Genomic DNA, 216,731 nt, shown 5'->3' on the forward strand with positions numbered 1-216,731 from the left:
GATAGAGAACATTATGCTAAGTGAAATAAGCCAGGCACAAAAAGAAAAACACTGTATGATCTCACTTATAAGTGGAATCTAAAAAAAGTTGATTTTGGCCAGCCATGGTGGCTCACACCTGTAATGCCAGCACTTTGGGAGGCTGAAGTCAGAGGATCTCTTGAGCCCAGGAGTTTGAGACCACCCTGGGCAATATGGCAGAACCCTGTCTCTACAAAAAATACAAGAATTATCAGGGGTAGTGGAATGCACCTGTAGTCCCAGCTATGCAGGAGGCTGAGATGGGAGGATTGCTTGAACCCAGGAGGTCAAGGCTGCAGTGAGCCGTGACTGTGCCACTGCACCCCAGCCTGGGCAATAGAGTGAGACCCTGTCATTGGGGTGGGGGGAAGTAGATTTTTCACTGACTTTTAATTATTTATTTATTTATTTATTTATTTTGAGCTGGAGTCTCACTGTGTCGCCCAGGCTGGAGTGCAGTGGTGTGATCTCGGCTCACTGCAACCCCGCCTCCCAGGTTCAAGTGATTCTCCTGCCTCAGCCTCCCAAGTAGAGTAGCTGGGACTACAGGTGTGTGCCACCACGCCCAGCTAATTTTTGTATTTTTAGTAGAGATGGAGTTTCACTATGTTGGCCGGTCTGGTCTCAAACTCCTGACGTCAAGTGATCCATCCACCTGCCTCAGCCTCCCGAAGTGCTGAGATTACAGATGTGAGCCACCATACCCAGCCTAATTACTTATTTTTAATTCTTCTTCTTCTTATTATTTTTGAGAGGGAGTCTCGCTCTGTCACCCAGGCTGGAGTACAGTGGTGCAATCTCGGCTCACTGTAACCTTTGCCTCCCGGGTTCAAGCGATTCTCCTGCCTCAGCCTCCCAAGTAGCCGAGATTACAGGCGTCTGCCATCACACCTGGCTAAATTTTGTATTTTAGTAGAGATGAGGTTTCACCATGTTGGCCAGGCTGGTCTCGAACTTCTGACCTCAAGTGATCCACCCACCTTGGCCTCCCAGAGTGCTGAGATTACAGGCGTGAGCCACCGCACCTGGTCTTGTTTTTATTTTTAATTTTATTTCTTTTTGAGACAGAGTTTCACTCTTGTTGCCCAGGCTGGAGTGCAGTGGTGCAATGTCGGCTCACTGCAACCTCCTCCTTACAGGTTCAAGCGATTCTCCTCCCTTGGCCTCTCAAGTAGCTGGGATTACAGGTGCCCACCACCATGCCTGGCTAATTTTTGTATTTTAGTAGAGATGGGGTTTCACCATGTTGACCAGGCTGGTCTCGAGCTCCTGACCTCAAGTGATCTGCCCAGCTCAGCCTCCCAAAGTGCTGGGATTACAGGCGTGAGCCACCATGCCCGGCGTTATTTTTATTGAGATTTTTTTTTAGACAGGGTCTCATTCTGTCCCCAGACTCTGTTTCATAGAAACAGAGAGGGCTGGGGGGTGGTAAAAGGGAAGATGTTGATCAAAGGGTGCAAAATCTCAGTAAGACTGTAGGAATAGGCTTTAGTGATCTATTGCACTGCATGGTAACCACAGTTAATAAAAATGTGTATTTCAAAATCGCCAAAAGAATAAATTCTTAACATTCTTGCCACAAAAAATGATTAGTTGGTGAGGTGATGGATATGTTAATTAATTTGATTGACCCTTTGTGCAATGTATACATAGACCAAAACATCATATTGTACCCCATAAATATATACAATTATTGTTAATGAAAAATAATTAATTAAAAAAATTTAAGGCTGGGTGTGGTGGCTCATGCCTGTAATCCAGCACTTTGGGAGGCCAAGGTGGGCGGATCACCTGAGGTCGGGAGTTCGAGACCAGCCTGACCAACATGGAGAAACCACATCTCTAGTAAAAATACAAAATTAGCGGGACATGGTGGCACATGCCTGTAATCCCGGCTACTTGGGAGGCTGAGGCAGGAGAATCGCTTGAACCTGGGAGGCAGAGGTTGTGGTGAGCCGAGATTGTGCCATTGCACTCCAGCCTGGGCAACAAGAGCGAAACTCTGTCTCAAAAAATAAACAAATAAATAAATAAATAAATTTAAAGGTGGAATCTGAGGCATAGAAAGGTTAAGCAACTTGCCATGGTCAACAGCTAGTATGTGGCATAGCCAGAATATGGATATAGTCAAGCTGACTCCAAAGAATGTGCTCTTAACTAGTACACAACAGTATATTGCCTCCCGATGGTATATATCCAATATAGGTTCTTCCACAAAGAAAAAATTTTGAGCTCATAAACATTTTGAGGTTTAAAAATCAAAACAATTGAACCCATAGAGATAGAGAGTAGAAGGATGGTTACCAGAGGCTGGGAAGGGGAGTGGGGGGATTAAGGGGAGATAAGCATGGTTAACGAGTACAAAAAAGAGTTTGAATGAGTAATGCCTTGTGTTTGACAGCACAACAGGGTGATTGTAGTCAATAATAATTTAATTGTACATTTAAAAACAGCTAAAAGAGGCCAGGCACAGTGGTTCACACCTGTAATCCCAGCATTTTGGGAGGCCAAGGTGGGCGGATCACCTGAGGTCAGGCGTTCGAGACCAGCCAGGCCAACATGGTGAAACCCCATCTCTACTAAAAATACAAAAATTAGCCAGGCATGGTGGCTGGCACCTGTAGTCCCAGCTACTCAGGAGGCTGTGGCACGAGAATCGCTTGAACCCGGGAGGTGGAGGTTGCAGTGAGCCGAGATCGCGCCACTGCACTCCAGCCTACAGAGCAAGACTCTGTCTCAAAAAACCAAACCAAACCAAACCAAACCAACTAAAACGTTATAATCGGATTGTTTGCAACACAAAGGATAAATGCTTAAGGGGCTGGATACCCCCATTTACTCTGATGTGAATATAACACATTGCATGCCTGTATCAAAACATCTCATGTACCCCATAAATATATAAACCTACTATGTACCCATAAAAATTAAAAATAAAAAATTATCGGCCAGGTGTGGTGGCTCATGCCTGTAATCCTAGCACTTTGGGAGGCCGAGGCAGGCAGACTGCTTGAGCCCAGGAGTTCAAGACCAGCCTGGGCAACATGCTGAGACCTTAGCTCTACAAAAAAAAAAGTTGGCTGGGTGTGGTGGTGCATGCCTGTAGTCCCAGCTACTTGGGAGGCTGAGGTGGGAGGATCACTTGGCCTGCAGATGGAGGGTGCAGTGAGCCAAGCTTATGCCACTGCACTCCAGCCTGGGGGACAGAGTGACCCTGTCTAAAAAAAAATCATAACAAAAATAAATAAATTATTAAAAAATTTGGCCGGGCGCAGTGGCTCATGCCTCTAATCCCAGCACTTTGGGAGGCCGAGGTGGGCTGATCACCTGAGGTCGGGAGCTCAAGACCAGCCTGACCAACGTGGAGAAACCCCGTCTCTACTAAAAATACAAAATTAGCCGGGCATGGTGGCGCATGCCTATAATCCTAGCTACTAAGAAGGCTGAGGCAGGAAAATTGCTTGAACCCAGGAGGCAGAGGTTCCGGTGAGCAGAGATCGCGCCATTGCACTCCAGCCTGGGCAACAAGAGCGATACTCCATCTAAAAAAAAAAAAAAAAAAAAAAAATTATTAAAAAAATTTTGAACTTTTTACATTAGAAAAGAACATACATGAAATTAAAAGCAAAGGACAGACTATGAAAACATTTGTAACACCTGACATGACGGACAAAGGGGTTAGGATATAACACCATAGTTACTGAGTCAGTAGGCTTTGGAGCTGGCAGACTCCCATCCTAATCTCCACCACTTAACCACTTACCCTGGGCAAGTAATTTAATTCCTCGTTGCTCTAGGTTTCTCATCTGGAAAAGGGCATAATAATAGTACTTACTTCACAGAGTTGTTGAAAAGATAAAACAAGACAGTAAATGTATGTTACTTAGCACAGTGCTTTGCTAAGAGGATGATCAGCAACTACCAAGCTTTTATTATTTTAGTACCATGCAAAGGTTGCTACAAATCAATAAGAAAAATACAATGAAAACAACAGAAAAATGGACAAAAATACATGAAGGGTAGTTCATAAAGAAGAAAAATAATGGCTCCATATAGTAAACAAAGCAATGAAAATAAAACATAACAAATTTACCATTTTCCAGCACACTGAATTGACAAAAAACATTTTTAAGTGTTAAAGCTCAAGGGTCGTGAGAGTTTAGGAAATAGACACTAGAAGGAATGAAAATTGATTTATCCTTCTTACAGGGCAGTTTCGCAGTTTGATGAAGTGATTTTAAGAAGTTATTCTAGGGAAATAAATAGATATTGCAATGGTATATGCAGAGGATGTTTATTGCAACATCTGTAGTTTTTAGCGTTGAAAATTTGTGAACAATCTTAATGTCCATCTGTAGAGGTTTTAAAATAAATACAAATTATGAAAGTTCCTTATAATGTAATACAATTGCCGCCTATAAAAATAATGGTCGGCCGGGCGCAGTGGCTCACGCCTATAATTTCAGCACTTTGGGAGGCCGAGGCAGACAGATCACATGAGGTTAGGAGTTCGAGACCAGCCTGGCCAACATGGTGAAGCCCCGTCTACTAAAATACAAAAATTAGCTGGGCATGGTGGCAGGCGCCTATAATGCCAGCTACTCGGGAGGCTGGGGCAGGAGAATTGTTTGAACCCGGGAGGCGGAGGTTGCAGTGAGCCGAGATTGCACCACTGCACTCCAGCCTGGGCGACAGTGACACTCTGTATAAATAATAATAATAATAATAATAATAATAATAATAATAATAATAATGGTTAAAATGAGTGTCCCCTTGGCCCAGTCATCATCATTTCCTGCTTTGATTAATCCCTGCCACCTGTCTCCTTCTCAACCCATTCTCTACACAGCCACCAACGCAAATATAGTTACGTCACTTTCTTGCTTAAAGCCCTCAGGGCTGCTCATTCTAAAATCCTAAAACTGGCCTTATAAGACTGGAGTCTCATTTCTCTCTTTCCTTTACACTCCAGCAACACAGTATCAACAGGCTTCTCAGTTGGCCTTTGTGCTGAGTTACATGCCTTAGGAATTTCGCATTTCATTGAGCTGCATTGGTTAGAACGATCCTGTTTTGTCCCCTAACAATTTTCACTTCTTTGTAGCTTTTACAAAAATGTTAAGTGTTGTTTATGCAACTCTTTGTTTATATATGTCTCTCCCATTAGAGTTTAAATCCCATGAGGGTAAAAATTATCACTGCTTTAGCCACGATTTTATCCATTCACCTAGTGCAGTGCCTGACCTAGGTGCTTGATGCATATTAGTTTATTGAATGAATCAATGAATGGTTAAATGAAATGCAGGCTACAAAATATACAGTGTGAGTAAAAGAGGGACTAAAGAGTTCATGTGACCATACCAGGCACAGAAACTGGCTACTTCCTGTAGGTGCACGTGGCCCGGGCCCTTTCCTGAGGGGAGAGAAGGGAGAGGTGCACCTCTGACCTGGGAAGAGCAGAGCTGAGTTGGAGTGGTGGCCTTGGGGGTTTCCGTACCTTCTGCTTCCTGGAAGGGAAGGGGGTTCACCACCCAAGGTGCAGGGGGACAGGGGAGGCAGTGGCAGCCGAGAGACTGAGCTATCAAGTTCCGTGTTTTGGGATAGGTCTCAGGGTGCACACAGTGCAGGCACAGATCAACCTCTTGCACTGTGTTTCCCAACTAGGGCAGCGTCAGGGTGTGCCCTAGAGGACAAGAAGGGGAAGAGTTGCCAGGGCGAGACTCCGCGCAAGCCGCTTCTCTGGGCAATCAGCCACCACAAGGTCTCACATTGTACCTGGACTCTGAGATGACTGGGACCCTGGGGCTGTGCTTGAGGGCGTGACTGGCCACTGTGGGGGTGTAGGGGGACTGTTCACACACAGGGTTCTCCCTGATATTCCTTTTCTTTTTTTTGATACAGGGTCTCATTCTGTTGCCCAGGCTGAAGTGCAGTGGCATGATCTTGGCTCACTGCAACCTCCACCTCCCGGGCTCAAGCGATCCTCCCACCTTGGTCTCCCAACTAACTGGCACCACAGACACGCACCACCAAGCCCTGCTCATTTTCGTATTTTTAATAGAGACAGGGTTTCACCATGTTGGCCAGGTTGGTCTCAAACTCCTGGGCTCAAGTGATCCGCCCACCTCAGCCTCCCAAAGTGCTGGAATTCCAGGTCTGAGTCATCGTGTCTGGCCCCAGGTGCTTGTTCTTGAAGACTACTCAGGCCTATAATCCTACCACTCTGGGAGGCTGAGGTGGGAGGAATGCAACCTGCTCAACATAGGGAGACCCCCCATCTCTGCAAAAAATTACCCAGAAGCGGTGGCATACTTGTGGTCCCAGCTACTCAGGAGGCTGAGGTGGGAAGATCACTGGAGCCCAGGAGGCCCAGGCTGGAGTGAGCCGTGATTGCACCACTACATGCCAGCCTAAGCAACAGAGACCCAAACAAACAAACCAACCCAAAAAGGACTGCACCGGGTTGGGGGCAGGGTAATAAAGACACTACTTCCTCCACTTCTGTCAACAACCCTGACCTGGCTGGTTTGTCAGCCCTCCCAAGTCTCTGTCTTCTATGATGTCAAATTCTTCTGCCCACTTGGTTCCAGAAGTGGACTCCCATCCTCCAAATCACCATATCCATGCCAGAAAATGCCAGGCCAGCCTGTTTGCTTGTTTTCCCTTTTCTGGGCAGTGGGGCCCTTACGTCTCTGCTCAGCCCCAGATGTGTAACTGTGCAGTTTGTCACTGAGAAGCCTCTACTTGCACTTCACATCCATCTTCTTGGCTCTGAGCAGGGCACTAAAGTCGATTTCTCCTTGTGATCCCTGTGCCTAAGCCCAGGGCCCAATAAACACATTCTGAAGGAATGAATTCGTCCATTTATTCAACTTTCCAGTATGCAAGAACTTCTTTTCACGGAGTGTCACGGAGGCCCTGAGGGAGGAATGGGAAACTGGGGCAGGGGTGTGCATAGCTCCAGGAACAGGTTTAAGGTCTAGGCTTTAGAGTTGGGGAAAGGGGAGCGATTACAGATTTCAAAAAGGCCATAACTGGCCTTAACCTGTGCAAAATCTTGGGGGTGAAAGGGCAGACAGGGAGTCAGGCTGGAAATGACGAAGTGAGGAATATGGGGAGGTCGTGGTAGTAAAGAGTTCACATTGAGTGGATGTGGGTTCTGAGTCAGGGAAGGTGGTGGCACTTTGTGTGTTGAGACTGGGTTGGAAGAAGAGAGCCACCACATCTCTGGTATGGAGGGAGAGGAGGAAAAGAGCAGTATGTGAGGGCAGGCGCTCAGCTACTGCTTCCTTCTTGAAGCAGGTGACCAAGGAGTTTGGCTATCACTCCCCGTCCATCCCAGGCTCCCTGCTTGGGGAGGGGCCTCCACCAACCTCCAGTGTTTTATGTTTTTAGCTGTGAGTCATGGCTGAAGAAAGCCAGAGAGAAAATAGGAGAAAAAAGGTGGAGCTGAAAATGGAGGCAAAGTCCATGGCTTGGGGACCTAGATGGCCCCCTTCAAGTCGCTCAGGCCTGGCAGCTTGTGCTGGGCTTGTGGAAGATTCCCTCTTAAGAGGTGAAATACCTCGGGAAGCAAAAGCCCCAGCACGGGTAGGGCTTGTGGACCTGCGGGGCTGGGCCACTAGTGTTCACCTGACTACGTCAGCTGCCCCTACTCCAGCTGCACACAGAAGCGGGGCACACGGGGATTTGCTGAGCATGTCAGCCAAACCAGGGCAGGGAAGGTGTCTTTGCCCTGGGCAAGGCCAAGAGGGACACGTGCAGTCCTGCTGGTCCCACAGCCGGCAGCACGCCTCACTCCTCCCAAGGGCTCATGTCAGTGTCGATGGCCACGCAGTTGTAGGCTGCATAGCGGAGCTTCTCCTCGCATACCTTGGCACTGTGGGAATGGGGACTTGGTCAGGTCCCTCCAACGCTACCAGGGGTGATGGGGTCCCCTGGGCCCCAAATCGAGCCTAGGAAAAAACCCACCTGGCATAGTGTGGCAGGAAGAGGGTGCTGGAGCAGGTGGAAGACTCGGGCAGCGCGTCTGTGGTCTCGTAGCTGGGGGCATTGAAGGACCACAGGTCAGGAAGATGTGTTGGGGCACATGTATGTGTGTGGGGAGGGAGGACAGAAGGCGGCCATGGCACCTTCGGGCCTCCCTCCAGCACTCACCCCAGCTTGTCTGGGTAGATGTAGATCCGAGCTGGCAGGCGACTGCGGCCTGTGACAAAGCGCAGGAAGCGGCTCCGATCCTCTGGAGGGAGAAGGAAATCGGTGCCCGCGTGGATGGTGAGGGAGGGTCTACAACTTCTACCCTGCCTCTGCAACTCAGCAGCAGAGTCCAAACCCAGGTGTCACCCTGCCCTCCTCCACTGACCATTGGTGAAGTTGTTCAGTGCCTCCCAGAAATACTGCACCCGTGAGTCAGATGGCTCGAAGTCCTCAAATCGGGCTGGTAGAGACAAGGCCAGCATTCATTCTTGGGTCTCGTCTTGCCCAGTCCTTGAGCCCCAACCCCTGTGCTATGCTGTGCTGCCCTGCCCTGCCTTGCCTTGGGGAACTCACTGAGCTTGCGCAGAGCATCCACAGTGACCTCTGGATCCCCACACACTTTCTTCTCCAACTCTTGCCAGGTCAGCAAGTCCAGCACAGCCTGTGGCACCACCTTCAGCAGACCTGCCTGCATAGCTGCCACCTGGGGAGTGGGTAAAAGGCTTGGCTGGGGAAGAGGGCACACCTCCCGCCTTACACTGGGGGGCATCACTGTAGCCTCTTAGCAGCAGAAAGGTGGCATCGAGGAATGGTGGGGGCCAGAGTTCTTGGAGTATTGGTGGCTTACAGGCTGCGTTCTGGGTCCCAGGAGCTGGGGCTCAGGTGGGGCCAAAGCTCTCTGTTCTACTGGCCTCTGGGTACTACCTGCTCCTTGCTCTCCTCTAGCCGTGCCTTCTGGACCAGCTGGATGAAACGAGAACGGTCCCCATATCCCACGACGATGCCTGCACCCCCAGGGATCAGCTCCACCACCTGTTGGTCACTCAGTACAGTGGTGAATGTTAGTTCCTTCCCAAACTTGAACTCAAACGTCTCCTTGTCCATTCCTTCCATCACTTCCAGGAGCTTCACCTAGGGGTTGGAGAGAGGCAGGGAGGTAACCTTTTCACTGTGGAGACAGTCCCTGTCTTTCCACAAGATGCTCACAGGGAAGCAGAGACAGCCAGGCAAGGCAGTCCCCGTGGAGGCAGCAGGGAATGAGGGTGTCAGTACAAGAGCTGTAAAAGCATCAAGACAACACCCAACCAGCCTTGGGGGCCAGAGGAAGCATCCTGTGGAAAACGGCGTCTCAGCTGAGACCCAAATGATGGCTGGGCCATAAGGGAAGTTAGGAGAGAGAACATCTTGGAGAAAGCTGGAAAGAGCAAAAGGCCTAAGGAAACTGGCTGTAGCCTGAATGTGAACCAAGTGGCTGGAGATACAGGGTTCACGTAAGGCCTTTACAGATTCTGCATTCTATCCTAAGCCCAGGGCCGAGCCATCAATGAGCTTAAATAAGGAGAGTGAAATGAATTACTCTGGCTGCATGGAGACCAAATGGGTAAGAACAGAGACAGGGACACCAGTTTTTTAGTAAGTGATTAGCTAAGGAGGAAAGGTGTCCTCAACCAGGCAGGGAGACAGTAGTGAGATAGAAAAAGCAGACAGATTACAGAGGAAGACTCAAGAATGTGGCGGCGAGGAAGAAGGGGTGAAGGAGGGCCCTGTGGGCTTTGGGATGGGGAGGAGTGGGACATGGTGCCCTTCTGAGGCAGGAACCCTAGAGGGGAGTAGTCTTCGGAGAAGATAAAGAATACACTGAGCCTGAGATGCCATCTTGCGGCAAACGTCGAGGGTACAGATACATATATGGCCCCAGGCTTAGGAGAGGCTGGGGCTAGAGGTCAGGATTTTAGGGGTCACGAGTCTACAGACAGTAGTTGAAGCCATGGGAGTGGATGGATTGGAGAGGGATCTTGTGTGTGGTGAAAGAACAAGGTACAGAACAGCCTTAGAGATGACCAATCTTTAGGGGCTGGGCAGAGGAAACACTGGTTCTGGGTCCTACTCACCAGCACAGAGTCCACAGCTGGGAAGTCCTTGCTCCAGCTCACCTCTTCACCAGAAAGCTGCTTCCACACAAAACCAGGCAGGGCCAGGACCTGTGTGACAAACACTCCCCACTGTCTTCTCACCCTGAGCTGCCCAGGTTTGGCTGGCCTTTCCTTCCAGGGGCCAGGGCTGATCCAATGGGGGCGTGGATAAGGCTACTCACCAGGAACTCCTTACCCCGAAGGGCAGCCCCCATCAGCTGTCCGATCCATTCATACTTGGCAAAGTCTCGGCAGGAGGGGTTGGGCACATACATGTCCCGAGCCTCACCAGTGCCATTGCCCTGCCCCAGAGACAGAGCTGTGAGCGTGGCATGAGATACACCCTATTTTCCTGGCCCAAAAACTTCCCTGAACATTTTCCACCGGGAACATTTTCCACTAAATGATCCCTTCAAATGCACAGTGGCTCCTCCTCTCCCTGTCTGCCAAGAGGTTGCCCTGAGCAACTCAGTCCCTCCTCTGCCCTATTTCTATTTTTTTTTTTTTTGAGACAGAGTCTCACTGTGTCACCCAAACTGGAGTGCAGTGGTGTGATCTTGGCTCACTGCAACCTCCGCCTCCTGGGTTCAAGTGAGTCGCCTGCCTCAGCCTCCCAAGTAGCTGGGACTACAGGCGTGTGCCACCATGCCTGGCCCCCTCCTCTGCCCCCTTTCTAGCTCAATCTGGCACCTGGGAGGTTTGCAGAGATGGAAATGGAGATTACCTGGTTGGCTGTGCGTACAAAGAAGGGCAGGGGCACGGGGGTATCCGCTGAGCTAGGGCACAGCTCTTCTGACATATCTGCCAGGCTGTCCCGGAAACCACCCCCTGAAATGACAGATGCCCTCAGCTGGGCACTCAAGAGCCCAGCTCCCATAATGGGGTAATGAATAGGACTCCCATCATCATGAGCTGGTAAGAAGCCTCTACCACTTTGATAGGGCAACAAGGAGGACCCTTGAGATCCTCCCTCAGGGCCTCACCTTGGTCAATGATGCCTTCTGCAATAAATTTACACTCCCACCACTGGTCATAGCGCATGGGCCACCTGCAAAAAACGTGGGCAGATTTGTCATCATGTGGGGCCAGGTGTAGCACAATTCATCAGCTCGTAGACCACCTGGGAAAAGCAGTCATGGCGAGGGGTGCCTTGAGCAGGTGTGTGTGTGTGTGTGTGTGTGTGGTGTGTTTGCACGCAAACGGGTGTCCCCAGTAAGTCCCTCACTCTCATGCCATACCTGTAGTCCAGGGGCTTTTCGTATTTGTCAGAGGGCTTGAGACCTTCATATACCTGGGGGCAAGGAGGAAGGGAGTCACAGGAAAGCAAGACCTGGCCCCATACGTGCCCCAAGAACCTGTGCAGGTCCCTCTTGGCCCTTGACTGATCCTATCTCAGTCTGACCCTGGGTGGTGCAGACCTGGGTGAAGACTGCATTCTTGCAGGCAGGGTCTCGAGAGGGGCAGGCGCGGTGTTCCATGGCAAGACGCCGGTTGATGTATAGGCGCGGCATGAAGCTGGGCTTGCTGCTCTCTGAGTCACGCAGGCACTGAGCCACCAGGCCGGGCCGCTGGCGGGACAGCAGTAGGAACTGCTTCACTTGCTAGTGAGGAGAGGTGGCCAGAGCAGGAATGAGCGGGCAGTCAGCGTCTGTCCAGGCCCTGGAACTTTCCTCTCTGCCTGTATCCAATTCCACCATTTCAGTCCAAGTCTAGTCCATCCCTGTCCTTGTCTCCAGTCCCTTCCTTAGTTCAGCCACCAGGGAGGGCTTTCTAAAACAAAAAAATCTAATACTGTCATTACCTTCCTCACCTTTCCAACAGCTCCACTACCCGGGGACAAAGTCCTTGCTTCACAGCCTGGCCCACAGGGCCCTCTGCAACCAGGACCTGCCTCCTGCCCACATCCTTCCACCCTCATTCCTCTGTCATACTCACACCTACCAGCACACTTTTCTCAAGTCATCTTGAGCTGCTGGTAACTCCCTGTACGTACCTTTCATGCAACCTGTCCTGCCTGTGCTGTCAACAGCCCTTGGGTATTCCACACACTCTGGAATACCAAGGAGGCTGGGGAACAGCCTCCCAAACACTAAATCTGGACCATTTGTTCTGGCTTTCTTCCTATGTTCCCAGACCCAGCAAACGTCTTGCCCTAGAGTAAGTTTTAGGAACTCTGCTAAGGAATGAACAACTATGTGAGCAGGAAGGGGAAATGCCAAGACCAGCACTGGGTGGGTCGGCTCACCTTAATCTCACTGAAGGTGCCCAGTGTGTGGTCCCAGGCAGGTACCAGGTGGTGCAGGACACTATCGAGGATCTTGATGAATCTGGCATGGGTAGATAAAGATTGACTGCAGCCGGAGTTTGGCATACATGTAAGACCCCCAACTCCCCAACATAAAGGGACAGGAACAGGCAGGACCTGGGGGCTTCTCTGACCCTTGAACAGCTTATACCATGAGACCTTGGGAACCTCCTCCATGCGGACACACAAGGCTCAATGTTGGGGGAAGGGAAGGGCCCATAGGTCCAGGACCACAGCCACCTCTGCAGGAGGACAGCTCTGCGGTACAGTACTTCGGGGTCGGTGCCTTCCAGGCGTGGATATCGCACCAGACTAGTTGGCTGGAACAGGTCTGCATTCAACCCTAGTTCCCGCTGTCTAGACGACTTGATCTTGACCCCTCGGAGACGAACATCAATCCCATCATCTGGGGGAAGAGGTCAGAGTGAGGTCATTTATGGCACCTGCTGCCTCCTTGGCCCTCAGACCTGGGAATGGCTCCTTGAACGCTCAGCCTTTTGTCACCGTTAGCCCCTAGAAACTCGGGACCTTCAGGATCACCTTCTATCACCTGATTCTGATTGATCTACTCCTGCTGATTCCTCTTTCACTAGAATGCTGGGATGCCTGAGGGTCCCAACTCAGTTCCTCTTCCAGGTGAGCCCAACCACCTGTATGGCTTCAAGGCAGGCCTATACCTGGCACATCCCAGCTGGCTCAGGCCCCAAAGCTCCAAATCCTGGAGTTAGTTCAGCATCACCTTCACCCTAACTCCAAGCCCATCCTCTTCTCTCCACACTCACTGTCTGTTTGCCCCCATCTCCACGCCGGGTTCTCTTTCCCTCCTTATAGCCTTAAGCCTCACCTCGGCACTCCACGATGCGGATCTCGATGATCGGGAGGTGGACGGTCATGTCCTCCAGGACACAGACATCCCCGATCAGGGTCCTGAGGAGATGAGTGTGAGGCACTTCAGATACCTCCTGCCTCAGGCCTTCAGAGACTGCTAGAATCTCACTCAAACTTAGGCTTTCAAGCTGGGCTAGGCTTGGAACATGCCCTACTTCCCTCCCCAGGCCAGCGTGCTCACTCGTCAATGCTCACGTCACTCAGCTTCTTCAGGTTGTCCCCTTCGCCCCCATAGACCACCACCCGCTTTGGCATAAAGTTGTCATCTGTGGTATCCACTGTGAGTAGCAGCTTCCTGAAGGGTCAGAATGTGAATATGAGTCTTTGTGAACCCACAGGGACATGGCTCACCCACACTGTCCTGCCCAGAGCCTACTTACTTGACAATGGTGCCCTTCTTCATGGTAAGCCGTACCCAGTGCTGGCACTGGGACCCATCGCTCTCCCAGTAGGTATCGGCATTGCTGTCTGTCAGGCAGGACACGTTGAACTCCTCCTGGGGAGGGGCAGAGAGGTGGAGTCAGCAGTTACCCTCCCTCCCTGCGCTGGGCTTGTGCCCTGGGCCAGGAGCACCAGAGAGAAAGCATAGTGAAGCTGGGCTAACGGGCAACTGGTATGGGATAGGAGGCCGCTGGGTATGTAGGGGTCTTATAGACTTCCAAGATGGGGAGCTGAACCGAGTGTGGCCCGTGGGGACCCTGTTTTGGTCCTGGCCTGCAGGTGGGGGTTCTTTCTGGATCTAGCCTTGAGGGGTGTGACTATATCTTGCCTGGGGTGGGAGGAGCCCCAGCACCCACCGTGTAGGAGGAAACGTCTATGCTCTCCACATACTGCTTCACGCTACCCAGGTTCTCATCCTCCTTGCCCAGGTGGTCATACAAGAAGTGGATCAGGTCCTCGTCGCACTCGTAGGTCCATGTCGGGGGTACATAGCTAAGCAACCCCAAGCCCCTAATTAGACTGGGCCCAGAAGCAGAGCTCCGTCCTCCCCACCTCATTCCAGCTCACTCACAGTAGCCTTTGTACAGCTTCTGCGTATGCCTCTGCCGGCTGAGGTCTCGATCCCAGGCGATGTGAGTACGTCAGGTCCACCACCTGTTCCCACCTGTGGGCACAGAGTAGGGAGTGGGATGGGGAGGCATCAGCGGGCAGCAGGACACTACCTCCATGCCGTGTAGCCTTCTCCAGGGCTGACGCCCCGCCCGAGCCCCCTTCACGTCCCGCCCCTTCCTGTTCTTAACCCTGCCTCCGCTCCAGTATCCCACCCACCCCAGGGCTGTGGCTGAAGTGTTCCCAAGCCCCCCTGGCCCGGCCTTCTGACAGCAAGCCCCCCGCTCCTTCAAGTGCAGGACCTGAGCACCGGCCGATAATCCACGCCAAAGAGCTGCTGCTGCCGCTGGAGGTGGTTGGGAGTGTCGATGGGTACCAGGCGGGCTCCGCCCTCCGCTGGGCGGCACACCAGCAGCCAGCCTTCCTGCAGCCCGCAGTCGCCCAGGTGCTCTGCCAGCTGCTCCTGCCGGGACGCGCAGGATGGGGACAGCCGTCAGGGAATTGCCCAGCTGCCTGTCCTGACCAGCCCAGGGCAAAGGCCACCGAACGCAATGCCAACTCAATATAGGGGAGGAAAGGGAAACAGCCAGAGGTTTCTCTGGCCCCGGGGGTCTTTTACCGGGTCCTGGGCAGGGAAGAGCGCACCTTTGTCAGCTTCACCCAGAGCCCGTGGCCGTTGCACAGCTCCTCGCCCGTGGTGCGCACGCAGGCGCCGCGCCGGAGCTCGATGCTGTCGCGGGCGGCGCGGAGGGGCCCGGAGCCGGTACCAGGGGCTGGGCCTGCGGCGCCCACACGCAGCCCCAGGCCCTCTGCCTCCCACACGGGCAGGAGCACGCGCGACGGTCCCGCTGGGTCCTTGTAAAGCTTGTAGAGCACCTCTCGCGGCACGAAAGCCAGCGCTGCCGGCAGCGGCCGCCCGGCGCGGAGGCTCCGCGCTGCCTCTGCCAAGAAGCGCACGCGGCCCAGCAGCTGCCGCGGGGACTCCAGCACCGCGCCCGGGCCAGGACCCGCCATGGCGAAGTGGGGGAGGTGAGCGCCTAGGGGCGACCCTGCCCGGCTGGCTCGACAGCCGACAGAGCTTCCCACCACGCCCTGCCCCGCCTTTGGGCAGTCTTCGCCGTATGTTCTGGACTAAGCGCACCCCAGCTCTCACCGTATTGCACTGTGTACCCCTACACTCAACCATATTACCTACCTCTGTGCCACCCTAACCCAGCCGACGAAACCCAAGATTGGTGATTGCTACCTGATCAATCTCTCTCTCTCCATTTCCTTGCAACTACCATTTTATCTCTACTGTTACTACCCTCAGTCAAGTCACCATTCTAGCTAGCCTGGATCATTGCCAACAGTCATTTTTCTGGTTCTTCGTCCTGCTGTTTTTCCTCCCACTCCCAACGAATCTGCTGGACTCCCTATCTTATGGGTGGTGTGACTAAAATGTTTGAGACAATGGCCCCTTCCCCTGCCACTGACAGGAGTCTTGAGTCATTAGGGTTGATTCTGTTTGTCACTCCTAATCCCAAGGACACTGGTGATCATATTCATTTTAATGTGATTGCTGATTTCTGTTTCCCCAGTCTTGTAGCTCCTTTAAGGCCGGGGCTGTCTTGAGCAGAGCTAACCTCTGCACCTACTGTAGGTCCAGGCTATAGTATGGACCTGGCTGGATAAGACTGTTGGAATCATGAGTGGGACTTGCGCCAAGCCTCCGGATACCCAGACCGTCAGATGAGAACAAATTCCTCATGTCACCGTAAGATATAGTTACAGCGGAATTTTCTTTTGGGCCTTTGTTTTTGCGTCGCTATAGCGGACTTTACGGTGAAAAAAGGTAGGGGTCCTACGGGCAGCAGCCAGGGCAGCCCTGGAGCTGTCGCTGGAGTCCGATCATGTGATCTTCAACATGGCGACGCCCTGGGTTCCCTACAGAAAGGGGCGGAGCCTGGACTGGAGGGGGCAGGCTCAAATTCAGGTTAAATTGCTGATTGAGCTTGCAGTTACAGACAGCTGACCATGGAAGCGAACGGGTTGGGGTGAGTTCTCCAGAGCACGCGGTGTGGCTAGCCGGGCTTCTAATTTGAGTCTTCCAACTCAAGACTCTATCCCTGTACTCCTCTTTCCCCACCCTGGAGATCTCCCAACCTGAACTCCGTTAGCTGGGATCCTGAATCCTAAAACCATGGATTTTTGAGACGTTCATCCCAGGGGCCTTAATTCAAGGGATGCCTCAGGATTTCCAACCAGGATCTCTATTCTGGGACCATCAACTCTGATCCCTCTTTATCGCCCAGCCGGGGGATTCTCAGCCCCTGAACCAGCCCAGTGACATTCCTGTTTCTGAGACTCACTAGTCCGAAGACCCCCAAACTATCCTTACTGGGCCTTCATTCCCTCCCCCCAGTCCCTCTAGTTGCTTCGATTTTGGAAGAGTAGAGACTAAGTGCAGGGAAGAGGCCCCAGGGCGGGCCCTTCTGGAGTTGGTGCACCACCTGATAGGCAGAGAGGAGGCGGAACGGGCGGAAAGCCAGGGTTTGGGAGCTGGCCTGGAGGAGGTAGATAGCGGTCCTGGACTGAATCGGCCTTATGAACCCGCGCTTTCCCCAGCCTCCAGCCTAGCATACTGACACCTACCCCCACCCCAACCTGATTGCCAGACCTCAGGGTTTTCCGGAGCTGAAGAATGACACATTCCTGCGAGCAGCCTGGGGAGAGGAAACAGACTACACTCCCGTTTGGTGCATGCGCCAGGCAGGCCGTTATTTACCAGGTAAGAGTCAGGGCCTGGAAATCTAGATAAAACTCCGCAGGGCGAAAAGTTTTCAAGGGCAGGGGAGGGCTCTGGATGGCCTCAAGGCTGAGCCCCGTCTTCCCTCTGTATGCAGAGTTTAGGGAAACCCGGGCTGCCCAGGACTTTTTCAGCACGTGTCGCTCACCTGAGGCCTGCTGTGAACTGACTCTGCAGGTGAGGGGTCCACAAAAGAGGGAAAGATTTATGCCTTCAGTCTGCCACCTAGCAACCTGTCTCCTGTTTCCTACAGCCACTGCGTCGCTTCCCTCTGGATGCTGCCATCATTTTCTCCGACATCCTTGTTGTACCCCAGGTACCCACTCAAACCTGATCCTGGAATATAATCCAAGGACCCCTTGAAAATCCTCCTATCAGTCCAGTCAAGGTTTACAATAAGCACTTATCCTAACTGGATCGAGGGAAAAACTAAGGTTGAAAGAGATGGAGTTTGGCAGAGTTTTATTCTCCTTTTCCTTCCTCCTGGAATGAGCTGAACAGAACCTTTCCTCCTGGATTCCATTTTGGGAACCCAGATGTTTTCTCCCCCTCCAGGCACTGGGCATGGAGGTGACCATGGTACCTGGCAAAGGACCCAGCTTCCCAGAGCCATTAAGAGAAGAGCAGGACCTAGAACGCCTACGGGATCCAGAAGTGGTAGCCTCTGAGCTAGGCTATGTGTTCCAAGCCATCACCCTTACCCGACAACGACTGGCTGGACGTGTGCCGCTGATTGGCTTTGCTGGTGCCCCAGTAATGTGGGACAGCGCAGGGACTGGGGGCGCGGGGAGATCACTCTGGCAGGTCTGTGGTAGACAAAGGAAGGGTCAGTCTGGCTTCTGTGACACCATCTTTCTATCCTTCTGTAGTGGACCCTGATGACATACATGGTTGAGGGTGGTGGCTCAAGCACCATGGCTCAGGCCAAGCGCTGGCTCTATCAGAGACCTCAGGCTAGTCACCAGCTGCTTCACATCCTCACTGATGCTCTGGTCCCATATCTGGTAGGACAGGTGGCGGCTGGTGCCCAGGTGAGTCCTGAGAGAGAGAGAAATAGGCTGGGATTTGGTCTGTAAGGACCTGAACTAAACCTGAGAGGGCAGGGGTCTTAACGCCAGGGATGAAAGAACCTTGGCCTCCAGTGATCTAGCTGAGCAGCCAAGCCCATCCTGACACTGGCAGTGGGGCTTAATGCTCTGTTTTCAGACACCAAAGTTAGTGCTGGGATCTGAGGAAAGTAATTTTTTTTTTTTTTAATTACTGGGTTTATAGGGTCAGGCAGTATCAGGGATTGAAGTCATTTAGGGAAAATTGAGGTGGATTTTGTATGTGGGGGGAACTTCCTCTTTGTGTGTTACATATTTCTCTTCACTATACCCTAACTAGGCATTGCAGCTGTTTGAGTCCCATGCAGGGCATCTTGGCCCACAGCTCTTCAACAAGTTTGCACTGCCCTACATCCGTGATGTGGCCAAGCAAGTGAAGGCCAGGTTGCGGGAGGCAGGCCTGGCACCAGTGCCCATGGTGAGGATTGGGATGGGTTGAGTCAAAGTGGGCCTGTGGAGCTTTCAGGCTAAGTCCTGCATGGACTGGAGTGACCACTGGAGGGCAGCAGAAGTACAGTCAAGAAAGATTAGTGGTTGTAGCAAGGCCCTCCGTAGCCTGAGATCTGCTTTTTTCCAGATCATCTTTGCTAAGGATGGGCATTTTGCCCTGGAGGAGCTGGCCCAAGCTGGCTATGAGGTGGTTGGGCTTGACTGGACAGTGGCCCCAAAGAAAGCCCGGTAAGCCATGGAAGGGTGAGGCCTTGAGGTTGAGGTGGGGGTGTTGGCGGGGGGAGCTGCCATGTATACCATTACCAGAACGTGGCACTGGCTTTGCTTCCAGGGAGTGTGTGGGGAAGACGGTGACATTGCAGGGCAACCTGGACCCCTGTGCCTTGTACGCATCTGAGGTAACAGCCAGGGCCCCTCTGTGTGTCTGTTACTGTGCACTCCTGTGGCTGTGGTTGTATTATTCTGTGTGCACTTGTTTTTTATGTCTGTCTGTCCTTTTCTTCTACCCTGTATGTACAACATAAGCCCTAGGAAGATCGGACTTTTTGTTGCTGTTGTTCATTTGTGTTTATGCTTCATGCCTGGGTCCATATTAGGGATCTGATAAATTTTATTGAATGACTGAATAACACTGAGTAGAAGCATGCCTACATATGCGTTTGTCACTAGTATATAGTCCCTCAGGAGGAGATCGGGCAGCTGGTGAAGCAGATGCTGGATGACTTTGGGCCACATCGCTACATTGCCAACCTGGGCCATGGGCTTTATCCTGACATGGACCCAGAACATGTGGGCGCCTTTGTGGATGCTGTGCATAAACACTCACGTCTGCTTCGACAGAACTGAGTGTATACCTTTACCCTCAAGTACCACTAACACAGATGATTGATCATTTCCAGGACAATAAAAGTTTCAGAGGTGAACTATTGTGTAGTTTTGTTTGTGAAAGATTTGTGCCCATATCCTCAGTTCTTCTTAGCCTCTGCTCCTTCCGTGGGAACCCTCTCTATATCCTCTTCACAAGTCATGGGGGATAGGTATCAGTGAACATGTACTATAGCACTTAAGGATTCTCACTCCCATCTTACTCTCAGATACCTAAGTCCCAGATACATGGGGTAGGGTAGAGCTTTCCTAGCAGTTCAGGTTGTCACATTTGCAGAAAAACGGGTGGGGTCCTCACAGCATACAAAGGCCAAATTGATAGGGCTTTATGTCTGGGGAGGAAGGGAAGTATACATCAAAAAGGGGCATAGAAGGGGTTAGAACACTTCAGAGAGACATGGGGAAGAAGATGGGAGTCTAGGTGAGCAGGGAGAAGCTGAGGGACCCTCAGCTTTGACACCAAAATATATGGAGGACATCAAAGCTCAGAGCTAGGTTGCTTAGGATTGGAGCTTGAGACAAGTCCATCATCACCAAGGCAAGAAGTCCTCGGAAACCAAAAGACCCTCTGGCAACTCAAGGTTGCCTGATATTCTTTTCTGAGCATCCCCTTTAATTTTCTCAAGATCTTGGTGTTTCCGCCCTTCCTGGTGGTAGCTGCTTCCCAGGACAAGGCTCTGAGGTATCTCTAAGCCCTGGGGAAGGGTCTGGTATGGCAAGAAATTCTTTTTATCTGTCATTCTGCATCTCCCTGGACCACTAGGCACCCACTGTGCTGTAGGCTGAACCAGCTCCCTGGCCCAGCCAGGGCAATGCAGAAAGGAGAGATGGGTTTCATTTAATGAGAGAACACAATTTCTGCTTTTAGAAAAATGATCTTTTATGTGATCCATGATTTATTCATAGAAAAGCACTGTGAATTCACACACTTGCTAAAAAAGGGCAACTGTGATACAGAAATGAGAGTGGCTTCTCTCTTTTTTTTAACCAACCCATTGGGCTGAGACATAGGGGCCCTTGGCTGGACAGTAAGACTTGAGTAGCCACAAACGGCAAATACAACTTCTTGGTCAGTTTGGAGTAAAAAAGGTGACAGTTTGTCAAAGAAAGAAAAAGTAAAGCAGATGGAGAAGTTCTTAGTTCACATTCTAGCTATACCACCCCTTCCCTATCAAACCCCACCCCCCAACTCAGGAACTAAGACATGAAACAGTAAACACCAAGACACTGGTTCCAACTGACTCTTCTGAATGCCCTTGCTACCTCCTATAACAATTCCAGGCCGAGCACAGGGGTCAGGAAGGTAGCAGGAACATGATTCACTGTGGAGGTCAGCCAGGGCTAAGAGGGCTGCCCACTAGGGCTAGAAATTAGGAATGGAGAGGCTAAGTGCAGACCAGCCCTAGCCTCCAAGTCAGCGAGCAATGAGACTGTGACAAAAGCAGGCAAGGAAGCTTGAGGTAGAAAGGCAGGGGAAGAAAGCAAGTATGGGGCTAGACGAGAACTGTGGAGCTAAAGCAGCCAATCTGATGGCAGAGGGAGACTGGTGCTTAGAAGTTTGTTTGGTGAGAGAATGAATAGAGGAGACACAGAGATGGGGAACAAACGTTTAGCTGGTGAGAGAGATTTAAGAGGAATGGGAAAGAGAAATCTGGCAAAAACAAAGGACACATTGATGCAGATCCTCAAATATGAATACACAGACATCCCTACATGTAGATATACGCTCAGTTACACATATAAAGACATGGATGCATGGATAACAAGCATACACACGGATACAAACATGTTGATACACATGCACTCGTGTACCCAGATATACACACTAAACATGCACAAACATGAGTGCATTTGCACAAAGATGTGCATCCTCACATGTACGCAAAATGTGTATATCCTCATGTAGAAACTCACAGTCCAGTGTGCACATATTCACACAGGTACACTGCCATAGAGCTGACACATACATATAAATATATATGTGCACATACAGACAGGCATGCACAGATGTATCTATGCACATAGACACATACTTAGCCATAAAGATACACACACACGATTATAGATGAAACCACACACTCTCTAACACAAAGGTGACCACACTAGATGAATATTATGAAATCTCAGCGGCTTCCCAGACCTTCACATTCTCCCTGCACTTGTTTCTCAGGCGTTCAGCAGGCTCCTGAAGAGGCTGTGTGAGGCAGGAGCTTCAATGTCCTCATAATTTTGTGAGGCAAAAGTCTTAAGTCCAGTCCTGGCCTCTGTCCCTCACCACTGGGCTATAAATGCCCTGTCTGTAGGCGGGGGATTCTGCATAGACTAGACTTGGGTTGATTCTAACTGGCCATTTTTCTCCTTGGCACCCTCACTCTTCCACTGCTACCAGCAAACACTCTGCAAGGGAAACCTGAGAAATGGTTGTGAGTCTCCTCAGAAAATAAGCATATCCTCCTACCCACAGCTACTTCAAGTGCCCATCCAATCAGAAGCAGAATTATAAATACTTACAAGTTTACAATAATTAGCAACACATATAGTATTTACAGTCCCATAAATGTGTCTGTTTCTCTGGTTAAGCAATCCCTGAGATGGAACAGTGTTCTGTGTTTGCCAAGGGAGACAGGGCCAATGCTCAGGACACGCAGGATATAGGGGCATGAGGTGGCATGTTGTGGGGTTTCTGGTCGATCTGCAGGGCCCAGCTCCTCCATGAACAGTAGGCTGTAGTCAGAAGCTTGCCAAGGTAGGCATATCGACTAGAGTTGGACTTTCCCCATCCTTAGCCCTGTGGTCCTTTGGCCTCAGCCACAGATGCTCAGAGTTCTCTCAGGGTGGACAAATGTTTCAGTGCCCTTGGCCTGACCTGATACTACCTGGGAACCCAGGCTTCTCTGGCGGTGAGCTATCTGCTCTCTCAGCCAAAGCGCTCTCGCACCAGCAGCATCAACTTTTTCTTGCCTTTGTAGATCTGTTTGAGGTTGTCGATGAACTGGGCAAACTGCAGGTGGCCATCCTGGGGCAGCAGGAAGGTCTCCCGAGCCTTGCTTAGAAACTCAATGAACTCTCCATAGTGGCGAGGGCTGATGTGTGTTAGGCGTGAGTGTGTAGTGTTGATATAGGCATTGATGGTGGCATCCAGCAACTGGCGCAATGGAGCTTTGTCAGTGGACATGAGCTTTCCAGAGCTGCGGCGGCCTGGGATGCCGGCCAGGCCAGGTGCAGTCACTGTGCAGCGTCGTAAGATGTCTGAAAGCACTGTGGCACAGTGCACACTCTTCACCACCAAGGGGATGAGAGCTGCCAGCTCATTCTTGCCTAGAGAGTGGCTGAGAGCACAAGCCCAGAGCACATCATTGATGGCTGGGTGAGTATCCTGGTTGTAGGCCAGGTTAAGATGGCTCATGGCCAATGAGGCCAGCTTGAAGGCACGTAGCGGGTAGCCACGGAGCTCCATGTAGCGGGCGATGGTGAACAGCTGTGAATGGGTCATACCACCAGCAGCAGCATCAATGGCAATCTGGTAGGCTGCCTCAAAGGCAATGTGGTCTTTCTCACAGAGTGTAAGGGCTGACAGGGCACAGCTCTGTGGATCCTTCATAGCACACTGTAGGGCCAGTGTGCGAGCACAGCTAGCCAGTTCCTCCCGCTGTGGATAGTCAAGACTGAGGCGCAGGATAGTGGTGTGGGATACGGCTGTGGCAGCTACGATACTAGTAGCCTCAGTAGGGGTGAAGAGTGTGTACCAGCTCTGCAAGATGCTCACCAGGGCCCGCACACCTGTCAGGGAGAGCCTGAGCTCAGCCGTGGCCATCTGGGTCCTGATTCAGGTCTACCCAGATTACCATTTGGGGTTTGAACTTGGCCTGCAGAGGTGAGTTCTCCCTCCTCAGCAACCTTGAGATGATATGAGGCAAACCAGGGCAAGGGGAGCATCTCAGATGGCCAGACCCTGTTTGGGGTCTCTTCCTATCCCTTCTTTCCCCAGGTCAGAGGGTTGAAGGTTTCTGCAGGTGCTCTTAGCCCCTCACAAGGATGGGACAGTAGAGCCTGGGGTTTGCTTGCCCTGAGGCATGGGTTGCAGATCTGCCAGGGGTTCTACCTGAAGTGGGGCCTCTCAGGGTAGAGTCTTGTGCTGGGGCTTTGGGCTTTAGAAAGGGTCCTGAGCCTCTAAGTTGTCTGGAGTTTTTCACAAGAATGCACAGGGACGGGGACCAAACCACTGGGCCCACTACCTCCCAAGGGAGCACTTGAGTAGCAACTGAAAATTCATTCTCTTAGACATGTCTCTGATGAGAGGATCAAGTGCTACTGAATCAGGATATGGTTCAGGCAGTGAGGACAGGGCTTGGGCTGGCTGAACAGAGGCCACCTTCTCCTACCAGCAGCCCCATCCTTTCTTAGGCCATCTCCTGATGGGCCTAAGATCTCATAGGAATATGAGAGCTCTAAGGATTGATTGTCCTGTCCCAAGAAGGGCCTAGAAACTCCTTTCCCCTGGGGGTAGAGGGAGGTGAGAGACTCACCCACTTCTGTAGCACAGGTCACCAACCATCGTACCATCTCCCTGCGTCTCCAGTTAAGGGTTGATAGGGTCATCCGCATCACCTGGGCACAAAAGAGGCCTTTCCAGTGGGCTATGCCTAACTGTTGTGACCTCTCCCTCCCCTTACCATTCATTTATGCGACAAATATTTTCTGGTGCTTTAAACAGTGGTCTCTCCCCTGATAAACATAAAATACAGTTACTTTCTTTCCCAGCCCTCCCACCAACCAGATAGGAAGCTTCTCTGATGATCTGCAGCAAAGTCCTTATTATCATACCTTGCTTGACTTGTAGAAATGGGGAGGTAGAGAGAAGATAGGGACCCCATGAAGCCTAAAGATGTTATCTTGCTTCTGGCCTTAACTTAAAAGTGGAGCCCAATTTATGAAATCCTCGCCTTTTCCCTAGCCTAGAACTTGTGTTCTGGGCACAAAGAAAGAGCCAGACTTGGCCTATGCCCAGTCTCCCAGAGATCTTATCTTCTGCCATTTGTCACTAGGTCAGAGGTCTAAACTGGGGATGGCCTACTCTTCCTCCATACCTGTAACCCAAGTTCCAGGGCAACGTTGAGCAGGGTGCTGTCAGCACTACTGTCAGTGGGAGTGGCAATCTTGAATGCATCTTGGGCCAGTTTGAAAATGAGGGAGGAAGAATGAATGTGCTTCTGTATTGCTTCTAGAATTGTTCGGAGTCTCAAAGCGTCTCCTATAGGTGCCAAGAGAAGGGGCAGGGTCTATTTTAAAGTTTTACTAAACAGTCAGCTGATTGCAACAGATACTCATTGAAATGGCTGCTATCAATTCATTGAATCCTTCTGAACGCTACCGCCCCTTCTGGGTTATCGAGCTGTCTCCACTAATCACATTTGAGGCTCCTTCCTTCCCCAGACCCCCACGTGAATCCTATTCTCTCCACCTTTTCATCTGTCTCTACCTAATACCCTCTACCCTCAGGATCTTTTTACTTTTTTTGGAGACAGAGTCTCGCTCTGTTGCCCAGGCTGGAGTGCAGTGGCTTGATCTCGGCTCACTGCAAGCTCTGCCTCCCGGGTTCACACCATTCTCCTGCCTCAGCCTCCTGAGTAGCTGGGACTACGGGCACCCGCCACCACGCCTGGCTAATTTTTTGTATTTTTAGTAGAGACGGGTTTTCACTGTGTTAGCCAGGATGGTCTCGATCTCCCGACCCTGTGATCTACTGCGCCTGGCAACCCTCAGGATCTTTAGGTACCAGAAATAATTTTCTTGAACACCTGAATTTCCAGAGCTACTTATACAGTAGACAGAAAGCCACATTACTGCCAAAAAAGAATGCCAGTCCCACTGTCTGCTTCTCACTACAGCTCCCTGGAGCAAAAAGGAGCGGGGCCACCACCAGTTCTTATTCAATAGGCAGGGATTCTATACAAAGCACAAAGAGTTAAGGAATATAACATATGAGGTGAAGGTTGCTGGATGAAGGCAGTGGTGTATGAAAGACTGTTATATCTTATAAAGGACAAATATATTAAGTAAAGATAGAACAAAAAGTAGGCCTTATGTTTTGCTTTGTAACTGCTGATAAAGTCAAAGAGGAGGAATGGTATGACTATAGGCTTTGGAATAAAACACACTGGGGACTGAACCTGGTTCAGCCATTTAAGAGTTTAATGACTTCAGGTTGGGCGTGGTGGCTCTCACCTGTAATCCCAGCACTTTGGGAGGCTGAGGTGGGTGAATCACTTGAGGTCAGGAGTTTGAGACCAGCCTGGCCAACATGGTGAAAACCCATCTCTACTAAAAAAATACAAAAATTAGCCAGGCATGGTGGCGTGCGCCTGTAGTCCCAGCTACTCAGGAGGCTGAGGCAGGAGAAGAGCTTGAACCTGGGAGGCAGAGATTGCAGTGAGCCAAGACTGGGCCACTGCACTCCAGCCTGGGTGACACTGTGAGACTCCTTCTCAAAAAAAAAAATAGAGTTCAATAACTTCATCTATAAAATGGAAACAATTGTTGTGAGAATTGTAAAAATTTGTAATATTCTATGATTCTATTTATTTTTTATTTTTTTATTTTTTTTGAGACGGAGTCTCATGCTGTCGCCCAGGCTGGAGTGCAGTGGCGCGATCTCGGCTCACTGCAAGCTCCGCCTCCCGGGTTCATGCCATTCTCCTGCCTCAGCCCCCCGAGTAGCTGGGACTACAGGTGCCCACCACCACACCTGGCTAATTTTTTGTATTTTTAGTAGAGATTCTATTTTTAGTAGAGATTCTATGATTCTATTTTTATAAAAAAAGATACACAGTGTGTGTGCATATATATGAATAGAAAATCTCCGGGAATATTTATGCCAATGTCTTATTAATAGTTGTTTTTGGGTGCCAGGATTATGCAAGAGATTCCCTTTATTCTTCTATCATCTTTAAAAACAGTTTTTTAAGTTAATAGACTGTGTCTTTAGAGCAGTTTCAGGTTTACAGGAAATTGATCAGATAGTACAGAGAGTTCCCACATATCCCCTATTATTAACATCTTATACTAATGTGGTATATTTGGTAAACCAATATTAATACAGAAATCCCTCTGCACCTGTGGGGGATTGCGTCCATGACTTCCCTTGGATACCAAAATCTGAGGATGCTCAAGTCTCTCATAACCTACCATCGTATCCTCCCATATCCTCTAAATCACCTCTAGATTACTTATAATATCTAATACAATGCCTATATATCATTACATGTGGATTCAACATAGTGCCTTGTGCCCAGCAAATTAAAGTTTTGCTTTTTGGAACTTTGAGGAGTTTTTTTTCCTGAATATTTTTGATTCATGGTTGGTTGAATCCACAGATGCAGAACCCACAGATACAGAGGGCTGATTGTATATTATTATTAGCGTGGTACATCTGATGAACCAATATGCATATATTATTAACTCGTCTACATTTTACATTAGGGTTCACTCTGTGTTATACAGTTGTATGGGTTTTGACAAATGTATGTTATTAATCCACTATTACAGTGTCATATAAAATAGTTTCACCTCTCTAAAAATCTCCTGTGTTCTATCTGTTCATCCCCTTCTCCATTCCCTCTAAGTCCCTGGCAACTATTGATCTTTTTACTGTCTTCGTAGTTTTGCTTTTTCTAGCATATCATGTACTTGGAATCATACAGTAAGCAGCCTTCTCAGACTGGCTTTTTTCTTTCTTCTTTTTTTTAAACTTAAAGACTAGTGTGATAATACAGATTGGCTTCTTACAACATGCAATACGCATTTAAGTTTCCTCCATATCTTTGTTTTTTTTTTTTCCCTCAGAGTTTACACCCAAAACTTCCATGTCTTTTTTTTTTTGTATGTGTGTGGCTTGAGAAATCATGTCTTTTTATTTAGAAATAATAATCAATTCTATGGATATACGACAATTTATTTATCCGTTCACCTTTTGAAGAACACCTTGGTTACTTCCAGTTTGGAGCAATTATAAATAAAGATGCTTTAAACATTCATGTGCAGACTTTTGTGTAGACATGTTTTCAAATAATTTCAAATAGGGTAAATAACTAGAAGCATGACTGCTGGGTCATACAGTAATACTATGTTGATCTTCGTAAAAAAAGACCAAACTGTCATCTAAAGTAACTGTACCATTTTGCATTCCCACCAGCAATGAATAAGAATTGCTGTTGCTCCACATCCTTGTCAGCACTTGGTGCTGTCAGTTTTGGATTTTAGCCATCCTAGTACTGTGTAATGATATCTCACTGTAGTTTTAATTTGTAATTCCCTAATGACATATAAGTTGAGCATTATTTCATATGCTTGTTTGATATCTGTGTATCTTCTTTGGTGAGGTGTCTCTACAGATATTTAGCCCATTTTAAAATTGGGTTGTTTTCTTATTGTTGAGTTTTAAGAGTTTTTTGTATATTTGGGATATAAGTCCTTTATCAGATGTTTTTCAAACATTTTCTCCCAGTCTGCTTGTCTTTTTATTTTCTTATTAACAGTTTTTCTTTCTTTTTTTTTTTTTTTTTAGACGGGGTCTCAGTCTTGTCACCCAGGCTGGAGTGCAATGGCTGTGATCTGGGCTCACTGCAACCTCTGCCTCCTGGGTTCAAGCGATTCTTTTGCCTCAGTCTCCTGAGTAGCTGGGATTACAGGCGTGCGCCACCACTCCTGGCTACTTTTTGAATTTTTATTACAGACAAGGTTTCACCATGTTGACCAGGCTGGTCTCAAACTCCTGACCTCAGGTGATCCACCTGACTTGACCTCCCCAAGTGCTGCGATTACAGGCGTGAGCCACCATGCCCGGCCTCTTTACAGTTTTTCATGGGTTTAAGTTTTGAATTTTAATGAATTCCAACTACTCATTTTTTTCTTTCATGATTCTGCTTTTGGTGTTGTATCTAAAAAGTCATTGTCAAACCCCAAATCACCTAGATTTTCTCCTAGATTACCCGCTAGAATTATTATTATTATTAATTTATTTTTTGAGACCAAGTCTCACTCTGTCGCCCAGGCTGGAGTGCAATGGTGCGATCTTGGCTAACTGCAACCTCCGCCTCCTGGGTTAAAGATATTCTCCTATCTCAGCCTCCTGAGTAGCTGGGATTACAGGTGCATGGTACCACGCCCGGCTAATTCTTGTATTTTTAGTAGAGATGGGGTTTCACCATGTTGGCCACGCTGGTCTTGAACTCCTGACCTCAGATGATCCACCCACCTCAGCCTCCCAAAGTGCTGGGATTACAGGTGTGAGCCACCATGCCTGGCCATCCTCTAGAAATTTTATAGTTTTGTGTTTTACCTTTAGGTCTATGATCCATTTTGAGTTAATTTTTGTGAAAGGTCTAAGGTCAGCGTCTATATTAATTTCTTTTTGCATGTGAATATCCAGATTTTCTAGCACCATTTGTTGAAAAGACAATCTTTTGCTCCTTTCTCAGTATCAGTTGACTAAATTTGTGTGAGTCTATTTCTGAGCTTTTAATTTTGTTCCATTGATCTAACTGTCAGTTTTTCAACAGTACCACACTGTCTTGATTAATATTATAGCGTTTCCATTGGGTAGTGTCAGGCCTCTGACTTTTTCTTCAATATTATGTTGGCTATTCTAGGTCTTTTGTTTTTCCACACAAAGTTTAGAAAGGGTTTGTTGATATGCACAAAATAAATTGCTGGGATTTTGATTGGGATTGTGTTAAATCTACAGATCATGTTGGGAAGAACTAACCTCCTAATATACATTCTTATTATCCATGAACATGGACCATTTCTTATTTAAATCATCTCTGATTTTTTTCATCCAAGTTTTACAGTATTCCTCATATCGATCTTATACATATTTTGTTAGATTTATTTCTAAGTACTTCATTTTTGGGGTGCTAATGTAAATGGTACTGTGTTTTTAATTTCAAATTCCAATTGTTCTTTGCTGGCATATAGGAAAGCAATTGAATTTTGTATATTAATCTTATATACTGCAAACTTGCTATAATTACTTGTTAGTTCCAGTTTTTTAAAAAATTGATTCTTTGGGATTCATACATAGTCAATCATGTCATTTGTGAACAAAGACAGATTTATTTCTTCCTTTCCAATATGTACAAACAATCCCTGGCTTACAATGATTTCACTTAAGAATTTTTGACCTTAAGATGGGTTTATTGGGACATAACCCTGTCATTAGTCAGGGAGCATCTGTATATCATTTATTTCCTTTTCCCATCTTATTGTATTAGGAACTTCTAGTATGATGCTGAATAGAAGTGGCAAGAGGAACATTCTTGTCTTATTCCTGATCTTAAAGGGAAAGCATCTAGTTTCTCATCATTAAGTATAATGGTAGTTAGTTGTAGGTTTTAATTTTTTGTCTTTAAGCTCTTTTGCCCAGGATAGAGTGCAGTAGCACGATCATGGTTCACTGCAGCCTTGACTTCCCAGGCTCAAGTGATCCTCTTGCCTCAGCCTCCCAAGTAGCTGGAACTACAGGAGTGTGCGTACCACAACTGGCTATTTTTCACTTTTTAGTAGCGATGAGGTCTTGCCATGTTATCCAGGCTGGTCTTGAACTCCCAGGCTCAAGCGATTCTCTCATCTTGGCCTCCCAAAGTGCTAGGATTATAGGTGTGAGCCACCAGACCCAGCCGGTAATTGTAGGTTTATTTTGTAGAAGTTCTTTATCAAGTTGAGGCAGTTCTCCTCTATTCCTAGTTTGCTAAGGGTTTTTTTTTTTTTTAAATTATGAATGGGTGTCAGTTATGCTTTTCCTGCATTTACTGATGAATGACTTGTCTTCTTTGCCTGTGGAAAGAATAAATTCCATTAATGGAATTAACAGATTCCAATAATTGATTTTCAAGTGTTGAGACAATTTACATACTTGAAATAAATCCTACTTGTGTTCATTCTTTTTGTAAACTGTTGGGTTTGATTTGCTAAAATTTGTTCAGGATTTTTGCATTTATGCTCATGAGTCATACTGATCTGTACTTTTCCTTTCTTGTAATGTCTTTATCTAGTTTTGGTTTTAGAGTAATGTTGGCCTCATAGAGTAAGGAAGTGTTTCCTCTGCTTCTATTTTCTGGAAGAGACTTTAGAGAATCGGTACCATTTATTACTTAAATATTTGGTAGAACTCGCTAGTCAAATAATCTGAGGCTGGCGCTTTCTGTTTTGGAAGGTTATTATTAATTCAATTTCTTTAACAAATATAGGCCTATTCAGATTATTTATTTCTCCTTCTGTGAGTTTTGGTAGATTGTGTTTTTCAAGAAATTGGTCCATCTAATTATCTAAGTGATCAAATTGGTGGGCATAGAGTTGTTCAAAATATTTTTTTATTATCCTTTTAATGTCCATGGCGATCAGTACAGATGGCCCCTCTTTCATTTATGATATTAGTAATTTAGATCTCCTCTCTTTTTTCTTGGTTAGCCTAAAGGTTTATCAATTTTATTGATCTTTTCAAATAACCAGTCTTGCTTTTATTGATTTTTGCCTACTGTTTTTCTACTTTCAATTTCACTGATTTCTGCTCTAATTTTTGTTATTTATTTTCTTCTGCTAACTTAGATTTACATTGCTCTTCTTTCGCTATTTTCCCAATGTGGAAGCTTAACTTATAAACTGTTATTTATTCTTTCTCTATTTTACTAATGTGCAAACTTAGATTATTGATTTTATTTTATAATTTTTTTTTTAATTTTAATTTTTTTTTTTTTTTTGAGGCAGAGTCTCACTCTGTCACCTAAGCTGGAGTGCAGTGGCACGATCTCAGCTCACTGCAACCTCTGCCTCCTGGTTCAAGTGATTCTTCTGCCTCAGCCTCCCAAGTAGCTGAGATTACAGGCACCTGCCACCATGCCCAGCTAATTTTTGTATTTTTGTAGAGACAGGGTTTCTCTATGTTGGTCAGCCTGGTCTCAAACTCCTGACCTCATGTGATTGCCTCGGCCTCTCAAAGTGCTGGGATTACAGGCATGAACCACTGCACCCAGCCTATTTTTTGAGAAAAGGTCTTACTCTTGCCTAGGCTGGAGTGCAGTAGTGTGATCATGGCTCAGCCTTGACCTCCCAGGCTCAAGTGATCCTCCCACCTCAGCCTCCCAAGCCACTGGGATTATGGGTGTGAGCCACCATGTCTGACTCTTTTCTCTTTTTTTTTTCTCTTCTCTTTCTTCCTTCTTTTTGAGATGGAGTCTCACTCTGTTGGCCAGGCTGGAGTGCAGTGGCATGATCTCGGCTCACTGCAACCTCTGCCTCCAGGTTCAAGTGATTCTCCTGCCTCAGCCTCCTGAGTAGCTGAGACTACAGGCATGTACCACCATACCCAGCTAATTTTTGTATTTTTAGTACAGGCAGGGTTTTGCCATGTTGGCCAGGCTGGTCTCAAACTCCTGACCTCAGGTAATCTGCCCACCTCAGCCTCCCAAAGTGCTGGGATTACAGGGGTGAGCCACCACGCCTGGCTGCTCTTTTCACTTTCTTGATAATGCTCTTTGATGCACACAAGATTTAAATTTTGATGAAGTCTAATTTATCTATGTATTTTTCTTGTTGTTCATGCTTTTGATGTCATAGCTAAGAATCCATTGGCTTACCCAAGGTCATGAAGATTTATTCCTATGTTTTCATGTAAGAGTTTTATGGCTTTAGCTCTTACATTTAGGTTATTGGTTCCATCTCTACTTTTAATCTATCTGTGTCTTTAAAGTGGGTTTCTTATAGACAACACACAGTTGAGTTTTAAAAAGGTTTCTCCACACCTTTGTCAACACATTTTTTTATCAAAAATTTTCCGTGGTGGCTCATGCCTGCAATCCCAGCACTTTGGGAGGCTGAGGTGAGTGGATCATCTGAAGTCAGGAGTTTGAGACCAGCCTGGCTATCATGGCAAAACCCCATCACTACTACAAATACAAAAATTAGTTGGGCGTGGTGGTGGGCACCTATAGTCACAGCTCCTCGGGAGGCTGAGGCAGAAGAATCGTTTGAACTCGGGGGGCAGGGTTTGCAGTGAGCCGAAATCGCACCACTACATTCCAGCCTGAGTGACAGAGTGAGACGCTATCTCAAAAAATAAAAATAAAAATAAATAAATAAAAATAATAATTTTCCTTGGCTAAGTGTCGTGGCTCACACCTGTAATCCCAGCATTTTGGGAGCCCAAGGTGGGAAGATTACTTGAGGCCAGGAGTTCAAGACCAGCTAGGGTAACATAGCAAGACCTCGTCTCTACTAAAAAATAAAATTTAAAACAAATCCTTTATTTTGAAATAATTTTACTTACACAAAAGTTTGAAGAATAGAACAGAGATTTTTTTCTTCTCTCTGAACCATTTGAAAGTAAGTGACTTGATGCCCCATCACTCCTGACTATTGTAGTATTTCCTACAAAGACACTCTTCTACCCCCGCAACACAACCATCAAACGCAGCAAATTAACAGATATATTCGCACCACCTACCACTGACCACACTCAAGTTCCACCAATTGTCCCCAAAATGTCTTTTATAGCAAAAGATTTTATACAAGTTCATGTGTTGCACTGTTTGTCATGTGTCTTTAAGTCTTCTTCAATTTGGAAAAATGTCCCCATCTTTCCTTGACATTCATGACCTTGACACTTTTGCAGGCTAGTTATTTTGTAGTATGTCCTTTAATTTGGTATTCCTGATGTTTCCTTATTAGATGTACATTTCCACTTTTGGCTGTAACGTCACAGAAGTGATGCTGAGTTCTTATTCTTTCCTATCAGGTAATCTATGTTTTTGACTTCATCCATTTCTGATGATATTAACCGTGATCAGTTGATTAAAGTGGTGTTGGCCAGGTTTCGATTGTAAAGTTATACATTTTTCCTTTATGATTGAGAAATATTTTGTGAAGAGATACCTTGAGACTAAATGAATATCCTGTTCTTCAAATGTTCACGCACTAGCTTTGAATCCATTGATATTTCCCGACCTGCAGCTATTTTAGGTATCTCATGTAAGTCAAATCATACAATATTTATCCTTTTGTGTCTAGCTTATTTCACTTAGCATGTTCTCAAGGTTCACTGATGTTGTAGCATGTATCAGACTTTCATTCCTTTTATGGCTGAATAATATTCTATTGTCTATATATACCACATTTTGTTTATCCATTCATCTGTTGATGAACATTTGGCTATTATGAATAATGTTACTATAAACACTGTTGTACAACTATCTGTTTGAGTTCCTGCTTGCAATTCTTTTGGACATATAGCTGGTTCATTTTTTTTTGACCCACCTACCTGTTTATGTTTTTAGAGACAGGGTCTCACTTTCTCATCCAGGAAGTGGCACGATAGCTCACTGTAACCTCAAACTCCTGGGCTCAAGCAATCCTCTTGGCTTTAGCCTCCTGAGTACAGGCGGGTGCCACCATGTCCAGCTAGTTTTTAAATTTTTAGCAGAGACAGGGTCTCGCTATGTTGCCCAGGCTGGTCTCAAACTCCTGTCCTCTAGTGATCTTCCCACCTCAGCCTCCCAAAGTGTTAGGATTACAGGTGTGAGTCACTTTGGCCTTTAATGACTGAATGATTGATTGATTGAGATGGAGTCTTGCTCTGTCGCCCAGGCTGGAGTGCAGTGGCGCAATCTCGGCTCACTGCAAACTCTGCCTCCCAGTTCAAGTGATTCTTGTGCCTCAGCCTCCTGAGTAGCTGGGATTACAGGAATGTGCCACCATGCCTGGCTAATTTTTGTATTTTTAGTAGAGACAGGGTTTTGCCATGTTGGCCAGGCTGGTCTCAAACTCCTAACTTCAGGTTATCCGCCCGCCTCGGCATCCCAAAGTGCTGGGATTACAGGCGTGAGCCACTGAGCCTGGCCCTGGCTTTTATTTATTCTTAAGTGAGCTTTGACAGTTTTGTTTTTGAAGGAGGTGGTCCATTTCATCTGTGTTGTTGAATTTACTGGCATAAAGCTGTTTGTAATATTCTCCTATTACCATTTTGATGTCTTTAGAATCTGTAGTGATATCACCTTTCTCATTTCTGATATTGGTCATTTCTGCCTTTTATCTCCTTTTTTCTTGATCAGTCTAGACAGGGATTTAAATTTGATTTATGTTGTTTTCATTTTTTTTTTTTTTTTTTTTGAGATAGAGTCTTATTCTGTCCTCCAGGCTGGAGTGTAGTGGCATGATCTTGGCTCATTGCAACCTCTGTCTCCCCGGTTCAAGCAATTCTCCCTGCCTCAGCCTCTCGAGTAGCTGGGATTACAGGTGCCCACCACCATGCCCGGCTAATTTTTGTATTTTTTAGTAGAGACAGGGTTTTGCCATGTTGGCCAGCCTTGTCTCGAACTCCTGACCTCAAGCAATCCACCTGCCTTGGCTCCCAAAGTGCTGGGATTACAGGCGTGAGCCACCGTGCCCGGCCTTAATTGATCTTTTCAAAGAATCAGCTTTTGGTTTCATTGATTATTCTCTATTTCATTGATTTTTGTTCTGATTTTTTTTTTTTTTTGAGATAGAGTCTTACTCTGTTGCCCAGGCTGGAGTGCAGTGGTGTGATCTTGGCTCATTGCAGCCTCCACCTCCTGTGTTCAGATGATTATAGTACCTCAGCCTCCTGAGTAGCTGGGATTATAGGCGCGTGCCGCCATGCCCACTTAATTTTTTTTTTTGTATTTTTGGTAGAGATGGAGTTTTACCATGTTAGCCAGGCTGGTCCTGAACTCCTGGCTTCAAGTGATCTGCCTTCCTTGGCCTCTCAAAGTACTGGGATTACAGGTATGAGCCACCGCACCTGTCTGCTCTCATCTTTATTATTTCCTTTCCTATGCTTACCTTGGGTTTTCTTTTTCTGACTTCTTAAAGTGAAATCTGGGCTGGGCACAGTGGCTCATGCCTGTAATCCCAGCACTTTGGGAGGCTGAGGTGGGCGGATCACGAGGTCAGGAGATCGAGACCATCCTGGCAAACACTGTGAAGCCCCGTCGGTACTAAAAATACAAAAAGATTAGTCGGGTATGGTGGCGGGTGCCTGTAGTCCCAGCTATTCGGGAGGCGGAAGCAGGAGAATGGCATGAACCCAGGGGGGTGGAGCTTGCAGTGAGCAGAGATGGCGCCACTGCATTCCAGCCTGGGCAACAGAGTGAGACTCTATCTCAAAAAAAAAAAAAAAAAAAAAAAGTGAAATCTGAGATCACTGATTTGAAGCATTTTTCATTTATTGCTAAAACTTTATAAGTAAAACCTTAGCTACGTTCCACAAATTTTGACTTGTGCTTTCATTTTCATACAGTCAAAAGATTTTCTAATTTTCTTGTGATTTTTTTCTGTGCTCCATGAGTAATATACACGTATGTGGTTTAATTTCCAAAAACTTAAGACATTTTAAAATATCTTTTTATTATTGCTTTCTAATTGTACTGTGGTTGTCTGAAAAAGATTTTTAGTTCATCTCTCTCTCTTTTTTTTAAGAGTCAGGGTCTTGCTCTGTCACCCAGGTTGGAGTGCAGTGTCATGATGGTAACTTACTGCAGTCTCTTAACTCCTGGGCTCGAGCAGTCCTTCTACCTTAGCCTCCTGAGTAGCTGGGACTATGGGTGCTTGCCAGTATACCTGGCTAATTTTCAAAATTTTTTGTAAAGACAGGATCTTGCTATGTTGCTCAGGCTAGTCTCAAACTCCTGGTCTCAAGTGATCCTTCTGCCTTGGCCTCCTAAAGTGTTGGGATTACAGGTGTGAGCCACTGCACCTGGCCTCATCTTTGTTTCTGAAATATATTTTCATTGGTATAAAATTCTAGTTTGACAGGTTTTTTTTTTTTTTTTTTTTTTTTTTTTTTTTGAGATAGTCTTACTCTGTCACCCGGGCAGGAGTGCAGTGGTGTGATCTCGGCTCACCGCAACCTCTGCTTCCCAGGTTCAAGCGATTCTCGTGCCACAGCCTCCTGAGTAGCTAGGACTACAGCTGTGCACTACCACGCCCAGCTAATTTTTTATTTTTAGGAGAGACAGGGGTTTCACCATGTTGGCCAGGATGTTCTCAAACTCCTGACCTCAAGTGATCTGCCCACCTTGGCCTCCCAAAGTGCTGGGATCATAGGTGTGAGCCATCGTGCCTGGCCTGATACTTTTTTTTTTTTTTAAAGTACTTTAAGGGATTTTTTTTCCCACTGTTTTCTGGCTTACATTGTTTCTAATTAGAAATCTGTTCTCATACTTGTTTTTTTGTCCTTTGTAATGTATCTTTTTTACTCTGATTGCTTTTAAGTAGATTTTCTCTTCTATTATTGGTTTTAAGCATTTTGGTTATGATGTGCCTTGGTATAGTTTTCTTCATGTTTATTAGGCTTGCGGTTCATTGATTTCCTTAGATCTGTGGTCCTCCTCCTTATCCTGCTTGGAATCTGATACTCCATGCAGGCTACCACCACTCCCCACTTGACACTCCTCACACGAATGCACATTATCAGATTTGTTGATTTTTGCCAATAAGATGAGTAAAAAATGTTATCTCAGGCTAATTTTAATTTGTATTTCTAATGTGATACCAGGTATTTTAGTTGTCTAAAAACCATTTGTATCTCCTTTTCTGTGAACTGTCTGATCATATGCTTTGTTCTATTTTTGTATTTGTTTGCTGATCATTTTTATGTTAATTTATATGTAACTTTTACCTTTTCTCTAATGAGCATGTATTTTTGGGGGCACAATAAGATACCACATAAAGTTATTTTTAATTAAAAAAAAAACTTCAAAATCCATGTAGTTTCCTGGTCTAAAATATTCAGGAGCTCATGGTGGCTAGCATTTTATCATAGCTCCTTCTTATATAGGGGCTTACTTTTACTTCTGTTTGTGGTGAAACCTGCATAGCTAACAGGATGTATGTGAGCTTAAAGGCCTGAGAATCACTTTGGACTGCCTATCTTTTACCAGGGCACTGAAAAAAAAATCACCAACTCTTATATCTGTAAGGAGTTCAGTTCTATTTTAGTCATCACTTCATTAGATCTTCCAGTGGCCCTGGGAGGCTGACAGGTCATTGACAATGATCCCCATTTTATAGATTTGAAACTGAGGTGTAGAAAGGTGAAGTGATTCTATCAAACAGAAGGTTAGACTTAGAAGTAACTTAAAGATCATTTACTTTTACATATTCGGTATCCTACAATTAGTAACTAGGGTAAAGTTTTGGCTTGGATCCAGGTGCTCTTTCTTTTTTTTTTTTGAGACAGAGTCTTGCTCTGTCACCTAGGCTGGAGTGCAGTGGCGCGATCTCGGCTCACTGCAAGCTCTGCCTCCTGGGTTCACGCCATTCTCCTGCCTCAGCCTCCCGAGTAGCTGGGACTGCAGGCGCCCACCACCATGCCCAGCTACTTTTTGTATTTTTAGTAGAGACAGGGTTTCACCACGTTGGCCAGGATGGTCTCAATCTCTTGACCTCATGATCTGCCCGCCTTGGCCTCTCGAAGTGCTGGGATTATAGGCGTGAGCCACTGCGCCTGGCCAGGTGCTCTTTCTAATGGCAGCAATCAAAGTGAGGATCACTATCACTCTAAATGGTCAAGGAGCTTCTCTTCCTCAGGAGACTGCAGGCCAAGCCTTTGACATGCCATGGCTGGGCAGGCAGATGGGTGATGCTGGAGCTTAAGGTCTATCTATGCTCACCTTTGGCAGCAGTCAGCATGGTGGAGGCCAGTTCACACTGCTGTGATTCCAAGTGTCCAAGCGTGAACCAGCGAGGATAACGGCTGGGCACCACAGACACCATATGGTGAGGGTGGGATGTGTCGCCTGCAGAAGCTGAGTTTTCTAAAACAGGTAACCTGGAAGACCCAGGAAGAATCATCAGCCACCATCCAGACCCTGGGCTTCTGAGCCACCTTAGAGAAGCTTGCTCTTTGCTGGGGAGGAACTGGGGAGAGGAAAGGATTAACTAAGAGCTTTGAAGGTTTTTAAACCTATGGTACTATACACTATATGAGGTGAGTGCCTGGGCACTTGAGAACTCAACGCTGAATAGTTTCCATTACAAATGGATGTGAAAGGCAGTTCAAGAGCTATCGGGTTGAATAGTATGATATATTGTAAAAAAAGAGAAAAGTTAATACAGTTTAAAAAAGAAACATAGGGTTGTTTATTTATTTTTGAGACAGTGTCTCTCTCTGTTGCATAGGCTGGAGCGTAGTGGCACAATCACAGCTCACTGCAGCCCTGACCTCCTGGGCTCAAGCGATCCTCCTACCCCAGTCTCTTGAGTAGCTGGGACTTCAGGTGTGCACCAACATGCCTGGCTAATTTTTGTATTTTTTGTTTTTGTAGAGACGGGGTTTCACCACGCTGCCCAGGCTGGTCTCAAACTCCTGGGCTCAAGCAATCTACCTGCCTTGGCCTCCCAAAGTGCTAGGATTACAGGCTTGAGCCACTGTACCCAGCCTGGTTATTTCTAAAAGTATAAGAAATACATGCCAAGGAATTTCCTGTTTTAGCTAGGGTATTCTCCCAGCCTTACAGTCTGACTAAAATTCTTCTTCTGTACAGTCTGCCACATCCCAGAGGTTTAACTGCCTAAACCAAGGATCCTATTCTAGCTTGGAAACAAGATGCCCATAGCTCATTGTTCTCAAGTCTTGGGGTAAACATATTTATCTCTACTTCCCCCAGCTTCTTCTGGGGACCTGTGCTCTGGGAACCTTGATTCAGTTGAACTACAGAAGGGCTCAGACCCCTTCTCAGCTTGCCTGACTAACCACTGAACAGGAAGACTCAGGTCTTAAATGCTCCTTATTTATTAACATCTCAGGGGCTTCCTCAGACAATCAACCATAAGTACTGCCAGGGAACCAAGTCACCAACAAGGAATCCAGATACGAATCCTAGATCACATAAAAATATCTGAGCCATTTTAAGGTACACTTAGTAGCAGGTCCAACAGAATGACAAAGAGGGAAAGAAAAGAAAGTGAAATAAGCAATGAAAAAGAGCACTGGACACTTCTGCTTTGGTGGAGGCAACTGGACTGGGAAAGGGCTACCCACCTCATGGCACGTAAGGCTAATTTATAGGACAGGTCTGGATCATGAGGCAGCAGAGCTGAGAACAAATACTTGGCAAAGGTATGCATGGGAACACTCTCTCGGTGGATGACTTCTCCCAGACCGCTGAAAGGACCTCCTGGAGGAAGACAAGCCAGCCAGTTATTTATCTGTATGCTTCCATTTGCCAGCCTGGACTTGAGCCCCAATATCTCATGCATGTTTGCTAATCATGGGAACCTTCACTACATTTTAATGTCATAAATGTTCCTGTACTTGTACTCTATTGGAGAGGGGAGCTCAGGGTCATGGGCCAAAGACACCGTGACAAGAGACTCTTTTCTACTTACCTTCCAGCAGTAAGATGCATTGTTTTTGCAGTGTTTGCACTAGCTCATCGTCCAGCTGCAGCTCTTGGAGTTGGCTCAGGAGCTGCTCCTCATTACGGCATACCTTGTCCTGTGCGTAGAGGCCTTCAGGCATTACCCTCTGTTGACCCAGGCCCATCAATGCAACTTCCAGGGCCAATGACAGGTAGGACTCACTGCTGTTTGGGGAACCTGCAGCCACAGGTACATGCTGGTACACAGGGGGTCTGCTTTCATTCATATCTGAGGGCAACAGGGCACCAAATTCTTTAGGTCAGGCTTGGTAGAGTCTTCTTTCTTTCTTTCTTTTTTTTTTTTTTTTGAGACAGAGTCTTGCTCTGTTGTCTAGGCTGGAGTGCAGTGGCACAATCTCAGCTCACTGCAGCCTCTGCCTCCCTGGTTCAAGCGATTTTCCTGCCTCAGCCTCCCAAGTAGCTGGGATTATAGGAACATGCCACAACACCTGTCTATTTTTTGTATTTTTAGTAGAGAGGGGATTTCATCATGTTGGCCAGGCTGGACTCAAACTCCTGACCTCAGGTGATCTGCCTACCTCGGCCTCCGAAAGTGCTGGTGTGAGCCAGCAGGTGTGAGCCACCGTGTCCGGCCTAGTCTTCTGTCTTTCCCTCCCACCTTTGGGATACAGCTTGGTCAACAGCTATCACAGGGAAGCTGAATCAGAACCCCAGAATAGTAAGGAAAATATATTGAAAAAAAGGTTACACAGAGCCACAAAGATTCCCACTTCTTTCTTTTTCTAATTTTTTTGGAGACAGAGTCTTGCTCGGTTGCTAAGGTGGGAGTGTAGTGGTGCAATCATGGCTCACTGATGCAGCCTCAACCTCTTGGGCTCAAGCGACCCTCCCACCTCAGCTTCCTGAGCAGCTGGGACTACACATGCCACCATGCCCAGATATTTTTTAAAATTTTTTTGTAGAGATAGGGTCTCATTATGTTGCCCAGGCTGGTCTCGAACTCCTGAGCTCAAGTGATTCTCCCACCTTGGCCTCCCAAAATGCTGGGATTACAGGCAAGAGCCACCATGCCCAGCCCCACCTCCTTTTTTTTTTTTTTTTTTTTTTTTGAGATCGAGTCTCGCTCCATCTCCCAGGCTGGAGAGCAGTGGCACGATATTGGCTTACTGCAACCTCTGCCTCCCAGGTTCAAGCAATTCGTCTGCCTCAGCCTCCTGAGTAGCTGGGATTACAGGCGCACACCACCACACCCAGCTAATTTTTATATTTTTAGTAGAGACGGGGTTTCACCATGTTGGCCAGGCTGGTCTCCAACTCCTGACCTCAGGTGATCCACCTGCCTTGGCCTCCCAAAGTGCTGGGATTACAGGCAAGAGCCACTGCGCCCGGCCCACCTCCTTGTTAATATATGAACTGGCTAAGCCAGTTAGGGAAGTATAAAATCTTATCTTTTGCTGGCACATTATGTAATGCTGTAATTGTCTGTTTTTATTTCTGTCTCTTTCATAGAATGTGAACATCTTAAAGGGATTAGACCATCTTGTTGTTCTAGGTATTGCTATGTGTTAGTGGTGAATGAATAAACCAAAGTGCAAACTCAGGTTTCCAAGATGTAAATGTTACTGTACAGATGAAACAGACCAAAGATGATGATTCACTTTGCAAGGGATCAGAGGGAAGATAAGGAGCAGCCCTCACTTGGCTTGGGGCCATCCCTTATATCTCTACCGAGAGAAATCTGAATCCCTACAGTTAAACTCTTACTTTTTTAACATTTGCAATGTTTATGTTACTATTATCTCATATGCTCCACCACTGGGTACACAATTTCAGGAAGTAAGCACGGTTTAAACGTCAAAGTCTTGGTTTCTTTTCTTTTCTCCCTCATCTATCCAATAAATATTTATGAAAGATTGTTAAATGTCAGGTCCTCCACTAAGTGCTAGGAACACAAAGATAAAGAAGTCATAATTTGTTTTCAAGTAGCTGACAGTCTAGTAAGAGAGAACTATTTGTAAATAAATTATAATGTAGCACGCTAAATACTAAAGTAGATATATGTATACGGTAAGTGAAGGCATAAAAGAAAAAAGAATCAATTTTGTCTCTATCTATTCTGGGCTACTCTAATAGAGTCTTGAGACTCTATTAAATTATTCTCCTCTATTTCTTATTTGTAAAATTGGTACAAAACCATCATGTGGAAGAAAGTTCAAAGGAAACCAGAAAATATTATTATGCAATTGCAAGGGATACACAGATTCTTAATGGAAGTTCTTTCCCACTTTCAGACTGCTCTAGGTTCTCGCCTCTGACTGCTAAAATTTCTCTATCACTTGTTACTTTTCTTGGACTACATTCTTTAGGCATTTATGATAGGGAAATAAAAGGAACAAGGAAGGCTGGCAAGGTAAAATGTGAAATCAGGACAAGTCCAGACCAAAGGGTAGGAAAGGAAGGTGGGAAATGGGCAAGTATGAAGAAACCTCTCAGGGTGCTCTAGTTTGGACAAGAGGGGGAAAAAACTTCAAAAGGAGGTAGAACAGAGTCTGGAAGGGAGAAAAGGGCTGACAAGGGCAGTTTTTTTTTTTGTTTTTTTTTTAATGAAACACGGTCTCACTTTGTCACCCAGATTGCAGTGCAGTGGTGTGATCTTGACTCATTGCAGCCTCGATCTCCTGGGATCAAGTGATCCTACTGCCTCAGCCCCTAAGTAGCTGGGACTACAGGTGACTGACCACACCTGGCTAATATTTTGTAGAGACAGGGTTTTGCCATGTTGTCCAGGCTGGTCTTGAACTCCTGAACTCAAGTAATCCACCCACCTTGGCCTCCCAAAATGCTAGGATTACAGGTGTGAGCCACCATTCTAGCCAACAAGGGCAGTCTTGGTTTGCCTTAGGCTGACCCCTGTACCTGACATCTCCAGATAGCCATCATCATTCAGGCGGCAGGCCTCAGTCAAAGTGAGAAACAGGCAGCCAATGGGATCCAGGGGATGGCCCACCCAGCCCTCCAGGTTTGTGATGGTTGTGGTTCCTCTCTGCAACAGTTCTGGAAACAAGCAGGTTAAAATTTTAGACAATGATAGAGACAAACTGCTATCTGTCCCTGCCGGGTCTTCTTATCAGTCTCTCCAACCTTGACCCTGAGAGTCAAATAAAACCTTCTCTAATGTCTTGCTTTGGGTTGATAGGGCTGGCCACAAACATACCAGCCAGCTATAACGTCACGTGGTCTGCATTTGGGTTGCCTGCTAGTAGTGCATATGTGGATAGAGCTTTACAGGTTTTTGTTTTAAGAGATACCTGAGTCTTCTGAATAGCTGGGACTACAGGCATGTGCCACCATGCCCTGCTAATTTTATTTTATTTAAAAATTTATTTTTGAGACAGAGTCTCACTCTGTCACCCAGGCCGGAGTGCAGTGGCGTGATCTTGGCTCCTTGCAACCTCTGCCTCCTGGGTTCAAACGATTCTCATGCCTCAGCCTCCAGAGTAGCTGAGACTACCGGCATGTGCCACCATGCCTGACAATTTTTGTATTTTTGGTAGAACTGGGGTTTCACTATGTTGGCCAGGCTGGTCTTGAACTCCTGGCCTCAAATGATCCACCCACCTCAGCCTACCAAAGTCCTGGGATTACAGGCGTGAGCCACTGTGCCTGGCATATTTAATTTAATTTAATTTAATTAATGAATTATTTATTCTGAGACAGAGCTCTGCTCTTGTTGCCCAGGCTGGAGCGCAATGGTGTGATCTTGGCTCACTGCAACCTCCGCCTCCTGGGTTCAAGCGATTCTTCTGTGTCAGCCTCCCAAGTAGCTGGGATTACAGGCACGTGCCACCATGCCCGGTAATTTTTTGTATTTTTAGTAGAGATGGGATTTCTCCATGTTGGTCAGGCTGGTCTCGAACTCCCAACCTCAGGTGATCGCCTGCCTCGGCCTCCCAAAGTGCTGGGATTACAGGCTTAAGCCACCATACCCGGGCTTTATTTTATTTTTGTAAAGATGGGGTCTCACCATGTTGCCCAGGCTGGTCTCAAACTCCTGGCCTCAAGCAATCCTCCTACCTGGGCCTCCCAAAGTGCTGGGATTATAGGTGTGAGTCACCATGCCTGTCCACAGCTTTACAGTTTAAAAATGGTCTTCTCATACCAGATTTTAATGAGCCTTCTAACTGTCTTATGAGGGAGGCAAACAGGTATTATTCCCAAATTAACAGATGAGAAAACTGAGATTCATAAAGATAAAGTGAGGCATTCCACACAGCAAGGAGAATGACCCGGAATTCCCTAGCTTTTCCGGGCCTTGTATCCACCGAGGATCCTCATCAGCTTTGGGCCTAAGGGGGTTAGGGTTAGATGGCTCCTAATTACTATACCTTTCTTCTGATGCTTGTAGATTTCCAGTTGCCGCTGCTGCTGCAACCTCAGAGTATTAATAATGGCCACTGTGAGTCTGAGGGCCTCTTTTGGATAACCATGGGAACGTAGGGCATCAACCCGAGCACAGGCTGTAGGCACATGCTCTACCAAGTAAGAAGAAGATATTTTGGTCTAGTTAAAATTTCAAATCAGGAAAATTTATACCTGACAAAGAGGGTTTGTATTCAGTCCGGTTCCTCAAATTCAACCTGACACCTACTGTATACTAGGAACTGTGTCTTTATCTTTAAAGATATAAAAGTTGAATAAATCACAGGTGATATCTTGAAAGAGCTACCTTGCAGCCTCAGCGTGGTCTATGGTGTAGAAAGGGACACACAAGTAGGATAATAAAATGTAGTTCCTCTTTGCAAACATATATTATACTATGGGAAACCAATGGAGGTAGCAACTAACTGCCTAATGGGAAAAGTCTCATTCATTTAATTAATCCTACATTTCCTGAAAACCTATTATATGCCAGGGAGTATGCTGGGCAAAGAAAGTACAAAGATGAATAAGAAGTGGTCACTGCCCTCAAAGAGCTCACAAATGATACATAAATGTAATTATAAAGCAGCTAAAAAGAAGTAACATGATAGAAATATATACAGAGAGAAAATAACGTTTGAACTATGCTTTGAAGGACAAGTAAGATTTCAAACAGGTAGACAAACAGGGAAAGACATTCCTGACAAAGGAAACATAAGCAAGGGCATATTGTAAAAGCATAAAAATTATTCAATATATTAATAGCATCCATCTTCAGAGTATGGCAAATAGTTCCATGTAGTTAGAATTATGTTATGTGGCCTAAGATAGCCTGGAAATGGTAGAGTTTGGAATGTAAACAGCTTTGAATGCCATTCTATGGAGTTTGAATTTACCTTAGGGATAATGGAAGACTACCAAACCAAAGACTTACAAATAGGTGAGTAATTGTAACAAGCTTTATGGTTTATTTCGTGCTTTCTTAAGGATAAAATTAAAAATTATAGAATTGCAGAAAATTTGAAAATACATATAAATAAATATAAAATAAAAATCAGAAATAATCACTCTTTCCAGTGTCATGTATATTTGCTCACACTTTTCTAGTAATTTTTTTTTCTTTTTTAGATGGAGTCTCACTCTGTCACCCAGACTGGAGTACAGTGGCGTGATCTCGGCTCACTGCAACCTCCGCCTCCCAGGTTCAAGCAACTCTCCTGCCTCAGCCTCCTGAGTAGCTGGGATTACAGATGTATGCCACCACACCCGGATAATTTCTGTATTTTTAGTAGAGACGGGGTTTCACCATGTTGGCCAAGCTGGTCTCAAACTCCTGACCTCAGGTGATCCACCCACCTCAGCCCCTCAAAGTGCTGGGATTACAGGCGTGAGCCACCGTGCCCAGCCTAGTAAGTTTTTACTAAAAATGGGATGGTATTATACTTACTGTTTTGTAACTGGCCTTTCCACTTAATAACACATTGTAAATATTTTTCCATGTTATCAAATATACATCTATAACATTAAAAATGATTACATATAATTCTGGTGAATACAGGTATATCTATTGAGCTAATCAATCCCCTATTGTTGGACATTTATATGGTTCCCAATTTTTCTCATCTGTACCTTATTTTTATCCATGCTGTAATGAGCCCCTTAGCTATATGCATATCCTTAGTTAACTATGGCTCAGGATAAATTCCTACATGTAGAATTCCTGGATCACATGGTATGAACATATTTTAAAGGCTTTTGATAAGAAGAAATACCCTTCAGAAAGACTGTAAGTATTTACACTCCTATAAGTAGTAAATGAGAGTACCTAGCTCCATGTAACCTCTCCTACACCAGAAACTAATTATCTTAATTAAAAACACCTGACCATTTGAAAATCAAAAAATGCTAACTCAGTGTTGTTTTAATTTGCATCTTTGTTAATGAGGTATATATTCTTTCACATGCTTATTAGATTTACGTTTTAGAAGTGTTGGATCACAGGAGAAGAAAGATGATCAGAGGAAACTTCAGGTGGTGACTCTGTGTCTGGCTATTGCTTTCAAGAGAGACAGGCATATCTAGATTCAGCAAAATCTTGAGCAAGACAAAGATATGGTGTGAGAGATGGAGGTAGGGAATTGGGAGAAGACAATGAAAATGTATGTCATTGCTGTAAGGCTCGGAAAATGAATATTTTAAAAAAGAATGTCTCTTTTGAAATGAGTATCCTGTGATAAAGTCAGGGACAGGTTGATTGAGGGAAAGCCAGGAAACTATTTCAGAGGAGGGTTTAAACTCACAATGCAACAGCTCTATCCTGTTATCATGAAGGAAGGTAGGAAGGTGGGGAGGAGAAAAGGAAGACTGCTTGGTGACAAATGCAGATTGTGTCTACTTACTAGCATAAGAGATTTAAAAAAATTCAAATTAGTGCTTTTTTAGCAAAACATGTAATTTCAGAGTAGACTATAATGTTGCTCAATAACTATTGAGTAGACTATTGTTGCTCAATAACTCAGACAAGCTGTGAACTGAGGCCTAATTGCTTTGTTAATGCTCTTTGAGATGCATTAACTCCTTTCACCCCCTCAAAGCTTAGAGGAAAGGATGCAAATTCTTATTTGAGGTTGCTGTATCACAACTGAGTATACATGCAAATGGCTTAGGCTTCACATAAATATCCCTAATAAAAGCCTCAAAAGATCTGCGTGAAAACTGTCCAAATTGTGGTCTGAGTTGCAGGTACGTATGAAGATGGCTCATTTGGGCCTGGCATGAAGTGAGCGTGGCTCTAAAGTTCTTCGAGGAGGGCTAGACTTACCAAGCCACAGTGGCTGGCCTTGGGAATTAAAGAGTAGTCTTTCACTTTCCCTCTGGCAGGCAGGAGCTGTATAAACATCACTGCTGATTATTCGCTGTAGGTGGCTATCCTGCCAATGTAATTCACGGCCCTCAATGGCTCTAGTGAATACTGTTCGTCTTGGTCTGGATAAGGAGTCTGGAGAAAGAAGAACATGCAGCAGTACAGTGACAGGCAATTTGAAGTTTTAAGCCCTGGGTCTTCTTCAGGGTGGGAGGTTGGCTGAATAATAGTATTTTAAAAGAATAACTCTGGCAGCAGTATTGAGAACAGGTTATAAGGAAGGGCAATGAGAGCAGCCACTTGCAATCTCTCTGAGTATCTGTCGTGTTGCCTCCTTTTTGGATAAGCTTTCAGTGTGTGTGTGCTCTTTATAGGAATAACCTTCCCACAGAGATCTATGGCTTACTTCCTCCTTCTACAGAAGACTAATTTCTCCTGAGATCCAGAAGCTACATGAAATAGAAGAGGAGTAGTGGTGCTTAGCCACTCAATCATGAAGATATAAACTGCTTCTATCAAGGTCAAAGGTAGAGAAAAGAAGCTAGGTAATATCCCTGGCCAATCTGTAACTTGTTTCATACCAAGTTTCCCTTATCAGACCAAGGACTTTCATGAAATTCATATTAAGAGTTGAAATAGAGCTGAAACTATGGTGGCTCCTGCCTGTAATCCCAGAACTTTGGGTGGCTAAAGTGGGAGGATCACTTGAGGCCAGGAGTTCAAGACCAGCCAGGGCAACATAGCAAGACACTGTCTCTACAAAAAATAAAAAATTAAAAATTAGCCAGGCATGGTGGCACATGCCTGTAGTCCTAGCTACTTGGGAGGCTAAGGCAGGAGGACCACTTGAACTCAAGAGGTAAAGGCTGCAGTGAGCCAAGATTACACCACTGCACTCTAGCCTGGGTAACAGAGCAAAATCCCATCTCAAAAAAAAAAAAAAAGAGAGAGAAATTGCTGAAGCTCTGTATATTCAGGTACCTTTATTACACTGATATCTGCAGGCTTACAGTCTTGTTCCCCAATAAGAAAAAACTGATGAGGCCAGGTGTGATGACTCGCACCTGTTATCCCAGCACTTTGGGAGGCTGAGGCTGGCAGATTGTTTGAGTCCAGGAGTTTGAGACCAGTCTGGAGAATGTGGTGAAACCCCCTCCCTACAAAAAATATAAAAATTGGGCCGGGCATGGTGGCTCACACCTGTAATCCCAGCGCTTTGGGACGCTGAGGCGGGAGGATCATGAGGTCAGGAGATCGAGACCATCCTGACCAACATGGTGAAACCCCATCTCTACTAAAAATACAAAAAATTAGCTGGGCGTGGTGGCGGGCGCCTGTAGTGCCAGCTATTCAGAGGGGCTGAGTCAAGAGGATCACTTGAGCCCAGGAGGTTGAGGCCACAGTGAGCCGAGATCATGCCACTGGTCTCCAGCCTGGGTAACAAAGCAAGATCGTGCCTCAGAAAAAAGAAAAAGAAAAAGAAAAAACTGATGCTAATAAAAGACAAACTTGTTTTCTCACTGGAGTCTTACCACGTCATCTCCCTTCAGGAAAAGGGCTGCAGGGAAACCAAAACTGCAGACAAAAATGTAGGCTCAACTCTTAAGGGTGGTATGTAGGAGGACCAAATGGAAGATATCTTGCCATAAACCACAGACTTAGGGAGGATCATGGAAATGATATTTAAGGTAATAAGAAACCATGAGGGAGTCATTTAACTGATGCTTTGCCAGATTAAAGGCAATTTAAACTATTTTGGGATCAAGAACTGAAATATTATACTGTATGGACATTTCCAGCGATGCCTAGATGAGGTGTGTACCTACTGATTCTGTGCAAAAAAATTGAGGGAATGTCAGAGAATTCATACTGAATATGAAAGAACCTAACATATTGAACCATTCAGGAAAAGTCCTTGGAAACTGGTCATTTCTTTAGAATTTAATATATCGCATTGGGTACAGGCTCAGATGGTTGAAGGATATTATCATTAGAGTAGCACTGACAGTATTTACTGAAATTGCTTCTCCTTCATGTTGTCCCTCACTGAAAGCACAATGACTCTTCTACTGGCTGGAATCTAAGCTCCTCTACTGCTGAACTGAGAATCCACCGCTCTGCTCAACCCACAGTGGGCACTGGGCTCCCAATATATTTTTAAATTGATTAAATCAGCAAATAATTACTGCCTACTATACAGTAGGTACTGTTCTTGGTGCTTAGGACATACAAAGTTCCTGTCTTTATGGACCTTTACATTCAATTGGGCAGAGACAGTTAAGTAAATATATAGTGTATCAGATAGGTCGTACAGTTAAGAGTGCTATGAAAAAGTCTAAAACAGAGTTAGGGAGAAAAGCAAGCTGGTGTTAGGCAGGGGGTTATTGTTTTGTTCATATATAGAATGGTCTCCACGCAAAACGAACAGCAAGTACTAAGTCCTAAGGCAGAAGTATATTTGGAGTGTTTGAGAACAGTGAGGAGGCCAGTATAGTCGGATGGAATGAGCAACCAGGAGAATCACAGGAGATGAGGTCAGAGACCTATTAGAGAACTAGATCATGGAAGGCCATGTAGGCCATGAGAAAAAGATGACTTTGGGTTTTGGAGAAAGATGAGAGGCCACTGAAGGGCTTTGAGCTGTGAAGGTATATGATGGGACTTACATTTTAAAAGGATAACTCTGGCAGCAGAATTGAGAATAGGTTATAAGGTGGAAGGGCAGAAGAAGGGGGAGCAGTCAGGTGGGCACTACAATAATTTGTGAGAGATGATGGTAGTTGGCAGAGAAATAAAGAGTGGAGATGATGAGCAGTAGTTGGATTCTGGATATATTTCAAAGATAAGGGCAATTCATTGGATTTGCTAATGGATTACAGCTGGGGTGAGAGAGAGTAAAGAATTAAGAATGACTCCAAGGTTTTTAAGAGAGTTGCCATATACGGAGACAGGAATACTGCAAGAGGAGCAGGTTCGGGTGGGGCTTGAGGGGTAGGAATCCTACTGAGATGCCTGTTAATAGATAAATGGAGATATCAAAAAGGCAGTTGAATATACATATCTAGAGTTGAGAGGAAAGGTGTGGGCAAGATATGTGTGTGTAAATATATATATATATATGAGCTGTTAGTATGTAGATGATTACTAAAACAATGCAATCAACAAGGAAGTATAGAAAGAGAGGTGGTAGCCGGGCACAGTGGCTCGTTCCTGTAATCCCAGCACTTTGAGAGGCAGAGGTGGGTGGATCAGAAGGTCAAGAGTTTGAGACCAGCCAGGCTAACATAGTGAAACCCCGTCTCTACTGAAAATACAAAAATTAGTCAGGCATGGTGGCAGGTACTTATAATCCCAGCTACTCAGGAGGCTGAGGCAGGAGAATCGCTTGAACCTGGGAGGCAGAGATTGTGGTGAGCCAAGACCACACCAGTGCACTCCAGCCTGGGCAATGAACTTTGTCTCAAAAAAAAAAAAAAAAAAAAAAAGAAAGAGAGGTGGTCTGATGACAGACCCCTGGGCACTATGGCATTTTAGGTTGGGAAGTGGGGAAGAGACAGTAAAGAGACTTAGAAGGAACGGTCAATGAAGTGAGAACCGAGAGAGAATGGTTTCTTGGAAGTCAAATGACAAAGTTTCAAGGACAGTGTGACTAATGTGTCAAATACTGCTGATAGGTCAAGTAAGGTTATGACTGAGAACAACTACTAGATTTAGCAACAGTTAGCATTAGTAACCGGTACAAGAGCTGTTTCAGTAATGGTAGGGATTGAAAGCCTGACTTGGAGTGAATTCAAGGGAGACTAGGAACAGAAGAAATGGAGATGGCAAATCTGTACTATTCTTTTTAATGATTTTTCCTAACTCTACCACCCATTTCTACCACCCAGAGAGGCACGTGGAGTCACAAGAGTGTTTTTTCTTTTGTTTTGGTATGGGAAATATAACAATATGCTTGTACACTCAGGAATAATTCATGGAGAGTGAAAAACTGGAGATGCAGGAGAGAGCGGAAATAATTTCTTGTTAATTCCTATAGTGATGTCCTAGATAAAAGTGATGTAATAGGATCTTGAGAATAACTGGAGGGCTTGGATTTAGAAGCACAGACTGCAACAGGGGAAGAGGCAGAGTAGATGGGCAAAGAGTAATTCTCTGACCTTCTAGAACAGTATTTCTTTTGACCCATCACCACAGATGTGGTGGTGGAGTTTTGGAAATTCTCTTCTGATTGCTTCTTTATTTTTAGTAAACAGGAAGCAAGACTCAGTTGAAACTGAGGAAGGAGAGGAAGTACAGAAAATTTTAGGAAAAAAATGGTGTGAAATAGTAATTTGTAAAAGTGAAAGATGGCACAGACTAGGGAAATGTACTAGATGTCTAGAAAGTACTGAGGACCCACTTGAAATGAGTGGTCATAAACTTAAAATAAGACCAGTTATTATAGTTGTTTCTTTCTTTCTTTTTTTTTTTTTTGAGACAGGGTCTTATTTTGTTGCCCAGGCTGGAGTGCAGTGGCATGACCATGGCTCATTGAAGCCTTGACCTCCTGGGCTCAAGCAATCCACCATACCTGGCTAATTTTTGTATTTTTTGTAGAGATAGGGTTTCACCATGTTGCCCAGGCTGGTCTCGAACTCCTGAGTTCAAGGGATCTGCCAGCCTTGGTCTCCCAAAGTACTGGGATTACAGGCAGGAACCACTGTGCCCGGCATGGTTGTTTCTCTCCAGCCATATTCAGCTGTGCAAGTATACCAAGTAATTAGAGCTGGAATGAACTAAGTTTAGAGTTTTTCCATCAGTGTATCAAAGGGGAAGAGGGAGTTAAGTGTGTATGCAAAGGAGTGATTGTAATGAGTTACCAAGGAATCTAACTTGGATGAGGAGGAAAATAAGGCTATCAAAAGAGTGAAAACACATTTTGTCTTACACAGTAAGACAAAAATTCCTAGTGGGTCAAAGAATTACTGAAATAGGGATACTAAAGAAAAGAAGCTAGCAAGATTGATGGTGGTAACTGGTGATGCATGAAATTGAGATTATGAAGAGGGTGTAGTCTTTGGTAATGTCAAGGTTTAGGGTATGATTTTGGGGTTAAATGGCTAAGTTATGGTGGAAGATGAGACTACTGGAAAAGAGGAGATCAAATAATTGAGAGGCCAGGGTATTGGAAGGGTCATCTATGTGGCTACTGAAGTCATCAAGAATTATGATAGGAATCTGCATGGTGGCTCATGCCTATAATCCCAGCACTTTGGGAGGCCAAGGCAGGAGGATTGCTTCAGCTCAGGAGTTCAAGACTAGCCTGGGAAACATGACGAAACCCTGTCTCTACAAAAAATACACACACACACAAAATTTGGCTGTGAGTGGTGGCTCGCACCTGTAGTCCCAGCTACTCGGGAGGCTGGGATGGGAGGATCACTGAAGCCTGGGAGACGGAAGTTGCAGTGAGACGAGATCACACCACTTCACTCTAGCATGGGTGACAGAGTGAGACCCAGTCTCAAAAAAAAAAAAAAAGAAATTAAAAAAAGAATTATGATAGAAATAGTGATAGTAGTATTAGTAAGCCAATAGCTAAAAATCTTCAAGGAATGAGAGGGATTGACCCGGAGGTCTACAGATGACAAAAACCAGGGGGGTGGCAGACAGTGTAGTTTGATGGCATAAACTTAAACCTGGGGGTATTTTAAGAAGGTAGGAAGGAGAATTATGTAGAAATGACTATGAAGAATAGGCAGGAATCAACTGCTTCTCCAGCCCCAAAGGTAAAGGGATATGAGAGAGGTATCAATCACAACCTGAGAAGGCTTTAGAAGAAGCAACATCTTCAAAGGAGAACTAACCACAACAAAGAACCAATATATTATGACAAGGAAGAAACTGCCAGACCAGGCTGGGTGCGGTGGCTCATGCCTGTAATACTAGCACTTTGGGAGGCCAAGGCGGGCAGATCACTTGAGGAGTTTGACACCAGCCTGGACAATATGGTGAAACCCTGTATCTACTAAATATACAAAAATTAGCCAGGTGTGGTGGCCCACGCCTGTAGTCTCAACTACTCAGGAAGCTGAGGCAGGAGAATTGCTTGAACCTGGGAGGTGGAGGTTGCAGTGAGCCGAGATCACACTACTGCACTCCAGCCTGGGCAACAGAACAAGGCATGTGTTTGTATGCATTTGACCCTCTCTATGCTATCCAAAGCCACTATCAAAGAGATGGCTTCCTGTGTTGTGGAAGCTAGATGAGTGCCAGGAAAGGGTAAAGAAGTGGCAAAATTGTAGCCTTTTCATCTTTCATTACCTTAGTTGTCTTAAATATACTGACAACTAATTATGGTACAGAAGAAGACCAAACAAAAACAATAATTTTCGTGATTTCCTCCTTGAGACTGAAAACACCAAGAGTTATTTGAAATAAAAGGAACTGCCAGGCACAGTGGCTCACGCCTGTAATCCCAGAATTTTGAGAGGCTGAGGTGGGCGGATCACCTGGGGTCAGGAGTTCAAGACCAGGCTGGCCAACATGGCAAAACCCCGTCTCTACTAAAAATACAAAAATTAGCCAAGCGTGGTGGCTCTCACACCTGCAATCCCAGCTACTCGGGAGGCTGAGGCATGAGAATTGCTTGAACCCTGGAGGCAGAGGTTGCAGTGAGCCAAGATCGCGCCACTGCACTCCAGCCTGGGGGATACAGTGAGACCTTGTCTCCAAATAAAATAAAAGGAACCAATTGTAAAATCAGTGTCTGATAAAATCTTCTACCAATAAAGGCTCTCAATAGGCTAAAGAATAATCAATTGACAACATCAAATAGACTGAATTAGTTGAACTAAAACTGATAAAACTGATACGAATGCTGATGTCAAGTGATGTCTGCAGGCCAGTGGGCTCAAAGGGTGGAGGGTATGGTATCACTGTACTGGATGTGTCTTAAAATGGGGCAGGAATCCTACCAATAATATGGGAGGATGATCCCACCCAGCTATTTGCTGTATAAAAATTTGAGGAAAACAGAAGTAAGAAAAGCTATGGTCAGGACACTTTTTAAAACTGCTTTTTACAGGTCTTTTGTTCCTCCCCTAAGTTAGGTCTCAGCTAAAACCAACCCCAACTGAAGCCAAGATATTTAATACATTAGACATGAAGAACCAGAAGAGGAGACCGGGAGTCACGCAGAGGCTCTAGGACATTATGCTAGGCACTGTAAGGACACTCTAGACGTGGAAAAGGACAGCAACTCAATGTCAAAGATAAAAGCTTATCCTTACTTACGGTTCGGCATTTCAAGATGAATAAAAACACAGGCTTTTCTTATTTAGAATGGCAATTCTGACAGCTAAAAGGCTATCCAGCTACCATTGTTCTAGGGTTTTTACCCTCCCACCTTTTGAAGTTCCAGGTACAAAGAGCCTAAAAGGACACTTGGCTCACCTGGGCTGTGAATGGCACTCTGGGGAAGTGCATTGGTGATGTTGGGCAGCTCATGTCCATAGTTTCCATCCTCCAGGGGACAGACATCCAGGTCGCTCCACTTCTGCAGCTGCTGCAGCCAGCAGGATTTCTCCTCCAGTTTGCAGTGTGGATTTAAAATTATGCACACCCATAAAGCTCCTGGAAAATAAAGCAACCCATATTCTTAACATCTCTCCTTTGATGTGTGTGTAAGCCTTAATGTTTCAGTTTCATTTTTAGATGGTAGAGAAAGTTTCCAAAGCATTAACTTTTCTTAATATAAAAATTTGCTAAGATTTTCGGAACTGGCTTGTTTTTCCTTCCCAACACTTCCTTAAAGTAGAGTGACTATCTTATTTGAATCTGTGTGCCTGTGATATAAAGACAGATTTAGGCTTGAACTCCGAGCTCAAATCTGCAGTGTAATAAATATTTATTAAGAGCCTTCTATGTTAAGGCTCTGTGCTGGTGAATAAAACAGACACTGTTCCTACCCTTGAGGAACTGTCTAGTGAGGGAGACAGATAAATAAACATAATTCCATTTGAATATGATAAGTATTAAGATAAAGATATGTTCAGGGTATGAAAGCAGCATAGAGGAAGGTCATTTAGTACAAGGACATGGTTGGAAGTGAGGAAGTCAGAAAAGGTTTTTTTTTTTGCTTAGCTGAACTTCCTGAGCTTCATCAAATCATTCAATTGTAAAACTGAGATCATAAAAATACCTACTGTGTAGGGATATTGTGGGAATTTAATGAGATAACGTTTGTAAAGGGTCTAGCATATTACCTAGCCCACAGTAGAATCTTAGTATTTGCTTATCCAAGAAAAATAATTTATTTGGACTTGGATTTTCAAACTGCTGATAACTTGTGATGCCTTAAAACCATTACTTTCCTGGGATTTTTTTTTTTTTTTTTTTTTTTTTTTTTTTTGAGATAAAGTCTCGCTCTTGTCCCCCAAGCTGGAGTGCGATGGGGCGATCTTGGTTCACTGTTGCAACCTTCACCTCCTGAGTTCAAGCGATTCTCCTGCCTTGGCGCCCCACCCTCACACCCTCCACCCCGAGTAGCTGGGATTACAGGTGCCCGCCACCACGCCCGGCTAATTTTTGTATTTTTAGTAGAGACAGGGTTTCACCATGTCGGCTAGGTTTGTCTAGAACTCCTGACCTCAGGTGATCCACCCGCCTTGGCCTCCCAAAGTGCTGGGATTACAGGCATGAGCCACCGTGCCTGGCTGCAGTGTGTCTTAATATAAACATCCTTTAGGATGTAGTTACATCCATGGATAGAAGTACATTTGGACACTATTTCAAAGCCTCTCAAAGCCAAATAGGAATGTTTTAAAAAGCCATCTTAGCCTCAATTTCAGATATCAATTGAAGATGAAAATTAATTTCTGGCTGGGTGCTGTGGCTCACACTTATAATCCCAGCACTTTGGCAGGCCGAGGAGGGCGATCACTTGAGCTCAGGAGTTTGAGACCAGCCTGGGCAACATGGTGAAACCCTGTCTCTCCCAAAAATACAAAAAATTAGCTGGGCATGGTGGTGTGCACCCAGCTGGTCCCAGCTACTCAGGTGGCTGAGGTGGGAGGATTGTTTGAGCCCAGGAGGTGGAAGTTACAGTGAGCCGAGATCACACCATGCACTCCAGCATGGGTGACAGGAAAAAAAAAAAAAAAAAGAAAAAAACCCTCATTTCTATTGTTTAAATTCAATTTTTTAAATGTACCATGAAAAAGAAACTATATTATGTGTTGGGTGCAGTGGCTCACTCCTCTAATCCTAGCACTGTGGGAGGCTGAGGCAGGCGGATCACCTGAGGTTGGGAGTTCAAGACCAGCCTGACCACCATGGAGAAAGCCTGTCTCTACTAAAAATACAAAAAATTAGCCAGGTATGTTGGTGCATGCCTGTAATCCCAGCTACTTGGGAGGCTGTGGTAGGAGAATTGCTTGAATCTGGGAGGCGGAGGTTGCAGTGAGCTGGGATCCCGCCATTGCACTCAAGCCTGAGCAACAAGAGCGAAACTCCATCTCAAACAAAAAAAAAAAAGAAGAAGAAAAAAGAGAAAAGGAACTAACACAACAGTGACTTTTTAGGGGATTATAGTAACATTTATTTTACAGTTTAAGAAGGGCTTTTCATCTATAGTGTAGAAACAGATCTTCATATTTAATCTTCACAGGTAAAAAAGAGGACCAAAAAAGAAGCTACTAAATCTGGCAACTTCAGAAGAACTCTGGTGACCTTAGGAATGGCAAAATCAACAGGACAATAGGAATGGAAAACAGATTGGGTGAGATGAGAGGCTTAGGAGGTAAAGAAACAGGGTGCTAATTCTAGTCCTGGAGGAGTTCCAATTTCCTAGGCATTTTGATATTAAGAAGGGGATCCTGGCCAGGTGCGGTGTCTCATTCCTGTAATCCCAGCACTTTGGGAGGCGGAGGCGGGTGGATTGCTTCAGGTCAGGAGTTCGAGACCAGCTTGGCCAACATGGTGAAACCCCATCTCTACTAAAAATACAAAAAATTAGCCAGACATCGTAGTGTGTGCCTATAATCCCAGTTACTCAGGAGGCCAAGGCAAGAGAATCTCTTGAGTCCAGGAGGCAAAGGTTGCAGTGAGCCAAGATTAAGCTACTGCACTCCAGCCTGGGTGACAGAGCGAGACTTTGTTTCAAAAAAAAAAAAGGATCCCTAGAAAGTGAGCACAAGTACTTTCACCTATAAATTAAAAATGAGTTTTCTGTCTTATTAATTACATCCTTATAAATTTGTTTCAATACAATTACAACCCTGAGAAAGAGACAAAGCAAAAAATCCTACTAGTTGCCTGTATAAAACAGCACTCACAGGACTGTTATCAGTATCCAGAAGCATATTTTCCTACAACTTAAAAAAAAGCGTTGGCTGGGTACAGTGTCTCATGCTTGTAATACCAGTGCTTGGGGAGGCTGAGGTGGGAGGGTCACAAGGCCAGGAGTTTGAGATCAGCCTGGGCAACATAGTGAGACCCTATCTCTACAAAAAATTAGAACTTTTTGTAGTAGCCTGTGCCTGTAATCCTAGCTACTTGGGAGGCTGAGGTGGAAGTATTTCTTGAGCCCAGGAGTTTGAGTTGCAGTGAGTTATGATCACAGCACTGTATTCCAGCCTAGGGGACAGTGAAATCTTGTCTCAAAGTAAATCAATAAAAAGAAATTTGGCCTGGGCGTGGTGGCTCATGTCTATGGTCCCAGCACTTTGGGAGGCCAAGGCAGGTGGATCACTTGAGGTCAGGAGTTTGAGACCAGCCTGGCCAACATGGTGAAACCCTGTCTCTACAAAAGTAGAAAAATTAGCCGGGAATGGTGGTATGCGCCTGTAGTCTCAGCTACTTGGGAGGCTGAGGCAGAAGAATTGAGTGAACCCAGGAGGCAGAGGTTGCAGTGAGCTGAGATCGCACCACTGCACTCCAGACTGGGCAACAGAGTGAGACTCTTTCTCAAAAACAACAACAAAAAATTTAAAAAGTATCAAAAACTCTAAGCAAAGGTAGCTACTATGGAAATTAAAATTTTACATAATTATTAAATATTAAATATAATAATAAAATAATAGCTATCATTGATTTATTTTCATCAGCTAGGGATTAAGGTGTTAAGCACTTTATCTCATTCAGTCCTCTAACTCTGAGGGTCAACAGGTCTTGGTTTGGATGTAAAAGAAAATAGGGAATCAAGGACAACCCTTAAATTTCCTTCTTGAGCAATGAGGGAGTCTCGCTCTGTCACCCAGGCTGGAGTGCGGTGGCATGATCTCAGCTCACTGCAATGTCTGCCTCCCAGGTTCAAGCAATTCTTCTGCCTCAGCCTCCTAAGTAACTGGGATTACAGGCACCTGCCACCATGCCCGGTTAATTTTTTGTATTTTTTTTGAGATGGAGTCTCACTCTGTTGCCCAGGCTGGAGTGCAGCGGTGTGGTCTTGGCTCACTGCAAGCTCCGCCTCCCAGGTTCACACCATTCTCCTGCCTCAGCCTCCCGAGTAGCTGGGACTACAGGCGCCCACCACCACGCCTGGTAATTTTTTGTATTTTTAGTAGAGATGGGGTTTCACCGTGTCAGCCAGGATGGTCTCAATCTCCTGACCTCGTGATCTGCCCGCCTCGGCCTCCCAAAGTGCTGGGATAACAGGCGTGAGCCACTGCGCCCGGCCAATTTTTTGTATTTTTAGTAGAGACAGGGTTTCACCATGTTGGCCAGGCTTGTCTTTAACTCCTGACCTCAGGTGATTTGCCTGCCTTGGCCTCCCAAAGTGCTAGGATTACAGGTGTGAGACACCGCGCCTGGCCATTGAGCAACAAGATAATACATCTCGATGGTATATATTGAGATGGTGACAACAAGGGGAAAATAAGGCTTTGGCAGGAAAATTAAGAGTTCTGTGATGTCTGTATTAAGTTTGAGATGTTTCTTAGAAGTGATGGGCAGCTGGACACAGCCTGGAGCTCAGGGGAAAGATCAGCGCTAGAGACATACATTTGTGATTTACCTACATCTGGATAGTATTTAAAGCCATGGGACTGAATATATAATCATTTAGGCAGAGAATGTAAACAGGAAAGTGGATGCTGGGGGGTACTCAATATTTAGAAGGGTTGAGGAAAGGCAGAGAAGTCTGCAAAGGAGACTGAGTGAAAGTCACCAGGAACACAGTGGGGAAACCCAGTGGGTATGCAGTTATGGAAACCAAGAGAAGAGTGTTTCAAAAAGAGTATGGGCATGTGGCTCATGCCTGTAATCCCAGCACTTTGGGAGATGGAGGCGGTAGAATTGCTCGAGGCTAGGAGTTCAAGACCAGCCTGGGCAACATAGTTAGACCCTGTCGCTACAAAAGGAAGGAAAAATAAAAGAGTATGGTCAAGTTTACTGAAAACCGCTAAGAGTTTTGAAGTAACATGAGAACAGAGAAGTGACTGTTGTATTTAGCAATATGGAAATTACTTGTGATTTCGACAACAGCTACTTCAGGAGAATGGCAGCAATGGGCAATGGAAACCCAACTGGAGTGGGCTCAAGAAAGAACGGAGGGGAGCAAATGGAAAGAGTGACCACAGATAATTTTTTAAAGAAGTGTTATTTCAAAGGGGAGAAGAGAAATGGGTTAATAGGTGGTGAGGACAGTTGGAATATCAAAGGAGTATTTTTTAAAATTTGAGATTAAAGATATTAGAGCAGGCGAGGCATGGTGACTCACGCCTGTAATCTCAACGCTTTGGGAGACCGAGGTGGGCGGATCACCTGAGGTCAGTAGTTCGAGACCAGCCTGGCCGACATGGTGAAACCCCATCTCTACCAAAAATACAAAAATTAGCTGGGCCATGGTGGTGCACGCCTGTAGTCCCAGCTACTTGGGGGCCTGAGGCAGAAGAATTGCTTGAACCCAGGAGGCAGAGATTGCAGTGAGCCAAGACTGAGCCACTGCCAAGACTGCACCACTGCACTCCATCCTGGGTGACAGAGTGAGACTCTGTCTCAAAAAAAAAAAAAAAAAAAAAACAAAGATATTAGAGCATATTTATATGCTGACGGAAATGATCCTGTAGAGAGAAAAAAGTTAATAATGCCCAAGCAAAGAAATAATTGTAGGAGCAACATTCTTGAAAAAAGGAGATAGAACAGAACCCAGAGCAAACATGTAAGGGTTGGCCTTTCATGACAGCAGAGATACTTCATGGATTTTAACAGAGGAGAAGGCAAACCATATGGGTAGAGACATAGAAAGCATTAGTAGATTTGTAGGTGGGGAGATGATAAAACTTCATGTCGGATTGGTCCCATTTTCTCTAGTTCAGAAACGGAAAGTAGTGAGCCATTTCTCTCTACATTTGTAGTTCCTACAAACCCTGCCTAGGTTCTCCATAGGTGTATAGGCCTTGTGATCTGTAAGGAGCCCTAAGAATAGCTAGGGGAGCCCTTAGAATAGTTAGGGGAAGCATGAATGCATGAATGCACTGTGTTCTAGTGTCTAACCTAATAAGCCTTCTCTAAGTGCAGTGGTTCTCAAAGTGTGGTCTCTGGATCAGCAGCATCAGCATCCCCTGAGAATTTGTTTGAAATGCAAATTCTCAGGCTCCACTCCAAACCCACTGATTCAGAAACTTGGGATAGGGACCAGTGATCTGTTTAAACAAGTACTCCAGGTGATTCTGAAAGGTTTGAGAACCACTGTCTTAGCAGAATGCTGAGGGTTTCTTGTATGGTTGATACAATAATGTGTTAGATATGAAAATGCCAGAAGCAAGAGTTTTTCATAATGAACCCAAGCATATAACAAGAGTTTTAAAAGCACCAGGAGCCAACTCTACTTACTTCCTCCCAACTACCTTTGTCCCAGAAGTAAAGCCCAAGTCCACAGCACAATCCTGTGACTGGTTCAGAAATTAAGACATTCAGGCCTCAGATGAAACTGACTCTCCCAAGGCTAACTTCAAGTTCTTAAGGAACATGCACTTCGAAAAAATAAAAGGACTTAAGATAGAATTGAGGGAGATGTTACAGAGGGATATTTGATTTAAAGTCAGACAGATTGGGCTTCCAGTGTTAGAGCCAAAACTTACTAGTGTGTGACCCTGAGTTCAGGGTATGGAAGATTCTGAAAGCAGGGCGAGAAGTACTAGCATTGCAAAACTGGTCTTAGTGCAAGGGAATGCTAAAGAGAAATGATGGCCACAGAGGACTGCCTTGATGAGGGAGAACCTAGAACAGTGAGGCCATTAGAAGGTCACAGTTCTAATCTAATCTAAAAGTTTGAAGGGGGAATGGACACTACATTGCATTTTAAAGGTTGAGAAATCAAATAAAGTTGGTCACTGGATGTAGGGAATGAAAGAAAAATGAGTGCTTGGCAATAAGTTTGGTAAAGTAAGGAATGGTGGTGCCAATGCCAGTCACAAGAGCGTTTTTTTGCAGAAGAAAGCCCAAGTTCATTTTTGATTTCTCATTGGAAATGGTCAATGGACATCTACTCATGTGGGACTAGAACTCAGATGAGTAGAAAGAAGATAAAGGTGAAATGACCATATAAGTAAGCTCTGAAGCTATGACATTTTAAAGTTATCAAGGGAATACAGAGAAGGAAGAATAGAAGGTTAAGTCCAAGTATTGGAAACTGCCCCTACGTCTTAAAGGTCTGGCTGGGAGTGATACAGAAGAGCAGACTCGGGAAAAGCAACAAAAGTGAGGCTGATAAGTATTTGGAGAGCCAGGCTACTGCCATGCAACAGAAGCCAAGCAAAGAGGTTTTCTCTCAACAAAGGTTTCCAAATGGTAACATCTGGAACAGAATGCTTGATGTCAATAGCAAAGCACAATGCTGTGGAAGCAACAAAAGTGAGTTCATTGTTACTCTGGGTGGACTCTGTAGAACCTAAGTCTTCTACCAACTGGACTTAGCAAGATCCATGCAATGATTGATGGCAAGGGTTCATAAACAGTGTTGCCACAGGGCAAGATGGTAGGACGAAGCACTTCTCTGAACGATGGGAACTTACCTAGCTCATCCCAGAGCTGCCTGCACTTGTCTGTCATGTTTGTTCCTTGCTGCCTCCAGAGTGTGAGTCGTGGGTCAGCCATAAACTGCTCAGTTATTAGTGTCAGCATCCTTGCTCCATTGGAATCTCTCATCCGCAGCATTTCTCGAACCTGACACATAAGAAGTGGCAAGAGATTGGTGATTGTGCATCACAAAAAAGTAGGAGGAGAAGAAAGTGGGGGAGCGGGAAGTGAAGATGAAGTATCTGAGTACACCATATCCAAAAGAGCCAGAAAGAAGGCCTCTTGTTCTGTAAGCAAGATATCTGCATGTACCAAGAAAGCCTGATGTTCACAATGAGATACCACTTCACACCCACTAGGATGGCTAGAATTAAAAAGTCAGATAACAAGTGTTGGACAGGATGTAAAGAAATTGACACATCATACACTGTTGGTAGGAACATAAAATGATACAGTCATCTTGGAAAACAGACTGGCAGTTCTTCAAATGATTAAGCATAGAGTTACCATATGACCCATCAATTCCACTCCAAGAAAGAAATGAAAATATATGTCCACATAGAACCTTATACAAGAATGTTTATAGTAGCACTATTCATAATAGCCAAAAGATGGAAACAACTCAAATGTTCACTAACAGATGAATGGATAAACAAAATGTAGGGTATCCACATTTTGAACAATAAATCCACATTTATCGTTCAGATGTAAAAAGGAATGAAGTACTGATTCATGCTATGACACCGATGAATCTTAAAAACATTATGCTGAGTGAAGGAAGCCAATCATAAAAGACTACATACTATATGAATGATTCCATTCATATGAAAGTCCAGAATAGGGAAATCTATAGAGACAGAAAGTAGATTAGTGGTTTCTTAGGGCTGGGGGAGGGAGACATAGAGGACAAGGGAGGGATAGGTAAGGGTATGGGGTTTCTTTTGAGGTGATGAAAATGTCCTAAAGTTGATTGTGGTGATGGCTGCATATAACTATGAATATACCAAAAACCACTGAACTGAACTTCAACACTTTAAATGGGTGAATTGTATAGTATATGAATTATATCTCACTGAAGGTATTAAGGGGAAAAAAAAGAAAAGAAAAACAGCCTGCTGTGAGAGCCGTTAGTTTCAAAATACTAAGTGTCTTTAGGAACAATGTTGAAACTCTAGTCTTCAAGCTTCATCAGGCAGCACTGGATTAAAAGCAGAGGGAAGGCAGTTTCCTTGCTAAAATGCCCCAGCAATACTAACTCATTTAGAGAGCAGAGCAGAAGTAACAGGACTATCAGGCTGAGGTGGGAGGGCTCCCTGGATGCAACCTGCTCAGGTCTGGTCAGCCTCTCCCACTAGATTTCAAGTATTCAGTTCAGCTACGTCAAGTGAGCTAGGTATAATGCATGAAGCCTGAAGTGTGGTGTGCCCAGTCTAACTTAAGCTTCTTCTGTCAACAACAAAAGAAAAACACCTTTTCATATCTTACCTTGGCAAACATTGAGTTGAGTTGCTTTCCAGAGCCACAGTAACCACCCTGGGAGAGAAAAAGCTTCACTTGTTCTTTCACCTGTTCTTCATCCAAATGCCAACAGTTCTCATCATCAATGCTGGCCCCAGCTGTGGGGTCAGGGGCACCTATGAAGAATGGGAACAGTGAAATGAATCCCCCGAGTTCACATGCTACACATTCAGCTGGAGGGGCACTTTGTGAGCATATTCAAACAGAGATGGGTCATTCTGCTTTCATACGGGTTTTGTCAACTGTATAGTCCTAAACAAAATAAATAAATACATAAAATTAATTTTTCAAAAAGCCTAAATTAAAAGATCTAATGCTAGTTGCATGTTCACTTAAGTCTCAGTTATAGCTTCATCTAAGATCTACAGATACCACTGTAGGGGAAAAAAGGCTAGAAGAGATATACAATATGCAAATTGTGCGTTTGTTTCCCCAGGAGAGTGACATTTTGTTTCTTCTTTTTGCTTTTCTATGAAGTTTAAATATGCCTTAATAGGCACACATTATTTTAAAATAAAAATACATTCTTTGAACATGAAAAGTTCTTTTTGTTTGTTTGTTTGAGACAGGGTCTCACTCTGTCACCCAGGCTGCTGGAGTACAGTAGCGTGATCATGGTTCATTGCAGCCTCGACCTCCCAGGCCCACTTGATCCTTCCACCTCAGCCTCCCAAGTAGGCGGCACCACAGGAGAGGGCCACCACGCCCAACTATTTTAAAACAATTTTTTGTAGAGACAGGGTTTTGCCATGTTGCCCAGGCTGGTCTCAAACTCCTGGGCTCAAGCAATCCTCCCAACTCAGTCCCCCAAAGTACTGGGATTACAGGCCAAAAAAATTCTGTTTTTTAAAGTTCACTAGAAAATTGTCCCTAAAGCATAGGTAGACTTGCATACAGGGTGATATGATTTTATAAATTTATATAAAATATACTTTCATATTGGGCTCACCTTGACAAAACCACTTAAAACATAGTTATAGTTATTTACACATCCCTCTCTCCTAGTAGTCTGTTAACTCCTTACTCACAGTTGAATCCCCAGTTGAATCCAAAGCTGTATCACCTATAGCATAGTGCTGATAATGTGACAAGCACTCTGGAAATGTCTGTGAAATGAAAACTGAATCATCTTTCACTCTCTTATAAAGTGCTGTAACAATTTGTTTTTTAAAAAAATTTAACTGACAAATAATAATTGTGTGTATATATGGGGTACAATGTAATGTTTTAATCTATGCATTCTTTTTTTTTTTTTTTTTTTTGAGACAGAGTCTCACTCTGTCATCCAGGTTGGAGTGCAGTGGCATGATCTCGGCTCACTGCAACTTCCACCTCCCAGGTTCAAGTGATTTTTGTGCCTCAGCCTCCCAAGTAGCTGGGATTTCAGGCATGTGCCACCATGCCTGGCTAATTTTTGTATTTTTGGCAGAGATGGGGCATCGCCATGTTGGCCAGGCTGGTCTCAAACTCCTGGCTTCAAGCAATCTGCCTGCCTTGGCCTCCCAAAGTGCTGGGATTACAGGCGTGAGCCACCATGCCCAGCCTGACCTATGTATACATTATAGGAAGATTTGATCAAGCCAATTAACATACCCATCAACTCACCAGTTTTTTTTTTTTTGATGTGGTAAGAACGTTAAAATCTATTTTAGTAATTTTGAAATATACATTATTGGTTGGGTGCAGTGGCTTGAACTGGGGAGAATGTGAAAAAAGTGGAGAACCCTTGGCACCCAGGTGATGATAGTGGCAGTAGCTGTGGAAGAAATAAGGCACAGTCTATAAATACCTAGTGTGTATCTATAGAAAACTGCTGGGATAGGGCTAGGACAAGGCAAAACCTTGAGAGTTACTAACAGTACAACTTCACCTAAACTTCAAAAGGGTTTGTTTATTTGACAGGAGAGAAAGGAAAGTAAACTGTACAAATGTTTGCTGGTCTACAATGGACCCCAGGAGAAAATGAGCTGCTAAAATGGGTGACAGCAGCAAAAAAGGAAGTGAGTTAATATTTGGGGCATCAAGGTAACAAACTACAAGGAGTTGGTGTGATTGCTGAGGCAAGCAAAGTCATTTGGGAAGAGAATGAACTGGCAAGAGACCCCATGGAGAATTTTCTAAGACATTTTCATTTTCATTTCTAAGACATTTTCATTTATTCAGCCAATATTTATAGAGAGCTTGATATGTACAGAACCTGTGCCTGTGCCAAATACTGGATATATAATGGTAAACAAAGCAGATATGGAGCTTATAGTTGGGGAGAGAGACCTGAAGCAAATAATCACATGTACACATTTTTGTGTGGAAAGGAAGAAGAGCCAAAGAAGGCTTCTCTGAGAAAGTGACATTTAGGCTGACACTTGAAAAATAAATAGGAGTTAACCTGGCAGAGAGTGGAAGAAATACTGTGTATTTTTTGTTCAAAAAAGACATTATGTCATAAATTACTTTGGTAATTAAATACAACTATAATAAGGGAGGGAGGATAGAAATAGTATGGGAAAGGAGGATATTCTTTCAAGGAGAGGGAGTATCATGTGAAAATGCAGGCAAAAGCCGGATCATGCAAAGTTTTGTATGCCACAGAAATTTGGACTCGATCCTAACAGTAATAGCAGGCCACTGAAGGATGGTGGTGTGAAGAATGGAATAAACGGGATTAATAGTGGAAATTGAAAGATCAGTTAGATGGCTACTGTAGCAATTTACATCAGAGATTATAGTGGTTTGATTTAATAGGGAGAAGTAGAAAATTATGAAATATATTTCAGAGGTAAAGTTAACTGATCTTGCAAGGTACTGCATGTGGAATACACAAAAGGCAAAGGTGTTAGGAGTAACTACAAGGTTTTCATCATGATTCCATGGCTAGATGGTGGTGCTATATGGTGAATACAGAAGGATAAATAAATTGGGGAAGAAGATCATAAAATCACATTTGGGTATGTTGATCTTGGGATGCCTTTATGACATTAAATAGTTGGATATAGAGTCTAACGCTCAAAAGATATGGGCTGAAGAAATACATGTGTGAGGTCGGGCACAGTGGCTCATGCCTGTAATCCTAGCACTTTGGGAGGCCAAGGTGGGTGTGTTGCTTGAGCCCAAGAGTTCAAGACCAGCCTGGGCAACACAGTGAGACCCTGCCTCTATAAAAAAATACAAAAATTAGCCAAGCATGGTGGCATGAGCCTGTAGTCCCAGCTACTTGGGAGGCTGAGGTGGGAGGATCACCTGAGCCCAGGGAGACTGAGGCTGCAGTGAGCTGTGATTGTGCCACTGCATTCCAGCCTAGGTGACAGAGTAAGACCCTGCCTCAAAAAAAAAAAAAAAAAAAAAAAAAGAAAGAAAGAAATACATTTGTGAGTCATGGAATGTAGATAATATTTGAAGACAAGGATGTAACTGAGATTGCCTACAGAGATCATATAAAATAAGAAGAGGAGAAAATGTAAGATTAATCTATAAGAAATGTCAATATTCAAAGGTCACAGTAGAGGATAGCATTAAGGAATAAACAAGGGCACAAATCATTTAACTAGATAAACTAGGTGTGGAGTTCACAAACTGGCTTCTTCAGCTATCTCTCACTAACTCCCAGGCAGCATCTTTTTAAAAAATCCTTTCTTTAGTTTAAAAATCAAATTAAATTAAAATGCCCTTATATGTTCACTGGTTAGAACATTTTAGTCTTTTCACAGAAAGAGATGAGTATGAAACCACTTATCTTTAGCAACAGTAAAGTAGACCTAGTCAATGTAAATGATACTTTAACATTATAGTCTGAATTTTTTCCTAAGGACTAAAACTAATAAGAGAAATGGGGACAAGTGAAGATAAGATAGAAAGGATGTCTTTTATAAATAATTATGAAACAAACCATTGTGTGGGTTCGGCCTCAATGTAAGCATTGAGGCTTATATAATGAGACCTGTCCTGAGGGGGTTATTAAGTCTAAGGAACCAATTATTCTTTCATTTTTTTTTTTTTTTTGAGATGGAATCTCACTCTGTTGCCCAGGCTGGAGTGCAGTGGTGTGATCTCAGCTCACTGCAACCTCTGCCTCCAGGGTTCAAGCCATTCTCCTGCCTCAGCCTCCCAAGTGGCTGGGATTACAGGTGGTGCACATTACCATGCCTGGCTAATTTTTGTATTTTTAGTAGAGATGGGATTTCACCATGTTGGCCAGACTGGTCTTGAACTCCTGACCTCAGGTGATCTGCCTGCCCCAGCCTCCCAAAGTGCTGGGATTACAGGTGTGAGCCACGGTGCCTGGCTGATAAATCGTAATTTAAAAATTTTAATGTACGGTGAGCTGAAATCATGCCATTGCACTCCAGCCTGGGCAATAAGGGCGAAACTCCGTCTCAAAAAAAAAAAAAAATTAATGTATTCCAATTTGTTGGCCTTTTCCTACTAAAGAAAATTTTCTCTACCTCAAGGACATGAAGGTGTTCTCTTCTTTTAGGTTTTACTCTTCTACTTTTCACATTTATATCTGCAATCCATCCACAACTGATTTTTCTGAATGGTATCAGGTAGAAATCAAGTTTCAACTGGAAACTTGATTTCCGGTTGATCCAGCATCTCTTATTGAAAAGATTATTCTTTTCCCTTTCTTGGCATTTAGTGGAATCCTCTCACTGTTTTGTTGCTGTTGTCTTTTTTTTTTTTTTTTTCTGAGACAAGATCTTTGTCTCCCAGGCTGGAGGGCGGTGGTGCCATTGTAGCTCACTGCAGCCTCAAACTCCTGGGCTCAAGCAATCCTCTGGCCTTGCCTCGGCCTCCTGAGCAGCTGGGACTACAGGCACACACCACCATACCCAGCTAATTTGATTTTTTTTTTTTGTAGAGATGGGGGTCTTACTTTGTTGCCCAGGCTGGTCTTGAACTCCTGGGCTCATGCGATCCTCCTGCTTTGTTTTGACCTCCCAGAGTGCTGGAATTACTGGCGTGAGCCATCCCACCCAGACTGAATCTTTTCACTTTAGAAATTCACGTTTTTGGGCCGGGCACAGTGGCTCATGCCTGTAATCCCAACACTTTGGGAGGCCGAGGTGGGTGGATCACAAGGTCAGGAGATCCAGACCATCCTGGCTAACACAGTGAAACCCCGTCTCTACTAAAAATACAAAAAATTAGCCAGGCGTGGTGGTGGGCGCCTGGAGTCCCAGCTACTGGGGAGGCTGAGGCAGGAAAATGGTGTGAACCCAGGAGGCAGAGCTTGCAGTGAGCCAAGATTGCGCCACTGCACTCCAACCTGGGCAACAGAGTGAGACTCCGTCTCAAAAAAAAAAAAAGAAAAGAAATTCATGTTTTATTCTAGAAAATTTTGTTCAATTATTTCATTGGTGAATTCCTTACCTCTGTTTTCTATTTCTGAAACCCCTATTAACCCCTATTAGTTAAACACTGGAATTTGAGGACTCGTTTTAATTTTTGATACATTTTTTTCTCCTCTTTTTCATCTCTCTTTTTGCTCTACTCCATAGGAATTTTTTTAAGGGGGTTGCAAAAAATAATCACTTTATTTGATTTATAGTTGTAGATACGGAGTATATTTTCCTTAAGAAATGAAAAACTAAGAAGAAAATGCCACTCAACATCGCTGGCATAGCAACAGATCAGCAGGAAAAAAAAATACTATGATAAACTTGTCTCTTTAATACCAAGAATAAATTCTAGGCCAAGCTTCAATATGCTTCCTGTTTTTTCACTACATATTTCTTTTACTGCTGCTCTTCATTCTTCTCCACATTTCATATTAGAGGACTGGTACAGCCTTTAAAACTTCTTTGATAGAAGCAAATCCAGTATCCACTGATTTCTTCTCAAATGCACTCTAACCCATCCGATAGCCTGGCAGTTTCATTCTCATGAATGAATACTTGAGTAGCCATGAAAAACCTCAATAAGACACACACAAATCCAATGAATAGAAGAAGTCTATTGAGTTTTGGGATATTTGGTGCATTCGATCGGTCCAGGATTATGAAACCTAAACCTCCCACTGTAAACAGGAAGCTGGATGCAAGTCCTTCCATAATATACTGTCCATTTACTCTGTAGGCCAAGAAAGCTACTGGCCTCTGATGCCCATGTTCATCAGTCACAGAACCAACACTTGGAGGTTCAACAATAACATCATACATTATTCCTCTGGTGATGAGGAAGTAAGACACCACCACCAGAGCATACACAGTCATGGCCAACGGCATGGGCATCCAGGGTGGCTTCTTCAGCTTCAGGTTAGGACATTCGAGCACAAAGAACGGGACACGGTACAAAGTCTCCATGATGGTGGCAGCAAGGGCTGTTCTCTGTAGGAATTTTATGTTCCAACAGTTCTATTGAGTTTTAAAATTTTCTGCCATCAAATTTGTAATATTCATGATCTTTTTTCTGTTCTTTGCATTTGTTTTTGTAGTATCTAGTTGTTATTTCATAGGTTGCAATATCTTTTTATTTCTGATACTAATAATTTTTCAAAGTTTTATTCTTTCTGCATAGTTTGTATTTCCCCCAAATTGTCTTTCCATGTTTGTTAGTTCTATCTTCCACAATATTCCACACTGTTGACCATTCACTTTTTGAAACTCAATGCTACATTTTCTTTGATAATAACTTGCTAGTTTTTTCCCATTACTTTGTTAATTCCTACATTGGCTCCTCTTTCATCACCTGTTTATTCAAGGATGTTTTCAATCAACAAACACTTATAGAACACTGATTATTTTACAGGTATTGTGCTTGGTGAGGGACACTCAGAAATTAGCAAAACATGGTGCCTGACCTGACTTCTCAAGTTATCTTACTTTTCTCTTGGTATTCAATCTTTCTTTTTTAATTTTAATTTTTGTGGGTAGATAGTAGGTGTATATATTTATGGGGTACATGAGATGTTTTGATATAGACATGCAATGCATAGTAATCACAACATGGAAAATGGGGTACCCATTACCTCAAGTATTTATTCTTTGTGTTACAAACAATCCAATTATACTTTCAGTGATTTAAAAATGTACAATTAAATTATTTATTGACTATAATCATCCTGTTGTGCTATCAAATACTAGGTCTTTTTCATTCTAACTATGTTTTGTACACATTAACCATCCCAACCTCCCTGACATGCCCCCACTACCCTTCCCAGCCTCTCATAACCATCCTTCTACTCTCTCTACCCCCATGAGCTCAATTGTTCTGATTTTTAGATCTCACAAATAAGTGAGAACATGTGATGATATTTGTCTTTCTGTGCCTGGTTTATTTCACCTAGGATAATAACCTCCAGTTCCATCCATGTTGTTGCAAATGACAGAATCTCATCTTTTTTTTTTTTTTTTGAGATAGGGTCTCACTCTGTCACCCAGGCTGGAGTGCAGTGGCATGATCATGGCTCACTGCAGCCTTAACCTCCTAGGCTCAAGCAATTCTCCTGCCTCGGCCTCCCCAGTAGTTGAAACTACAGGTGCATGCCACCAACACCTGGCTACTTTTTTGTAATTTTTGTAGAGATGGAGTTTTTCCATGTTGCCCAGGCTGGTCTTGAACTCCTGAGCTCAAGAAATCTGCCTGCTTCGACCTCCCAAAATGCTAGGGCTACAGGTGTGAGCCACTGCACCCAGCTGATCTTATTCTTTTTTATTGCTGAATAGTACTCCACTATGTATAAGTACCACTTTTTTTTTATCCATTCGTCTGCTGATGGACACTTAAGAATGGTTCCAAATCTTGGCTATTGTGAACAGTGCTGCAACAAACAAACATGCCAGTACAGACCTCTCTCTGATATACTGATTTCCTTTCTTTGGGGTATATACCCAGCAGTAGGATTGCTGAATCATATGGTAGCTCTGTTTAGTTTTTTGAGGAACTTTCAAACTGTTCTCCATAGTGGTTGTACTAATTTACTTTGCCACCAACAGTGTACGAGGGTTCCCTTTTCTCCACATCCTCACCAGCACTTGAAATTGCCGTCTTTTGGATATAAGCCATTTTTACTGAGGTGAGATGGTATGTCATTGTGGTTTTGATTTGCATTTCTCTGATGACAAATGATATTGAGTACCTTTTCATATACTCATTTACCATTTGTATGTCTTCTTTTGAGAAATGTCTGTTCAGATCTATTGCCCATTTTAAAATCAGATTATTAGATTTTTTTCCTATTGAATTAAGCTCCTTATATATTCTGGTTATTAATTCCTTGTCAGATGGGTAGTTTGCTAATATTTTCTCCCATTCTATGGGTTGTCTCTTCACTTTGTTGATTATTTCCTTTCTGTACAGAAGCTTTTTAACTTGATGTGATCCCATTTGTCCATTTTTGCTTTGGCTGCCTGTTCTTGTGGGTTATTACTCAAGAAATCTTTGCCCAATCCAGTGTCCTAGAGAGTTTCCCCAATGTTTTCTTGTAGTAGTTTCATAGTTTCACGTCTTAGATTTAAGTCTTTAATCCATTTTTATCTGATTTTTGTATATGGCTAGAGATAGGGGTCTAGTTTCATTTCTTCTGCGTATGGATATCCAGTTTCCCAGCATCCATTTATTGAAAAAACTGTCTTTTCCCCAGTGTATGTTCCTGGCACCTTTGTAACAAATGAGTTCAGTGTAGGTGTGTGGATTTGTTTCTGGGTTTTCTATTCTGTTCCATTGGTCTGTGTGTCTATTTTATGACAGTATCATGCTATTTTAGTTACTATAGCTCTGTAGTATAATGTGAAGTCAAGTAATATGATTATTCCATTTTTTTGTTCTTTTTGCTTAGGATAGCTTTGGTCATTCCAGGTCTTTTGTGGTTTCACATAACAAAAAACAATTTTAGAATTATTTTTTCTATTTCTGTGAAGAATGTCATTGGTATTTTGATAGGGATTACATTGAATCTGTAGATTGAGTAGTATGAATATTTTAACAATATTGATTTTTTCCAATCCATGAATGTGGAATATCTTTCCATTTTTTGGTGTCTTCTTCAATTTCTTTCATCAGTGTTTTATAGTTTTCATTATAGAGATCTTTCACTTCTTTGGTTAACTCCTAGGTATTTAATTTTATTTGTGGCCACTGTAAATGGGATTACTTTTTAAATGTATTTTTTAGATTGTTCACTGTTCGCATATACAATTGCTACTGATTTTTTTTTTTTTTTTTTTTTTTTTGGTGGAGTCTCACTGTTGTCGCCCCGGCTGGAGTTGCAGTGGCACGATCTCAGCTCACTGCAACCTCTGCCTCCTGGGTTCAAGCGATTCTCCTGCCTCAGCTTCCCAAGTAGCTGGGATTACAGGTGCCCACCATCACGCCTGGGTAATTTTTGTATTTTTAGTAGAGGTAGAGTTTCACCATGTTGGCCAGGCTTGTCTCAAACTCCTGACCTTAGGTGATCCACCTGCCTCGGCCTCCCAAAGTGATGGGATTACAGACGTGAGCCACCGCGCCCGGCCTGCTGATTTTTGTATGTTGATTTCGTATCCTGCAATTTTACTGAATTTGTTCATCAATTCTAATAGTTTTTTGGTGGAGTCTTTAGGTTTTTCCAAATATAAGATCATATCATCTGCAAACGAGGATAATTTGACTTCCTCCTTTCCAATTTAAATGCCCCTTATTTCTCTCTGGTTTGCTTGCTCTAGCTAGGACCTCCAGCATTATGTTGAATAACAGTGGTAACATGGGGCATCCTTGTCACGTTCCAGATCTTAGAGGAAAGATTTTCAGTTTTTCCCCATTCAATATGATATTAGCTGTGGGTCTGCCATATATGTCTTTTATTATGTTGAGGTATGTGTCTTCTATACCCATTTTTAAAGCATTTTTATCATGAAGAGATGTTGGATTTTATCAAGTGCTTTTTCAGCATCACTTGAAATGATCATATGGTTTTTATCCTTTATTCTGCTGATATGATGCATCATATTGATTGATTTCCATATACTGAACCATCCTTGCATCCCAGGGATAAATCCCACTTGGTCATGATGAATGACCTTTTTAATGTATTGTTGAATTCAGTTTGCTAGTATTTTGTTGAGGATTTTTTGCATCAATATTCATCAGAGATATTGGCCTGTAGTTTTATTTTTTTGATATGTCTTTGTCTGGTTTTGGTATCAGGGTAATACTTGCCTTGTAGAATGAGTTTGGAAGTATTTCTTCCTCCTCTATTTTCAGAATAGTTTGAGTAAGATTGGTATTAATCCTTCTTTAAATGTTTGGTAGAATTCAGCTGGGTCTCAGGCTTTTCATTACTGGGTGACTTTTTTTTATTATGGCTTTGATCTTGTTACTTGTTATTGGTCTGTTCAAGTTTTGGGTTTCTTCATGGTCCAGTCTTGACAGGTTGTATGTGTCTTGAAATTTGTCCATTGCTTTTAGATTTTCTGATTTATTGGCATATAGTTGTTCACAGTAGTCACTAATGATCCTTTGAATTTCTGTGGTATCAGCTGTAATGTCTCCTTTTTCATCTCTGATTTTATTTATTTGGGTCATCTCTCTTTTTTTCTTAGTCTGGCTAAAGGTTTGTCAATTTTGTTTAACTTTTCAAAAAACCAACCTTTTGTTTTATTGATTTTTTTTGTATTGTTTTCATTTCAATTTATTTCTGCTCTGATCTTTATTATTTCTTTTCTTCTATTAATATTAATTTTGGGTTTGGTTTGCTCTTGCTTTTCTAGTTCTTTAAGATGCATCATTAGATTGTTTATTTGAAGTTTTTCACCTTTTTGATGTAGGCACTTATAGCTATACATTTCCCTCTTAATACTGCTTTTGCTGTATCCCATAGGTTTTAGTATGTTGTGTTTCCATTATCATTGGTTTTATGAAAATTTTCAATTTCCTCTCAATTTCTTTATTGACCCACTGGTCATCCAGGAGCCTATTGTTTAATTTCCATGTATTCGTATAGTTTCCAAAATTCCTTTTGTTATTGATTTCTAGTTTTATTCCATTGTGGTCAGAGAAGATGCTTATTTCAATTTTTTTTGACTGTTTTAAGACTTGTTTTGTAACCTAATATGTGGTCTATCTTTGAGAATAATCCATGTGCTTAGGAAAAGAATGTGTATTCTGCAGCTGCTGGCTGAAATGTTCTGTAAATATCTATTAGTTGCATTTGGCCTACAGTGCAGATTAAATCCAGTGTTCGTTGATTTTCTGTCTGGAAGATGTGTCCAATGCTAATAGTGGGGTGTTGAAGTCTCCAGCTATTACTATACTGAGGTCTATCTCTCTATTTAGCTGTAATAGTATTTGCTCTATATATTTGGGTGCTCCAGTGTTGGGTGTATATATATTTACAATTGTTATATCCTCATTATATCATGACCTTCTTTGTCTCTTCTTTTAGGTTTTGTCTTGAAATCTATTTTGTTTGATAAAAGTATAGCTACTCCTACTCCTTTTTGTTTCCATTGATATGAAATACCTTTTTCAATCCCTTAATTTTCAGTCTATGTTTGTCTTTATAAGTGAAGTGTGTTTCTTGTAGGTAACAGATCACTGGGTCTAATTTTTTTTAATCCATCCAGCCACTTTATGTCTTTTTATTGGAGAGCTTAGTCTATTTACATTCAGTGTTGTTATTGATAAGCAAGGACTTAGTCCTGCCATTTTGTTATTTGTTTTCTGGTTGTTCTGTGGTCTTCTCTTCCTTCTTTCCTTCCTGTTTTCCTTTAGTGAAGGTGACTTTCTCTGGTGATATGATTTAGTTTCTTACTTTTAACTTTTTGTGTATCTGTTGTAATTTTTTTTTTTTTTGGCTTGAAGTTACCATGAGGCTTGCAAATACTATCTTATAACCCATTATTTTAAACTGATAACAACTTACACTGTTTAAATAAGCAAACAAACAAGCCAAAAGAAACCTAATAAAAACTCTACAATTTCATGCCCCTGCTTTTTAACTTTTTGTTGTTTCTACTTTTATCTTATTATGCTATGTCTTGAAAGTTGTAGTTATTATTTGTGATTGGTTCATAGTTTAGTCTTTCTACTTAAGAGTAGTTTACACATCACAGTTACAGTGTTATAATATTCTGTGTTCTTCTGTCTACTTACTATCACCAGTGAGTTCTGTACCTTCATATGATTTCTTATTGTTCATTAACATCCTTTTTGTACTGACAGAAGTACTCACTTTCAGCATTTCTTGTAGGCCAGTCTGGTGTTGATGAAATCCCTCAGTTTTTGTTTGTCTGGGAAAGTCTTTATTTCTCCTTCATGTTTGAAGGGTATTTTTGCCAAACATACTATTTTAGGATAAAAGTTTGTTTCCTTCACTTTAAACATGTCATGCCACTCTCTCCTGGCCCGTAAAGTTTCCACTGAAAAGTCTGCTGCCAGACTCCATTGTATGTTACTTTTTAATTTTCTCTTGCTGCTTTTAGGAACCTTTCTTTATCCTTGACCTTTGGGAGTTTGATTATTAAATGTCTTGAAGTAGTCTTCTTTGGGTTAAATATGCTTGGTGTTCTATAACCTACTTGTACTTGGATATTGATATATCTTCCTCTAGGTTTGGGAAATTCTCTGATATAATCCCTTTGAATAAACTCTCTACCCCCAATCTCTTTCTCTACATCCTCTTTAAGCCCAATAACTCTTAGATTTGCCCCTTGAAGCTATATTCTAGATCTTGTAGGTATGTATCACTCATTTTATTCTTTTTTTCATCTCCTCTGACTGTGAATTTTCAAATAGCCTGTCTTCAAGTTCACTAATTCCTTCTTCTGCTTGATCAATTCTGCTATTAAAAGACTCGGATGCATTCTTCTGTATGCCAATTGCATTTTTCAGCTCCAGAATTTTTGCTTCTTTTGGATTATTTCAATCTCTTTGTTAAATTTATCTGATAGAATTCTAAACTCCTTCTTTGTGTTATCTTGAATTTCTTTGAGTTCCCTCAAAACAGCTATTTTGAATTCTTTCCGAAAGGTCACACATCTGTGTTTCTCCAGGATTGGTTCCTGGTACCTTTAGTTCATTTGATGAGGTCATGTTTTCCTGGATGGCATTGATGCTTGTAGATGTTCGTCAGTGTCTGGGCATTGAAGAATTAGGTATTTGTTGTAGTCTTCTCAGCCTGGGCTTGTATGTACCTGTCCTTCTTGGGAAGGCTTTCCAGATATTTGAAAGGACTTGGGTATTGTGATCTAAGCTGTATCTGCTTTAGTGGTCACCCTAACCCCAGTAATGCTGTGGTTCTTGCAGACCCATAGAGGTACCGCCTTGGTGGTCTAGAACAAGATCCGGAAGAATTCCCTGGGCAACCACAGGCAGAGACTCTTGCTCTCTTCCTAGTTTCTCCCAAACTAATGGGGTCTTTCTCTGTTCTGAGCTACTGGAGCTGGTAGTGGTGTGACATAAATACCCTTGTGGCCACCACCACTAGGACTGTGCTTGGTCAAATCTGAAGCCAGCACCAAATTAGGTCTCACCCAAGGTTTGCTGTAACCACTCCCTGGCTACCATCTGTGTTCACTCAAGGCCCTGAGGCTCCATAATCAGCAGGTAGCAAAGCCAGCCAGGCCTGTGTCCTTCTCTTCAGGATGGTGGGTTCCTCCAGACTCTGGGTGTGTCCAGAGGTGCCATCCAGGAGCCAGGGACTAGAGTAAAAAAACCTTAGATGTTCACCTGCTGTTCCACTGTACTGTGGCTGAGCTGGCACTCAAACCACAAGACACAGTCGTTCCTGTCAGGCCTCTGAGTCCAAGCTAAGCCATCGTATTCCCTGTGACCTGCACATATAGGTCCAGATGGCCCGAAGCAAATGAAGAATCACAAAAGAAGTGAAAATGGCTGGTTCCTGCCTTAACTGATGACATCCTGCCACAAAAGAAGTGAAAATGGCCGGTCCCTGCCTTAAATGATGACATTACCTTGTGAAATTCCTTCTCCTGGCTCATCCTGGCTCAAAAGCTCCCCCACTGAGCACCTTGTGACCCCCACCTCTGCCAGCCAGAGAACAACCCCCTTTGATTGTAATTTTCCACTACCTACCCAAATCTTGTAAAACAGCCCCATCCCTATCTCCCTTCACTGACTATCTTTTCGGACTCAGCCCGCCTGCACCCAGGTGAAATAAACAGCCTTGTTGCTCACACAAAGCCTGTTCGGTGGTCTCTTCACATGGATGCGCATGACACTTCCACTCTTCCTGCCCCTTTCCAAAGGCAGAGGAGCCTCCCATGGCCACCACTACCACAGGCCCACGAGGAGTACTGCCAGACTACCATTTAAGGCCCAAGGCCTCTCCAGTCAGCTTGTGGTGAATGCTGCCTGGCTTGGGACTCACCCTTCAGGGCAGTGCGCTCCCCAGTGGCCCAGGGCATGTCTAGAAAAGCCATCCAAGAGCCAAGTCCTGGAATGAAGAACCCCAAGAGGCCACTTGGTGCTCTAGACCCTGTGGCTGAGCTGGTACCTAAGGTGCAAGACAAAGTCCCCTTTGCTTTTACTTCCACTTTTCTCAAGTGGAAGGCATCTTGCCCCATAGCCACCACAGCTGGGAATGTCCTGAGACTCACCTTAAGCCATCAAGTTTCAGAGTCTCACCCAAGGTTCTCAATGTAGTACATGAGTATCACTGCTGGTTATTCAGGGCTCTTCAGTTAGCAGGCAATGAATCCTGTCAGGACTAGCTCCTTCCCTTCAAAGGCAGCAGGTTCCTTTCTGGCCCAAGGTGTGTCAAGAAATGTAGTACAGGGAGCTAGGGCCTGGAAAGGGGGCTTCATGACTCTGACTGGTGCCCTATCCTGGTGTGGCTGAGCTGGTATCCAAGATGCAAGACAAATTCATCCCCACTCTTCCCTCTCCTCTCCTCAAGCAAAGGGACGGGGTCTCTTTTGGAGCCGAAAGCTGAACTGCCTGGGGTTAAGGGTGATGCCATCACTCCCTCAGCTACCCCAGCTGGTGTCTCAGTAGGTCACATGTCTCCCCACAGTCCACTGTCTCTGGGCCCAGTTCAGCATTAGGACTTGCCTAGGAGTCGCAGTCTGTGCGGCCTAGACTGCCTTTCAAGTTTGTTTAAGGCCCCAGAGCACTTTAGCCCACAGAGGGGAGGCTTGCTGGAACTCAAGTTTGGACTGCTGGGACTGGCAATTCCTCTTTGGCTAGGGCTGGTTTAAATGCTCCCTCTACGGGGAGGTGTCAGCTGAGTTTGGTCTGGTTTTGTTTCTGTTATAATAGGGCAGCACTGAGTTTAATGCCTCAGAAATGCTGCAATTTCTGTTTTCCCAATGCACCAAAATGCTTTCCACACCATGCTATGACTGCTGGGCGATTGGGGAGGTGTGGTACTGGTGATTCAAGACTGTTTTTCCTATTTCCTCAGTGCCTCTTTTAGCAATATGAAGTTAAAACCAGATATTGTGAGTGCTCACCTGGTTTTTGGTTCTTATGTGGGTACTTTTTTTGTGTGTAGATGGTTCTTAGATTGGTGTCCTCATGTGAGGAGGTAGGGAACAATTGGTGTAGGCTTCTATTCTGCCATCTTGTTCTGCCTCCTTCCTCAATCTTTCTTTTTGGATAAGAGAAACTGAAGTCTTGGCCAGGATGCTGTATCCCAGATAATCTTGGGGTATGGAGTTACCAGAGCAAATCACAAATAGGGCATAGAGTAGTGCTAGAAGCACAGCTGGAAGGATAGTCCAATCTAAGTAACCAATCCAAAAAAGACAAGGCAATGTCTAGCTACAAACACATATAGGGACTAATGCAAGAAATGGTTTCAGGGAAGTGGGGAGCAGAGCAAAACTTGGATCTGTTCTTAAGATTAAAAGCAGGCAGCTAGCAGTTTTACGAATTTTATTCCTGCTGTTTTAGGTTTGTTTTGGTGAGGAATGGAGTTAAAGAGAAAGGAGAAGGAAAATGTTCTAAGTGTTTAAAGATTTAGCAGGGAACAGAAATATGATTTCAAACATCATTTTTATCTAAAATTTTTGATTTCAAAAATTCTGACTTTCTCCCTCAGTTCCAGGTCCATATATTCAACTGTTTCATCAGAAATCTTTATTTAAATGTCCTAGAAGTATCTCAAACTTAAATCTATCTTCCTCCTAAATTCATTTCTCCTCTTTTGTTCTCTAATGAATGGCAACATCATTATCAAAACCATCAATGCCATCCTAGCTAGACATTTTGGAATTCAGTTCTATTTCTTCTTCTTATTCAGTCCTCACTCATCCAATACACTTGGATTTTCAGTCCAGTCCATTTTATCTCTATAATATCTTCCCTTTTTATATCATTGCTTATACCAGTACTGGTTATAGAAATAGATCAGGAAAGGGCCTGTAGAATACCATGGAACCTATCGTAGAAAGCTAATATAAGTATGGGATAAACATGTATACAGAAGTAGTAGTTCCTGGGGAAGGCTGAGAATCACATCTCAAGTTGATTGTGGCAATTGCAGCCTAATTTCAGACAAAAATTAAGATATGGGAATGGGAAGAGTAATGAGGGATGTAGGTTTCTTCAGCACATTAGTAATGAGGGAAGAGGGCTGTTTTGGTGACAGTTGTGGTGAAAAAGACAGGCCAATACAGGTCCTGAACCAAGGCAGCCAGTTCAAGAAGAGGCAAGAGAGCTTGGAAATAATTCTGGGGGAAAAGATAGCAGGAATGAGGCACAAAAGCAGGCCATAGCCCAGCTGTCAGGGTACAGAGATATTCTTCTCTCTGGTGCTACAGGCCTGGGGGATGGGGGCAGAACTCAGGTCTCAAAAAGGAGGTCAGAGTAGAACAGCCTCTCTGTGTGGGATAAGAAGAGATATAGAGAGCTACTTTTTGACAGTATCACTCAAATAGAGAGAGCTCGGTTATTATGTAAACACTGCAACTTTGAGTATAAAGCAACATAACATTTTTGCTAGTTAGCAAGAGTTCCTGGAAGCCTGTCTGACTGTTCTTTATTCCTTTTATTTATTTTTTTTTGAGACAGAGTCTTACTCTGTTGTCCATGCTGAGGACAGTAGCATGATCACTGTTCATTGCAGCCTCGACATCCTGGGCTCAAGCAATTCTCCTGCCTCAGCTTCCTGAGTAGCTGGGCCCACAAGCACACACCACCATGCCTGGCTAATTTTTTGATTTTTTGTAGAGATGAGGTCTCACTATGTTGTTCAGGCTGTTTGTATCTCTTGGACTCTGGCAATCCTCCTGCCTTGACCTCCCAAAGTGTTGGGATTACAGGCATGAGCCACCATGCCCAGCTCTGACTGTTCTTTCTGAGGTTGTTTGTAAGAGTTGATTGGCTCTGTTGAACAATTGGGAAAGACAGGTCCTTTGGCATGTAGACTACTCTATCATACAGGCCACCCACCTGGTCTCATTGTCTCTTTCACACTAGTAGCTGTTATTTTATTAGTCTGTTCTCACACTGCTATAAAGAAATAACTGAAACTGGGTAATTTATAAAGAAAAGTTTAATTGGCTTACGGTTCCACAAGACGTACAGGAAGCATGTCTGGGGAGGCCTCAGGAAACTTACAAGACAAAGGGGAAGCAGACATGTCTTACATGGCTGGTGCAGGAGGAAGAGAGAGAAGTGGGAGGTGCTACACACTTTTATTTATATTTATTTATTATTTTGAGACAAAGTCTGGCTTTATCACCAGGCTGGAGTGCAGCAGTGCAATTTTGGTTCACTGCAATCTCTGCCTCCTGGGCTCAAGCCATCCTCCCACCTCAGCCTCCTGAGTAGTTGGGACTACAGGGATGCACCACAATGCCCAGCTAATTTTTGAATTTTTTGTGGAGACAGAGTTTTGCCATGTTTCCCGGGCTGGTCTCAAACTCCTGTGTGCAAGCAATCCACCCATCTTGGCTTCCTGAAGTACTGGGATTACAGGTGTGAGCCTCTGTGCCCAGCCTACACACTTTTAAATAACCAGATCTCATGAGAACTCACTCACCATCATGAGAACAGCAACGGGTAAATCCACCCCCATGATCCAATTACCTCCCATCAGGCCCTTCTCCAACAGTGGGGATTACAAATTCAATATGAGATTTGGGTGGGGACACAAATCCAAACCATATCATTCTGCCCCTGGCCCCTTCTAAATCTCATATCCTTCTCACATTGCAAAATACAATCACCCTTCTCAACAGTCCCCCAAGTCTTAACTCATTTCAGCATTAACTCAAAAGTCCACCATCCAAAGTCTCATCTGAGACAAGGCAAGTCCCTTCCACTTATGAGCTGGTAAAATAAAAAACTAGTTACTTCCAAGATACAATGGAAATATAGGCATTGGGTAAATACACCTACCATTTCAAAGGGAGAAATCAGCCAAAAGAGAGGGGCTACAGGCCCCAGGCAAGTCCAAAACCCAGCAGGGCAGTCACTAAACCTTACAGCTCCAAAATAATCCCCTTTGGCTCCATGTCTCATATCCACGTCACAGTGATGCAATGGGTGGGCACCTAAGGCCTTGAGCAGCTCCACGCCCTGAGAGCTCAGCTCCCATGGCTGCTTTCAAGGGCGGGTGTTGAGTGCCTGTGGCTTTTCCAGGTGCACAGTATACACTGTTGGTGGATATACCATCCTGGGATCTGGAGGACAGCAGCCCCCTTCTCAGCTCCACTAGGCAGTGCTCCAGTGGGGAATCTGTGTGGGGGCTCCAACCCACATTTCCCCTCCACACTGCCCTAGTAGAGGCTCTCCATGAAGGCTCTGCCCCTGCGGCAGACTCCTGCCTGGACATCCAGGCGTTTCCATACGTCCTCTGAAATTTAGGCAGAGGCTCCCAAGCCTCAACTCTTGACCTCTGTGCTTAACACCATGTGGAAGCCACCAAGGCTTATGGCTTGCACTCTCTGGAGCTGTGGCCTAAGACATATCTGGGGCCCTTTTAGCCACAGCCGGAGCTGGAGTGGCTGGGATGCAGGGAGCAGTGTTCTAAGGAGCAGGGTAGTGGAGCCCTGGGCCTGGCCTGTGAAACCATTCTTCCCTCCTAGGTCTCTGGGCCTGTGATGGGAGGGGCTGCCATGAAGGTGTCTGAAATGCTTTTGAGACATTTTCCTCATTGTGTTGGCTTTACTTAAGCAAATTTCTGCAGCCAGCTTGTATTCCTCCCCTGAAAGGGGGAATTCTTTTCTACCACATGGCCAGGCTGCAAATTTTCCAAACTTTTACACTCTGTTTCTCTTTTAAATATAAGTTCTAGTTTTAAGTTAGTTTTTTTTTTTTTTTCTCACGAATATGAGCTGAGGTTGCTAGAAGCAGTCAGGCTACATCTTCAACACTGCTGCACAGAAATTTCTTCTGCCAGATGCCCCAAATTATCACTCTCAAGTTCAAGGTTCCACAGATCCCAAGGGCAGGGGCACAATGCCTCAAACATCTTTGCTTCAGTTCCCAAAAAGCAACCCATGTTCATCTGAGACCATCTCAGCCTGGACTTCATTGTCAATATCACTATCAGCATTTTGGTCACAACAATTTAACGAACCTCTAGGAAGCTCCAAACTTTCCTTCATCCTCCTGTCTTCTTGTAAGCCCTCTACACTTTTCTAACCTCTGCCTGTTACCCAGTTCCAAAGCTGCTTCCACATTTTCAGTTATCTTTATAGCAATGCCTGACTTCCCAGTACCAATTTTCTGTATTGGTACATTCTTGCACTGCTATAAAAAAATAACCTGAGAATGGGTAATTTATTTTTAAAAAAGAGGCTTAATTGGCTCATGGTTCTGCAGGCTGTACAGGAAGCATGGCTTGGGAGGCCTCAGGAAACTTACAATCATGGTGGAAGGCAAAGGGGAAGCAGGCACATCTTGCATGGCTGGAGCAGGAGGAAGAGAGAGAAGGGGCAGGTGCTTACACACTTTTCAATAACTGGATCTTGTGAAAACTCACTCATTATCAGGAGAACAGAGAGGGGGAAATCTGCCCCCATGATCCATTCACCTCCCACAAGGCCCCTCCTCCAACAAGGGAGATTACAACTGGATATGACATTTGAGCAGGGACACAAATCCAAACTGTATCAGTTATCGTCCAAAAGAGAAAGGTAGTTTAGGGAAACTCAAAAAACTTTACAGAAATTCAAAAAATTCTTATATCAAATGAACCTAGGTTATAAATAACTTCCTTATTTATAAAGCAGAAATTATTATACCTCACAAAGTAGTTTTGAAACCTAAATGGATTAACATATATAAAGTCCTCTGCACACAGAAAACCAAACACTGCATGTTCTCACTCATACGTGGGAATTGAACAATGAGAACACTTGGACACAGGGTAGGGAACATCACACCCCGGGCCTGTCGTGGGGTGGAGGGCAGGGGGAAGGATAGCATTAGGAGAAATACCTAATGTAAATGATGAGTTAATGGGTGCAGCAAACCAACATGGCACATGTATACCTATGTAACAAACCTGCACGTTGTGCACATGTACCCTAGAACTTAAAGTATAATAAAAAATAAAAATAAAAAATAAAGTCCTTTGCATGATGCTTGGAACACAGTGGGATCTAAAAAGCAAAATGAAAACTGGCTTATTAACTCTTCTTCTTAAAATTTTTCTTTTTCCTTTTTTTTTTTTTGAGATGGAATCTCGCTCTGTAACCCAGGCTGGAGTGCAGTGGCATGATCTCAGCTCACTGCAGCCTCCGCCTCCCAGGTTCAAGCAATACTCCCGCCTCAGCCTCCAAAGTAGCTGGGATTACAGGCATGCACCACCATGCCTGGATGATTTTTGTATTTTTAGTAGAGACAGGGTTTCACCATGTTTGCTAGGCTGGTCTTGAACTCCTGACCTCAAGTGATCCACCCACCTTGACCTCCCAAAGTGCTGGGATCACAGGCGTGAGCCACCATGCCTGGCCCCTTCTTAAAAATTTTCAACGGTTTTCTACGATTAGGCTTCTACAATCTGGTTTCATTATAAAAACAAGCATTTGTTTCAGACCTGTCTGTTGTTGCTACTAGGTTATAAGCTAGTTTAAGAACCATGTCTGTTTTAGACTCTCAACAATCTGCACTATTCCCTGCACATGGTACTTAATAAATACTTGTTGAATCAATGAGTGAACATAAACTCTTTCTCCATTAATGCACCCCCAATATATAGTTCGTAAGCACAATGCTAACACATGCTCCTTAGGATAACTCTGATGCTAATGTAGGGTCCTGAAATATCAAGGGAATTCTCATATCCATCTCAATTCACTGAATGATGCAAATTATTTTGTGCTTTCTTTCACTGTTTGAACACTTCAGGCTCCTAGGGACAGGGACTGCATCGACAAAGTCCATAAACTAGACCAATATATAATACTATCATTCTCTGTTCTTTTTCACCAAAACCTTTTTGAGATACACAGTTGGACTGCTTTAAGAAACTTAGAGTTAAACACAGTTGTTTGGATAGAATGAAATGATTAAAATTAAGTGATTGCAACTGCAGAAATATCCCAACCTCTTAACATGCAATAAAGCAACAAAGTAGAGGTAAGAGGGTTGGTTTGGTGACAGTGGTGATGAAAAAGACCTTTTTTTTTTTTTCAATAAAAAAGTTGTACAATTACCGTTCACTTGGTTGATTTCTGAGTTGGAGGATAGAATCTCATCTGCCAGTTTCTGTGCAGTAGGAAGAACTTCAGTGTGGTGTGCCGTGATTAAATATTGAATAAACTTTTGTAGCTGGTCCCTATTCATCTGGAAAAGGGTTTCGGAGATAGGAAGACGCAATTTGACTTGTTCTGGTTTACGGATCCTGTAGAGTGAGAGCGCTACCACATGGGCACAGTAGAATATGTCCTTGTTCCCACAGCCACATGTCACTGAGGTGATTTTGCATCGATCAAAACTGATTGCAACTTTGTAAGTCACTGCTGGTTCAGAGGTAGTGGCCAGCTCAGTTACTGTGCCACTCAGATGAAAGCCTAAGGAAACACAAAAGAAACTGTGTTTACAGATTCTAGAGTAATAAACTTAGATTCTCATTTTACATGTGAATTCATCAATTCATAAATTATGTACTGGGTATCTCCTACACATGTACATGATAGGCTTTGCCATAGACACAGAGGTCAATGAAATTCAGTTACTGCTCTGAAGAAACACACAATATAGAAAGAGTCCTTACCCTGGAGTTCGTGAACCTCCTGAACTCACACTGATATGAAAACTTTAGTTTGTACGTGTATACGTGTCTCTGGGAGTGGGGGATAGTTCATAGCTATCATCATAGTCTCAGAAAGACTAATAAGGAATCCTAAATAAGGACCCCTGTAGTAGATTTTCAGCTCTATGTGGTAGGCATAGACAAGTCTACAAATAATATCTGTATAATCTAGAGTAAGGTAGATGTCACAAATGAAAGAGAATCCAAAATGCCATGAGGAAGGACAGAAGGAAGATCAAAGAAGACTAAGGAAAATAATTCTTCTTTAAAACATAAAATCCCACGTGGAATACATAAAAGGCAAGAAATTTAAGACATGAAAGGCACAGGTAGGTGCAATGAAACTATGTAGTGTTACACCTCTACTCACTAGGCACACAGTAACAATAATTTTGAAATGTAGGGAGAATCCATTTTTAACTTAACAAAATTAAAAGATAAAATCAATAGCAAATCAATTCTATAATATTAATTATTCTTTATTATTATTTTATCTCTGGGGTCTTGCTCTGCCACCGAGGCTGGAGTACAGTGGTGCAATCTTGGCTCACTTCGGCCTCTGTCTCCTGGGCTCAAGTGATCTTCCCACTCTGAGCCTCGAGTGCAAAAATACAGGAAAATAAAGGAAAGGCTAATGAAAAAATGAGCCAGGCGCAGTGACTCATTTTTGTATTTTTAGTGCAGATGGGGTTTTACCATGTTGCCCAGGCTGGTCTTGAACTCCAGGGCTCAAGCAATCCGCTTGGCTCAGCCTCCCAAAGTGCTGGGATTACAGGCGTGAGCCACCATGCCTGGCTATTCTTTACTATGATTCTTCTTCTTTGAAAAGAGTATGTATTCATCTAATCATTAAGTCATTCAACAAAAGTTTAATGAGACCTTAAGTATTGAATTGCTAGGCCTAGGGATGCTAACAAAAAAAAGAAGGTATTTGTGAAGCATCTGCTATGCAGCAGAACTGTTTTGGGTACTTTTAATAATTTATCACAGCAACCTTATAAAATCAGTACTATTTTCCTTATTTTGAAGGTATGTAAACTGAGGTTCAGAAAGTTTAAGTAATTTGCCCAAGGCACTAGCAAATGTGACAGACCTGAGATTTGGAACCAGGAGGTCTGATTGACTTCAATGTGAATTTTCTTTTCATTATATTTCATTACCTCTAAAAGGTGCCACAACAAAGTTCTTATCAAAACCCACAGACATGCTTAGTGCAGTGGCTCACATATGTAATCCCAATGGCTCAACAGGTTCAGGTGAGAGGATTACTTGAGGCCAGGAGTTGGGAGACCAGCCTGGGCAACACAGTAAGACCCTGTCTCTACACAAAATAAAAAAAAAGTAGCCGGTATGGTGGCACATGCCTGTAGTCCCAGCTACACATATAAGTAAATGATTATAATATGATGTGCCAAATGCTACAGTAGAGACAGGAACAAAGGTGAGACTAATTTCAGAGACTTTCCTGTTTAACTGGACTATACACTGTGAACAGGAAAGCTATTTTAAATAGTCTTATATCTGTTGGACAAACATTTGTCAAGTAAGAAAAGGTACATATATAAGTTTCAGAGCCACCATTGTGACCTGGCAGAATTAACAAATGCAGAGAAAACTTTCCAAAATTCAAGTTTCAGACAGTTATGGTTAATTAAAATAAGACCCAAATTTACAAGTACGTACACTCATAAAACCTAGCCAAATTATCACATAAAGGCACATTTAGGTCTAATCCAAAGAAAGGTACACATTACTGAAAACATTCAGATTAATTTCCAGAGCAAGAAAAAGATAAAAATAAATTCACTAACTTCATAGCCTACAGGTTTGGTTAAACCCCAGAGAGGCTTTTTCTCAGCAAAACAAGCTGCAGGTTTAAAAATATTTACTGTCATTTGTTTAAAGCAAAGTCAAAAAGTTACATTCAAATTAATTATAGGTAAAGATTAATTACAGGTAAAGACTGCCTTCACTTAAGAACTAAGGAAGCTGGGCAACACGGCTCAGGTGCTGTAATCCCAGCACTTTCGGAGACCAAGGTGGGAGGATGGCTTGAGGCTAGGAGTTCAAGACCAGCCTCAGCAACATAGCAAAACCCCATATCTACAAAAAATCAAAAATATTTGTGACCTGACTCCACAGTAAGGGAAAATAAAATAAAATAAAAATAAAATAAGTAAATAAATAAGCAAGCTGGGTGTGGTGGCACACACCTGTAGTCCCAGCTACTTCAGGACTGAGGTGGGAGGAATGCTTGGGTCCAGGAGTTTGAGGTTGCTAGACAGCTATGATGGTGCCACTGCACTCCAGCCTGGGACACAGGGTGAGACTCTGTCTCTTTAAGAAAAAGAAAAAAAAAAGAACTAAAGAAGAGAACTGTAGGGTTGGGAAGCAGCTCCTCTCCAGACCTATACCCACCAGACATTGCCAGCAGAGTAATATATAGCAAAGAGCACATTACACTAGGAATTAGGCAGCTAGAACCTGATATTTACTATGGAGTCTTGGGCCACCCACTTTACAACTCTGAGCCTTAAATATCTTCTAAGTAGGTATAATAATACTTGCTCTGCTTACCTCTCAAAAGTACTCTGTAAAACTATAAAATGTCCTACAGATGTATTACTAATGTTTTAATGCAATTATTGTTAATGGCTCTCCATGTAAAGGGGATAAGAGACAAACTTCCCCAATGGCCAAGTTTCACAGTGGTTGAAAACTAAGTGCTAAGAAAGTACATTCTTAATTTCCCTTGGGCCATTCAGAAGTATTTAGTACATTGTTGAGAAATGACTTGAATCCTGATACAAAGACCCTCACAGAAGGGCTACATTAAAATTTCAAACTAAATAGTAATGTCATTGTGGAAAAGCCTACTAAGCCCCTGAGTCTAAAGGTAGCTCATGCCTTTAATCCCAGCACTGTGGAGGGCCAAAGCAGGAGGATCACTTGAGGCCAGGCGTTCAAGACCAGCCTGGGCAACATAGCAAGACACTGTCTCTAAAAAAAAAAAAAAAACAGCTGGGCATGGTGGCACATGCCTGTAGTACCAGCTACTCAGGAGGTTGAGGTGGGAGATCACTTCAGCCCAGGAGGTTGAGGCTGCAATAAGCCATGATGACACCATTGTGCTCCAGATTGAGTGACAGAGCAAGACTCTGTCTCAAAATAAAAACAAACAAACAAAAAACCAACCAACCAAACAAACAAAATGAAACACAGAAACATTTCTGCTTTATCCGTTCAATGCTTTAGGCACACTTGGCTTGCAGCACAGTCTCTGAGCCCAACTTCTCCTTCCCTTCCTGCATGAAAACTGAGTAAGAACATCCATTAGATTTGAGACTGAAACAGTCATCAATAGTTATCTTATTAGGATGTAAGGCTCATGAGGTCAGGGCTTTCTCTGTGTATTGTTCATCACTATATTAAAAAAAAACCACCCTGGTTGTGTATTTACAAAAACATTGGACCTCAGCTTCTACATTTTTAAGATGAGAGGCTGGCCTAAATGATCTCCATGGTTTAATCCTGTGCAGATACTCTATGGTTCTATAGTGACTACCACTGAATTTCCCACAATGTTATACACAGAACTTTGCATATTATAGTTATTTAATAAATGGTGGCTGATCTTACAAAGCAAAGCTCTTTTACTTAGTCTTTATGAGGGCTTCTTATGTGTGAGGCTCCATTCTAAGTGCTTTATATGCATTAACACACTTAATTATCACAGTTTTATGAATTTGATAGTAGGTGTGATGGTAAGTTTTTTTGTTTTCTGAGATGGAGTCTCACTCTGTCGCCCAGGCAGGAGTGCAGTGACCCAAACTCGGCTCGCTGCAACCTCCACCCTCCGGGTTCAAGTGATTCTCCTGCCTCAGCTTCCTGAGTAGCTGGGATTACAGGCACCTGCCAACACACCTGGCTAATTTTTGTATTTTTAGTAGAGACAGGGTTTCACCATCTTGGCCAGGCTGGTCTTGAACTTGTGACCTCGTGATCCACCCCCCCCCCCCCCCAGCCTTCCAAAGTGCTAGGATTACAGGCGTGAGCCCCTGCACCTGGCCCGATGGTTAGTTTTATGTGTTAATTTGACTAGGCTATGGTACCTAGCTATTCAACCAAACACTAATCTAGGTGTTGCTGTGCAGGTAATTTGTAGATGTGGTTAATATTTACAATCGGTTGACTTTATCTAATGCAGATTATCCTCAATTATGTGGGTGGGCCTCATACAATCGACTGAAAAGTCTTACAAGCAAAATCTGAAGTTTCTCTGAGAAAGAACAAATTCTGCCTCAAGATTGCAGCACCAGGGCCTGCCCCAAAATTTCCAGCCTGCCCTACAGATTTCATACTTCTCAGCTGCCCATATCACATAGGCCAATTCCTTAAAATAAATCCTATCTATCTATCTATCTATCTATCATCTCCCACTAGTTTTGATTCTCTGGAAAATTTTGATTACTATTACTACTCCCATATTTTTGTATGAGAAAACATAAGCATAGAAAGCTTAAGTAACTCATTCAAAGGTCACTCTGCTAGGAAGTGACAAAGCCAGGATTCACACCCAGGCAGTCTGGTTCTGAAGCTCAAACTCTTAACTATTATACCATACTGCCTCTCTATAATATTGTACTGTAGGCAATTAATACCACATTTAACTAATGGAATTACAAACTATAAAACAATATAACTAGAAATATTATTAGAAAACAATGGTCAGGTTTATTAAAATTCTAAAATTTCAGTTTTTACAGCATTGGTAATGGCTTGAAACCTCTAGGTTAATCTAGAATTAGAGCTCAAGTATCAATTTAGATTCCAGTTGTCTTCAAAATAGATCAATATTAAAACAACTGAGAAACTTTCTGCAAAATAGTTTTCAAAGCTAATTATACATGGCTCCCTAGAGGCTCTGGCTAAGGCTTATGATTGATGCTCTTGGGAACACGTTCATTTGAGCTGTGTAAATGCTTGGGCTCTGTCAGCTGTATTAACACTGGTATAGCTCATGCTTCAGGCCTAGGCCCATCTGAAAGGCAGAAGGCTCTGTGTGGCTCTGTGGAAGTTTCCTTGTTGGGAGTTTCTTTTTCCCCTCATGTATCTTAAAAGAGAAGTCCCTTTCAAATATCTATACTCCTTGCCTTTTTGTAACCTAGCAACATTTTTAAAAAGTCTGATTACTCCTGAGAATAAAGCTAAGTAGATTAGGTTTAATGTAGTGTTTCTTTCCCATTGCAAACCTAATGGCCATAAACATGTCCATCAATAATCTACTATTTTAAGCAAACATGTAGAAGCTTGTTTTTTTTTTGTTGTTTTTTTTTTGTTTTTTTTTTTTTGAGACAGGGTCTTGCTCCATTACCCCGGCTGGAGTGCAATGGTGCGACCACGGCTTGCTGCAACCTTGACCTCCTGGGCTCAAGGAATTCTCCCAACTTAGTTTCCCCAAGTAGCAGAAACTACAGGTGCATGCCACTATGCCTGGCTAATTTTTTTTTTTTTTTTTTTTTGAGACGGAGTCTCACTCTGTCGCCAGGCTGGAGTGCAGTGGCGTGATTTTGGCTCACCACAACCTCCAACTTCCTGGTTCAAGTGATTCTCCTGCCTCAGCCTCCCGAGTAGCTGGGATTACAGGCAAGCGCCACCATGCCCAGCTAATTTTTGTATTTTTAGTAGAGTTGGGGTTTCACCATGTTGGTCAGGATGGTCTCGATCTCCTGACTTCGTGATCCGCCTGCCTCAGCCTCCCAAAGTACTGGGATTACAGGCACGAGCCACCGTGCCCAGCTGCCTGGCTAGTTTTTTTTGCATTTTTTGTAGAGATGGGGTTTCACCATGTTGCCCAGGGTGATCTCAAACTCCGGGGCTCAGAAGCTTGGTTTTTAAAAATCCTTACTGGCTGGGTGTGGTGGCTCATGCCTATAATCCCAGCACTTTGGGAGCCCAAGGTGGGAGGACTGCTTGAGCCCAGGAGTTCAAGACCAGCCTGGCTATCAAACAAAAAAGTATAGAGACAGGGCCAGGCGTGGCAGCTCACGCCTGTAATCCCAGTACTTTGGGAGGCTGAGGCAGGTGGATCACTTGAGCTCAGGAGTTCAAGACCAGCCTGGCAACATGGCGAAACCCCGCCTCTATGAAAAGCACAAAAAATTAGCCAGGCGTGGTGGTGCACGCCTATAGTCCCATAGCCACAGTCCCAGATACTTGGGGGGCTGAGGTGGGAAGATCACTGGAACCTGGGAGATCGAGGTTACAGTGAGCCAAGATCATATCACTGTACTCCAGAACGAGGCAAGCAGAGACAGCAGTATGTTGAGTCCCCATGTATGCATCACTTAACTTCAACAATTATCAACACAAAGACAAATTTCTTTAACCTACCGTTTACCAACTCCTTTCCTACCTCCTCCATAGATTACTTTGAAAGCAAATCCCACAAATATCATTTCATTGGTAAACACCTCTGTATGAATCTCTAAAAGATAAGAACTAAAATTAGCAACTCCTTAATACCAAATATTCAGTGTTCAGATTTCCATAATTAACTTTTTTTTTTGAGACAGGGTCTCTCTCTGTTGCCCAAGCTGGAGTGCAGTGGTGTGATCATGGCTTACTGCAGCCTCAACCTCCTAGGCTCAAGTGAATCTCCCACCTCAGCCTCTTGAAAAGTTGGAGCTACAGGCATGTGCTACCATGCCTGTCTCATTTTTTTTATTTTTTTGTAGAGATGGGGTCTCAATGTGTTGTCCAGGCTGGTCATGAACTCCTGGCCTCAACTGATCCTCCTGCCTTGGCCTCCCAAGGTCCTGGGATTATAGGCATGAACCACTGTGCCTGGCTCTTTATTTTTCTTTAACAGGATGTTTGTTCAAATCAAGATGCAAACAAGGTGCAGACATTTAATTTGGTTGTTATGTCTCTTAAACTACAAGTTCCCTTCTTCCTCAACATCCTAATATTGAAAAATAATGTGAGTTCTGGAGACTTGATGAGATTTGGGTTTTTTGCTGAAATTACTTCATAGGCTGTGTTGCATACTTTCTACTGCATCACATCGGGAGACATATAACGCCTGATTGTCTTTCTTTTCATGCTGTTAGGAATGAACAGTGGGTTTTGGTGTTTTTGACCTGATCTCTCCCTTACAAAGTTCCTTGTGAGCTTTTCACCTAATGGTTTTAACAGTCATTGATGATTGTTGCCTTGACTTATTATTTCATTGGGGTGAATTTATTTTTTATTTAAAGTTTTGACTGTCTTTCTTTGATTCTTAACACCCTTATCTGTAAAATAAAGAAAAAAACACATAAAGTGGTTAGGTCAGTGCCTGGAACCTGGTGGGCTCTTAACAAAAACAGTAACAGAAACAAGCGCCACAAAAATTGCTTAGAAACTCATGAGAAAAACAACTACTTTATAAATGAAGTTTTCCTAAATATCATCTTTGTGATACTCCTTCATTCACATTTTCCTAAAATACAGAAAGAAAATACATACATTGTGAAGTTATTCTACTTATCAAATATTCAAGTGCCCAAGAACTATATAGGCTTTCAAAACAGCCTATTTTATTAGTTATAGGTCTTCAAGTGATTAGGATATGGATAAATTGTGGGGAGCAATAGGCAGGTATAAAGAGAAGCAATATATAATGTTAGACTTGGTAGTGTACCACAGTTAAAACACACACACACGCGTGCGTGTGCACACACACAAACACACACCCCTACCTGCTTTACTAGTGACTCCAGTGGGCCATAAAGGTAAAACATCCCTATTTTGTTCCTTCCTACAGTCTGTTTTTTGACGCAAAGCAGTCAGAGATGGTGGACCTGGTAGGTAACTGTGTGTGTGTGCGTGTGCGCGTGTGTGTTTGTGTTTTTAAAGAAAATGGACAATCAGGCAGCTGCTTGCCTTGTGGCCCTATCACCACACACACACACACACACACACACACACACACACACACACACACAAAGCCCTCAAGTGCTTTAACACTGAGCAGGCCCTGCATAAAGCACCAAACATTTTCAAGTTGTTCTTGTTTAGTTTTACAACCAGTGCATTTACCCACCCCTTGCCCCTCGGATCACAAAGCAAAGCCTTGCCCTGAGAAGAAGAGATGCTTCATGCTGTTCTATGGCTTAGACAGCTTCCCTACCTGACATGTAGATTGTTTAGAACTGTAAGAATAAAATTGTACCACAGCTGCTTCTCCGTTACATATCACACTGGCTGTGACATCTCTGCTTCCAGAAAAATCACTGGCCTTCTATAAATACCTGCTATTATGAGAACCCCCACCAGCATATCATCCTATAAATGAGCCACGCTTTCTTTGCCTTCAGCGTGCTCCCAAGTGCGACTTAGGCAAGATTTAAAAATGTATCAAAATGGCCTCACAGGCTCCTAACAACCAAGTACTTTGCAGGTGGTCCTTGCAAGAGCTAGACATGCTTAAATGTGCAGCAAGAGCTCTGAGAACCACAACATCAGTAAGAAACTTAAAAATCCGTGGTTTAAAAGAGTTCTGACTCTCCTGCATTCTAAACTGAGGACACAGGAATTGACTGAAATTGTTCATTTAACAGTTTTCTTTCCAAGCATTAAGGCTGGGGAGTCCCGGGCATGGGCTAGACTCCACCTTGGATTAAACAGAAAAGGACTAAAGACCATTTTTCTATTTGGACCTGTGTGACAGACAGATATATACAAATTTCCCCTCTCCAAATAAGGAAATTCTATGTTCTTCATGGCTTAGCTCAAATATCACCTCTATATAAAACTACTTGGTGCCCCAACTGTTGAAATGGATCATATTAAGTGAAAAAGCCTTAACATTTATGGGTATGGAGCTTATATTCTAGTTTATATGAGTGAGATTTTACTCAAAATCAAGTAATAAAGGACCTGAGACATAATCATTTCATAGACGAAGAACAAGGTTCAGAGAAGTTATGTGATTTGCCCTAATCTTATTGCATGATTATAGTCATGGTAACAGAAATTATTATAAAATGATCATAATTTCACATTCTGAAACAATGTTGGGCTTTAAAAACTAGGAAAAATAAATGTATGGCATTTCTTTCAACTCAATGTGCTTCTTTTTTTTTGTTTGTTTTTGAGACAAGGTCTCGCTCTGTCGCCCAGGCTGGAGTGCAGTGGTGCGAACTCAGCTCACTGCAACATCCGCTTCCCAGGTTCAAGCAATTCTCCTGCCTCAGTCTCCCGAGTAGCTGGGATTATAGGCCCCCACCACCACACCCGGCTAGTTTTTGTATTTTTAGTGGAGATGGGGTTTCGCCATGTTGGCCAGGTTGGTCTCGAACTCCTAGCCTCAAGTGATTTGCCTGCCTCGGCCTCCCAAAGTGCTGGGATTACAGGTGTGAGCCACCGCGCCCAGCCAATATCCTTTTTTTTTTTAAGATGGAGTCTTGCTCTGTCACCCAGGCTGGAGTGCAGTGGCACGATCTTGGCTCACTGCAACCACCGCCTCCTGGGTTCAAGCCATTTTCCTGCCTCAGCATTCCAGGTAGCTGGGACTACAGGCATGCACCACCACCCCCAGCTAATTTTTTTGTATTTTTAGTAGAGATGGGGTTTGATCATGCTGGCCAAGCTGGTCTTGAACTCCTGACCTCAAGTGATCCACCCGCCTCGGCCTCCCAAAGTGCTGGGATTATAGACATGAGCCACTGTGCCCAGCCTATACTTCTTAACTATAGCTAATTATTTATTTTGATCAAAAAAGAAAAATAATTTTTAATCATTAACATTTTGGGGCACTTACCATGTACTAGGCACTAATTTCTTTTACATACTTTATATGATTTAACCCTCACCACAACATTATGTGTTTAATACTATTATTATCCCCATTTTTGTTGGTAAAGAAACTGAGACAGAGCTAGGATTTGGGATTTGGACTTATGAAGTCTGGCTTGAGAGTCTAACCTACTAACAACCACATTTTATTTCCATTATAAATTTCCAAAACATCAATCTTATTTTCCTAGATCCTCTTTAAAAAAAAATTTTAGATCAAGGTTCATTCATTCATTCATTCAATAATTATTTAACATTTACTATGTGTTAGGTCCCAAGGATATATCTGTTGAAAAGACCTAATGATCCTTGACCTTAAGGGATTTATCTTCTAGTTGGGGAGAAAAATAATTATTGAATTCTAATTGTGTTAAGTACTATAAAGAAGTAGTATAAAATGATAGGGTAGTATATAATAGGAGGGGACCTGACCTGATTCAGGGACAGAAGTGGTAAGGGATGAGTTTTTGAGGAAATAACATTTTGTCCAGAATTCTGTAGAATAAGTAGGAATTAATCAGGTGAAAGGATGGAGAATGGCAGAGTAGTGGTAAAGAAGACTCCAGGCAAGAAACAGAGAGAGAGAGAGACAGACAGACAGACAGACAGACAGACAAAAAGAGACAGAGACACATATGCAGAAGTGCTGAGTCATAGAGGATCATGCAATGTTCAAAGAACAGAAAGAAGACCAGTGACTGGAAAGCCAACAGGAAGCAGTAAAGTGACAAGTGATGGAGCTGTAGAGTCAGGCAGGAGCCACTGCTCTGGGGTTTATCCTTGGCTTCTCCTTCTGATTCATATACAAAAGGTCACTAAATCCTGTGGATTCTGCCTCCTAAGTATTTCTCCATTCTAGTTCTTCCACTTTAACTCCCCTAACACCACCTCAATTTGAGATCATAATAATCTCTTGCCTGGGTTAACTAATCTTCCTGCCTTTAAGTCTTATTCCCTCTACTCATCTTCCATAAACATGAGCAGAAGGTCTTTCCAATGGGGAAATAATATCATGTCATTCCTATAAAACTGTGAACTCAGCTCTGCACCCAGCAGACCTAATAGACACCTACAGAACTCTCCACCCCAAATCAACAGAATATACATTCTTCTCAGCACCACATCGCACTTATTCCAAAATTGACCACATAGCTGGAAGTAAAGCACTCCTCAGCAAATGTAAAAGAACAGAAATCACAACAAACTGCCTCTCAGACCACAGTGCAATCAAATTAGAACTCAGGATTAAGAAACTCACTCAAAACCGCACAACTACATGGAAACTGAACAACCTGCTCCTGAATGACTACTGGGTACATAACTAAATGAAGGCAGAAATAAAGATGTTCTTTGAAACCAATGAGAAAAAAGACACACCATACCAGAATCTCTGGGACACGTTTAAAGCAGTGTGTAGAGGGAAATTTATAGCACTAAATGCCCACAAGAGAAAGCAGGGAAGATCTAAAATAGACACCCTAACACCACAATTGAAAGAACTAGAGTAGCAAGAGCAAACACATTCAAAAGCTAGCAGAAGGCAAGAAATAACTAAGATCAGAGCAGAACTGAAGGAGATAGAGACACAAAAAACCCTTCAAAAAACCAATGAATCCAGCAGCTGGTTTTTTGAAAAGATCAACAAAATTGATAGACTGCTAGCAAGACTAATAAAGAAGAAAAGACTCAACTAGACACAATAAAAAATGATAAAAGGGATATTACCACCAATCCCACAGAAATACAAACTACCATCAGAGAATACTACAAACACCTCTACGAAAATGAACTAGAAAATTTAGAAGAAATGGATAAATTCCTGGACACATACACCCTCCCAAGACTAAACCAGGAAGAAGTTGAATCTCTGAATAGACCAATAACAGGCTCTGAAATTGAGGCAATCATTAATAGCTTACCAACCAAAAAAAGTCCAGGACCAGATGGATTCACAGCCGAATTCTACCAGAGGTACAAAGAGGAGCTGGTACCATTCCTTCGGAAACTATTCCAATCAACAGAAAAACAGGGAATCCTCCCTAACTCATTTTATGAGGCCAGCATCATCCTGATACCAGAGCCTGGCAGAGACACACAAAAAAAGAGAATTTTAGACCAATATCCCTGATGAACATCAATGCGAAAATCCTCAATAAAATACTGGCAAACCGAATCCAGCAGCACATCAAAAAGCTTATCTACCATGATCAAGTTGGCTTCATCCCTGGGATGCAAGGCTGGTTCAACATACGCAAATCAGTAAACATAATCTCCATCACATAAACGGAACCAACAACAAAACCCACATGATTATCTCAGTAGATGCAGAAAAGGCCTTCAACAAAATTCAACAGCCTTCATGCTAAAAACTCTCAATAAATTAGGTATTGATGGAACATATCTCAAAATAATAAGAGCTATTTATGACAAACCCACAGCCAATATCACACTGAATGGGCAAAAACTGGAAGCATTCCCTTTGAAAACTGGCACAAGACAGGGATGCCCTCTCTCACCACTCCTATTCAACATAGTATTGGAAGTTCTGGCCAGGGAAATCAGGCAAGAGAAAGAAATAAAGGGTATACAATTAGGAAAAGAGGAAATCAAATTGTCCCTGTTTGCAGATGACATGGGTATATATTTAGAAAACTCCATCGTCTCAGCCCAAAATCTCCTTAAGCTGATAAGCAATATCAGCAAAGTCTCAGGAAACAAAATCAATGTGCAAAAATCACAAGCATTCCTATACATCAATAACAGACAAACAGAGAGCCAAATCATGAGTGAATTCCCATTCACAATTGCTACAAAGAGAATAAAATACCTAGGAATCCCACTTACAAGGGATGTGAAGGACCTCTTCAAGGAGAACTACAAACCACTGCTCCAACGAAATAAAAGAGGACACAAACAAATGGAAGAACATTCCATGCTCGTGGATAGGAAGAATCCATATCATGCAAATGGCCATACTGCCCAAAGTAATTTATAGATTCAATGCCATCCCCATCAAACTACCAATGACTTTCTTCACAGAATTGGAAAGAACTACTTTAAAGTTCATATGGAACCAAAAAAGAGCCCGCACTGCCAAGACAATCCTAAGCCAAAAGAACAAAGCTGGAGGCATCATGCTACCTGACTTCAAACTATACTACAAGGCTACAGTAACCAAAACAATATGGTACTGGTGCCAAAACAGATATACAGACCAATGGAACAGAACAGAGGCCTCAGAAATAACACCACACATCTACAACCATCTGATCTTTGACAAACCTGACAAAAACAAGAAATGGGGAAAGGATTCCCTATTTAATAAATGGTGCTGGGAAAACTGGCTAGCCATATGTAGAAAGCTGAAACTGGATCCCCTTCCTTACACATTATATAAAAATTAATTCAAGACGGATTAAAGACTTAAATGTTAGACCTAAAATCATAAAAACTCTAGAAGAAAACCTAGGCAATACCATTCAGGACATAGGCATGGGCAAGGACTTCATGTCTAAAACACCAAAAGCAATGGCAACAAAAGCCAAAATTGACAAATGGGATATAATTAAACTAAAGAGCTTCTGCACATCAAAAGAAACTACTATCAGAGTGAACAGGCAACCTACAGAATGGGGGAAAATTTTTGCAATCTACTCATCTGACAAAGGGCTAATATCCAGAATCTACAAAGAACTTAAACAAATTTACAAGAAAAAAACAAACAACCCCATCAAAAAGTGGGTGAAGGATATGAACAGACACTTCTCAACAGAAGACATTTATGCAGCCGACAGACACATAAAAAAATGCTCATCATCACTGGTCATCAGAGAAATGCAAATCAAAACCACAATGAGATACCATCTCACACCAGTTAGAATGGTGATCATTAAAAAGTCAGGAAACAACAGATGTTGGAAAGGATGTGGAGAAATAGGAATGCTTTACACTGTTGGTGGGAGTGTAAACTAGTTCAACCATTGTGGAAGACAGTGTGGTGATTCCTCAAGGATGTAGAACTAGAAATACCATTTGACCCAGAGATTCCACTACTGAGTATATACCCAAAGGATTATAAATCATGCTACTATAAAGACACATGCACACGTATGTTTACTGCAACACTATTCACAATAGCAAAGACTTGGAACCAACCCAAATATCCATCAATGATAGACTGGATTAAGAAAATGTGGCATATATACACCACAGAATACTATGCAGCCATAAAAAAGGACGAGCTCATGTCCTTTGCAGGGACATGGATACAGCTAGAAACCATCATTCTGAAAAAAATATCACAAGGACTGAAAACCAAACACCGCATGTTCTCACTCATAGGTGGGAACTGAACAATGAGAACACCTGTACACAGGGTGGGAAACATCATATCCCAGGGCCTGTCATGGGGTGGGGGGCAGGGGAAGGGATAGCATTAGCAGAAATACCTAATGTAAATGACGAGTTAATGAGTGCAGCAAACCAACATGGCACATGTATACCTATGTAACAAACCTGCATATTGTGCACATGTACCCTAGAATTTAAAGTATAATAAAAAAAAAACAAAACTGTGAACTATGTATTTTATATTTCTGTTACCTAACAGTCTGGCATAGAATAAACATTTATAAAAGTGTTGCTGAAGTGAATTGCTTAAAATCCCTCAATGGTTCTCCACTGATTACAAGATAAAGTTCAAACTTCTTATGATATGATTTCTTTCTATCTCTTCAGACTTGCTTCGTACCACTCTCCCACATTCCAAACACACCAAACTATTTGCAGATTCTTGACTATGCTGTTTTCTCCATTTTCTTATCCTTTATGCCTCTGCATGTGAAGTTTCCTATACCAGGCATGACCTTCTCATTTCCTTCTCATGCAAATTCTCGACTCAAATGAGTCCCTACTCTGGGAAGTCTTCCCTCATCTCTTTGGACAGCTAGTTAAGTGCTTCTTCCTGAGCACTCATTTTTCATCAGTCATATCTCCATTATAGTACTTGATATCAATGTAATTGTCTTCACATTTATCTCTTCCCTTTAGATTGTGAGTTCCTTGAATAAAGGAGTTACGTATATCTTTTTCATCTCTATATTTCCATCTCAGGCACATGGTAAGGACTTAATAACTAACTGTGTATGGATGAATGAATAAATGAACACTAAACTCAATCTTTTACATATTTATATCTACAATTCACAGAGGATTAAGCATGTTTATAAAATTCCTGATTTGTGATTAAAATAAGCCAGTAATTAAATAATTTTACTGAGACAGTGAATGAAGTAACAATAATTTGTATATTTGGCATAATATTGAAACACTAAGATTATTTTTCATAATGTATGTATATAGATTTTTAAATTATTTATTTATTTATTTGGTGGGGGTACAGGGTCTTGCTTTGTCGCCTAGGCTGGAATGTACTGGCATGATCATGGCTCACTGCAACTTCGACCTCCAGGGTCAAGTGATCCTCTCACCTTAGCCTCCCAAGCAGCTGAGACCACAGGCATGCGCCACCATACCTGGCTAATTATTATTTTTTTAATGTTTGTAGAGATAAGTCTTGCTATATTGCCTAGGCTGGTCTCAAACTCCTGGTCTCAACTGATCTTCCTGCCTTGGCCTCCCAAAGTGCTGAGATGGAAGGTGTGAGCTGAGCCACCACACCTGGCTCATAATTGATATTTATGCCTGTTATGCTTCTGCCAATTTTTATAACCTATTTTCAAAAATATAAAATACAAGCAGTTTTTATCAGCCAACATTTACTGGATATACTTACTACATGACAGATAGTATTCTAAGTGCTTCCCATGTATTAACTAATTAACTAATTAAATGCTCAAAGCAACCCTACAAAGTAGATTCTGTTGTTATTTCCCTATTTCAGATAAGAAAACTAGGATAAGAGAGATAGAAGAACTTGTCTAAGATCACACAACCTGTAAAATGTAAAGTTGGGATCTGAACACAGTCTGGCTCCAGAGCCTATATTCTTAAGGACTACAATATATTAAATATGACTCTGAAGTTTAAATTTGTATACAAACTTTGTAAAGGTAATTAGCAAGTATAATTCTACAAAGACAGAGAGTCCTGCACTAATAACAAGTCAGTAAACTCTGACATTTGCCTGTTTTCCTGCGCAAATATTCAAGGTAACTGAAATTGACAAGTGCTGTGATGCTCTCATAGTTGGAATGAAGGTGGGCTCATAAACTCATCTGTACAAGAAAATGTATCAGGACATGATTGAATCATCTGCTTAGAGTTCTAAAGGAAAGCACTTCTCAGTACAGCCCTTTGACACCATTCAAAGCCTTTTGTTTTTCTGAGTGCGAGAAAGGCTCTAGTAAAGCTTGGGCAATTAAAACCACTTTTCTCATTGCTCTTTTGATTCACCAGGCCCCTAGGCAGGTGTTAATGCATGAAAATGATTATCATTTCAGCCAATAGCAGGGAAAAGAAGAGATGTGGTTTATGAAAAGAATATTTTTTCTTATAGTCAGTTAAAAAAGATATGCAAATATATAAACTAAGTAACTCCTTTGACTGAGAATGCTTCCTCTTGAATAAATTTGGTTTTGATGAAACTGCATAGTATAAATTAGACCCTTCTCAATTCCTGTCTCCTGGAAGGCCACAGCAGTATACCAGCAGAAAGTAAAGCAGCCACTCTTTCTCTCCTTTTTGTCACTTAGCAAAACAGTAACCAGGAGAATTAAAACAATGAGAGTGACATCTATAAAATAACTAATTTCCTTTCCAGAAAGCCTTTCTCAAAAGCTGGGTAACAACTGCCTAAAACAAGAGCACTGGAATGGCTCCACATACTATTGATACAAAGAGATTAGGAATCAGAATGCTTGAGTTGTAATTGTAGTACTCCTCAATTCCTCTTTGCCTCAGTTTCTTAATTATGCAAAATAGACATACTACTACTTAGCTGCCTACCAGACTCATGTGAAAGTAATTTGTAAAGAACACATTTCCCAAAGATATCATTCTGGGGCCTATATAAGTTCACAAGAAGCAGATGGTGCCCAAACACTGGGTGAGGGTGCGAGAGATTGCAAAGTGAGGAGTAGTATTGTTATTTGGGAATACAAATGATGTTGCCCCATTACCCTGAGAACTACTTGGTTTGTTTGTATTACAGAGGTCACCCTAAGATTCTCAGAGCAGCTGAGTAAGCTAGAGGGCCCTTCTTGCGGCCATCTGCTCCCCTCCCAGACTCCTCTGGCAAATCAAGTGGTTTTCCTTGTATTAACCTCGGAAGAATAGCCATTGGCCCCTCTCAGCACTGGCTTCAGCAGCCAGTGGTCTCTGTTCTCCATCTGTGCCAGCAACCACAGTTCAAGAACAATGAGGCTTCCAAAGCCCAGGCATTCACTTACAGCGATAACCTTGCATTTACCTAGTTTTCTAGTGTTCTTTCACTTGTGCCCCTACAAGGAAATTAGACGTATATTTTAAAAGATTGAGATCTTATTTTTGTTATTTTGGAAACATTTCGTGTATAAAAAAGGTAAAATGAGAGGCATTTGTCTGGAAAATTCATTTAAAAATCTAACATGCGTAAAACATAATTACTTTAAAAATAGTGATTTAGGCCGGGCGTGGTGGCTCACGCCTGTAATCCCAGCACTTTGGGAGGCCAAGGCGGGCGGATCATGAGGTCAGGAGATCAAGACCATCCTGGCTAACACGATGAAATCCTGTCTCTACTAAAAAAATACAAAAAAATACAAAAAAAATTAGCCGGGCCTGGTGGTGGGCGCCTGTAGTCCCAGCTACTCGGGAGGCTGAGGCAGGAGAATGGTGTGAACCCGGGAGGCGGAGCTTGCAGTGAGCCGAGATCACACCACTGCACTCCAGCCTGGGTGACAGAGTGAGATTCCGTCTCAAAAAAAAAAAAAAAAAAAAGTGATTTAATTTTCCCCCAACAACTCTGTGGCACATAAGACTTACAGAACAACTTACCTCACATAATGGTGGATAACCAATCTATTCAGAACTGCAGATCCAGATGCCTCCTTTTCTTTCTTTCTTTTCTTTTCTTATTTTTTCGAGACAGGGTCTTGCTATGTCACCTACGCTGGAGTGCAGTAGCACAATCACAGCTTACTGCAGCCTTGATCTCCCTGGCTTGGCTTAAGCGATCCTCCCATCTCAGCCTCCCAAGTAGCTGGGACCACAGGCATGCATTACCATGCCCAGCTAATGTTCTATTTTTTGTAGAGATGGGATCTCACTATATTGCCCAGGCTGGCCTTGAACTAACTCAAGGGATCCTCCTGCCTCGGCCTCCCAAAGGGTTGGGATTAATTACATGTGTGAGCCACTGTGCCGAGTCCAGATGCCTCCTTTTCAGCTCACAGCTTTGAACATAGATTGGGAAAAATAATTCACCCTTCTCAAGCATTTCTTTGGAGAAATAACGTGCACACATATAAGGTACATATGTTGCCAAAATGGTAGGTAGAGGCTAATGTCTACCACCTGACTTATTGATTCAAACACAGAAAAGGGAAACATATAATTGTAAACTGATTTCAGAAATTATTCTGTTCCATTACATCAATGTTGGGGGGACAGCAGGGGAGGGGCAGAATAAAAAGTAAACAATAAACTGCTTTCAAAAGGAAGAGGACATAGGTAGCTATTTTTGACCAACCACAGTATTGCATGATCAATGGTTTATTTTTGAGAGCCTTCAAAATAGTTTTCAGATTTATTTTAAAGTATTAAAAAATTACTCATACCCTTGGAGGAAAGAGATTTCCTGGCTACTTCTCTCGAGACTGAGAAGCCTTCTTCTGTGAGTTATATTCTGTGCACTAAATCAAGTCATCAGAATATACTGAAATTATATTTAAATGTGTTTTATATATAATATATATTACATATAATGCTCTTATAATAGTGTCTGGCATACCGTAAGCATTCAAAAAATATTATTATGTTAATGTTCTACCTATAATTCCAGCTAGCTCCTTTATTCAAATACTTAAAAACTCCTTTCAAGCGGAGTCAAACCTCAAGTAATCTAAAGAAAATTGCCTATGCATAAATATCATATAAACTATAATCAAATTCTCATAGTAATCAAAAGACTAATTTTCAGGTGATCTTAATCCTCATCTTTTAAAAACTCCACGATATTTTATTTCCAACATGGCCTTTTTAATATGGAGATGAATGCATATTCCCCATTACATTCTTTATTTAAAGATTTCATATGCTAGTAAGAATGCCATTCCAAACATTTACAGCATTTTGGTCAAGGCCGTATATCACCCTCTAGCTCTAGTCTTTTGTTCCATCTTGCAACTTGACCTGTATGGGGCAGCAAGAATGTCAAAACAAATTCAATTAGGACAATGCTTATCATTTTGTTTAGGAACTGGAGCAAAACCATTTTTCCACATTCTACAGTAACCTGATTCCATATAAACACCAATCAGGCAGAAGACATTCTCATTAAGTCTTTATTCAGGGTTGTATATACATTCACATCACCCATGGGATCTAAGGAACAGTTCTTCATAGGAAAAACCTCTAGTGTCAGCAACTCTAGTGAATCAAAATTATATTGCTGTACAACCCCATTAATTGGCCAGCATCTCCTTGTGTTCTTATATGGCTTTTAACTCCTTTGCTGCTCTAACCCAAAGGCAGGGAACAAAATTGCTAAAAAGAATGTTATTCCTGGCTGGGCGTGGTGGCTCACGCCTGTAATCACAGCACTTTGGGAGGCTGAGGTGGGCGGATCACGAGGTCAGGAGTTCGAGACCAGCCCGCCCAACATGGTGAATCCCCGTCTCTACCAAAAATACAAAAAATTAGCCGGGCATGGTGGCACGCGCCTGTAGTCCCAGCTACTCGGGAGGCTGAGGCAGAAGAATCACTTGAACCTGGGAGGCAGAGGTTGCAGTGAGCCAAGATGGAGCCACTGCAATCCAGCCTGGGCGACAGAGCTAGACTTCGTCTGGAAAAAAAAAAAAAAAGAATGTTATTCCTCACGTATACTACTTCTTCAGAAAGATTCCCTGAACATCTTTTGAATACCTAAACTGTCAATTGTGTATTTATGAATTCTCACGCTCTATGTACTATATTTTTCCTTTTTTTTAGGCAAGGTCTTGCGTGTTACACAGGCTAGAGTGCAGTGGCATGAAGACAGCTCACTGTACTCTCAATCTCCCAGGCTCAAGCGATCCTCCCGCCTCAGCCTCCCAACAAGCTGGGACCACAGATGTACACCACCACACCCGGCTAATTTTTAATTTTTTTTTTTGCAGAGATGGGATATCACTATGTTGCCCAGGCTGGTCTTGAACTTCTGGGCTCAAATGATCCTCCCACCTTGGCCTCCCAAAGTGCTGGGATTATAGATGTGAGCCACCACACCTGCCCTTGTCTTTAAACAATGTTTAAATTTGTTTATAAAACAGTCATGTTCTGAGCTGAAGCTCAATTTACCCTGATCTGTTCTCAGAATTAAAGCAGACTATAGCTCAGAAAGTATACAGACATCAAGAAAAATAAAAGCCTTCTTCTGTGAGTTATAAGAATCAAACTTACTGGGGGAGTCTATAGGATAATCAAAAAGTCTAGAGGAAGCCTTCTCCCATCTAATTCAGGTCTAGATTCAAGAGTTCATCTATAATTCATGAAGAGGGTTTCAAGACTAAGAATGCTGGTGAAGAAGAGAGCTCCGGGATGTTTTTGCAGAAATGAATATGCAGAGTCCTGGAGGGTGAATGGAAGGAAATACTCTTACCTGCAAGGTAGCTGAAAGATAAAAATCTAAAGAATTCATGTAGATCAAGAGCCAAGTAAGTTTCTTTGGCTCAAAAGTCTTGGACCACACAGTAGAATCCTATTCCCTGTGCCAAAATATTATGCCAGGTAAAGCAGTTGGTCTTTACTCATGCAAAATTGACAAGAAAAAGAAAAATAACCAAGCAAGTCTCTACGGAAATAGTGCTAAAATTTAATAATCATTTGAGAGAATGAATGCTGAAAGAGATAAATCTCTGATCAGCAAGTTAGGACTCATATTTTTTATGGTGGCCACAGAGAGCTCTTTATCTTAATTTCTGTACCCTGACGGAGAAAAACATTGACTTTTAAGCTCAGGATGAATGTAATATTCCAACAGCAATCCCAAGGTATCGATTTGGTGACTGACTGATTGATTCATTTACTCATTCATCAAACATTTAAGCCCTTACAGTATAGCACCCTTTAAGCTGGGTATACAGGATACTAAGATGAGAAGGAATGTTGTCTAGTGGGAGAGACAGACAAATAAACATTTATAACTGAGGAAGTAAATGTTATAGCAAAACTCAGCAAGTGGTAGAACAAAGCAGGAACACTTGTCCAGTCTAGGGGGCTCAGGAAAAACTTCCAGGCAGAAGCGACATTCGAGTTAAATCTTGAAATGTGAGTAGGAAGGAGGCAGATAGGTGCTAAGATCTGCATTATCTGACATGCAATATGAGAATGGCTACAGAGTAAGTTAAAACCACAAAGGTGAACCAACCAATCCAGACTGAAGAGGGGGCCAGGAAAGGTTCTCTAGAAGTGGGTAAAGGACGCAGACTGTTATACACAGAAACAAAACAGCAGTGGGAATGCCTGGCAACAAGAAGTATAGTACAGTATGTGATGCGACGGAATACAGCGAGTGTATTAGTTTCTTATCACTGCTGTAACAAATTACCACAAAGTTGGTGGATTAAAATAACACAAATCTATTTTTTTACAGTTCTGGAAGTCAGAAGTCCAAAATTGGTCTCAATGGGCTAAAATCAAAGTGTTGGCAGGGCTGCATTCCTTCTGGAGGCTCTAGGGGAAAATCTGTTTCCTTGCCTTTCCAGCTTCTGGAGGTTGCCTGTATTCCTTGGCTCATAGCCCCTTCCTCTACCTTTAATGCGAGCAATGGCTGTATCTTACACCGTATCAATCTGACATTGAATCTCTTTCACTGCTTTCCTCTTTCACTTATAAGGATGTATGTGGTTGCATTGGGCCTGCCCAGATAATCCAGGAAAATATCTCTGTATCAAAGTCAGCTAATTAGTAAGTTTATTCTCTCTGCAAACTTAATTCCCTCTTGCCATGTAATATAACATATTCATAGGTTCTGATGGCTTGTATGCTGACATCTTTGGAGAACTAGGATTCTGCCTAACATAATGATTGAAATTGCACATGCTGGAGTCATATTGCCTGGGTTCATATTACAGGATTTTTTTAAAGCTGATTAAGGTATAATTGACATACCATAATTGCACATATTTAAAGGGTACAATTTGTTAAGTTTTGACACATGTATGCACTCACGAAACTATCTTCACAAACAAGACAGTGAACCTATCTATCACCCCCAAAGCTATCTTCATACCCCTGGCTCCCTGATCCCCATTCCAGACAATAACTGATCTGTCACTATACATTTTCATTTCTCAGAATTTTACATAAATGAAGTCACACAGTATGTAGTTATGCTTCTTTTACCCAGCATAGTTATTTTGAGATTCACCATGTTCTGGCATCTTTATAATTAGTTTTGTGATCTTCAGCAAGTTACATAACTTGTCTGTACCTGAAGTACAAATAAGTATACTTATCTGTAAAATGGAATAATAATAGTAACTACTTTATATAATTGTAGTGAGAAATCAATGAGTTAATATGTATGTAGGTAAAGGGAAACTGTTTTATATGAGATATTGACTTTTGATTCAATTTTTAACTATGTTCCCCTGAAAATCTGATAAAGGTAAAATGTCGGCTATGTTCCTGAACAACTTTATGATTAAAAATGACTCCCAATTGGTAAGAACTGGAAGACTTATAAATACCCAGTTGGAAGCCAAATCTGTGGGCTTCCCTAAGTGTAGTAACTCTTGTAATTTAGCATGACCCTTAAGGGGACTCTGACTACCATGCCTATGGAATTGCTGCAAGAGATACTAGCTCCTGTGGAATGTGAGGATTTATACACAGGGCAACTCCTAAATCTATCCAATGTGGATCTCATTCCTTTGTACCAGAGCATCACCCAGGGAAAGGAAGGCAAAGAGTAGCTCATGGACAACTGTGTAGATAGTTCTATGAACTGCTACAAGGTTTCACTGAAGATGAATGTCTTGCTAGCAGGCTCCTGTCCTATGTACTTTCGAGTAGACTGATCTCAAGTGTGGCCTATTACAGGCTTGTGAGTCTGAACATTAAATTGATTCTAAGAAGACAACCCTCGTAGATGTGGAAAAGTGTAAAGCTCTTAAAAAGTGCTGCTACATGATAGGTGTTAAGTGTTAGCTATTTTTTATTACATATAAACTGCTTAGAGTAATGACGGACACAATTCTAACACTTGTTGAAAAAATACTGCTATGATTAGTAGTATCAACACCCACCTCTATCACCAGCACTGTAATGTGGTCTATATACGGAATTATAAATGGTCCTATAGGGCTGAAGGTTAGATTATTAAAAAGAGAATGGCAGAGATGATATTGAAGAGGTAGGGAGGGATGAGATTCTAAAGGAAACAGGTAAAGAGTTTTCATTCTGAAGACAAGGAAGAGCCATTAAAATTTTATGTATTTATTTTTTAGAGACAGGGTCTTGCTGTGTTGCCTAGGCTGGCCTCAAACTCCTGGGCTCAAGCAATCCTCCCACCTCAGCCTCCTAAGTAACTGGGACTGCAGGTACATGCCAATGCACCAGGCTAAAAGGTTATTTTAAATAAGGAAATGTCATGATCAGATCTACGTTTTAGAAAGATCATTCTTTTAGAAGTGTGGAGAACGGATTGAAAGAGAGAAACTGGAACAGAAGCAGAAAGATTAGTTAGGAGGCTGTCATGATTATTTACAGGAGATAAAATGATGGTAAGAATTAAGATAGCTTAAAATATCTCAATGATTGCTTTTTGCTGGTAATACCCAAAAGAGTATCTCCAAAAATCTAGGCGCCAGACCTACATTTCCAGCTGCCTGCTGGACATCCCCTCAAGAAGTCACTTCAAACTCAATTTGTCCCAAACTGAACTCATCATCTTTCTCCTAAAAATTATGCTCCTCCTGATTTCCCAGAATCTGTTAAAGAAACCATCCTGATCACTTAGTGTTGAACCTTGCTTAGTCTAATGTTCTACAACTTGTACTTTTCCTCGCCTTCCACATACATAGTTTATAAATTCTCCCAAAATGATTTTAGAAACTATCTGTTCATTCATTTGGCCAACCATTCAAGCAAACAATCAAATAACATCTTTTGAACAATGTGCTAAATTTGAGCAGTGACAATACATAAACACAATTCTTAAATATAATGTGCAAGTCCAAAATCAAGAAAGTTCAGGGGATCATGTGATGTCAGCTTCATGGAAGAAATCAACCTAAATAACTATCCTTCGGCATGGAAGGTTGGGGAGAAGATCATTCATGGGGGAAAAAAGCACCACAAGCATTATAAGGAGAGTAACTAGTTTACCTGGTACAAAGTGGGCTTGTGTCTACTGTCTCAATATAATTGTAAAGAAGCTAGTGTGGTTATATTAACATAAAATAAAATAAATTGTAAGACAAGGAATGTATACTAGAGATAAAGGACATTTTATAATGATAAAAAGGATCAATAGGAAGAAAATAATTATCATAAATGCACATGTATTTAATAACAGCTTCCAAATACATGAAGCAAAAACTAATAGATTGAAAGAAGATATGGGTAAATTCGCTATTTTAGTGGAGACTTCAATACTTCCTTTTTCAATAATTGATAGAAAAAAGAATACATAGTTCTGCTCACTTTTTCAAATGACAGCTGGTCAAGTCTTGCACACAGCATGTTTGTACTCTATATCTTTTCTTTTTATAGCCAAACATATTCATCAACCCTGTATCACTCTGTTCAACGAAATGCCGTATATTACAGCAATGAGTTTCACTGCTTTCATAACTTATAAAATTGGAAATAAGGAACTGGTTGCAATTCCCCAGATTTTTCTCCCTAGAGAATATAGGAGATTTTAATCAGCACCTGAGCTATCGATACGGTTGTCAGTTTTTTCAACCTGAGGAATGCTTCATGAGCAATCTCTTTTCTCCTCCTTCTAGCAAATGCTTCATTAATAACACAAGTATATTCTCTTTCCTCCTCCTTACTAGCAAATGCTTCATTAATAACACAAGCACAGAGTCTGAAGCTGGAAGTATAGATAGCAGACTGTGATTAAAAAAAAAAACAAAACCACTTCCTGCTCTATTTACACAGCTTCTTTTTAGTAATGTTAAACTGCAGAAGAAAGCCCTCCTATGAGGCCAGAGAACAACTGAAGGCACTAAGGTATGGTAGGAAAAACCAATGGCCAAACAGTATAACCTCCGAAAATGATAAGCAATTACCTTGAGGAATTAAAAAAATTATTTGACTACCTTCCAGTTTACTGTCTAGGACTTTTGTTTATTTTTAAAGGATGATATTATTCAGTATGGTCAGCAAAGATATACCGATTGGCAACATAAAGAATTCCAAAGGATAGGTTAGAAATTCAGGACACTATGCTACATCTGCTCCTCATCCCTGTCCATACCCACCTTGGATAAGAGAGGAAGAACACAGATAAAAAACACAAAAGAACTTTATTTTAAGTAACTATATTTAGGGTAGACTGTTTACAATAAGCCAAAGGTAACACACTTAGTCAAAACATTTTAAACTTTGAAGAATTCAAGGTCAAGTCATTTTATTATGCAATAGTTGGGATCCACAGCAGGAACCTACACAGAAGGCAGCCTATTTGCATGAGGGTGAAAGGAAGCTCAAAAGACAGAAAAAAGGAATTTTTATAAGCTTGATAACTAACCCTCACAACCAAGACCCGAATCAGAAGGAGCAAGGTATAAAACAGTGGAGTGTTAGGGTGAAGGCAGAGCAATGACTGAAGAGGAAAATGTAGCAAGAGTGTTTGTATCCAGTCACTGGTTGAGAAACTCCTTCAACTCTAGATAGAGGATCATTATCAGATCATTCAGAATAGAGAAATCAAATCCTATGTAACTCTCCCTGGTTACATGGTTGCCCAGTTAAATTCACTTCATAAAAGTAACAGGGAGGCCGGTCACAGTGGCTCACACCTGTAATCCCAGTACGTTGGGAAGCCAAAGTGGGAGGACTGCTTGAGCCTAGGAGTTTTAGACCAGCCCTGGCAACATAGTGAAACCCTGTCTACTAAAAATAAAAAAATTAGCCAGGCATGATAGTACATACTTGTAGTCCCAGCTACCTGGGAGATGGTGGGAGGATGGCTTGAGCCTGGGAGATTGAGGCTGCAGTGAGCCATATCATGCCACTGCACTCTAGCCTGGTTAACAGGGAGAGACCTTGTTTCAAAAAAAAGTAACAAGGAGCTCATCCTCAATCATCTCCCACACTAGTTTAAACCAATAGGGTTGGGTTATATGAGCATAAAGTGGTACACAGACTGGTTACTGTAACTTAAGTGGCCTTGTTTAAATTCAGCAAAGATGGCAGAAAATATTCAGTAGCTTTAATAAAAGAGAATGGCAAGTCAATCTATATCAGTTTGTATGAAAAAGCAGGTGTCAATCATTCAGGTCCAGATTATTTGAGGGTTGCATCTGAGAATAGGTCATATAGTGGTTTTGGTAGTTGTTCATGTGGAAGGTGGAGGTGTGAGAATCACTTGAACCTGGAAGGCAGAGCTTGCAGAGAGGCAGAGCTTGCAGGAAGGCAGAGCTTGCAGGGAGGCAGAGCTTGCAGGGAGGCAGAGCTTGCAGGGAGGCAGAGCTTGCAGGGAGGCAGAGCTTGCAGGGAGCCGAGATCATGCCACTGCACTCCAGCCTGGGCAACAGAGCAAGACCCTGTCTTAAAAAAAAAATTCTTGTTGTAAATCTATAACTACCACTTTAAATCAATATCCCTATCATGATACTCACATTTGAAGATTTGTACTTAAATGCTTTAAAGTACAACTAACCCCACAGATATTGCCAATCATTAAGAAATAAACTGTAGTCCAAGATGATTACTTTTTCTCCTCAAAAACAATAAGCAAAATGAGAAAGTATTTAAATGTCTAGCACATTGCTAAATATGACAGTAATTTTTAGATGATGCAGAGAGCCACAAAAGTGAGGAATACTTAAATTTAATCACTTATTTTGATACTAAGTTCCTGAGTACTAAGAAAAATAAACTCAGGGAAAATTTTATTGATTTTTGGTGGGGCAAGGTGGCCCAGGCCTGTAATCCCAGCACTTTGGGATACCGAGGCAGGCAGAGGTGTGAGTCCAGGAGTTTGAGATCAGCCTGGGCAACATGGTGAAACCCCATCTCTACAAAAAATACAAAAAATTAGCCAAGTGTGGTGGTGCATGCCTGTAGTCCCAGCTACTCTGGAGGCTGAGGTGGTAGGATCACCTGAGCCTGGGAGGTGGAGGTTGCAGTGAGCTGAGATCAAGCCACTGCACTCCAGCCTGGGTGACAGAGAACCTGTCTCAAAAAACAAAGAAAAGAAAAGAAAAGGAAAGAAAAAATTATTTTATTGGACGAATTAATTAATCACTTATCAAATATTTATTGAGCACTACTATGTACTAGACATTGTTTTAGGTACTGAAAATACAGTAGTAAATAAGAGAAACAGGGCCCTGTCCTCATGGAGCTTATAATAGAGAGAAGCAGGCAATAAATGAGTAGACAAAATAACTTCTTCCTCTGGTAGTACAATAAAGGAATTAAAATGTCATGTATATTCAGGTGTGTAGAGAGGGGAGGAGGGCAGAATGACCATTTTAGATGGTATGGTTAAGAATGGCCTAAGGAGATGACATTCTAACTGAAACTGGAAGAAAAGCAGCCAACAGGTTCAACAGAAACCCACCTAAGAATTTTAAACAGGGAAATGACATGATTCTCTAGCATTTACCATGATTTGAGAAAATCTTAATCTGGGCTTAAGACCATTTTTCTCCACCCATTCTTTTCCCCAAGTTTATAGTCCTGCTTACCTCACTCCAGTTTCTCATCAGCATCCCAACCCCCTTGTTCTTATTCTAGACCTTCCTCACACTGCAATAAAAGGTCATTGTATCATGGAAGTCTCTGTGAAATAATTATAAAATCCACCCTTTCTGCTACTGTATTTAAGCTCAGAAATACTCAGGCCCATCCCTTCAGACACTGCACTTCACTCTTTTCTGAGCATTAAAATTCAATTTCAAAAATTCCTTCTTTAAAGATACCTAAGGTGACTATGCAGCCTTATTTCAAGTGCTATTATCTTGCGGGGTAAGGATGGTCAACTAGTTGAGTTTCCTCAGGCCTTAGAAGCATACTAAAGAAATATTACAAACTTGTCAATGTATGCTGTTACAAATTCATGGTTTCCAATCTCAGTTTCTCTGAGAAACTCTGACTTTCTTTCACTCATCGTCAGTAGCTGTCTTAAATTTTGTCACACTAACTAAAAGTTACCCAACAGTAGGAGTTTTGTCTTATGATTATCATTTACCTTTGTATCTCCAAACCTAGCACAGTCTGGTAGTAATCACTTAAAAATCCCAAAACTTCTCATTTTCACATCTCTTCTGATGATCTCATCTTACACTTCCCAGAGAAAATTAGAAACCAACAGTCATTTCCCATTGTTCTACTGACAAAATTATCTTTATCACATCCACTCTCTTTTACTCACTTCAGTTCTACTTTGCACAACCATCCTTTCATTTTACCCAATGGCAAAACCCTAAGTCTAGATGAACCCAATTGCCTGTTCTTTCTAAATTCAACCCCAGTTGCTGAACATTGCTATCAAAACCCATACAAGCTAGGCGCAACTGCTCACACCTGTAATCCCAGCAATTTGGGAGGCCGAGGTGGGCGGATCACTTGAGGTCAGGCATTCTAGACTAGCCTGGCCAACATGGTGAAACCCCATCTCTACTAAAACTACAAAAATTAGCTGGGAGTGGTGGCACATGCTTGTAGTCTCAGCTAGTCGAGAGGCTGAGGCAGGAGAATCACTTGAACCCTGGAGGTGGAGGTCGCAGTGAGTCGCCACCGCACCCCAGCCTGGGTGACAGGGTGAAAAAACAACAACAACAACAAAAACCACACAACACTGCAAATTAACACTAATACATTAATTATAGCTACCAACCTCAAACACACTCTCAATTTCTCATATCATTCCAATGGTTTCCATATTCAGTTCTCTATCTTACTCCACAGGGGATACTTCTTCTTTCAAGGTATTGCTCTGTTGCCCAGGCTGGAGAGTGCAATGGTGTGACCATGACTCAGTGCAGCCTTGACCTCCTGGGCTCAAGCAGTCCTCCTGCCTCAGCATCCTTCCTGAGTAGCTGGGACCACAGGTGCATGCTACCATGCCTGGCTAGTTTTTCTTTCTTTTTTTTTTTTGTAGACATGGGGGTCTCCCTATGTTGCCCAGGCTGGTGTCGAACTCCTGGGCTCAAGTGATCCTCCTGCCTTGGCCTCTCAAAGTGCTGGGATTATAAGTGTGAGTCGCCACGCCCAGCCCACAGGGGCTATTTCGTTCTCTACTACTCTCAAACTTCCAAACTCCCCCAAAGCTTCTAAACCTATAAACTATTCTTCATCCCCAGCCCTTCTTTCATTTTTCTTCTTGTCAAAATAGATGTTTCCCTCCCAGTTAAGGGTAATTCTTCCACCTTTGCTCTGGATCCTATCATCTTTCATCTTTTTTTATTTTTATTTTTTTGAGACAGAGTCTCGCTCTGTCCCCAGGCTGGAGTGTGGTGGCGCGATCTCGGCTCACTGCAAGCTCCACCTCCCAGGTTCACAACATTCTCCTGCCTTAGCCTCCCGAGTAGCTGGGACTACAGGAGCCCACCACCTTGCCCAGCTAATTTTTTGTATTTTTTTAGTAGAGATGGGGTTTCACCATGTTAGCCAGGATGGTCTCGATCTCCTGACCTCGTGATCCGCCCGTCTCGGCCTCCCAAAGTGTTCAGATTACAGGCGTGAGCCACAGCACCCGGCCCACCTTTTGTCTTAATTCAACTCTTTGGATTACTTTTTCTCATACAGTAGTCAGTTTTCCTTATTCATTGGCTTCATCTCAACAGTCCCCTCTGTAGGCTCTTATTCCTCTGCCTATCACTTTAATATTCCTCAGGATTCTGTCTTAAATCACTGTCTCCTTTTATCCTCTCATGATCCCATGGCTTCAATGACCACAAGTCTAGTCCAAACCCATGTAACCAACTTCATTATCACCTGGATTTTCCGCAGGGACTTAGACTTAATGTGTATAAAACTTGACTCTTCTTCTTCACCCCAAACCTCTTTCTTTATCCACTCATTCATAGATAGGAATCTTTTTTCTTTTTTCTTTTTTTTTTTTGAGACAGAGTCTTGCTGTTGCCTAGGCTGCAGTGCAGTGGCACAATCATAGCTCACTGTAGCCTTGAATTTCTGGGCTCAAACGAGCCTTCTGCCTCAGCCTCTCAAGTAGCTAGGACTACGGGTATGTGTCACCACACCCAGCTAATTTTTCCTTTGTAGAGACAGGGTCTCACTATGTTGCCCAGTCTGGTCTAAATGACGGGGCTCAAGTGACCCCCTCACCTCAGCCTCTTAAAGTGCTGGGATTAGAGGCATGAGCCACCACACCTGGCCAAGAATCATTCTTGATGCTTCCTTTTCCTAATCCTTGTCTTTCTCTGTCTATCCAAATTCCATTAATCTCTCTTAAATAGTTCAAATCTCATGAACTCCAAGATACCTTCCTTGATGATCTCAAATTATACTGATTTCTCACTCTGCTAACCTGTTTGGCACCTATTAGCTATAGTACACAATTAATTACATTCTGTCTTACTCATTAACTTATTTAATAGTTTTAAATAATATCAGTATATTGAGGCTAATACCCAGAGAAACAGTATTATCAAGTGTTAAAGAAAACTGGCTCTGGAATCAGACCTGGGTTCAAAGGCTGACTCTGTCACTTAACAGCTGTATGTCTTGAGAAAGCTGCTTGACCTTTCAGTACCGCAGCTTCTTCATATGTAAAATGGTGATAATAATCTGCATTTCATGTCATTGTAAGGATTAAATAAATAAATGTATGTAAAACACTTAGACTAGTGCTTAACATATAGTAAACACTCAATGACAAGTAATGACAGTTAAAACTTATATAACAGCCACTAGTAACTTCTTCTGGGAAGATGGAGTAGATATACTTTTTCCTATTCTTCCCATGAATACATCCAACAAACCCTGGACATTACATACAAAACAAACATAAAAAGACTCTGAAAGGTGGAGAGGAGAAGGCAGACTGGTTAGGAACTTCAGGACCCAAGGAATGACACAGTGAGCATTCCCTGGGTTTTCTTTTTGTTTCATATATCTCAGACTTGGAGGTGTGAAGAAGCCTGCAACCAAGAAATGCCAACAGATGCAGACCAAAAAACACAGAAAAACACAAAAAATCCAACCCCAACAAAAAAGCCTGCTCTCTCTAACTAAAGGGCAGCCTAGGAGGACAAAGCACTTTTAGACAATAACAGTTCTACTCCAGACAAACAGCACAAAGAACACTGAAACCAAACCCCCACCAAGGCTGAGTGGGGAGCCTTCTGTATCTGTCAGGCTATAACAAGGTGTCCTCCTCTCCCTGCTTCAGTGGTGTCAGATGAAGCCCAGTGGAAAATCAGGACTTTCACCACCCAGTGCTAACAAGGCCACCACCCTTCCACCTCTGGTGTCAGTAGAGGCCATGCAAAGAACAATAATGAAGGATTCCTAATTCTCTAAGCATGGAGGGGGCTGAGTGGAGAACCAGGACTTCTACCTCCACCTAGCAATAATGAGGCAGCTCCCTTCCTACCTCTGCCACAAGAGTGTCAGAGGAAACCAGCTAAAACGGAAGTTTAAATAAAATCCAGAGTCTTATAATATAATGCCCCAAATGATTTAAAATCACTCAATATACCAAGAACAAGGAAAATCTCAACTTGAATAAAAAAAGACAAGTAGATATCAACACCAAAGTGACAGGGCTATTAGAATTTTGTCACAAAGATTTTAAAGTATCCATTATAAAAATACTTCAATGAGCAATGACAACTGTATGTGTAAGAAATGAAAAAATAGAATCTCTCAGTAGAGAAACATAAGATATAAAGAAGAACAAAGTGGGCCGGGCGCGGTGGCTCACGCTTGTAATCCCAGCACTTTGGGAGGCCAAGGCGGGCGGATCACAAGGTCAGGAGATTGAGACCACAGTGAAACCCCGTCTCTACTAAAAATACAAAAAAAATTAGCCGGGCGTGGTGGCGGGCGCCTGTAGTCCCAGCTACTCGGAGAGGCTGAGGCAGGAGAATGGCGTGAACCTGGGAGGCGGAGCTTGCAGTGAGCCGAGATTGCGCCACTGCACTCCAGCCTGGGTGACAGAGCGAGACTCTGTCTCAAAAAAAAAAAACAAACAAACAGAAAAAGAACAGTGGAAATTTTAAAACAGAAAAATACAACAACTGAAATAAAAAAATGTATAGACTCAGCAGCAGACGGATGAAACAGAGACAGAAATTAGTAAACTTGAAGACAGAATAACAGAAATTACCTAATCTGAAAAACAGAGGACAGACTAAAACAAAACAAAACAGAAAACAACACCAGAGTCTCAGGGACCTGTCAGACCACAACAAAAGATCGAATCTCACTGGAATCCCAGAAGCAGAAAAAAGAGGGCAGAGCTGAAAAAATACTTGAAATAATGTCTGAAAACTCCCCAAATTTGGCAAAAGACATAAAGCTACAGATTCAAGAAGCTGAATAAACCCCAAAGAGGATTATACCCAAAGAAATCCACGTCAAGATACATCATAATCAAACTTCTGAAAACTAAAGACAAGACAACCAAACAAGTAAACAAAACCCCAGACCTTAAAAGCAGCAAGAGAAATAACACCTACAGGAGAAAACAATTCAAATGGTAGCAGATTTCTCATCAGAAACCAGGCAGGCCAGAAGAAGTAACACAGTATTTTTCAAGTGTTGAAAGAAAACAACTATAAACCCCAAATTCTATCTCCACTAAAAACAAAAACAAAAACCCTTCAGAAATGAAGGCAAAATCAGGACATTAAAACAAATCTGCTGTCTACCCTAAAATAGTAGCTAAAGGAAGTTTCCCAAACAGAAGGGAAATGATAAAAGAAGATATCTCAAAACACGAAGAAGAAAAAAGGCAGTAAACAAAAATATGAGTAAATTAAATAGGTTTTCCTTCTCCAATTGAGTTTTCTAAATTGTATTTGACACTTGGAAAAAAAATTATAGCATTCTCTGATCTGCTTCTAAATTTATGTAGAGAAAATATTTAAGCCAATTATAAATGGAGAAAGTAAAGAGATATAAAGAAAAGTAAGGTTTCTATACTTCACTTGAAGTGGTAAAATATCAACATCAGTATACTGTGATTAAATTATGTATACAGAACATAAAACCTAGACTAGCTATTACATAAAAACTATAAAAAGAGATACACTACAAATGCTATAAATAGATCAAAATCAAATTCTAAAAAATGTTCAAGTAACAACCCACAGAAAAAGAAAGGCAAAAGAAAACAGAAACAGAAATCAGCAATAAACAGAAAACGAAAGACATGTCAAAACATACATTAAATGAAAATGGTCTAAATATACCAACTAAAAGACAAGAGACTGGTAGAGCAGATATTTTAAAAACACGACCCAAGTATATATCCTGTCTAGAAGGAGCTCACTTCAAATATAACAATACAGGTAAGACTGTAAAAGAAAGGAAAAAGATGTGTCATGAAAACATTAATCAAAAGAAAGTAGGAGTAGTTATATTACCAGATGGACTTTAGAGCAAATAAAATTATCAGAAAGTGAGGGACATTACATAATGATAGAGTCAATTAACCCAGAAGACACAGCAATCCTAAATTTGTATGAACCAACATGCTGCAAAACATGTGAAGCAAAATCTGACTGACCTGAAAAAAGATACAGACAAATCCACAATACAGTTAATACCTCTCTCAGCAACTGACAGAACAACTATACAGAAAATCAACAAGGAACAAGTATATAGAAGAACTCAACAATGCCATCAACCAAGAGAATTCAAGTGATATTTATAAAACATCTCCTCTAGCAACAGCAGAATAAACATTGTTTTTCACATACTTGTGAAACATATGCCAAAACAGACCATTTCCAGGTAATGAGGGAAATTTCAATGAGTTTAAAAGAATGAAAATAATACAGAGTGTGTTATCTGACCATATTTTTTTAAACAATCAAACTAGAAGTCAATAACAGAAAGGTAACAGGAAAATCACCCAACACTTGGAAATGAAACAGCATACGTCTAAATAATCCATGGGTCAAAGAAGTCTCAAAGAAAATGAAGAATATATATTAAACTGAATAAAAATGAAAATATAACACACAAAAATTTGTGGAATGCAGGTAGAGCAATGCTGAGAGGGAAATTTATAGCAGGAACTGCTTTACATTAAAAAAAAAAAAAAAAAAAAAGGCCACGCCTATAATCCCAGCAATTTGGGAGGCCAACATGGGGGAATCACGAGGTCAGGAGTTTGAGACCATCCTGGCTAATATGGTGAAACCCTGTCTCTACTAAAAATACAAAAATTAGCCAGGCATGGTGGCGGGTGCCTGTAATACCAGCTACTCGGGAGGCTGAGGCAGGAGAATCGCTTAATCCTGGAAGGCAGAGCTGAGATCGTGTCATTGCACTCCAGCCTGGGTAACAAAAGCAAAACTCCGTCTCACAAAAAAAAAAAAAAAAAAAAGGAAGGCCAGCACAGTGGCTCATGGCTCATGCCTATAATCCCAGCATTTTGGGAGGCCAACGCAGGAGAATCGCTTGAGGCCAGGAGTTTGAGATCAGCTTGGGCAGCATAGCAATATTTTATTTCTACAAAAAAATTTTAAAAATTAGCTAGGCATGGTGGCAAGCGCTTGCACTCCTAGCTACTCTGAAGGCTGTGGTGGGAGGATCACTCGAACCCAGGAGGTTGAGGTCACAGTGAGCCTTGATTGCACCACTGCACTCCAGCTTGGGTGACAGAGCGAGACCTTGTCTCAAAAATAATTAATTAAATTTAAAAAAAAGTTAAAGGAAAAAAAAATCTCAAATTAACATAAGTTCCACCTGAAAAATCTAGAAAAATTGAAATAAACCAAGCAGAAAGGAGGAAGTAATAAAGGTAAAGAGAAGAAATCCATGAAATTGAAAAAAAAAAAAAATCAATGAAACAAAAATCTGGTTCACTGAAAAAATAAATAAAATTGATAAACCTTCAGCAAGAATGACAAAGAAAAAAAGAGAGAAGACACGATACCAACATGAGGAATGAAACAAGGAATATCACTACCAGCCCTGCAGACTTCAAAAGAATAGTAAGTAAATACTATGAACAACTCTACGCACACACATTTAAGGACACAGACAAAAAGAAAAAAAACCAATTCCTTAGAAAGCACAAACTACCAAAACTCATCCAATAAGAAACAGATTAACTGAAACAGCCCTAACACTATCAAGAAAATTGAATTCATAATTTCAAAACTCCCAAGGGAAATCCTTGTGCCCAAATTATTTTACTGGAGAATCCTACCAAATGTTCAAAAATGAATCAATGCTGGGCACAGTGGCTCACACCTGTAATCCCAGCACTTAGGGAGGCAGAAGCAGGAGGATAGCTTGAGCTCAGGAGTTCAACACCTACCTGGACAACACAGTGAGACTCTGTTCTCCACAAAAAAGGAAAAAAAAATGAATTTATATCAATTCTACATAATCGCTTATAGAAATGTAAGAGAAGAGAACACTCTTCATATCGTTTTATTAGAAAAACAACAACAACTTGTTTTAAGAGATGGGGTCTCACTCTGTCAACTATCCTGGAGTGCAGTGGCACGATCACAGCTCACTACGGCCTGGAACTCCTGGGCTCAAGCAATCCTACCACCTTGTTCTCCCAAGTAGCTGGGATTACAGGCACAAGACACGGTGACCAGCTGCCAAATCATTTTATTAAGCTACCTTTACCCTGATACCAAAACCAAAGACAGTACCAAGTAAGAAAACTAAGGACAAATATCCCTCATAAATATGACACAAAAATCCTTAACAAAACATGAGCACTCAGAAGTCAATGATATATAAAAAGAATAGTACACCATGACCAAGCAGAATTCAGTCCAGGGATGCAAAGCTGATATAATATTTGAAAATCAACCAATGCAATCCATCATATTAACAGGCTAAAAAAAATCACCCAATAATCATACAATCATATCAGTTGACACAGAAAAAGTATTTGGACAAAATTTAATACACATTAAATTCCTCAATTTGATACAGAGCATCTACGAAAAACCTACAGCTAACATACTTAATGGTGAAAGATTAAATGCTTTACCCTAAGACAAGGAACAAGGCAAGATTCTGCTCTCATATTTTTTTTTTTTAAAGAGACAGGGTCTCATTCTGTCACCTAGGCTGGAATGCCATGCTGCCATCATAGTTCACTGCATCCTTGATCTCCCAGGTTTAAGGGATCCTCCTGGGTAGCTGGGCCTACAGGTGCACACCATGATGCCAGGCTAATTAAAAAAAAAATTTTTTTTTTTAGACATGGGGTCTTGCTTTGTTGCCCAGGCTGGTCTCAAACTCTTGGCCTCAAGCCATCCTTCTGTCTCAGCCTCCTAAAGTGCTAGGATTACAGGCTTGAGCCCTCGCTACTCCTACTGTACAAAGCAGTGGTGAATCAGTGAGTTCAGTCAGGTCACATGACATAAGATGAACATATTAAAAATAAACTGTATTTCTATATACTAGTAATGGACATATAGAAACCCAAACTAAAAACTTAATACTATTTAGAGTCACTCAAAAAAGAAGAAAAGATGAGGGAAATATAAATCTAACAAAACATATACAGAACTTTTATGCTGGAAACTATAAAATACTGGTGAAAGAAAACACAAATCTAAATAAATGAAGAGACATTCCATGTTCATGGATTAGAAGACTCAATATAGTAAAGATGTCAATTCTTTCTAAATGCCCTTAATGTAATTCTCATCAAAATTCTAGAAAGATTTTTTTGCAGACATAGACAACATAGACAAGATTATTCTAAAATTTATATGGAAAGTCAAAGGCACTTAAATACGGAAAAAGAATAAGGTAGAAAGAAACAGTCTACACTCTTTCTCTTTTTCTCTCTCTTTCTTTGACACTGTCTTACTCTGTCATCACAGCTCACTGCAGCCTCAACTCCCTGGGCTCAAGCAATCCTCCCACCTCCAGCCTCCCAAATAGCTGTGACTACAGGCACACACCATGCCCAGCTAGTTTTTTGTTTGTTTAATTTTTGCAGAGACAGGGTCTCATTATGTTGCCCAGGCTGGTCTTGAACTCCTGGCCTCAAGCAATCCTCCCGCTTTGGCCTCCCAAAGTGCTGGGATTACAGGTGTGTGCCACTGCCCTTGGCCCACTATTGTAAGAGTTGTTACAGAGATATAGTAATTAAAACTATGTAGTACTGGAGGGAGAGGCACATAAATCAATGGAATCAGGAATCCAAAAATAGAATCATAAATGTGCCAGCTGACATTTATTTGTTTTAAAGTACATTTGTTAATATTAGGGTCCATTCTTTATGTTGTATAGGTCTATGAGTTTGATAAATGCATAATGTCATGTATCTACTATTACAGTATCAAACAGAATAGTTTCACTGCCTCAAATATCCCTAGTGCTCCACTTATTCATCCTTTCCCTGCTACTACTCCCCAAACCTCTGGCAACCACTAGGTTTTTTTTCTTTTTTTTACTGTCTAAAGTTTTACCTTTTCCCAAATGTCATATACTTGGAATCATACAGTATGTAGCCTTTTTATACTGATTTCTTTCACTTAATATGCATTCAAAGTTCCTGCATGTCTTCTCATGGCTTGACAGCTCTTTTTAGCACCGAAAAATATTCCAGTCTGGAAATACCACAGATTATTTAACCATTCACCTACTGACATCTTAATAATATTGAGTCTTCCTATCCACGAACATGAAACATCTTTCCCCTTATTTAGGTCTTTGATTTCTTTCATCAGAGTTTTATAGTTTTCCTCATATAGATCTTGCTTTTTTTTTTTTTTTTTTGAGACAGAGCCTCGCTCTGTTGCCCAGGCTGAAGCGCAATAGTGCAATCTCGGCTCACTGCAAGCTCTGCCTCCTGGGTTCATGCCATTCTCCTGCCTCAGCCTCCTGAGTAGCTGGGACTACAGGCACCCACTACCATGCCTGGCTAATTTTTTGTATTTTAATAGAGACGAGGTTTCACCGTGTTAGCCAGGATGGTCTCGATATCCTGACCTCACGATCCGCCCGCCTCGGCCTCCCAAAGTGCTGGGATTACAGGCGTGAGCCACTGTGCCCAGCCAGATCTTGCATTTTTTTAAGATTTATGTATATGTTTCTCTTTCTTTTTTTGGTAGGGAGAAGTGCTAATATAAATAGTGTTATTTTAAATTTCAAATTCCAGTTGTTCATTGCTGATATATATAGGAAAGCAATTGACTTTCATATATTTACCTGCTTCCGTCAACCTTGCTATAATCCTTATTTTTTTACAAAGGTACAAAAGCAATACAATGGAGAGAAAATAAAGTCTTTTGAACAAAGGATACAACTAAATGTCCACAGGCAAAAAATAATACAAGTAATAAACTTTGACTTAAACTTCACACCTTACACAAAAATGAACTCAAAATGAATCACAGATTAAATGTAAAGTTATAAAAGTTTTAGAAGAAATAGAAGAAAATCTTCAGGATCAAGGGCTAAGAGTCCCTAGACTTGACACCAAAAACATAATCCATAAAAGGAAATTTTTTTTTTTTTTTTGAGATGCAGTTCTGCTCTGTCACCCAGGCTGCAGTACAGTGGCGTGATCTCAGCTCACTGCAACCTCCGCCTCCCGGGTTCAAGTGATTCTCCTGCCTCAGCCTCCTGAGTAGCTGGAATTACAGGTGCCTGCCACCATGCCTGGCTAATTTTTGTATTTTTAGTAGAGACGGGGTTTCGCCATGTTGGCCAGGCTGGTCTCGAACTCCTGACCTCAGGTGATCCACATATCTTGGCCTCCCAAAGTGTTGGGATTACAGGCGTGGGCCACCATGCCCAGCATCATAAAAAGAAATACTGTAAACTGGAGTTCATCAAAATTACAAACTCTTGCTTTATTAAAGAACCTATTAATAGGAATAAAGGACAAGCTACAGACTGGGAGAAAATATTTGCAAACTAATTATCAAACGAAGGAACACTATTTATAATATACAAAGAACACTTAAAACTCAAAAAAAAAAAAAAAAAAAAAACCCAAAAACCAAACAACACAATTAGCAAATGGGCGAAAGACATGAAGAGACATCTAACCAAAAAGGATAGACAGATGGCAAATAAAAAGATGTTCAACATAACAGGCCATTAGGGAAAAACAAATTAAAACCACAATGAGATATCACAACACACCTATCAGAATGGCTAAAATAAAAAAAAAAAAATAGCAACACCACCAAACATTGATGAGAACACAGAAAAACTGAATCACTTGTAAGTTGTTGGTGGAAATGTAAATTGGTACAGTGAACTGGAAAACAGATTCAGAGTGTCTTAAAACTAAACATACAACTAACAAATGACTTAGCAATTGCAATCCAGGGCATTCAGGAAAATTAAAACTGAACACAGAAACCTGTTAAAAGCAGCTTTATTCATAATTCATATTCACATTCAGCTAAAAACTGGAAGTCATTCAGATGTCCTTCAGTGGGTGAACAGTTAAACTGTAGTGTACATTCATACCATGGAATACTACTCAACAATAAAAAAACATGCAATTGATAACACACAACAGCACCATGCAACTTAAAATCTCCAGAGAATTATGCTGAGTGAAAAGAGACAATCCCCCAAAGCTATGTTATACTATTCCATCTATGTAACATTTACATTTTTGAAATGGTAAAATTATAGGAGAACAGATTAGTGGTTGGCAAGGATTAGGATGTTGATGGAGAGAGTAATACCAGATGGAAATGAGTATAGCTATAAAGTAGCAACGTGATGGATTCTTGTGGTGATGTAAACATTTTGAATCTTAAATGTATCAAGGGCAATATCCTGGTTGTAATATTCTACTATAGTTTGAAGGTGTTATCATTGGGGAAAATTAGGTAAAGGGCATATAGGATCTCTTTACATTATTTCTTAGGATTGCATGTAAATTTATAATTATCTCAAAATAAAAAGCTTAATAAAAGACATATAATGCTTATAAAGATGAATAATATATAATATTCCTGCCCTTGGTGAGCCAATGAACTCACAGAGCAGTGGTGGGGAAGTCAGGCATTTAAATCAAAATCACAGCCAGGTGCTGTGGCTCATGCCTGCAATTCTAGCACTTTGGGAGGCCGAGGTGGGTGGGCCACTTAAGCTCCGGAATTTGAAACCAGCCTCACCAACATGGCGAAACCCAGTCCCCACTAAAAATACAAAAAATTAGCTGGGCACGGTGGTGTGTACCCATAGCCCCAGCTACTTGGGAGGCTGAGGCACGAGAATCACTTAAACTCAAGAGGCGGAGGTTGCAGTGAGCCAAGACTGGGCCACTGAACTCCAGCCTGGGAGACAAAGCAAGACTCTGTCTCAAAAAAAAAAAAAAAAAAAAAATCACAATCACAATTAATTAATGATGATAGTAGCTACTAAAAGGTAGTACTATTATTATTATTATTTTATGGATGACCAAACTGTAGTATAGAGCTGTCTGGTGACTTCTTACAATTAGTAGCTAACAAGTGATATAAAACTTACATATAATTATACAATGTATGGAGAGAACATAAAGATTGGAGCAACCAGTTTATATGCTGGGGCAGGGCAGTCGACACGAAGTCTCACTGAATAACTGAAACTTGATGGACTACTGGCTCTTAATTTTCTCCCTCGTAAAATAAGCAGTTAAGACTATTTTATCTCTGAAGTCCCTTCTAGTTCATACAGTCTATGATTCTATGCTGGTAGCACTGAAAGCTAAACAAATTACTGGGACACTGTAGGCACAGTACTTTTCTCTATGCAATACTAGAATAACTCATGGGAAATGTGTCCCTGTGCCCTAAAAACAAGGATATAGCTACTGTCACTTATAAATTAAATAGCACTGTGATTCAAGTTAAAAAAGACTTAGGAGTTTGAGACATTGAACCACGATTTATAATGTGTCTATGGGGAAATGACTTTTTTTCTTTTTTTTTTATTATACTTTAAGTTCTAGGGTACATGTGCACAACATGCAGGTTTGTTACATATGTATACATGTGCCATGGTGGTGTGCTGCACCCATTAACTCGTCATTTACATTTGGTATATCTCCTAATACTATCCCTCCCCGCTCCCCGCACCCCAAGACAGGCCCTGGTGTGTGATGTTCCCCTTCCTGTGTCCAAGTGTTCTCATTGTTCAATTCCCACCTACGAGTGACAACATGTGGTGTTTGGTTTTTTTGTTCTTGCGATAGTTCGCTGAGAATGATGGTTTCCAGCTTCATCCATGTCCCTGCAAAGGACATGAACTCATCCTTTTTTATGGCTGCATAGTATTCCATGGTGCATATGTGCCAGATTTTCTTAATCCAGTCTATCATTGATGGACATTTGGGTTGGTTCCAAGTCTTTGCTATTGTGAATACTGCCACAATAAACATACGTGTGCATGTGTCTTTATAGCAGCATGATTTATAATCCTTTGGGTATATACCCAGTAATGGGATGGCTGGGTCAAATGGTATTTCTAGTTCTTGATCCTTGAGGAATCGCCACACATGGTTGAACTAGTTTACAGTCCCACCAACAGTGTAAAAGTGTTCCTATTTCTCCACATCCTCTCCAGCACCTGTTTCCTGACTTTTTAATGATCACCATTCCAACTGGTATGAGATGGTTTCTCATTGTGGTTTTGATTTGCATTTCTCTGATGACCAGTGATGATGAGCATTTTTTCATGTGTCTGTTGGCTGCATAAATGTCTTCTGTTGAGAAGTGTCTGTTCATATCCTTTGCCCACTTTTTGATGGGGTTGTTTTTTTCTTGTAAATTTGTTTAAGTTCTTTGTAGATTCTGGATATTAGCCCTTTGTCAGACGAGTAGATTGCAAAAATTTTCTCCCATTCTGTAGGCTGCCTGTTCACTCTGATGGTAGTTTCTTTTGATGTGCAGAAGCTCTTTAGTTTAATTAGATCCCATTTGTCAATTTTGGCTTTTGTTGCCATTGCTTTTGGTGTTTTAGACATGAAGTCCTTGCCCATGCCTATGTCCTGAATGGTATTGCCTAGGTTTTCTTCTAGGGCTTTTATGGTTTTAGGTCTAACATTTAAGTCTTTAATCCATCTTGAATTAATTTTTGTATAAGGTGTAAGGAAGGGATCCAGTTTCAGCTTTCTACATATGGCTAGCCAGTTTTCCCAGCACCATTTATTAAATAGGGAATCCTTTCCACATTTCTTGTTTTTGTCAGGTTTGTCAAAGATCAGATGGTTGTAGATGTGTGGTATTATTTCCGAGGGTTCTGTTCTGTTCCATTGGTCTATATCTCTGTTTTGGTACCAGTACCATGCTGTTTTGGTTACTGTAGCCTTGTAGTATAGTTTGAAGTCAGGCAGTGTGATGCCTCCAGCTTTGTTCTTTTGGCTTAGGATTGTCTTGGCAATGCGGGCTCTTTTTTGGTTCCATATGAACTTTAAAGTAGTTTTTTCCAATTCTGTGAAGAAAGTCATTGGTAGCTTGATGGGGATGGCATTGAATCTATAAATTACCTTGGGCAGTATGGCCATTTTCACGATACTGATTCTTCCTATCCATGATCATTTTGCTTTTTGCCTAGAAGCAAAACTAGTGAAAATAAAAGTATAAAAATAAATACAATTTATATTAATATAAATAAATAACTTTTAAACTAAATATGGCATATAAAGCAATTGTTTAAAAACTATCCATACTCTGTTCAAATGTATTCTAAAATGTTTGTTAAAGAGAAAGGAAAAAGATGAGTCCTTTAAAAATATTAGACTCAGGCTTGGAAGGGGCTATAGGTCTTGAGGAGAAAAGTTAATGAATAATCTTTTGTGTCTGATGCCAATTAGTTTTTATAACAATTTCAAGGCTTCAAAGGACAGGAAGCTGTAGAGCAGAGTTCAAGAGAAAATTCCATCCAGACTGGAAAAAGCAGCAGAGGGTAATCCCAGGAAAACAGTGCATATGTAAACAGAATCATTTCCTTCTTTTTGGTTTAGATTGGAAAAAAGCATGATGCTGAAAGATGCTGGAAGGCAAGCAAAACCTGAGCTGGGAAGAAAAACAGAACAGAAATAGTCTCTAGTGGTCAGGTGCAGTGGCTCACACCTGTAACGGTCAGCCACGTCTATGTGAGATACTTCTTATGAATAGAATCATACAATATTTGTCCGTTAGTGGTTGGTTACTTCACTTAGCACAATGTCCTCAAGGCTCATCCATGTTGTAGCATATGAAAGGATTTCTTTCTTTTTAAAGCCTGCATTATACATCATTGTATGTATATAACACCTTTCCTCTATCCATTCATCAGTGGACATTTGGGTTGTGTCTACCTCTTGTCTATTGTGAATAATGCTACAATGAACATGGGATTATTTTAAAATTCTGCTTTGAATTCTTTTGGATATATACTCAGAAATGGGATTGCTAGATCATATGGTAATTCTGTTTTTTTTTTTTTTTTGAGGAACCTTCATACTGTTTCCATAATGTAAAAATACCATTTTACATTCCCACTCGCAGCGCACATGGGTTCCAATTTTTGTGCATCGGTCATAGAAACAGAAAGCAGAAAAGGGGTTGCTAAGGGATGAGGTAGGGGGAAGAGGAAATTAGTGTTTAATGGGTATGGAGTTTCTGTTTTGCAAGATGAAAAAGTTCTAGAGAACTGCTGCATAACAATGTGAATATACTTAACACTAATGAACTTAAAAATGGTTAAGATGATAAACTTAATGTTATGTGTTTTCTCTTAAAAAACAGATTATGTCACACTGAAATCTTCTAATGGTTTAGCTTTATATAAACAACTGACTGCAATTATTGGTCAAATCTTAGACTTCATTATCTATGCTTATGGGATGGATGTCTTAACAGCTTGAACTGTGTAATTTACAGCCTCCAATTATACTCTGACATTTCTTGATTACTTCTGAAAAACTGTCTTTTATTTTCAAAGAGACACATGTCTACTAAGAATTAAGATTAGTGAATTTAATAATCCTGATAAGAAAACTGAAGACTATAAGCCATTTTTTTCTTTGACTTTTAATCTTCCATTATCAGAACAAACCAATTCTCGTTGTCCATTGGACACATCTACGCTTCCCATTCACCTACTTCCTAATGGTAGACATTTTTCAGGATTTTTTAGTTGTATAGCTGTCTAACTTGGAGGGACTTCTCAATGTGCTAAGTCTTTTTTTTTTTTTTTTTTTTTTTTTTGAGATGGTGTCTCACTGTCACCCAGGCTGGAGTGCAGTGGTGTGATCTAGGCTCACTGCAACCTCTACCTCGCAGACTCAAGTGATCCTCTCACCTCAGCCTCCCGAGTAGCTAGTACCACAGGCATGCACCACCACACCTGGCCAATTTTTCTATTTTTGGTAGAGATGGGGTTTCGCCATGTTGCCCAGGCTGGTCTCGAACTCCTGAGCTCAAGGGATCCACCCGCCTCAGCCTCCCAAAGTGCTAGGATTACAGGCGTGAGCCACTGTGCCCAGCCTCAATTTGTGAAGTCTTAGTAGGGCATTTTATTATTTAGAAAACCTTGAAATATTGAAGTTCACAACGGGTCATAAAAAACTAACACTTCCTTTCAGTCAGCTACATTAATCTTAAATCCATAATTTATTTCATATATTAAATAATACATCAAATTCATAATATATAAAATATAATTTATCATGGTTACAAAATTTCATAGCGAAAATAAAAGCAACTGGGATTACAAGTGTGAGCCACCGCATCCGGCCAATTTGGGTTTTCTTTAACTTTTTATCCCTTTTTTTGCTACTACTACAGACATGGATGGTCTTCTTTAATGACGTTAACGTATACATCTGATAAGTACAATATCTGGATTTCCTGGGCCTGTTTCTCGTCTTTTTTTGTTTTCTCTCTTGGTGTTTAGTCAAATCTTGTCAGTTTGCATAACTGGTTATTTTTTACTGAGTTTCAGTTATTATATATGGAAAACTGTAGAAATAACCTGAGGCTCTGGAACATGTCACCTTCCTCCAAAAATTTACTTTTCTTATTTGACAGGCAATTAAGCTAAAGGAAGATTGCTTTAAGCAGAATCGAGATGATAAAAATTAGGTTTCAGCCCTTCTGAATACTAGTCTATTTTTGGCTCACCCTTACTCCTAGGGTATAATTCTTCAGGGTTCCAATAAAAAGCCTGGGGTGTTTACCAGGGGCTCTCCTCCTTAGCAGCTCTCCACATTTTGCCCTTCTAGCCCCATAAGACTGCTGAAAGCCCTATTCAGTTTCTCAACCTCTTATCCTTGCTAATTTTGTAAACAGCAATCACCTTGAGTGGCCCTAAATGTTGGGCTCAACTCTCTTAGCTTCTCCCTTCTACCAGATCTTAGCCTCACAAATTCGTATTGCCTTGGTACGTTCTGATGCCTTCAGATTTTTTTATTTTTTAGACACAGAGTCTCACTGTGTCAGCCAGGCTAGAGTGCAAATGTGCAATCATAGCTCACTGAGGCCAAGTGATCCTCCTGCCTCAGCCTCCCAAGTAGCTGGAACTCCAGGCATACACCACCATGCCCAGCTAATTTTTTTAGAGTCTTGCTATGTTGCCCAGGCTAGTTTTGAACTCCTGGCTTCAAGTGATCCTCCTGCTGCAGCCTCCCAAAGCATTGAGATTGCAGGCATAAGCCACAGCACCTAATCCAAACAGATTTTTTAAAATATTTATCCAGCCCTTGTGGACCTTCTATTTTAGAAGAAAGGCAATAAACAAAAAATAAGTAAATTGCAGTATATTAGAAGACAAGTGCTATAGAAAAAAAAAAGTAGATCAAGGTTGGGTATAAAGGGCTAGAAGGTAAATTGTAATTTTAAATATGGTGGACAGGGTAGGCCTGCTTCACGAGAAGGTAAAAACTAAGCAAAAACTTGAAGATGAGGGATTTGCCCATGTGAATATCTGAGTCAAAAACTTTACAAGCTGAGGCAATAGACAATATAAGGATCCAAAGACAGGAACATGCCTGCCATGTTCAAAGAATAGCAAGGAGGACATTATGATTGGTGCAGGATGAGCTACTGGGACAGTAAAAGAGAAGTTAGAGCGGTAACACAGGGAAGGGTGACAGATTAGTTGGAGTCTTGTAAACTATTGTATGGAATTTGGCTTTTACTCTAAGTGAAATGAGGAACTTTTGCAGCATTTTAAGCAGACTACTATCATCCTGGCTGCTGTGTTGAGAACATACTATACTGAGGCAAAGGTAGGAACAGGGAGGCCAGTTACATGGCTATTGTAAAGAATTCACGGAAGAGATCACATTGGCCTGAATTAGGGTGATAACAGTGGAAAGGGTTGGAAGCAGTTCCTCCAATACTGGGGTTTACTTTTTTACCAATCTCATTTCTATGAAACTGTCTAAATATGTATCTCCACAAATAGAAAACATGCACAAGTGACCCCTAACAACATGGGATTGAACAACATGGGTCAACTTATACAAGGATTTTTTTTTTTCAACCAAACGTAAATAGAAAATACAGTATTGATGAAAATTTTTAAAAAATGGTAAGAAAGGCTGGGCACGGTGGCTCACACCTGTAATCTCAGCACTTTGGGAGGCCGAGGCGGGTGGATCACCTGAGGTCAGGAGTTCGAGACCAGCCTGGCCAACATGGTGAAATCCCCATCTCTACTAAACATACAAAAATTAGCCGGGTATGGTGGTGTGTGCCTGTAGTCCCAGCTACTCCGGAGGCTGAGGCAGGAGAATCGCCTGAATCCAGGAGAAGGAGGTTGCAGTGAGCAAAGACCATGCCATTGCACTCCAGCCTGGGAGACAAGAGTGAAACTCCATCTCAAAAAAAAAAAAAGAAAGAAAGAAAAAGAAAATAGTGTATTCATGAGCTTTGCAACCCGCACATATGGAAGGTCAACTTTTCAAATAAGCAGGTTCTGCAGGGCTGACTATGGGACATGAGGATAGAGGCTTTATTATACAGGCATGATTGATTAAATCATTGGCCACTGGTGATTAGCTCAAAATGCAGCCCCTCTCCCCTCCCCAGGGGAGATCAGGGGGTGGGATAGAGTGAAGGTTCCAACCCACTGATCTCATGAATGATTCTCCTGGCAACCAGCTCCTATCCTCACTAACATCAACTCACATGTGGATGACAAGGACTTATGAAAAGCTGAAATAATTCATCAATAGCAGAAATTTCGTTTTTCTTTTTCTTTCTTTTTTTTTTTTGAGACTGAGTCTTGCTCTATTGCCCAGGCTGGAGTGCAGTGGAGTGATCTCAGCTCACTGCAACCTCCGCCTCCTGGGTTTAAGCGATTCTCCAGCCTCGTAGCTGGGGTTACAGGCACCTGCCACCATGCCTGGCTAATTTTTGTATTTTTAGTAGAGACGGGGGTTCACCACATTGGCCAGGCTGGTCTCAAAATCCTGACCTCAAATGGTCCGCCTGCCTCAGCCTCCCAAAGTGCTGGGATTACAGGTGTGAGCCACCACACCGGCCCTTTTTTCCTTTTTTTAAGACACACAGTCTCACTCTGTTACCCAGGCTGTGGTGCCATAGCACAATCACAGTACATAGCGGCCTTGACCTCTGGGCTCAAGTGATCTTCCCACCTCAGCCTCCTTACTAGCTGGGACTACAGACACATGCTACCATGGTGGCTAATTTCTCTTTCTTTCTTTCTTTTTCTTTCTTTCTTTCTTTCTTTCTTTCTTTCTTTCTTTCTTTCTTTCTTTCTTTTTCTTTCTTTCTTCTTTCTTTCTCTCTCTTTCTCTCTCTCTCTCCCTCTCTCCCTCCCTCCTCTCTCCCTCCCCTTCTCCCTCTCTTTCTCTCTCTCTCTCTCTCCCTCTCTCCCTCCCTCCTCTCTCCCTCCCCTCTCCCTCTCTTTCTCTCTCTCTCTCTTTTTTTTTTTTTGTAGAGACAGAGTCTCAAGCAATCTTCCCATCTTGGCCATCCAAAGTGCTGGGATTATGGCATGAGCCACCATGCCCGGCTTCAAACTCCTGGGCACAGGCAATCCTCCCTCCTGCCTGAGCCTCCTGAGTAGCTGAGACTACAGGTATATGCCACCATGCCCAGCTAATTTTTCTTTTCTTTTTCTTTCCTTCTTTTGCTTTCTTTTTTTTTTGGTAGAGACAGGGTCTTGCTTTGTTGCCCAGGCTGGTCTCAAACTCCTGAACTCAAGTGATCCTCCCACCTCAGCCTCCCAAAATTCTAGGATTACAGGTGTGAGACATCCTGCCCAGCAACAGCAAAAATTTTAAATGAAGTCCTTCAGGCAGAAGGAAATAATACCAAATGAAAAATATGCATTTGCACATAAAAATGAAGAACACTGGAAACAGCAGCTATGTAGATAAATTCAAATGACTTCATTTATTATTTAAATCTCTTGAAAATACAACTATTAAAAGAAAAACAATAACAATGTATTTAAAGGTTTACATTTTGTATAAAAGTAAAATGTGTGAAAACATTAGCACAAAGGCTGGTAGAGGAGAATGGAAGTGTGCTGTGGTAAGGTACCAATACTATTAGTGAAACAGTACAATATCACTTGAAAGTAGATGAGGCTAAAGGTACAACCAAAGGTTGGCAAACTACAGCCTGCAGTCCAGATCTGACCTGCCACCTGTATCTGTGAATAAAGTTTTATTGGGATACAGCCACAGTTATTCATTTATCTATTGTCTATGGCTGCTTTTGTGCAACAATGGCAGAATTGTAGTTGCAAAAGATAGTGTGATCTACGAAACCTAAAATATTTAGGCTATCTGAACATTTACAGAAAAAGTTTGCTGACCTCTGGTATATACTATACACTCTCAAATATGCACAAAAAGATACAGCTAATATGCCAAAGGAGATAAAATGGAATCACAAAAGAGAATAAAAAAGGAGGCAGAAAAATAAGAAGAGAACAAAGAGCAGATGACAAACAGGAAACAAATAGCAAGATGGTAGATTTAAACACAACCATATCAACAACCATGTTAAATGTAAGCAGCCTAAACAGCCCAATAAAAAAGGCAGAAATTATTACATTGGATAAAAAAGCAAGATCTGATCATACACTGCCTACAACAAACCCACTTAAAATATAAAGACATAAATAGGTTAAAAAGATTAAGCTTCTAGAGATGGATAAGATGGAGTAAGCACACTTTACTCTCTCCCACTGAAGGCAGCTTTCAAACCTGGAAAGAATGTATGCAGTAGTATTTGAAGATGCTGAAAAGTCATTAGTAGCAGACAGACTGGGAAAGGAGACCAGAATTTGAAGTATCACTGAACCAGCAGTGAGTTTATCCTTTTTTTTCCCTCTAGTATACCCAGCTTGAATTCAACACATTCAAAAGCCCAGTAGTGAGTACTGGGGTGCATACAGAGAGAGATCCAGGAAAAGCCTCTCAAAGGGTGGGAAAAAGAACTCCTAATACTCAGAAAGAGTGTGAAAAATCCCCCATTTTTTCCACTTTCTTTTCTCCATTTTCTCATACCCCAACCTCCAGGCAATCCTACAGTGATGGCAGTGAAAGCAGCAGCAGCAGCAGCACCAGTAGCAACGGGAATCATCAGAAGTCAAAATTCTGAAAAAGGGAGACTTTCCTCTCTTTTGGTGGAGCAGTAGTTCTAAGAGGATGAGACCAATTCCCACTCTGTCTTTTCTGTTTTCCTGCTGCCTGGACCTAGATATGCAAGTATACATCAGAAAGGGGTAACTGTTCTAAGTTTCTGGTGAGAGAACAGAAAAGGGGAGCCTCAGGGAACCAGAAAGTACTGGGGAGACCACAGAGATGAAGGACTCAGGAGAGCAAGCCCATAAACTGGTTTATGAACTCCGGGCCCCAGCCCAAGTAGAGAACATGTAGATCTGTCCAATTCAGCATATAATAAGCAGAAGAGACATTCATTGGAATTATAGGCTATAGCAGCCAGGTTGAAACTTGGGGTCTGAACCCAACCAGAGAGACTGCCTACTAAAACAACAACTATCAATATAATCTGTAAGATTTATCAAAAACCAGCTGACTACAAAAAACTCACTTCAAATACAATGATATAGGTAAACTAAAACGATTAAAAGTTTAAACATGGAAAATATACGTACCATGTAAACACTAATCAAAATAAAACTGGAATGGTTATAGTAATATGAGACAAAGTAGACCTTGAACACACACACAAAAAAAACACAGATAAAAAAGAATATCATGTAATAATAAAAGGGTCAGGCAGTAATCCCACGGTGGCTAGGATTACAGGCATGAGCCACTGTGGAATTACTAGCTGACCCTTTTCTTATGACATGATATTCTTCTTTATCTGCATTGTTTTTTGTGTGTTCAAAGTCTACTTTGTCTTATATTACTATATGAGAGGTGGGTGTATTGTTTGAGCCCAGCAGTTCTAGACCAGCCAAGGCAACATGGTGAAACTTCATCTCTACAAAAAAATACAAAAATTAGCCAGCCATGGTTGTGTATGTCTGTGGTCCTAGCTATTCAGGAGAACAAGGTGAGAGGATCACTTGAGCCCAGGGAAGTTGAGGCTGCAGTGAGCTGAGATCACACCACTGCACTCCAGCCTAAGTGACAAAGTGAGACCCTGTCTCAAAAAAATTAAGAAATAAAAATAATTATTAGAGATAACTACACATACAAATTGGATAACTTTAATGAAATGAACTAATTTCTTGCAAACTCAAACTACCAACATTCACCAAAGATTAAACAGATATCTGAATAGTCTTTTTGTTTTTTGTTGTTGTTTTGAGATAAGGTCTTACTCTGTCACCCAGGCTAGAGTACAGTGGCACAATCATGGCTCACTGCAGTCTTGACCTCCCAAGCTCAGAAGATCCTCCCACCTTGGTCTCCCTAGTAGCTTGGATCACAGGTACATGCTACTATGCCTGGCTAATTTTTTGTATTTTTTGTAGAGATGGAGTTTTGCCACGTTGCCCAGGCTGGTCTCAAACTCCTGGACTCAAGCAACTGGGATTACAGGTATGAGCCATGGTGCCTGGCCAATAGTTCTATATTTACAAGAGAAATTGAATAGGTAGCCAAAAACTTTCTGAAAAATAAATCTCCAGTGACAGATGGTTTCACAGGCAAATTCTTCCAAATATTTAAAGAAGAAATAATACCAATTTTATAAAATTTCATCCAGAAAAAAAGAAAGCAGAATACTTCTAAACTCGTTTCATGATCCCAACACTATTCTGTACTAAACAGTATTTAAAAAAAAAAAAAAGAAAACACAAGGAAGAAAACTATAGACTGCTGGGCATGGTGGCTCATACCTATAATCCCAGCACTTTGGGAGGCTGAGGTGAGCGGGTCACACGAGCCCAGGAGTTTCAGACTAGCCTGGGCAACATGGTGAAACCCTGCCTCTACCAAAAAAATATATATATATTAGCTGGGTGTGGTGCATGCCTATGGTCCCAGCTACTCAGGAGGCTGAAGTGGGAGGATCACTTACACTTGGGAGGCAGAGGGCGCAGTGAGCTGAGATTGTGCTACTGCACTCCAGCCTGGGCAAGAGAGTGAGACTCCGTCTCAAAAAAAAAAAAAAAAAGAAGAAAAGAAAGAAAAGAAAACACAGACCAATATTTTTCATGAACACAGACACAAAAACTCTCAACAAAATATTAGCATACCAAGTCCAGAAACATATACAAAGAATAATATACCACAACAAAGTGGGCTTTCTTCTGTGAATGCAAAGCTGGTTCAATAGTTGAAAAGTAATTTATGTAATCCACTATATTAACAGTCTAAAGAAGAAAAAACATGATCATACAATTTGACACAGAAGAAAGCATTTGACAAAATACAACATCTGTTCCTGACTAAAAACAACAGCAACAACAAAACTCTTAGCAAACCTGGAATAGAAGTAAATTTCTTCAACCTGATAAAAGGTATCTACAAAAATCCTCCATCTAACAAAATACTAAATGGTGAAAGACTCAATGCCTTCTTCCTAATATCGGGAATAAGGCAATGATGTACACTCTCCCCATTCCTATTGAACACTGTACTGAAAATCTTAGCTGGTGCAACACAGGAAAAAAATGTAATAAAAATATACAGATTGGAAAGGAAGATATAAAACTGTCCTTATTCAAAGATAACATGATTGTCTACCTGGAAACTCCCAAGGAATTTACAAAAAAGTGCAGTTAGCAAGGACTCAGTTACAAGATCATCATAAAAAACCCAAATATATTTCTTTATGCTAGCAATATACAAATACAAACACAAATTTTTAAAAAATAACCAATTATAATAACTTCAAAAAAGTAAAATATTTAGGTATAAGTCTAACAAAACATGTAGGCATCTACAGACTGAAAACTATAAAACAGTGATGAAAGAAATCCAAGAAGACCTAAATAAATAGAGAGATATACTGTGTTCACAGATTGAAGACTCAATATAGTGAAGATTTCAATTTTTCTAAACTTGATATATAGGTTTAATGCAATATCAGTCAAAATCTCAGATTTTTAAAAATACAGACAAGCTAATTTTAAAATTTATACAGAAAGGCAAAGGAACTGGAAGAGCTAAAATAATTCTGAAAGGGAAGAATAAAGTTAGAGGAATCACATGAACTTTAAGAAATACTATAAAGCAGCCAGGCACGGTGGTTCAAGCCTGTAATCCCAGCACTTTGGGAGGCTGAGGCAGGAGGATCATTTGAGGCCAGGAGTTCAAGACCAGCAAGGTCAGTATCACGAGATCTTGTCTCTAGAAAAAAAAAAAAAGAAAAAACTGCTGGCCATGATGGTGCACAACTGTTGTGTCCCAGCTCCTTGGGAGGTTGAGACAGGAGGTTTGCTTGAGCCCAGGCTGCAAGTGAGCTATGAGTGTGCCACTGGACTCTAGGCTGGGCAACAGCGTGAGACCCTATCTCCACACAAATATGGCCAATCGATTTTGCAAAAGAAATAAAATCAATTTAATGAAGAGAGGACAGTCTTTTCAATATATAGGACTGGACACTGAACACTAAAACATTGAACATCAATATGCAAAATGAATAAACAAACCTCAGTCTAAACCTCACATTTTGTACAAAAATGTATAAAGTGTTTAGAACAAAACACAGCAGAATATCTTTGTGACCTGGGATTAGGCAAAGAGTTTTTATACATGTAACCAAAAGCAGATTCCATAAAAGAAGAAACTGGTAAGTTGGACTTCATTAACATTAAAAACTCTTGCTCTGGCAAAGACACTATTAAAATATTGAAGAAACAAGCCACAGACTGGGAGAAAATATTTGCAAGACACATATCCAATAAAGGACTTGCATCTAGGATAGAAAACGAACTCTAAAAACTCAAAATAAGAATATGAACAAGTCAATTTAAAAATAGGCAAAAGATGTGGGTACTACTCTGAAGAGAATATACAAATGGCAAATAAGTACATGAAAAAATGTTCAGCATCATTAGCTCTTAGAAAAATGTAAATTAAAATCATTATGAAATATTACTACATACCAATGAAAATGAGTAAAATTAAAAATATTGACAATACCAAGTGCTGATGAAGATGCAGAACCGGAACTCTCATGCTTTGCTGGCATGAATGCAAAATGGTACAGGTGCTCTGGAAAAGCATTTGTCAGTTTCTTAAGTTAAATATACACTTACTTACCATATTACCCAGCAATCCCACTCCTGGGATTTCTCCCTAGAGAAATGAAAACTTATGTTAACAACAACAACAACAACAAAAAACTGGTTATCAACATTTATAGCAGCTCCATTCATAACTGCCAAAAATTAGAAACAACCCAAATATCCTTTAACAGGATAAACAATTTGTAGTACATTTATATAACAGAATACTACCCAGCAAAAAGAAAGAACAAACTATAGATACAGGCAACAACTTAGAGGAATATATCAAAGGCGTTATGATGAGTAAAAGAAGCCATCTAGAAAGGTAACACACTATATATTTCCATTTATATAACATTCTTAAAAAAAAACAAAACTATAATGATGGAGAACAGATCAGTGGCTGCCAAGTGTTAAGGGTGTAAGTACAATGGGAGGGAGTTTTTTGGGGTGATGGAACTGTTCATATACTGGCTATGGTATAGCTTACTTAAATTTATACATCTGTTAAAATTCACAGAACTGTACATCAAAAGAAAAAAGTCACCTTTATTGTGTGATATTTTTAAAAATACTATTTATTTTTAGATTTCAAGGAAAAAAGAGAACAGGAAGAACGAGCAAAGGAGACTGAGATGGAGCTGCTAACAAGGTAGGAGAAAAACTAGGAGAGTGTGGTACCCTAAAAGCCTCATGAAGAAAATGAATCAAGGATGACAGTGATCAACTATACCAAAAACTGCTGATATTCAAGTAAGAAAAGGACTGAGAAGTGACAACTGGCAATGTAGAGGTGGCTCTGATGAGAATCGATCTGGCATAGTAAACACTGGTTGAAACAGATTTAAGAGAAAATGGGAGGACAGAAATTGGAGTTAACAAGTATAGATAACTCTTGAAATATTGCTACAAAAGACAGTAAAGAGATAGGACAATAGCTGGTAGAGGTAGAGTTAAGAGAAGATTTTTTACTAAGAAATAAAAGTATGTTTTTACGCTAATGGGAAGATCCAATAGAGAATAAAAAGTTGATGATGTAGTCCAGCTTTTTCCAGCACTTACAACTATTCGTTTATACAGATACCTACCATGTTGTAACCATAGTCTGAAAACATAAGCAAATATCATGTCATCAACAACTTAACTGATCTGAAAAAAAAAAAAAAAAAAAGTATAAAATACAAGTGTCTGTTTCTAGACTTTTTTTTTTTTTTTTGAGACAGAGTCTCGCTCTCACCCAGGCTGGAGTGCAGTGGTACAATCTTGGCTCACTGCAACCTCCGCTTCCCTGGTTCAAGCAATTCTCGTGCCTCAGCCTCCCGAGTAGCTGGGATTACAGGTGTACATTACCACGCCTGGCTAATTTTTGTATTTTTAGTAGAGACAGGGTTTCACCATGTTGGCCAGGCTGGTCTCGAACTCTTGGCCTCAAGTGATCCACCCGCCTCAGCCTTCCAAAGTTGTTTCCAGACTTTATAGACTACACACACACACACAATTGTATATGTACATACTCATATTGACTATAAGCTCCATTGGCCAGCTCTATAAATCAACTTACTTTCCTATGAATATGCTTTATAGTACAGTCAAAGTAACTCCCTGATTTCCCAGTCCACTCCTGACTCACCACATGACCATCCTTGGTCCTACACTACCCACATTTCTGTTATTAACTATGAATTTAACTGAATTCTAAGTTTTCAAGGCTGAGAAATACAGTTGTTATTATAAATGCTCTATGGTTTCCCCACATCCCAATGGACAAAAATGATATGTTCTGAATAACAAGTGACATCATCTTTAATAAAAGAAAAGATTACCATTATCAACTTTTTTTTTTAAACAGGGTCTCACTCTGTTGCCCAGGCTGGAGTGCAGTGGTACAATATTGGCTCACTGCAACCTCTGCCTCTCAGGCTCGGGAGTACTCTTGCCTCAGCTTCCTGAGTAGCTGGGACCAACAGGCATTCACCATCCTGCCCGGCTAGCATTATCAACTTTTAAAAGAGCTAAACATTATACCTAAAAATCTAAATTCTGAAAGTGGGAAATTCTAAATCAAAACGTGGTTAAACTTCCGTGTAGATACTAATTTAAATAAAATGTCATACTAATTCAAAAGACAATTTTCTATAAAATTCCCTCCAATTACCACAAAGGAAAAGAGACAGACAGACAGACAGACAGACAGATATATTTATCAACTTGCAGCTTCACTTGTTAATGTAGAATTACCACATAGAAAACGTTTTCTGCTTTGCAGAACGCAACTGTACATTCAAATACAGTTCTAAGAAAGACCTCTTAACTGTTCCATTGTTAGTTAAGTGGTTTATACATGCAAAAAAAAAAAAAGGAAGAAACCAGCTGGACATATATAATATGGAAAGGAAAAAATGGGGATAGGAGAAATAATCTCAACATTTCTTACTTTTCTCCTTTCTAAAAATCCCTTCTTCTTACTCTTCCCTTTTCTCATCACCCACACCCCCAAAACACACAAGATCCATGCCAAACCCCACAAAAGCCCTTAGGCCTCTCTCAAGCATGCAAATGTAATTTTCTACCCAGACAACACACTTCCTTTTTAATGAACTCCAAAAACAATCTGTGAATGCCCACAGAAAAGAGGAAAATTGCAATAAAAAAAAATAAAAACAGAGAGATGTGGGGGAGGGTCAAGATGGATATGGCAAATCCAGAGTTTAAATAGACATAAAAGATAATGAAGGTGAAGGGATTGTAATCAAACAAAATGGTTTGCAGTCTGTCATTTCATACAAATGAGACTCAGAGAAATATATGAATATTCACTTAAATCAAAATCATTCATTACAGGAGTGGTCCTTCAAGTGAAAGGATCTCTGTCAAGGCCCAATGTGGCTGTCATTCTTTGTTTCATTTTGTAATTTAAAAACACAAAAAAATTGTATATGGATAAAAAGAGAAAAAATAATGTTACATATGCACAAACCCATAAAGCCATCAAGAGAGGGAATACATTTATTCATGATATAACCAAACACTACATCAAAATTAGATCTTTAGAGAGTGTTCATAAATGATGAGACACTTCAGTCAACCACATGACTCAGGATCCCTCCAGATGCACATTATGATTCAGATTTGAACACTAAATAAAGTAGGCCAAAGGGTAGGGTGGGAGGACTTGAAGAAAAACACAATGCAAAAAAGGTCATCAAAATGAAAACTGTCTTCTTGCCACACAATTTGAAGAGAAGTTTCATTGAAAAAAAAAAAAGCTGTAAACCAATTTAGGCTGAAATAATTGCTACATTTTATAATCTAACCTCTTAATAGTGAATAGAATTCTTCTCCCTGCTTAAGGATCAAATTGGTTGGGCTCTACACTTGTCTGGCACCATGCTGTGGGCTATTTCTTTTAATATATAACCAATCAAAGATGTATTCAGGCTTTTGTGAGATCCAAAGCTTTGTAACTAACTGAATATTCTAGAGCATCATGAAGTTTCTCTAAAAGGAGTAGACAAAGCTATACAGAGTGATAGCCTCCCTCGGATAGCTAATATTCATTCCTCAAAGGTAGACACTGAACCCTTTATAATATACCAAATACAGACACTTTTTCTTATAGTGCTTGTTCTATAATATTCATACTAATTTTTTCTTCCTTCAGTTTGTATCAACACACCATAAGATCACAGCTGCTTAAGGGAATAACAACAACAAAACTCTTCAAAATACATATTAATAATTGTGGCTGGGCATGGTGGGCCATGCCTTGTAAGCCCAGCACTTTAGGAAGCCAAGACGCAAGGACTTCTTGAGGCCAGGAGTTTGAGACTAGCCTGGGCAATATAGTAAGACTCCATCTCTACAATTTTTTTTTTTTAATTAGCAGGGCATGGTGGCACATCTAGTCCTAACTGATACTGAAGCAGGAGGGCTGCTTGAGTCTAGGAGTTTGAGGCTGCAGTGGGCTAGGATCATACCACATCACGCTAGCCTAGTCAACAGAGCAAGACCTTGTTTCTAAAACTAAAAGAAAAACAAAAACATGATTGTTACATGTACAAACACGGTAAAATAATCTACCAATAGTAAGTACTAACTGAAAATCATACTATGTTTTCAGGCTTCATGATAAATGTCATCAACTGAATATACAATTTAGCACGAATCTTTATGGAATGATTATGCTCATATAAGGCATACATAAACACTATACTATTGTTAAATTTATAACTGATGGATGAAAGTAATTTCACATATTGGCATGTTACATGTTACAAAGCACTATCAAGAGACTGATTTATAGCTTTTTAAAACCTTCCTAACAAAATACATTAAGGTAACCAAATTAAATCATGGAGATAAGGATGAAAGAACATATATAACTGTAGGATATGAGTTAAATCTTGCTTTCATTTATCTATAACAGGCTCATTACCCATTGCATCCACATGGAAGTACAGAACACAGAGTTAAATATTTGTTTATATTGAAACATAACATCTATCTTCATAATAAATCTATTTCAAGTTATCATATTCTTCATAAAACAATACTTTGTTCATTTTTCCCTATAAATTATGTTGAAACAAAAATTAATCCATTAACTTTTAAACTACCATATAAAAGGGACTAGAAGGAACATGTAGTCTGGGCATGGTGGCTCACACCTATAACTCCAGCTTTGGGAGGCCAAAGTGGGAGGACCACTTGAGGCCAGGGTTCAAAGATCAACCCAGGAAACATAGCAAGACCACATCTCTACAAAAAAAATTAAATATTAGCGGGGCATGATGGTGTACACTTGTAGTCCTAGCTACTCAGGAGGCTAAGGCAGGAGGACTGTTTGAGCCCAGGAGTTCGAGGCTGCAGTGAGCTCTGATCACACTACTACATTCCAGCCTGGGCAACAAAGTGAGACCCTATCTCTTAAAAAAAAAGAAAAAAAGAAAAAAAGAAGATATACGAATGGGCAAGAACCATTTTGAAAACACAGTTACATCAATCATTAAGAAAATGCAAATAACCACAATGAGATACCATTTCACACCCACTAGGATGGCTATAATAAAAACACCAGAAACTATGAAGTACTGATGAGCATCAGGAGAAACAGGAACCCTTGTAACACTGCTAGTAAGTATGTAAAATGGTGCAGCTACTGTGGAAAACAGTTTGCCAGTTCCTTAAAAAGTTGAACACAATTACCATATGACCGAGCATGCTGAGTTTGAGGCAGAAGAAAGCCATCCAAATAGAGATGTTCATTTGCTTAGAATGCATTTACTACCATTTCTGCTCGTTGAAATTTTATCTTTCCTCTATCCACCTTCCAGCTCCCCTTTCTGCCCCATACCCTTAACTCTTTGCAATTATTCTTGCCTTCTGTGATCTTTTAGCACATTTACATTTCTACTATTACTCTTACTACATTGTTTTATATCATAATTATTTTTCTACATATTTGTCTTGTCGACCAGATAGTGAGTTTCTTGAGAGTAGGGAGAAAATGACATCTGGTATATTACTTTTATTTATCCCACAAGATCTTGCCCATGATCGGTACTTAATAAATCTATCAACAATAATCTAGGGAAAGACCCAGACCTTTATGTGACCTAGATAACATCACCTAAACTTCCACATCGCCATTTGCAAGATGAACAGAAGGAACCCAGGATTCTCTGTAATTCCAGCATGACTCCTGATCTTCCCCTTGCTCAACATTCACGGCTTCACTATGCCTTGAGACTTTCAGAACTAATTTCATAATGTCTTCTATGCCCTGTCACTCCAAGGAGTCCAGAGCTTCCAGGTCATCCCTCAGTGCCCAGGTTCTAATCCACATATGTCTCTATGGGCAATGAGACAAATTCTCCATATGCCTCAGCACTACTTATTTCCCCCACTTCTCTGCCTTATTTTTCACCATAGTATTTACTACCATCTGATTATTGAGCTACATACTTAAAAGTTATATATTTATATATACTTAAAAATGGTCTATGTCAACCTTTAAGTTCCATGAGGGCTGAGATAAAAGTCTGTTTTATTCACTGTGGTAACTCCAGAACCTACAATAATACCTGGTTCATGGTATGGCTTGACGGATGTTTGCAGAATAAATAAATGAATACATATTTCATTTGTTAATTTAGCCAACAAATATTAAGTGCCTATAATATACCCCTAGGATACATTAATAAAGAAGAAAGGCATGTTTTCTATAATTATGAAGGATTATAAGGAAAGAGAAGACATTAAACATTGCATAATTATATATAATTCTTATATATAATTATGACAAATGTTCTCAAGGAAAGTATAGGACATATAACAGGGATACCTAACCTAGTGGGATTAGGAAGGCCCAAAGAAATACACTGAAGCAAAGACTGAAGGATAAGCAGGAATTAGGTAAGCAAAGAAGGGTAAAAAAGACAAACAAAAAGAATGTGCCAAGACTCGAAAAAGGAACATGTTTTCTGTTTAGCAGCTTTACTGAGAAAAAATTGACATGCAATAAATTGTACCTATTTAAAGCATATAATTGTTAAGTTTTGACACGTGTTAAGTTTGACGTGAGTTTTGACATACATGAAACCATCACCACTATTAAGATAATGAACATATCCATCTCTACCTTGGCACATAATTTTTATTTACTCAACTGGTATTTATTGGTATCTACCATGTGTCTGGTCTTGAGTATGCATTGGTGTATGATCTCTGCCCTTTTACAGTTCCATAGATGTCTAATTCAAAGAAGCAAAAGAAAGGCAGGGCAACAATGTCTGGGGAGGTAGGTAAGAGCTATATTCTGCAGGGCCATGTAGACCATACTTGGATTTTTATACAAAGACCAGTGAGAGGCAAGCAGGCCTAAGCCATGCTGAACTTGAACAGGACGTCATTAGAAGGCGTTCAGTAGGGCAGTGATATAATCATATTTCTTTTCAGAAAGATCTGACTGACAAAAAAAAAAAAAAAGTGAACAGAGAAGAGAAAGTCAAGAGTGGTTTCTGGGGGAACCAGTTAAGCAAGTGCAATAATCCTGGCAAGAGATTATGGTAGTTTGGCCAAGGTGGTGGTGGCAGATAAGTTTTACATTGGTTCAAGAGATAATTAGAAAGCAGAACCATCAGGAGTTGGTGATGGGTTAAATATGATGAGTAAAGAAAATGGAGCACATCTATAGCCATCTGATCTTTGACAAAGTCAACAAAAATAAGCAATAGGGAAAGGACTCCCTATTCAATAAATGGTGCTGGGTAGCTGGTTAGAGATATGCAGAAAAATGAAACTGGACCACTACCTTTCACCATATGCAAAAATAACTCAAGATGGATTAAAGATTTAAATATAACATCTCAAACGATAAGAATCACCTATAAGAAAACCTAGAAAACACCATTCTGGATGCTGGCCTTGGGAAATAATTTATGACTAAATCCTCAAAAATATTTGCAACAAAAACAAAAATTGGCAAGTGAGACCTAATTAAGCTAGAGGGCTTTTACACAGCAAAAAGAAACTATCAACCGATTAAACAGACAACCTACAGAATGGGAGAAAATATTCTCAATCTATGCATCTGACAAAGGGCTAATATCCAGAATCTATAAAGAACTTAAACAATTCAACAAACAAAGAACAAATAGCCCCATTAAAAAATGGGCAAAAATGCAAACAGACGCTTCTCAAAAGAAGACATACAAACAGCCAGCAAAGATGAAAAAATACTCAACATCACTAATCATCAGAGAAATGCAAACCAAAACTACAATGAAGTGCCATTTCACACCAATCAGAATGGCTACTATTAAAAAGTTAAAAAAAAAAAAAAAGAAAAAAGAAAAAACAGATGCTGGTGAGACTGCAGAGAGAAAAAAAAAAACACTTGCACACTACTGGTGGTAATTTAATTCAGCCACTGTGGAAAGCAGCTTGGAGATTTCTCAAATAATTAAAAATAGAGGCCAGGCACAGTGGTTTACACCTGTAATCCCAGCACTTTGGGAGGCCGAGGTGGGCAGATTACCTGAGGTCAGGAGTTCGAGACCAGTCTGGCCAACATTGCGAAAAATACAAAAATTAGCCAAATGTGGTGGTGTGTGCCTGTAGTCACCACTACTCAGGAGGCTGAAACATGAGAATCGCTTGAACCTCGGAGGCGGAGGTTGTGGTGAGCCAAAATTGTACCACTGCACTCCAATCTGGGCAACAGAGCGAGAATCTGTCTCAAAAAAAAAAAAAAAAAATTAAAAATAGAATTACTATTAGACTCCCCAACATTACCAGGTATATATCCAAAAGAAAATAAATCATTCCACCAAAAACACACATGCACTCATATGTTTATTGCAGCACTATTCACAACAGCAAAGACATGGGATCAATCTAGGCACTGATCAACAGTGGACTGGATAAAGGAAATGTGGTAGATAACTTCTATTCAACATAGTATTGGAAGTCCCGGCCAGAGTAATCAGACGAGAGAAAGAAATAAAAGGTATCCAAACTGGTAAAGAGGAAGTCAGGCCGGGCGCGGTGGCTCACGCCTGTAATCCCAGCACTTTGGGAGGCCGAGGCGGGTGGATCACGAGGTCAGGAGATCGAGACCACGGTGCAACCCCGTCTCTACTAAAAATACAAAAAAAATTAGCCAGGCGCGGTGGCGGGCGCCTGTAGTCCCAGCTACTCTGGAGGCTGAGGCAGGAGAATGGCGTGAACCCAGGAGGCGGAGCTTGCAGTGAGCCGAGATCGCGCCACTGCACTCCAGCCTGGGCGACAGAGAGCGAGACTCCGTCTCAAAAAAAAAAAAAAAAAAAGAGGAAGTCAAACTGTCGCTGTCTGCATCTGATGATATGACTGTATACCTAGAAAACCCTAAAGACTCCTCCAAAAAGCTCCTGGAACTGATTAATGAATTCAGTTAAGATTTAGGATACAAAATTAATGTACACAAATCAATAGCTCTACTATACACCAACAGCGACCAAGGTGAGAATCAAATCAAGAACTCAACCCCTTTTACAATAGCTGCGGAAACAATAAAATACTGAGGAATATACCTAACCAAGGAGGTGAAAGACCTCTACAAGGAAAACTACAAAACACTGGTGAAAGAAATCAGACAACACAAACAAACGGAAACACGTCCCATGTTCATGGGTGGGTAGAATCAATATTGTGAAAATGACCATACTGCCAAAAGCAATCTATAAATTCAATGCAATTCCCGTCAAAATACCACCATCATTCTTCACAAAACTGGAAAAAAAAATCCTAAAATTCATATGGAACCAAAAAAGAGCCCACATAGCCAAAGCTAGACTAAGCAAAAAGTATAAATCTGGAGGCATCACATTATCTGATTTCAAACATAAGGTCACAGTCACCAAAACAGCATGGTGCTGGTATAAAAATAGGCACAAAGACTAATGGAACAGAATAGAGAACCCAGAAGTAAACCCAAATACTTACAGCCAACTCATCTTCGACAAAACAAACAAAAACATAAAGTGAGGAAAGGACACCCTATTCAACAAATGGTGCTGGCATAACTGACAAGCCACATGTAGGAGAATAAAACCGGATCCTCATCTCTCACCTTACACAAAAGTCAGCTCAAGATTGGCCAGGTGTGGTGGCTCACGCCTGTAATCCCAACACTTTGGGAGACCGAGGTGGGTGGATCACCTGAGATCAGGAGTTCGAGACCAGCCTGGCCAACAATGGTGAAACCATCTCTACTAAAAATTAAAAATTAGCCAGGCATGGTGGCAGGCACCTGTAATACCAACTACTTGCGAGGCTGAGGCAGGAGAATCACTTGCACCCAGAAGGGGGAGGCTGCAGTGAATGGAGATTGTGCCATTGCACTCCAGCCTGAGTGACAAGAGTGAAACTCCAACTAAAAAAAAAAAAAACCTCAAGATGGATTAAGGACTTAAATCTAAGACCTGAAACTATAAAAATTCTAGAAGATAACATTGGAAAAACCCTTCCAGGCAAAGATTTCATGACCAACAACCCAAAAGCAAATGCAACAAAAACAAAGACAAATAGGTAGAACTTAATTAAACTAAAGAGCTTTTGCACAGCAAAAGAAACAGCAGAGTAAACAGACAACCCACAGAGTGGGAGAAAATCTTCACAATCTATACATCCGACAAAGGACTAATATCCAGAGTCTACAAGGAACTCAAACAAATTAGCAAGAAAAAAAAAACCAATCCCATCAAAAAGTGGGCTAAGGACATGAATAGACAATTCTCAAAAGAAGATAGACAAATGGCAAACAAACATGAAAAAATGCTCATCATAAATTATCAGAAAAATGCAAATCAAAACCACAATGCAATACCACCTTACTCCTGCAAGAATGGCCATTATCAAAAAATAATAATAAAAAAATAGATGTTGGCATCAATGCAGTGAAAAGGGAACACTTCTACATTGCTGGTGGGAATGTAAACTAGTACAGCCACTATGAAAAACAATGTGGAGACTCCTTAAAGAACAAAAGTAGAACTACCATTTCAGCAATCCCACTGCTGGGTGTCTACCCAGAGGTAAAGAAGTCATTATACAAAAAAGAAACTTGCACATGCATGTTTGTTTACCGCAGCGCTATAAACCTGCAACTGCAAAAATGTGGAACCAGCCCAAATGCCCTGTCCATCAATCAATGAGTGGATAAAGAAACTGTGGTATATACATAAGATGGAATACACGCAGCCATAAAAAGGAATGACTTAATGGCACTTGCAGCAACCTGGATGGGATTGGACACTAGTATTCTAACTGAATTAACTCAGGAATGGAAAACCAAACATTGTTATGTTCTCACTCATAAGCGGGAGCTAAGCTATGAGGATGCAAAGGGATAAGAAGGATTCAATGAACTTTGGGGACTCGGTGGGGAAGAGTGGGAAGTGGGTGAGGAATACAAGACTACAAATTGGGTTCAGTGTATACTGCTCAGGTGATGGGTGCACCAACATCTCACAAATCACCACTAAGGAACTTACTCATGTAATCAAATACCATCTGTTCCCCAAAAACCTATGGAAATAAAAATTTGTTTAAAAAAAGGAAAAAAAAAGAAAATTAAAACTCAGAAAAAAAGGAAACATGGTATATATACACCATGGAATACTACACAGCCATAAAAAAAGAATGAAATCATGGATGCACCCAGAGACCACTATCCTAAGTGAATTAATGCAGAAACAGAAAACCAAATACCACATGTTCTCACTTACAAGTGGGAGCTAAACACTGGATACACATGGACACAAAGATGGCAATATTAGACACTGGGGATTATCAGAGAGAGAAAGGAGGGAGGGGGCAAAGACTGAAAAACTAACTATTGAGTACTATCCTCACTATCTGGGTGACAAGATCAATCACACCCCAAACATCAGCATCACACAATATACCCATGTAACAAGTCTACACATGTACCCCTGAATCTAAAATAAAAGTTGAAATTATTTTAAAAAAGAAAGAAAGAAAGAAAATGGAGAAGTCAAAGATAATTCTCAGTTTTCTGGCTGTACAATTAGTTGAATGTGATGTCATTTCCAAGACGGGACTCTGGAGGAGGAGGACTTTGATGGGAAAAGAGTTCAGTCTTGGACATACTGAGTTTGATGGGCTAAAAAGATATGTAAGTGGACATACCCAGAAGGCACTTAACTATACCTAATTTGGGTAGAGTAGGAACATACTGCATACATCGGGGTAGTGTGGGAAGTTAAAAAAAAAAAAAAAAAGAACACACTGCAAAGGTGATAGAGAAAGGCCAATTGGGCAAATAAAACAAATGGCATCTAGATCGGAAAGGAGTAAGTAAAACTATTCTCTCTATTCAGATAGATGATCTTGTATGTAGAAAATCTTTAAGAATCTACACAAAAACTAACAGAGACAATAAGAGAGTTCAGCAAAGTTAAAGCCTCAAAGCACAACCTCAGTTGAACTTTACACACTTCCAATGAACAATCCAAAACTGAAAATAAGAAAATAATCAAAACAGAACCTTACCATTATCCCAGAAAGTTCTCTCATGCCCTTACTTGTCAATCCCTTCCATAGGCAACCATTGTTCTGATTTTTTAACCATTAACAAATTTTGCCTATTTTAGAACTTCACGTAATGAAAATATACAATATGTACTTTTCAGTAAGGTTTTTTTTCACTCAGCATATTATTTTGGTTGTGATTACTTTTGAGACAGGGTCTTCCTCTATTGCCCAGGCAGTCACACACAATCTTGGCTCACTGCAGCCTGGACCTCCTGGGCTCAGGTGATCCTCCTGCCTCAGCCTCCCAAGTAGCTGGGACTACCGGCGCATGACACCACATTTGGCTAATTTTTGTTGTTGTTGGTAGAGACAAGGTCTCCTATGGTGCCCAGGCTGGTTTCGAACTCCTGGGCTCAAGTGATCCTCCCACCCTGGCCTCCCAAAGTGCTGGGATTATAGGCATGAGCCACCATGCCTGGCCAACGTATTATTTTTGAGATACATTCATGTTCTTTTTATGTATCAATAGTTTATTGTTATTGCTGAATAGTAGTCCATTGTATGGATATACCAGTTTGGATAGCCATTCTCCTATCCATGTACAACTAGGATGTTTCCAGCTTGGGACTATTATGACCAAAACTGCTTTGAATATTTTTATACAGGTATTTTTGTTGACATTGTTGAAATGCACTTTCATTTGGCTTGCATAAATACTAAGGAGAATTTCTGGGTCATAGGGTAAGTGTATGTATAGACCTTTTTCCAAAGTGATTATACCATTTATATTCCCAACAACAATGTATGTCTGAGACTTCTGAATGCTCTATGTCCTGATCGACATTGGCTTCTTAATTTTAGTAATTATGGTGGGAATGTAGTATTATCTCATTGTGGTTTTACTTTACATTTCCCTGATGACTAACGATTGAGTGTTTTTTCATGTTTAATATCCATTTCTATATAATCTTTCGTGATATGTTTGTTCACATCTTTTGTCCATATCTTATTGAGTTTTCTTTTTATAATTGAGTTGTTAGCATTCTTTAGCTATCTTAAATACCAATTTCTTGTCAACTATAAGTCTGGTGAATATCATCCCCCAAGGGACAAGTATTTATTGACTGAACTACATATATTTTGTATGTATACTACTATACATTTTTTTTTTTTTTTTTTTGAGACAGTCTTGCTCTGTCGCCCAGGCTGGAGGGCTGTGGCATGATCTCGGCTTGCTCACTGCAACCTCCACCTCCCAGGTTTAAAAAATTCTCATGCCTCGGCCTCCAGAGTAGCTGGGATTACAGGTGTGTGCCACTATGCCTGGCTAATTTTTGTATTTTTAGTAGAGGCAGGGTTTTGCCATGTTGCCCAGGCTGGTCTCAAACTCCTGGCCTCAAGTGATCCACCCGCCTTGGCCTCCCAAAGTGCTGGGAATACAGATGTGAGCCACCGTGCCTGGTCTGAACTACTTATAGATTTTAAATAATGTTACAGAACTCCTCTCTTTAAAATCAAATAGCCTTGAATTTAAAACCTGGCTCTGCATATAACTAGCTATAAGAATTTGAGCAAGTTATTTAACTTTTCTGGGCATCTTTTCGCATCTGTAAAATAGATATAATAATTACCTTTATAGGGTTGTTGTGATGATTTAGACAATGGATTTCAACATGTCTGGTATATAAAAGATCCTTAATAAATGTCAGTTCTATAATGTGGCAGTTGCTGCCTTAAATAGCTGAACTGCAAACCTTAGACTGCAAAACTCTAAAAATTTAAATTTTCACAATAGTACAAATCATTACAATAGAGAAGATATAAAGAATTAGAGCTCCTGGGAAAAGATTAATATGTCTTTCTTTTATTCTAGTTCACTAACATATGCAAAATAAAGCTAAATCTAAAAATACTCAAATCAAATGAAATTCAGCTGGAGGTGAAATTGTAAAGAAAAAGGTGAATAATTTATATTAGGTTACCAGTTATCTCCTATAGCCTAGTGGAAAATTTAAATTACATGCTACTGCAAATACAACTGTACTGAATCCTATCCATACCAGAATTAGTTGTATTTCACCTCCTATAGAGATTCACATTTAAAAAAGTTTAACCTAAAAGCATTTTTAAGACAGTAACTTCAGCATGTTAATATTTTAAGCAACTAAGTTATACTAATAACTTCATATAAGTTAGTGTAAGGTATAGTAATCACTATAAATAAGAGCTATATTATGTAATACAGAACTTGCTTTATTGCTTTCTGTTCTCATATTTATTTATTGCTATAAAAATTTCAAGTTCTGGATCCAATTTCTGCCCACTTAACTAGTCAAGTTAATTAGCTCTTCTAAATGTCACTTCCTTCATTTGTAAAATGAGGATAATAATATTATCTTATGTCACTATAATGAGGATTAAATAAGCTTATAAACCTCTTATTCAACACAGAATACTTTTAACATACAGTAAGTACCAAATAAATATTATTTATTATTATTGTTGTTAAAGAATGTTAATCAAAGTTTTTTAGATTTTCTATGACTAGTTTGGGCTTCACATTTTCCAGTCTGGAGAGGTTATTAAGATATGATTATGATTCAATTTTTTTTTTCAGACACAGTCCACTCTGTTGGCCAGGCTGGAGTGCAGTGGCACGATCTCGGCTCACTGCAACCTCTGCCTCCTGGGTTCAAGTGATTCTCCTGCCTCAGCCTCCCGAGTAGCTGGGATTACAGGTGCCCGATACCACACCCAGCTGATTTTTGTATTTTTAGTAGAGACGGGGTTTCACCATTTTGGCCAGGCTAGTCTCAAACTCCTGACCTCAAGTGATCTGCTCACCTTGGCCTCCCAAAGTGCTGGGATTACAGGCGTGAGCCACCGTGCCCGGCCTCTCAATTGTTAAACTGACTAAAAATCACTGATAGAAAGAATATACTTTGCAACCTTCAGATCTCAATTTAAATGTCACTTTCTTGATGAACTCTACTCTCCAAAGGCCCTTCATTTAAGTTTTATTTTTTTTATTTTTTTATTTTTATTTTTTTATTTTTATTTTTATTTTTTTTTGAGACAGAGTCTCGCTGTTGCCCAGGCTGGAGTGCAGTGGCGCGATCTTGGCTCACTGCAGGCTCCGCTCCCCGGGGTTCACGCCATTCTCCTGCCTCAGCCTCCCGAGTAGCTGGGAGTACAGGCGCCCGCCACCTCGCCCGGCTAATTTTTTGTATTTTTAGTAGAGACGGAGTTTCACTGTGTTAGCCAGGATGGTCTCGATCTCCTGACCTCGTGATCCGCCCGCCTTGGCCTCTCAAAGTGCTGGGATTACAGGCGTGAGCCACCGCGCCCGGCCGTCATTTAAGTTTTAATTTCTAATATAGTAAATATGAATAGGTGTGATTCAAATAAACAAATGCTCTTTAGGGGTCTGCTGTAATTTTTAAAAATAGAAAAGGGTCCTGAAACCAAAGTATTCGAGACTGATAATAATGCATTGATTAGAAAATATATATACTTTTTTTTGTTGATTCAAAATATTTTACATATTTATTGGGTACGTGTGAGTATTTGTCACATGCATAGAATGTGTAATGATCAAGTCAAGGTATTTGAAGTGTTCATCTTCCTGAGTATTTATCATTTCTATATGTTGGTAACATTTCAAGTCCTCTCTTATAGCTAATTTGAAATATACAATACATTGTTGTTAACTATCATCACCCCACTCTGCTATGGAATATTGAGGTTTATTTCTTCTACCATCAACCTCTCTTTATCCCACCTTCCTACTCATGTACTCTTCCCAGCCTCTGGTATCCATCATTTTACTATTTCCATGAGATCAACTTTTTTAGCTTCTACCTTTGAGTGAGAACATGTGGTATCTGTCTTTCTGTGCTTGGCTTACCTTCCTTAATATGATGACCTCCAGCTGCACCCATGTTGCTGCAAGTAACAAGATTTCATTCATTCTTATGGCCGAATAGTATTTCACGTGTATATATGTACCACTTTTTTTTTTTTGAGAAGTAGTTTCGTTCTTGTTGCCCAGGCTGAATGGTAATGGCATGATCTCGGCTAACTGCAACCTCTTCTTCCCAGGGTTCAAGCAATTCTCCTGCCTCAGACTCCTGAGTAGCTGGGACTACAAGTGCACGCCACCATGCCTGGGTAATTTTTTTTTTTCTTTTTTTTTTTTTTAGACAGAGTCTCTCTTTGTCGCCCAGGCTGGAGTGCAGTGGCACGATCTCGGCTGGCTGCAAGCTCCACCTCCCAGGTTCATGCCATTCTCCTGCCTCAGCCTCCCAAGTAGCTGGGACTACAGGCTCCTGCCACCATGCCCGGCTAATCTTTTTTTTTATTTTATTTTTAGTAGAGACAGTGTTTCACCATGTTGGCCAGGCTGGTCAACCCCTGACCTCAGGTGATCCTCCTGCCTCGGCCTCCCAAAGTGCTGGGATTACAGGCATGAGCCACTGCGCCTGGCCTATATACCACATTTTAAAAATCCATTTGTCTGTAGATGGACACTTAGGTTGATTCCATATTTTTGCCATTGTAAATAGTGCTATGATAAATATGCAAGTGCAGGATCCCTTTGATATAGAGATTTATTTTCCTGTGGATAAACACCTAGTAGTGAGATTGCTGGATCAAATGGTAGTTCTACTTCACTTTTTTGAGAAATCTCCATATTGTTTTCAATAGTGGTTGTACTAATTTACATTCCCACCATTAGTGTGTAAGAGTTCCCTTCTCTCTGCATCCTTGCAAGCATCTGTTATTTTTTGTATTTTTAATAACAGCCATTCTATGTGGGATAAGATGGTATCTCTGTGGATTTGATGTGCACTTCCCTGATAATTGGTGATGCTGAACACTTGGAAAATATGTGTTCTCTTGATTCAAAGTATACTATCGTCTGTCAAACTTCTAGGTGAGTTATTCCCTCCCCTCACCTTTTTTTGGCTAGATTGATTTTGAGTGGTAACTAAGAAGTGTGCATGTTCACTTTTCCCTATTGTAGTTATAATTACAATAAAGTTGCAAAGGCTAACTACAACTTCGGGATTTTCTTTATATTTCTTTTTACCATGAACTAGAATTTCATCAACTCAATGAGGGTTACACTAGTTACCTTATGCCTATAGGAACTTATAACTGACAATTAAATTTTTATGGTAATATGATTACTAATAAACACAGATTACTTGTAAGATAAAAATATTTCCAAACAGTAAATCCACACTGCTCCATGAAAGTGAAAATATTAGGAATCACTGCACTGAAATTATCTATTCAATCCATCTCCCACTTCTAGCTCTAATGCCACTTTTAGGTTAGTCACTCCTCTTCTCTCGCTTTTTCTATTACAACAGCCATCCTATGTTCATTCTTTAATTTCACCATCCAATCTCCACACTGAGACCAGTATGATCTATATGAAAATTAAATCTGGCAAGCCATGTCACTATACTTGTTATTAAAAAGATTTTATGGCTCCCAGTTATGTACAACAGATATCATAAACTGATAGCTTATAGGCTAAATAAAGAATAAAGATTAAAGCTGGGCATGGTGGCTCACGCCTGTAATCCCAGCACTATGGGAGGAGGCTGAGGCAGGCAATCACCTGAAGTCAGGAGTTCAAGACCAGCCTGGCCAACATAGTGAAATGCCACCTCTACTAAAAGTACAAAAATTGGGAAAGGAGGTTCCAAGATGGCTGAATAGGAACAGCTCCAGTCTACAGCTCCCAGTGTGAGCAATGCAGAAGATGGGTGATTTCTGCATTTCCAACTGAGGTACTGGGTTCATCTCACTGGGGCTTGTCAGACAGTGCGTGCAGCCCACAGACCATGAGCCGAAGCAGGGTGAGGCATCACCTCACCTGGGAAGCGCAAGGGAAGCGGTGACAGATGGCACCTGGAAAATCGGGTCACTCCTACCCTAATACTGTGCTTTTCCAACGGTCTTAGCAAACAGCACACCAGGAGATTATATCCCATGCCCAGCTTGGAGGGTCCCACGCCCACGGAGCCTTGCTCACTGCCAGCACAGCACGCTGAGATCGAACTGCAAGGCAGCAGTGAGGCTGGGGGAGGGGCGCCCGCCATTGCTGAGGCTTGAGCAGGTAAGCAAAGCGGCCAGGAAGCTCAAACTGGGTGGAGCCCACTGCAGCTCAAGGAGGCCTGCCTGCCTCTGCAGATTCCACCACTGGGGGAAGGGCATAGCTGAACAAAAGGCACCAGAAACTTCTGCAGACTTAAACATCCCTGTCTGACAGCTTTGAAAAGAGTAGTGGTTCTCCCAGCATGGAGTTTGAGATCTGAGAACGGACAGACTGCCTCCTCAAGTGGGTCCCTGACCCCCAAGTAGCCTAACTGGGAGGCACCTCCCGGTAAGGGCCAACTGACACCTCATATGGCCAGATGCCCCACTGAGATGAAGCTTCCAGAGGGACGATCAGGCAGCAACATTTGCCATTCTGCAATATTTGCAGTTCTGCAGCCTCTGCTGGTGATACCCAGGCAAACAGTCTGGAGTGGACCTCCAGCAAACTCCAACAGACCTGCAGCTGAGGGTCCTGACTGTTAGAAGGAAAAGAAACAAACAGAAAGGACATCCACACTAAAACCCCATCTGTACATCATCATCATCAAAGACCAAAGGTAGATAAAACCACAAAGATGGGCAGAAACCAGAGCAGAAAAGCTGAAAATTCTAAAAATCAGAGTGCCTCTTCTCCTCCAAAGGAACGCAGCTCCTCGCCAGCAACGGAACAAAGCTGGAGGGAGAATGACTTTGACGAGTTAAGAGAAGAAGGCTTCAGAAGACTGGTAATAACAAACTTCTCCAAGCTAAAGGAGGATGTTCGAACCCATCGCGAAGAAGCTAAAAACCTTGAAAAAAGATTGGACGAATGGCTAACTAGAATAAACAGCATAGAGAAGACATTAAATGACCTGATGGAGCTGAAAACCATGGCACGAGAACTACGTGACGCATGCACAAGCTTCAGTAGCTGATTCAATCAACTGGAAGAAAGGGTATCAGTGATGGAAGATCAAATGAATGAAGTGAGAAGAGAAGTTTAGAGAAAAAAGAGTAAAAAGAAATGAACAAAGCCTCCAAGAAATATGGGACAATGTGAAAAGACCAAATCTATGTCTGATTGGCATACCTGAAAGTGACGGGGAGAATGGAACCAAGTTGGAAAACACTCTGCAGGATATTATCCAGGAGAACTTCCCCAACCTAGCAAGGCAGGCCAACATTCAAATTCAGGAAATACACACAATGCCACAAAGATACTCCTCCAGAAGAGGAACTCCAAGACAAATAATTGTCAGATTCACCAAAGTTGAAATGAAGGAAAAAATGTTAAGGGCAGCCAGAGAGAAAGGTCGGGTTACCCACTAAGGGAAGCCCATCAGACTAACAGTGGATTTCTCGGCAGAAACTCTACAAGCCAGAAGAGAGTTGGGGCCAATATTCAACATTCTTAAAGAAAAGAATTTTCAACCCAGAATTTCATATCCAGCCAAACTAAGCTTCATAGGTGAAGGAGAAATAAAATCCTTTACAGACAAGCAAATGCTGAGAGATTTTGTCACCACCAGGCCTGCCCTAAATGAGCTCCTGAAGGAAGCACTAAACATGGAAAGGAACAACTGGTACCAGCCCACTGCAAAAACATGCCAAATTGTAAAAACCATTGATGCTAGGAAGAAACTACATCAACTAACGAGCAAAATAACCAGCTAACATCATAATGACAGGATCAAATTCACACATAACAATATTAACCTTAAATGTAAATGGGCTAAATGCTCCAATTAAAAGACACAGACTGGCAAATTGGATAAAGAGTCAAGACCCATCAGTGTGCTGTATTCAGGAGACCCATCTCACGTGCAGAGACACACATAGGCTCAAAATAAAGGGATGGAGGAAGATCTACCAAGCAAATGGAAAACAAAATAAAGCAGGAGTTGCAATCCTAGTCTCTGATAAAACACACTTTAAACCAACAAAGATCAGAAGAGACAAAGAAGGCCATTACAAAATGGTAAAGGGGTCAATCCAACAAGAAGAGCTAACTATCCTAAATATATATGCACCCAATACAGGAGCACCCAGATTCATAAAGCAAGTCCTTAGAGAACTACAAAGAGACTTAGACTCCCACACAATAATAAGGGAGACTTTAACACCCCAGTGTCAACATTAGACACATCCACGAGACAGAAAGTTAACAGGGATATCCAGGAATTGAACTCAGCTCTTCACCAAGCAGACCTAATAGACATCTACAGAACTCTCCACCCCAAATCAACAGAGTATACCTTCTTCTCAGCACCACATCACACTTATTCCAAAATTGACCACATAGTTGGAAGTAAAGCACTCCTCAGCAAATGTAAAAGAACAGAAATTATAACAAACTCTCAGACCACAGTGCAATCAAACTAGAACTCAGGATTAAGAAACTCACTCAAAACCGCTCAAGTACATGGCAACTAAACAACCTGCTCCTGAATGACTACTGGGTACATAATGAAATGAAGGCAGAAATAAAAAAGTTATTTGAAACCAATGAGAACAAGGACACAACATACCAGAATCTCTGGGACACATTTAAAGCAGTGTGTAGAGGGAAATTTATAGCACTAAATGCCTACAAGAGAAAGCAGGAAAGATCTAAAATTGACAGCCTAACATCACAATTAAAAGAACTAGAGAAGCAAGAGCAAACACATTCAAAAGCTAGCAGAAGGCAAGAAATAACTAAGATCAGAGCAGAACTGAAGGAGATAGAGACACAAAAAAACCCTTCAAAAAATCAATGAATCCAGGAGCTGGTTTTTTGAAAAGATCAACAAAATTGATAGACCGCTAGCAAGACTAACAAAGAAGAAAAGGGAGAAGAATCAAATAGACGCAATAAAAAATGATAAAGGGGTTATCACCACCGATCCCACAGAAATACAAACTACCATCAGAGAATACTATAATCATCTCTGCACAAATAAACTAGAAAATCTAGAAGAAATGGATAAATTCCTGAACACACACACCCTCCCAAGACTAAACCAGGAAGAAGCTGAATCCCTGAATAGACCAATAACAGGCTCTGAAATTGAGGCAATAATTAATAGCCTACCAACCAAAAAAAGTCCAGGACCAGACGGATTCACAGCCGAATTCTATCAGAGATACAATGAGGAGCTGGTACCATTCCTTCTGAAACTATTCCAATCAACAGAAAAAGAGAGAATCCTCCCTAACTCATTTTATGAGGCCAGCATCATCCTGATACCAAAGCCTGGCAGAGACACAACAAAAAAAGAGAATTTTAGACCAATATCCCTGATGAACATCTATGCGAAAATCCTCAATAAAATACTGGCAAACTGAATCTAGCAGCACATCAAAAAGCTTATCCATCATGATCAAGTTGGCTTCATCCCTGGGATGCAACACTGGTTCAACATACCAAAATCAATAAACGTAATCCATCATATAAACAGAACCAAAGATAAAAACCACATGATTATCTCAATAGATGCAGAAAAGGCCTTCAACAAACTTCAACAGCCCTTCATGCCAAAAACTCTCAATAAACTAGGTATCGATGGGATGTATCTCAAAATAATAAGAGCTATTTATGACAATCCCACACCAATATCATACCTAATGGGCAAAAACTGGAAGCATTCCCTTTGAAAACTGACACAAGACAGGGATGCCCTCTCTCACAACTCCTATTCAACATAGTGTTGGAAGTTCTGGCCAGGGCAATCAGGCAGCAGAAAGAAATAAAGGGTATTCAATTACGAAAAGAGGAAGTCAAATTGTCCCTGTTTGCAGATGACATGATCGTATATTTAGAACACCCCATCGTCTCAGCCCAAAATCTCCTTAAGCTGATAAGCAACTTCAGCAAAGTCTCAGGATACAAAATCAATGTGCAAAAATCACAAGCATTCTTATACGTCAATAACAGACAGACAGCCAAATCATGAGTGAACTCCCATTCACAATTGCTTCAAAGAGAATAAAATACCTAGGAATCCAACTTACAAGGGATGTGAAGGACCTCTTCAAGGAGAACTACAAACCACTGCTCAATGAAATAAAAAAGGACACAAACAAATGGAAGAACATTCCATGCTCATGGGTAGGAAGAATCAATATTGCGAAAATGGCCATGCTGCCCAAGGTAATTTATAGATTCAATGCCATCCCCATCAAGCTACCAATGACTTTCTTCACAGAATTGGAAAAAACTACTTTAAAGTTCATATGGAATCAAAAAAGAGCCCGCATTGCCAAGTCAATCCTAAGCCAAAAGAACAAAGCTGGAGCCATCAGCTACCTGACTTCAAACTATACTACAAGGCTACAGTAACCAAAACAGCATGGTACTGATACCAAAACAGAGATATAGACCGATGGAACAGAACAGAGCCCTCGGAAATAATACCACACATCTGATCTTTGACAAACCTGACAAAAACAAGAAATGGGGAAATGATTCCCTATTTAATAAATGGTGCTGGGAAAACTGCTTAGCCATATGTAGAAAGCTGAAACTGGATCCCTTCCTTACACCTTATACAAAAATTAATTCAAGATGGATTAAAGACTTAAATGTTATATCTAAAACCATAAAAACTCTAGAAGAAAACCTAGGCAATACCATTCAGGACATAGGCATGGGCAAGGACTTCATGTCTAAAACACCAAAAGCAATGGCAACAAAAGCCAAAATTGACAAATGGGATATAATTAAACTAAAGAGCTTCTGCACATCAAAAGAAACTACCATCAGAGTGAACAGGCAACCTACAGAATGGGAGAAAATTTCTGCAATCTACTCATCTGACAAAGGGCTAATATCCAGAATCTACAAAGAACTTAAACAAATTTACAAGAAAAAAACAACCCCATCAAAAAGTGGGCAAAGGATATGAACAGATACTTCTCAACAGAATGCAGCCAACAGACACATGAAAAAATGCTCATCATCACTGGCCATCAGAGAAATGCAAATAAAAACCACAATGAGATACCATCTCACACCAGTTAGAATGGTGATCATTAAAAGTCAGGAAACAACAGGTGCTGGAGAGGATGTGGAGAAATGGGAACACTTTTACACTGTAGGTGGGACTATAAACTAGTTCAACCATTGCGGAAGACAGTGTGGCAATTCCTCAAGGATCTTGAACTAGAAATACCATTTGACCCAGCCATCCCATTACTGAGTATATACCCAAAGGATTACAAATCATGCTACTATAAAGACACATGCACACGTATGTTTACTGCGGCACTATTCACAATAGCAAAGACTTGGAACCAACCCAAATGCCCATCAATGATAGACTGGATTAAGAAAATGTGGCACATATACACCATGGAGTACTATGCAGCCATAAAAAATGGGTGAGTTCATGTCCTTTGTAGGGACATGGATGAAGCTGGAAACCATCATTCTCAGCAAACTATGGCAAGGACAGAAAACCAAACACCCCATGTTCTCCCTCATAGGTGGGAATCGAACAATGAGAACACTTGGACACAGGGTGGGGAACACCACACACCAGGGCCTATCATGGGGTGGGGCGAGGGGGGAGGCGAGGGATAACATTAGGAGATATACCTAATGTAAATGACGAGTTAATGGCTGCAGCACACCAACATGGCACATGTATACATCTGTAACAAACCTCCACGTTGTGCACATGTACCCTAGAACTTAAAGTAGAATAAATATATATATATATTTTTAAAAAAATACAAAAATTAACTGGGTGTGGTGGCGCATGCCTGTAATCCCAGCTACTCGGGAGGCTGAGGCAGGACAATCGCTTGATTGAACCCAGAAGACAAAAGTTGCAGTGAGCTGAGATCACGCCACTGCACTCCAGCCTGGGCGACAGAGTGAGACTCCATCTCAAAAAAAAAAAAAAAAGAAGAAAGACTGAATTTTTTTCCTACATGACAGTTTTTAATTTTTTTAAGTTAGTTTTGAAAATAGGAAAATTTCACATTTAAAAATATCTGGTTTCACTTTTAAAAATTAGAAAATGTGGCAACACTGGGCCCAAATTTCCACATAGCAAAACTCAGCTAGAACAGAGGAAAGGACATCTAGGTAAAATGGCATATATGATTTGCAATTTTCAGTTTATCACAGTCCTTACCAAGTCCAACTCATTCATTTTATCTTACCTGCCTGGTTCCCCATAAACAACTGAATTTGTGCTATCTGCTTTACAAGGTAAAACCCAAACTCTTCAGAAAGATATACAAAACTCTTGATAATCTGGCTCAAGCTAACTTTCCACTATCAATGCCCATCTCTTATGCACTCTCTCATAAACAGGCTCATCTTTCTTCCAACACATCACATTCCTTTATACGTTCTTTTACACTTCCAATCTGTATATCTAGTTTCTTCTGCTTGGAATGCCCTCCCACATTCATTTCCCTATGTATCTAAGCATCTGAAAAACTCTTCCAATCCTTCCTCCTTTAAAACTCAACCATACCAGAAGGTGGGAAAACAGACAATCTTATATAAATGAGATAATGCATGTAAACATTTAGCACAGAGATTGGCATATAGTAAGTTCTCATTAAATGTCTTTACAACAGCTCTAAGAGGTAGGAATTATTACACCATAAAAGAGACGACGATATCATTACTTAAAAAAGACATGTAACTTAATCAAGACTAAGGAGCTAGTGATACAGCTGGAATATGAATCCTAACCTCTCTAATTCCAAAGCCCATGTAATCATCATCAGACCATACTGTCTCTTCCTGTTTCAATTTAAATGACACAGAACTGCCAGATTAAATTTCCTAATATATTTCATGTCACTTTTCTATTCAGGTACCTCCAACAGTTGCCTACTGTAAACACATCCAAACCATTCTATCTTTGTATTCCTAACTCAGCAATACAAGCTTAATATATAGTCTCAACTAATTCAACTCATATTATTAAAGGAACAAATAAATAAGAAAACTTCTATTGTACTAGTGTTCCGTATTAGATGGTAGAATCTGAATACTTTCTTTAGCATTTCTTACATCACTTAATGCACAGCATGCACTGAAAAAAAAGTATTAAAACCTATATTACACACATATACAGTAGTTATGAAACATCCTCCTTTTAAAAAAAAATTCCGCATGGTTAACATTTTACCTCTAAGCTAGTGAAATACTAAAACTCAGCAACATTTCTGTGTGTGTGTATAAACTGCTATTTTATTTCATTTTAAAGAAATTAAATGATATTTGGTTCTTACTCAGATTACAAGCTAACGTTTTTTTAAGCAATTATGTCTTTATTGGTTATATAAATGTACAGTCTTTTAAATTTTAAAGCTGTGTAAATACTGCCACTTAATATAGTTTCACTTTTTATTTGCATAACAATAATAACAACAATATTAAAAGCTAACACAAAGTGCTATGTTCTAAAACATTTTAAAAGTTGCAGAATAATGCCTTATTATAGCCTATTTATGTAACATTGTATGGATACACTGCTGTACCTACATTCCGAAAAAGCCATCTGAAAGCTAGAATAATGTCCAGGTGGACTTTTACCTATTTCTCTGAATTTTTATATATTGTTTGATTTATAAATATGTAATTTTTGAAAAACAATAAAGCTATTTAAGAAACAATTATTTTGAATCCTCAACAGTAATGAGATATTCCCTCCCACTTTACTCAAAAAACATACTGAGTCACATTGGCAAAGTAAATATTAAAGCCCTAAGAAGACGTAACTACATAAATTAGAAGACAGTTTTAATTTTAGGAGGAAATGTTATACAAACAAAGGCTATAAAATCACTTTTTTTTTTTTTTTGAGACAGGATCTTGCTCTGTCACCCCAGGTGGAGTGCAGTGGCAGGATCACGACTCACTGCAGCTTTGAACTTTTGGGTTCAAGTGATCCTCCTGCCTCAGCCTCCCAAATAGCTGGGATTACAGGCACATACCACCATGCCTGACTAATTTTTTTACTTTCCTTTTGTAGAGACAGAGTCTCGCTATGTTGACTAGGCTGGCTTTGAACTCCTTGCCTCAAGCGATCCTCTTGCCTTGGCCTTCCAAAGTGCTGGGATTACAGGTGCACAGGTGCATGCCACCACACAAGGTTAATTTAAAAATTATTGGTTTCTGGGCCGGGCACGGTGGCTCACGCTTGTAATCCCAGCACTTTGGGAGGCCAAAGCGGGCGGATCACGAGGTCAGGAGATTGAGACCACGGTGAAACCCCATCTCTACTAAAAACACACACAAAAAATTAGCCGGGCGAGGTGGTGGGCGCCTGTAGCCCCAGCTACTCGGAGAGGCTGAGGCAGGAGAATGGCGTGAACCCGGGAGGCTGAGCTTGCAGTGAGCCGAGATTGCGCCACTGCACTCCAGCCTGGGTGACAGAGCGAGACTCCGTCTCAAAAAAAAAAAAAAAAAAAAATTATTGGTTTCTGTTGAGATGGGGTCTTGCTTTGTTGCCCAGGCTGCCAGGCTAGTCTCAAACTCTTGGCCTCAAGTGATCCTCCTGCCTCAGCCTCCCAAAGGGCTGAGAAAATAGGAATGAGGCACCACACTTGGCTGAAATGACTTTTTATTAAATTAAAAATGACTAGAATATTACCAATATTTGGCACAGCACTGAATTTACAATATTTCGCATGATTATTGAAAAGTAATTACATTTATTTCACAATGCAGACATCTTTTTAAAAATAAATCATACATTTTCACATCTACTTTAGAAGACGCAACTTTTGGAAAAACTACATTTAACAGTGCAGAACTAAGAAAATTCAACATGAGGATTTATTCAAATAATTGACTGCCTTATCAGTTACTGAAAAATTCTACCACTGGAATAACTACTCTTTGTTGGTTTCCAGAATAGCCCATATTCCTCCATGTACATTTGCAATTCTCTAAAATCAAGCTTATTTCAAAAAAGCAATACAAATGCCAAATACATTCCTCTGTTGTCTTTTCAACAAGTTCTAGCACTATACCACAGTAACTAAGACTCAAAAAATTAATTTTATATTGAAAAAACTAGTGTATGGTATTTCTTTGTTATAAGGTCAGAAAATCAATTGAATTTGAATTACCTACAGTGGTATCTGACAAAGATTAATCTTAAACAGACATTGTCTCTGAAACAGAAGTCTACTAACAGTTTTACAGCCTATCAAAATCATGTGAAAGATTCTTGCTACAGCTCTGTTATCATACTTCTTTCAGCTATAGTTCAGCCTATTTTCATAAGATAGGACATCATATTATTATAATTCCATAACCTCATCAGAACCACAAAAGTGCAAAGATATAATTATAAAGAAATAAAGCACTATCAAAGGGGCTTTGTAAGAGTGAACATTAACCAATACTATTAAAAAATGCTGAGGGAATACTGGGAATACTGTAGAGAACATTACATCACCATAACCAATTTTTACTAATAATGAATAACTCAACAAATACACTTTAACAGAAATTTAACCAACTTACCACAAGTTATTTAAATTTAACCAACTCACCAGAAGTTATTTTAGCAAAATTTTTACACATTTGGAACTACAATTGTTTCTATAACATAAAAAGTGTAACAAAATTTGAGATTTAAATGAGACTATTCAAGTTATACTTCGTATTTATTCAGTCTCTGCTTTAAAGAATCATAAGTTCATTATATGAATTTTTTAGCCCCAAATTTTTTTCTAAAATCTTCTCAAATTCACAGTCCAAAATGCAGAGGAAAATCTACTAATATTGTAAGAATGCTCAGAGGTGTGAACTCAGATGTAATGTTCAAAAAAAAAAGGAAAGATGATCCATTTAGTGTTAGAACCAAAATGTGACTCACGGTTGCGAAACTAAACAAACGTGATTCTGGCTGGGGGCTTCCCTATACTTTGTTTTGACCGTATTTGTTGAGCAAATATTAATAGTTGTACTCGTCTCTCAAAAAGTTAACTTGTCCAGAAAGGAAGATAAAATATCAACTTCAATTGGTAATAAACAGCAAATATATTGGTTAAAGGCAATATTATAATAACTGAAGAACACAGAACCAAATTAGCAGTACAGATATATTCTTAGTGAAGTGAACTGAAAAGAACAAAATATTTTTTAAAATATTTTACTACGTAAAAAAGCTGAAAAAGTGCTAATTTATATTTTTGAACTGTTTTATTTTGCAATATAATAATCAACGGCTGTTATAATTGGTAGTTCTGCAGCAAACAAGCTACATAAGACCTTAGACAAGACACTAACACCAACAATACAGAGCTTTATATTTTAATAGGTACCTCAGATACACTACCTCTTGCAGCTGAACTCTTTGGGGAAAAATATCCTCCCACAAAAGGAAATACAAAGATTGCTACATATCTTTTTCTCCCACAGCACGTCCTTGTAGTCTTATCTGGACCTACAGGATCAGTTTAGAACAGTTAAACAAAGGAATCATATATTTAGTTTATAATTATTATGCAAATCATTCTTAAAATCACTCTTCAGAATGTTGTGCCTCTTTTCTTCCTTTGTTAAAACTTACTGCTGCTAGGCATTGTGCTTATGCCTATAATCCCAACGCTTTCGGAAGCCAAGGTGGGAAGATTGCTTAAGACCAGGAATTCAAGACCAGCCTGGGCAACACAGTGAGACCCAGCCTCTACAAAAAATTAAAAAAATTAGCCGGGCATGGTGGCGTGTGCCTGTGGTCCCAACTTCTTGGGAGGCTTAGGCAGGAGGATTGCTTAAGCCCAAGAGTTCAAGGCTGCAGTACACTATGATCATACCACTGTACTCCAGCCTGGGTGACATAGCAAGACCTTGTCTCAAAAATTATAACCATCACCAATTTAAACAATTTGGTACTACTAGAGAAAATGTTACTTTTACATGAATACATAATAGGTCCACAACATATGAATTGAATATATTAGTCTCAATAATGGAGTTACTACTTTGGTACAGCACCAACTAAATAATTTCTTTTTAAGTCTGTACATTAAAAGTGTGATATTACATAAAAGGCAAGAATGGATGTTACTAAGGCAATAAATATTAGTGTCACACAACAAATACAAAACCTATGTCTGAATTTTCTTATTTATAGACAGAAAAGGAAACAATTTCAGTATATAATTCCTAAATTTAACTGAGTTTTTTTCATTCTTTTCAATCTCTATAGGACTTAAGTTATCCATTTATTTTTCACTGTGCATAACTGAACAGTGATTAAGATCTTGAACACAGGAGCCGGGCTCTAACCCCAGTTGTCCCACATAACTATATAAATTTGGACTAGTTTCTTATCAGGGCCTCATTTCCTCATGTGTAAAATTGGGATAATAATAGTACATATCTCAAAAGAATATTATATGGATTAAATCAATTATAAAATACTTGGCAAAGTGCCCAGCACTTTGTGTTAGCTTTTAATATTGTTGTTGTTATTATTGTTATGCAAATAAAAAGTGAAACTATATTAAGTGGCAATATTTACACAGCTTTAAAATTTAAAAGACTGTACATTTATATAACCAATAAAGACATAATTGCTTAAAAAAACTTTAGCTTGTAATCTGAGTAAGAACCAAATATCATTTAAAATGAAATTAGATGAGTTACATATGTTTGTACTGATTATAATTTAACCTTTAAAATGAACATGAAGGCTGGGTGCAGTGGCTCATGACTGTAATCCCAGCACTTTGGGAGGCCAAGGTGGGTGGATCACTTGAGGTCAGGAGTTTGAGACCAGCCTGGCCAACAAGGTGAAACCCCATTTCTACAAAAAATATAAAAATTAGCCAAGCGTGGTGTCATACACCTGTATTCTCAGCTACTCAGGAGGCTGAGGCAGGAGAATTGCTTGAACCCGGAGGCAGAGGTTGCAGTGAGCCAAGATCGGGCCACTGCATTCCAGCCTGGGTGAGAAAGTGAGACCCTGTCTCAAAAAAACAAAACAAAACAAAACAACATGAAATAAAACTAAAACATTCAAAAGTGATCTTTTAATAAAAATAATTGGAGATTTTTAATGGAAGCTAAGAAAAACATTCTCTTAAACAATTCAAAATAAATAGCTAATTGGAGGAGTACTCACTGTTAATCAAAGTTCATTCAAGTTGATTATCAGCTCGGTGAGGTGGCTCACACCTGTAATCCCAGGACTTTGGGAAGCCAAGGTGGGCGGATCACTGGAGGCCAGGAGTTTGAGACCAGACTGGCCAACATGGTGAAACCCCGTCTCTACTAAAAAAAAAAAAAAAATCAGCTGGGCATGACACACCCAATACAAAATACTCTCCTACTTGGGGAGCTGGGACAGGAGAATCGCTTGAATCTGCGAGGTGGAGTTTGCAGTGAGCTGAGATCGCGCCACTGCGCTCTAGCCTAGGCCACAGAGCAAGATTCTGTCTCCAAAAAAAAGAAAAAGATTATCATATTTATCCCTTTTTATTTTGAAACAATCTCAAACTTACAGAAAAGTTGCAAGTACAGTTCAAATAATTTTTAAATGAGTTATTGGAGAGTAAGTTGTCAACATACTGCCTTATCACCCCAGAATACTTTTTTTGTGTATTCCTTCAAACAAAGATATTCTCCTACAGAACTATAAAAATCATGAAAATCAGAAATCAATACCATAACATTATCATACAATGCACAGGCCCCATTCAACTGTTGCCAATTGCCCCAAAAATGTTCCGATAAGGATCCAGTCCAAAGTCATACAATGCATTTAGTTTTTATGTCTCCTTATTCTCCTTCAATCTGGAACCACCTGTAGTCTTAACTTTCTGACTTCTGACACGAAGACTTCAGGCCAGCTATTTTGAAGAATCTCCCTCAGTAGTGCCTGTTATTTCATCATGATTAGATTCAGGTTATGCATTTTTGGCAGAAATATCATAGAAATGGAGCCATGTTCTTATTGTTTCCTATCAAATGGCACACAATTTTGATTTCTCCCATCACTGGTGAGGTTAACTTTGCTCATTTGATCACAGTAGTGTTTGCCTGGCTTCCTCATTTTAAAGTTACCCTTTTCCCCTTATAATTAAAGTATCTCATGGGAACCATATTGACATTATGCCAATATACTCATCAAACTTTCAACTTACTCTTTTTTTTTTTATTATACTTTAGGTTTTAGGGTACATGTGCACAATGTGCAGGTTTGTTACATATGTATCCATGTGCCATGTTGATTTCCTGCACCCATTAACTTACTCTTTTTAAAAATATTTTATTTTGGAGACAGGGTTTCATTCTGTCACCCAGGCTGCAGTGCAGTGGAGCAATCCCAGCTCACTGCAGCCTTGACCTTCTGGGCCCAAGCGATCTTCCCACCTCAGCCTCCTAAAGTAGCTGAGACCACAGGCATGCACCACCATGCCCCGCTAATTTTTTTAAATTTTTGTAGAGACGGGGTTTTGCCATGTTGCCCAGGCTGGTCTCAAACTCCTGGGCTCATGTGATCTTCCCTCCTTAGCCTCCCTAAGTGCTGGGATTATAGGCATGAGCCATGGCACCTGGCCTTTAAAAAAAAACTATTAACACAATGACCTCATGGGTTTCTATTTCATTCAATAGGTTGGTTATATCCATTACTATCATTATTTTGACACTCAATGCATCCCATATTTGGCAAATGGGAATCTCTTCAAAGCTGGCTTTTGTGTCCTTTTTGATGTGTTGCTATAATTCTTTAAGAACCTCCCTGCTTTCTGGCACAAGAACATGTTCAAGGCTCATTTGATACTTTCTCTGCCTCACCCCTAAATTCAGCCATTTCTCCAAGGAGCCTTTGTTCCTTTTATCAGAGAAAAGTACTTGGAAACCAAGATATGGGCATTAGGTGTGCTTATTGCTATTGGGATATTACTGCTCTAAGGCCCTCTCAGTTAACAGAATACCATATATATATATTGGAATATATACTAAAAACCATGAGTTCACATGGGTATCTCCAACTACAATCCAAAACCCAGAGTTCATTCACGTTTTCTCCCTGGTCTTTATCTTATCTTATCTTATTTTACTTTTCAGATGGAGTCTTGCTTGTCGCCCAGGCTGGAGTGCTATGGCGCGATCTCGGCTCACTGCAAACCCCACCTCCTGGGTTCAAGCGATTCTCCTCCCTCAGTCTCCTGAGTAGCTGAGACTACAGGTGCACACCACCACACCGAGCTAATTTTTGTATTTTTTAGTAGAGACGGGGTTTCGTCATGTTGGCCAGGCTGGTCTTGAACTCGTGACCTCAGGTGATCCACCTGCCTTGGCCTCCCAAAGTGTTGGGATTACAGGCATGAGCCACTGCGCCTGGCCTGGTCTATATTTTAGCTACCTTTTCTGATAGTGAGAAATTTGGCTCCTGTTATCCTTAACTGATGTACTTAGTTGATCAATATCTATAAATAACCAATCTTTCATTGCCACCACAGGTCCTCCCCGCCAATAAGGACACTCTTCTCACTCTGCTCAAGCTCAAAAAACCTGCACCTACTGCTGCCACCCCCTGCTATGCCCTCTTCACCCCATCTGAACACTAACACCCTATGGCTCTATGCTCCCCTTCACCCCTGTACAAAAGTCATCCTCAACCCTTTCAGACTCTGACATCTCAAATTATATCCCCCTTCATGTGGATACCCTCCTCACCCCACTTTGGCTCTAGCACCGCATGCTAGGCCACTGCTCCAGCTGGGCTCCAATACACCTTTTCAGGCCACTGCTACTATTCCTTCTTCCCATCTCACTTCCTTTTCTCTTGCTTCTCCCAGGTTTGGACTAAAGTTTTCAGGAAGGGAAGTCAGAAGAAAAGGGAATGATTAAGGATTCAGGAACTAGAGAGAGGAGGGAAGAGAAGAGCAGTATCATTGTATGATACCTCATAATTAGCTATTTTGCTATACAATGATTCTTTATGTTTCTAAAACGTATGCAGAAAATAAGGAATAAACACTAAAGAAAATAATAGGAAAGAAGAAAATAATATGATACTGAAAAAGAAAAAAATTTCTTAAATGTACTGAATGCTTGTTCTTATTTATTTTACACTTCCAATCATTAAGAGTTGTTATAGACTATAACAAAACTATGAACTATGGCCAACCCCCTTTTCCATATTGGAACTGAAAAACCCACACCATATACACAGGGAATTTAAGGTACTTAAGTTTGTAGGTTATACAGAGTGGTAACAGCAATAGAGCAATTTCTACAATTCCTACAACCCAAACTGTGAAATCAATAATGGTGAAAGTTACAGAGGGGTATGCAAAATATACCTTTAATAGCAAAATATTTCCCAGGTCTGAACCTCGTGAAATGAAAGATAGGCGTGAAAGGGGATTCTCTCTGCTCCTTTATAAGACAATTCGGGGAGATTGAGCAATCAGTTGCTACTTGATACCAAGCGGTAACCAGCTCTATGACACACCCTCATGTTGCCTTACCCTCCTTCCCTGTCTCATTTCATTTTCTCTCACCCTTGCTTCCCTGGGATCATATTCTTTAATAACACAATAGCACATTAAAAAGCATTTCCCAGTCTAATGCAAGCAGAAAAAATCCCTTAATACAATGCATTCTATGGCACAAACAACACTGAGTTTTGTGACTTGATAAGGACCAAGGATTCCAGATTGGAAAGGAAGATAAAAGTTTATCTCTATTTGAGTAATTCATTCCACAAGGGTGTTGGCCAGGCTGGTCTCAAACTCCTGATCTCGGGTGATCTGCCTGCCTCAGCCTCACAAAGTGCTGGGATTACAGGCGTGAACCACTACACCCGGCCTTATGTGATTTTATCTAAGGGACTTAAGCATCCTCAGGTCCTAGGGGGTCGTGAAACCAAAACCCCACGGATAGCAAGGGGCAACTGTATCTTCAAATTAGACAAATGGCGCCGGGCACGGTGGCTCACACCTGTAATCCCAGCACTTTCAGAGGCTGAGGCAAGCGGATCGCCTGAGGTCGACAGTTGGAAACCAGCCTGGCCAACATGCTGAAACCCTGTCTCTGCAGAAATGAAGGGATAGCTGGGTGTGGTGGCGCATGCCTGTGGTACCGGCTACTCGATCAACTGAGGCTGGAAAGTCACCTGAACCTGGGTGGTGGAGGATGCAGTGGGCCGGGATGGTGCCACCGCACTCCACCCTGGGTGACAGAGTGAGACTCCGTCTCCAAAACAAAACAAAACAAAAATTAGACAAAGCTACATTAATGTTTGGGTGGTCAGATTCTACTTTGAAGTCTGAAGTTTGCAGATATGCCTATAGATTTTTGGAGTTTACCACTTTCTTATTCTGTATCATTAATGTAATATCTTAAATTACTATATGTTTTACCATTTTTCTGTATTTAGTAAGAAATTTGCATTTTTGATTTGATATAACAAAAGTTTTAATGTAATTTATATTAGATTTTGCATTTTTTTCATTACTGCTATACTTTAACCTAAATGACTGATCTAATTGTATTAGTATTGTGAACAATCATGTGGAGTGTTTTGAGACACAGTACTCTATTTGTGAATATAATTTTATGGCTTTTTTTACTTAGTAAGAACCTTTCTATCAGTGTGGAAAACTAAGAAAACTGCTCTCTGCTGTGTAATCTGGCATTCATTGTAGATTAAAGCTTATTTTTCTGTGAATAAAACATTCAATAAAATACTATTTAAAATTAAAGGATGGGCGCGGTGGCTCACGCCTGTAATCCCAGCACTTTGGGAGGCCGAGGCGGGCGGATCACGAGGTCAGGAGATCGAGACCATCCTGGCTAACACAGTGAAACCCCGTCTCTACTAACAATACAAAAAATTAGCCGGGCAAGGTGGCAGGCGCCTGTAGTCCCAGCTACTAAGGAGGCTGAGGCAGGAGAATGGCGGGAACCCCGGGGGGCGGAGCCTGCAGTGAGCCAAGATCGTGCCACTGCACTCCAGCCTGGGCGACAGCAAGACTCTGTCTCAAAAAAAAAAAAAAATTAAAATAGATAAATAAATAAATTCCACAAGGTTAGGGGTACAAGATCAACATACAAAAATCAATTATATTTATATCTATATACACTAGCAACAAACAATTAAAAAATGAAATAAAGGAAACAATTCCATTTATGATAGCATGAAAAAGAATAAAATATCTTAGAAGTAAATCCAACCAAGGAAAATAAGTCATTCTACCAAAAAGACACATACATGCACCTATATATTCATTACAGCATTATTCAAATTAACAAAAACACAGAATCAGCTCAGGTGCCCACCAACAGTGGATTGAATAAAGAAAATGAGGTACATCCCATGGTACATATACACCATGGAATACTACACAGCCATGTACTTCACAAAAACACGGATGCAGCTGGAAACCATTATCCTATGTTAATTAATGCAGAAACAGAAATTCAAAGACTAAATGTTCTCACTTACCAAGAAGGTGCTAAACACTGGGTATATGTGGTTGTAAAAATGGGAACAACAGACACTGATGAATACAAGATGAGGAAGGAAGAGGGTTAGGGTTGAGAAAAAATACCTATTGGGTACTATGCTCACTACCTGGGTAACAGATTCATTTGTACTCCAAACTTCAGCACCGTGAAATATTCCTTTGTAGCAAACCTGCACATGTGCCCCCCCAATTCTAAAATAAAAGTTGAAAAAAGATAAAAGTTCAACGAAACATTGTTGAAAGAAATTAAGATCCAATAAATGGGGAGACATCCCATGTTCATGCATCAGAAGATGAGATGTTGTTAAGATGGCATGGTAAACAGAATAATGCCCCTCACCAAATATGTCCACACCCTAACATCCAGAACCTGACAAAAGGGACTTTACAGATGTGATTAAGATTTTTCAGATGTAGCAATTATCCTGGATCATCTGAGTGGGTTCAATGTAATCAAATAGTCCTTATAAGAGGGAGAGAAGAGGCTTAAAGTCAGAGACAGGAAATGTGACAATGGAAGCAGAGGTTAAAATGATATGGTATAAAAAAAGAAGGAAGGGGCTGTGAGCCAAAGAATGCAGGTAGCTTCTGGAAACTGGAAAAAGACATGGAAAGAGATTCTTTCCAAGAAAAGCCTCTAAATGGAATACAGCTCTGCCAACAACTTGGTTTTATTTATTTATTTTTTTGAGACAGTGTCTCACTCTGTCACCGAGGCTGGAGTGCAGTGGCATGATCTCGGCTCACTGCAACCTCTGCCTCCTGGGTGCTTCTGCCACCAAGTAGCTGGGATTACAGTCGTGCACCACCATGCCTGGCTAAATTTTTGCATTTTTAGTCAAGACCAGGTTTTGCCATGTTGGCCAGGCTGGTCTCGAACTCCTGGCTTCAAGTGATCCGCCTGCCCTAGCCCTCCCAAAGTGTTGGGATTACAAATGTGAGCCATCATACCTGCCCTCAACAACTTGATTTTAGCCCAGAAAACCCCCAGACCTGTAAAATATTAAATATGTGTTGTTTTAAACCACTAAGTTCTTAGTAATTTGTTACAGTAGTAGTTTCCTTACAGAACACTAATAGAGATGCCAAAACTTCCAAACTGATCTACAGATTCGATACAATTGCTTTCGAAATCCCAACTAGATTATTTTTTGCAAAAAATAAACTGATACTAAAATTCATAGGGAAACTCAAGGGAATGAGAATAGCCAAAACAATCTTGAAAAAGAAGAATAAAGTTAGAGGACTCACACTTTGCAATTTCAAAACTTACTAGAGCAAGAGTAATAAAGACAATGTGGTACTAACATAAGGATAGACATAAAGATCAATGGAATAGAATTGAGAGTCCTGAAATAAATTCATTTATGGTTAATTGGCTTTCAACAGCATGTCAAGATCATTCAATGGAGAAAGACTAGTCATTTCACCACATAATGCTGGAACAAATGGATATCCATATAAAAAAAAAGTTGAAGCCCCTTCTGACATCACAAAAATCAACTCAAAATGAAACATAAAACAAAATATAAGAGCTAAAACTAGAAAACACTTAGAAGAAAACATGGTAGTAAATCTTCTTGATCTTGGGTTAGGCAATGGTTTCTTAGCTATACTATCAAAAGAAAGAAAGAAAAAAGCAACCGAGAAAAAAAACAAATTGTACTTCATCAAAATTTAACACTTACATGCTTCAAAGGGCACTATCAAGAAAGTTAAGACACCTCACAAAATGGGAAAATATATTTGCAAATCATGTATCTGATAATGGACTGGTATCTAGAATGAATAAGGAACTCTTACAACTTAAGAATAAAAAAACCCAATTTAAAAATGGGCAAAGGATCTGAATAAACATATTTTTCCAAAGAAGTTATACAAATGACCAATACACACATGAAAAGATCTCAACATCATTAGTCACCAGAGAAATGCAAATCCAAACCAACCACAATGAGATACTACTTCCGGGCCTCCACCAGGATGGAAATAATAAAAAAGATAGATAATAACAAGTATTGGCAAAGATGTGGAGAAATCAGAACACTCATACATTGATAGTAGAATTATAAAATGATGCACTTTGGAAAATAGTTTGGCAGTTCCTCAAAATGTTATATATAGTTACTGCATGATCCAAGAATTCTACTCCTAGATGTATACCCAAGAGAAATGAAAACACATATCCACACAAAAGCTTGTATGCAAATGTTCACAGCAGCATTATTCACAATAACCAAAAGGAAAACAACCCAAACATGCAACAACCAATTAATGGATAAACAAAATGTGGTATATCCATACAATGTAATATTATTCACCATTAAAAAGGAATAAAGTACAGATACATGTTACACATTTATGGACCTTGAAAACATTATGCTAAGTGAAAGAAGCCAGTCATGAAAGATTACATATTCTTACTCAATTTATATAAAATGGCTAGAATAAGCAAATCCATAGAGACAAAAAGTAGACTGGTAGTTGCTTAGGACCATATGGGATTGGATTGGGGAGTGATAGCTAAAGGATACAGGGTTCTTTTGAGGTGAGGAAAATCTTCTAAAATTGACTGTGGTGAAGGCAGCCCCTACCTGTGAATATAGTAAAAGCCACTGAATTGTACACTTTAAATGGATGAGTTGTACAGTACATGAAGTATATCTCACTAAAGATACTAGGTGGCGAAAACCTGCTGTAAGGTCCCCTCATTCCAGACTACAAAGTCTTCAGGGACACTGTTGGAGACTGGTTTTCAAGGCCTCATTAGGCAGACTAGACATCAAAACAGAGAGAAGATAGCCTCCCTAATAAATATAAAATGAACAAACAAAAACCCTAGCAAGGCTAACCTGTTTTGATGGTCTGCTAGATGGCATATTTATCACACGGATATATAACTGAGGAAAGTTAAAATCCAACTCCTTCTCAATTCTAATCTCCAAGTGAATAGATAAAAGGGAGTAGGTAATGAAAAACCATTCACTACTAAATAAAGTTCTAAATAAAACTGCATTAACATACTGGATAACATTCTGGTTGAGTGACTTCCTTTGTTGCTAATTACCTTGATGCTATATTAGTAATATTTGCAAGGGACTGGGCATGGTGACTCACGCCTGTAATCCCAGAAATTTTGAGAGGTTGAGGTGGGCAGATCACCTGAGGTCAGGAGTTCAAGACCAGCCTGGCCAACATGGAAAAACTCTGTCTCTACTAACAATACAAAAATTAGCCAGGGATGGTGGTGCACACCTACAATCCCAGCTACTTGGGAGGCTGAGGCAGAAGAATCACTTCAACCCGGGAGGAAGAGGCTGCACTGAGCTGAGATCATGCCACTGCACTCTAGCCTGGTCAACACACAGAGACTCTGTCTCAAAGAAAATAATAATAATAATAATATTTGCAAGGGATAATACACCAAGTAATAATCTGAAAACTTTTGCAATTAGTGCTTTAATAATATATCAAAGAACCACTAATAAAGCATATTCAACAATACTATATTTGATCTTTAAAACCTATGTAATAGGCCGGGCTGGTGACTCACACCTGCAATCCCAGCACTCTGGGAGGCCGAGGTAGGTGGATCACTTGAGCCCAGGAGTTCAGGACCAGTGGGGCAACATGGCAAAACCTTATCTCTACAAAAAACACAAAAAGTTAGCCAGGCATGGTGGCGTGCACCTGCAGTCCCAGCCACTCGGGAGGCTGAGGTGAGGGAATTACCTGAGCCTAGAAGGTAGGGGCTGCAGTAAGCCATGATCTTGTCGCTGCATTCCAGCCTGGGTGACAGAGCTGGATCTCGTCTCAAAAAAACAAAATAAAACAAAAACAACCTATATAATTACCTGATTTTAATGTCACATAATGTGCTATCTCAGCAACAGATGGTGTTTACGAAATAAAGCAGATTTACCAACACAAAGTAAAGTAACATCAGGGAGTAGAGGACATTTAGCATCTAATTTACCACTGGGGCATCTCTTGATACTTCCCTGCCCAATGTTGACAGTAAATGAACAAACGCAGTGGGCAAGGCCTGAGAAACGTCACAGTAACTAGGCTCAGGCTTTTCTGTAAAACAGTTGCTGAGTACAGTGGCTCACACCTGTAATCCCAGCACTATGGGAGGCTGAAGCAGGCAGACTGCTTGAACTCAGGAGTTTGAGACCAGCTTGGGCAACATGGAAAAACCCTGTCTCCACAAAAAAATATAAAAATTAGCCAAATTAGCCAGGCATAGTGGTGCATGCCTATAGTCCCAGCTACTCGGGAGCCTGAAGTAGGAGGATCACCAGGGCCAGGAAGGTGGAGGTTGCAGTGAGCTATACTGCTGTACTCCAGCCTGGGAAACAGAGGCAGACCCTGTCTCAAAAAAAACAGTCACTACCCATTCCCAGGTAAACCACTTAGACCACCAGAGATTCTGGCTAAGAATCCGTAATGGAGATCGGAGGAGCGGGACAAGATCAGCTGTGTTCTGGGGACTACTTTCAGTGACAGAAGTTGTGATTTGCCTCCTAATTTTACTCTTGTAAGTATCCCCAGAAAAAGAGACCAAACAATCCTGGAGGAGCTGTTCCCTTATAGGGTGAATTTACTCTACGAAATGAATCCAAGAGTCAGAGGAAATGTAGTGCTCGGATCCTTCCTTCAGGACCAAGGCATTTATTCCTCGAACCGCCAGGAGAGTTGGCTGCTGAGAGGTTACAGCTATGTCCTCCTCCATGAGCTGCCCTCAACCAAAGTATCACAAATTGAGTTCTCTGAAAGGAAACACCAAGATAGAATGAGAAACACAACACACTTACTAGGGATCAACACCTGTGAAAGAACGGCAACAGAAGCAGGACTGAGAAGAGGAAGAAATCAAACTGCAATGCAGGCCTGATAAAAGCTCACCCAACCAGATTTGGCTCTCTGGAGCAGGTATTGCCTGTTGAAGAGTTCCATGTTCGGCTGAAATAGCTGGATTTTTTTTTTTTTTTTTTTTTTTGAGATGGAGTCTCGCTCTTTCGCCCAGGCCAGAGTGCAGTGGCGCAATCTCGTCTCACTGCAAGCTCCGCCTCCCGGGTTCACGCCATTATCCTGCCTCAGCCTCCCGAGTAGCTGGGACTACAGACGCCCGCCACCACGCCCGGCTAATTTTTTGTATTTTTAGTAGAGACCTCGTGATCCGCCCGCCTTGGCCTCCCAAAGTGCTGGGATTACAGGCGTGAGCCACCGCGCCCGGCCGAAATAGCTGGATCTTTACGCTCCTCCCTTGCTCAGTCATTTGCAGGCTGCCCCTAGAAAAGTATGACCTTAGATGAAGCAGATCTCTGCTGCTGAGACAGACCGTGAATCAGCTGACAGTTGGAAGCTGTCTGATGAAAGCACTTCCGGCAGCTGGGCAGCAAGTAGTTCCCTGAAGAGAAACAGTGTAGTTCACCTTCATCTCTACCACATAAAGAAAAATACCCCACCCAGGGTTATGCCTCTTCTCTCTCAGGTCAGCCCACATCTATTTCCAGATAATTCTCAAGTGCCATCCCAGCTGCAGAGCTCATAGGATTGACTGAAGTCTCCGTTGTGATTCCATCAATTCGACTTCTCTGCCCTCCTAATCGTGCTTTCCTCACTCCTTTATAAGTGTCCTGAAAGTACACAGGGAATTGAGGCTCAGAGAGGTTAAGTAACTTGTTCAAGGTTACGCTAGAAAGTGGCAGAACTGGGAATTGGGCCCAGGTCTCCAAACACAGCACTTAGGAATTTAGACCTCATTCTCTACGAAACAGAATGTTTGAAGGTTTTCCTTTCCTTTTTGTTTTATTGGAATATTTGCTTTTCTAATGATAGCTTTATTATATAATTCATACATAATAGAGCTCACCCTTGAGAGGTACACAACTTTGAAAAGTACACAATTTGGTGTTAGTGTATTCAAAGATTTGTGCAGCCACCACTATCTAATTTTGGAACATTTTCACCCCAGAAGGAAATCCCATACCCATTAGTAATCACTCCCCTTTACTCACAGGCCCTAGAAACCACTAACCTACTTTCTGTCTCTAGGATTAGCCTATTCTGGACATTTTGTATAAATAAAATAATATATGTGGCTTTTACCTTTTTTATTGTGGTAAAATATACTAAGATTCATCATTTTTAAGTGGACAGTTCAGTGGTATTAAGTACGTTCACTCTGTTGTGCAACCATCACTCCTACCTATCTCCAGAATTTTTTATCCTCCCATACTAAAATTCTAGTTCAACAGAACAGTAACTCTTCATTTCTCTCTCCCCTCAGCCCCTGACAACCTCTATTCTACTTTTATCTCTATGAATTTGCCTACCTAAATACTGCATATAAGTGGAATCATATAATGTTTATCCTTTGGTGTCTGGCTTATTCACTTGGCATAATCTTTAACATTCATCCATGTTGTAGCATGTATCAGGATTTCCTTCCTTTTCAGGGCTAAATGACATTTCCTGTAGATAGAAAGACAGGAAGGAAGGAAGGAAGGAAGGAAGGAAGGAAGGAAGATAGACCACCTTTTGTTTATCCATTCATCTGTCGATGGACACTTAGGTTGTTTCCATCTTCTACCTATTGTGAATAATGCTGCTATAAAACATGATTGTATAAATATCTATTCAATTCCCTGCTTTCAATTATTTTGGTTATACACCCAGAAGCAGAATTTCTGGTTCATATGGTTATTCTATGTTTAATTTTTTGAGGAACTGCCATACTGTTTTCTACAAAAGCTACACCATTTTCTATTTCCAAATGGTTCCAACTTCTCCACATCCTTGCCAACATTTGTTATTTTCCGGCTTTTTAAAAAAATAATAACCATCTAATGGGTGTGAAGTAGTATTTCATTGTGGTTTTGATTTTTGTTACTCTAATAATTAGTGCTGTTGAGCATCTTTTCTTGTGCTTATTGGTCATCTGTACATTGTCTCTGGAGAAATGTTTATTCAAGTCCTTTGCCATTTTTGAATTAGGTTGTTTCTTGTGGCTGAGTTGTAGTTCCTTAATATATTCTGGATATTAATCCCCTTATCAAGCAGTTTGGTTTTGAGTGGCTATTAAGATATCCATTTAGAAATATCTAGCAGGCAAATATATATGCTGATCTTTGGATTATTTGGAAGTGCTTCAGAGTTTCAAAGGGAAGAAGTTGCTGGCCATGCTGATTAAGTTCTGGTCTCCATCCCAATCCCCAGCACAGCTTGGATTTTATCTGCTGCAAAAGCTGGAATTCCAGCATAAGATTTCATTTGAAAGTTAGAGTACAGTTGCTTTAAACAAATTTTAAACCACTACATCATATCATGCTATCTTTTTTTTTTTTTTTTTTTTGAGACGGAGTCTCGCTCTGTCGCCCAGGCTAGAGTACAGTGGTGCAATCTCGGCTCACTGCGAGCTCCGCCTCCCGGGTTCATGCCATTCTCCTGCCTCAGCCTCTCCGAGTAGCTGGGACTACAGGCGCCCGCCACCATGCACGGCTAATATTTTTGTATTTTTAGTAGAGACGGGGTTTCACTGTGTTAGCCAGGATGGTCTCGATCTCCTGACCTCGTGATCCACCCGCCTCGGCCTCCCAAAGTGCTGGGATTACAAGCGTGAGCCACCGCGCCCGGCCCATGCTATCTTATGTTCATAAAAATGTAGTTGAAACTGTAGAAATAAATTAGATTGTAAATTAGAAGACTTGATATAAGAAGGCGCATCCTACTATTGTGGGGTAAGAGAATAAAAGAAAATAGAAAGAAAGCCAGAATGGTGAAGTAAAACAAAAACCTAGGAAGAAGCATTTCAAGAGAAATGTACAGTAGACTACAGAAAATTCTATACAGAGGTCACGAAGAATAAGGACTAGAAAAAAGATACTGCGTTTGGCAATCATGAGGTCACTAGTGACCTTTAAGAGATCAATTTTAATTTAGTGACTGAAAGAATAAGTCAGACTACAAAACCTTTAGAAGGTGGAGTGAAGGTTGAGGGAGGGAAGATAAATACAGAATACTCTCAATTTTGGTAAAGGCTGTAATAATAATAGTAAATATTTACACAGCACTTAATGTGTTCAGCCTCATTCTAAGTGCTTTACATATTAACTAATTTCATTCTCAAAACAACCTATGAAGTAGATACCATCATTTTGCCCTTTTACAGTTGAAAAAACTGAGACTTTGAAGGAGCCAGAATTACAAATTTGTGATAGTATATATGTGTACATATGTGTGCATATGTGTGTGTATATATATATATATACACATACACATGCACATATGGTAGATATATCCAAATACATGTGATGGTAAAGACTACAATAATATAATATTCAGTGAGACAAAAGATAAGAGTTTTTCACAATAGGGAGCCATAATGTGGGGAAGGATTTTATATTACTAATAACATCAATGTATGTTGGTGATGTTGGCTAGTCATATCAGTTAGCAGGTATTGATAGATTTAAACAAAATAAGAACAAGCTGGCTTTTCCAGAATCTATCAGTGCTACAGGCCTCTATTCAATAAAACCATGAATGAATAGGGGGAAAAATGTAATTATCTCCAAGGCTTTCAAAGACACAATACATTTTCCTGTTGCTCACAGACCAAAAGATAATGGAACAACAAAAAGCTATTTTCCTGATTAGTTCCATTGTATGTTTATACCTAAAAGAAACAACAATTTTTTAACAAAAAAGGAAAGGATTATCTGAAGACAACAAAAAGCTGTTTTAAAGCCAGAAATCTGTAAAGTTTACTCTGAGAAAAAAGGATTAATATTTGGTAACATCTTGTCATCTTCCTTCCTACTAATATTACCCCTTTGGATCAACTATGCACCAAAGTATTACGGGGCATACAAAATGTTAATACAGAAAGAATTTTGTTAAAGGTTAATCTGGCCAGGCGCGGTGGCTCACGCCTCTAATCCCAGCACTTTGGGAGGCCAAGGTGGGCAGATCACAAGGTCAGGAGATCGAGACCATCCTGGCTAACACAGTGAAACCCTGTCTCTACTAAAAATACAAAAAATTAGCCGGGCGTGGTGGCGGGCATCTGTAGTCCCAGCTACTTGGGAGGCTGAGGCAGGAGAATGGTGTGAACCCAGGAGGCAGAGCTTGCAGTGAGCCGAGATTGCGCCACTGCACACCAGCCTGGGCAACAGAGCAAGACTCCGTCTCAAAAAAAAAAAAAGGTTAATCTAACTTGTAAGCAGTAAAGTGTTTTCAATCTTTATTGCAATATTAGACATAATTCTAAAATTTCTTATTAATTGGAATTATATTAAAATAGAGCAATGTATCCTGTAGTCCCTACTTCCCAAGTTAATCACTTCCTACTCTCTGCCCCCATAGTAACTTCTTCTATTATTACAGAACACTGTGGTAAATGCCATTTTATCTATTCAGACCCTTAACTGATTTAATAGAAAATTTTTAAACGCCATTTTTATATGTACATTCCATAGTAAACTGTGTGCCTCTTAAATATAGAAATTATGTTCTGTTTTGCACAGAACATACTAAAAAACTTAAAGTTTTTGTTTTTTTGTTTTTGAGACAGGGTCTTGCTCTGTTGCCCAGGCTGCAGTGCAATGGCCTGTGATCACAGCTCACTGCAGCCCCAACCTCCCAGGTGCAAGCATCCCTCCCACCTCAGCACCCCCAAGTAGCTGGGACTGTAAGTGTGTGCCAACATGCCTGGCTAATTTTTTTTTTAATAGAGACAGGGTCTCTCTATGTTGCCCAGGCTGTTCTTGAACTCCTGGGGTCAAGTGATCCTCCCACCTAAGCATCCCAAAGTGCTGGGATTACAAGCGTAAGCCACTGTGCCCAGTTAAAAAAAAAAATAGGTTTTATAAATAAATGGGTGAACAAATATGAAGAAAATTATAGCTTGGCATTATATTAAATACAAATGTCTTTTGAGGATAGTAACAATGATAATTTTTACTTTGGAATAAGGCCTCTCCAAAATACAGAGAGACATTCTTTGAGTAGTTAAGAGAATGATTTTCCTTCACATCCATTAATAAAGATAGGTGAAACAATAAATAGAAAAGAAAGTTGACATGGTCCATGGCATTTGTAGAATAAAAATTACATAATGTTTTGACTGCCAACAACAGGTTCAGAAACAATGATAACACTAATAAAGGTGTTAATTTTTTTCTTTTTTTTTTTTAGACAGGTCTCACTCTGTCACCTAGGCTGGAGAGCAGTGACGCCATCATGGCTCACTGCAGCCTCAACCTCCGGGGCTCAAGCGATCCTCCCACCTCAGCCTCCCAAGTAGCCGGGACTACAAGTGAGCACCACTACACCCAGCTAGTTTTTTTTTTTTGTTTTTTTTTAAAAATGAAGTCTCGGATCACGAAGTCAGGAGATCGAGACCATGGTGAAACCCCGTCTCTACTAAAAATTACAAAAAAATTAGCCGGGCGTGGTGGCGGGTGCCTGTAGTCCCAGCTACTCAGAGAGGCTGAGGCAGGAGAATGGTGTGAACCCAGGAGGCGGAGCTTGCAGTGAGCCGAGACTGCGCCACTGCACTCCAGCCTGGGCAACAGAGCGAGACTCCATCTCAAAAAATAAAAATAAAAATAAAAAAATAAAAAAAAAATAAAAATAAAAAAAAAAAAGATGAGGTCTCAATATGCAGCCCAGGCTGGTCTCAAACCCCTGGGCTCAAGTGATCCTCCTGTCTCACCTTCCAAAGTGCTGGGATTTCAGGTGTAAGCCACCACGCCTGGCCAGGTGATCATTTTTCTACAACAGCATTTCTCAACCTTGGCTGCATATAAAATTACCTGGGAGCTTTTTAAAAATTCTGAAATTTGGTCCTAATTCTCAGCAGATTCTGATGTGATTAATTTGGGGTGAGTACCAGGTACTGTTTTTCGGTTTTTTTAATCTCCCTACGTGATTTTAATGTGAAACCAAGATTGAAGCCCACAATTCTTTTTTTTTTTTTTTTTTTTTTTTGAGGCGGAGTCTTGCTCTGTTGCCCAGGCTGGAGTGCAGGGGCGCGATATCAGCTCACTGCAAGTTCCGCCTCCTGGGCTCATGCCATTCTCCTGCCTCAGCTTCCCGAGTAGCTGGGACCACAGGCACCTGCCACCACGCCCGGCTAATTTTTTGTATTTTTAGTAGAGGCGGGGTTTCACCATGTTAGCCAGGATGGTCTCGATCTCCTGACCTCGTGATCTGCCCGCCTCAGCCTCCCAAAGTGCTAGGATTACAGACGTGAGCCACCGCGCCTGGCTGAAGCCCACAATTCTTTTCTTTAAAATCAAATTTTTGAGGTACAATTTACATTCAGTAAAATTTGTCAATTTAAGCATACAATTTAATAAGTTTTGACAAATGAATATAGTCACGTAACCACTACAGTCATTAACATTTCCATCACCCAGAAGTTTTCTCACACCTACAAACCTGAGCCAATCTCTCAAGATGAATCCTGAGTGGCTAACTGGTCCTATATTTAAAATAGAGCCAAAGAGTCATTTACTGACTAGAGGTTACACACTTACTCTGAGTTCCTGGAAAACCCACACCTCTGCTTAACTTTGGGACTTTCATAGCTGACTATTCCTATTCACACTGCCCAAAACAACCAATAGGCTGTGGCTTGCATCAACCAATCAGAACTCAGCTGCATTGACCAATCAGAACTAAGAAAGTTTGTCCTTTATTTGCATATATGGACCTGATTGGGAACCTGGACAGGAACTTTCAGTATAAAAGCCAAATCCCTTGTTCTCTGGAATGCACCTTTGTTTTACACCAACAGCTGCATCTCCCTGGTTTGCAAACTGTTCTGTGGAATAAAGTCTCTTTCCTCTAAATTCTATTTCAGAGAACTTTTATTCACAAACTCCATTCCCTTCTACTTTGATCTACTGATCAAACCACTGATCTACTTTGTCATTATATCTCAGCTTTCTAGAATTTCATATACATGAAATTGTATATAGTCTTTTGGGTATGGTTTCTTTTATTTAGCATGATACTTTTGAGATTCATCCATGTTGCTAGCCTATCAGTAAGTTTGTCCTTTTTTATTGCTGAACAGTATTCCATCTGTATGGATATACAACAATTTCCTTATCCATTCACCCATTTGGTAAGCATATGGGTCATTTCTAGTTTCAGGCTATTATGAATAAAGCTACTATAAATATTCAAGTACAAGTCTTTATGTGAACATATGAGGGTCTTCAAAAAGTTTGTGGAAAATGAGTATTATAAAAAAACTACACATGGATTTCACTTTTTTTTGCACTAAGATAAACTCACACTAACTTGCTATAATATATCTGGATAGGATCTAGTTTAAGGCACTAAAAAGGATAAGACATTAGTTTGAAAAGAGCCCCTATCAGAGAAACATGAATACTGCTAAAATTGAAGCAAGAACAAACACCAAATTCATGGTGAAGCTTGGGAGAAAGAATGGTGAAGCCACTGATGCTTTATAAAATGTATATGGGGCAATGCCCCAAATAAATCAGCAGTTTACCAATGGGTAACTCATTTTAAAAGGATGAAACGATGCTGAACATGAAGCCCGCAGCAGCAGACCATCCACATCAACTTGTGAGGAAAAACACTCATCTTGTTTGTGCTCTAATCGAGGAGGACAGACAATTAACAGCAGAAACAACAGACAATATCATAGACATCTCAATTTCTACAGCTTACACAATTCTGCTGAGAAATTAAAGTTGAACAAACTTTCCACTTGACAGGTGCCAAAACCACTGCATCCAGATCAGCTAATAAGAGCAGGGCTTTCATTGGAAATTTTAAACAAGTAGGATCAAGATCCTGAGGCATTTCATTGAAGAATTGTGACAGGAGATGAAACATTACTTTACCAGTATGATCCTGAAGACAAAGCACAATCAAAGCAATGGCTACCAAGAGGCAGCAGTGGTCCAATCAAAGCAAGACCAAACTGATCAACAGCAAAGGTCATGGCAACAGTTTTTTAGGATATTCAAGTCATTTTACTTGCTGACTTTCTGGAGGGACAAAGAATGATAACATTTGATTTATTATGTGAGTGTTTTCAGAAAGTTAGCCAAAGCACTAGCAGAAAAATGCCCAGGAAAGCTTTACCAGAGTTTTTCTCCACCACAACAATGTTCCTGCTCATTCCTCTCATCAAACAAGGGCAATTCTATGAGGGTTTTGATGAGAAATCATTAGGTATCCACCTAACAGTCCTGATTTGGCTCCTTCTGACTTCTTTTTGTTCCCTAATCTTTAAAAAAATCTTCAAAAGGCACCAATTTTTCTTCAGCCAATAATGTAAAAATGCTGCATTGACATGGTTGAATTCCTAGGGCCTTCATTCCTTTAGGGATGCACTAAGTGGCTTGTATCATTGCTTACAAAAGTTCTTGAACTTGATGGAGTTTATGTTGAGAAATAAAGTTTATACTTTTAATTTTTATCCTTTAATTCCATTTCTCCATGAGCTTTTGAAATCCCCTTATATGTTTTCATTTATCTCAGGTAAATACCTAAGAGTAGGATTGCTGAATCTTTTGTTTAAGTATATGATTAGCTATATAGGACATTGTTTTCCAATGCAGCTGCACCATTTTGCATTCATGCCATACATTACATATCAGCAATGTATGAGAGTTCCAGTTACTCCATATACTTGTCAGCATTTGGTAGTCTTTTTTTTTCTTTAACCATTTTAGTGTGTGTGTGTAATGTAGGTATTTCCTTGAATTTTAATTTGTATTTCTCTAAGGACTAAATTATAGAAAGTATACAAACAACTGTTGTTAAGGCAAGAAAACCACTAGGCAGAAGGGTACTTCAGCTTTTGCTTCAATAGTCTTTTTTTTTTTTTTTTTTTTTTTTTTAGACGGAGTCTCGCTCTGTCGCCCAGGCTGGAGTGCAGTGGCACGATCTTGGCTCACTGCAACCTCTGCCTCCCGGCTTCAAGCAATTCTCCTGCCTCAACCTCCTGAGTAGCTGGGACTACAGGCATACGCCACCACACCTGGCTAATATTTTTGTACTTTTAGTAGAGACGTGGTTTCACCATGTTGGCCAAGATGATCTTGATCTCCTGACCTCATGATCCACACGCCTAGGCCTACCAAAGTGCTGGGAATGAGCCACCACGCCTGGCCTCAATAGTCTACTTTTAAATAAGGTAACTGTTATACTCCCCTAAATACCACATTCATCACTCCATTATAAGGAACAGGCAAATGACCAAAAAACATGTATGCAAGGAACTTTTCAAAAACAGGTTTCAGAAACTCCCAGAGTCAAATATTCACTCAGTTTATAACTTCCTCCCTACATAAGGAAGGCAACGTAATGTAGTCCTTAGTTTAGGCTTTGATGCCCAACCTAACTTTGTACTCTAGGATAGGAAAATGCAAAGTACTACAGAAAGATTTCCACCAAAAACAGGTAAACAATTATTTACTGAGCCTTACATGTAATAAGTGACTAAATGTTAATTCAATGACTGAACCAAGAACAAGTCAACAATAAGCTTCAAGGATAATTTTTATCTATGTAATGCTTTAAAAATCAGAAGCATCCAGAAATTGAGCCACAAATGCCAGTACATCTTTTAGGCTTCAGTTACATATAAATCAATTAAGAGAGATGTCATACTACACAAATATAAAAAATGATATGACAATTTACTCATTCATTCAATAAACATTTACTGAGCACCAACTTAGGACAAATCACATTATACATCCTAAGGGGGAGAACAATTACACTGAAAACCAAAAATTAATCAGTTGACTATATATGATTACAAAAACTATTGCAGAGTAATTTAGCATATAAATCACATAATACTACAGCTAATATTTAAATAAGTATGATTTTCTTAGTCTACTAGCTCCATGATAGGCTAAAAGTGTCCAAGAAGCATGCTGCCTGTATTAGAAAGAAATGAGCCTATAAATAAACCACAAGGTAAAAAAATTCACATAAAAATTATCTTGAATAAATTATTATCTATTTCTAATATCAAACACTAACGCTAAACCATAGTAATTTAGGGTTTGGAAACAGACATTACAACACTGTTTATATGCTTTCAAGGTTATCCATTTCTAAAGCTGAGTTATAAATGGTGTGCACGAAAAAAAAACCCACAGTATTCTATTCATTTATATATGTGTACCCTGAGTGCTATATCACAGTCATCATTTTTTATCAAGAATGACAATTTTAACCTTTAAATAACCACTTATTTGTCAAAAACATTCCACATGTATTAAGATTAAATAATCAATCATGCAAATTGAATCAAGCAAGTCTAAATAATGCTTACCTAATAAAATTAATATGGTGATTTCCTAACTTAAGCCATACTTCATGTAATAAAGTTTAAAATTCACATGAAACTCAGATATGCAACAAGAAACAAGTATGAGAAGCTGTTATGGGCTGAATTATGTCACCCCCCAAAAAATATGCTGAAGTCCTAACCCCCAATACCTCAGAACATAACCTCAGTCCCTCATGATGTGACCTTGGAAATAGGGTTGTTGCATATGTGATTGAGACGAGGTCATACTGGAGTAGGGTGAGCCCCTAATCCAATATGACCAGTGTCCTTATAAGAAGGCCATGTGAAAACAGACACACACAGGGAGAATGCCACATGACCACAAAATCAGAGATTGGAATTTTGCAGCTACAAGTCAAACAATGCCAAAGACAGCCAACAAACCACCAGAAGCTAGCAAGAGGCAACAAGGGACTCCCCTGTAGGTTGCAGAAGGAGCATAGCACTGCCAACACCTTGATTTTGGATTTCTAGCCTCCAGAACTCTGAGACAATATATTTCTGTGGTTTTAAGCCAATCCAGTTTGTGATACTTTGTTACAGCAGCCACAGGAAACTAATACAGCATTTTATATTAATAGAATGTTTCTCTCGTACATTATATTAATGCATTGATTTTTAAAAATTTTATTTTCTACGGTATCATATAGTAAACTTGACTTTCTTGGTGTATAGTTCCATACATTTTAACACATGTATATATTCATATAACCCTCACCATAATAGATTACTGACAGTTAATGTCTTGTTTTTTAATTGCCGTTATTGAAACAAGAGAAATAAAAGTGTTTCCCATAGCCATAAATTTCCAGCCTTTTCAATAATATAGTTTTAAAATTCCTAAAGATAATCTCTAAAATAAAATTCACTATCTTTAGTTTATTCATCATCTTTAAAATCCAAAGTTCTATCCTTGAGAAAGTCACCTTTAGAAAAATTCATTTAAAGCTTTCATTTGAAGAAATTGATAAATCACCATTCTTCACACAAAACAGATGGTTAAACACAGAAGATACACCTAAGTTGTAACACTCATACTACTTAATGCTATCAGTTTATTATATGCACAAGTCTGGAGTTTTCCCCATATATTCCAATACCACTCATACTCAAAATTCAGGTTTCTCTATTTTACAACACTGAGAAATTCATTCTTAACATTCAGTCATTCAACAAGCACTTACTGAACATTAAAATGTGTGCATATGTGATGTGTTAGGGTGGAGGGAGAGAACTCGTTGCTCAAAAAAAAAAAAAGATAATGTGATTTAAAACCTGAAAAATTTCTATGCTAAAAAACACACCGACTTAAAGGAATGCAGCTGCCTTCTGTGATGGAATATCTTAAATATCAATAAAGTCATTTTTCTCCACATGAAATTTTATTATAATTTTATTCATTCTAACTCACATATGATGCCATAGTTTTTTCAATGTAGATATCTTTTGTTCCCCCAAACAATATAGATTAAAACAAATTACATATAAAAATCAACAAACTGTAATACTTGTTACTGATAAATTTCATAAAAGTTATACTACAGAAAAATTTCACAGACCTGTTTATTGATGATATACAAGTGTACACAATTTTAAATTTACTACCTGATGTTTAAGTTATAGATAACTTCCTGAAATGGGCCACTTTTTATATTTCCATTATTGACTTTGTAATTGTACCTCTTCCACATAAGGTAATACTTAGCATTCTGGTTCTAGTCTTGAAGGCTTCAAGAACAAATCATGTACTTATTTAAAAATGTGTAGACTAAAACTATGGGGTTTTGTTGAAGTCACCTGTCAAGATCTACTTAAAATTTCTGGATAAATATGTACATAACTAAGATGTACCAGGCACAGAAGGCCCCTGCATGCCTTTACCCAATTTTTAAAACTAAATATCCAAGTAAATATAATATTTCTGTGTTTAAGTGAGAAAAACTGTTAATGTTTTTTTCCTTCAATCAATTCAGATTTTCCTGAGAAAAAGCAAAGCCTCTTTAAGTTTTACCAAACACAAAGAAATCAATTTAAAATACAGTGGATAGCAAAAGGGTCAAAATGTTAAAACCGTTAGTAAATTATAGGTGTCTTATTCTTATGCCATCTGCAGACTCCTGAATAAGTATTTTCCCAAGGTTTATACTACTACTATATCCATGGGCTTCTGAAACAAGTTAAAAATGCAGACACTGAAAACATATGAACTCTATTACCTTTACAATACTGAGATCAGACTATAAGTCTATTGACATAGCTTCAAACTTACAGACATCCCTGAAGAGACTAATTTGCAATTTTCCCCTTTTAAAAGGAATACTACTTCTGATGCAGTACATACCTAAAAGAAATGTATCCTTTGAGCACAGCTGGAAAAGTTTTAGTTTTGATCTAAAATCTGAAATATCCAATTTTTAGCCAGAATTCATGACTTCCCATTACCAGATTTTGTGTGGAAAGTAATTAGAAATTACAGAATTTAATCTACCTACTCTTTCTACAAGTTTTTGTTTGTTTTTAGTTTATTTGCCTTGAAGGCTTTTTTCTTTGTGCTTTCTTTTTTCATTTAAATTCCCTTTTTCATTAAATTCCCTTATGACTCTTTTTCTTAAAAGGATGTTGTCACAGAAATACCCCAACTTTCTGTTCTTCCTAAAGCAATGGCCTTCAGTAACTTCCCAAATCTGAGGTTCTATCGTTTAGAAACAGTAAGGAAATATGCAAAATTCTTAATTAGCATCACTTAGTAATTAATTGAGTTTGAAGTGCAGTTGTAAACCGAAGAACACGATTACCATCTTGGTATATACGAATCACTTGCTTACTCATCTCTTGGCAATACTTTTAGAAAGCCTACTCTCTAGATTAAGTCATTTACTTACAACTTCAAGTTTAGGAGATGGGGGATGAGTCTCTATTAAAGGTGGTTCATACCAAAATACAGAACTCAAAAAGATGCAGAACAGGCTATCCTTCTCTCCTATACTTATTAACCTAAATTAAGGTCAGAATAATAAAAATTACACAGCTTGTGGTTCTCAAGTAGCATAAATTTAAAGTGATAAATTTATTCACTGGTCTTCGTCTTTGAAATCCAAAGTCAATCAGAAAACAAGTTTGTTTATATGTGTCTTTTCTCAAGTCAATCAGAAAACATGTTTGTTTATATGTGTCTTTTCTGAAACTACCATAAGAGAGCCTGTAACTCCAGAACCACATTAACTTTCATATTATAAAGGGGAAATATCTGATTTAAACATGATCTAGATTACCCAAAATATCCGATTTCATTTGGAACGTGACACTTTAGTCATTTTAAAAATAGACACCTCTATAAAACTCTTCCTCTCTTTCATTTGCTCCCTCAAGTTTGAAAATTCTTCCTCATCCATCTCTTCCTATAAAACGACCACTTAAATTGCTCCTTTTCCATTTAAAATATTTGAAACAAGAATCTTAAAAGTTAAATGATCGAAACTCAGAAAAATTAAAATTTACAGACTAATAGGAAAATGATTGTATTTATTTTCATGTTTTCAGTGTTTCAGTATTAAAGCTGTACACCTTAATTACATATTTATTCAAGTCACTCTTTCAAAAATATACACAAATAAACAAAGGACTAACCTCTTTCAAATAAACAAAACTTGCTCAAGCCACTGTCACTATATTCTGGCACAGGATAAATTTACATTTCACATTTGCAAAACAAATTGTGGTATGCTGTTGTTTTGGTTAGAAACACAGGAATCAATGATTCTCAATAACCAGAAGCAGATTATATGAAACAGCACGATTCAAAGAAAAACATTTTTCAAATATGTTGGTTTTACCTGGAGAGCTAGATGTCTGGGGTTTGTGTCTCTCTGTGCTTGTTTAATTCTAAAAACAACCTCCCTTCAACTCCTTTCAAAAATCAGTATTTTCTTCAATTAATACGAGCATATAGTGTACAATAAAATGCATAAAGATATGTACTTCCAGAATGCTATAATAATCCAAATAGAAAAAAATTCGTGTTTTAATTTTCCACATAGCAAAGTCAATGTTAATCAGTCATTTTTTTATCCTTCTCCTTAACCATTCCACAAATCAGAAGCACTGTATTTATATATTTAATAAGATTAACAAACTGACTAGAAGCTCCGGAGGAGTAAAGGAAGAAATCATTTGTATAATATATTTTTCCATAACAAAAAGATAAAAGCAAATAGGACTTGTTAATTGAGAAGCATTTGAAAAACCCAGAGTGACCAGCTTTTGATTTACCCCAGTCTGACAAGGAAGAGAGAGACCCCACCCCCACTCCAGATTGTATGGCTTTTTTTTTTTTTTCCTTGGGTGGGGGTGTGGAGGAGAAGCTGTCACACTTCCATCTTCGGTTATTGTTAGTCCGCAGCCTAGATTCCCAAGCATCACTGGTCCAGGGGAAAAATCCTAACGCAGACAATTAAAACTGTCTGAAACATGCAGTATTTTGTTGGGGCTTTTTTCCCAGTGTTAATTTCATCGAGACTCAATCAGCTAGGGCTATAGATTGCCTCTGACAGTCTGTCCCTCAAACGCTCCCTCTAAAACCGCTTGTTCCAGATTTACTAACAATCCTCTCCTCTCCAAACTTAAATTAGGACAACACATTTATGAAATTATTACATCCAAAAAGTCATACCTCCCTATTCTCTTTGCCTTAGTGTGGGGAATAGAAAGAGTGAAGAAGAGAGATCTATTCACTCTTCAAACAAAAAGAAATTGGGGTAGAGGGTCAGTGGAGGAAAGAGCAGTGGACCTGAGTGAAAGGTTGAAAAAAGTTTTTGTGACTTGTTCAGGGGTACAGGAGTTGGGGAGAAGGCCGGGGTCTCGGCCCCAGGTCTCGGGCAGAGAAGAGGCACCTGCGGAAGAGGAGGCTGAGGACCCGAGAACGCCCGGACGAGCACATACCGACTTGCAGCACGTTCTCCACGGAGCCGCTGTCCAGCAGACGGATGCCCCGGCGGAACGGGAGCCCCTCGCCACCGCAGCCGGCCGCGCCGGCCCCTGCGCCCAGCGCGGGGGATACCCCAGCCGCGACGCCCCCGGGGGCGGAGCCGGCCGGAGCGGCGGCCCCGGGGGGTGGTGGCGGCCCCTCCTCGGCCGGCGAAGCCCCCGCGGCGCCGCCAGCCGCGCCGGCGCCGGGGCCGCCCCGGTACTGGAAGCTGGAGTACATGCAGATCTCCCGCTCATTCCGCGGGAAGGACCAGTAGACGATGCGGCGCTGCACGGGCTCCGGGATCCGCTCGAAGCGCTCCTCCACCCGTTCGTACGCCCACTTTTCCGCCACCGTCTTGGCGGCGCAGTCCAGTAAGGACTCCGGCTGCAGGTGGGGGCGGGCCCCGAGGACCAGGCAGCTGCTGCCGACGCCCCCTGCCCCTCCGCCGGCTGCCCCAGGCGAACCGCGAGGGTGGTGAGCCTGCGGGCTGGGCCACGAACACAGCCGCTTGGCCGGAGAGACCGGTGACGGCGAGAGCAGCTCCTCTCGCTCACCTCCGTCCGCCATTGCTGGGGACTGACTGATTGACTGAGGCGGCGGCGGCGGCGGCTCGGGCTGCGGCGAGACCCGGGCCACGGCCACGCGCCCCGCGCAAGCGCCCAGCGGCGGCGCCGAGGGGGGCGGGGCGAGAGAACTCGCGAGCCAGCCGGCCCGAGTGGGGAATCGCGGCCGGGCCCGGGAGCGCGCCGCGAGGGCAGGCGCGGGCGGCCTGCGGAATAGCGTGAGGCGGCGCGCGCTGTCCGGGCCGCCGCGGACGCGAAGACAGGCGGGAGCGAGCGCGGGCCCGCGGCGCGCTCCAGGCTCAAACAGCCCAGAACGCCAGCCGAGCGCTCTCGCGGATCCGGCGGCGGCGGAGGGGAGAGGAGCGCCGGGCGCTTTCGCACGCCCGCCCGCTCACCTCCAACCCACCTGCGGTCGGCCAGACAGGAATGGACTGTGTGACTGAATGAAATAGCGGGGCCATAAGCCATCCAAGGAGCCGCCTCCGTGAAGTTATAGGCTCGCGGGGTACAAGGAGAAAAAAACAATCCAGCTCCAACGGTACTGATGTGACAGGAGGCTGTCACAGCAGAGCGGAAGATCTGGCAGAAAGACGCTGGGAAAGAAGACACTAGGGGAAAACATCAGAAAGTTCGAATGATGAAAACTCGCCTCACGCCACAACAATGTAGGATAAAGCCGGCGGTCACCCCACCCCAGAGTGGGACAAAGTCGCACCACCCCTTGGCAATGGGGCATCAAGTTCGTATCGCCACGGGGGCTGCATCCTGGTGGGGTCTTTTGGAGGGTTTAGCACCTTGCATCCTAGGATACAAAACACTTTTTGTGTGTTTTTTGGTAGAATTCTCTGATCCCCTACCTCCAATCTGAATTAGGTCTTTCATGTTTTCCTCACTTGGCTCAGTCTTCTACACCTTTACATAGTTGTATTTTTATATATTTGTTTAATGTCTGACTGTCAACTCCATGAGAGTGAGAATCATGTCTGTTTCCTTCACTATAATTTATCCTCTGCCTGGCACATAGTGGGTGCTCAAGAATGGCAGCTTCATCACTAACTCCATAAACAACACGCAATTGTAAGTGACTGTCTCTTGCTCCATCAAGAAAGCTCAGATTATTTCAGAATTTGCTGACAAACTAATCTCTGCAACTTTAAAACGTTCCAAGAACTGTATTAAAAGAGTTTCTATAGTTGAGTTTGCCCTTAAAAGTGAGCGAGATTTAGAATGTAGGATAAAGTAAGAATAAGAAGAGAGTAAATGATTGGAGACAGGCTGGAGCCACAGTTTGGTTTTGCTGTAATCTCAGAATTAAAGAGCACAGGCTATAGAGTCAGAATTGGGTGTGAATCACACTTGCTGCCTGTGATGCTATTCATGATTCAATTAAATCATTTGTAAAAGGGAGCTAGTAATAATGCTTCTACACATAAATGTTGTAAGAATTAGAAATAATTCACTTAAAAAAAAGTTTTTTTAGAGACAGGATCTCACTCTGATGTCCAGCCCGGAGTGCAGTGGGGTGATCACTGCAACCTCAAACTCTTGGGCTCAAACTATCCTCCCATCTCAGCCTCCAGAATAACTAGGACTACAGATGCACAGCACCACACCCAGCTAATTCTAAATTTTTGTAGAGGGGATTTCTCCCTATGTTGCCCAGGCTGGCTGGAATTAGAAGTAATTCAAATTGTTTGCTTATTCAGTGTAGTAGGTCCTCAATAAGTATCTGTTTAGGCCAGATGTAGTGGTGCATGCCTGTAATCCCAAGGCTTTGGGAGGCCAAAGTGGAGGATCCCTTGAGGCCAGGAGTTCTAGACCAGCCTGGGCAACAGAGCAGACTGGAGACCCCATCTCTACACAAGAAATAAAAAATAGCAGGGATTAGTGGCCTACACCCTGTAGACCTAGCTACCCTGAAGGCTGATGTAGGAGGATTGCTTGAGCCCAGAAGTTCAGGGTTACAGTAAGCTATGATCATGCCACTGCACTGTAGCCTGGGCAACAGAGCAAGACCCTCTCTAAAAAAAAAAAAAAAAGAAAGAAAAGAAATCTTTATATTGGTAAATGGATTTATATCTGTAAATATCTATAAATAGATTACTGCAAAATAGCATAATCCGTACTCCACCTTGAATCTGGTATCACATTTACAGGCTTCCATAACACACATTATTTTCCTTCCTATAATTTATCAGAGTTTTTTGGGAGAATGAATATTCCTTTAATGCCTGTCCCCGTAACTAGACTATGAGCTGTGGAAGGGCAGGAACCATTTCCATGTAAGGGCCTATTTCTACCACCTGCCAAAATGCCTACACATAGAAGATATTCAGAAAATATTTGCATTTTGAATCAATGAATATGTTACTCTGCCTTAATCAGTTACTGCCTTTTTTTTTTTTTTTTTTTTTGAGATGCAGTCTCACTGTCACACCCAGGTTGGAGTGCAGTGGCACAATCTTGGCTCACTGCAACTTCCGCCTCCTGGGTTCAAGTGATTCTCTTGCCTCAGCCTCCCAAGTAGCTGGGACTACAGGCATGTAGGCCACCATGCCCAGCTAATTTTTGTATTTTTAGTAGAGATGGGGTTTTACCACATTGACCAGGCTGGTCTCAAACTCCGGCTTCAAGTGATCTGCCCGCTTCAGCCTCCCAAAGTGCTGGGATTACAAGTGTGAGCCATGGCGCCTAGCCTATATTTATGTGTTTATTTGCTTAATGTCTGTTTCACAAAATAGACTATAAGCTCCATGTTAGGCGGGCGTGGTGGCTCACACCTGTAATTCCAGCACTTTGGGAGGCTAAGGTGGGTGGATCACTTGAGGCCAGGAGTTCGAGACAAGCCTGGTCAACATGGTGAAACTCCACTTCTACCAAAAATACAAAAATTAGCTGGGCATGATGGTGGGCATCTGTAATCCCAGCTACTCGGGAGGCTGAGGCAGGAGAATTGCTTGAACCTAGGAGGCGGAGGTTGCACTGAGCCGAGATCGTGCCACTGCCAGCCTGGGAGACAGAGTGAGACTGCGTCTCAAAAAAAAATAAAAAGCACATAAATATATAAATACAGATGGTAATAACATGGCAAATAAGACATTTGGGAATATGCAATATGTGGTTGTGAATAACAAAAATGCTAGATTAATTGGACCATAAGTTTGTGGTCAGATATAGTGAGAAAAGACTGCAAGAGAGACAGGAGACATTGTGAAAAGCTTTAAAAAGCATTGTAAAATGTTAACTTGAGGAATCTGCATTTTCTTAGGTTGGTGGAGGGAAGCTAATAAAGGTATTTTGAGCAGGACGGTTATATGATAAAAGGCAGTGTTTTAGGAATATTAATCAGACAAATATGTAGGATGAATCAGGAGAAAAATAAAGTCTGGAGGCAAAGGATGAGTTTGGAGATAAACCAACAGTGTGGGAAGGAGGTAATAAAGGCTTGTAGAAGGCATTGGACGAAAAGATATCTAGACTTCGGGCAAAAAGGGGCTGAAATCTGGCCTGCACTCCATTTGCCCATCCCTGCACCAACCAGGTTGCATCTGGGTGCCTCTTTCTCATTCTCAGCAAGTGACCATATGGGCTAGCAATGGCTCTGGGCCTGTGTTACCTCTCTCTGTTTGATCCCTCTTCTCCGATGAGAGAATTGACATATTTCAAGGAGACTGTGGGAGTCTAAAGATACTTCTTTTACAGCATTGCAATCTCCAGGGTGAAAACATAAATACCAAAAATCAATAACCAGGAAGAATACCTCACATCTTAAGACAACTCTTTTGATGTCAGGAAAATTTTGATCCAACCTTAGAAATAAATCTTTAAATTTGCATTTGTGAAACATCCTCAACCCCTCTGCATGGAATGAAATGATGAGATGAAGGTGTGGGATAGGGTGAGGCTCAGAGATGAGGATTTAGGTATCATTTGACAAGCAAACTGTATGCAACCCAGTCATTTAATAAAATTTATTTTGGCTTCTATTTCAAAATGTAGAAGATAGACACCTGTGCTTCCTGATAACACTTTGTTTGGGTATGTAATAAACACTGAATGAAGTGGGAATGAGAAACATTTAGGAACTAGAAAGGAAGATCATGTTTTTTTTTTTCTTTTTTTCTTTTTTTTCAGACAGTGTGTGGCTCTGTTATTCAGGCTGGAGTGTAGTGGTACAATCTTGGCTCACTGAAACCTCTGCTTCCTAGGTTTAAGCAATCCTACCACCTCAGCCTCCCAAGTAGCTGAAACCACAGGCATTCGCCACCACACTTGTAGAGACAAGGTCTTCCTGTATTGCCCAGGCTGGTCTCAAACTCCTGGGCTCAAGCAGTCCTCCCATCTTGGCCTCCCAAAGTGCTGGGATTACAGATATGAGCTACCATGCCTGGCTGGAAGACCATGATTTGAATTGATTGGACCTATTACCCTCTGCTATTTTTTTTTTTTTTTTGATACAGATTTTCGCTCTTGTTGCCCAGGCTGGAGTGCAATGATGCAATCTCAGCCCACTGCAACCCCCACCCCTTGAGTTCAAGCAATTCTCCTGCCTCAGCCTCCTGAGTAGCTGGGATTACAGGTGCCCGCCACCATGCCTGTCTAATTGTTGTATTTTTAGTAGAGACAGGGTTTCACCATGTTGGCCAGGCTGGTCTTGAACTCCAGACCTTGGGTGATCCACCCACTTCGGCCTCCCAAAGTGTTGGGATTACAGGTGTGAGCCACTGTGTCCAGTCAACTCTGCTATTTTTCTTGTGGTAGACTTTGTGGTTATCTTCCTTCAGTTATGGAGCAGCCATAAAATTAGGGGACTTTAGCTCCAAGGGTAAGCGCTAACTTGTCTGATCAACTGGCATAATTCCATATCTCATTCTAAAGTGATTCATTCAGGGATAGGCAGAGATAAGTCAATCAGTGTATGGCATTTCCCTGGTCGTAGGGATTGGTTCAGGAATGAGCATAATCTATTGGGCCAATAAGATATGTGGTTTGCTAGCAACTTCCAGGAAGGAAGAAAGTTCTTATTCTTTTAAGAGAGCTTACAAAAGCAATTCTCTTAGTGCCTTGACCCAGAAAAGGAGGTTGTTGGTAGCATGCTGTGAATACAAAAGTAAGCCAGGCTTGGGTTGAAGCTGACATACCAAAAGACTTAAGGGAAAGATGAAAAAAAAAAAAAATGAGATTTCTGATGGCATTGCTAAACAGCTGAATCAAATCTACCTGAAGCCCTCTAAGTCTATCGACATCCAGTTACATGAACCAATAAATCCCCTTTATTATTTTTTCAATACTTTATTAAGGCAGAATTTTCATGCATTAAAATGCACAAATCGCTGGGCGCAGTGGCTCACACCTGTAATCCCAGCACTTTGGGAGGCCAAGGTGGACAGATCATGAGGTCAGGAGTTCGAGACCAGCCTGGCCAGCATGGTGAAACCCCATCTCTACTAAAAATACAAAAGTTAGCTGGGCATGGTGGCACGCGCCTGTAATCCCAGCTACTCAGGAGAATCGCTTGAACCCAGGAGGCGGAGGTTGTAGTGAGCCGAGATCGTGCCACTACACTTCAGCCTGGGCGACAGAGACGCCATCTCAAAAAAAAAAAAAAAAAAAAAGCACCGATCTTTTTTTTTTTAGTACTTTTAATTAAAAGGCACAGATCTCAGGTGTACAGCTTGATGACTTTTCCCCCCTCTGAGTCTGCTTTCTAGGAAGACTTTTTACAAATGTATACACCCATGAGGTCTTTACATAGAAAAAAAATGTAGAATGTTTCTGTCATTCCAGAAAGTTCCCTTATGTCCCTTTCAGCTTGATACCCACCTCCCAGAGATACCAATTATTCATTTAAATGGAATAATATAGCATAAATTATTTTATGTCTGGTTTATTATTAAGCATAATAATAATTGAGAGTCACCTATGTTATTCTCATGACAGTTTGTTCTGTTTTTATACTTAGTAGTATTCCACTATATAAATGTATCACATGTCGTTTGTCTATTCTCCCTCTAATGGACATTTAAAGTGTGAATTAGTCAAGATGGGATTAGATGTGCAAGAGATTAGACATTATGCTTAATAGGGAACATGGAGAGGAAGCTAGGAGCTAGGGAAGACTGTAAGAGACATCAGATCTCAATGCAGATGAAAGAGAAAAGAAAGGAAGGAAGGTTGAGTGGGAGGGTCTTAGAGTGCAATACAGTTCTAAGACAGTTAGGCAAGACCAAATGTGCCCATCAGAGGAGTCCTGTGCCTTCTAGGAATGGACCTGTCTTAGTACTCCTTCTCATTGTACCAAATCATTGGGTGGCAGCAGCCTGTGGAAAGCATTTGTCCAGAGGTAAATGCAGGGATAGATTTTGGAGCACAGCAGCTAAAGTGGTCAGTAAAGTATGCCTCCCACAGCCAGAAATCTGAGAAGAGGATTTTCATGGCTGCCACAGTTCATCTCTTTCACCTCACCAATTTACTTCTTCATGCAAAATCAGGGAGCAGATCTTCCACGGTTCTCTTCCTGAGGGGAAACTCAGAAGAGGATAGTTAATGGGATGAGCTATATTCCCTATTGTTACAACTGGTCTTGGGGTCACAACTGGAACTCATCTTTTGCTTCTTCCACTATCCATTCTGAATTCCCCTCACCCTCAGTCATCACCTCAGCAGGTCTTGGAGCTTGCTTAGAGATGTGATCCAAGCCCTCAGTCCTTAGAGTTCTGAGCTCTCAGCAATCATAGCTTTATAGGCCAGGATTATTCCGTGTGTCTGTTCACAGTTACAGTGGGGCAGGGAGGCAATCAGGAAGATCTCTTCAGTTCTACACGTATTCCTTCCTGCTTGCACTGTATAAGAGGAATACTGCCTCCTGCTTAAGGGTCAATGACTCCTGCCAGTATGCTAACTCCTTTTCTCACCTGCTAGCCCCTGGGCACAAGGAGTCTCTGATGCCCTGGTAGCAGCCGTAAGTTAGGGTGCAATGGATTCAAACCTTTAGTCGTGTAGAACCTAGAGTTGTGGGGACAGGAAGCACAGAATCTCCCAGAAGTTCACTGTAAATGATGATAAATAATGAGGCCACTCTTGTCTCTACTCCTTGGTTTCTAAACCTATGTCTCATTTCTGTTGGAGCCACAACACTATATAGAGGTGCCTAATTTATTGCATACTCATCATCTTGAAGGATGCCACCCATCCCTTCAAAATGTGGTCTCTGAACTAGGCATATCAAATGTGTCTATAGAAGGGCATTTAAGTATTTTATAAGGCTGGTTGCTTCTATGCCTGTAGAAGGTCTTTCCAGCATTTTATGAGGCTGGCTGGATAATGTGTTATATGATATGACTAACGTATTCAATGGTCATGCCAGATACCTTAGTCCATTTTGTGCTGCAATAACAGAATACCACAGACTGGGTAATTTACAAAGAATATAAGTTTATTCAACACATATTTGGAGGCTGTGAAGTCCAAGAGCATGGCACCAACATCTAGTGAGGGCCTTTGTGCTGTGCTTTCCCACAATGGAAGAAAGTGAGCCTGTGAGACAGAAAGAGGATGGGGGCCAAACTTCATCCTTTTATCAGGAACCCACTCCTGTGATAACTAACCTACTCTCATTATAATGATGGCAGGGCCCGCATGACCTAATCACCTCTTAAAGGTCCTGACTCTCAATGCTGTTATAATGGCAATTAAATTTCAACATGAGTTTTAGAAGGGACATTCACACTATAGTACCCGATGACTCTCAAACACCCGTTGCTGTGAAATGGGTTCCCTGGTTGGTTGCTATTCCTTGTTGAATTCTATGCCTGTGGATCAGGCATTTCGTAAGCCCTTGGGTACTGGTGCTATTTGAGGTCTGTAGGCAGGAAAGGCAAACTCATATGCTGGTATCTCTTCTTTTGAAAACAAACTCTTGACCCTTTTAGAACGAAAGGGACTGGTGTGCTGTGTCTGCCACCAGAGACCAGTTGGCCTGTATCAGGAACAGTGCTATATCAGGAGGTTAGTTGTTCATTATGGTTGCCAACAGGTTGGACATTTAAGGCAGCAATAGCTAGATAAATCTTGATAGGTGGGAATGCCTGCTGTTGAGCCTATATGTAATTTCCACTTATGCCACCATGAGTTCTCTGTCATGTCCCCATCATACCAGTCCTGGGGCAGCCAGCTAGTTAGCACCAAGCTAGTTAGCAACACCTGGCCAAGTCATTTTTGTCTGCTTGACTGTTCAATGCCTCTTTCATGTTGGATGCTTTTAGGTGGCCATTAATATGTGACACAAAAATCCTTTCCCTTCCAGGTCCCTGACCAGAGGGCCCAAGCTTGTATCCACATTCCAAACAGGCCTACCCATAAACCAAGCTCAGGCTTTTTCTTCCTTTTTCAGCTCTCATATCAGACTTACCTTCTCTCATATAGATATAAGCACAAGCTTCGGGAAGAGCAATAATGCAAATATAGCAGGTGGTATAGGAGGCCTGGACTTCCTGCTCATGCTCTCTGTTCCTCCTAAGGCTGTTATAGTCCTGGATGTAATGTCTCTGTCTAATGACAGATGCTGGCATGGCTGAATTTATGACTTGGCAGGTCTAACAGAACCTAGCTCATAATGGAAAGTTTCATACTCAAAGTAACTTTGTGCCCCAGAGTCAAGCGTCCTGTCTCTACCAGGGCCCGGTAAGGCACCAGGAGCTATTTCTCTTAGGGTATATAATCCTCTCCTGTGACTAACATGACCTTGTTCCAAATTCCCAGAACCTGCACTGTGATTCCTCCATATTGCATCTTTTCCCACCACAGATACCTTCAACTGGGCCTGCTGGCTTATACAGCCCAAGCATCAAGGCTGCTTCCCCTACTGCTTGGCCCTGCTTCAGAGCCCTTTCCTACTCCAAGCGCCACAAAGGATGATAGTATTCTGTGTTATCTCAGTACAGGGGCTAGAACAGTATTCCTAGGTGTGCAGTCCCTCTTACCTTCAGAACCTGAAGAGGCCTATCTGGCTCTGTGCTTCTTTCTATGTACTTGGGATGCAAGATGAAACAATTTTATCTTTCACTTATCCTAACATGTTTCACATGTCCTAACATGCCCTGAAACTGGGCCCCTAAGCGTTTTACCAAAATGACATGTCTCCAATTCACTGTAGTTTTTCTCCCACCCTGCACAGCACATATGTTTCTTAATAAGGCCACTAGCATCCTAGCAAACTTTTGCTTATGCTTTTCAGTCAACTTTATGTCATCAATGTAACGAATCAACATGATGTTCTTTGAGATGGTCCGGATCATACTACATTATGACAAAGGGCAGGAAATGTAATATAACCCCAAGGCAAAACTATAAATAACTGCAATGGTTAATTTTATGTGTCAACTTGACTAGGCTACGAGATGCCCCGATATTTGGTCAAACATTATTCTAGGTGTTTCTCTGAGGGTATTTTTGGATGAAATTAGCATTTAAATCAGTAGACTGACTTAAGCAGATTGCCCTCCTGGATGTGGGTGGGCCTCATCCAACTAGTTGAAGGTCTGAATAGAACAAAAAGGCTGACCTTCCCCTTACTAAGACGGAGTTTTTCCTGCTTGACTGCCTTTGAACTGGGACATCAGCTTTTTTCCTGCCTTCAGACTCAAACTGAAATATTGATTTTTCCTGGGTCTCAAGCCTCACATAATTCAGACAGGAACTATACTCTCAGCTTTCCCAGTTCTTACACCTTCAGACTCAGACTAGAACTAAGCCATTGGCTCTCCTGGGTCTCCAGGCAAGGTAAGCTTGCCAACTTACCTTGTAGATCTTCTTTGGAAAACGCTGACTAATACAATAACTATGTTTCATGTGAGCGTATGTCATTCTGATTCTTTCTTGATTAGGACAGAAAAGAAATGCCTTTGCCAACAAAATGGCTACATGCTATGTACCTGAGGCTATATTAATCTAATCTAGTGATAATACTATGTCCAGTATGGCAGTTGCTACTGCCATACGATCAGGGCTGCTACTTGGTTGAGATTGTGGTAATCTACAGGCATCCTTCGGAAACTGTCTAGATTCTACAGGGGCCATATTGGCAAGTTAAATGGGGTTACAGTGGGGATCACAACCCCTCGCATCCTTTGCATCCTCTCAAACTTTAAACATGGCACTAATCTCCTCCACTGTCCCCACCCCAACTCTGAGGGTTCATAGGGATGGGGCATTTTCAGAGGCATGGTGGGATCAGACAGGCAGAATGGTCAGACCATGGTGCCAACCTTTGCAGCCAAATAGAGGGCTTCAGGGTAAAGATTTCCCATTAAAAGAGTCCTGCATTAAGCACAAATGACAAGGCACATGTACAGTCATTGGCTAGAGCCTCCCTGAGAAAAGCATGCCTTCAGCTCACAAACTGAGGTAGACCTGATGAAGCTAACAGCTGGAAACTATTAGCTAAACACATTCCTTGCAGTGGAGCAAATAGTCCTCCTCAAAAGGGGATATCAGTGACACAGTTATGTGTCTACCACTTTTTCCTTTCTTCCTATACACCCACCCTTATAAACTTTTCCAGGCACCTGGTATCTCCAAGCCCTGAGTTTTTCTAAGGTTTGCAATCTAAACAAACCTTCTTTGTGGATTTCATCCCATGAAGATTCCCGGGTTTCTTCCTACACCATTCAGCAAAGACAATTTGTCCATCTGCCTTTCATCTTCCAGGTTTTTAAAAAACGTTGGTCCTCTGTTGTTATCTCATTTGTTCTTTCCATGGGTTTATACTTTTCTCATTCTCTTTTTGCCATCTAGATAGGCGCTGGCAAAACTTTTTCTATTTAGAGCCAGATAGTATATGTTTTAGGCTTTACAGGCCATGCAAAAAACAGGCTGTGGCTGTAGTTCATCAGCCCCTGATCCAGAGCCTTACTATCCAAAATGTGATCCACAGATCAGCAACACTGGCATCACCTAGAAGCTTGATAGAAATGTAGAACCAAGCCTCACCCCAGAATTGTTGGATGCATTGCATGTTAATGAGCTCCTCAGTTGATTCATATGCATGTTGAAGTTTGAGAAGTACTGATCTAGAGAGATTTAGCGGAAGGAGCAGAGATAAATGCAAATGTTCAACCCATTATAGTTAACCAGAAGTCTTTTTCATTAAAGCTACTCTGACTTGGGGTTTCTAATACTTGCAATTGAGGGTGTGCTAATTCACGTCTCCTTGGTGATGGAGCCTCATGCAAATCATTTCACTTTTCTGGATCTTATTCTCTTTTCCATAATTAAATGTTTACATCAGATGATCTTTTATGGTCTCTTCTAGCTCTCAGATTCCATGACCCTGTGTCTCTAGTCCTGAAGAAGAAAGAGAAACTGACGCCCTGGGCAGAAAACAAAAATAAAATGAACTCAGACACAGAGATGCAAAGACCCAGTTACTGGACTGAGGAGAATAAGGTTTGATCTCTGAATAAAAATAGATATAACATGATTAAAATGAAGCTTAAGTTTCAAAACCCCTCACTTGCAGTGGCTGCTTTTTTTTTTTTTTTTTTTTTTTTGTAGAGACAGAGACTTGCTCTGTCGTCCAAGCTGGAGTGCATTGGTGCAATCTCGGCTCACTGCAATCTCCCCATCCCAGGTTCAAGCAATTCTTCTGCCTCAGGCTCTCAAGTAGCAGCTGAGATTACAGGCGCGCGCCACCATGCTCAGCTAATTTTTGTATTTTTAGTAGAGAAGAGGGTTCGCCATGTTGGCCAGGCTGGTCTTGAACTCCTGACCTCAGGTAATCCACCTGCCTCAGCCTCCCAAAGTGCTAGGATTACAGACGTGAGCCACTGAGCCCAGATGCACTGGCTGCTGGCTGCTTTTAAACTGCACCTTTTTTTTTTTTTTTTTTTTTTCCAGACAGAGTCTCACTCTGTCACCCAGGCTGGAGTACAGTGGTGTGATCTCGGCTCCCTGTAACCTCTGCCTCCTGGGTTCAAGAAATTCCTCTTCCTTGGCATCCCAAGTAGCCGGAATTACAGGCACATGCCACCAAGCCTAGCTAATTTTCCTATTTTTGTGGAGACAGGATTTCACCATGTTGGCCAGGCTGGTCTCAAACTCCTGACCTCAAGAGATCTGCCCGTCTAGGCCTCCCAAAGTGCTGGGATTACAGGCATGAGCCACTGCACCTGGCCCCATTTAAACTCTTGTAACTAATTTGCTTTTGTGCTTAATCTTATATTCATAATTGTGTTCCTTTTCTTAAAGACAACACCTAGATTGCATAGGCTCCTGGTCCCACAAAACTTGGACCTGCCTCAATTTCTGAAAAGTAATAAGGAATAATTACCAGAATCATATATAAGAAGAGAACGACCAGGCGCAGTGGCTCACACCTGTAATCCCAGCACTTTGGGAGGCCGAGGCAGGTGGATCACAAGGTCAGGAGTTCAAGGCCAGCCTGGCCAAGATGGTGAAACCCCGTCTCTACTAAAAACAACAAAAATTAGCCCGGCACGATGGCAGTTGCCTGTAGTCCCAGCTACTCAGGAGGCTGAGGCAGGAGAATCGCTTGAACTGGAAGGCAGAAGTTGCAGTGAGCCGAGATCACACCACTGCACTCCATCCTGGGCGACAAGGCGAGACTCCGTCTCAAAAAAAAAAAAAAAAAGCTCTGAATGCATTATCCTCAGAAGATTAGTTATCCACTTATTCTACAAAGAACAATAGGCCATTGCACTGACTTCTTCCTTTCCTTCTCTAAAGATCACAGCATCCTGCCTTCTTTTTACCCTGCCTCCTACCAAATTTAAGCTCTTCGCCTATGCCCTCCAACTCACCTTCTCTGGGTCCTTCAGGATCTTCCTGTCATAATTAGCCCCTATTTTTCAGACCTTCTCAATTTCTCTCTCTCCACTGGGGATTTTCACTTTCCCTTCCAATATGTACAAACTCTCTTATTCTGAGAGGAAAAGAGTCTCTGTTTGACCCCTCAGTTCTCTCTGACTTGTGTTATATTTCACACTCTCTTTTCATTGTCATACTTGAATAAGTGGTCTAGATGTAAAGATCTCTATGTCTTCATCAGTATCTCCTTAATGCCCAGGCATTAATAAACACTGGTAGTATCAATTACTTCTGAAACTAGGGATGAAGGAGAGTAGCTAAAATGAGGATTGGGTAAAAGCTGTTTGAGTAGTGATTACTTTCCTACATCTCCTCTCCCATTTCCCTATGGCTACATGACCGTTCCTCTCCCACTACAGTAGAAGTTTAGAGGCTTATTTTCTGAGGAGGATATGATGAAAACCTCTGGTCTGGGGGTGCCAGGTATAGTTAAAGGGTTGGATACTTTGTAAAAACAGGGAAATCAGATGACAATACACATACTAAATGCTGAGACCCTCTTAGTTCATCTCCCACACTGCTCCCAGAACACTGGCTGTAGCTGGACCTCTGCAGGCAGGAAGTTTAAGACTCTCACCGGGGAGTCTGACCATCCCAAAAGAAAGACCTAAAAATACTGACATTAGGGGTTTTTCCAACAAATGGCTCGTGTTGAACTGTTCACAGAGAGACTCAAAATGAATAAGCCCCACCTCGTGCTCAAGCTTCCAATCAGCTCTTTAACTTGTAATCATGAGCAGATAACCAAGAATTTTTATATCTTTGAAGAAGATATATGTCTCACACAAAAGACATATATCAAAACAACCAAACAACAAATAGAAAAAAAAATCTTAGGGAAAATAAAGCATCTGCCAGGAGAAGAAAATTCCACAGAGAGAGAATAACACATGCATAAAACAAGAATAGGGTGTCATCAAGAATGAATTAATAAAAGGAGCATTTAGAGGACAAAGGAAAAAGAATTTTGGAAATTAAATACATAATAGCAGAAATTCACATATTAATAAAATTGAAGAAATCTCTTTAAAGTAGTGCAAAATGAGTTAGAAATGGAAAATAGGAGAGAAAAGATGAGAAAAATAGATGACCAGTTCAAAACGTACAACATCAGAATAATAGCAGTCGCCCAAAAAAATCAGAGGGGAGGGAATCATCAATGAAATAATTTAAGCTGGGCAAAGTGGCTCATTGCCTGTAATCCCAGCACTTTGGAAGGTCAAAGCAGGAGGTTTGCTTGAGGCCAGGAGTTTGGGAACAGCCGGGGCAACACAGTGGGACCCCATCTCTGCAAAAAAATTTTAAAAAACTTAGCCAGGCTTGGTGGCACATGCCTGTAGTTCTAACTACTGAGGAGGCTAAGGTGAGAGGATCTCTTGAGTTCAGGAATTTGAGGTTACAGTGAGCTATGATCACACCACTATGCTCCAGCCTGAGTTACAGAGTGAGACCCTGTCTCTGAAAAAAGAAAAAGGAAAGGAAGAACTCAAGAAAATTTCCCAGAATTGAGGCACACAAATTTCTAGATTTGAAAGGGCTATGGCAAAAAGTTTGAAATGACTGGAACATGAGGAGTTAGTGACGCCTGCTGAAGGACCCTTTATGCCATTCCAAGGAGCTTACATTTTATCCTTAAGCACTTAGGAGCCAGCAGAGATTTTTAAGAAGGGAATGACCAGATTAAATTGTGTACAAAGAGGAGGTCAAAATATGGCAGTAGCATGAAAATGGTGTGGAGAGGACAGAAAATAATGGCAATGAGAATGGTTCCATGGATATTTCAATGGGTTAGGAGAAGAATGTTAAAACAGATTTAAGAACTATTTGGGAGGTGAACTAAGCAGACCTGGAGCTTTGATGAAAGATAAGCTTTGATGAAAAATAAAGAAAGTAGAAAGTGGTTTCAAATCTTTAACTTGGACTATGTAGTAAAAGTTGAAGTCAATAACCAAAATAGAAAATTCAGGAGTAGCAGATCTTTTTTTTTTTTTTTTTTTTTTTTGAGACGGAGTCTCGATCTGTCGCCCAGGCTGGAGTGCAGTGGCGCAATCTCGGCTCACTGCAAGCTCCGCCTCCCGGGTTCACGCCATTCTCCTGCCTCAGCCTCTCCGAGTAGCTGGGACTACAGGCGCCCGCCACCACGCCTGGCTAATTTTTTTGTATTTTTAGTAGAGACGGGGTTTCACCATGGTCCCGATCTCCTGACCTCGTGATCCGCCCGCCTCAGCCTCCCAGTGCTGGGATTACAAGCGTGAGCCACCGTGCCCGGCCATATTCAGCATTCTTAAAGAAAAGAATTTTCAACCCAGAATTTCATATCCAGCCAAACTAAGCTTCATAGGTGAAGGAGAAATAAAATACTTTACAGACAAGCAAATGCTGAGAGATTTTATCACCACCAGGCCTGCCCTAAATGAGCTCCTGAAGGAAGCACTAAACATGGAAAGGAACAACTAGTACCAGCCACTGCAAAAACATGCCAAATTGTAAAGATCATCAAGGCTAGGAAGAAACTGCATCAACTAACAAGCAAAATAACCAGCTAACATCATAATGACAGGATCAAATTCACACATAACAATATTAACCTTAAATGTAAATGGGCTAATGCTCCAATTAAAAGACACAGACTGGCAAATTGGATAAAGAGTCAAGACCCATCAGTGTGCTGTATTCAGGAAACCCATCTCACGTGCAGAGACACACATAGGCTCAAAATAAAGGGATGAAGGAAGATCTACCAAGCAAATGGAAAACAAAAAAAGGAGGGGTTGCAATCCTAGTCTCCGATAAAACAGACTTTAAACCAACAAAGATCAAAAGAGACAAAGAAGGCCATTACATAATGGTAAAGGGATCAATTCAACAAGAAGAGCTAACTATCCTAAATATATATGCACCCAATACAGGAGCACCCAGATTCATAAAGCAAGTCCTTAGAGAACTACAAAGAGACTTAGACTCCCACACAATAATAATGGGAGATTTTAACACCCCAGTGTCAACATTAGACAGATCCACGAGACAGAAAGTTAACAAGGATATCCAGGAATTGAACTCAGCTCTTCACCAAGCAGACCTAATAGACATCTACAGAACTCTCCATCCCAAATCAACAGAATATACATTCTTTTCAGCACCATACCACACCTATTCTGAAATTGACCACATAGTTGGAAGTAAAGCACTCCTCAGCAAATGTAAAAGAACAGAAATTATAACAAACTCTCTCTCAGACCACAGTGCAATCAAACCAGAACTCAGGATTAAGAAACTCAATCAAATCCACTCAACTACATGGAAACTGAACAACCTGCTCCTGAATGACTACCTGGTACATAATGAAATGAAGGCAGAAATAAAGATGTTCTTTGAAACCAACGAGAACAAAGACACAACATACCAGAATCTCTGGGACACATTCAAAGCAGTGTGTAGAGGGAAATTTATAGCACTAAATGCCCACAAGAGAAAGCAGGAAAGATCTAAAATTGACACCCTAGCATCACAATTAAAAGAACTAGAGAAGAAAGAGCAAACACATTCAAAAGCTAGCAGAAGGCAAGAAATAACTAAGATCAGAGCAGAACTGAAGGAAACAGAGACACAAAAAAACCTTCAAAAAAATCAATGAATCCAGGAGCTGGTTTTTTGAAAAGATCAACAAAATTGATAGACTGCTAGCAAGACTAATAAAGAAGAAAAGAGAGAAGAATCAAATAGACGCAATAAAAAATGACAAAGGGGATATCACCACCGATCCCACAGAAATACAAACTACCATCAGAGAATACTATAAATACCTCTACGCAAATAAATTAGAAAATCTAGAAGAAATGGATAAATTCCTCGACACATACACCCTCCCAAGACTAAACCAGGAAGAAGTTGAATCTCTGAATAGACCAATAATAGGCTCTGAAATTGAGGCAATCATTAATAGCTTACCAACCAAAAAAAGTCCAGGACCAGACAGATTCACAGCCGAATTCTATCAGAGGTGCAAGGAGGAGCTGGTACCATTCCTTCTGAAACTATTCCAATCAATAGAAAAAGAGGGAATCCTCCCTAACTCATTTTATGAGGCCAGCATCATCCTGATACCAAAGACTGGCAGAGACACAACAAAAAAAGAGAATTTTAGACCAATATCCCTGATGAACATTGATGCAAAAATCCTCAATAAAATACTGGCAAACTGAATCCAGCAGCACATCAAAAAGCTTATCCACCATGATCAAGTGGGCTTCATCCCTGGGATGCAAGGCTGGTTCAACATATGCAAATCAACAAACGTAATCCAGCATATAAACAGAACCAATGATAAAAACCACATGATTATCTCAATAGATGCAGAAAAGGCCTTTGACAAAATTCAACAGCCCTTCATGCTAAAAACTCTCAATAAATTAGGTATTGATGGGACGTATCTCAAAATAATAAGAGCTATCTATGACAAACCCACAGACAATATCATACTGAATGGGCAAAAACTGGAAGCATTCCCTTTGAAAACTGGCACAAGACAGGGATGCCCTCTCTCACCACTCCTATTCAACATAGTGCTGGAAGTTCTGGCCAGGACAATCAGGCAGGAGAAGGAAATAAAGGGTATTCAATTAGGAAAAGAAGAAGTCAAATTGTCCCTGTTTGCAGATGACATGATTGTATATCTAGAAAACCCCATTGTCTCAGCCCAAAATCTCCTTAAGCTGATTAGCACTTCAGCAAAGTCTCAGGATACAAAATCAATGTACACAAATCACAAGCATTCTTGTACACCAGTCACAGACAAACAGAGAACCAAATCATGAGTGAACTCCCATTCACAATTGCTTCAAAGAGAGTAAAATACCTAGGAATCCAACTTACAAGGGATGTGAAGGACCTCTTCAAGGAGAACTACAAACCACTGCTCAATGAAATAAAAGAGGATACAAACAAATGGAAGAACATTCCATGCTCATGGGTTGGAAGAATCAATATCGTGAAAATGGCCATACTGCCCAAGGTAATTTATAGATTCAATGCCATCCCCATCAAGCTACCAATGACTTTCTTCACAGAATTGGAAAAAACTACTTTAAAGTTCATATGGAACCAAAAAAGAGCCTGCGTTGCCAAGTCAATCCTAAGCCATAAGAACAAAGCTGGAGCCATCACGCTACCTGACTTCAAACTATACTACAAGGCTACAGTAACCAAAACAGCATGGTACTGGTATCACAACAGAGACATAGATCAATGGAACAGAACAGAGCCCTCAGAAATAATGCCGCATATCTACAACTATCTGATCTTTGACAAACCTGACAAAAACAAGAAATGAGGAAAGGATTCCCTATTTAATAAATGGTGCTGGGAAAACTGGCTAGCCATATGTAGAAAGCTGAAACTGGATCCCTTCCTTATACCTTACACAAAAATTAATTCAAGATGGATTAAAGACTTACATGTTAGACCTAAAACCATAAAAACCCTAGAAGAAAACCTAGGCAATACCATTCAGGACATAGGCATGGGCAAGGACTTCATGTCTAAAACACCAAAAGCAATGGCAACAAAAGCCAAAATTGACAAATGAGATCTAATTAAACTAAAGAGCTTTTTTTTTTTTTTTTTTTTGATAGGATTTTGCTATGTCGCCCAGGCTGGAGTACAGTGGAAAAATCTCAGCTCACTGCAACCTCCACCTCCTGGGTTCAAGAAATCTTCCCATCTCAGTCTCCCCAGTAGATGCGACTGCAGGCACACACCACCACAACTGGCTAATTTTTAATTTTTCTGCAATTTTTGGTAGAGATGAGGTTTCTCCATGTTGCCCAGGCTGGAGGAATTTCTAGCAGTGCAAGAACATCCTAATACAATTCCCTTTAAATCAGAAGAAAAAATAAACTTTTAAGTCAAAGGTTTTTTGGTTTGTTTGTTTTTGAGATAGAGTCTCGCTCTGTCACCCAGGCTGGAGTGCAATGGCGTGATCTTGGCTCACTGCAATCTCCGCCTCCTGGATTTAAGCGATTCTCCTGCCTGAGCCTCCCGAGTAGCTGGAATTACAGGTGCACGCCATCACATCCAGCTAATTTTTGTATTTTTAATAGAGATGGGGTTTCACCATGTTGGCCAGGCTGGTCTCGAACTCCTGACCTCAAGTGATCTGCCTGCCTCAGCCTCCCAAAGTGCTGAGATTACAGGCGTGAGCCACTGCACCCAGTCTGTTTAAGAGACAGAGTCGCTCTGTTGTCCAGGCTGGGGTGCAGTGGCTTGATGCTAGTTCACTGCAGCCTCGAACTCCTGGGCTTGAGTGACCCTCCTGCCTCAGCCTCCCAAGTAGCTGGGACCATCGGCTTGACTGCGCCTGGCAAAGAAGATGTTTTAATAAATAATATTAATATAATTTATCTTTGTGCTAATGCAGTCATAAAATATAACGTTAAAAAAATGTTTACAGGCTGGGCGCAGTGGCTCATGCCTGTACTCCCAGCACTTTGAGAAGCTAAGGCGGGTGGATCATGAGGTCAGGAGTTCGAGATCAACCTGGCCAACATAGTGAAACCCCATCTCTACTAAAAATACAAAAATTAGCCAGGCATGGTAGCGTCTGCCTATAGTCCCACCTACTTGGGAGGCTGAGGCAGGAGAATCCCTTGAACCCGGGAGGCGGAGGTCGTGGTAAGCCGAGATCACGCCACTGCACTCCAGCCTGGACAACGGAGCGAGACTCTGTCTCAAAAAAAAAAAAAAAAGTTTACATAGGAAGGGGCCCACAAAGTTTTAATGCTGCTCTGTTTGTAACAATAAACATGCTTTCTGCTATAACAGAAACCCAGTGGCAATGGCTCCAACAGTGACAATGTTTAATTTCCCTTGTGTGAGGAAGTTCAGTGTTAGTGTGGCCTCCAGGGTTGGCAGATTGGGTGCCCTTAAAGGCAAAGACTCCTTCCATCTCTCTGCTCTGCCCCCTTTTTTTTTTTTTTTTTTTTTTTTAGTAGAGACAGGGTTTCACCGTGGTCTCGATCTCCTGACCTCGTGATCCGCCCGCCTCGGCCTCCCAAAGTGCTGGGATTACAAGCGTGAGCCACCGCACCCGGCCCTCTGCCACCTTTATTGTTGGCTCCATCCTCAGGTGTTAGCAAAACAGCTGCAGCAGTTTCAGGACACCTTCAGACTTCACAACATTCCCAGGAAAAAGAGATACTTCTGTTTACATCACTCTCACCTAGGGGTGAGGAAACCTTTCCCAGAAGGCCTTCAGCAAAGGTCCTTGTTATGGAATAAATGTTTGTGTCCTCCAACATTCTTATGTTGAAATCCTAACCCCCAAGGTATGTATTAGGAGATGGGGCCTTTGGGAGGCGATTAGGTCAGGTGATTAGGTGTTTGGTGACCTTATAAAAGAGACCCCTAAAGAACTCTCTTCTTATTTTATTGTTATCTTTTTAGAGACAGGGTCTT

General features: G+C 41.4%; 3 protein-coding genes and 1 pseudogene across 6 annotated transcripts; 1 reads left to right on the forward strand and 3 right to left on the reverse strand.

The window, feature by feature from the left end:
• Positions 1-6,866: 6,866 nt before the first annotated feature.
• Positions 6,867-15,801, reverse strand: HECTD3 (HECT domain E3 ubiquitin protein ligase 3). Of its 2 annotated transcripts, XM_030823775.1 has the most exons (21): positions 15,019-15,801; positions 14,676-14,836; positions 14,336-14,428; positions 14,121-14,256; positions 13,704-13,819; positions 13,505-13,618; positions 13,280-13,362; positions 12,676-12,841; positions 12,376-12,457; positions 11,549-11,731; positions 11,369-11,421; positions 11,114-11,178; positions 10,855-10,958; positions 10,313-10,432; positions 10,110-10,199; positions 8,923-9,129; positions 8,572-8,701; positions 8,384-8,458; positions 8,179-8,260; positions 7,993-8,064; positions 6,867-7,900 (listed from the first exon to the last, which is right to left on the reverse strand). In XM_030823775.1, exons 1-21 carry the CDS (start codon positions 15,385-15,387, stop codon positions 7,816-7,818), a joined length of 2,586 nt encoding a protein of 861 aa, XP_030679635.1. In that variant the 5' UTR covers positions 15,388-15,801; the 3' UTR covers positions 6,867-7,815. The 2 variants fall into 2 exon arrangements, with proteins under 2 accessions (XP_030679635.1, XP_030679634.1); XM_030823774.1 differs by lacking the exon at positions 14,121-14,256.
• Positions 15,802-16,259: 458 nt separating this feature from the next.
• Positions 16,260-19,640, forward strand: UROD (uroporphyrinogen decarboxylase). The gene is made up of 10 exons (XM_003278649.4): positions 16,260-16,409; positions 17,031-17,143; positions 17,259-17,338; positions 17,415-17,477; positions 17,717-17,914; positions 18,031-18,192; positions 18,548-18,685; positions 18,845-18,945; positions 19,049-19,115; positions 19,402-19,640. The coding sequence occupies exons 1-10, from the start codon at positions 16,390-16,392 to the stop codon at positions 19,561-19,563; spliced, it is 1,104 nt and encodes a 367-aa protein (XP_003278697.3). The 5' UTR covers positions 16,260-16,389; the 3' UTR covers positions 19,564-19,640.
• Positions 19,641-20,461: 821 nt separating this feature from the next.
• ZSWIM5 (zinc finger SWIM-type containing 5) lies at positions 20,462-196,669 on the reverse strand. 3 transcript variants are annotated; one of them, XM_012511383.2, is made up of 14 exons: positions 195,804-196,669; positions 85,341-85,697; positions 63,763-63,911; positions 62,274-62,424; positions 54,712-54,891; positions 47,236-47,412; positions 44,381-44,527; positions 42,912-43,049; positions 40,003-40,263; positions 39,656-39,791; positions 38,286-38,443; positions 24,690-24,853; positions 24,129-24,210; positions 20,462-23,382 (listed from the first exon to the last, which is right to left on the reverse strand). In XM_012511383.2, the coding sequence occupies exons 1-14, from the start codon at positions 196,396-196,398 to the stop codon at positions 22,520-22,522; spliced, it is 3,558 nt and encodes a 1,185-aa protein (XP_012366837.2). In that variant the 5' UTR covers positions 196,399-196,669; the 3' UTR covers positions 20,462-22,519. The 3 variants fall into 3 exon arrangements, with proteins under 3 accessions (XP_012366837.2, XP_030679632.1, XP_030679633.1); XM_030823772.1 differs by lacking the exon at positions 47,236-47,412; XM_030823773.1 differs by lacking the exons at positions 42,912-43,049; positions 44,381-44,527; positions 47,236-47,412.
• LOC105740622 lies at positions 69,641-70,109 on the reverse strand (annotated as a pseudogene).
• Positions 196,670-216,731: the final 20,062 nt, after the last annotated feature.

The sequence above is a fragment of the Nomascus leucogenys genome, chromosome 12 (assembly GCF_006542625.1).
Source record: "Nomascus leucogenys isolate Asia chromosome 12, Asia_NLE_v1, whole genome shotgun sequence".
Classification (NCBI taxonomy): domain Eukaryota; kingdom Metazoa; phylum Chordata; class Mammalia; order Primates; family Hylobatidae; genus Nomascus; species Nomascus leucogenys.

Coding starts and splice junctions, on each gene's coding strand:
- HECTD3 (XM_030823774.1), bottom strand. CDS start 15,559: ATGGTTGAGTGTAGGGGTACACAGTGCAATACGGTGAGAGCTGGGGTG. Junction 14,837..15,018: donor TCTGGGTGAAGCTGACAAAG/GTGCGCTCTTCC, acceptor GCGTCCCGGCAG/GAGCAGCTGGCAGAGCACCT. Junction 13,363..13,504: donor AGTGACGTGAGCATTGACGA/GTGAGCACGCTG, acceptor TCATCTCCTCAG/GACCCTGATCGGGGATGTCT.
- UROD (XM_003278649.4), top strand. CDS start 16,390: ATGGAAGCGAACGGGTTGGG. Junction 16,410..17,030: donor ATGGAAGCGAACGGGTTGGG/GTGAGTTCTCCA, acceptor CCTGATTGCCAG/ACCTCAGGGTTTTCCGGAGC. Junction 18,946..19,048: donor GTGGCCCCAAAGAAAGCCCG/GTAAGCCATGGA, acceptor CTTTGCTTCCAG/GGAGTGTGTGGGGAAGACGG.
- ZSWIM5 (XM_012511383.2), bottom strand. CDS start 196,398: ATGGCGGACGGAGGTGAGCGAGAGGAGCTGCTCTCGCCGTCACCGGTC. Junction 39,792..40,002: donor ATGCATCTTACTGCTGGAAG/GTAAGTAGAAAA, acceptor GTCTTCCTCCAG/GAGGTCCTTTCAGCGGTCTG. Junction 24,854..38,285: donor CATGCTGACTGCTGCCAAAG/GTGAGCATAGAT, acceptor TGGCACCTATAG/GAGACGCTTTGAGACTCCGA.